This window comes from Cyprinus carpio, chromosome B8, assembly GCF_018340385.1.
Source record: "Cyprinus carpio isolate SPL01 chromosome B8, ASM1834038v1, whole genome shotgun sequence".
Classification (NCBI taxonomy): domain Eukaryota; kingdom Metazoa; phylum Chordata; class Actinopteri; order Cypriniformes; family Cyprinidae; genus Cyprinus; species Cyprinus carpio.
In genome coordinates this window covers 15,908,370-16,162,165 of record NC_056604.1, presented here as the reverse complement: position 1 = coordinate 16,162,165, position 253,796 = coordinate 15,908,370, and the positions used below count along the sequence as shown (strand labels likewise).

General features: G+C 36.3%; 7 protein-coding genes and 1 long non-coding RNA gene across 11 annotated transcripts in view; 3 read left to right on the top strand and 5 right to left on the bottom strand.

Annotated features, from left to right (window-relative positions):
- Positions 1-43,448: 43,448 nt before the first annotated feature.
- zbtb34 (zinc finger and BTB domain containing 34) lies at positions 43,449-53,731 on the top strand. Its single transcript, XM_042729970.1, has 2 exons — positions 43,449-43,655; positions 52,152-53,731. Exon 2 carries the CDS (start codon positions 52,186-52,188, stop codon positions 53,716-53,718), a length of 1,533 nt encoding a protein of 510 aa, XP_042585904.1. The 5' UTR covers positions 43,449-43,655; positions 52,152-52,185; the 3' UTR covers positions 53,719-53,731.
- An 11,727-nt stretch (positions 53,732-65,458) lies between these two features.
- si:dkey-191c17.2 (uncharacterized protein LOC100005628 homolog) lies at positions 65,459-70,802 on the bottom strand. Its single transcript, XM_042730422.1, is given in 3 exon segments — positions 65,459-65,471; positions 65,866-66,544; positions 70,760-70,802. Coding segments are annotated over 3 exon segments (735 nt in total).
- Positions 70,803-72,730: 1,928 nt separating this feature from the next.
- Positions 72,731-152,523, top strand: ralgps1 (Ral GEF with PH domain and SH3 binding motif 1). Its single transcript, XM_042729967.1, has 19 exons — positions 72,731-72,884; positions 74,243-74,347; positions 75,471-75,521; positions 80,565-80,648; positions 82,114-82,203; positions 84,007-84,099; positions 90,168-90,294; positions 136,618-136,755; positions 136,921-137,014; positions 140,028-140,095; positions 143,451-143,577; positions 145,486-145,640; positions 145,991-146,039; positions 146,333-146,413; positions 146,622-146,727; positions 149,360-149,452; positions 149,774-149,879; positions 150,715-150,806; positions 150,893-152,523. Exons 1-19 carry the CDS (start codon positions 72,828-72,830, stop codon positions 150,920-150,922), a joined length of 1,746 nt encoding a protein of 581 aa, XP_042585901.1. The 5' UTR covers positions 72,731-72,827; the 3' UTR covers positions 150,923-152,523.
- On the bottom strand, positions 94,037-110,772 carry LOC109080263 (angiopoietin-related protein 2-like). Of its 2 annotated transcripts, none has more exons than XM_042729969.1 (5): positions 110,137-110,772; positions 101,907-102,786; positions 96,199-96,392; positions 95,126-95,396; positions 94,037-95,033 (listed from the first exon to the last, which is right to left on the bottom strand). In XM_042729969.1, exons 2-5 carry the CDS (start codon positions 102,772-102,774, stop codon positions 94,834-94,836), a joined length of 1,533 nt encoding a protein of 510 aa, XP_042585903.1. In that variant the 5' UTR covers positions 102,775-102,786; positions 110,137-110,772; the 3' UTR covers positions 94,037-94,833. The 2 variants fall into 2 exon arrangements, with proteins under 2 accessions (XP_042585903.1, XP_042585902.1); XM_042729968.1 differs by having other exon boundaries at positions 110,148-110,772.
- Positions 152,524-156,401: 3,878 nt separating the features above from the next.
- On the bottom strand, positions 156,402-158,072 carry LOC122138252. The gene is made up of 2 exons (XR_006155450.1): positions 158,018-158,072; positions 156,402-156,756 (listed from the first exon to the last, which is right to left on the bottom strand). It is a non-coding gene; the product is annotated as an uncharacterized LOC122138252 (long non-coding RNA).
- A 1,800-nt stretch (positions 158,073-159,872) lies between these two features.
- zgc:194839 (glycosyltransferase family 92 protein) lies at positions 159,873-164,043 on the top strand. 2 transcript variants are annotated; one of them, XM_019108552.2, is made up of 2 exons: positions 159,873-160,413; positions 162,526-164,043. In XM_019108552.2, the coding sequence occupies exon 2, from the start codon at positions 162,540-162,542 to the stop codon at positions 163,857-163,859; it is 1,320 nt and encodes a 439-aa protein (XP_018964097.2). In that variant the 5' UTR covers positions 159,873-160,413; positions 162,526-162,539; the 3' UTR covers positions 163,860-164,043. The 2 variants fall into 2 exon arrangements, with proteins under 2 accessions (XP_018964097.2, XP_042585900.1); XM_042729966.1 differs by having other exon boundaries at positions 159,873-160,423.
- A 227-nt stretch (positions 164,044-164,270) lies between these two features.
- On the bottom strand, positions 164,271-248,436 carry hmcn2 (hemicentin 2). Its single transcript, XM_042730421.1, has 81 exons — positions 247,694-248,436; positions 244,192-244,262; positions 242,910-243,068; positions 242,226-242,348; positions 235,652-235,823; positions 235,421-235,527; positions 235,191-235,311; positions 234,627-234,890; positions 234,068-234,213; positions 232,993-233,113; positions 228,106-228,378; positions 226,958-227,099; positions 226,513-226,640; positions 225,495-225,608; positions 223,289-223,447; positions 222,198-222,392; positions 219,151-219,246; positions 218,938-219,065; positions 218,742-218,829; positions 217,489-217,601; positions 215,746-215,905; positions 215,514-215,673; positions 211,404-211,531; positions 210,552-210,797; positions 210,126-210,209; positions 204,594-204,791; positions 203,684-203,814; positions 203,217-203,364; positions 202,930-203,056; positions 202,692-202,849; positions 201,346-201,624; positions 201,122-201,264; positions 200,785-200,929; positions 200,439-200,649; positions 199,665-199,798; positions 199,364-199,551; positions 199,088-199,184; positions 198,068-198,238; positions 197,859-197,972; positions 197,567-197,763; positions 197,005-197,086; positions 196,774-196,905; positions 196,541-196,684; positions 196,284-196,443; positions 195,703-195,827; positions 195,437-195,620; positions 195,245-195,342; positions 194,844-195,122; positions 194,230-194,423; positions 194,040-194,121; positions 193,544-193,680; positions 193,312-193,453; positions 185,990-186,134; positions 185,755-185,882; positions 185,465-185,622; positions 185,125-185,245; positions 184,699-184,863; positions 184,480-184,587; positions 184,242-184,376; positions 183,918-184,052; positions 183,559-183,828; positions 181,312-181,502; positions 181,003-181,216; positions 180,792-180,926; positions 179,897-180,087; positions 179,643-179,724; positions 179,209-179,379; positions 175,949-176,101; positions 172,911-173,048; positions 172,644-172,765; positions 172,121-172,361; positions 171,920-171,979; positions 171,664-171,783; positions 171,270-171,404; positions 170,963-171,082; positions 170,293-170,418; positions 170,083-170,211; positions 169,608-169,919; positions 169,218-169,337; positions 168,872-168,998; positions 164,271-166,217 (listed from the first exon to the last, which is right to left on the bottom strand). The coding sequence occupies exons 1-81, from the start codon at positions 247,947-247,949 to the stop codon at positions 165,842-165,844; spliced, it is 12,582 nt and encodes a 4,193-aa protein (XP_042586355.1). The 5' UTR covers positions 247,950-248,436; the 3' UTR covers positions 164,271-165,841.
- Positions 248,437-252,147: 3,711 nt separating this feature from the next.
- The window catches only part of ncs1b (neuronal calcium sensor 1b), a 30,100-nt gene continuing 28,451 nt past the window's right edge, over positions 252,148-253,796 (bottom strand). Inside the window, exon 9 of one of the 2 annotated variants that reach the window (XM_042729965.1) lies at positions 252,148-253,392. The gene's annotated coding sequence lies outside the window, so the exon portion shown is untranslated. The remainder of the gene's footprint in view (positions 253,393-253,796) is intronic. The other variant, XM_042729964.1, reaches the window with a different exon arrangement.

Below are 253,796 nucleotides of genomic sequence, written 5' to 3'. Positions count from 1 at the left end.
CTAAGACTTTTTAAAAAACGATGTAGACATATTTAAACAAAACAAAAACTAATAGAAAACTACTAAAACTTTAAAAGCAAAATAAAACAGAAAATATAAAAATTAAATCTTATTCAAAATATTAACAAAAAACTATAATAACAATGATACTAAAATAACATTGGATGGAAGCACTGCCTTACTTGTAAACTGTATTTGAAATATTCAGATTTTTCAGAAATTGTATTTTTATTTATATGTTTAATATTTTTTAATTAAATGTTACATAGTAAGTAATACATTTCATGTACAACTTCATAAATTATAATGAATTAATATTAAATAATAAATAATTGTTTCATTATTGGAAACATATTGATGCATAAAGTAAGACTTGACTTAAAATATACCTTCAAATATAATAAGAAGAATCAATAACAATTAAAGAAAACAACATACAACTAAAATATTAATAGCATACTCAGACTAAACAAAAAGCATAATGGTGCACACATTTTAATGCATATTCCATCTGTCACACATGACTTATTATGAAGCCCTGAGTGGACCTTTTCTATGAAGTCAATATGTTTACCAGAGGATATAATTTGTCTTCTTACAACAATAGGTTTTGAGTTACTGGAGATGGGAACAAAGCTTTGCGAGCATGAGTCACACGTGTTCTCTAGTGTCACACGATCGTGCATCACATGCCACACACTGAGCTCATGCATGCGTGTTGGTACAGTGGGAGCTTTTGCTTTCCAAGTCGCGGAGGTCGTAAATTAATCCAGCACAGGTTTGGATTCCTCAGCAGGCAGAGGCCTGGAGGCCAGATCTAGCACCAGCACTGCAAGCCGGTCCTCTCTGATGATCAGGTGGTGGTGTATCTCTCCCGTGATCTCACTCTCATCTGCCATCACAGGTGTTAGTAGGTGTGGTTGTTCATTTCGTCTCTGTCAGAGCAGGTCTTATCAGCAGATCCACTGCAGGAACCCCGCCAAGCTTGGCTCTATAGTGACAACGCAGCTCCTCGCATGCAAAGAAGAGGGAAGCGGGTGGCACTCTGTTCGACCCACTGACCTCTGCGTGACTTCCTCTGGAAATGCATTTCTGTCATTCCTTTTGATACTGACCACCCACTTGTACTCACACTGTACCTTTGCATTTCAATGAGGAGTGGAATCAGTTATTTGAGAATTCAGCTGTGCTAGGACACAAATGTGACCCTGGACCACAAAACCTTAAGTAGCACAGGTATATTTGTAGCAATAGCCAACAATACATTGTATGGGTCAAAATAATCAATTTTTATTTTATGCCAAAAAAAAAAATAATGGGGTATTAAGTAAAGTTCATGTTCCATGAAGATATTTTGTAAATTTCCTACTGTAAATATATCAAAACTTAATTTTCTATTAGTAATATGCATGGCTGAGAACATCATTTGGACAATTTTAAAGGCAATTTTCTCAGTATTTTGATTTTTTTTGTACCCTCAGATTGTAGATTTTCAAATAGTTGGATCTCGGCCAAATATTCTCATACATTAATAGAAAGCTTATTTATTTAGCATTCAGATGATGTATAAATCTCACAAATTGTATCTCAGGTTACATCTGGATCAATTTGAAAACACATCTTTTCTCAAAGTTTTGGCCTTTTGTCCACACTTAGACAGTATTTTAGTCCACAGCTTTCTGAAGATGCTCTCCCAACTGGAGTAGTTGTAGTATTTACTGTGAAAACATTAAAACGGCATTCAAAAACAATGATGCATGTTTAGTCGTGTGACGCATATTGTACCCACATATACGGTTGTACCAGCATTGTATACTTTGTACAAACTTCACCTTCAGTATTCCTGGAAAGATGTCGCAATAGCTGTCCTGCAGCAAAAGATGATGATGAAAATGTTTTTCAATATTGCGTTTTAGTACAATTTCAAATGAATAAAATTTTACAACAATAGCATCATATTTACTATTTGTTAATAAACTGTAATATTCAGGCTGGTGTAGTTAATTTCACATGTGTATTCTATAGAGAAAACAAACACTATCAGAAAGACAACTGGCTTTTTCAATGTCACAATATAATAGAAGTGACAGATCTTTTCTTCTGAGTGAAACAGATTGGTTGTTGATTGAACAGAGGCAAATGTGAATGCAAACTTGTGATAAGTTATGGAGGGCTGTAGTTTAATCAGACTAAATGATTGGGGAAATCTTGCATACACAGAGAGAAGTCTGTCATTTCACCAGAAGATCGAGTTGAATTTAAAAAGAAATTAATAAATGAAACATAACGAATTGCATGAATGAAATCCATGTATGAATCATTATAATGATAGGACCAATAACATGCATTTAGAAAACTACGTTTCCATTTTCAATGTGACTTTAAGTGAAATGTGGGACAATCCCCTAGTAAAAAAGGAATATATATTTAAAATACAACTCGAGACTTATATAAAAAAATATAATTAAACTTCATTTGGAATACTACTTGTACCACGCAATGCACATGTCTTAATATTAAGCCTAAAGTGTGTTTTAATGTCACTATTGATGAGAATTGTATGATCTCTGAATAATATCGGTCTTTAAATGAAGTTCCTAAATGTAAGTTAGCGAGGAGCGAGCCCCTTTTATCTTTCAGTCTGCAGCTGCTTACCTCTCTCCAGTCTCAGCTGTTCCAGCATCCCTCCACCTCCCCAGTCTCCACATCCATCTTAGGTACCTTGCCCTTTATAATCTTCCTATATTAAGTCTCTGCGGGTCCTTATCAGTGGACAGCAAGCCAAATGAGTTTAAACATAATTTCCTAAAAACTATAAGTATAACAGTTTATTATACTAAGAGTACAATTGCAGGATATTTTTATTAAGTACATAAATATGTAAATGTACTTTAGTATACTTAGCATGAAATAATAAATTTAATATATTTATTTTTCGCTATAGGGTCATTCCTCTTATATTTCCATGCTTTCTCCCATTCATTTTACAAGAGTGATTCATCTCCTTCTATATAATGTTTCTGGTACATCAGTTCAACAGAACATTCAAAGCTAGTTTAGATTAATGATTCATTTGAGGTTCATTCCTCATCTATCAATAATTTAGTGGTTAAAAACAAATTTAGATAACATCCCCTCAAGCTTTTGAGTAAAGGTGTGCATCATTTGTGAGTGTTCTGAGCGAGTGACACACTTCAGGTGGGACTGTGTGTTTCTACTAAACCTAGAGGGGTCATTTATTAAGAATTTATCAAAAAAGGGCTGAACTGCATTATTAAAACAGAGCTCTTCAGTAAACTATGCGGAAGTCATGCTTTCAAAGCAATGTTCCACTTTCTCTTTCACTTTTTGCATGCATGCATGTTTTTTTTTTTTTTTTTTTTTGAAGATGTGTAGACTAAAAGGCTGAAGCTGTTGTTTATACTCACTGTTTATGTTCTCTATCTGGTAATTATCATGTGGTTTAAGGTTAACAGTTTCATCACAGTAGTTTCATTACAAGATTAAATCTTAATGGGTTTGAAACTGCATTTGAAGGGCTCTAGCAAAGATACAATGAGACACCTTCCAACACACATAAAAATTCCTGTAATTCTTATTTAATTGTTAGATTAGCTGCTAAAAAAAACCCTGGGAAACAAGTTTAACCTGACCTACTGTATTATATTATATACATATTATATACATATTCTAACATGGATGCTAGAATGCAAAGTGTGACAGATTTATCTGATCTCATATTTATATATCTTTGCATATCACCTCATGTTGTTTGAATCTAACATTTCCACACAAAGACCTGCATTGTCACAGGTAATGCTAGGGAGCATGGGCCACCCTTTAATCAGAAACACAAAACCTCTGTGCCATTCAGCTCATATGTCAGAAATTAGAGTGTAGCTAATTGTTTCCAAACAGAGGGTGAACTGAGGTGTATACATGACTGACCAGAGAACGATCCATACCCCTCCTTAGAAAACTTCAGATAGGACAAATGGGGTGGCCCAAGTAGACAAACATCTCCCCTGTAACATGAGCAAAGACACACACACTGACACAGACAGCAGTAGTTTAACCAGTCGACTTTTCACACATTCTCTCTTCAGCTGCCCTGGCTCCATGAAGGAAATTAGCCCTGCGACAATATTTTTGTTAGATTAACTCATTGCCTCATTTTCGACGTGTGAAACAGCCATGTGCCTGTATCACCTCTATATCACCTCCCATCCCCATATTTGTGCTGTTCTCCTCAAAATACTGACCATGAGAAAGCTGTCCCTCAGTTTGTTGATTCAGTTTATTAAATGAACGAGTGAATAAACTCTCTGCAGTAGCCTCTTAGGTGCACAGCTGGATAGCTGACATCTATGAATCAGTTCACTAGTGATTTGAGTCTAGCCTATATACCGAGAGGTAAACACTGTAAAATATGTTTTGACAGGTATGAAATGTGCTTAATGTGGTAACATAGAAATTAATTGTTTTTATTTAAATCAATAGGCCTATATGATTTAATATTACTGAATGAACCTGGATACAGTATGTTACAGACAGGTACAGGTTACAGCTCAGATTATATAGAAAATTGATTTAAGACTGCACTGCACATTTTCATTTTTACAGTAGGCTATATTTAAGTCATATGACAACCACATATGACAACCACTGACTCACCTGACAGTTCAGATCTGAAGAAAAGATTGGAAGATACTGTTGTAAATATTACAAATGAAAAATCTTACACATCTATATTTAGCCTACTTCAAAACTATGAACAATCATGCAGCATGAACACCTACTGTGTATACCATCAATTTCTTTGTTTGGAAGCCCGTTTTGTGAATCAGAAACTATTTTATGATGTCTTCAAAAAAAAAAAAAAAAAAAAAAAAAAACATGCAGGTAAGGTTTTCTGAGCTCGCGCTACACGCACGTGATTTTCTAGCAAAAATAAATAAATAAATAAAGATAAAATTGTCAAAATTTGGAGCCCCCGCCCCTCCCAGATAGAAATCTACGTGACAGTCACGTAACTATCTTGAATTAAAAGCTGCATCGAGTTTACAGCACTCTTGTACCGACATGGACAGCATGCGATTCATGAGGTAAACTAAAAATCCCTCAACACAACAGTTGTTTGCATCCATCTTCTTTTGTCATGTAGAAGTTTCATTTGTAAAGCTACTGTGATGCATTTAATTAGGCTACACTCTGTCAGCTCATCATTTCAGCATTGTCGGCCAATCCTTAAAACACATATTTTGTGTGTGTGTGTGTGTGTGTGTGTGTGTGTGTGTGTGTGTGTGTGTGTGTGTTTTGACAGGCGTGTTCTGTTGTCTGTAATTCATAGTTTGTAAGATCTAGCATCTAACACCTCTATGAGAGAGGCATTTTTGTCTTGTGGTGTGAGGGGTTAACCTTCGTTATACAGATTGGAGGCTGTGACCAGTGAAAGGTAGAGAGGTCATGTAAAGTTATCTAAACCTCTCTACGCATAATAGCTTTAGGGCTTGTTCTTATGTTGATCTTTTTCTTTTTTTACATTATGGTTTCTTTATGCATCTATTTAACCCTATAACGCCTGCTGTATTGTAATTGATGCAAGAATTATACACATTTATTTATGTATGTATGCATGTATTTATTTATTTATTTATTTGGACATTATTAGCTGTTTTTGGTACATGGTGGAAGAATCCAGGCGGCTGGTTTTGATGTGGGAAAAGGACTCTCTATAGGGCCAGAGGGTATTGAGAGAAGTGGCCATGACCTCAGTGGCTAACACTCGCTAACACCCTTAGCCCAACCTGAGATACCATCACTAATTCAAGAGCCCTGTTTTGATCTAATCAATGTTTCCCACAGAATTTAAGTGTTAGTTTAGATGCCTGTGATAAATCTGTGCTGTCTGCAAAGGGTTTATATCCAGAGTTGTGTCACTACCTGCATTAAAGATTTGTGTATGTTCTTTTGTACTCTTAAAAAATGGGTAGAAACAATTGCTAGTGAATTTCAACAAACAAAAAGAACCAGCAAGTAGTACATTGAATTAAACATGCCATATCTTAAGGAGAAAAACTGAAATAGTATTGTCTTGTAAAACATATATCAATAATCCTTTTTTTTTTTTAATAATTTGATATGATACCACAATGATAACATTTTGACTGAGATGGGAAATCAACACATCGTTACCTAAAATTATCTAGATGATTATTGCATATGAATCTAATGCAATAAACCTTTATTTGTCTGCTTGCATCATAATTATCCTTTTTTGATGACTTAATTTGATGCATGCAAAACAAAAGTGTACAAAATTAAACACTATTATAAATCATATTAAAATCAAGAGACATTTATCTCATTTAATCAAACTTAAACCTGTCATTAAAGCATCCTATCATCAAAACTAAGACCCTTGACAATTGCATTGTATTCATTGAAAACCATCACTATTGTTTCCCCTTGGTTTGGATTATTTAACATAGTATGAGTTGTAATTAAACTAGTCATGGACAGTCTTATTATGAAACTGAAGAATAAAGCTATCCCACCTGGACAAACACTCCAATGGAGAAAATTCAGCTGGTCACGTACAAGTTTAATTATGTGTTCTAGGAACAACATAAAAGTCATTATTTACATGTCACTTTAGTGAAGCAAAGATAATTAATGTCAGTGAACTGTAAAAATACAGTGTAATCTGATAGATGCCTGTCCATCTCTGCAGCACAACCTGCATGACATGAATTGTACAGTAAGTGAATTTATCAATGAGTCACTCTCACATATAACAGTGTATGACAATGACAGCGGTCTGTGGAAAGCTTGTGTAGAGTATCAGTTTACATGAGAGGTTCAAAAGTGCTTCCAATGTAGTTTTTTTCTCCCTTTACACTACCATTCAAAAGTTTGGGACAGGGTTTTTTTTTTTTTTTTTTTTTTTTTTTTTCAGCATGGATGCATTAAATAAATAAAAAAAAGTGACAGTAAAGACATTTATACAAATGGTTACTACATGTTACAAAAATGCTTATGTTAAAAAATATTTCTAAATGCTGATCTTTTGAACTTTCTATTCATCCAATAATCCTGAAAAAGTATCATGGTTCCCACAAAAATATACATTGAGCTGCACAACTGTTTTAGGCGTTTATGATAATAAGTTTTATAAATATCTCTAAATATTATAAATAAATATTTCTTGAGCAGCTAATCAGAATATTAGAATGATTTTTGAAGGAAATTCTTTGACAGTGAAGACTGGGGAAATGATGCTGAATTTTCAGCTTTGCATCACAGGAATATCTAATTTTATAATATATACATAAAAATAACTTAAAAATGAAAAGTGACTTTAAAATTTACACATTAATGTTGTTTTCTCAAAAGCACAAACATGTACAATTATGTAGCTTACATATTATTGTAGCCAAGTTTGTGCTAAATACAGTTCAGTCAGATTTAAGCCATTAATATGTTTTTAAGATAGTGAAAAAAGGACAGATGTCAGGACATGTCAAGACTTCTCCAGGGTCCCAAAACCCCCTCAGACCCCAGAGGGTTAAAAAAAACTCACAGACCCCCAACTTTTGAACAAAAGTGTGTATACTGTAAAGTATGACTGAATGTAACTTAATATATTTTATATACTGAATGGATTATATTATTATTTAATTTGTTAAACAATGATAAAATATAATAAATTATCAATATTATTATTTTATTCCATGATAAGTTTATGCTATTTAATACTACTTTTTTATATTATGAAATATTAAATGTCAGTGAAATTAAAAACATGACTGAAGCCTAAGAACATTGAATAAGACTGCTCAATGAGATTTTGAATGTTAGGTGGTCCACAAATGTAGTTTTACTCTTGAAGTGAAAGTTTGAGAACCACTGAGATACTGTACTTTTTCCCCTGCTGGATGGACAGCCTGCATTCGTGGTGCTCTTGTACAATCAAATTTACGTGAAATTCAATAGCAAAGTGCTTGTTCAGGTCTCTTTTACAGCTTAAGGTGAAGAAGAGAGAGATTTACTCTTGAGGGTGCAATACCTGATCCACTGCATTAAGCCAAAGCACTGCAGAGAATGGACAATCAGCACTAAAGTATTTTACTGCAGATACTCTACACAATAAACCACCGACGGCCTGTAAACCCAAGCAGACAAGTTAAAAAAACAGTCAATCCACAGTAAATATTCATGTCAACAGCCAATGAATGAGCTGGAGAGCTGGTAAGATTTCTGCCCTTGGCATAAACTCTGTCATGTTGCCTCTGTTTATTATGGAGTTCTAATACCACCAATAACAGCCCTATTTTGTGAACACTCTGAAAGCCATCGCTGTCTTGTAAGGCTTAAGTAGGCTTTCTCCAAATGTCGTACTGGTCGGAGCTTTTATTGATGATTCAAACCCAGTCAGGGTGAAAAATATGCTCTTAGTATTTAGTCTTGTTGTAATAATTGACAGACTATTTTGCTCTGCTATTTTGTTGTATATACAGTACTAGTTTTAGAGTGCTGTTTTTCTTGTTCGGAATTTATGTTCCAAAGTGAGGAATTTTATAGTTAAAGAATCCTGAATAACTATTGGATTACAGCTTTTATTGTACCCCTTTTAAATATAAACATCCCTAATGCTCCTAATGGATTTTTTCTGCCAAAAGAGATTGTGAGGTTGTGGACGGTACACCTGGAGTGAATACAGCCCCTTTTTTTGAAGGTTGGATTGAGTCTTCCACTTTCACCGCATCAATAGTCACGTGACCAAGCGCTGGGAGCCGTATTCCCAGCGAGAGGACCTCTGGGTAATGTTCAGACCAGACAGTGAACAGGATTAACTCCACACAATCAATGCAAAACAATGAATCTGCCAAAATCCAATCTGCTGACTTCTCAATTATTTAAGCAACCCTGCCTTCCCTATGGAGCTATGCTTAGCCTGCACCTCCTCGGTCAGGCTATTAAATGCTTCTTTAACTGAGCTAACTAAATGACAACCGGGCTGGCTTGGGGACTAGTGTGGCAGGCCAACCCAGGGTGATTGACCTGATAATAACTTGTTTTCACAGGGTGAAAAACAGAGGGCCCTAACATGTCACCGCTTGACCTGGGCTGACCTCCGGTGAGATATTATAGGGTCAGATTCTGTGTCAGGTTATCAGTACAATTATGTTGCTTTGATGTTGGTGTGACTGTGATACAAGGGAGTGAATATGCAAAGTAAAAGGACTATTTCATTTTAAGTGTCGTGAAGTATTTTGTCGTATGAAAATTTATGCTACTGTTCAAAAGCTTGGGGTCAGTAAGATTTTTGTTATTTTTTTTTGCTTTTTTTGCAGTAAAAGATTTACAGTAAAACCGTACATTATGAATTATTCATATATTTTAACTTAACGGTTTTCTATTTTGATATATTTTGTTTTCTGTAATTTATTCCTGGAATGACAAAGCTGAATTTTCAGCATCATTACAGTCTTCAGTGTCACATGATTCATCGTAAATCATTCTAATATGCTGATCTGCTGCTCAAGTATTGTTTTGTATTATTACCAATGTTGAAAACAGTTGTGCTGCATTATTATTTTTTTTTTGTGGAAACTGTGATACACTTTTTTGTGCAGTATACAGTAAATCTGTATTTTTATTTTTTTTTTGTGGAAATCTTTTTTGTGCAGTATACAGTAAATCTATATACTGTATATATAGTAAATATACTGTCGTTCTTGATTAATTTAATATCTTTGCAGATTTATACCAATAATTTTAACAAAGCTTTGTGATTATAGATTTCCAGTCTGGACTTTAAAATGCCACAGTTAATAATTAACCAGCAGGACATTTGTAAATGTGGACCTTTTATACAATGGCTCAGACTGGTAAGGTTAATTGTTGGATTTGCCAACAGCTGATTTTCCTTTCATCTGCAGTAATAAAGATGGATTTTAAAATGAACTGCTCTGAGCTAATAAAAGAGCTCTCATCCCCTTTCTGGCATATTGTCTGATCAAACAATTATTTTTAAAACTGAGTGGAACATTAAACATAATGCTTTCAGTTATGGATTTAAGCAAATTTACACATTTCAACGTATTCGACAATATGTCTGTGTGTGTATGTATATGTATATATGTATATGTGTGTGTGTGTGTGTGTGTATATATATATATGAAAATGTGCCATTAAACTAGTCTATAACAGCTTTAATTTCGGAATAATTTTTCAGTTATAATGTCAATTTTATTAAAAAAATCTCACTCTACTAATGTAAATTATACAGTGCAGTGTCTTAGACTGATTCAATTAGATAATGAATCTTTTTTAACTAATCATTGTAAGAGTCGTTTGTTCCTGAATCTGACTGATCAACACTGGTTGTGCTGTTTTTGATTCACTAAAAAGAACTGGCTTGTTTGTGAATCAGACTATAGTGGTTGCATTTGTTTGTCAATAGAAACATGTTTCTTCCGATTTTGGTGAGGAATCATTCTAATATACTGATTTGTTGCCCAAGAAACATTTCTTCTTATTATCAATATTTAAAATTGTGCTGCTTAATATTTTTGTGCAAACATAATTTTTTTCAAGATTTATAATTTAGATAATTTAGTTCAAAAGAGCAGCTTTTATTCGAAATAGAATTATTTTGCAACTGTGTAGAGTAGATGAATTTACTGTCAGTTTTGATTAAAGCATTCTTGCTGAATAAAAATATTTCTATAAAAATCACTTAAAGAAATTGCAAAAAAATGCATGTATTTTGTCAGGTAGTAGTCATGTTGCAGGATTGCTGTTTGTTTCAGATAGTGAAAAGCAAAGCGATAGATGCACGTATTACTGATTTTCTACAAAGAAAACAAAACAAAATTGCAATTGGATAATCTTTCGAAACCTATGATTTGACTGTGGTATATTGTGCCCCAGTCAGCAGAACAGTTGAGCAGGGTGGTGACCACCAGCAGCTTTCCTCCATTCATTCACACACACATCCCACCCCACCCATTCAAACTGTAACCACCCTGAGTGATCCGAACACAGAGGCTCAGTGTTGAGGAGAGCGTGGCTGCCATCACCCACGGCCAGGCTTTGCCCTCTACCCCTGGCCTTGTGTAAGCAAGTCAGCTGCCTCGCGTGTTGACATGATAAGCAGAGCCCTCATCCGGCCATGGCGCTAAGAGTGCGTGTCAGCCCATGTTTGCGTTGACGTACAAGTGTGTGTGTATGCGCCAACTTGTGTACGTGCACGTGTGCGGACGGTTTTTATTTCAAAGCTTCAGTGTGGCGCACAGGTCGTTGAAGTTGCCGGGTCGCAACGGACGTGCGTGGATTTCCCTTCCCTTTCCCTCCTCCTTCTCCTCATTTGTCATCAAAGTCAGTGTACCCTCCTCCCCCCGAATGCCACTGTGCACTTCCTCTGCTGAAAAGGGAGGTTTGACGTGCTTACGTTGAGAGCGCCAGCCACCCAGAGCTGTCATACATTAAGATGAATGGCACTTATGTTAAATCGCCCCTCGATACCTGTATTTTACATTTGGGTTAATGTTAGTTTGATGATTCAAGCTTCACTTAACTTTATTTTACGAATGTATGGGCTCTTTATGGATTTCTTGAGCTTCATGCATGGATATGTTAATGAGCAGAGGAGCCAGAAAATGCCTTATATTAAATTCATAGAAGTACAGAATGAAATCGACAGTCGCTTCCTTAGCCTGCTTTATAGTCATGACCTGCTCATTTTCACACAACTTAGATTTAGTGTAACATAAGCCCTCGTCTAAGTTGTAAATCAATCATGTGCGGAATGGCTTTTCCACAGCTTCCAACCATCAGCACAAACGGCAACTGAAACCGACACAAGAGAGCTGTGTGTTCAAAATCATTACAACACATTGTTATTGCCCTAAATCCAAATTCTGATCCACTTGGCAGCTGCTGTCAATCCTGAACAGAACTGATACGCCTGGATCGGCCCGATATGTTTCACATAGCAGAAAATAAAACTTTGACAAAGGCCTACAGGAGCAGGCTGAGGAAAGCGGGCGAAATCGGCAAGCCCTGACAGAGAGTTGAGTTGTGAACCATGCTGGAATAAGAACTTGCTCGCCTGGAGCCAAAGACAGCTGCCCACAAACTGCTTGCCCGGTGGCTGGGCGCTTGAAAAGGAACTGCAGGTCGGTTCTTGTCTTCTGATGCCTCTGGGAACACGGAGTTCTCTCTCGTGTCGTTTTCTAGAGCGTTTGGAGGACTTGTCTTTCTGGTAGGGCATGGCAGCAGATGTGATAGTATTGCAAAAACTGCCATTTTGTTGAAATTGGCAGAAAATTTGATGCTGATAAATGAATTCATAGTTGAAAGCGTGGCCTGTGGGCATTTATATTTTGTTTCTCACAAAGTTAATCAACACTAAAACAATATATAAAATGGCAAAAGTTTTGCAGGAAATGTAATTTGACCAGGGTTGCCAGATCTAAGTTACAAAACTAGCCCAATGACCATAGCCAAAGTCATTGTTATGCATTACACACAATTTTAACTTGAAACCATGGTATAGGCTAGTAGTAAAATTATCTGGTTTTTTTTTATGAAGGCGCTCACAATTCCTACCAGTGCTTCATCCTCACTTAGGCCCCAATCAGACAGAGCACCTTTTTTAAATTGTTTTCTATTGGCAGTGACCTTTTTTCGTGCTGTTTATGCCCCCCAGGCGCCTCGTGTTTTAGACATGTTTTAGCCTTGTGTTTTTGTAGGAGCACTCTGAGCATCTGAAGATGGTAAAAAATAAGCAAGGGAAAAAACAACCTGCGGCAGCAGTTTAAAAGTGGCCCAATTCTGCAGGAAAACTGCAGACTTGGCCACCCTAACTATAACCAAATAACCCTTGGTACTGAACATGGCATGATTGCAGGGCAACAGCAATTGGAACAGAGCTCTATTAATAGATCATTGCTCAACTTAATGCAATTAAGTGAAAAATTCAGAGACCTTTTCTACTTCTCTATGTCTCCAAACAGGTGACAGCCATCTTTAGTGGTTATGACACAGCTTGCCCCTCCAGATGATGTTATATGGTCCTAATTGAGTTAATGAGTGATGCCCAGAGAGTAAGTGTGTTTCAGCAGGAGCTTACATCAGTCTCAAGCTGTTAATGATCTCAACAGGGAATCACACTCTAAAACAATAAACTAATCAACTCAGAAAATGCGCTGGCCACTCACATTACGGAGCGCTGATGCCCAATGGGCTTCATGCGATGAGGGATTCCTTAGTAGAGATTGGTTGCAACACTTTTTTTGTGCTTTTGAGTGCTGATAGGTTGACATGAAATGGTTAACAGGGCACACACACAAAAAGTCCTTCCTACATGTAGCGATATTTTTGTCTTAAAAGCAAATTACGTTTATGCTGAGTGTCTGAAAATGCAGAGTGCTTGATTGTGAACCCAATACACAAAATTAGAGGGATCTGGCCAAAATATCATAATTTACTCACTGTCATGTTTTGTCCAACCTGTTTTCTGATGTGAAACAGGAAAGGTCACTCTGCGATATTACAATGGATAAGAACAGAAATGTTCTATCTACAATAAATAAATAAATACCAACATAAAACCACACTAAAAATTGGTGTGGGATTTGTGTAGGATTTATTTTAAAGTATTTTTTTAATCCGCAATTGCTAATTTCAGTCAAAAAAAAAAAAAACCAGCAAGTTAAAGTGTGTATTTTTAAACCTACTCCGATAATCTATAGTTACAACATATATATTATTATTATTTTTTATTTTTTTTTACAATTTCTGATAAAACAACAAAAAAATACAACTTACACTTTATATTCCAAGTCTTCTGAAGTCATATGATAGTCAAGTCAAGTCACCTTTATTTATATAGTGCTTTTAACAATACAGATTGCAAAATGACAAAATAGTAAACACTAATTTTTCAGTTAAAAGCAGTTCATCATTGAATTCAGCTCAGTTCAGTTTAAATAGTATCTGTGCAATCAAGGCAACGATATCACTGGAAATGAAGTGTCCCCACTAAGCAAGCCAGAGGCAACAGAACTCAAAACTCCACCGGTGACAGAATGGAGAAAAAACCTTGGGAGAAACCAGGCCCAGTCGGGGGCAGTTCTCCTCTGGCCAAACGAAACCTGCAGTTCAATTCCAGGCTGCAGCAAAGTCAAATTGTGCAGAGGACTCAACTGGTTCCTGTGGCCTTGTCCTGGTGGCCGTCTGAGACAAGGTCTTTACAGGGTATCTGGGACTCATCTAGTTGTCCTGGTCTCCGCTGACTTTCGGGGCATTAGAGGTCCTCTATAGGTGCTGATCCACCATCTGGGCTGGATACGTACTTGAGCCGGATAACTGCAGTGACCATCTGATCAGGATACAGACTGGATCTGGTGGCTACGGTGATCTCGGAATAAGAGAGAAACAGACTAATATTAGCATAGATCCCATTCTTCTAATGATGTAGCAAGAACATTGGGTGTTATGGGAAGTGTTCCCGGTTCCAGTTGACCTAATTAATGCAGCCTAAAAATCCTTTAAAGGATTTGAATATTAGAAATGTGTTAGTGTGTTATGTGTAAGCCAGGTTAAAGAGATGGGTCTTTAATCTAGATTTTAAACTAACAGAGTGTGTCTGCCTCCCAAACAATGTTAGGTAGATTATTCCAGAGTTTGGGTGCTAAATAGGAAAATGATCTGCCGCCCGCAGTTGATTTTTGATATTCTAGGTATTGTTGATTTGTAGGAGTTTTGTGTGCTGAGCGGAGTTGGTTTTTTATAATGTAACAAGAGCTTGTATGATAGCTTTGTGTGGTGAAGGACTGGATCAGTCTGATTCATAAATGAATCATTCAAAACAGTTCTGTAAACTGAATCAATTGATTCATTGAGAAGATCTGATTTACCAGTTTGTTCAGAAATGGGACATTGTTGCTTTAATGAATGTGCCATGGATGTTTTAATGAATAACAATAGTGAATAATATGCGCCAAGTTTTTATGGTGTACTTTTAGGGTTGACTGCTAGTCTCCATTCATATTCATTGTAATAAAAATAGTGTCAAGGATATTCTTCAGGATATTCTACCTTTTATGTTCCATAGAAGAAATAAAGTCATACAGGTTTAGAACAACATCAGATTTATGGCAGAATTGCCATTTTTGGTTAAGAGGTTTTCTCACTCTCAAAATGCCTACATCATTGAATTGCTTGCGTGCTTTGGTCAAAATTCTATAGCGCTAAATCAGTCCTTCTATTTGTATTAACCGTGGCTATATTTATGTCAGGAGAGCATTCCTCCCCCATGGTGTATATCCTGGCGCTTACCTTCAGCTTTGTTTCTTAGTTTGTTTTTTTGTCTTTAAACCACAAACCATTTATGCTAAGAGTGTGGTTAACCAGCACTCGGTGAAGACGCACAACATGAAATTCTCAAATGAAAAACTCAGTGTATTCATTGGCCATGCAGCCACTGGTATATCATGAATTCATTCATTCCATGACCAACGGTTATAATTATCAATTGTAGCATGCACAAAATATTCATTTGTTGATAAATGTACAGCAATTTTTAGTTATGGGGAATTAAAATACTTTGCTTTGTCAGCATGGTGTAAGTAAATATCTATAGAGATGAGATCGTCTTCATGGTTTAGCAGGCGAGACATATTCATGAGAAACAAGCAGAACTAATTTGCTGTGTATATTGTTCACAAAACTGTTGCATTCACTTCATTGAATTGTGCATGGATGCATGTGTGTGTTTGTCTGAAGCATGCATATGCACGTGTCACAGTGGATGGGTGACAGCTGGAGGACAGAAAGCACTCCATCATTAGTACAAAAAGCTGGGAGGAGAAAGGGAGGAACGGCTCAGTTAACAGAATTGCACGCTCCTCTTTCAGTCTGCTAGAAGAGGTGGCAGTGATCAAGGGCCTGCCGTCAGGGCCAAAGGGCTCACTAGCAGGTGTATGTCTGTGAAGGCATTGGTGTGTGGAAGTGTTTTAAATGACTTCATGTTGGATATTTCAGGAAAGACGTATTTTAAGTCTGCGATTTTGTTTGTGATTTTTAAATGGTTTCAGATGATGGAATGTTGTGATCCAGCGGGATCTGTGTGGTCAGGCTTTGTACTGTATTTTATTTATACACCTCAGCGCTACTTAATCCACATGATTAAGGTAACCAGTTTTTGTTTTGGAAAAATCGGATATCCTGTTCCCATCGAGCTGAACAGCTAAAGCCGAGATCATAGTTTGGATCCAGTTTTGCCGTAACTATGCTTTGAGCTAGATAATATTTTGAATCACGGCTTAAATTTAATAGGGTGAAATGACACTGCCGGTATTTCATATTACAAATGTCTAGACATCCACATCACTGCTACGACTTCTGTCGAATGAAACATTGAGCTTCCACATCTGTCTTTATTTTTATTTGGCTCTTTCACTGTCTATCAGGCTGTGGCTTTTCTAACTCACTGGGTGTTTCTGAAAATCCCCAACCAAGAGACCTATAATAAATGTATTAGCATATTTTCCCCATGTATATTTCCCATGTTCTTGTTTCAGTAGTCCTGGAGGGGGTGGGGGGTATGTATTTGTTTCTTAGACTACAGTCAATGCAGAAAACCATGAAATATAAGCAATTAAAAGCTTTGTTAAAACCTCATGTATTCTATGTGTTCTGAAGAAACAACCCATAAAACTGACCATGTATTCATAAACAGATAAAAATAAATAAATGACTTGTATTAATAAGAAGAAGAAGAAGAAGAAGAAGAAGAAGAAGAAGAAGAAGAAGAAGACTTTTAACCAGTTTTGACTATTACTTCTGCACAAATGTATCAGTTTATAAATATTTATGAATTTGTGGGCTTTTTGATGGTATAGCCCTATTACAAATTATAACTGAAGGTCAGGACTAAAAATAAAATGCATTTTCTCTATTTTCAACCACTCTTTTGTTGATTTACTTATATTTACTTTTATTTATTTATTTATTTATAAAATGTGTATTTGATACAGCATATGATATGTACAATGATATACTTTTTTGCAACAACAACAACATATTTTTTTTTATTTTTAATTTTAATACAATTTTATCCTATTTTACGTCATTATATTTTATTTTTTTATTTAAGACGTTTATTTCTGTATATGGATATATATATGAATTTGGAGAGATAACCTGTATATTTCTTCATTATTTCTCATACAAAAATAAACAAGTGATCCTACCTGCCCATAGACAGATACTTAAAAACAATTAAAGTAATAAAACAACAACACCTAAAATAATAATAATAATAATAATAATTGTATTTAATCAATTAATTGATTTCTTTTAAAGAAATATCTGTAAATGCATGCTCAGGTTGGATAACTTATTTTTAATTGGTTAATTCTCCAATATATATTATTTTTTAACATTATATTCATACCTCATAAAGGTTTCTGGATAGAAAAAAAAGTGGAATGAAATAGGGCAATATCTATCCAAAAAAACCTGAATAATTCAAATTCATGAATTCATTGTTTTCCATTAATTATTCTCACATTTTCTTGTCTTTCCACTAATTCCGTGAGAACGTCATGAGCCTGGCTGCAGGTTCGACTTGACTGTGTCTAATCACTTGGTCTTGCGTTTGAACTCTGAGGCTGAAGGAGAGAGAAAAGCTGCGGAGAAAGCAGGTCCCACAGTCTTGAATTAATTAACAGAGGGATACTCCCACTTTTAGGAGGCTGGCATGGCAGAGGCTGATGTTTTCCTAACAGTCTTTTCCACAGGGATAGGTTTGCACTCATCTTTGATAGTTAACCCAGGCTGACCTTTCCTTGACTCCCACACCAATCCTGACCTGCTTCCTATTAGTGGCTGTCCAGCCGGGCCGGTCTGTGGGCCGATTGTGCAGACATTGTGCACTCACTCATTCACTCACGCACACACGCTCAGGGTTTCTAAAGTGGGAAGCCTAACACATCATCAAAACATGCTCGGAATAAACAATGTGGGCTCATTTTTTCATTTTTGCGTCTGAATTATACAGTCTGGTATTTTACAAGGGAGAATTTTAAATGTAATATGCTGTGTGGTTACTACAGATGCACAAAAAGTCATCTCAAAAATATCACCTCAGAAACACGACTCAGCGGCGACTGCGAATGGACAGATTTAGTACGATTGTGTGTTGACTCCGAGCCGGAGGAATTTGTTTGTTTATCAGCATCTCCAACACACCATCACTTTTGTTTTGTTGTCCGTTGTAAGGCCAAATTTTTGAAATAATGATTGTGGCTACGTAATCGCCCTAATACCAGAGAAAGTGTCCTGATACAAAGCACTTCTGAACTTTTTCTTAGAAATATTTCTCAGAAAACTCAAAACTGCAGTCGAGTCTGTCTGTGTGGATTGCTGTGTTTGAGATCCTCACTTCTTTTTAAACTTATTGTCCTTTACAAATTGGCTCATATGGCAGGGGAGCTCTGAATCAGGGCATCCATCTTCAGCAGCGCTGGCTGTTACTGTGTGCTGTGCTCGGCATTTATCTTGCCGACTCGCAGAGGCACAATAAACAGGGTGAAGAGACTGGCCCGAGGCTCCGCCGAGGGGGCACACTTACTAAAGGACACCAGACAGCTACCACCTGCATCTGAGTCCCCATGGAGCTGTGTGTGTGTGTGTGTGTGTGTGTGTGTGTGTGTGTGTGTGTGTGTGGAGGGAGGGAGGGTTGTGAGCTGTATTTATGTGTGTATGTGTATGTGTGTGTGTGTGTGTGTGTGTGTGTGTGTGTGTGTGTGTGTGTAAGTGTACTTCTTGTTGTCTGTTACAGTTATGTAGTATGCTTTTTGCATGTGCATGTAACAATAAAGCAGCTGGGTTTTGCTCCTGAATTTACCCTCAGGGATCAATAAAGTATTTCTGTTTATCTACGGTATCTATGGGATATATTGTAGATATAGGAGGACTTCTTGCTCATGACGTTGTTGTACTGTAGCATTTGAGGATATTCACATAAAAAAAAAAAAAAAAAACCTTTAATTAAAATCATTTGGAAATTTAGAATGTTTATTAAAGGTCTTTGCTTAAATAAAATAAAACAAATCTCACCAGCAGGGCAACAATAAGCTAAATAAATAAAAACAACATTCTGTCATTTATTACAAAAATAAACAAGATAAATCAGTAAAGTAATCAATAAATAAATAAAAATAAATAAAGTATTAATATTGAGAAATAGCCTACTATTCTTCATAAGAACAGTCATTGTTTTTGTCCACAAATGGCATGATATGCTTTGATGTACTGATATACTGTCTATTTTTAAAATCTTTTTTTAGCATAATTAAATATTTTTAACGATAAAAAAAATACATATTGTTTGTTAAAGGTCTTGGGTAGAGACTTTTTAATAAAATAAGCAAAATAGGCCTAAATAAGCAGGAGGTAAATAACAGTAAAAAATTACTTAACTGGAAAAAAAAAAAATAATAAATTAATAAAAATAAGTAAGATATATTAATCAGAAGAATAACTGAACAGGTTAAAAAATACAAGTGTTTTTGTTTGTGTGTGTGTGTGTGTGTGTGTGTGTGTGTGTGTGTGTGTGTGTGTGTGTGTGTGTGTGTGTGTGTGTGTGTGTGTGTGTGTGTGTGTATGTGTTTGACAGAATAACAGAAAATATTTTTTCTGGATAAGTTTAATTGTAATTGTAAGTCACTTTGGATAAAAGCATCTGCTAAATTTATAATGTAAATGTTTAAAAGGTTATTGGAACAAAGAGACACTTGTCCACAGCTGGCACAAAATAATTGCTTTAAAATAGTGTTTTAGTTACTTTTTCCTTTTTAATTTGCGGCATAACCAAATATTTTTGCAGTTAACATATTCTTTAAAAATTCAGACACCATTAAGGGAGAACTTGAAGTCAACAAAAATAATGTTGCCTTACTATTTTATGATGCTAAATTAATGTAACAGTTTTCCTCTTATTAAAATACTGTATTGAATTACATGGTCAGACTTCTCTGAATGTTGTTAGCGGAAGTGGTGGGAGTTCAGACCGAGATCCCAGTCGGGACTTTACAGTAATTGGACCAGATATGATTAAAACATTCCCCAGTCAGAGCTAGTCAAGCTGAGTAACTTGGAGCGCGGTATGTGTCCCAAACTATCAACAAGCTGCCACATACTGGAGACTAATGTGGCATATATCAGCGGCTGAAAACACCTTCTGTTCCTGCTGTCTCTCCATCTACATCACCTTTTGTGATTGTCCAAGAGAGAGATTTTGGATCGTTTCTAACTACTGCACTACCCAAACACACAGATCTGATGGTAATATTACTGAATATTAAAGAAAAATTATAACTGCACACTCACTTAAGTATAGACTTTCTTCAATAAGAATAAGTCTATACTTAAGCGAGTGCGCAGTAATAATTTTTCTTTAAGTTTCTTGTCTTAACTGGCACCTCCAGAGGTGTGTGTTTGCTTCACCATTGTGAATATGACTAAATATAACACAGCTTCTCCAAAGCTCATTCAATGATGTTTATGAAAATGAGCGATTAGTAATTGTGAAGTGTTGCCAGTAATGAATTCCATGTTTGTGTTGACCTGCTGCGCAAGTACTAACATGTCTGGGTGGTTTAGATGACTAACAAATTAGAAGAAATAAACCAACACCATAATAAGCCGACAATGCATGTTCTAAAGTAAACTCTTTTCTGCTTAATTTTGCATTTAATGTAAGTCAGAGGTTTTCTTCTCATAACACTAATTCTTGGCATTATTAGCCTCTTAAAATAACACAGTCTGGTATATTTCAGTATGTGATTCAGAGCATATTCTCAATTCTCAACTGTGGTTTCTGCCTTAATAACAGACAGTGTTGTAGCACAAACTGTTCAGGCTCTGTAAATCCATGTTATGTCACTGGTGGTGTAGCTGCAGAGAGAAGAAACCAATCCACAGCAGTTCAGAGCTCAAAGTATGGAAGTAAAACCTCTCTTAGTTCAATACTGCCCCCTACATTTCAGCCTGTGCACTACAGTTAGCATGAGAGAACACTGATGTTTGACGTTGACTTATAGATGGTTTATTTTATTTTATTTTATTTTATTTTATTTTATTTTATTTTATTTTTATATACTTAAACATAAGTACAGTTAAGTTTATTATTTTGTTTGGAAATAAATATTATTTTGATTTCTTATTTTTATATAGATTGATAGTGATTTTGACACAGTATATTTTATTTATTTATTTATTTATTATTTTTATTTTTATTTATTTTTTGTTTTATTTACCTTTCTTACCAGACAAAATCCAACAACATTTACGTACAGTACACATAGTATCCTGTTTGGAAAAACAGTAAATATTATTTAGATTTTTATCTCTTCTGTTTATATAGATTGATAATGATTTTGACAAAGTATATTTTATTTTAATAAAGAAAATACAACAACATTTACATAAACAGTACACGTAAGTGTCTTATTTGGAAAAAGAGTAAAAAATATTATTTTGATTTTTATTTCTTCTCTCATATAGATCGATAATGATTTTGACAGAATATATTTGTTTTATTTTATTATTCACTCTTTTAATAGAGAATATCCAACAACATTTACATAAAGAGTACACATCTTCTTTAGAAAAAGATCAATAAATATTATTTTTATTTTCTCCCTCTATTTAAATGAATGATAATTGTGACAATATTTTATTTTAATTTCTTTTATTTTATTTTCTATTGTTTTTTTTTTTTATTTTTACTTTTGTAAGTGTAAAATCTTTTAAATTTTAAGTACAAAGTGTATATTGTTTATTATTTACATATTATTTATATTTATATATTTACAAAATATTATTTATATTTATTAACTGATATGAATCATAACGGCTTTGCTGACATTATTTAAAATGCATTGCCATATAATGAGGTTGCTGATATTATTTAGAGTGTATTGATGTCTAACGACTTTTCCAAACAACAAAATGAAGAAATGATAATTATGGCGAGAGTATTGATTGTGCTTTCAGTGATTTTCTTTTGCAGATGCACGCTATTGTATTCAGTGACTGATATGTTAATGATTCCAAATTTTCAAAGAGCTATTCGCACTGCTCAATTGCAAAAAGCAGTAATCTAATTTGTATTTGTAATTTTATTAGGTGTAATCATAAATGCTCGTCAATGTCCAACGGCAGCACAATAGGGAAGGATGAGTGTGCGTTAAAATTAATGCTATTAAGAGAAGCTTGCCTTCAATCAAAAGGCCATAAAACTCATCATTATCAGACATGACCCCTCTGGAGACTCATCCGCCCGCTCGCTAACCTGAGTTATGGCTCAAATCACTGCCTTCATATGCTACACGATATTACATGATTGTTCCTGAGAACGCTACTGAAATGTCTTATGGTTCTTCTCATCATCTTCACCTTCCAAAGCTAAATTCCACTAGTTCCTGGTCTAAACTACAATGTTCCAAATGAGGTGCTGTCGTAGAAGAACCATATGGTTCCCCAACAAACCTTTTAGTGAACATTCTAAAAAGAACCACTCTCAGATTTGAAATATCTAAAGAACCTTTTGTGCAATGGAAAAGTTCCATTAATGTTAAAGCCAAAATAGAACCTTTATTTTTAAGAGTGTACCATCCTGGAATTCCTAATATGCCCTACAGTACACTAACGATGCTTTAACCTCTGACCTCGGCCGAGAAAACCATGAGTTGGAGAATCATAAAGCTCTACGGGATCCCAGTCTGGACAATGAAGAAGGAACCGAGGGCATAAATCCCCCTCCCAGCTGCGGGCCTGGTCCGATCCCCATGTGAAATTCCTGAGAGGGTTCTGGAGGAGCCTTCAGGGCAGAGAGGGCTGGCAGGGTGCAGGGTTTGTGGGAGTCTGAGGAGCCTCAAGATTTAGGTGGGGACACGGGTACCGCAGGAGGCCTATTTGATGCACATTCTTGACCCCCTCGTGTCTCGTATGTGTCTCGTATGTGTAAGCGAGCAGGTTCAGCAAAAGTTGGATTGCACATCACCCCACACACACACACACCCCTCATTTTTAAGTCTCATCTAAGTCTCAGCTTGCCTCATGCCAGGTTTGATTCCCAGAGTTTCCATGGATGAGGCTCTGGGAGCGAGGGTAATAATGTGCGCCTTTGTGAGGAAGTTCAGACTGAGGAACGGTGCACGCAGAGTTCAGGACGAGGTCGCGGGCGCTACGCTAGGGCCAGACACACATCTCATATCGGCAGCTCGAGAGAGGAGAGGCACTGTCTGTGAGAGAAAAACAGCATGAATAACTACAGGGAGTGGGAATTGTGGCGAGTGCTGCAGTTTTTCTGGTAGGCCCTCGAAATGCTGGAGTTTTCAGTGAGGATTAGTTTACTGAGACGAAAGTATTCTTAGCGTCTGTTTGTTTAATAGTTATCAGAGCTCTCTTCGTACAATACTCTGGAACAGCACTGAGCATTTGAAGATGAGCAGGAACGGATGTGGCCTTTCTGGATGGAGAGAAGAAAAAAAGAGGTTTTATCATGTTATAACATAACATTATACTACTTCACTGTCACATTTGAACAATTTAATGAGTCCTTGCTGAATAAAAGTATTAATATCTTTAACAAAAAACACACACACTTACTGACCCCAAACTTTTCAATGATACCAAACATAATTCCCACAAATCCCTGCTCTAAACTGCCATCTTGGAAATTCTTTATAACAAGGCTTTAACCTCTGACGTAAAGAATTTACATAATTTCTGAATAAAAATATTAATATCTTTAAAAAATATTAATTTCTTTAAAGTTTAAAGTATTAATTAAACTCTCATACTCTACTACTCTGGAACTGAGAAGAAAAAAAAAAGTTTTACATTATAAATGGTTTTACTGTCACTGTCACTTTTGATGAATTTATTGCATGTTTGCTGAATAAAGTATTAATTTCTTTTAAAAATTATACAAATCTGACTGACACCAAACTTTTGAATGGTTGTGTAGATCAAATTGTTACATAAAAGCAATATCATGATTATAATTGTCCTGCTGATATTCAGTACAACAGCATATTTGCTCTTGAGATTTGGTTCATTCTCATGATTTTATTTATTATTAGATTTTGTCAATATATAAAATATTATCTGGAAAAATAATATTATAGTTTTTCTGTTCAGTAAACATAGAGAGAAACAATTTCAGTAAAATAATAATAATAATAATAATTGTGTAGGACTTTTCATATTAAATTTCTACCTAAACAGCTTTACAGAGAATTGAGAATTATGTGTGATAAAGGTGAGTGATTGTGGCAAGGAGAAGATTCATAGAAATATGTTATACAAACTTAATTAACTTAAATGTTCTTAAATGTGCATTAAAGTTGGAGTCAGTTTGGTGTTTAAATGTTTTTGAAATAAGTCTCTTAAATAAATGCAAGGCTGCATTCCTTGATAAATAAATAAATAAAAACTAATATTGTGAAATATCTTTACAGTTTTTAAAATGACTGTTTTTTATTTTACTATATGAAAAAAGCAAAAGCTTACTCAAACTTTCGTAATTCTCAGGCATTTGTAGCATATATACAATGTTTGCGTTTTCAGTGAGGATTTGTTTGCTGTGACAAAAGTGTTCTTAGCATCTGTTTGTTTTAATAGTTATCAGAGCTCTCATCGCACAATACTATCTAGCACTGAGAATTTAAAGAGGAACAGGAGCGGATGTGGCTTCTTTGGATGGAGAGAAGAAAAAAGAGGTTTTCTGGTTTGATGAAAACCAAATCCTGTACGCTGCTGCTTCAGCAGAATACCAAACGAGGAGAGAGGGGGACATATGAAATGTTTGCCGTGTAGTGTGCTGTTCTCCTCCCGCTTCTTGATGTACAGTGAATTTTAGCATAATGGCACAAGATATTTAGCAATCAGTTCATTCAATCAAACAGCAGATTCTAAAACAGTCGTTTGTTACACGTTATATGCAACAGCTAGTACTGTTCCTCAAATCTGATTGGCTGAGTCGCATTCCGAAAGTGCTGATATACAGTCCAACAGTTTCTGCTCTATTTATATCAGGGGTTTTCAAACTTTTGACCCCCAAATACGATGATCCACTTGTGAGGGATCCTTTCCCAAAACTATATATTTTCATGTATATCATATATTTCATATGGTTCTTTGATGGCATTTAATGGTCACATGCCATGCAGGATAATAAATAAAATATTTTATCTTTTTTTAGTACTTTCTAATAGTTTTTTTATTGTAAATCTATTTATTCACTTTAATGTTACAATTTAAACTTAATTTTAATATGTATTTTTCATTTTGGTTTAATTAATTAATTAAATCAGTTTATCAACAATTCACAAACCCCAGTTTGAGAAACCCTGGTATAAATATATTGTATAAAATAAAAAAAGACTATTTAAACTAGTTATTAAATTATCATCTGGAAAGCAGTTTATTTTTATTGATTGATTGATTGATTGTATAAGCTTACACACACACACACACACACACACACACACACACACACATATATATATATATATATACCTTTTCAATTCAGTTCAAATTAAATAGCATTCTGAAACCTTTGAAACTTTTATTATTATTATCAATTTTGAAAACTTGTAATATTTGTTTGGAATATATATATATATATTAAAGATTTTGATGAATGGACAGTTCAAAGGGCGGTATTTATTTGACATTATAAATGTCTTTACTGTCACTTTTGATCAGTTTAATGCATCCTGGCTAAATAAAAGTAGGTTTTTATTTGTTTAATGAATGATGGATATTTTTGTTTTGTTTTCTTTTTTTTTTATTAATTTAATTTTTGTTTTTATTTTTAATACAACAGCACATCTGCTTATGTGTTTTGTTTAATTCTCATGCATTTGTAGCACATTATACAAGAGATTCCAGCAGGTCTTTCAGTGAAAATGGTGCTCCTCATAAAACCCTTTGATTGTGAAGCCTTTCTGGATGACAAGGCCACAGTTCGATGACACAGGCTCATGAAGAGGAGGAATGTGCATCTCGGCCGCGCTAGCAGGCAAGCGATCCCACCTCAGCCCCACCGAGGGGGCGTCTCTGGTCACTGTCCATTAGCTCTGACTGGTACTGCCCGCACAATGGGCGCACTTTGTCCAGGCCTGTCAGAGATGCACTGCGGTAGGCATGAGGGGGTGGTTCGGGAACCTTTGATCCACGGCAGCTTACTCGCTGGGGTGTGCCGTGTTGGAAAACCGATCCTCTGATATTTCTGTCTCTGTGCATCACTGTGATCCAAACTATAGAGAGAAGGAGGGGGAGGTCGAGAGAGAGAAAAATGTAAAAAATCTGCAAATTATTAAAAGTTCTGCCTTGAACTGCTCTGTGTAGCTCAAGAGGGAAGAAAATTATTTTTTTCTACCTTCTTTTTGTGTTGTATGTCTTAATTAGATTTAAAAAAAAAATGAGGGGGAGTGAGATAAAAGAGATAAAAGACGCTTTGGTGAGCATGAGTATCTGTAATGTTTGTATAGATCTGACCCCGAGTCTGACTGTCTCAGGCAGGATTGTTGAAAAGCAATGGGTTATGGCCTCTACATGCTCTTATGTATCAGATGTACATGTTTGAACTCTCTCTCATGTGTGTGTGTGTGTGTGTGTGTGTGTGTGTGTGTGTGTGTGTGTGTGTGTGTGTGTGTGTGTGTGTGTGTGTGTGTGTGTTTGTGTGTGTGTGGCAAGGGTAACCACTTGAAAGTGTTCACTGAAGTATGATGACACAGAGACATGCTGATCAGTGCGTCCGTGAAACAGAGAATGGGAGTCGTCTGTGTGTGAGTTAAAAGGCATAGTTCAAGCAAAAATGAAAATTCGGTCATCATTTACTCACCCTCATGTTGTTTCAAACCTGTTTGACTTTCTTTGTTTTGGAAAAATGCAAATCCTTGCATACAGTGAAAATCAAAGGGGTCATGTTATTTTGGACCTCATTGACTTTCATTGAATGGGCCCAAAAAGTTGCAGCGTTTTTCTAAATATCTTCTTTTTCGTTCCACAGAAGAAAGTAAGTCATACAGGTTTGGATTGATATGAGGGTGAGTAAATAATTTTTCATATTTGGATGAATGAGCTTTTTGACCTTGAGAGAAAATCTATTCCAGTCTATTCCAGTTGCTCCTTTTGTTTGTCTTGAGAAACTCAAGCTGTATTTAATTCGGTTGCGTTTTCGTCCAGTATTGCTAACTGTTATCGTTCTCTTTTTCTTTCTTTCTCTCCATATCTTCCACCCTCGTCTGTCCTCTCCTCAGATAAGATGCTTTCTTCCGCTCATTTGTAGACGGTCTCTTTGAATTCCTCTCGATAACAATTGCTTCTCGGGTCAAATTATAACTCTTGGTTCGGCCCTTTAGACATCTATTACTTGCATTTAAATATTTAAGCAACAAAGTTTTACAAGCTCTCCCTTGGGTGCATTTAAGAGGGCCGATACTGCCTGCTCACTGTCCCATGATGAGATGAATGGCATGGTGGTAGAGACATCCCAGATCGGGTAACTGGCCAAATTATGGCAGACACTAAGAAGCGCTTCTCACAATGACCTACAGAAAACAGTAGACAAAAGACCCTATTCTAGAGCTGGACAATGAAGGAGGTCAGGGAAGACACCTGAGACAAGCGTCGGCCCATAGGACGGAGTACTCTTAAGACATTACAGTACACATGCGAACACATGATATGCACATACAAATATACAAACATTTATCCAGAGGATGCTGTACTGTCACTCATTAGATTCGATTTGTGGATTGACAAGATATTGACAAGATAATAACATATAATAAATTTTTTTCTGGTTCCTACCGTTCCTCCTGGTTTCAAGTTTTGAGACCGCCACTGTCAGTTTTCACTTGCTCACTAGAAGCTTTTAAATAAATAAATTCTATAAATCTGAAAAACTGAAAATGCTTTATAAGCTGCATAACAAACAGTATAAAAATGTAATAAAGCCACAAAACAGGCAGTGCAGTTTTTGCATGGTTGTCTTAATGAGGCACCTACCCTTGAGTCAGGCGTGTGTCCCCGTGAGAGGCCTCCTCAGCCCCGTGTCCATATCATCTGTCATCATCATACTCAAAATTCTTTCACCTGCACCCTAATCCCTTATTATTTACCTGAGAGCCAGGATGACAGCCATCTCTCTTTTCTCTCTATCTCTCTTTCTTTCACAATCGTATCATTTCACTGTTCCCTTTTACTTTTTTGCAATGATGATTAATTCGAAGGGCATAACACAAATTGGAGAGAAATTACACAGATGACAGACAGTAAGGGGTCCTCATCTGGGTGAGAGCCAAGTGGACTAATTTGTAAAGAAGTTTTAGTGAGCTTGTTATGGATGTCACATTGTTGTAGTTTCCTTGCAGACAGAAAATGACTTTGTTGCATTCTCCATCCACGTTTTTTGTGACCCTTTGACCTTTTGAGGTTGTAAATAAGGTTTAATAATTTCTATTTTATGTCTACTCATGGGACAAAGGATCATAAGTAAGCAAAGAGTCTATTAATAATGCACTATGGCATTTTGTCAGCTGCCAGTAAACCACAGATCAGGGGCAAAAATGTGAGGCCATGGAGAAGAATTCTTCACCATTGATTCACTGGCAATTTCCCAGCATTGATTTCCCTTTGTTACCACCTTCCTATCTGAGACATTCTGAATAATTGATAAGAAAACAATATTCTCCGCCTGGAGCTGAAGCCTGTTACACATGACAGCTTACTCCTGGTTGGTTTTCCTACAGTGCCTGTAGAGCTAACTCTAGACAGCTACAATTTTGGAGGCATAGTTTAGGTTTTAGGGACCATTATATAGTTTTTCTGTTTGCATTCTGTTCACAATTGCTTTCTGAGTTTATGATATTGTGAGCTTTTTGATTGTATGGTTAAAAATAGTAAGTTGATAGTGTAAAATTTTGAGTTTGTGGCTGAAAAATAAAACGTTTTTCACTTTTTTCTCCATATTGTTCTGAACATTGCTTTGTTGTATAAAATCTACTGACTGCATTTGTAGCATAATGTTGATTACCACAGAACCATTTCTCAGTTTTCTATTAAAAACAAAAATTCAGGTCACACTAAGGTCATATGTATGTATGTATGTATGTATATTATATATATATATATATATATATATATATATATATATTATATATATATATATATATATATATATATATAGATAGATAGATAGATAGATAGATAGATATATAAAGAAGTGATTTTTTAAAATTATATATATATATGAAAAACAGCCCCACAGCATGAGGCAGCAACCAGCACACTTTACTTTTGGGATGGTACTCTGCAGGTGATGAGCAGTGCCTGCTATATCCTGCTATATTCTCCCTTTATTATCTTTATTAAAGCTGCAAGTGGATGAGTCATAATTGTTTTCTGTGGTAATTTACATGCCACAAATGCTGTTGATAAAATTTTGCTTATTTTGAACATGATAAATTCTATTACTTTGTAATCAACATTTGTGAATTTATTTGACTTCAGCAATGAAATACATGATTGCCCTTTAGGGTGAATTCAGGTCAATTGTGACACTTTTGCCATTGTTTATCATTGGGACATTTTCAGTTATCTCAGTGGTTCAGTTGCATCAAATCCGGCATTGTAATATTTCTCAGTACTCTAAAGCAAAGTAAGACATTGAGAACATAACACCCTGACACAAACTCTCCATGGCTTGAGGTTTCAGGGGTGCATTGACTGTGAAGTTTATGAAAACAAACAGTAGACACTGGGCACTGAAGAGATCTGCTTACATATGGTTTGCGTTTCTTCAAATCTCTCAATGCTATCTTCCAGTCCTTCTCTCACAGAGTCATTCTCAGATGGTCGGAACGAAAGGCTCGGAAATCCACTCTTAGATGGACTGGGAGGACCAGGACACTGGACAATATGTGTCGAATCAAGCCATTCTCTTATTAAAATGCTAAGTGTATGTTGCTTTTGGAATTTTTCAAAGGCTACATTTAGGGGAAGTTGTTACGCTGGGAATTATAGGAGCAGTCGATGGAAGAGGACAGAACACCATCTGTGTAAACACACAAGAGCTTAGCATGGCTAGCTGCAGGCCATGCACTGAATGTCTACATTGTTAAAAATGAAGGTTAGCAGAGATGCTAAGTTAGCATTAGGATCCAGTGCAGTTCTCTACTATTTTAAAAATGTATTTTCTTACATCTCTGCTGTGTATGAAACACTGATAAATCTGAGGCCTGAGTGAACATAAAACTAACATCGAAAATCTGGCTGCTTTTCATAGGGATTCATTTCTTGCTGATGTCCAAAATCTTGTTTCTGTGGTTCATATATTGTTGTGTTGACTGTTCTCTGTCTTGAATGTTTTTTTTGTTTCTTTGACATTTTTATTGTGAATGTCAACTATATTGTTTTATTGTTACCATTTTTTGACAGGCCATCCTCCAGCCTAATCTGATGCAGATAGTGAGATTTCAATCTTACAATGCAATATCATTCAAGAATATAGTACAAACATATACAGTATTTCATGCACATCTGTCCTTGTGTAAGCTGCACTTGTCAGACAAGCCACCTTTTCAGCACCATGTCATCTTGTTTGATTTTTATTTATTAGCCTATATCTCGATTCCTTTCTGTCACTAGAGTAGCTTAACATCACACTGAGAGGAGGTCACAGTATGCATATCCTCAATGTGGACCTCCATGTGCACCGCCACAATAGTTGAAAACAGCAACTTTTCCAATTGCTACTGATTTATGCATGTCCTTTACAGAGCTGTCACGACATCTCACAGCATGCAATAAATTCTCATTCTTGTTCGACTTGTTTTTCCATATCAGCAGAGCACCTTCTCCTGCAGGGCCAAACAGCTGTGATTTCTGTCGTTTACAGCCCTATATCATCATCCGCAATGTTAAACCACAGCTGTGAAAACACACCTGAAATACATAAATGATTATATAATTATAATTGTTATAATTTACATTAGCTATTTAAATTAACTTAAATAGATATAGTAAATTACGTTGTGTAATACTACAGTACATAGTACACAATATTTATATAATGTAATATTTCATTTAATATTTATTAATTATACATTTTATTGTATTATTAGCATTCTCTCCATATATAATTTGAATATTTATAATATTCCCAATAATTTATAGCTACAAATATATATTATACATTTTACTATACTTAATATTAATATTACTGCAATTTTGTGTTTATTTCAAATAATGTCAAATAATGAAAATATTTGATATATAAAACTATAATAAATCATTATTATATTATATTATATTATATTATATTATATTATATTATATTATATTATATTATATTATATACATTTTATGGATTATTACATTATATAATTGTACAATAGTTATATCATTTAATATTTAATTTTATTATTCATAATATTCACAATAATTTACTTTATAGAACAAAAAATGTGAGCAATAATAGTTTACATTTTATTATATTCTTAATATAATTATTACTATAATTATTAATATTTAATTTTTAAAATATATGATATATAAAAACTATAACCAATATATAATATAATATAATATAATATAATATAATATAATATAATATAATATAATATAATATAATATAATATAATTAATATATACATTTTATAAGTATTTATATTATTATAATAGTGTTAGTTCAGAGTTCAGGTCTTAAGCATAATCAGTGATTATAATCAGTTTAATTTAAACATCCGCTGTATCCTTCCGCTGACAATCTGAACTTTGACCCAAAGTCCCTGACTAATTGAATTATGCTTTTAATCACACACACTGCTTGTAAATATTGTTTCGAACTTCTGCCCCTCTTGAATCATCATTAACTTTGCGGTGTATACATTAAATAAGTGGATTTTGCTTTGACCTTCCCTACAGAGTAAGATATGTCTGGTATATCTGTTTATCTTTTTGCCTTAACTTTGCCTCCTTGTGGTTCCATAGCAAACAGCAACCACACATTAATCCTTCCAGACGTTTTGAATGGAATAACAAAAATGCCAGGATCTCTGTTTTCCAGTCAAGCATGTGCATGTATTTCCACAGCACCATCACCCACCTGTTTGATCCATACCTGCAGTGTTTTTTCCCTTTGTGTTCTTTATAAGGGGCCCAAGAATGTATTTCTGGCTCAGCTGTGTCCACAGTGTCTGTTTTATTTAGGAAACCAGAGTTGAGATCCCACATCAGTGGGAGGGACTAAGGGACACAGACACACACGGTAAAGGCTATGACTCTTTAAGCCTTGGTCGGGGCCACGGTCATGTCACTTATTGCATTGCTCTGGAATGAAGTGTGAACAAAACGTCTGCCATCATTTCGCCTCCAGAAAAGCCCCATTTAAAAGCAGGAGACTGGCGTTCATCTCGGGTTTATGAGGAGCCTTTAACAACTCACACATCATATTGGAAGAAACAGTATTGGGAGAAATGGAAGATGGTTCTGGGTAATCCAAGTTAACGCACGACGCTTACCGCATCTGTACTGTTGCCATGATCATGTGTGGAAATTCTCCCCACGTCTTAAAGCCTTTCATTATCACATTTCTCGCCGTTCGTATGAACCTTTTGCCAAGTGGCTTTCGCAGTCTTTAGGTCCCTTCCACAGGGAGCCAATTAAATGGCAGTGCACTTTCTTTATTAAAGACCTAAAACATCATAGCCTATGGGAGACTGACAAGCCTAATGTGCAGGGAGCTATATAGTCGAAATAAAATTCATACATATTTACTGAGATATTCAAAGTGGCATAAAAATGATTTCATCCATTGGCATCGCGAAGAAACCGAGCAATTAAACAGAAGAGGAAATGTATTTGTATTCCACATACGGTTCCATGAACGATTCCACTCAAAAGCAAAAGAATCGGGAGATTTACGGTGGCCACTGACCCCGAGTGCTCATGGTAGAAAGCCTCAGGAGAACCCCACTCAGGCTTCATGCCAAACACTTTAAGATTTAAAGAGGTGATGAGGAAACTATCCAGATGAGAAAGGAGCACATTGGTAGGAGCACAATACCCTTTCTCTTCCCACCTAAACACACATACACGGCCGACCCGCTCTCTCCCGGCTGGCCCTGTAGGGCCCGTCCCACCGGGGTCAGGGTAGCTGTGGAGGTGAGGTGTTTCTCGCTGGCCACTTTGCCGGCGTTGAGGATTATGTTTATAGAGATTGGAAAATGAAACAAATGGGTAGGGAACATTAACCACCACAGGAAGAGCTTTTGCCAGAGCCACCATTTAGGAACGGAAATAGAGAATTTGTCAGTGTAATTGGAAGGTAATTAGGTGAAGCGGAGCAGCCGGACCCGAGGAGCGTAGGTTGCTCCCCTTTGCTCTATGAGGTGTCAATTGCTAGCTGTCTTAGCTTGGCAGAAGTCTTAACCCACAATGGCAGGGTTCGGGAATCTGTGGTGGACCTGCCGGCTCGCTGCGCTGCTGAAGAGCCCAACAACATGACATGATCACAAATAAACTGAAAATGTAGTTTTAACCCAGCTTATCCTCAGACAGGAAACAGGGTCCCGCTCAGAGTCGACGCATCATTTGTATTCTCAGCTGCTAATCGGCCAGCTGTTGAGTATGACATCATTAAGGATAATGGATATGGAGAATGCTGCGTTCCTTTCCTTTCCTTTCCTTTCCTTTCCTTTCCTTTCCTTTCCGAACCGAACCGAACCGATTCCAAAAGTCAGAGCTTATTTGTTTTTACTGTTGCTTGTTCTCGTTGATGTTCAACTTTTTTGTTGTCAGTCATGATGTGAATAATTTGAAATTTGATGTGACATGTGCCAAAAACCTTACTTTATTTATTTTATGAAATGTAATATTTTATTTTTGGGTTTGTTTTATGTTAATATAATATTATATATATATATAATAATATAAATTTCACATTTTGCGTTACTTCCTGTTTCTTTCTATTGTTTGTAATTTAATTTTAAATTTAAATTTAATTTATTTGTATTGCACTTTTCACAAAAGACATTATTTCAAAGCAGTTTTAAAGAAAAGTGTGAGATTAATGTTTATAATATCTTAATTTTACTATTGTTCTGTAAAATATAATAATAATAATAACAGGGCTGGGCAATGATTAATCACAATTAACTGCATGCAAAATAAAAGTATTTGTGTACATAATATACAGTGTGTGTGTGCTGTTTATATTTATTATGTATAAATAAATGCACTCATGCATGTATTTAAGAAAAATAAGCTATGTTTATATATTACATACATTTATATATATAATATAAATGATATGAATATACATATAAATACATGTAAATATTTTCAAAATATATACTGTATGTGTGTGTCTTTTTATATACATAATAAATATACACAGTGCACACACATATATTATATAAACAAAAATGTTTATTTTGGAAGCAATTAATCGTTGTCCAGCACTAAATAATAATAATAATAATAATAATAATAAAATACTTGATTTTTAATTTTACAGTATATATATATATATATATATATGCTAGCTCGTATAAAATAAAGGAACTTTTGACCTGTTGTCATTGATTTTAATGCATTAAAAAAATTAATAAATAAAAATAAATAAATCATTACTTTATTATGAAACTGATACTACAAAAAAGCCCACTCTCATTAAAATGCCATGAGAGCACCAAAGGTCAAAGGTTGATTTGGTCAGGTGCAAAGGTTAACTTGCATTACACAGTTGTGGGCATCCACCAGATGCTTCACCTGAATGAACTGTGAGTGAGTGCAGCTATAGATCATTCAGGCCTGGTTAAACCTGGTCTGGCTGGGTTATGAGAAGTACAGTCCAAAGAGGTTTGAATTCTCTGAGGCGAGCACCTGAGCTTAGTGTCTGCTCTTGAGCGCTGACCCTTCATGACTAAGATATTACTGCTCCGGGCTGCTGCTCTGTGCAAACCCCCCTCCCGCTCTTTCTTTATCTCCTTCTCTTTTTTGCTGTCGGCAGATTGAGCCTATAAATGAGGGGCTTTCAGGCTTTCATGCAAGATCACAGGTGCTTATTTAGAAAATGACAATTTTGCCTTTCCATAATTTCATGTTACAGCATTACCAGATCTTATCAAGAGCCGCCATCTTATTCCTGAGGTTGTGTAACTTAATGAAAGATATTTTGCCCTGCTTCTAATACAGCAGCATACACATAAACCCGCTTGGGGGAGAGGAACAGTTCTTCTGTAGGATCTTGATCTGTTTTTGCATAGTCTTGAACAATTTCTTCAGCAGTGTACTTGTTCTTGCAGATTATTTGGCTTGAGTCATAATATAATGCTTGGAATCTCATAATGCAAATGAGATCATAAAGAAAATATAAGAAATAAATGAAAAACAATGAGTTTTATTAGCAGCACTTCACAGTTTGAAAATACATCTTAAAACCAATCTCCATTACTTTTTCATTACATTTTCAATAAATAAATAAATAAGTACAAGCTTAACTAGAATATGGAAAAAAAAAAACTTACAGTACGTTCTGATCAAGATACAAAAACAACCTGATAAGAAGTTTTGTTTTCTGAGAAATATTTACAAATGAAGTGAATTTATGGTTTAAAAAAGGTCATTTTATTTTATTTTATTTTATTTTTGCAGTACAGGCAACATTTAATGCCATGACTTATACATTTCTATTCATTTTTTTTTTTCAACACTAAGACCAAGGCTTTCATTTGTGGAACGGCAAATTGAGATTTTGTATTTTGTATCTTTGCTGAATGGGGTAAAACGTTCAGGAGTAAACAACAAATCTGAGAAATTGGGATTTATAATCTAATTTAAACTTGGAAAATAAAGTTTTAGGACTTCGATGGTAAAAAGGGAAAAAAACTGGAAAAAAATATTCAAATACTCCACTATTTGGAAAAAAAATGACTGAAAGAATAATATGAAAGTATCAGAAGAATTGTATTCAATTAGAAAAATAACAGCATTTTCACTGATGGCCTTAGATATTTGAACCCTCTGTATCCTGCAAGCCTGATTTGTCAGATGTAACCAAGGCATCACATACCAGGCAGTTTATCATGAACAGCACACAAGCATGACATGACTAGTGGAAGTGATTTAAAGTGAGCGGTCAGCACCCTGAAGAGGTGTGTGTAAAGTCAAGACACTTCCTGCTGCGTCCTTTATAAACAGGAAGTTTAAATCCTGGGAGCAGACAGTGTCTGAGACACATACCAAGGTACTTGCATTTGGAGAAATATTTTTAGAGGATTAACCCAGGCCACGGCAAACTATTTTCGGTAAAGGGTTTTAGGGTCCACGAAAGTTGAAGAAAACATCTCGAAGGCTAGAGGTGAACTGCCATGTGTTAATGCTGCAAAAGTAGTCACCAATACTATGTTTTGTTGTGCATTTTCTCAGTTATATAATGATCCCTCAAGACAAATTTCTTCTTGTTCTTTCTTTTCTTTTTTTTTCTTTTTTTTAAGTCGAGGCTCCATAACTCAAATACCTCCAGCAAACCTTACATGTTTTTCGGGGATGTAATTTCAGCCACTTAAGGATCATTAAAAAGAGATCATATTAAATATCGGCGGTTAAGAGGCGTACCGAGGGAGGATAGAGACAGAAATAATGAGGAGATTTGTTTGTCAGTCAAATTCTGACGAGCTCAATCCCTCTAGCTGTCCGAGGGTGAGCGGAGGGTCTTTTTCTTGTGCAAATCCACCGATGAAATGTTGACTAAACAGACCATTTTGTGTAATTTTCTTGGTGGCACTCTTTCAGCGAGCCGGTCACTCAGAACCCCCTCATTTGGCGTAGCACCACGCTGTGACCTTTGACATGTATCTGGTCCCGGACTTCTTCTTCTTTTGCGATCCGGTGAAGGGACATAACAGTTGTGCCTTTCAGGTCAGGTGGACGCGGCCTTGGAGTTTAAGGCTGAAGGGCTATAAAGGATCTCTTTGTGTGTCTTTCCCCTGCGGAGCAGGAGCAGAGGGATAAGAAATGTGGTTAATGGCTCAGGAGTGGGCTAATCATCGGTTGCCATTACTGCTCCAATATCAGCAGGGGATGACAGACTTATCAATGACAAAGGGCCCAGGTGAAGACCCAGACCGGCCCCTTCAGTTTTGATCTCTGGTCCGCAAAGCAGGAGCTTTCATTCGAGCTAAGCACCAGTCAGTATACTTCTCTCGCTCTTACTCTTTCTGTCTCCTTCTTTCTCTCTTTTCTCTCCGCTTGTGCCAGGAATCACTCATCCGCTCTCCCCCGTTCAGGCCCCCACGTTGTGTTCTCTCAAGCCTCAGCCATTATATCCACAATTTGGCTTAATTTCTTAGGCAACTGCAATGTGATAATGCATCTCTGTGGAGAGGATATAAAATCTCATGATTGTTCTTTTCATTGAACCTTTTTTGTGCCTTGTACATTGTGTACAGCACAAAAAAAACAACAAAAAAAAAACAAGTGTTCTGGCTTTTACTTCATTTTAAATTATGTCAATGAAAAGATTGTACTTTTAAAAAATAATGATAGAGAAGAATAAGTTTTATTTGACCACTTGATGCCTTTAAGCAGTATATAGTGTTAAGAATACACAAAATAAAATATAAAATATAAATTTGTAAAATACAGATAAAGTTGTTATATATTGGGTAAAATATAAATGCTGTATTTTTTTTTATTTTTTTAACCATGTATTTTGGACAATAATATATTTAGACTGAAAATATTAACTGAAAATCTTAACTAAACAAAAGAACTAAAGCCATCTAAAATATATTTCTGTATATTTTTAAAAAAAATATATAAATGTTAGTGATTAGGTATTTTTTACATTTTCAAATGAATTTAACATAAATCTGAAAATGTATTTTATATATTTATATTGTCTATTTATTGTCTATCTACCTATCTATCAATAGTGCGCACACACACATACACACACTCTCTCTTTCACACACACACTTACACATACATATATACATATACACATGTATATATATACACACACACACAAAAAAACATCAAATGTATTTTATATGTATCTGAAAATGTATTTTTCACACACCACACACACACACATGTATATATATATATACACATAAACACATTATTGTAAGACTTAGAAAAAAAATATTGTATAAATATATATATATGTATTATATATATATATATATATATATCTCATTGTAAGATTTATAAAAATCTATCTATCTATCTATCTATCTATCTATCTATCTATCTATCTATCTATCTATCTATCTATCTATCTGTATAAAATTTCAAAATCTTGTATTAAGGTATTCAACAGGAAAAAGAATACTTTGTGAAGCTGACTGAATACAAACTGTGACAGTCTAATGGTTATGTTTATCTACCATCGTCGCCTCTTGCAAATTTTATTAAACGCAAAAGCCGAATAACTCTGATCACCCACTGGGTGCCAGATGAGAGTGCTTTATTTCTTAAATTCAATCACCACAGTGTTTCTGTGTGGGAAACCTCACATCAATATGCTTCAGGCATATATTGCATGATTATCATCTATCATTAGAGCTCGCTATATTTGGGTGCAGAAGTGGTGATTAGGTGTAAAATTATCAAGAGAAGATACAATGAACTACAGATGGGAGTTTGAGCAGGCCGATCATTACACACATATGTATAACTGCCTGAGAATATCACTTGCTTCTATGGACTAAGTGTGATATGAAATTAATGTTTCAGGATTACATCATACTTTTAGTGATGATTATGTCAGTTTTAAACTTTTAAGGCTTCTCACAGCCTTTATAACTCCAAATAATTCGACTTTTGCTCATATTAATAAAAGCCCCGTGGCTCGCAAGTGACTGAGGATGTTGGTTTGTGGGATTGTAGCAGCTTTATGAACACACTGAAATGTGTCCAGGGAGGAAGTTTGAAATGAAGAAAATTGAGTTTTCCAGCTAAATAAACATTGTTCTTTTTAGCACAAAAACACTGTGAGAAAATGATTTGAGAAACAGATATGTTTTGCTTTTTTAAATAACAAAAATGCATTCAGCAACCCTAGGCACAAGGGATGTGAAAACATTTTTAAAAGCAGTGGCTTTGTAAATGTGTGAATTACACTGACAAAACACGTGAGATATGAACATGCTCAACAATCTGGTTACCTTATAGTATGTTTCAATCCCCAACTTTGCCAAATAGTAACCTTAGAGGAATAAGTCCTGCACACACACACATGCACATGCACACCTGGACAACCCGAGCCTTTCACCGGCAGTCGTGGTGAGGAGCAGGTACTGACAGACTCAAACACCTGCTATTGGAAAGTATGTTCTCCCTCAGTGATCCTTGGTTTTACAGGACTGGGAGGCTATTGTTCTGTCCCGGTGCTGACAGCTAAGGTATTTCTGGACTCCCGGAGCACATACAAAAAAAACAAAAAAACAATGGCCAATTCATGTAAGTTAGTAGCCTATAGGAAAAATAGCTTTACTATTTCAACTCACTTTCCAGCTTTGAACATAGTGTGTTACTAAAATGTTGATAGTATAACACAAACCAGTGTCTTAATTTGTTTTAGAAAATGTCTGAATTCTTTTATAATATCTTTATCTGAGGGTCAAGCTTGGCTTTTGAAGAAATCTAAAGATCAGTTAACACCCTGCAGTGACATTCACCTGTGACACAGCGCTGGCTGGCCAAGAATGCAGTGCACCTGTAAACCTGAGGTACTCTGATCTCTGTCTGCAGCTATCAACGGCAGACCATCAATCATCACGGGACTTTTTGATCTATCACTGGCACGGTTATGTATAAAATCGTTTTTTGTGTGTTTTGAAGGAGCAAAGTATAGATTTTATTAGTAATGACCAACATCCATCTCTTGGTTGATTTATTAACTGATACAATCAATAGTTTCATCAGTGAATATAAATACAGTTGAAGTCTCTTATGTTCAGCAAGGCTGCTTTCATTTTATCAAAAGTACTGTAAAAAAAATCTGAAATATTATTTATATTTAAAATAATACTTTTCTGTTTTAATATATTTTAAAATGTAATTTATTCCTGTGGTCGCAACGCTGAATTTTCAGCATCATTACTCCAGTCTTCAGTGTAACATGATCCTTCAGAAATCATTCTAATATGCTGATTTGCTGCTCAAGAAATATTTCTTATTATTCACAAAGTTGAAAAAAGTTGCAATGAAAATGAAGAAATTTACCAGCAATTTTCACTTAGAAATTGCTAGTAAATTTCACAAACAGTTACAAAGAAATAACATGTAACACTGATTAAACAGGATTTTTGTTAAGAAAAAAAAAAAAATGAAATGTTTTTTTTTTCTTTTATTTTCAACTTCAAAAAAAAAATTGTGTGCTCCTTAATATATATTATAATATATATATATATATATATATATATATATATATATATATATATATATATATATATATATTCTATATATTTTTTTTTTTTTTTTTTTTTTTTTTTTTCCGTAAACTGTAATACATTTATAATAGATAGTCCAAAAGAACATTAGAAATGTCTTTACTGTCACTTTTGATTAATATAATATAATATCCTTACTGAATAATTATTACTTCATTCAGAGCCTCCAAACTTTCTAAACAGTAGTGTTTTTCGACTCAAATAACGTTGACTAGACTTTTTAATCACATACTTAATTTGCTGTTTTTGATCCCTGACATGCAGACTTGGGAAAGTCTAGAAAATGATCATCCAGCTAGGCCTGTCTTAAGCTGGAGGGGAATTTGCAAAGTCACCTGGACTACAAATCGCTGTAAGGCACCTCTGAGCTCCAGGGCCACCCCGATCGGGTCCCCAGCTCTGATCCCCAACGCCGACCCCGCTCAAAATCATCCCCATTAGCTTACTGCTGAGGAATTCTCGGTCAAGTGAATGGCGCAGTGGCTAACAAAGCCCTATTTCAAGGAAGATTACAACTTCAACAGGAAACCTTTTGATGAGCGAGACTGTTTGAAAATGTTATCAATATCACCATCACCCCTTGGGGTCAACCAAACCATTTCTAATCACCCCATACCTGTGGCTATGTATTTTTTGTGTTTGTGTGTATATGTGTATGTGAGTGTGTGTGCATGTGGTTCTTTAATAGGGGGAGAGAGAGAGGGTGAATTATCTTACTGTCAGAGAATAGAAGAGAGGCTTGTTTAACATGTGCGATGACAAAGCGATTCTGCTCCTTACACCGGTCACCCACCTGCACTCAGATTAGGTCAGATATTCATTTCTGAGGCCAAGCTGTCTCTCAAATAAGATGATGAAAAAAGCCCATTGTGGATAACATTCTTTCTCGGCTGAAGTGGAAAAAAGTGCAAAAAATAAAAACATAATACCGCATTATGCTGCAGTGGGAGGAACAATGGTGCTGTTTTAGAGACTTTAATTACTGAATCTGTTTAGTTACATTAACTAGGCCTATAGTATAGTTTTGTTAAAATTACCACCAGTAATTTTTAGACATCTGGGGGCCAAAAGGATTTATGTCGGCCTGTATATTTAGTGCAAAAACTACAATATTTTGAAGCAACAGAAAAGGCCAAGTAAAGCATGTGATTGGTTACAGTATGATCATGTGAGTGAAATGGCATATGTAAATATTTTAACAGGTAATAATGTTTGGATATGTGTAAAATGTCAAATATTTCAGGACAAACTGTAAATGACAGTAATTCAGTCCAATATTCAATCTGTAAACTTGATGTGGTTATAGAATGCACCGAATGTGCTCAAAGGCATCCTGTATTTGTAGTTTAAATATTTACTTCCAGCAAATAAACACATAAATGAACACATCGGTGGAATTTCAAACAGACCTCTTTGCATACATTGGTTCATTTCCAAATATATCCTTCTAAATGTAGCCCTTGAGACTATGTAAATGAATGATGTAAATTAATCAAAGATTTTGAAGCATGACATAACTATGAAATTATAAAGTTTAGCAAATGGATACAAATAAAAGTTGTTGTTGTTGTTTCCTATGGAATGGTCATATGTGATGTTATTGTTAATAATAAATTATTGTAAAAAAGGGTTGTACCAGATTAACTCTTAAAAATAAAGGTTCTTCAGCAGTCCTTTGGGTTCAGCAAAGAACCATTATGCTGTGCACACTGAAAAAAAAAAAGTTTTAGTTGAATTTACCTTTTTTTTTTTTTTAAGGTGAGTGGTTGCATCTATATATATTAAATGTAGCTTTTTTCAGTGCAGAGCTTTTGAGTTGGCTCCACACTCTGAATGAAAAAAGACAGCATCACATATTCTTCACAGGCTAATAAGGCTATCAATGTTTTGGTTTTCTGTCCTCAGTACAGAGAACTTGAGAATAAAAACTTGGTTGTAAAAACTTACCAAAGGTTCTTCTTTGCATCCAGCTGAAACAACGTCTTGACTCTTGTCGACTGACATAAATTTAGATAATACAGTGCTGCAGAACAGCTTATTGAAATATAGTGAATTCTGTGACCTATGTAATACGTTATTTTTGTCATTGTTCTACATTATATTATAGAGATGATTATATAACATAATGTATGCCTATATAGAGTAGCCTTTATCACAGTTGTTGTTTACTGAACAATGTGAACAGACGTCTTCTCTTTTAGACCAGGCTACTTGTTAATTTAGCCTATGGCTCCCTCTGCTGTTGGATCTAGTAAAACAGCTCGAAACTGGCCCCTAAAGGATGCACATGGGTTATTATGACCTCGTTCCGAGTTTGATGATAACACTTTATGTTTAAATACGAGTTAGTCTTCTTAAAATTCAAGAAGTAGATTAAGCAGGTTATTTTTTTACTATTTTTCTCCCAAAAACTTAGGGTTAGGAGTCAAACTCTCTAACCACTAGGCCACGACTTCCATATATTTAAAAAATAATAATAATAATAATTATTATTTTAATTATATATATATATTATATATATATATATATATATATATATATATATATATATTTATTTATATTTATATTTTATTTATTTTTTTATATATAATCAAATAATAATAACTATTATTTGTAATTATTTATTTTAATTTATTATTATTTTTTTTTTAGAAGAGTTTTGTATTAGTAAGTAGACTTTATGATCCTTTTTTACGATTTATAATTTATGATTAATAAACCGGCCTCAAAATCTTGTTTAGTAGGTAACGTTATTCACGGAAGTGAATTCTGGATACCCTTCACTGAAATTATTGCAACAAAGCTAACATCCTTAAACATACACAGTCTGACCCTTGTACTAAAAAGTCAAAGGGAAGGAGGCGAGCCATACCGCTGATCTCTATAGCATCTACAGAGCGATTTCCCTGACAGCGCGTCAAGAAACTCGATAGACAGCGCGCGTCCCCTGGAGACAGCACGCGTCCACTTCCGGTTGGGCAGAGAGCTGGAAAAATAGCAACGACTGAGGAGCACAGCTGGGGAAGGAGGAGGCTAGGCTGGAGCTAAAGCGAGTCGCTGTGCAGAGGAATGGGCGACGTTTGATCAGAGAAGGTGAGGCGGGATGTTTTTAACAGCGCTTTATGTTCGCGCAGACGTTATGGTTGTTGTATTTGACGCAGTTATACCGGACCCTTCTAAATACATGTCGCTAACCGGCTAACTTGTTAGCATTCCGTGACAGCTTTGGTGCGAGCTAGCTTGGCAGCAAATTTAATGAGGGGGAGTTCGCATGCAGCGCTGGGCAGATTAACGTTACCCCGAGCGAAACTGTCATGATCTGACCTTACCATTTCACACCGCTCTGTAGCTCTTCAACGTAGCTTAACAGTTAACGTTACGTGTTTATTTTCAACTCAGATGCAGTCAGTGTTAGCTGCCAACCTCCACATTCCACATTCCCCTCAATCACAAGCTAGTGGGCCACTTCCCACCCTCCTATTTGTGTTTAGACAAGTAAAACTTTTGATTACAACCGGGGACGTGACGCAAAAGTCCCTTACATTAACGTGTTACGTAAAGGTATTTAAAAATCGAAAGTGTAAGTCATTGGCTGTGTCATAAAACTAGTAAACCGCCAAAGTTACCCAGATAGCTTTTGTACATTATAAATTCCTTTGATGGTTCCAGTCATGTCTAAAAATGCTGTTTTTAAAGGGAACTCACTAGGTTTTTAAACAACCAGAGTTAATTGAGCGGTTACTGATTTATTTGACAAAGTGGTAATAATTTATTTAAAGTTAAAGTGAAACTAAATTTTATTAGCTTAGTAACTTGATCGTCAAAAGCCACAATTAATGTATTCAATTTATGAGACATGTTTAAGGGAATGAGTTTGTCTCAGGTGGACTAGTTTTAGTTCCTTGAAAATGAAAGGGTTAGAGTGCCTAACTTTCTGTCTTTCATTTTTGTGTGAATTGTCCCTTTGACTTCCACATATCATAATATGTGTGACTGTCCACAAACAGTGCTGTGTCTATAAGATAAAAACTTTTATTGGCATACAGGGAAAGTAAAGTGTGAATGTTGTGCAAGAATGAGAAAATCATTTTTTATAGTTTCACTTTCAAAAAGTTGTTCATGTGCCATAATGATTTCTTTGCCTTGAATATGTTTTTGTTTTATGAAATCTTTTTTAAAACTGAATTGTTTGACATTGTTTTGCCAGTTTGTATGATTATTGGCTATATTATAATACTTGAAATAAAGTCATACTTCACACAATAAAAATGTAACTGAGGGTTAAAGGCAGGACAGTTTCCTTATCTTTACCTTTCCACATATGTCTGCTCTAGTGTTTGTAAGTACTGGTTTAAGTGTGATAAATTGCTTGCGTTTTTCATAATTTGTTAGTCTTTTTGGATAAAAGTGGCTGCTAACTGTTATTGACGAATGCAGGTTAGTAGGCTAAATGTGTCACAGAGGTTCACAAGAATAAAAGAGTGCAACAATCAGGTTCTGAAAGTAAAAATCTCATTCATTCTTTTCATAGGGCAATTGATTTTGAACGATAACCCTTAAAGACAGACCTGCTTCGAGCTACAAGGTTGTTGCGAGGTTGTTGAAGCTATCAGCCCACATTATTTCAACTAGCTTAGTAAATCCTGCCCACACCCACTCCAACGGAGCACTGCATATGTAGTCAGTCTGCTTATGTTCTCAAATTACTAAAATATTTGTATTCGTAATATGTCATTTTTTGCAATAAAAGTAAAACATATGGTTTCTATATTATTAACATCTTTAACTCAATAGTTTTATACATCTCCATCAATTCAATTGTGCCATTCGCAATGCTTCATGGGATTGCAGTTCTTTCCGATAAATGCACACTCATGACCTTTGACTTTATGAGATACTTTTTTGCTTCAAATTAAAGTTTGTAATGTTGTGATTCACCTCGTAGCTAATTGGCTTGGTTCATGGCTTGCAAATTTTTAAATATCTATGGGAAAAATACTCCTTAAACCAGCAGCGTAGGAAAAAGTGGGTGGAAACAGTTGCGTTCTATAGGAAGGATATCAGAGTGAAACTTGAGTAAGAACATTCCGTTTTTTTCTATAAAAACTCTGGCATATGTTCAAGGTGATTATGTACCTGAAATATGTCTTCTTGAGCAATACCGTGAAATTGAAAGTAAAAATATTTGTATTTGCTCATCAGGAAATTCAAAGTGTTTTCACTGTGGATTTCCCCACTTTCTTGTCTTTTTAAAAGGCGCATTTTTCTAACTAATCCTATAGGTGCGTTAATGGCATCTCTGGAGGCATAAAGGTCCCTCCTAACCACTCGGAATGTTTCCCAACAGGCTTGTCTGAACAGACGGAGCCAAACCAATTAAGCCATGTGCATTATTGCTTTGCACTCGATAAACCTTTCATTTTTGTGGCTGTGGCTGCTTCTCCTCAGTATTAGCTGTTAAAGGGTTTTGGTTTGAAAGTCCTCCTGTTATGGCAGATTTATAACATGTCGGGGGGGGGCCTTATCTTACACAAGACATCACTTCCGCTGCTCCAGCTTTTGTTAGCTGCTTCTGAATCTAATGACTTCTGCTGTGAGAATAATACTTGAGTTTTTTGGGAATGTTGAAGAGCAGTTTGTCCCTGAAGCTTGCGGTTCAGTGGGCTTTGGCTGTGTGTTCCTTGTCTCTTAGCCAGCTTTAATGGGGATCGACTTGGGAAAGAAGAAAGGATGCCTTTGACCTGCACACCCGAAGCAAAACAGAATGACTTGGTGGTATTTTTATCCACTCTGATTATGCCTGTTAGATATGCAAAGCCTGGCTGATTTCCCTTGCCAGTTCCTTTATAGCAATTCTTAATTATCCTTTCGAATCTGTGCAGCAGTTTCCCTTTGATGTAGCTTTTCTTTTCTTACCATCAGAATGACTGGACTCGTAGATGGCGATGGGAGGAGACACAAAACAGGCCTGGACTATGTTCCTAATGCACATTGGCCTTTTTATGATCTTTCTCCTGTCATGATCGGGAGCAATATGTTAGTGTTTTAACTGAAGATTCCTTTGGTGTAGCCTCATGCCTGGGACCAAGAATGTTACCCAGAGCTTCTGACCCATTTTTCGGTATCCGTTCGAGCTAGCTGCTGCGGTGTTGTTGAGTTATAGGCTATTTTATCATGATAGATATGCTAGCGGTTATATAAACTTGTGATTAGAGATTGTTGTATTTACTACTGCTTGTTTGAATAAAAAATACTTCATTTTGTTCAGGACTCAACATTAAAAATTTAAATAAACGCGTCACCTGGTGGATTTTGCGAAAACTACAGATCATACTTTCACATTTTTGTATTTACGCTCTAGATAGTCAGATTGAGCCCAGTGCATTATGGGTGTTTTTCACCACAGGTCTTTTTCTCTGTTTTCTTTAGTCAAAAAAATAAAATAAAAATGCATTTACTGTATAAGACAGACAACTTTTATTAAGACCCCATCTTGCCAGTGATAAATTAATGCTTTAATTACACAGACAGCAGCAGTTTAGGCTGTTGTCATTTTAAGACCTCAAACCCTATTTTAACGATCTAAGCGCATGGTCAGCAAACCTGGCGCATGGTCTTAAAAGGTTGTCACTATTCTCTTAATTGGTAATGGGTGTGTTTTGGGCATAACATGCAATAAACCAATCAGAGTCTCATCTCTCATTCCCTTTAAGAGCCAGTTGTGCTTGTGCCATGGCGGATTCGTTATTTACACAGCAATCGCAAAAGAATGAACGCTTCTCAGTGAGGAAACGGAGCTGCTCGTGCGAAAGCAAACAGGTAGCCTAATCCTGATACATGCGATGACTATCCATTATAAAATGTAGGAATTTTTATATTTATGTAGCCTACTCAATAATAATCTTTTACATTGTAATCATTTCATTTGTAATATTTGGCATGTTTGTGCTGCTGTGCACCCCTGAGTGTGTAATAAGCAGAGTGTATGCGCGTTGTGGACCCGCTTATAGGCGCATATTACTAACGCACTCTTTAAATAACAAAAAATACTGCGCCATTGACTTTAGACCAGGTTTTAGTTAGTCAGTGGTGCAGTCTATTTCATTTGCCTCAAAATAACAATGCACCTGAACATGCCTCGTTTTCAGACCAGAACGCCCATGAGCACACAAATGGGTGCAAATGCATTTGCTATTTAAACAACATGGCGCAGGACGTGAAAATGATAACTGCGTCGGGCTGAAACTAGGAAAAAAACACTTACGTTGCACCTGGCACTGCATTTCGCCGGGGCGTATGATAGGGCCCCTCATGTATGTATATTAGAATATATGGACACAATGTTTTTCAGGATATTTTTCTTCTTCTTCTATCAAAGTGCTGCTGAGATAAACTACACTGCACAGCGTACTCTGTGTTCTCATGGTAGTTCTTGAAAACAGTTCCCCACAAAGTTTGCAAAGCACTCACTGCCACTTTTCCACTCTCTCACGGCCTTTTGGGTTCCTCTTGCCAGACTGTGCATGTTAAACATTTTTGGCAGTACTGGACTAAGTTTTATTTTGCAGAATGGGATAAAAGCAGCTTATCTTGAAGCAGGCCTTCTGCAGTGTTCGTTTGCCAATGCTGATATGGCGGTTTTTAAGTCTTAACGGCTTGCTCAGTGAACTGGTAAAAGAAGTTTTCCCGGTTAGCCTTGAGCTTTCATTTTTCTGTTGTCTAGGGATTCTGGGTAGTGTGTGTGTATGTGAAGTTTTTACTGTGCCTGTGGTTGACTGGATCTGATTGTTAATATTTGGGTACCAAAAGGGACTATAATACAAATTTTACCGTAATGAATTTAAAGATAGCTAATTTAGATTATCCTAAGAAAGATTAATTAGGCTGAGACAGTGTTTACCTAATTTCATCATCAGATTTGGTCTGGTATGTAATAGGAATGCGTGTAAAATTGCAGTTTTAGAAAAAACAAACATGCTGATCCACAAGTTAAGAGATACAATAAGTAACTTATGATTAGACATGAAGATGTGTCGTGCAGTGAACCAAGGGAACTCGATCACTTCAACTGGAACAGCTCTGTTGATGCCAAAAAAATTTGTCTTTGACATTGCACACTGACTGTTGCCAAATCTCTTATATCACTGTTGACGCTGCTGCATTATCTCATTGAGAAATTGCTAACCTTTAACAGACAGTCTTTTCACCAATCCACCGTATAAATATGCCCCTTGGTCTGTTACTCATGCAACCCGTAGTATGAGGAAGTAGCTTCATGATTTTATTATTTTTAATGATCGAGAGTTAAAATCCCCCTCAACTCTCCTCTCGGGATATGCCCGAGTGCAAAACATGTGATTGCATCTTGCTGGAGTGCTGCCAGGACACTTACCCCTTAGGTCCACAAGATCAACTGAGAATACATTCTCCTGCAAACTGTCAAACTTGAGTTTAGCTTGGTTCACGTAGTAGTGGTAGTTGTCAACGCCTTTCTGACAAGACTTCTGCATGTACATGTGAACATAAAGGACATAACAGGAATTACACGTTTAACACAAATTTATGTTTTTTTTTTTTCCACACCAATTAAGGACATAACAGGAATTACACGTTCCCGGCGCGTCAGGTCGCTTTAGTCTCAAACGGGAATACATAACAGGAATTACACGTTTAACACAAATTTATGTTTTTTTTTTTTCCACACCAATTTGGTTTTTCGATTTCATTCTAAATCTGTATCTGAATTCTTCATTTAACTGGTGTAATTCTACTGATTTCAGATTCACCTGACACTGATTGAAACTGTTTCTTATTCAAGACATGATATTGACAATGTTTTTAAGATCCCTGGATTAAATTGGGCTATTCAACTTGATAATAGGGGCGGAATGTATATCTTGGAAAACATGTAGGTACAATACCATTCAAAAGTTTTTAAAGAAATGAATATTTTATTCAGCAAGAATGCATTAAATTAATCAAAAGTGACCTTAAAGACATTTTGTGTTGTTAGTATAGACATTAAGATTCTGTTCAAGTAAACATGAAAAAAGTCACAGTTTCTGCAAAACAATATTATGTAGCACAGCAGGTTTCAACCTTGATAATAATAAGAAATGTTTCTTGAGCACCAAATCAGCATATTAGAATGATTTCTGAAACATCATGTGACACTGAAAGACTGGAGTAATGGCTCAACAATCTTAGCCATGGCAAAGAGACAACATATGGGTGGTGAGACAGGTGCCTCTGCAAGCCCTGCCAATTGGAGAAAGTGTTTACGCTCCAAAATTGCTGACTGAGACTTAATAGAGAATCACTAGAGAGTGAGAAGAGAAGGCTTTTTAGAGTAGGTGTAGGGGTGTGCGATATGACGATTTTTGATCGTGGATGAAAAAAATGTCTCCACGATCTGCTTTTGAAGAAATATCGTATTATCATGCTACAGCGCACATTCTATCAATTGCAGTTCTGGCACTTTTTGGCACAATTTTTTCAAAAAATTGTGATATGATATTTTTTCCATATCGCCCACCCCTAGGTGGAGGCATAAGAGGACCCAGAGAAAAGTTTGTAAAGAGAAAGATAAGATGAATTCTTGTGAATTTTGCTTTTTTCCATTTCTTTTCAAATGCAGCTTTTATAATGTGCGGTGCTGTTCACCATGTTACTTGCAAGTGAAGTGGCTGCAGTAGTATTTTTAATGATGGATCACCCTTTCTCCCACATCGTTTTTGGCCGTGCATCAACTTGATCTAATGTCTCTGAACAACACACCCATGAACATCTAAGATCATATTGGTTCTATGATGATTTGTCTGCTTTTTAGACTTTGTTCTTGATGACACTTTTGCTTGAGAGCACTATATGAACTAGGATTTTTAGGTGTGTTTAAAGACCAGTCATGGCTGTTTTTTTATTTTTTATTTAAAGGTGATGTCTATTGAGTTTTTAAAGTGCTTTAGCTTCATGTACACAGCACACAAAGGATTGGGTTAAAGTGTGCACTAGATGCTTCACAAAAACTTGCACTCTAGAGCCAAAATGAACTGGCCATATGTTCGCTTGCCTTTTTTCTGCTTTGTGAATCTCTGTGAAATTAGTCAGATGCAGTGTCTTATTACAGAATGTTCTGGTAATTCAAAACATCCCACTGAGATCCAAACAAACCCATGCCAACATATACATTACCATTCAATAGTTTGGGGTCAGTTATTACTGGCAGTAAAGATATGTAAAATGTAACACAAGATTCATATTAGATCAATAGATTATGTTGTTTTAAAATGTCAGTTTATCAAAGAATCCTGAAATATTTCCCTCGAAAATTTAAGCAGCACAATATTGATAATAAGAAATATTTTCTGAACACCAAAATGGCATATTAGAATAATTGAAGGGTCATATCACATTGCAAACTGGAGTAATGGCTGCTGAAAATTCAGCTTTGTCATCACAGAAAGAAATTACATTTTAAAACACATTCAAATAGAAAACAGTTTTATAAAAAATATTTGACGACAATACCTGATTTGACTTCTTTTTTTAAATGCAGTCTTTCTGAGCATAAGACTCTTCTTTCAAAAAAAAAAAAAAAAAAAAGGTAACAATTTAAGGTGTTACATGTACTTAATATTCTAATAATAAATTATGCATAATTCCTTGAAAGTAGCCCTAACCATATACTAAGTACATGTAGTTAATTAATATTACTCAGTACTTAAATGTAAAATTAGACTGTAACAAGGACACCTTAAAAATAAAGTGGAACCAAAAAAATAAAAAAAAATTTTTTTGAATGGATCATGTATGTAAATGCATGTGATATGCAAAATGAGTGTTCCTTGATTTGAAGAATAATGCACTAGTTGACAGATGCCTTCAGTAAGTAAATGGAACAGTTTTTTTTTTTTTTTCATGTGGATGTTACATTTGCATAGTACAGCAGCATGTTTACTCTCATGTGTAAAAAGACTGGGGAAGTGTGGTCAGACAGTAAGCAGGCTGACGCCAATGTACCAAAACATATTTTGTTTGTTAATAGGGATTAAGTGTAGATTCGTACTATACTGTGTTGAAATTGAAACCCCAATCAATACTTGAGTTTCATGCACCAGTTTTTTCCTCTCTAATACCGGGCTCGGGCTATAAGAATTTTAAAATCCTAACCGATTATGAAATATGTTTGCAGCACACACGTAAGGAAAATCTTTGTAAATTTTCTTCCCTCAAATCTTAAACATGCACACACTGCAAGATTTGAAAATCGTGGTGCATCACACAATTTAAGATATTATTAAGATCAGTTTAGTCACGCATTGACATTTCAGCAATTATTGTTAGCGGCTTCTCTTTGCTCTTGCGGTTGTGGTACATTTTCGACACATTATACAGAAAGCCGTGTTATTGCAAAACTTCCACAAGCAGTTTAAGAGTGTAGAACTCTGTAGATATCAATGAATATGGAACAACAACAAACAAAAAACACCAATTTCCATCTGTGCTTATATATACTCTACCTTTCATTTAGAGTACCTTTAATACCGATAAATGTGTTTCCTCACACTTTTTATTTTTTTATTTTCTCAGGTTCTCTACAAAACAGGAGTGACGTCAGTGAGTCATGGAGGACTGTGGTAGCCTCATAGAGTTCGATGTACCTGAGTTCAGCAATACTGTCCTGAACCAGCTCAATGAGCTCCGTCTCCAGGGCAAGCTGTGTGACATCATTGTGCACATTCAGGGCCAGCCATTCCGAGCCCACAAGGCCGTCTTGGCCGCCAGTTCACCGTACTTCCGTGATCATTCATCACTAGGCACGATGAGTGGCCTCTCCATCTCCGTAATCAAGAGCCCTGAGGTGTTTGAGCAGCTGCTCGCCTTCTGCTACACTGGCCGAATGTCATTGCGCCTACGTGATGTCATCAGCTTCCTCACGGCTGCCAGCTTCCTCCAAATGCAGGCTGTGATTGACAAATGCACACAGATTCTTGAGGGTATTCACTCTAAGATCAGCGTCCCTGTGCCTGCTGGGATCGATCCAGATAACAATTGCACCATCTCAAAGGCTGGCCGCAACGGTGTGAAAGACGGAGGCATCTTTGTAAACCCCACCCAGATTTCGCCGCCCTACTATTCTCGTCAGAATCATTGCGGGGAGGGGCGTAGCTCAGGTAAGGGAGTGGCAGAAGAGGGTCAGTCAGACCGAGGGAGTAGCGACGGCATATCCGAGCAGGAGGTGTCCATGGAGGTTGAGTCCGAACAAGTGGACCTCATCGGCAAGGATGGACAGGTAACCGATGTCCATATCAAGGTGGAGAAAATGGACCGGCCCAGCTACTCCGATAGCTCGTCGGCCGGTGATGACGGCTACCACACAGAGCTGGTGGATGGTGAACAGGTGTTGGCTGTCAGCGTGGGATCGTACGGGCCTGTGCTTTCCTCTGCCGGATACACCTACTCTGCACTACCTTCCTCCTGTTTCGTCAGCCTGAGTTCCTCTAGCCCATCTCGCTCCTTGCTCAGCAGCGTCCGGGGCGGTCGTGCAAGACCGAAACGTCCCGTGCCTCTTCCAGCCGATCTGCTAACTCAGCTCAAGTCTGGTGCCGCCGAAGGAGATCCACCTGCAGCGGCAACTACCTTCGAGAATGATGTAAGGGAGCGGAGTTTCCGCGGACAGTGGTACCCCTACAACGAGCGCCTCATCTGCATCTACTGTGGCAAGTCCTTCAACCAGAAGGGCAGCTTGGACCGTCACATGCGTCTGCACATGGGCATCACACCCTTTGTCTGCAAGTTCTGCGGCAAGAAGTACACCCGCAAAGACCAGCTGGAGTACCACATCCGCGGCCACACGGACAACAAACCCTTCCACTGCCAGATCTGTGGCAAATGCTTTCCCTTCCAAGGCACACTCAACCAGCATTTGCGCAAGAAGCACATGATCTCTGGCACAGAAGTTAACAATCACACTGACTTGCTGGGAGAGGCACCAGATGGCCAGAGAGGGGAGCAAGAGGATGCCTCCGAGGGCGAAGCAGCCTGCAGAGCAGCTTATCCCGATGATTTGTCAACGAAAACCCCCAGCGAAGAGAGTGGCAAGTGTAGTCCGGAAGAAACCCCTGCATCCAACCCCCTGCGTGGATACAGAGAATAAAGTTTTCCATTTATTTGGTAGTTTGTCCTCCTTATCTAATAAGGAAGCATTAAGGTTTACTCTTTTCATGATTAAGCCCAGCTGTTTTTAAAGAACGACAAGAAATAACCTGCCTTGAGCATTTTCTACTCGTCCATTTTTGTGGAAGTTCTACACAGGACAAAGATCGAGAGAAAGTTTTTAAGGAGTTTTTCAAAGGGAAAGGAGTCCTATAATCGGGAATTAAATAATCGGGGTGGAGGTCTCTGTAATCAAGGCCTCTTAAGAGTTTTATCACATTTTTCAACATATTTACAGAGTAATATAGGCATGTTGCAATAATGAATAATGTGAAAGCTCAGATGAGATGCTTGTCATATCACGCTTTTACCTGACCTGTTTTTGCACATGTGGCCTGTAATAGGTCACTCACTCACGAGGAATGGTTTATCTGCCAGTGCAAGGCTCTTTTTGTGACCCATCCATTCAATACCTCATTATACAACCTCAACATAAACTCATAATGGACAGTATTTGTAGCTTGTCGTCAACTCCAGCCAGGTTTTACCTCATAGCAAAGAACCTGAACGGAGGAGAAGAAGCTTCTCTCAGTAAAGTCCCACTTGTTTTGCTTTCATAGGGTTTGAATGAATACTGCGGTGAAACCCCTGAACAAAACATCTCCACTCTACCCAGGCTTGATACTTCAGTGAAATATTCCTTAGTGATTGTATGAATTCTGGATTAATCTTGTTCATTTTCCATGTTGTGTGCATCTATGAGAATATTATTAGTACAAGGTGTACCTGTGGTGTATTTTCAGGATCCAGGGTTTTTTTTTTTTTTATGCCATATTTTTCATAAAATCACAGTCTGTCACTCTGCACTCTTTCTGTAATATTATCCATTTGGTTTCAGGTATAATATCAACAGTATAACCACAGATTAGTGCTAGAGTAGCAGCACAGTCAACAATATTATTCAGTTAAGAAATTTTTAGCCAAATTTTTTACTTTTGCTTTCGTGCCAAGTTTCTTTCTTTCTTTCTGTTTTTTTTTTTTTTTTTTTTTTTTTTTTTTTTTTTTTTATGGTTTGAGTTTTTCCAAACACCAGTGGGGAGGGTGTGCCTTTAAAATGAAAGTTTAAATTATATATTAATATATTTGTAGATGCATTTCTAAAAAGGGTGCGGGAGTCATGCACGTTATGAAAATTGCCTTAGGGCCATACCGCCATGGGAAGAAGGGGGAAATAAACGTCTTGGTGAAATATTTATAGCATTGATGTACACGCTCGATCAGTGGTTAAAATTTCAAACAGCTCTTCTTGTGTTCAGCTGGCTCGAAAGAACTTTAGTTTTTCAAAAAACTTGTTGTGGAACAGACAGCTGTGAGAAGAAGATCTCTTTGGCTTCTCACACTTGTGCATCTGGCGATGTACAGACCAAAACGTATGGTGTTTCAGTGCAGAAATGTATAATTGAAGAAGATTCACTTACTGCCGGTATGCTTTGTTAACGTTAAATTGTATGGAGGTGTATTGTTTATGCTGGCGGTATAGTGTTGGGTTTCATACTACAATAGAGCAGTAATAAGATAAACCGGCAGTGTCAGTACCACTGTTGTGGGCACTTTTATACATTTAGTATTGTGAAGAGAGAGCCCTGGATGCCTATTATCTCTACAATATCTCTTCCCATCCATTTTCATTATGTAACTGGTGCAAAACGTCATACCTCACTTTTTTTTTGTCTTTTCTTGACCTGTGATTGAATACGGCTCTTTGTTGTCTCACATGCCAATTGTAGATACATTTTTTTATTTCTTATCACCACACTGTCTTATTTGAATCATTCTAAGAAGTAATATAAGCGGCTACATAAGATGCAAAACAAGTAAAATGGCGTATTGTCGACTCGTATTTTATAGTCGAGCATCTGCCTCCCTGACTGTCTGCAGTATATATGATTTATAGTTCTTGATGCTCAGACAGATTAAAACATGCCTCGCTTTTAAGTGCTTTCAAGTTTGCCTGACATACCATTTGGATATTTACTTTACCACACCCTCCATAAGTTAACTTTAACAACCATTAGCCAAGGATAGTTAGCATAAGCAGTGTTCCCGTTTGTTTAGAAACCCCGGTATTATCCTTTCAAGAAAATTCCTTAATTCTGTGAACCGCATCCAGTATCACGCCTTGGACAAAACTTGTCTCTGAAAGTACGATAATTTAAAATACAGAGTTGCATTATGGTGCTGTTCTGTTTTAATTTTCTGTTTGTGTTCTTTTCTTTTGTGGTGTTTACTCATTTAACATTTTTTTTATCTGCATTTATATCAGTCTCAGTTAAAGTATTTTGAGATTTCAAACTGAACTTCAGGACTTCTGCCCTTTCACTCTCTCTCTCTTTAAAATCAGTTTCACTCAAAGTGCAAATTTTAGAATGCTGAATTATATTTGTGCCATTAAATTCTCTTCATGTGCTTGTATAACTGGCAGATGAGTGAGAATGAACCCTATACTTTAATTTTTTTTTTTTTTTTTTTTTTTTTTTTTTTTTTTTTCGTGGCAGTTTTGAACAATGAGCCAATGTGATAACTTCCGTTATCAAGAGCCAAAACTCTGAATTCAGAACACCTTGTACTACTGACAGCATGTTTGGTGTCGTTCTGTGACATGAGATGCCATGTATGCCATTTGAAACATTGTAAGCCTGACTGCTTTGTTCCCTGAACATGTTTAGATTTGCTCTGTTCCTTTATCGTAATGTTCCCGTTCATCTTAGATAATGTGAACGTGACTTTGGCCACTAACCAAAGAGCAAACCAAAAATTGTAAGGGGTTTGTGTGGTATGTTGCACAGCGGATTAAAGAGAGACCAAAACCAAGCCCTGGAACAAATGAATCTGTTTTAGAGGTGTCAGTAGATCTTCTCCGTCTCATGCTGCCTCTAACACCTGTCGGGATTTTATAGCATTGGCTGTCATTTATTTCACACATTGGTGTTAGGTAGGTTTTGTTGAGATAATGTTTTACAATGAATGAAGCTGTAAGCTTTAGTAATTGATGAACAGATTTTGGATGTTGTTCTGTGGTCTTTAAAGAATGATGGTACAAACACATTTTTATTTTTTTTGGTTAAGGAAGTAGATTGAACCGGCGCCTTGATGTGAAACATAGGCTTCACTACTGTTTGAGGTCAGCAAGATTTTTGTTTTTTTTTTAAAGAAATTTATATTTTTATTCAGAGATCATCAGAGATCAAAGCATTACATTTATCAAAAGAGATACTAAAGACATTTATAATGTTATAAAATATTTGTATTTCAAATAAGTGTTGTTCTTTTAAACTGTCTATACATCAAAGAAAAATATGGTTTCCATAAAAATACTGAGCAGCAAAATATTAATGGTTTCAACATTAAGACGAAATGTTTCTTAAGCAGCAAATCAGCGTATTAGAATGATATCTGAATGGTACTGAAGGCACTGAAGACTGGAGTGAAGGCTGCTAAAAATTCAGCTTTGCCATCACAGAAATAAGACATTTTAAAATATAATTAAAAAAAAGAAAAGATTTATTTTAAATTATAACAATATTTCACAATATTACTGTTTTGCTGTGAGACTTTAAAAAACATTTAAAAATCTTACTGACCCCAAACCTTTGAATTGAAGTGTATGTGAATCACTTACACCACAGGTTTTTTGTTTTGTTTTGCCATGCAAGATTATGGGAATGAGATGAGGGTTTCCTTCAAAGAAGGCAGAAATGTTTGTTATTTTTGGATGTATCAGTGTATCAGCCTGGTCTTTTTTAAATATTCTGAACTAATGGTAATATGCAAAAGCAGTATGCCTGTTAGATCATAATTGAGACATGCAGTAAGGGTTCTGTCTGTGTAGTTCCATTTGTTTTATTCTGCATAATTTTTTTTGTTTGTTTCTATGGGGAAACATCCTATTTTTAGGGGATCGATATGCATTGAAGCAACAGAGATTTTCACGTCAGAATCATCATGCAGTTTCCACAGAAAGTGAATATGCTGAAATAATAAAATGGGACAATCAAACAGCTTCACGATATGGAAGCTTCCTCTTAAAAATAAGTAAAAAAAAAAAGTTAGTTGGTTTATGCTTGGCTATAATCTCATCAGAATGATGATGCTTTCAGGTTAGCAGATCGCTGTATTATGTATATTGTTTGGTCCGGGGGGAAATATGCATGTCGGCCCACTTATTGTTCAAGTAGAATTGCATGGTGCCCTCCGCGTTGTAATACGAAACTACAGATTACTTTTTGTTTTTGTCTTAAAACTTGAAAGTGATTTTCATTTATAGCTATATCTCTTATGTGATATTTCACCTGGCATGCACTTAATGATTTTCTTTTTTAATAATAAATAATGTATTCCATAAGGGGTTCATTGACCATGTAATGCTCCCAACTTATGGGACTCATAAGGCCTCAAATATTTTATCGCTTGGGATGTGTTTCCCCTTTAATGGTGCTTTACGACTGGTCAGGTTTCTTTTTGATTTTTATAATGTATAAGCAAAAAGATGTTAAATCGGTGATATGGGGTTAACCTACACTTGTAAATGATTTAATGAACTGTACTAATAGAATCATACTCCGCCATCTGACCCAGATACTCATGATCCATATTCACTCGCTTTGTTCACATAAAACCAGTTCAGTTTGTGCCATGCACAATAATCAAAAAAAGAAGTGTTTACAGGGAAGGCTGTTGGATTACTTTTTGATTGTGCAGCTCGTCCTTTTTAACTGTTGACTTACTTCAGGTAGTTTATGAACACTGAGCTAAACCTAGAGATACTGAAGAAAAGAAAATCTTGAAGTCTTCCATTGGTTCTCCACTTCCAACATGTCTCCACTGTGTAATATGCAGAAGCAATAACCTTTTTAAGAGCCTTTTTTTTTTTTTTTTTTTTTTTTTTTTTTTTTTTTTTTTTTTTTTACTTTGGAGTCTGTCTGCCTCTCAGATTGAAGGAGGATTGTGTCTCAAAATGAATGCATTCAGGATGTCAGGGAGCTGAGGTCATTTATGGCAAGGAGAGGATTTTTTTTCTCATGTTTTAAGATATACTTTTATGTGAAAGCTTGGACAGGTTGGGCAAATATGCTTCTACAGAGTGGCTTCTTGTTTTTGTGGTCACCACAGTCCACATTCTGTTTGTACTTCATCAACCTGTCACCTCAGTGCCACTGGTGAAAAGTTGCATATTTATTATTTTTTTTTTATCTGTGTCAAATAAGAAAGGGATCTTTGAGAGATGTAACCTGCCGCTATGGTGTACGCTAAAGATCTTCTTTCTTCATGCTTCAAGATTGCAGATATAACGGGCCAATCAGAATTCATAAAAGAATAGTTCACCCAAACAAGAAAATATGCTGAAAATGTACTAAGGCAATCCGAGATGTAACATATTTCAAGAAATTTAGCATTTTATCACTTGCTCAGCAATGAATGGAGTGAATGGGTGCCGTCAGAATAATAGTTCAAACAGCTGATAAAAACATCACAATCCACAAGTAATCCACACGACTCGCACTCCAATCAATTAACATCTTATGAAGTGAAAAGCTGTGTGTTTCTAAGAAACAAAGCCATGGTTAAGCCGTTTTAATTTTAAATTGTTGCGTCTAGTCAAAATACCAGTCCGTTATTCATTACAAGTCTTCCTCCAGTGAAAAAATCCATCATCTGTTGTCCTCTTACATCAAAATCAAGTGCATATTTCTCCCCTGATTCAGGCAAGGTGACTTTTTCACTGGAGAAAGCAATGCTATGGATAGAGGACTTCTATTTTAGTTGGAAGTTACAGTTTGAAGTTAAAAAAAATGCAGATTTTCACTTTAGAAGACATTAATTGATGGACTGGAGTCATGTTATTGTGTTTATTGTTTTTGTTTGGACTCTCATTCTGACGGCACCCATTCACCGCAGAGGATCCACTTGGTGAGCAAATGGGGTAATGCTACATTTCTATAAATGTGTTCTGATAAAGTTAACTCCTCTACCTCTCGGATGGCCTGAGGTTGAGTACATTTTCATCAAACTTTCATTTCTGGATGACTATTCTTTTTAATGCAAGCTCTGTCAGATTCTTGTTCTCTCATGTATTTGGGACATTGCAAAAAGTAAAAAGTAGAACTCAGGGTTTATTAGTATTCAGAAAATGCCATTTTGGATGCGCAATGATCTTTGTGCGTCCAAAACTAAGCTTGCACTTTTACTTCAGGTGGGGAAACAATTCCTCAGTCATTGGTTCCCAAAACAGTCTGCCTCATAGGTGTGGTAAGACGCACCTAAATGTTTCCGTTCTTGCTCTTCCCGAATGCATGCGAGTTTCACTGCTGAGGAAAGCAGATCTTTAGGTCTTATCGTATAAGTAGCACTCTGTCCAACCTTTTGCCATCCATATACTACAACCTCACAACCCAACTTTGAACCTCAGAAATCTACTGTTTTATACAACTATGAAGTACATGCAGCTAGCTGACGCTGATGCTGTAACAATTATCTCGCCATTTATGAATTTTATTTTATAGCATGAAATATAAAGTTATATTTATTCAAATTATATATTTTACTCATAATCATTCTGTGCTGCTTTTTATTTTCATTCTTAAAGCTTGTATATTGCTTTTTTATGATACAAAGAAATGTCAATAGATAAAAAATGCATTTGTTTGTACAATAAAGATGCTGATTTGGCAAAATGTCTGGATATCTTTGCCTTACTCATTCACGCATACAAAATATTGAAATATCTATTTGTTTGTACATTAATGCGGATGGCCACTAGATGGCGCACATGTACAGCAAATAAATTATACTGTCAATTAAAATAGCAGTGATATGTAGAGGTACTGCAACTACAGTTTACATTTTATAAGCCCTTAAGCAGGACCTATGCATATTAATTTTGAATAAACGTCTTTATTTGTATTTAAATGAATAATAATAATCACTACAGTATAAATGACCCATCTAAATATACGAGTCAAAAAATTATCGTGATGGAACTGAAATTGGATCTAGATTTGTCAGATGGACTACCAGCTGGTGTGGCCAACACCGACCTGGTGGACTTTGATCAAGCTGGTTAGAGCTGGCAAACCATTTTGGACCGGTAACAAACCTACAATACCATGTCCTATAAACTGCTTTGACGTGACTTTTCAAGCAGGGCCATAGACCTAAATCAAAGTCTGAATGTGTGTCACTTTTTTATATAGTAGATGAAAAATCCTCTATAATGTTTTGCTTTCCCTTAAAATAAATATACAGTTCAAGTGAAAACCACTGCCCTAACTGCATTAATTTTCACATACAAAAATTAAACAAAATGTCCATATATTTACATTTAGGAGGGTTGTAGCATCACAAAACAAAGGATCATTCTAGTGAAAGAAAACGATAACCATGAAATTGAAATTGGTTACATGTATACATAACTGGCTGAAATAAATTAGTATAAAAAACTAATAAAAATATAATAGTATCTGTGAACACTGAATTATAAGCTTTTATAAGAATTATAAGCTTTATTTGTGCTAATACATATACAAAATACATGCCACTCTGCTAAATTATTATAGGCCTAAAATCAGCAAACAAATTTTATAAATATACACAATAAATAATAATAGCAAAACGTCTTTCAACAAAATCATTTTTAAAATAATGAAAATACCTCAGTTTCTTCAAAAAGGAAAAATAAACACTAAATGTCTTCAAAAGGAATATCAAAATTAAACAAACCTGTTACCCTGCACCCCTTGCCACACACATCTCCAACGCTGCGTAGACTATACAAAACAGGGAGACATATGCGCGCGACAGTCTTGACCTAGTTAATGATTGGTCATTCAATTATGGGGGCGGAACCTGGCGTCCGCCCAGACGCCACGCGATTGGTCAAATCCTCTGTCCATCAAACGGTATGGGTACAACACTTCCTGATGTCGATGCCCAGCTGTTGGCAGATGACCCGCATCTCCAGCATCCCTTAACATCGTCTCTTCACACAGCACTGCCCTCACTGTTTCCCATCATACCTGCTCAAAACACGCCGCTAGCGAGGACGACGGCCATGTGCGGAACGGAATAACTCAAATAGGTTTAGATTGCCCAGTGGGTGAGAGTGAATCCTTTCAAATTGGAATTTTTTGTGTCCTTAAGGTCGTGCTGCAGTACAGCGACATAAGCTTCGCGTTGACCGGCGCGTGCATCTCAACAGCGGGGACGAGGGCAGTGGCGTGTTTTCACTGACATGTGAGTTGAACTGTATCTGTTTAGAGCATCAAGCGCAAATGAAAACAGCATCAGCAGGGATGGAGTTGCGTCGCGGGGGGTTGTCTGCCTCTACCCAGCTGGGTACCACACTGTCAATATGATGCGTTGCGCCATTACATCTGAAACAGCGTGCATATCCAGGATGCTCTTTGTCAGATGTTATGATACCATTTTGCTGTAAAGATACTGCTCTTTTTAATGCCTCATGCAAACTGGAGGATGGAATAATAGATTTTTATGTGTTGGCTTATCGGTATTCAGAAAAATGCTCTGATAGTTATACCTGCTGTGTCGTATTATTAAAACAAACATTACAAATATGAGAGAAGAGGTTACATCTTTTTCAAAAGAGTGAGAATCTCAGTAATACTATAACTGATAGACAGCTTAAAGCAATACTCCCTGATGCTGTTCTACATTGTGCTTCTGGATATATGTATATGCTTATTTGTAGTTTAGAGAGCTAATTTGTAGATAGAGTGGCTGATGTTATGGCCTGGAGGGACAACCTTGACTTTGGAAAGCACCTGTGTTTATGTGTTACAGTAGTTGCACCTTCACATTGGCATTTTGGAAAGTGCAGTCCATGTACATATTATACGTCTGGTTTATGTAAGTGTGTTACATGTAGGATTATGGGTAAATTGTGATGAGTGATTAGCATCAATATAGGCAATATTAAATTTACGTCCAATTAAAGTTACGTTTAAAACTGAAATTGATTTGCTAAGTGGTTATTTATTATTATCTGGCCATTTTTGATGGAAGCTGCAGTGAAGGGCAATTATATATATAATTTTTTATTTATTTTTTTCTGGGTTCTCAATGTCCCTGATGCATTACAGTAATATTAAGACTTTTACAATAATGGATGTTTCTGTTGGTTTACACACCTATAACAGTTTATAACATTTTTTAGATAATTCACTGATCCCAAAGCATAGTACAACATATGACTGTACCTTGTATATTTTTAAAACAGAGACAGAGGTCTTAAAGGTTAATAACAGATGTGTGATTACACATTCTACAGCAGCGGTTCTCAACATTGTTGACATGAGGGGGCCCCACTGTCCAACACAATATTCGAAGTTCACCTATATAAGATATTTCCTCTGATATTTCTGCTGTAATTATGACAGAGTTGCTCGTTTTCAACGTTCTTTTTAGATTTCTGAGAAAAGTTGTTGTTGTTTTTTAATTTATCTCTTATTTATTTATTGCAGTTTGTTCCCTCCCCTTTACATAAAAGTATTTTTACTTATTTAACAACATTGACAATGTTATCTTCTCATCATATAGTGGTGTGACTGTGTTGTGTAATTTACCAGTGAAGTCCTTTACTTTTAGTATATTTAACAAGGTAGATGTGTTCTTTGTTATCCTCCACATTATGTTTCTCAGTTGCTGTTTAATGCTGCTGTATTCAGAGTTTAATGTTGATGGCAAACTTTCAAGTGTGTGGTAGGGTGGAGAATCTGCTACATTATATTGTGTGTTTTTTTTTGTTGTTGTTGTTGTTGTGTGATACGCCTCTGTGAAATCTGCTGTCTGCTGCAAGTGCTGATGAGAAAATCTGTTATTGTTTCTGGAGTAGCCTGTGTTTTCTGTTAGTTTGAGACCTTAGAGTTCCTGGAGCTCGAATGGTGGAGTATTAGCAATGACAGTGTCATGGGTTCAGTTCCCAGGGAGCAACAGATAACCTGAATGCACTGTAATTCACTTTGTATAAAAGTATCTGTCAAATGAAATAAATGTTGTATTTTTAAAGAGAGAGATGCGGGTTCTCTGTAGTCAGGGACAAGAAACATTGCCAATGTTGAAGATGTCGGACATCCAATGTGGCAGATTGTTGCCTGCAGACTGCTCTGCCCTCGTGTGTATAATATAAAAAAATATGAACACATTACTGCTCTCAGTTGCCATAGTAACTATAGCTGTCTCAGCAGCAAGTTCTTCAGCTAAATCTGTATCTTAGATGAAATGGGGCAAAATCACACCTGTGAGTCTTTAGGGAACAAAATTGTTAGAAAGAACCATTTCAGATATTAAAACTGCAATTGTTATTTCAGCTGTTTTGGGTAGTAGTTTTAGTTTGGGGAAAAAAATATTTTTAGTAACCTAATACAGAATAATGTGGTTGATAATGTTGATAACACTTTACAGATATATCCTATGTTAACTTTAGCTACTGCAATAAAAATGAATACATCTGCACCATTTTTAATCTTGGTTAATATTAGTTTCTGCTTACTAATAAAGTTTTAACATTAAAAAGTTGCATAAATAATTTAACCATTAATAAAAGTGTATTTATAAACTAAAGTAACATATTATATTATATTGTGTAGTATTATTATGTTATATTATATTATATTATATTACCCTTTTCACATACTGTAAGTTTCCACATTTATTAATATTGTAAATTCAGCATTTTTTAAATAAAATTATTATTATTTTTATTATTTTAAATATGTTATATTTGTGTTATACTACCTTGACATTAAATTTCAGAAGACTAATCAGTGCTGCTGTCTGTGTGTTTCTAACAACGTCTGAGGGAGTGATGTCACATTTGACATCTTTTATTACCACTGTAATCAATCTCTCCATAGTTTTTCCTCCTTTGGAAAGTCATAGAAATGCTATCGTACATTTTTTTTTCTTTTGCTATTGGAGCAAATGGAAACACAAAAGTATTTTTGTGGTAGCATTTACCAGAAGTTTACCCAACTATGACAACTTCTGCTTCTGAGAACCCCACAGCTGGAAAAAGGTCCATTATATATTATGTTATATTATATTATATTATAATGTCAAAAGTAGATCATATCGTACTCAAAAATGTTTTGATACCGAATTATTGTAAAGGGTTACCATAAAGTTTGTAGATAAGTTTATGTCAGTTTAAGATATTATTTTTTAAAAGAGAGAGTTTTATTTTTGTCTCTTTTATTAATTGCAAAGTAAAAACAGGACGGGATTTATAAAGAGATGTCCACATGACCACTACAGATTGTTGTATCAAGAGAAGGTGCTAAATGCTAGGCTTCGACAATCATTTATAAGTGACCTATCGGTAAGCCCCTCCCCTCAAATGCAGATGAGCCAATGGCAGTCTAGTATCAGTTGCACGGGGAGTGGAACTCAGACATCTGTATGTTTCAGCGCCATAGAGAAACATCGGAAGATCTGAAGTTATAATTGTTTTGTTGTTGTTTTTGATCACATTTTTAGGTTTAAGAATATTAGTTTTGCATTGGTTTATTGTAACACTGATTCCAGCTATCTTGAGAGAATAGGCAATATAATTTATATTTTTATTTCCTAAACCCAAACAAAACATCCCTAAGCATTCCCTAAGCATTCAACCCCAATCCCAAGGAAGACAAAACGGTTCATTTTCTTGTTGTCATACTCTCATTAAGTTACAGTTTCCGTCTGCTCAAGCAGAACGTTAATATTAGTGAGTCCATGCTAAAGTACAAACATAAATAGCAGACTGTTCTCACATCATGTACAGTGTAAGTCAACGAAGGTCTATATTTCAGTGTCACTCCATATTAAACTGGTTAAATGTACTATAATTTAATCGTACCCTGCGATACATGAACAGTGTTGATCCTGTATATTTCTCCCGCTTACATTGTTACCTGTAAACCCTGGCTTCAAGTTACCCACCATATTTATTTTAAAATATTTTATTCATCCCTCCATGGCATATTTAATTCCCACTTGAATGGCCCTTCTGTGTCCAAAATTGTTCAGAAACATTGTGATCAGCTCCGTTTGTTTGTCCAAGGGAGCAACAGTAACTAAGGGGGGCGGGGCTTGCCGATAGGTCAATTGTTTATCTGAGCTTGCCTTTGGTTTTAGACCTAGTTCTTTACACAGCTGATCCATCTTTTCCAGCTCACTGCTTATGCTCAGCACATCAGCATTCATCATCAAAAATGCAGAAGCAGTTTCAGTGGGAATTCAGTAGTTCTCTCCGCCACCAGGCAGAGACAGCACTTCACTTTGCTGGTCCTGCATCCGGGCCAAGTTCAAGAAGTTCTTCATGGTCATACTTTTCATTTCAGTGTGGGTCAGAGGGAGCTTGAGACACTTTGAGAGATGCAGCATGATGGAGCATGGGTCACTCAGTTCTGTGTATGTCAGAGATGTATCTAAGACCTTCTCAGGACACTCATTGTTAGATGTTTCTCCAAAGGCAGCACCTGTTTCTGATTTTTCTTCATGTGATGAGTTGAGTATTTTGATTTTCTTTTCTTTAGAATGTCCAGCTTCCTACTTTTTGGTGTCGTATGACTGAGCATGATTAAGCTCCTGTTCTTCTTCCAGGATCAGTCCCCATTGGCCGTTATGCTGATTCAACAGGGTCTGTGTAGAAGCCAGTTGGAAGCTGTCAGTATCGTAGTAGTACTCTGCGTCTAAGGTTTCCCCCACACAGCGGGCGCCCATTTCCTTGAGGCGATGCTCTGTCTGCTCTCCCAGCTCATACTCCATCTTTACTGCGGTCTTCAAACACTATGCAGTGGTTCCCAACCTTTTTCAACTCGCGGCCCACACAACCAAACACATATGTTTGTGCGGCCCACTGCAAAAAAATTAACTGACCCCGCTATTGTTGGGTTAATAACTTAGTACTCAGAAGCTAGATTGTTAACTGTATTTACTGAATGAACTGGGGCTGTGCTATATATGGATAAAAAAAAAAAAACCTATCGCGATTTATTTGATCAATTTTGCGATTTCAATTTTAATCACAATTTTGACACATAGATATGCTTTACATGCTTTACTTTTTCATGAATGCATTCAGGATGAATTTGACACATATTTCCAAAAGAAAACCAATTAGAGCTTTATCAAAAAGTTGTAACGTCTCTAGAACAGACATAAGTCAAAATAATCACTATAGTAAAGGTGTAACAAAATTTCTAGACTTATGGCAAAAAAATATGAACAAATAAATCCTGTGTCCAGGGACTTTTTTTCTTTTTTGCCATACATTGTTCATAGAGCTCATTAATTGTAGCGGTGCCTCAGGTGTTGAAATAGATTTGTTATACATTATACAGGATCAGGCCTACTCCGTTTGCAGTGCGTATATAATATGTGTATGCGGTGCAGAAGCAGCAGCGAGAGCGCATTAATGTAACGCGGAAGCACATTAAAATAATACGCGACCGCGAACGTGTCTTCTCTCGCTCAAACTGCGTCCTGTGCACTCACAACTCTCTCTATGCTCATGTGCTAGATATTATTTTTTTTCGCAAGTTTTTATTTCTAGCCTTTTACCGCGTGCAGTGTGAACGCTCTGATCCGTAAACATGGGCTCGGAAAAAAGGCGCATCACATCTGTTCTCGCGCTAGGCGCGTTGCATTCTGATTAGATCGGATAGCATACTGCGGGAGGTCAGGGCCGCGGAAAATCGTGCTATAAAGCGATTTAGAAATCGCGCACGCTCAAATCGTGATTTTATGACAATTTCTACCGCGGCCCACAGGTTGAAAACCACTGCTATAGGGCTTTCATCCCCTCTCATTGTATTTAGAATCATCTGTTTGAATTTAGTTTTACATTTTCGCTAGTGCCATTTTTAATTGTATTTGTCAGACTGGCTTGCAGTATGATGGTGTATGTGAAAACATCAGTCAAATTCAGTTATCTAGAGGTATAATTACAGAGAAATAAATAGAGCACATGAATTACATTTCTTATCTAAACTAATTTAAAACAGTCTAGCATTTGACCAATAACTCAGAAAAAGAGACACCACCATTATTCTTTGCTCTAGTTATATTAGTCTTTTACTTATGTGACAATAGAGGGCTAAAAATGATATATTTGCACGTTGTCCATACTGGTAATGGGCTTTTTGGTAAGCAGAAGCTTAAAGCTAATCAAATATAATTGGAATAGAACAATTTTAACTCATGTTCAAGTAAGTTAATAATAATTATCATTTTCATTTATAAAATAATCCCCCTTCAGATTGATGTAATACTCCTCTGTACTTTATGTCAAGGTACAAATCTTCTTGTCAGGGTTTGTTTTATGAGAATGACTGGTTGATTTACATTATGCCTTACCTGAAGCAAAATTTAAGCACATGTTCAAAACAAATCTACTGTAGTGTTAAATGCAGTGTTTATTATATCAGGCAAGTTACCTTACCTGTAGGGCATTGTACCTCCAAACAACAATCCACAATGTTTTGTGGGTTATAGTTTGGCTGAAGTTTGCTTTTTTTTTAGTTACTGTATGTTGTAGTTCCAGTTTGTGTCTATGGTTACTATGGGACAATGCATTGGAACTTAAAACACTAACTTTTGAACTTTCTATTCTTCTAAGAATACTGAAAACATGTATCACTGATCACTGTTTCCAATAGATTTTAATACAGCACAATTGTTTTCAGCATTGATAAGAAATATTTCATGAGAACCAAATCTGAAAGATCATGTGATACTGAAGACTGGGGTAATGGCTGCTGAAAGGTCAGCTTTATTATCACAGGAATCAATTGCCTTTTAAAACATATTAATATAGAAAACAGTTTTGTCTATGCAATGGCATTAGGCATTCAAAAGCAAGCAGTATAGACAAATACAGCCAACTAAACAAATGCATGCGCAGGGCTCCAGACTAACATTTGTGAGCAGTGGCACCAGCACCAGTAGGTTCTACAGATGGTGGCGCAAGAAGCAGATTTGGTAGTGCTGGGGGGGTGATGTGGGGGGGTATTAAAAACACACATTCATAAAATTACTATTGTTTTGCATTAACAAGTGCATTTACTAAAAATATTACATGTTTATTTCTTGGTAATTTTTATTTGTGGTTGAAGCAATGGGATTTTGTTGGGAAGCGTACAAAATTTACTTTTATTCAAAACCAATTTTTATATAAAAAATGTATATATTCTACTCTCATTACCTGTATCATTATTCTTTTATAGTAGCCTATTATATTGAACTGACCAACAACTTCAGCAATTTTTAAAGGAAGTATAGTGATATAGATATAGAGTATAGTGATTTGAGTGATTCAGTTGCAAATTAAACAAAAGTTTGTTTTTCAAGGCACTTAGGGACTTTTCTTACTTCATACACGTGAAAAGTGCATAACTTTGACAAAATTAGATTTGATGATGATTTGATATTTTATAATAGTGATTTTATAATATCAAAATATGAAGCAAAAAAGTAGAAATGAATGACTAATAAGCCAATAAGTGCTCCTCTGCTGCCATCTACTGGTTGTAGTGGTAATTTGATGTCTTTCTTAAATGTTATTTTTAATAAGAAAATAAGTGATATTATTGTTGTGTGGTTTGTTTACCAAGACCTTTTTTTTTTTTTTTTTTTTTTTTGTACAAACCCGAAATGAATGATGTAACATCATTTGACTATTTCTGCCACAATGGCATGGTATAGTTATCATTACAGGTTCTGGTTTTCTGCATCAGCGCTGTTTGATCTGTTCCGAAAAGAATTCTGTGCAGAATTTGAACGCTTCTCGGTAGACCTTGCAACAACATTTATTAATTCTGCGGCGAGTTCAAACGCTTCACACTGGATCTCGCTGCGCTGTGCTGTAACAGTGTCGCGAAATCAATGTCGGTTCCTGAGCTCATACAAGTTTGTATGATAAACGGTCCGCGATGCGCAGCTCAAACGAGGGTCAGCGCTGATAAACAGTCCGCGATGCGCAGCTCAAACAAGTAGTGCTGTTTCGTTACGCTTTTTTCTTTTGTTTGATGTTTCTCATATGCAGCGTTTATGAGTTTGGCAACGCGGTGGTCGCGCCAGTGCGACCGCTGACAAAATTTAGTCTGGCCTCAGTCTGCGACTCTGGCCTTTTAGTCGCACCGGCAGAAAAAAAAAAAAGTTGGTCGCGGTCTGGAGCCCTGCCGTGGACGGCAAAAATGAGTGCTAACAGTATTGACTGAATTCTTCACACTCAATTACACTAGTTACATGCTGCTGCTCTCAGGTAAACATTGAGTTTATCCACGCCTCTGGCTGGAATATTTAACTTTGAAACAGTATAAAATAATATTTCATCCATGCTAACAATTGTGTAATAAATCATGAAGCATAAAAACCTCACAATTCTGTCTGTCTATACACTTTTCGTAATTCTCTCTCTCTCTCTCTCTCTCTCTCTCTCTCTCTCTCTCTCTCTATCTCTCTCTCTCTCTCTCTCTCTCTCTCTCTATATATATATATATATATATATATATATATATATATATATATATATATACCTTAATGATCTGCCGATTTTATGGTTTTGTGTATTGTTGATTTTGTTTTGTGCTTTTGATTGTTTTGTCATTTTTTTCATTGAGTTAATAGTTTTTTTAGTTTATTTTGATCATAATGTCTTTTCCCTGTTACTGTATGTATTTTTATATTTCAGTATTATTGGGATGGACTTCACCAACCCTAGCATGCAGATATTAGCCATGTGAAAGATCTGGAAAAACAAAATTGGTATGCACATCTATACATATTGTGTTAAAGTATTATTGTTACTAGTTAGTTGTGCAAATAAATGTTTGCTAATGGGGTAATATAATGAAATACCATTTTGAAATTTGATGTACCAAGTGAAGTTGATTTCAAAGTTTTGTTATTTGTTTTTAAGTCTTTGTGGAACCAGGCACCACAGTACCTATCTGAACTACTGCATCCGCCTTCTCAGTCTAGATTACTTTCATCTAGAGACTCTGAGTTACTATATGTTCCTAGAACCATGCTTAAAAACAGGGGTAATCGCGCATTTGCGCTCATCGGTCCTAAGTTATGGAATAGCCTTCCAGCCTACATCAGATCCGCCCAAACCTTGTCAACTTTTAAATCTGCCCTGAAAACATACTTTTTTCCCATGGCTTTCAGTATCCCTCGACTCATATTGACATTAATATCTTTGCAGAAACATTGACTAACATTATTAAAATTTTTAATTATCATTAAAATTAGACAAATGTATGATATGACCACTTAGAAGAAAATTAAATTAGATAATGTAATATTAAAGCTCATGTTTTTCCTCATGTTTGAGCTTCATTAGTGCTTAATGGAAACTGTTCTGCATAACACGGTCACTTTTTTCCATCTTGTCTGTCTCTCATACACCTTTTCTTGATATCTCATAGCTGAAACTGCTATTTCATAACTTGAGCTGAATATGCTGAGGTCATCTCTTCTAGTTCGTTGTTGCTTTACATAATTTTCTCTGAATGAGCACAAAGGGTGGCACAGTGTTATTTTATTATCATTGAGATTTTTTATTAATATTTTGAATTAGTTTTTATTTTTATATTTTTATTTTAAAGTTTTAGCAGTTTTGTGTGTTTTGTCATTTTATAATTTTTTTACAAAGGGTGATTTTAATTTTTTTTAATCTCTCTTATTTATTTTAGTACAGCAAGTGAAACATAAAATGCTGCTTTGACAAGTACCTGAAATGCAATAAGTTTCAATTTGGTTTTATTTCAGTTACCATTTATTTTATTTAAGCATGTTTTTTTACACCAATAATAACCCTGGGGTGATGAGTCATACTTAAAAATAAATAAATAAATAAATAACCCTACCAATAATAAGCTACATCTGCAAGTCTCCCATTGGTTTGAACAGGCTGTGTTGTTAGCTTCTCCAGTTCATTTCAGAATACTGCTGGCCCTGTGCTTTTTTGGTAATAGTAATACATTTGAGTGCTTTATTTTAAGGACATATTTATTTAACATTGTACAGTAAATGATGTTTGAAAATGTTGGATGGCCATTTACTATCAAACTGAAAATTTGGATCCTTAAGCTCCACTGTTTTTGAAGGTAATAATCTGCAGTTATTCCCTCTGTTACTCATGCACTTCAGTTCTGGACTGAATTAGGCCATACAGACTGAAATATTTATTTGAACAGTACCTAGTAGAGATGCTGTGCAGGATCATATCATGAAATTGCTATGATATGGATATGGCTCATTTCAACAAACAATGGCTTGCTGGCAGAATGTAGGACAAAAGCAGGAGTCATGTTGAGGGGAGAGATGCTGCAATTATAGTGAAGACCTCCCTCTGCTGGCAATATTATGCATTACTTCTCAGAATGAGTAGATCCCCAAAACAGCAGCACAGTGTGTTAAGCAATAATGATGATAATAAAAATACAATATTTTTATTTTAAGTCATAATTTCTATTTAATAGGCTCAATAAAACAAAAACAAAACAAAAAAATTCTAAGTTGCCAAATATACCAATTTGGGCATAAAATGAGAACCTGGACCACAAAATCAGTCATAAGTAGCAGCATGAGTATATTTGTAGCAATAGCCAAAAATACATTGTATGGGTCAAAATTATCGATTTTTCTTCTATGCCAAAAATCATTAGGATATTAAGTAAATATCATGTTCCATGAAGATATTTTGTAAACTTCCTACCGTAAATATATCAAAACTTAATTTTTGAATAGTTATATGCAATGCTAAGAACTTCATTTGAACAACTTTAAAAGTGATTTTCTCAATATTTCTATTTTTTTGCACCCTCAGATTCCAGATTTTCAAATAGTTGCATCTCGGCCAAATATTGTCTTATCCTAACAAACCATACATCAATGGAAAGTTTATTTATTCAGCTTTCAGATGATAGTTTTGTGGTCCAGAGTCACAAGTAAGGTGAAATGTGTGTTCCAGGGATGGCTGAGAGGTCGTGTGTGGCGGTGAGCAGCTGAGGTCGGCTGTGATCTGGGTCTTCTCTTCTGACTGAGAGCATGTACAGGAGGAATGGACTCCCTGCCAGCGTCAGCATCACCTCCCGCCACACACAGGTACTAAAACACATCCTATATGTTCACTATGATGGTTACACCTGGCGACCAATTTTATACATAGCTGTGCCATGGATTTATCTATTTCATTTCATTTTGTGTTATTGCCAGAATTGAGATTGGTGAATAAGGATAATCAGCTGAAGCATCAGCACTTAACATTAAACTGTGCATAATGGATTATAAATTAGAGATTCATGGCTGCTGATTATTATAGCCTCAGTAGTGTGTGTAATTGCTCAGAAACTGATTGGAGTCACTGTCGAGTCTGAATTGAATGTTGAACAGCATCCAAGTTAGATCACATGATATTGGCTTGCTGAGGGGAATCAGATCCATCATTGCTGATTAGTTCGATTACACACTGGCAGGATGCTGCTCCAGTGGCACAGTGTTATGTCATTGACATACCCTGTGAACTCAGTCACAGATAGTTCAGAGGCTGTGACGCATTGTGTTTTCCAGTTATAGGTTCAAAAAGTCTTATTACTACTGTGTTGCTAGGTTGTAATTATTTATGGAATGAGAATTTTTTTTTCAGCATTGATTCTTATTATATTTCTAAAGCAAACTGAGACAGTTTTGTAAGAGGGATTGGTCTGCATTGGGACAGAGGACATAGTAAAAGATTACATTACTGTTGTGAAACCTCAGTATTAAAACACATGGCATTTATTTGAAACAGAAATCTTTAGTAACATAATAAAATTCTTTACTGTTACTTTTGATTCATTTAATGCATCCTTGCTGAATTAAAGTATTCATTTCTTTAAAAAAAAAAGATAATAATCTTATCTTACTGACTTCAAACCTTTCATTGGTAGTGTACACATTGAATAGTAATATTCTGAAATGAGGGCATGAATGAATCTTCCAGCAATTAAAAGTGCACACAGAGCAGATAAGACATTGAGAAGATAAGACTGAGATTCTGCATCAGTACGGATATTACACTGGATGGACTGGGGGAGCTTCAAAGAGGATCTGTCAGGATAATTTGCTGAGAAGAAACCGTTCTTTTCATCATGGCTGTATCTTTCCTTCTCTGGCCTTTGTTATGTGGTCTATTTTTGTCTGGCTTTAATTACGTTATGTGCTGGATTGGCACATTGCCTGTTAATAAAATGATTTGGTTGCATTCTGATCCATTTTTACCATCTGTGCTGAATAATCAAATGGAATGATGTAATTCAAATGGACAATGGTAATTAAACTGATTAAATATCCACAGGAAGAGTGCAACTGGCCATGGCTCTCTGTCCATATGGATTTTATAGGTGTTTGAAATATCAACCCTGATTATATGTTGAGTTTTTCGATCTCTTTCCAGCCTAATTGTCTTTCTCCTGTGTCTGCAGGACAGCAGTAGTTCAGAGTCCCTAGATGGACGGAGTTTGGACTCTGCCAAGAGCTTTGACGCGGTGGTGTTTGACATGCTCAAAGTGACACCCGAGGAGTTTGCTGTAAGTTTATAAATGATCCAGAGCCAAAATGTGATGCTGCATTCATTTTTTTTTTTTAAATATGAATATGTTAATGCAAGTACAGATTGTTCAAGTTGTGTAAATGACATCTAGTTTTGATAAAAGCCCTCCACCTTTATACATCCAAAAATATGCAGAAATGCTGCAGTGGTGTGAACTCCATGAATCGGTGCTCTTTGAATGCTGAATTCTTTTATGTCATCAAAAACTCAACAATCCAAGGCAACTTTTAGTTCGATTGACACAAACAGCAAATATTAGAAGGGAAGTTTATCAGTTAATAGAAGCATAAACTTGAGTCTTTTTCTCACATAAAACTGAATTTTGAATTAAATATCTAATTTAAAATCCACATACGAGTGATGGTTTGAGGTTTGTAACATTAGTTAATTATAGGACATTAATATTTTAATTTATTAACGCCTCATCTGTATTGGAAAAAAATAAAACTAATTTTTAGTGCCACTCAGTGAGGGTTTGGCATGGAAACTGCAGTGATTTAAAACTAGGACAACATATTTCAGTTTTTTTCAAAGACATATGCATCACTTTTAAGAAAAATGTGCACAATGGCCTAGTTATGAAATTCCATCTTTCCATCTCGCAAATTTAATATGCCAGCTCAAGGGACGCATTTAATTACCTATTCATTAGATATGGCTCTTTTTATATTTATAGAAACCCACTATGCTGTATTAAAGATGCATTAAATAACTTTTTCCACTGTAAAAAAATAAAATAAAAAATATTCACCCCACAAGAAATCAATAGCACTTTTATAAAGTATATTTAAAACTCCCAGAAACAAAAAATTCCATGTAAACAAAAATTACTTACTGCGCCTTTAACATGCCCCATTTAAATGTTTAATGTATTAGTTCATCCCCCCCCCCCCCCCCCCCCGCCAAAAAAAATTCCCATACATTGAATTGAAAGCAAATGGTTACCACTGATGACAATGGTCCCCATCTGCTTTCATTATACAGAAAAGAGCAGCTTGAACATTCTGCTAAACATCTCCTTTTGTGTTCTATGCATGAAAGAACATCATACAGGTTTGGAATGACATGAGGTTATTAAATGATGAGCTTTTATTTTGCAGAGTCAGATCACTTTGATGGACGCTCCTGTATTCAAAGCGATACAGCCTGAGGTGAGACAGATATCCATGGCAACTAAATACACATCCTGTGTTTTTATCAAGCCACACAGAAACCCACAGCTGATCTCATGTGCTCTCTGGTGCTACAGATTAGTGTGACGTGGCACTATAGCAGTGCATTAACGACACACATACACACATCACAGTACCCACAGCATCTAGCTCCACATTCTTCCAGTACTTTAACCAGAGCCTCTCCTCTGCTCTGAGTTACAGAGCCCTCAGTACTTTCCTAATTAATGTTTTATGTGAAGACGACAATGGAAAGGCACTCATAATAGATATGATAGGTTTGGACAAGGATCAGTGATCAGAGGATTGCTGAGTTTTTCCACTGATAATGAAAACAGGTCTGCCAAGGCATTCTGCAGTTTATTGCAGGTTTTGTGTAGACCGTGATACATTTTCATTGACGTTAACATTTGGCCATGTTAGCTGTTATCCAGATCTTGCACCAGTGTTTAGTTTTGATGTTATCTTGCCATGATCAAAAGATGGTTGTCTGGCAGGTTCAGGATCCTATAAAGCAGTGGTTCCCAATTCTGGTCCTGGAACCCCCAACACTGCACATTTTAGATGTCTCCCTATTCAAACACACCTGATTCAACTCATCAGCTCACTAGTGAAGACTCCAAGAGCTCAAATGTGTGTGTCAGATAAGAGAGACACCAAAAACGTGCAGTGTTGGGGGTTCTCCAGGACCAGGATTGGAAACTACTGCTATAAAGCAAAGAGAGAGGCACTATCAATATGAATCATGAAGCAAATAATAAATATGTTTTTTTTTTTGTTGTTTTTTTTTAACCATCCAGTTGAACTGATTTCATCACATGGTCAAAGACACATTAATCAAATGAAAAGAATACATAATATGAAAAATGGGGAAAATATGACAGTTTCGTAAGAGTGGTGAGAAAACCATTTTGGTGTCCTCATTTTATCATGAAGAAATATTAGCCAGGCTTCTTCCAGGTCTCTCCAGACATTCTACCCAGTGATGGCGTAATGCTTGAGCAGAGAATTCTTTGGCAGTCTGTTTGGCAATTACTCCTAACCAAGCTACTTTTCTTAACGCTTCACGTCTGGAATCGTTTGATTCCATTCATGGTGACCTTGGTGTGAATCGCTGGCTTTTTTCAAAGAGATGAGCAAATCAGTCTTTACATTTAGTAAGAATCAGCATTGTTTGAACTTTATCCAGAATATATGTGAGCATAAGTGAAGTGAGTGCCATTATGATGATGTCCATTGACCTACATCTTTGCGGTCCTTCATTAACATGACATCACCGGCTCTGTGAGCTGTGTGCACTAATGAGTCAGTGTGGATTTGAGGTCACTTTCTGTTGGAATCATTTCTCACTGACAGCCACAGACATTCTAGATTGGATTTGTTTAAAAAGGCCATGGGATTATTGTTATTTATTGATTTTCCGCCTGGCAGCATTAATAGTTAGCATTATAAGAGTTTCAACCATTGCTGTATGATTGATTCTGGTGAACCTAGCCAATGGTTTGGTGTGTTAACAATTTGGATTTCCGAGTTTTAGCACTTTCCATGAATAAAGGCCTGAAAATTCATTGAAAGAAGGTGCTTAATCAAAATCAGATTCATTTTATATATTTAATTATACACTACCATTTAAAAGTTTACAGGCAGTAAGATTTATTTTTTATTTTTTCAGCAGGGATACATTAAATTTATTGAAAGGAACAATAAAGAAAATTTATTAATACATAAATGTTGTTCTTTTGAACTTTCTATCCATAATATAATTTGTATCACAGTTTCTACAAAAATATTAAGCAGGACAATTGTTTTCAACACCAAATCAGCATATTAGAATGATTTCTGACACTGAAGACTAAAGTAATAATTGCTGAAAATTCAGCTTTGCCGTCACAGGAATAAATTACAGTTTAAAGAAAAGAGTTGGTTTGAATTATAATAATATTGTTATAATAAAACTGTTTTTAAATGTTTTTTTTTTTTATAATATAAATGAAGCCTTGGATAGGAAAAGAGACTTCTTGCAATAACATTACAAACACATATAAATGAAGCCTTGGTTAGGAAAAAATAATATAAATACAAAAACAAACATGGTTGCAATTTAAATATAAAACAACAACAAAACAGTAAGTAACATGGTTGCATGTATACTAACATAGTTGTATATGTATCCCCAAAGTAATTAACAGTGTCAAAGTTAAGGAGTCGGTCAGAATACTCCATCTGCGATACTCCACCCCAAAATGAAAATGTTGTCATTAACACTGTGTGCTGGTTTGTAGATTTATATTTTGTCATTAAATGTGTGTGCTGGTTTGTATATATATATATATATATATGGATAGATATATATATAATTTTATAGTAATATATAGCTAATATATATACTTTTTTTTTTTTTTTTTTTTTTTTTTTCTGTTGTTTTTTTGTATGTGTATATATATATATATATATATATATATATATTATATATATATATATATATATATATATATATAAAATGTATTTAATACTGTTATTGCTCTTCTCCCAAAACATCTAAATAAAAGGATATGTAAAACTGCAAACTGCAAAAAAGCAATGCAGTTAAGCCCTTGTGTAGGTGTTTGACATTCTAAAACATTAATCAAGGTCTGGTTTGGGTGAAGGAAACAGCAGAGAAGTATTTTACCTCTTCCTCCCCTGGAGTCTCTTTAGTCACAGGTGAAAATTGGTTTTCTCTACAGCTGACAGTGCTGTCATGTTTATCTGCTTGTACTCAAGGTGCTGCCAATGGTTTTATTGCTAAAAATGTCAGTTTTTGACTCAGAGCAGTTTTAATTGGTGTTGAGGGAAATTCCCTGATTTGTGGAGCATGAACTTGTTTTATGTCAAGATAAATCTTCCATCTTTATTTCTTTAGACACGTTTGCATCTCAGCAGCTCTGCGCACATAAATTGTTCAGCTGATTGGTTTTATAAAAAGTAGCAAAACATCTACCATGGTATTCCTTCTCTGAAGAAGACTACAGTGTGAAACACGTTGAATTAATTTGCTTAAAGCAGAAGTTCCCACTGGAAAAGAGCTAATTTTAAAAATGCTGAGTTTGACCTCCTCAGCCACTAATTCAGGATTCGTTCATTACACTCAGTCTTTCCAACCCTGACATATTTGACAACGAAAGTGGGCTTGTTATTGTTGAGCCCTTTGCCTGTAAGTTTCACTGGCCTGTGGAAACACTAGTATAAGTACATTTTATGCGTTTGACCACATGCACATACATTCATTCATCAATATTTCAGCAGCATGCTTCAGGGATTATTGCGGATTCTAAAAGAAGATGTTCGTGAAGTTGACATGGGCGACTGGATTAATAGATTTCAGATGTACGTTGGTTCTATAACAACCACTAAATTGTTAGTGCTGTGTGAGTAATGTGAGCAGACAGTGTCTCTTTGCATAAAGTGGTGTGTTGTACAGTTGTTTTTGGTTACAGACCTTTTGTAGAAATTATTTCGTGGCAGAATGAAAGATAAAGTGTGAAAGTTTGTGTGCTTTGCTTTTGTCATGTAGAATCAAATTATATTTGATCTTTTGACATATAGACGACTATAAAACATATAATATAATATAAACTTTAATATTCTTGAAAGAAGTGTCTTATGCTCATCAAGGCTGCATTTAATTTAATACATTTAATACATCCTTGCTGAATAAAAGTATTATTTTCTTTTAAAAAATAAAACCTTGCTGACCCCAAATGTTTGAATGGTAGTGTATAACCAAACAAGTCCTCTTGCATTACAGCTATGCTGTGTCCCTGACGAAATTTGTGGCTTAAAGTGATGACTTAGCAAACAAACCTAACATATTTTGGTAAGGTAATGTACCCAGACTGAGCTGCTTATTCACATGGAAACTCCACTCCACTCGGTCCATGTGGAAACTGAAATGCCTTCAAATGTTTCCATCTGCTTTTAGTCTGCACGATACTATAAAAGTGTTAGTATTCATAGCTCTGTGAACCTGAGGAGGCTTAGAACCATATAAAGTCCCCATGCAAAGCTGTTCTGTCAATGCGATGAAAGCAACAGATGTGTTGTTTGTTCTGTGCATACTTTTCTCCCTTTATTTATTCCTACAGTTCATTTAGAAATGATTTCTAAATTAAGTCAATACAAGGATGGTGTATTTATACTACTGTAGGTCAAAAAAAAAATGCAGTATAGTCAAATATGTAGTAATTCTCAGTAAAAGCTAAAGCGGAAAATAGTGTGGTGCTTCAAGTGTTGTGGGTATTTTATTTTACTTTTTATGCTCATTTTTATGCTCAGTTTATTTGACTTCATGAATGAATGAATGGTGTAAGGCATGTGTAATAAAGAGCCGTTCAGTGTGATTTCATTAATATCAGAGTACACTACTATTCAAAAGTTCAAGAAATTAGTACTATTAGTTAGCAAATGCATTTGATTGATCAAAAGTGACTGTATATATAATTTTTTTTTTTTATTTTATATGCATTATATACAAAAATATTAAGCAGCACTACTGTTTTCAATGTTGATAATAATAAGACATGTTTCCCACACAGCAAATCAGCTTAGAATGATTTCTGAAGGATCATGTGACACTGAAGACTGGAGAAATGATGCTGAAAATTCACAGGAATAAATTACATTTTAAAATACAGTAGTCAACATTTGAAGTGGATCAAAGCTGTCCTAAAACCTAAAACCAAACTGCGTTCTTGTCTTAGGACAACTTTGATTAACTTTTTTTGATCCACTTCAAATGTTGACTGCAGTATATTCAAATATATTTGTCATTTTAAATAATACTACTACTTCACAATATTACTGTATTATGTTTTACTGTATTTTTGGTCAAATAAATGCAATCTTTGTGAAAACTTTTTTCAAAAACATAAAAAACCCCACCAAACTTTTAAATGGTAGTGTAGATAAAATGCAAGCATAAGACTTAAGTATTACACTTAAAAAACACTGTTGAAAAGTTGAATTGACTGTTTGGTTGTTTAGGAGCTGGCGAGCTGTGGATGGAACAAGAAGGAGAAGCATAGCCTGTCACCCAACGTTGTGGCCTTCACACGGAGATTTAACCAGGTAAGCAATATTGTGCTAGTCAGTGTAGCCAACAGGTACACTTTAAAATCATTTATTAAAAGCTTTATGCTGCAGTTCGAGACCTAGGTCCATTAGCACCACCAGAAATAACTCATATAATAGAGGTCACTGGATGTTATTATACTGAAAGAGGAACATTGGCACTGTGTTTTAGTCCCAAATGCACTGCTAATTTGACACATGGTCAGCTAGGAACCTTACTATATAGCTGATAAAGTATATTTTATGTAGACTATTTTAGAGCCTGCCATTTAGGCTCTGTGTTTAACGCATGAGTCTATTAGTGTGAAACAGAAGTCTGTTAGGTGTCCACTTACACAAGCTCAAATGGAGAATCCATGTTGCTTCAAATCACACAAAATTTGTCTTTTTTTACTGGATATTACAGTTTTTGTAGCACAGACAAACACCTCAGATAAAAGACATCCATCATGCTGGTCCATTTAGCTATTTTATCCAACAGCTGCATTAACTTTAGATAAATGAATACACTGCACTGGACACATCAGACAAATATGGGTTTTTCTCCCTATTTCCAGACTAATGCCAGCCACTCTTCTTTGTGTACTTCAGTTTTGCCACATTTTTATTGGTGGCATTAAAGGCATTTGAAAGGGTCAATGAAGTACATAATAAATGGTAATTACACACAGAACTGATGTTTTACAACAGTGGATTGTAAACTTTCAGACAAAGCATCACTTTTGACAAATGAAAACACCTAGTCAGAACAATGTTCCTTGAGTTCCTGCATCCACACACACATCCTTACACACATTATAATGACCTGACCAATCCACACAATTTTACTGTAAATGCACAATACTTTCTTTATCCCCATTTCTGAAAATACGCCTATAAATATCCGCTTACGAAGGTCAGTATGCAGTAGGAATGAATATGATTTTTATTTAAATGGCATTTCATTCTGGCAGAGCTTAAATGTCTTGGAATGTTGATGTAAGTGGTCAGTTGAGGTCTGCGATTACATTTGTCATTCCGGTCTTTTTAATGTCATCATCAACAACCAATTACTTCTATTTCCTGAGTGAATAATGGAAAGATTCAGTTGTGCTGCTTAGATTCATTTGACTGATGTTCTGGCACTTTTTTTAAGCCTGTATGTAAGAGAAAACAGTCTTTCTGAAAACTATTTTTCAAATACAGTTTTTCTCATAAATCGATGATTTACAGTATTTTGTTTATTCTGTTTATGTTCATTTTTAGAAGTGTATTAAAGTTTTATTTTGAGATCTAGTGTGTGCTGCACATTTTGACTCGTTGCTGAGAACAGTAGTTTTTTTGTTTTTGTTTTTTGTTTTTTTTTTTGCGTCCATGTAGTTTTAATTTTTTAAAAAAAATCTACACTCATATTCTGCAGAGATAACCATAACGGTGCATTGTGGGACTCAGTTAATTCACTTACTATATTTTCTTCTCTTAGGTCAGTTTCTGGGCAGTGAGGGAGATACTGACGGCTCAAACATTGAAAATCCGAGCAGAAATATTGGGCCACTTCATCAAAATTGCCAAGGTGAGAGATTCTTTGGTTTTCACTGTTCCTTCAGCCAGTGCAACTTGGTTCTTTTATTTACCGTTAGTTGTTTTTAATTTGTCTGTGTTGCCATGGCAGCAGAAAAATAACTGACCCTATAATTACAAGGTCAAGTTCAGTCATTTCTTATTATTTGTATTCACATCTGAATTGTGTTTGGTATCCTAGTAATTGTCCTTGGCACTTGCGTTATTATAACTGATGGTGTTTTATTAGAAATTCAAGCAAGACGGTTTTTCATGGGCACTTTCAAGAATTTTCCTTTAACAATGGGCAATTTAAATGACGTTATACAAGTCTTGATGGATTAAAGCCTTCTGTTTTACATCAGTGAGAATGGGTAGAGACATTGCACAGGAGTGGTGAGTATTTATGGCATAAAATGAGGATGAGAACATCATGCAAATGGCTTCATCTGACTGATCCATCTCAGGCCCCATTTACACTAGTGCGTTTTCATTTTAAAACGGTGTTTTAGAATGAAAACGGTCCTCGTCTACACTGGTGTTTTGGCTTCATCTGACTGTGATCCATCTCAGGCCCTGTTTTTTCCGCTGCGTAAAACGCATGTCACGTGACCATTTATGCAGGTACAACCATAGATATGAATAGGTAGATTCCCTATTATCTAGACCACGGACGCATCTACGTGCTTGGAGCGATCGAATGGAGAATCTACCTATACATCTATGGGAACAACAATACGCATGATGTTATTGTTTACACGGTTGTCAAGGATACACAGAGCGAATGTGGCCAGCCACACCATCGTTTTCAAAAGTCTTCGTTTTGGTCCGTTTCTCATTTTAACATAACTTTATTCTCTTGAATCATTTCATGCATTTTATTTGACTTTCCATCTGTCTTGTAATTGCTTTAAATATGTAATTTAGTACAGGTACGTTTTTTTGAGAGTAAATATTGTGAATCCACTTTAAAAATAAATTAAAACGATTTTAAAAATTGTGATTTAATATTTCCAGTCCACTTCAGTTGTTCAAAGGTAAATCACTAACTTCTAAATCTGTAAAGTGACCGTAACATGGAATTTATTGCTTTTGAGTTTTATGTTTTTATTTTTAAATCAAAATAACACCTGATATGTTCAAAATTAAGGTCTTGTTCGGAAACTAGTAGTCATCGTCGTAGAAATTAGTAGCAATTTTTAGCCTCTTCTTCTTCTGTATGACCTATTGCATGTGATTTTTTTTTTTTAATTCTATACATTTAAAAATAAATATTTCTTTTGAAATTATACTTCAAAAATTTCCAAAATAAGTTATTTAGATGCTTTTCTTGTCGTTCGTGCCAACGGTCTCACACACACAGAGCCACAGGCTGCTGTGAATTCATTCAGTCTACATGCTCTCCTGAAACTCAATGTACCATGACACAGCAAAACCCGCTGAACGAGTCCTTATGTTTCAACACTCACCCTGCACTACCTGCCAAACCTGAAAGAGCTGTGTACCCTGCTACCGGCAGACATGCCCCAGTAAGCCTGAGTGAGCTACGCTAACGGTTATGCTGATGGATAAAGCAGATAAGCCAATGACTAAAAAACCAAAGCAGCATTGCCTTTTCTCCTACTTTCCATAAAGGTGGCTGACACATAGTAGTTCACAGAGGTCAGCCTAGTGGAAAAGAAAAGAATGATAACTGCATGACATTACCAGACCAGAAAACACAGTGGAACTAACAAGTAAAGGCTTACATTGGTGTCTTACATAAGGCATGCAACTAATTTATGTTTATTAGATTGTGTGTTTTGTGTCTTTATAGAAACTCCTGGAGCTGAATAACCTGCACTCGCTGGTATCGGTGGTCTCTGCTCTTCAAAGCGCACCTATCTTCAGATTGAGCAAGACCTGGGCGGTAAGCAAAACTACAGATTAATTTTATTTTATTATTTTGTTCATGATCTGTTTATTACATTTTTATTTTTGACATTCTTTTTAGTCAACAGTTAGGACTGTTCACTTTTTGTTTAATATATTTGTCCATATGTATTCCAATTAAAATAACATAAGCCATATGTATATAAAATAATATCTATGTAATAAATAGCAATTTTTAAGAACATTATTGTAACAAATATGATTTGTATGGGTATTTACTGTTTAGTTATCACATCATCCCTAATTATGATCATAAATTCTGAATTATAATTTGGTATCAGAGCATCATAGCCTCTACAGCAGAAGAATTTTCCTTATCTTATTAAGGAAGACACAAGGAATAAAATTCTCATTTCATATTCTGTTCCCTTACAGGGGATTTATTGTGCATAACCACCAAATGCTAGCTGTTCTGCTGCTTTATAATTTAGCTGACAATGCAGTGCTTGTGTTTATTTCTCTAGAGATCCCCAGTGCTCTTGGATTTCCATTGATCTTATTTGCAGAGATGTACTGTAGATGAGAAGGCCGTCTGAATGCATGGGGACAGTGAAAGAATGAGCCCATTGGATCCCGTTCTGAACATTTAAGTGGCTTGGAAAATTTTGAAAGAGCTGTTTCTGAGACCTTGTTTAACGTTGCCAAAGCTTTAAATCTATTTATAAGTATTTGCATCACCCCAGTTTGAGGTCCAAAACCTCTTGGCCTCTTTTCTCGAGATAAAAAGTAGAAGGACTAAACTATATATGCTGTACAGACAACACTTTCAACCAGCCCTCAGTGAGCACAACTGAATAAGCTGGGTATGCCAGGATACTTGTAAAAAGCAATGTGCATCTTATCAACATTTACAGTATAAAGCATGTTTTATGATAATTAATTAATATCTCATCCTCTTTTTAAGTATTGTTCTGTGTAGTCAAAATGTTATGGCAGATATGCCATTTCTTTCATATTCTGCCTAAAATCATGTTCCATACTTAAAAGTGCTGATTTCCATACCATTTGCATGAATGTTACTTTGAGAAGCATGATATTAAAAATGGGTGTAAATGGATAAAGGTCCCAAAAAGCTGAATCCGAGAGTTTTTAACGTAGTAAATGACTCTTTAAAAACCAAATGAGACAGTTTTTGTATTCACAGTACTTATTTTGTTGAGAGATGTCGGTAGTAGTGAGTTTAGGCTCACTGGGGGCCTTAATGATTTGGGATGCAAGCGGCCTCCTGAGCTGACATTCCACATTGAGCCACAGCACTTCTGCAAATTGAGAAAAAATGGAAAAAGAGGGAGCATGTTGTTTATAAGTAATTGCGGCGGGACCGTTTGTCTGATACCACAAGCCCAGCTCTCTTGCCATACGTTTAGCTTTGCCACAAGGGAATTTTGACATTGACATTATTAAATAGAATATTATGTATCATATTAAATTATGTACTTAGTTAAATTTACATTTAACAACAAAGTTTATTCAATTTGTTAGTGTAATTCATTGATTATGTGTATATGACAACACACAATTTAGACCTAAAAAATAATATGCAAATATTTATGCATATATTTTAGAAGATCATTATTATTTTTTTGGTTTATGCTAGACACAGAAACTGACATACAGTTGAAAAACTGACAATGTGCCAGTTATCTTTAAAAAGCCACAGGTTTTAATCAGTGTTCTTTCCTTCAGGTCTAACTAGAAAGATTGAAATGTCACATGGCCAGACATCAGTTGCATGCATCAGTTACAGGGATAATTTCTGATTCAGTGTAGTACTGTTTTAAGAGGTTGCTTTTCCATACGTCCTAGAACCCTGAAGCTTGAATTGGAGAAAATGTGCACACTGAACTGTAGTCCGGTTTTAATTATAGATTGGACCGTTTCAGTTGTTGTGCTGTTCATAATGAAAAGGCACTTGCGTGTATTTGCTGACAATTTTGCCTGACTATAATGACTGTTTTCGGTCTTTCTGTGCAAATGGTTTCTGTTTCACTGCTCATGGCACAGACTGGATTGAGTAATTCTTTATTCCAGCCAATTTCTGAACTGCTTGACTTCGAGGCCTTGTTTCCACTTATTTGAAGATTAACGGCTGATTTCTCGGTGGGCATGCAATGAATTAGGAGGAATATGGTGCTCACTGGTATGTACAAGGATATAGATTTGATATGCCTTTATCATTATATTCAGCAATTTTAGGTTTATTGGTTTGTTCTGCTTTATACATGGATGCAGTGGGGTCTGTAAGTCTGGGATCACTTTAAAAAATGACTTTTTAAACCTACAATAACCAAATGATTAAATACTAATCATTAATAAATAAATAAAGGAAAGTTAAAGTTGTGACATTAAATGTAAAAAATAAAATACAATTCTGAAATTTGTTGTTCCCTTATCAAATAATTTAGTGTCATTGATATGATTCTGCAAAAGATGCACTTTGGATCATTTAAAATCATTCTGGAGAACATGATCATCAGGTTTGACACAAAATTATGGAGTTTGTGGAACATATAGGATATTTTTATACAACTTTTTACTCAAGTTTTTATTCTGATAATACTATGCATATTTTATTTTTATATCGTATTGTATATTAATTTTATTTTATACAATTTTATTAATGTTTCTAGTTAACAGTTTGGACTTTCCACATTTTAGAATACATTAGTAGTCAATAAAACAATTGTAATAACACAAGCACTGTATATACACAAACTCATAAGGTGTGTATATGTGTATATAACTGTGTATAACTCATAAGGTGTGTAAACATAAGGTGTATGTAAATTTATGCCAAAAGGTTCATGAGAAATATGGCTTTGCATATATTTTTATTATATATGATTATGATAATAAATTCTGAACATTTATTTATTTATTTTTTATTTATTTTGTTATTGTATCAGAGTATAGCCTTGACACCACAAATCATTTATTTTATTTTATTTTAATTTATTTTATTTTATTTTTATTTTATTTGTCATTTATTCACTTTATTTTGGTATTTCTGATTTCTAATTCATAAGTTATGCATGATAAAAACCATTGTGGAAGTGATGAAGTCAAAAAAGAGTAAAATGGAGAAAGGAAGTATTAAAAGAGCTAGAGGGCTTGTTCACAAAAAGAAATAAAGATGTAAAGCTTTTGGCGAAGAGATAGACTGGATTTGTTGACAGTCAGACAGATGGTCTCTTGATTCCAGTGTGTTTCTCAGCATTTCGCTGTGTCCCAAAATCAATACTTACCAACTGTCAAATGCAAGAAAAAAAATTGCTTTGGCAAATAAATAAAACCAGTTAGCCAGGCATATTATAAGGAATTGCAACAAAGTACATAGTGCTCCTTTTGTATTGCATGGTTCATTCTCCTACTTCCATTTACTATTAGCTGATCCACTATTCTGCCCTTGGTCCCGTCCTAAGTTACACACAAAGACAAATTACAAATCCAGCTCTTAACATTGCACCTTTGGCTAAGAAGCTCATCCCCATCAAATTCAGTCTAAGTGGAAAGTTGCTCAGTGGCGCTCCATCATCGCAGCTGCTGATGTATGGAGGCTTTCACTGCTATCTGGAACGGCTACAGAGCACAGGGCTGACCTCCATGAACTGTGCTGTAATCAAAGTCAGCCATGTGTTACTGAAAAATAAAATAAAGATGTTAGTGGTTAAAGGAATCCTCTCACTTTTATCGCTCTCAGAGGGATTGTTTAGCACTGTGTATGTGTCTATGAGAATGAATAATGCCACTGTGGCAGACGCTCAAGCCCTGCACTCAAGGAAGGAGGCCTGCTGCTGCTGTGGTCGTGGTGGTGGGTGATGGAGGCTTGATAAAGGAGATCAGAAAAGGCTTTTGTTTTGGCATTTGGTTGCTCTTAATCAGGCAGAAAATCACTAGTCTTGTTGCCGAGATGGTACACACACACACACACACACACATGGAAATCACATTCACTGAAACATGTCAGTGGAGTTACAATTTACCCTGTTCATCATTTGTAATTGCTTTGTAATTAGTTTTTCCTTAAAATATCATAAGCAGTCTCCCTTAGTACTACTTCAAATCTTTGTCATAATATTATCATTTCCACACCAGGCTCCCTGACTGATGGTGTCGCGATCTAACTTTTCTGCCATGGATTATCTCAGCACCGTTTAAAATCAACTGCAGTTCTTACCACTTCCTTTGTTCAATAAAAGGGGGGAAAATCACTTTTCTGTTCCTCTGTTGCAAGTCCAAAGGAGACAAATCCAAGTTGTGGTTCATTCAATTCTTCAAGTTCATTTTAGGCCAACATCTAAATGATGAATGAGAGTTAGCTTCCTGTCAAGTCAGCTTTCCACTCCCTAACTATTGTCTGAGTATAAATGTATCCAAAAATCAGGCTCATTGGAGTAACTTGGCTGGTAAATGACTAATATAATCGAATTATTACAGTCTTTCAGTTTCTTGCAGATGCATGACATTTGAATGTGGCATTCAGTTTCTTTCACTTCATTCAGTTTCCAAATACCAGCTCCCTTATATAGATATGATAGAAAAATATATATATTTTTTGTTTTTCTTATTTTGTTATTTAAAAGGAATAGATATATTACTGGTTTTGTTTTTACTTTTGAATGTACTACCTTTTTTGTTTATATCACTTTGAAAACCTCTGATTTAGATCCTAATTTACCCACTGTTATATATTTTATTTAGTTATTATTTGTTGTTTTGTTTTTAAAGGAAATATTTCGCTGTCATATGAAAGCTGTCATCATTACTTCACCCTATTTTTGTTTGTTTGTTTGTTTTGTTTTGCTTTGCTTTGTTGTTGTTGTTTTTTTTTTTTTTGTTTTTTTTTTTGTTGCTTTGCCTTGCTTTGTAAAGGAATAGTACACTCAAAAAAAAAAAAAAAACAGTTGATTTGAATTAAAACCTATGCATTTATAAGAGGGATTTTTATAGATATGAACATTAATAAGGGAAAAACAGTACTGTGTGATTACATCTCTGGAGACTGGTGGATAGTCATCTGCCAACAGTGTGGTTTCACGGACTGTTACTTGGATTGTAGGACAAAATCTCTCACCAAACCTACAAAAGAGTGAACTACAATATGTGTATCTGTCTAACACAAGAAGAGCATGTTGAAGTACTTTGTGGAAATTCAGTTCAGCATGTGATGTGATAAAGCCATGTGTGATGGAATTCTTCAGTTAATGAGCTTTTTCTTAATCCTATAATAGGGGTTTTGCACATGGTCATCCCCACAGATTCAATAGCACATGTGCTGTGAAGAAGCATTGGGTGAAATTATGCCACTCATAAAGGCATTCTAGACACTGAGCCTGTTTATTGTGGTCATGCGTTTTCTATAAATGAGAAATATACCCAGGGCCTGGAGTTTGGGTGCTGAGATCTGGGAAGTGATACCTTATTGCAATTTCATTAGTCTCCCAATGAGTTGTGTCTTGTTTTTTAATATTTAACATAATTGCAGACAGCTTTATTTAGATCAGAAGTCTTAGTGGGGCTCCCCTCTGACAAAATTTACAAAACGGTGCCTCCACAAGTCCTTCATTCTAAAGTTAGTAGCCAACTGGGAGTAACTCGGGCAGAGCTGAGATGAAAAAATATGTTTTATTATTATTCCATTATGAAAAGTTCACCAAGTTAAAACAAGAATATTATTATATAGAGTTTAAAAGTCATAACTAGACAAGTTTTCCTAATGTAATTATGTCTTTAATAACGGTTTTGTTTTCATCATATTTGAGTGAATTAACAGAGGTAACTGAGAATTTAAATATTTGGTGATGGTAATGATGATTTTTCAGTTATTTTAAAACAACAACAAAAAAATGTTTTTAATTAAATTTAAAATAGTAATTTTTTCTCCGTGTGTTTTTTTTTTACTTGTTCCTATTTTTTACTTGTTCTTAATTAAGCACTTTGAATACCTTTTGATTTAGATGTTTTAGATTTAGACATCCTTTAGCTGTTTCTAATTTTCTGAATAAATGAACTGTTCATTCCTTATGTGCTTTCTGTTCTGAACAGTTGATCAGTCGAAAGGACAAGGCAACCTTTGAGAAGCTCGACTTCCTGACGTCAAAAGAAGAGAATTACAACCGCATGAGAGAGTACATCAGGTCCCTCAAAATGGCCCCCTGCATCCCCTACCTAGGTAAGTGTTATTAAATGATCACATTTGTACTTAGGTTAATGGTATTTTGTAGACTCCATCCCCTCATATCATGACACCATCCAGCCAGAAATGTCTTGAGAGATTTACTGGCTTTATAAATTATTTTTTATTGCAGGGTTGTTATAAATAAGGATGTTAATAAAGCTGAAGATGCTTCATTTGAACAGAAGAATAATTTGGGTCAGGGAAAGGAATGGGTCATGGCCCACTGGGCTTAGCCAGGCTTGTGATATTGACTCATTCAATTACCTCAGTATAATGGCTTTTACTTTTTTATTTTTTGGTAAGGTTCATTTTAAGCTGGCTGTGAGCACCTCATTATATTTTTTTGGCCATGTCTCAATTGCACTTTCTATGGTGACCAGCAGAGTGTGTGTCAGTATACCGCTCTGGTTCAGTAATGATTGAGAAATGTGCCATATCCTGTTTTAGTTGTCAACACTGAAAAAAAATACTTTCATCAAATAATTTCAGGGGTTTTTAGGATTTCTGCTTAAACTCAAATATTCTGTCACCATGCAATGCATAAACCGAAAAGCTCTTTGACTTTCTCTCTAGCCACTTCAGTGGCTTTAAACTGAATGTAGAGATGGAAAATACAATGAAATCATATTGTAGCACTTATTTCCAAATTGGTAGCCCCTTTTTCTCTCTTATGAATAGATGTCTGTCAGAGACTCTCATTGGATGTTGCAGAAGGCCAGTAAGCGATTAGTTACACACACATCAGTCTCCTCTAAAGGCACTGACAGCACTTGAAATGAATGCCTCCCTCAGGATTGTCGTTCTCGTGGGAAACAGGATCCAGATCCTTCACTCAGTTACACTCTTCCATCTTAGTCATCTGAAGCAAGGTCCGTATTACTAATCCAGCTGTTAACCGAGAGCCAGACTTGATCAGAAAGGGATCTGGAGGCTTTACCTTTAGGAGGCTTTTTGGATGTTTGGCTGTCTTGTTTTTATTATTATTATTATTATTTTTTTTTATGAGATGCTCTTTTTAAGATGTGGAAGTTTAAACCGTGTACCAGACCATTCAGTATGTCATTGCCACATGTCCCAAGCTCATGGTCACAGAGTTTTCCAGGTGCTCTTGTGTCATTGTGGTATGTGAAGAACTAAAAGGCCAGTCAGGAATAACTTCAGACGGCTGTAACTCAAATTGTCTCTTGGTCTGTAACTTGTGGGGTGGTTCTTTTCTAGAGGTCTGAAATGCACAAACAGACAGTCACTGTCATTTCTAAGAAGGTAAACATGCGGATAGAGCGGACGCATGCTGTCTCGCTTCTCTCAGCCGCACACATCTTTCTCATTAACTGAATTTCCTTTACATAATCCACAGTGAGAGTCTGCTTCCACTTGGGCAGCATGTCAGAAAACTGCGTCCCACTCAACAGAAGGCTTTCTCAGACGTCACTCAGCAGAACCCGCTGTACCTTGTGCCGGTAGCTTGTGGTTTAGTTTCAGTGTAACATATTCCCATTTCTGAGCAGCAGGCAGTTGAAACCGCAGGGATGGAAAGACTGTCTGACGTGGCTGAGGTTGTGCAGGTTGTCACTTCAAATCTGTCAGTTTCCACTGTGCTTCTCCAGTGGCCCTTTCCATTTCCCACTGGGACAAAGGAAAAAGGAAATGAAATGGTTTGGGGGTTTGTCAAATGCTCTTTTAATTCTTTTTGATGTATTTAGTTGAACTTGCATTATTGATTTTACTAAAAAAAAAAAAAGGTTGAAACACAGGGTTGCCAATTTTTGAGTTCAGCTTGGAGTGAGATTTTTTTTTTGGTGTGGGGGGGGGTGGTGGTGATGACTTTTAGAACCATTCTAAACTTGCATTAAATTCAGTATTTGCTTGCATTCATTGTGTGTACTTAAACGAGTCTCATTAAAATAAAGGATGTAAGTTATTAACTTTTTTAATTACACATATAAAATCCAGTGTTTAATCATTTCTAAATATTTATTCAAATGAAAAACTTAAAAATAAGTAAGCAGGTATGACCTGCAATATTCTAGATTTAGTAAAGAGCCATACAGGTACAAATGAAAATGTTGTTTGTTTTTTTCTGACCACAAAATTACTCTGATTTGCTTCTTTGCATTGGAATTTAAAACCCTTTTCTCTATTTTAACCTTAAATAATACACTAATTGTAACATAAGTAATAGAATATAAATAAATAAATATTTTAAGTCATTAATGGACCATCATTATTGCACAAATAGTATTTAGTGCCAAAAGATTTCCTCCAAATATTAAATAAATATTATTGAACTAAAATATAGAACACCTATTTAACTGAAAAATAGTTAAGCTGTATGGTTAGGGTTAAGAAAATCAGATTAATGTTGCCTCTCCATCACTCTCCAGAATAAAATGATACTGTAAATGTCATCTACGTAATAATCAATGCATAATATGCTGTAATGTTTACCAAAAAATGCTGCAAATACCTGTTTATTGAAGCTGTCATCTATCCAACTTAAACCCATTCAAATGTATTGTCAACGCTGGTTTGTTTGGAGAGCTCCATGAACCACGTGACTGCGCGGCGACACCAGCGAGATCAAAGCTTGACACAATTCTGTTTTTCAGTGACTCTGGCTTTAACCGAAGAGCTACATTTTATGATTTGCACCAGATTAAGTGCGCCAAAACTCTATTTATTGTTTGAATATAGTATTAAAGCTTACAATATTTGAAAGCTGAGACTTTGTTTCATATTGCAAGCAGTGTTGCCATTTTGGTATGAGATTTACATGGGCAGAGTAAGAGCGTGAGACAGAGCCTAAAAGCTTGTGTCACAAGCTAATCACAACTTATTGTTTGAAAAATGTATCATGATACTGTTTCGAAAGTATTAAATCCGTAACTTACCAGCTTCACTAACAACAGAAATCAACACAAAAATCAGTCGACACGATTTTATTTCATTTCATCAAAAATATCTTAATTTTTGTTCCGAAGATGTATGAAGCTCTTACAGATTTGGAACGACACGAGGGTGAGTAATTAATGACAGACTTTTCATTTTTGGGTGAATTATCCCTTTAATGAAGTTTGACAACTACAGTACTTCAGGCAAACAAAAAAAAATAAAAAAATAAAAAAATAACCTGACTAAACCAATCTACTTTCCAAACATCTGTACAGCTTTTTTTAGTTTAAAGCTGTGGTCAAATTTACCATTTTTCCACAAACTACGAATTTTCTACAATTATTTGAAAATGACTGGTTTTAAAGTGACTTCTGTACAGCTGTACAGCTTCTAAACAGCTGACAACAGACAATGGACATTTTTGCCTGCAAATTTTTCTGAAATTTTTGCAAATTTGATCTTAGATCATTAAAATAAATGTAATCATGTCACACGGATCTAATGACCTGGAGATAAAATAACTAATAAAAGCAAAGTCATTTATTATTGTTTTTTATTAATTTCAATCAAAATGTTACATTTTTGATTCCTCTTGATTTCCAATCATAGATGGGACAAATTAAATTAGATTAAATTGTGGCAGCAAGCCACATATACAGGTACTCAGTGTAGCTTGTTATATTTATATTTGTATAACATTTACCTAGTCAAAGAGCAAATTTGTTTTATGTAGTATTTTTGAATGAATTGCTTGTGCTTTTCACATAAATGTGTCATGGCCATTATGCAGCAGAACAACTACAGCTGTAGTAGACCGATGTTCAATCCATTCACAGACAAACCCTGTAGCTGTACATCCTTTATTGCAACAGTATGACAGTGCTTGGGGAAATCAGTTACACTTACAGTATATTACAAATGACACATTATTTTCAACAATATTACGTTTGTATGTACATAAACATGTTGGATCTTCATTTGACACCAACAGCTAATTTACACAGTAAATACAGTTTAGATGGAGCAATTGATGACTGTTTTAAGATGTGTGTTTTATGTTCAATTGTGCATTAACTACAGCATTACATGAATTTTAAACATGATATTCCTGAAATAAATTATGAGTCATTCATCTCATCAGGAAATATATGTTCTCATAGCTTTGAGTAAACTAGAAAAGCATAAGCTATTTATCACTGGATTGGATGTCCTGTGTCTTAGTTATAACAATGAATGAGTATTGATCAGAGATATTTTTTAAAATATTTAACAAAATAATTCTAAACCACAGACGACAGATTCACAACTGCGCTGTATGTTTAAAGATGAACAGGTTTCACTTGATTTGATTAAACAAGAGTGAAAAAAGAACATCCTAGTGACAATTATTGTAAGGGAAACTGGCCAATTTATCACACTTCATTTTTTTGTGTTGTAAATAGCATTCTTTTGTAGTCCATAACAATTTTGGTGTTCCTTCTCAATTACATCAACCAAGACACTGTTGTCCTTTTGCCACATATCTTATTTAACTATGTTACATATGAAGCCAAACCACAATCTAAATGAATTGCACTTTATAGGGTGAACGGCGAGCATTGGGGAGCAGTTATCGGTTCATTCCCTGTGTTTATGTGCTGCTCAGTGGAAGGTATTGGGGTTGGGTCGTATCATCATCACAACCTTCTTAAGAGAGTAGGCACCTCCTCTAAATTCAGCCCAGTACACGCCGTCCTGATAGCGGCTGCGGTAGTGACCTCCTCTGTACCACACACCATTCAGATTTGAGTGGGCGCAGGCATTATACCACCAGCCTCCCTTTTGATAGTGGGCACAGTTGCCTGAGAAAAGAAATCATGTTTTTTTTTTTTTTTTTTGGTAAGATGGGTCAATAAATAAATTATAAAATCTAATAGCTAAATTTTACTGATACCTGTGTATACATCATGATCTCTGTCCAGAGTGGTGAACTGCTTCCCGTTGTGCCAAGTTAGGGAGTCACCGGCATTGCCATGGTAGCGGCCCACCCTGAGCCTATAGAAGTCACTTTCAGGTTCAAGGCGGAAACTTGCGTACTCTGCAAATGTCTTGCGTCCAGACCAGTCTTCTAAGTTGACCAGCAGCTTATAGTTCCCTTGGCTGGTTATCCAGTATATGTTCTCCAGACCCAGCCAATACTCTCCATCGATGTTTCCAAAGCCTTGCTGTAATAAAACAGAGGAGCGCCTGCCATTGAGTATTTGATGGACCAAGTAAAATATTTCTTTTAGTATACATTACTTAGTCTATGTTATTTTGTCATGTCCTTGAGGCTGAAAAATGACATTTGCTGTAGGGTTTGTTCTTCTCTCTCTCTTTCTCTCTTGTTTTACTAGTAAGCCTTTCATTAGCCAGCACATTCTTTGCATCGATCGGCATCTTTTTGAGTCAGTGAAGCACTTGTAATTCCGGCTTTCCTTGTGTTTAATACTGTATCTGCAGGGCTTTGAAGACATGTTTGTTTTGTACTTGGCAAGGGTTCAAATGAAGTTTTTTTCAAATTCCCTGAACTAACAGTGTTTCTGTTGTACACTTTGAATAAGAACTCCCAACACATTGTTGATATATCAGTATATTACATACTGTATATGTCATACATAAAGCATACATATTAATGTTCAGAGAATAATTGAGTACGTTTTTATTTGCATCAAGGCATTTCAGCACAGTGTGGTAGTTTCTGCTTGGCATATGCTTCTCATTAAACCTCTTTAAGTGCATGGCTCTGTATGTTCACTTCCATACGGTTTAGTTTATGTGTAGAGTTATAGGCGTAAAAGGTAAAACATAAGCAAGTTGTTACCACAGAAACATAAATTTACTTGTTTGTTGAATTTACCACCATTGGTAAAGGAAGGCATATATCACCTCTCTGTATGTTAAATTGTACTGCTCATTTACCCTATTTTTACATTTATCTACCAAAACGTCATGAACGTAGTAATTTATCATCCAGAATTGGCTCACCTTATATGTCTCCCAGTTTCTGAAGAAGTTGACGGAGCCATCCATTCTTCTCTGGATGACCGTCCAGCCGCCAGGATCCTGTCTTTGATCGCACCACACCTGCATCAGTTTGTTAGTATTCTCCGGCTTCACCAGGTGCATGCCACTGTTAGTGTGACCGTCCTCCAGAGCCTCCAGACAATCCTTCCAGGGACCTTGACAAAAAAATCATTGAGAATTTACCCCATTCGAGATGTATCTATCCCCTTATACTACATTCTCAGAGAAGCTGTATCTTTTTATATAGAAAGCCTCCTGCCTGTTGCTGGCAGATCTCATGGTAGGAATATGACACTGTGATGGACAGAAATACTCTTTGACTTGAAGGGAAATTCAGGTGCAAAGCTGAAACAATTGTATAATCAAAGGAAGTCATACTCAGGATCCCCTGTATGCCTTTCTCAGTTGCATCTACTCCCGCTAAGTCTCTTGTTCTTCCGTGGCACAGCTGGAAAACCTCTTAACGTAAGAAGAGGATTGACCTTGGCTGCCATTCTGGCCTGGGAAGTTGCCTCTGCTGTTCCAGCCAAACATAACGCTGGCACGGATGCCAAAGAAAGGCCCAGTTGATAAATAATGCAGTAGCAAGAAGATTAGCAAGCACTTCCAAAGTTCCCTGGGAATAGAGCAGTGTTTTTATAGGGACGTGTCAAAAATGGCTCCAATTTTCATAGTTTTCCAATGAGAACCAGAAGAACATCCATAATTTAGCTGTCTTCAAAATCATTCCCTGATCCAATTTTTTTTTTTTTTTTTTTTTGTCTGATCTTTTTTAAATAGTAAACACAGGTTGATACTCACCCTGGTGGGGAAAAAAAATCATCTTAAACCAGACTAAGCTGGTCGTCTCCTACCCTGGGCACTAAACCATCTTGGAGGAAGACCAGCAAAGGAGAAATTTTCATGCTAGTCTAGGCTGGTTTATGCTGGTTTGTCTACCAAATGGAGCAGCACAAATATGCTATTCACTAGTAAAACCTAACTGGTGAAGCTGATTATAAACATTAAATTGGATTTATATGATGATTTTTTTTTTCAGGTGGGAAAGCAGTCACACTTAAACAAAACCTTAGACTTAATCTCTTGGAGCAGATGATCTTGCATGTTCCATTATATTTTGTGTATTTTAACCGTGTTTTCCTTACTGTCAGATCTGGCAGACAGCCTTTTAGTTATCTGACATCTCCGCCCCAAAGCACTTTTGAGGCCTTGCGGTTTACTTACAGTAGTCTGGAATATTTTAGTGTTAACTCTCATCTTGTAGCTTGTAAAAAGTAGGCCTCATGCCCGACGGTTGGCCCTCACTCACAGTCACTCCAACCCCTTCATGACTCTGGATGGTACTTTTACAAATGAGCTGGCTGTGTCTTGTACCAAAACGCATGCAATACTTTTTTCCAGTCAGTTTCATTTATAACAGTACTTATAATTCACACTCTTAGAATTAAGATATTTTTGCCTGCATTATTGATAATAGACCCCAGACCTCTGGTTACATAGCCTCCAGTATACAGTCAACTGAGCCGGGTTGTGTCTGTGTTTCTGAAATCTCTCTGGCTGGCTGATTTTCACTGCGTGCCAGAATAGGAGCCATCACACTACCTGACAAATTTAAGATAACAACACAGACGGGGCTCATTAGCCTCTTACCGTGAATAAAACTGAAACCATTCCAACATTCCCAGTCCCAGGAGGAGCATATTAATCAGCTTTTTTATTGGGTCAGTAGATTTTTTTTTTTTTTTTTTTTTTTTTATCTCAAGGGACATATATCTAAATGTGTTTAATCTATGTGACGCTTGTTATTACAGTATATTTTAGCATATGTGTTTATTCAATTATTAGTAGTAGTAGTAGTAATCATATTATTAATAGCAATAAGTAAATAAAAATAATATTTCAAATGAGTGATGTGTAATATATAATAAATATTCAATAATGTTTTTTGTATAACATTAACATTATATAATATACAATTCAACTTTTTTTTTTTCGTTACATGCAGTACCAGTCAAAAGTTTTTGAACAGTAAGATTTTTTATGTTTTTTAATAATTAAAGAATTCTCTTCTGCTCACCCACTCTGCATTTTTTTAAATCCACAATACAGCAATAGCAGTGCTATTGTGGAATATTTTTACTGTTTAAAATAATTGCTTTCTATTTGAATATATTTTTAAAAATTTATTTATTCCTGTGATCAAATCGAGATTTTCAGCATCATAACTCCAGTCTTCAGTGTCACATAATCCTTCAGAAATCATTTTAATATGGTGATTTGCTATTCAAGAAACATTTTTATTATTGTTGTTGTTGTTATTATCAGTAGTTAAAATACTTGAGTACATTTTTTTTTCAGGATTCTTTGATGAATAGAAATAAATGATAGAATAGGATGAAATTATAGAAATTCATATTAATATTAATTAATATTGTTATTATTAATATTAATTAATATTAATATAATTTTATTTAGCAAGGATGCTTTAAATTGATCAAAAGTGATGATAAAGACATTTATAGTGTTATAAAAGATTTCTATTTCAGATAAATGCTGTTCATCAGAGAAACCTGAAAAAATTATACTCCACTGTTTTATTATTTAATAATAATAATAATAATATAATAATAATAATGTTTTTTAAGCAGCAAGAATCAGAATATTAGAATAATTTCTGAAGGATCATAACTGGAGTAAGAATGCTAAAAATTCAGCTTGGAAATCACTGGAATACAATACATTTTAAAATGTATTCATGTAGAAAACAGTTATTTTAAACTTTTACTGTTTTTACTGTACTTTGGATCAAATAAATGTAGGCTTGGTGAGCAGAAGAGACTTATTTAAAAAATCTTACTGTTCAAAAACCTGGTAGTGCATATAAAATATCTTAACATTTTGTATTTATTATTGATTTTTTTATTTTTATTTTTATTTTTTTTATAATTACCATTTCTATAAGACCTTTGAACCTCATTCTATTTCTGTTATGCAAATTTAGTTTTTATTCTGTATTAGAGGCTTTATCAGTGTTTTGTGCCAAATTCTGAGTACATTTTGATTCATGAAAAGCACCTCATTCCACATTCTTTGCCTCATTATCTTGGAGCCACCAATGTCTTGCTCTCCCTTGGAGAAGTCTGCTTGTCAGCAAATTAGAAACTCATTTTAAGCTCCCTTCTGTTTAATTGGTCGTAGAACATTTTACACCATGGAAACTTGCCACTTAATGCAAAATTAGTGCCAAAACAAGTATTTAAAAAAAGAAAGAAAGAAAGAAATTGAGACAGGAACAGAACAGAATAGCTGAAAGCAGGTTCAAAGGTACATTATTTGAATCATTTGTTTCTAATTAGAATAGTGATATTAATGAGTGTATGAGTCATTTTTAAATTCCTGTCACATTTGCTGTTTTACAGTGACAATATTTTGGTTTACTTGTTCAGGGGGCTTTATGGAGAGACGTTTCAATAAAGCCAGCTGTTATGTCTGCAGACAAATGGACAAAGTTTAGATTAGGCGTGTATGAGAGATGGAATGAGAGACATTCTGAACAAAAACAGTCTAATGGGCGACAGTGGAAAGAAAATCGGCTTCTCACTACAAAGATTGTAGCTAACATTCACAGAGATAAATGAGGTGTTGAACTGGAGATGATCACAAATCCATCAAGTGAAGTGAACTTTAGAGGAGATATGGTAGGAAGAAGGGAGTAAGAGGAAACCGAGAGGCCTTACAGATTTCCAGTGGTGTGGGTCATGTTAAAACAACTTGGCAAATCCATCAGCAGACCATTTCTCATGAAGCCACAGATCTGATAAAGCTCAGTGTTTGTGTGGGATGTCTGGGTCGCGCATGTCTGGTAACACTGGAATAAATGACTTCATTTCAACAGAGTCCTGCTTCCCTCCCTACCCTGCTCTTTCTCCAGTCATCTTATTTCCTTTTCATCACTGCAGCTTTACTATCACAACCAATGTTGTTTTTTGTCAGATCAAGCCTTGTATGTGTGCAAACACCAAAAAACACGCACAAAAGTTGGCTCTTTTAACATCCACTTAGGACCTCTTTCATATACATGTATGCTTCTAAAATCTTAAGGTGCATCTTAAATTTTGTGGTCAAAAGCAGTCCATTGCAGCAAGTTCGCATGACCAACTTAAACCTGTTCTTCCAACCTCACACAAAATGTTTGATCGCCTAGATTTTGCCCATGAAAATTTGCAGAACAATATATACTATATATGAATGATATTCTTATATATTAATATATATATATATATATTTATATTTTTTTTTATTTTTTTTATTTATGTTTTTTTATGTATTTTATGTAAATTGATGTTAATTGTTAATTAGGATTAACATTTATACACATTTACAGTTTAAATGCAGCCTGTGATGGCTCGTCCTTATGCCATTTCCAAACTCAGTCAATGTAGACTTTTTCTGACAGTCTTCTTTCCTTACTTTTTTTTGTCTTCTGTCCAGAATCTTTCTCAATTTCCTTCCAGAGCTCTTTTTCGTACTGTAGTCCTATTGTAAAAGCTTGACTCTTTTAATGAGGAGAGTTTGTGTAACCTTTCTCTATTAATGCAGGCAGAACTAGCCAGGAAATTGCTCATGTCAGATGGAGTGGAAATATAGCCACTGAAAGATTCATTTTTCATTTTCGCTGTCTTAGTTTAAATAATAAATAGACCAAATATATATGTTGGTTTTGGGGTGGATGATATAAGCAAAGCATTATGATATTCTTATAATATTGCAATGCATTATGATAAACACATTGAAGAAAAGTGATTAAAAACTGCTGAAAAAAAAAAAATTAAATTTCTTTTGGATTGAGATAAAGAACAGTCATGTTCATTAAAAACAAACCGTATTTTTTGGAAAATAAAGCTTTTCTGCATGATTTATCCCTAAAAATTAGGCTTTTGATTGACTTCATTTAGATCATTTAAATCATGTCAAATGAAATGTAACATTCAGTCTGAAATTGATGAATTTTATTAAATCGATCATAAGTTTTTGTTGTCCATGTTTAACAATGCCACCCATGGGCATGACTCAATACAAAATATTGTTTATGATATTCATCATCTGACCAGATTTACAAACTAGATGTTGGCATTTCAAAGCTGAGACAACAACAGATGCTTTATTGTCACGTCCCTGTGTGGGAGCCGCTATGCAGAGAGAATTCGAGATGAATGAACTTTGATAGGCAGTGCTTAATAATGATGGACTATAAGAGAAAATTGGCACTGAAAACCTCACAAGGATAAGAGTCATCAAATGGAAATATCACGTTTTGAATTATTTAATGTCAATAACTATTGATGTTGCTTCTGACATTTCTGTACAAATTTTTCTATTTTAAAAAGTTAAAAGTCTTGGAGATCTTTTTAGACCACATTATAAATGTCTGTCATTTTCGATAAATTTAATGTGTCTTTGCTGAATGAAAGTATTAATTCCTTTTACAGAAAATCTTACTGAGCTTAAACTTTTGAAGGGTACACTTGGTGCATGTTGGCTTTGTTTTCTGTAGGAAAGTTTTGTAAAGCCTATACCCCATTTCCTGAAAATGCTAGCATTTTATTCTAATTTCAGTTTTTCCCTTCAAATAGTACATGCAACACTGGAGAAATGAAGCTGAGACTCACCGGAGGGTTTGTTTGTGGTGGATGGGCTGTGAGTTCCTCCTGGCATGGTGGGAAGTGGAGCAGGAGGCACTTTGAGGTTCTGATCGCTCTGGATCTCGTTGGTGATCTGGCTGTTACGGCTAAAGGTTGTTGGCTGGTAGGGTTTATTGAGGGGTGGTGAGGGTCTGGGTTGCGGTTGCGGTTGAGGTTGTGGTTGGGGCTGTGGTTGGACCGGGACCCTGGGTACCACAACCGGCGGTCCCCTCTGACACTGCGTCTCAAGAAGGGCAATGAGCGCTGACTGGTTATTGGCCAGTGAGGCGAGGTGCTGATACTTATGCTCCAGATCTTTATAGCGGTTTGTAAGCTGCAGCATCTCAGAGGTCTGGTTGAGGATCTTGTTCTCCAGTTGAGAGAGCTCCAGCGCGTTGTCCCTCTTGCGGATGATCTCATGCAGCAGCTGCATGTATAACTGCGTCACTCGGGAATTCATATTACGGGACTCCTTGCGCAAAAGCTTCACCTCATTGACGATGCCGCCGTCGACTTCTACAAGCTGCTGCAGAGTCTCGATTTGTCTCTTCTGCTTGTGCAGCTCAGAATTGAGGAGTTCCAGCTCCTGCTTATTGACACGGTTCTCCAGCATGGCCTCAGGCTCCTTGGAGTTCACACAGATGGCTCCCGTAACCTTTTTTTGGGGTACAATGAAGGTGTAGGAGCACTTGTCCTGCGGTGGAGGCTCTGGGGCCCGTCGTGTGCGAGAGGTCGACAGGAATTCAACCTCTGGACCTTCATCACTGCTGTCAAACTGCTGAGTGCTGCCCTCTGTTTCAGGAAACCCTTCACTCGCCAAGAGCAACACAAGCCATACTAGCGCAGGAACATCCATGACCACACACACCTGTGAATTACATGAGCGGAGAAAAAATATGTTTTTATTTATTCAAAAATATATTTTTCAAAACCTTATTAAGTAGTTTGGCATAATCTTAAGACCAAGGTTAACTAAAATTGCTTCACTGCTGCTTAATATCTTCATATCAGATTATTTGACCTTCAATGTCAAGATTAGTTTAGGTTGTGAAATATCATGTGGAGTGACTCTAAAATTGCAGTATTTATGAATTTATTAACTCATTATATTTGTGTGGACAGCAAGAAATTTCCCAATGTATGAGTTTGCCACTTCAACCAACAGAAAGCTGCTTGGTTTTAAATTGACTTCTGTGTGAGTTGTGCTCCAAATATCACTATATTATTGACAACAGACAATGGATTTTTTATTTTTTTGCCAGAGAAACTAAAATTTGACTGTACCTTAAAAAGCATACCCATGTCTTTTAAACTACATTTAAAACGTTTTTTCATGTTTTATTGAACCTCAGGTCAAGCATATATCATTCACATCACAACAATCAAAGTTGCCTTTGTGCATACAATTCCCTAAATCATTTTGGAACAGTCAGAACTTTAATCCTCAAAATATTTACTTTGATACCACTCTAAGGGTTTAAGGAAATATTTTTCCATTGAGGCCTATAGGAGGCATGAAGCTAATATTCCCCTCTATCTGTCTGAACAGGCCTTGCTTAACCAAACTAACACAACCCCAACTGATCTAGACAGGAGATCTGGCACCTCACTCAACATCTGTCACGCCAGAGAACTCATTACAACATGAGTCAGTGAGCTGCCCCTGTTTCTAACCCAGCCATGGAAGCTCTTGATCTCTGGGGACAGATTAGGTTTCACTGGGAGTAATGGTCTGGTGTTCCTCCAGCACTGATGTAGAAGCAAACAGGAGTGTGGCTGACCCTCATAGCGGGGAAATTATGAGGCTCTGTAGCCCCATATTCTGAAAGTTCTTGGCTTCACTGGAGCTTCTAGACTTGAATCTCACTCAAAAACGTTCACAGCATCCTCTCCCTCGTATGTACTCTTGGCAAAATTGATTTATTCTAGTGATTCAGTTCATCATAAATGTTTCTCTCCCAGATGTTGCGTTAGATTGTCTGATTCATTGTTATAAATCAACTTATTCAGAAAGTTCATAAAGAACATATTCCAAAAATTCACTTTGCTGCTTTGTTAAACTTCATTGTGTGTGTGTGTGTGTGTGTGTGTGTGTGTGTGTGTGTGTGTGTGTGTTTGTGTGTGTTATATATATATAAATTTAAGATTGTTCATGTTTAGAAACTGAATATTAATATTTTAAAATAACTTTCATTTAATTTTTATTTGGTTTTATTAAAAAAAATTTTTAATTTTGTTGCACTTTTGTCGTTTTTATAATTTTGTATGAATTTTTAATTTATATTACCAAAAAATGTTTTGAAAAGTTTAAGTAAACAACACTGTTGCCATAATCAGGCCAGTTCTGACCACACACACCTCATACAAAAACCATATATCCCGTGGAACAATGGAGCTGCCCCAGTTGCAGGGTGACACAGAGTGTTTAATTCTGCTGAATGGATTGTTTGGTCATCACGGGTGTCCCGGCAGGACTCTGCTTTGGTAAGCTGCCAAATGAATGAGTTCTCAATGACGGCACTTGGTTATCTGAACCTTGCCACAGGCTTGAACATCACGGAGGGAGAATGGAAAATCTGATGTAGCTCTAGTTCATACAAGCACTGGGATTTCACTCTGATTATAAGCATGTATTACATAAAATACATTGTGCAAGGCATGCATAAACCACTCCCCAAAAAAACATTTTGATTGAATTAATTAATTACTCACTTATAATGAAAATTGTTTTTTTCTTGAATAAAATAGTATTTTTGAATGAATTAAGTGAATGATTCAGTGACACACTAATAAAGACTGTCATTTGTTTTGTTCATGAATGAATCAGAGGGTGTGAACAAATCATTTGAGTGAATGATTCAGTGAAACTGTGTTTCTGAATGAATCAATTGAGTGAATGATTCAGTAATTAACTCATTACTAAAAAGAGTCACTGCTAATGCACAAACTGACAATCTGTCTGTTGTATAATAGAGCAGTTTCATGAGCTCTAATTATTAATGACCCAGATCAGAAGAATGAATTTGCATCTTACATTTTATAGATCTCTTTTTCTCCAAAAACATGTCCACAATTTTGTTCTGTCAGCCTGTTATCATCATGGCACCGAAAAAATACAAAGCTGACAGCAGAGATTTTTTGGGAATTATCTGGTGAAAAGGGGATTGCAGTGCTCATTAGTTGAGTTTTATAACATATTCTTGGAGAACAGCCAGAGGGGAGTTGGTTCAGTGTTAACTTCAGGAAGATTTTCAAAATATTAGCACTAATGGAAGTATTTTTACTGGATGAAACATTTTGCGACTAGTATTAACATCTCTGCTTGTCCAGCTGTCTCTCATTTGATGCAAACAAAATACAGGTTGTTTATTATATTGTGGTTGTTTATGCACAGTAACCACAATAACAGACATTTGCCGATGAAGTCAGCAAATGCACAGGAAACCTGCAATCTGTTTGTCCACATCATGACTTCACCACTGGGTCAGCCTATATGTATTCATCTAATAGCCAGCTTGCATTGCAAGTCTTGTTGTCTCTTTCTATTCATCCCCTTCTTTCTTCTAGCTTTGACAGGACCCTTCATGTTCTTACTGTTTAAATACACAAGAGATGATCTAAGAGCTGTTTACACAGTATCTGTCTTATTTGTGCTGCCAAACTATTTTTGTATTTCCGGCCACTGAGAAAAACATGTGAGACATAAACCTCCTGCTGTTTTCTGTCCCATTGAAAACTTGTCATTCTCATGTCCCCATTCTACTATCTGGACATGTTTTATTAAGACTCTTCAGTTGTGTTCCACTCCTCACAAACTGCTTTTGTCTCTCTAATCTTACTGACAGTTTAAGTATCTATAAAAGTATCTATAGATGTCTATTGAAAAATCAATACACAATACACAATTCTGATTGGTCAGTTGCTGCATACAGTGTTAGATATTTCTTAATATGTTTCGCCTATCACAATATGGACTAGCTCTCTCTTGTTTGTTGCGATTGTAGCATGATGTTTGTTATCAATTGCAGTACTATTTGTTTTAAATTGTTAATTTTATTTTAAGGTCTAAATCTCACGATTAACAAACCATCAACTGACTTTTGCCTCAATAAACTCCTAATATGCTGCTTATAAATAGTTAGTAAGGTAGATATTAAGTTTAGGTATAGGGTCGGATTAGCAATGTAGAATATGGTCATGCAGAATATGTGCTTTATAAGTACTAATAAACAGCCAATCTGTTGATAATAGGCATGCTAAGTTAATAGTGAGAATTGCTGCCTGTACTAAAGTGTTACTGTAATAATATTTCTGTTTTCACTGTATTTTTGATCAGATAAATGCAGCCTTGGTGGGCATGTAAGATTTTTTTAATATTTTTTTTAAAATTTTTTACAGAGTTTTAAATTTTTAAATGTTTTGAATTGTTGTAGTGTGAAAAACATAGTTTTTCTGTCTTTTTCCTGAAAGGAAAAAAATATGGTTTCCACTAAAGAGTGTATTTCATGTGAGGCTGAGGAACCCCCTCGTGCTGCTGTAACAGACCAGTAATGATAGGTTGGAGTTGGACTTGCGACTTGTTGGATGTACTGACAGAGTGTCAGACGGCCGGGGCATTGCAGCAGGCAGCATCTCGTGTGAGCTAATGCTGCGGGCGGCATGTGGTTTCACCGTGGTGTGTGAGCATGTGCCTCTGTGTGTGTCTGCATTCATGTGTTTGTGTGTGTCTAGGAAGGGGAATATCTGTGGTTTCTCTGAGTGGAACATAAGATGTGTTTGAGAACATGTGATTCAATGGAGACCCTATGTCTAAGAGCTAGGACTCCCCAACCAGCATAAAGAGACAATGGAAATGTTTTCGTCTGTGGTGAAATGTCTGTGTGAGTAGTAGGACAAGAGAAAGCACATCTGCCTAATCCACAGAGCTGTCATTACCCCTTTGGTGGGAACAAAATCCTCCAGAGTCTGTCCTTCTGACACGCACCTCGAGAAGTGTCCCGACAGGCCAAAGTGAAGTTTACCTTGTCCAGTGTTCCATTACAGATGTGGCACGACTTACAAGCTACAGCATGACTGAACGGCTTTTGAACTATTCCACATATTCCTCATAAAAGATAAAGAAACACATTTTAAAAGGGAAAGAACAATAACAGATGGAAACAAGTTCTGCCTTGTTGTGCACCATTAACAATCTACCATGGAATGCCATTTAATTCCTGAATTTGAACTGAAAATGAGGTAGCAAACAGGATGGGACTGAACCAACTAATATTAATTTCCACTGACAAGTGGCAGGATTGCTTTCTAATTACTGATAGATTTCAGCTGGTGTCTTGGCTTTTCATGCCTTATTGCACCTCCTTTTCTTCATGTGTTCAATACTTTTTCATTCAGTCATTCTACTTTATTACACAGAACTTAATTTCTGATGTAATTCCATTCATTGTATTATGCAAACACTCTTTTTTTATGAAACAGGATTCTTGGATTCTTCAAAAGATTATTTCAAAAGAACAGCATTTTTTTCCATGAAAGAACAAAAAAAAGTTCATTTCAGTATTGAACTTATTTTAGATGAGCATGTATCATTAGTTAGGGATCAAATGTATTCGTCAAGAAATAAATAGGAATAAGTTTTAAATTATCTACTTGATTAAAATAATAATTTGTTGAATTATTAATAGATTGCTAGGTCATCATCTTACTAATTAACTACAGTTTCACTAAATTTCAAAGAATTTCACATCCGGTGATTTGCTTTTCCTGTCATTCAATTCAACATGTTGTGTGTTGTGGCAAATTAATTTCTAATTCCAACTCATGATATGAAAGAGAGCCCACTCTTAAATTCTGATCTAAACCCAAAGCATTAGTGCAGTGTGCAGTCATTTACATGAGCTGTCATTACTCCTATTAGGTCTTACTGTGGTACAATCACAGTGTTTGAGTCATTGATTAGGGGCTGATGGAACACAGCTGCTTGATGTCTTCTTTCAGTCTTTTCCTCTCGCTCCATCATTCCCTTGTTTTCTCGCCTGCCCTTCTCATTTCAACCTTAGCGTGGCATTCCTTGAATTCCACCCCTCCTCATTAGGGTGAGCCAAGCTGCCATACACACACACACACACACACACACACACACACAGAGGCTGGTGAAGGCTCACCTCACACTTGTGCCTGTGTGCCCCTACAAATTATCTCTGACTGCAGACTTATATGTAGATTATCGGAGCACACAGAGTAATGAGACTAAACACAGGTCTTTCAAATGTTTAACAATGGACCTGCTTGTGCATCATTAGTGTAATGATGTTCCACAGTGTCACATTCTGTTTTAAAGGAATAGTTCACCCAAAAATGATGCTATTGTGTACTTAACAGAATGTTTAAGTCGCCCTTTCCCATAAAAGTATTTAGTGACTTAAACTTTCAAGCTAGCATAAAATGCCCTAAAAGTTATCTGCCAAGTTTTGAGTTGTAATTTACCAGAACGTTATATTAACTTTTAGATATTTTATTTTTTAGGTCGTTTTTGTGATCTCATTAGAAAATGCAGAATATTTATTTATTTAATTTCAATTTGGTTTTTTTGTGTGTTTTTTTTAAGTGTCTTATGCTCACTGGGGCTGCATTTAGTTTATCAAAAACACAATAGAGCATAATAAATGTAGTTTATTTTTTTTATTTTTTTAAGTTTGAACAGTATACAGTATATTAATAATGTACTGGGAGCATCTAAAATAAGCATTTTATCTACAGAAAACTTTAGGCATTTGTAAATATTTGCGAATCCTTTCAGATTAATTGAATATTGAATTCCTGCAATTAATAAATTGATTTTATTGTATTTGTTACATGCAATTTAATAAAGAAATTAAGCGTAATAATACAAATAACAGAAATAAAAACATTTGAAACTTTCTAAAGTTGTGCATATGTTAATACTTCTACATTTTAGGTACCATAAATACACCCACATTGTACCATTCAGCATATCTAAATGTACTTAAATATATTTGCAAAGTTTATGTACAAATACCTGCAGATAGTAATGAGGTCAGACTGCTAGACAGACGCTGCACCCAGACGGACCCCCAGTATGAGAAAGATAGATTTATTTAGGTAAGACTCTATGATAGCTTTCATTAAAACGTTTTCATGAATATGTTATAATTAGAAAATATAAGTAGTTAATAATCAGAGAATACAAGCAAATTCTTCCTATGTTATCCTCTCTGCGAACCCCTGGAATACCTTCAAGGACCCCTAGTTGAAAACCCATTGTATAAGCAATCCTGAGGGCTTTGTATACAGTTGCAATTATGAGCTTTGTGTATTTTGTTGCCATGGCATGCCCGTCAATAAAGAGAGTACTAAAGATTAGTCAGACTTTGAAATCATATTCACCCATAAACTCGCTCTTGTTCAAACAGAACCGGGGCTGAACAAAGCCCGATTCAGAAGTCTGCCTCCGTTCCGATTACTACAGATGGGAAAAAAAGCTTCCTGGGGAATAAAACAAAGAGTCACATCAACAGTCAACTCTCTAGCATCCTGTCCCTGCAAATCATTTTGCTCTGGGATTGGGATGTGTAGCTTACTTTACCTCCCTCCATCCCTGTCTTGCATCCCTCTTCTTTTCCTTTCTCAAATCCTAAAAACCTAAAAAATTCAATCATAAAACTGAAAAAACTCTTTTAATGCTGTTTTAAACCACTTTTTAAATTCTTTGTCCATCATTCACACCTAAGCTTATTTGTAAACCTGTCTAGACTCTCTTAGAGCACACGGGGAACGACTCTTTTGGTCTGAATGCCTGCAGATGTCATTGTTCACGTGTCTGCTTTGTAGTCTCCAATTGTGTCTGGGACCCTCATTGATAACAATCATTGTGTGTTTATTACCAATTAACTGCCCATTGCTGCTAAAACACCCCGTCTCCAAATCTTTCACTTCCATTGTCCTCAACAAGCCCAGCAAAGATTATCTCTCAGAACGAAATGTCACCCGAGGCGACAGATGTTATCCATACAACCATGACAACAGCGGAGTGGGAGGTTGAAGCTTAAAAACAATTACCCAAGCATATAGAACATCCCGTGATCTCAGCACGTTACAAAGAGGCAAGATTAAAAAGATTCCAAGATTAGCACATGCATTGTGGTGAGCCGGATGCAATTACACATGTTTAGAGAGCAAGCAGAGCCTCAGGGCTCACCTTAGGCTTACCAGATGATTCCAGTCTATTGCACAGCACCCTCTTGAAAGCTGTCAATGTCCAGGAGAAACCGTATGAAGTGCCTCTGTGGAAATAGTCATCACAACTTGCAGAAATTGCTCTGTGGGGTTTCCCTCTCTCTCGGTCTGTCGTAATCCCCCACTGTCTCTCTTTTGTTAGTATGTCCTCGGTGTCAGTGGAAAGGTCTTCAGTCTTAAAGCCCTAAATTAAACACCTCTGTCTGTGTAGCGACGCAAAGCCTCTCTCAAGAACCACTTCAAGCGCTCTTCTCAGGGAGATAGGAGTGAAATGATAAATGCATATTAAGCTAAATGAAAAGTCCTTAAAATTCAATCAAAGTGACTTTCAAGATAGCAAGTCCTTGGGAGTCTTTTAAAATGTTCACGGTCAAGTATTTCAAGGAGATGTTAAAGAGGGCTTTGAAGACCTCAGAAGATCAGCAGATATGTATGTTAAGTGCTGTAGGTTCCTCTGGGTTTTGAAGGCAATGAAAGTCCACCAGCATGTTCTTCTCAGCCCTCTGAAGAGTTTGTGTGTTCCCTGTCACTCTTACTGGACTAAGTCCATCACCTCTGTTGCACTAACTCTTTCTGCTCCTCTCTCTCTCCCTCTCTTCTTTACAACAGGCAGTGGATTTGGGGTTGGTCCACCCCCTCTCCACTCTCTCCTCCCCTTGGCACAAAGGGATCTGAAAGCATGAGCTTCTAATCCCCCACCCATATTCACAACCCCTGCTATTCAGTTCTCTCTTTCTGTGTCTATTTCCGGCCGGTCGGCTACCAGCTGCAACTGTTTTCTGGAGTTCAGTGATGTCACAGCAATCAGGTCCTAATTGGGCATGGATATAGGGTTAGGAGCCTGGCTAGAATGAGGGGTAGAAAGATAAAAATGAGAGGAAAAGAGAGAGGGAAGCATGGTAATTCTGTCTTTTTTTGGCTTTTAATTGAGATAATGAACTTCTTTCTTGGTTTTACGTTGGAGTTGGTTTATAAAAAGTAATAATAACAGTGATTGACCTGTGCATCTCTGTTATTGCTGGAAATAAATCACAAGGCTACTTTTTATGTGCAGGAGTTTGGTGATGCAGTTATTTATACTGACAACAGCTTGTTTATTTCGCTGCACTACCACAGTTTCATAGTCGTTGTTGTTGTTGTTGTGGAGTAGGTCTGAATTTTTGTTTTATTGGTAACATCCTGTTTAATTTTCAGGGGCCAGTGGGTTGTGGTTTTGAATATGTGAACAGCACATGCACTGTGGTTTGACCTGGTGGACCTGTTACCTGAAATGTATTTTGAATATTTAATTTAAATTAATTAATTAATTAAATTAAGAAAATGATTTAAAAACTGTTAAAAATGTTCAAAAGAGTCAAACCATTCTACACCCAAGATTATTAATTTCACATTTCCCTGCATTTATAAGCATTTCTCTACAGTGGTCTATGGACTATAATGAAAGCTCTAGCATGCTGTGGTGGTTTTTTATTATCCCAAACAGGAAATCAGTTTGAGGGTATTTACAAGCTGTCTGATATGGGATGTTTCTCTATGGAACGTTCACTCTCAACGACTCACAAGGTGTTCTTAGAGCAGATGTTGAACAGAAACTGTGATTCTTATAAGGTCAAGCTCACCTGGTTTTAGGATCTCACCTGAGATCTTTGGGGAGTTGTAATCCACACTGACTGACTGAGTGTGTATCCCATTATCATCTGTCTCTGATCAATCAAGATCCATTAACTTTAGACTGTGAACAGACTTTTGTCCTCTTTTAAGCAGGGAAAGTGTAAAAAGGGTTAGCAATGAAACTTGAGAAAGATCTTGGAATTCTGAACCAAAAGACAAATGTTCTTGAACAATCCACCACTCTTTATTTCATTCATTTTTTAGAATAAAAAGCAGTTATGTAAATTATCCTACTGTAATGTCGATAACAGATATCTAGTATGTAGTGTAGCTAAGACATTAAATTTACATACATACATATATATATATATATATATATATATATATATATATATATATATATATGGGGGATAATGTATTTTCAGTGGCTTAACTGCATTTTAAACCTGTTAATACTTCATTTTGAGCACATGAAAAAGAAAGAAATTGGAAAATGCTGACAAAAGGGTAAAGTCATCTGTAAATTATTCCTTGGATTTTATCGGTACACTCTGAAGCGGTTTTGTTGGTGCTAGGTACAGAGTCTTGCTTTGCTTGGCAGAAACGTTCCTCTGGAACACAGCTCAGAGAATCAAACGTTATGCCTGATATCCCAAAAGTCTTGGAAATAAACTACTTTTTCCTGATGTGATTTGCCGTGAAGAAGCAGTAAAGTTTTGATTGAAAAGGGAGAATTGAAACATTCTGTCCATATTATATTGTATCTAAACATATTCTATCTATATATCTATCAATCTGTTGTTATATTGTTCTATCATTCTATCATTCACTCTATCTATTGTTCATCTGTTCATTTTATCTATCTGTCTGTCTCTGTCACTCGTTCGCTCGCTTGTATCATTTGTTCTGTCAATCGTTTGTTTGTTCATTCATTCATTCTGTCTCTCTGTCTGTCTATCTATCGTTCTATCATTCGTTCTTTCAGTTTATCTCTTAGTACACCAAACGTGATATCTGAGATAATGAATGTAACGAGCAGCTGCTAAATATTTTAGTTAGATGTTCAGAAATCCACAGTTACTATGGCAGCATTTATTTCTATCAGAGACACATGAAGTGGTGTTAGACCAAAAGACTTTATAAGGTAACCTCTTGAAAGTGATCTTTGATCAGAAGTGTTATTAGATGTGAACATCAGTTTTCCACATGCTAGTGGTGGGAAAAACTGTACCATGTGTTGGGGTTTTTTTGCATTTGTTTTGTCTTATTCACAATGCCAGTCAGCACTGTGGTTTGTATCGAGCTCTCTAATCTGTGTCATAGACTCAGTTAACTGTGTCAGATTCTAGGCTGAGGACTGTGTGCTTGGAATTCATCCAAAACCAGTGTGTAACTGTGAGTTGCTTCTCTTTTCATTGCTAATCCAAAACACATACAGCAATGAAAGGAAAATATTCTTTCTGTGTGACTAATCAATGCTTTTCAAAGGCAAAATTTGAGAGGAAAATCAAGTGAGAGATTCTCACTAGATTTCTGACTAAGAACACGTGCCTAGCAAAGATGCTAGATTGTTAGCGATTTTCCTTCAGGTGAGGAAAGGAAAAGACAAAGTGATCTCAAATGAATAGCTCCCAGACTGCATCTCACTTCAGAAAGAAAACTCAGACTAGCATCTGTTGCTGAACACAGTGGTTCCAATGGAGAAATAATGATGTGAAAGACAGGTGAAAGCAATATATGGGGTTGTAATCAGGCTCAAATTCATGTCCACCCGCTGCGAATCATCCCCTGATGTAAATGGCATCATTTCCCTTACAGGTGTGTTTAATTGATACATAGATGCAATATTTCCGAGCATTAGCTCATAGCCTTTCATGTTAACTAATTAGTTGTTTCTCAGAGGTTGCTTGCTCTTAGCTCAAGCTGCAAGTATGTTTCATTAGGTATATATTTTGTAATTCGATAAATAATTTTGTCAGATAATTTTGTCATAAATAAATTGCTAATAATTTTTTATTCGTTTTTAATGTCTATATAGTCTTAATTTTTATTTAAGTTTTAGAACTTTTAGTACATCAAGTTATATATATTTATATAACACTTCTGATCAAAGATCACTTTCAAGAGGTTACCTTACACACACACACACACACACACACACACACACACACACACACACACACACACACCCATATATGCATATACTTTATGGCTTTAGTTTTAGTTCACTTTAATATCGCTGCTACTGATTTAGAAGAGTCTTGTCTTAAGTTTTATTTCAGATAACTACCAAAGAAATATTGCTCATGCTACTGTAATTTAACTTGTACTAAAATAACTAAGACTTGAACTGTAATAAAAATATAATAAACTATATAGTAATAATAATAATAATAACTATTTAGTAATAATATTAAAACTATATAGACATATAAAAATACAAAAATTTCTAAAACTTTCACTAAAATTCAAATAAAAGCTAATGCAAAATAAAAATTTATTAAAAACTTGAATAAAACCTTTAATATTATTGTCACAAGTTCACCATCCCAGTCACATTACTTAATTAAGGACTCCATTTCCCAGCATCCCGCCTGCTTCACACCTGCCACCATTCACCTCATCACCTACTATATATAAGCAGTCACTTTTCACAACCACATTATCTGGTCTCATCAAGGTTTACCCATACCTGATTTCTTCCTACTCACCTACATTCTATAATACTAAATAATGTTTGTCCACAAATGGTTAATTTATCAAAACATTTGCACACTCACTTTAAATGATAAATGAAAAAAATAAAAATGAAAAGCTTTTTCTTTGGGGTTTTATTGTGTCTTTAATCATTTTGGCTCATCTAAATAGTTACATAAACATAAATTTCAAATGAAAAGAAAACCTCTTGCAAAATATTGTTTGTGAGACATAAAGCAGGATATAATTGGAATAAAAAACATGCTTGTTGCTTGTTAGAAAATAGTTTGGTAAATGTGCTTATTCCTTACAAACTCGTGATTAAAAAAGATAAATAATGCATAAAATGAAATGTTGATGAGGTGTATATTAAAATAGTTTGGGTTGCTAGATATGCTCAACACTTTTTACATAACTAAGTGGATGAGGTGCTCTAACTGCAAGTCAGACCAAAGCGAAAAAGCTCCAAAATAATTGATGAGAAAAGAGAGAGACTGACCAAAATATCTCAGTGCTGAAGTCATCGCTGTGGAGAGGACCATGATTGTCTCTATAAATCAAAAATGTTTGACATCAATGTGCAACATGAAAGTTCTTGCCCTGTTTGCAAGCATAAGCATCTCATAAATGCAAATAAACATGTTTCAAGCTGTCTGTCATTTGACATTGCTCAGTTCTTTGCATCCCCATCAAAACTACCACTTTCTTTCATTTCCCTTTCTTTTCATCCCTGTACTTTCCATCTGTCTTTTGTTTTTTCCACTTTTGTTCATTAATTTTTTTCTGTAACAAGGCACTGTTGTACACACCTGGGCTTTGAGCCACTTAATAGCAAAAAGAGAACAGTTGGGGATATCTGTCTTTTTCTGTTGTGACTGGGAGGCACAGAGAGTGTTAACTTCAGATAGTCAGCGGGTAGAAACGCAGTTCAAAGGAAGCATGAACGATAGTAGTTTATCTTGAGGATTTGTTGCTGATATGGCCTCTTGTTATACCTGATGCAGTGCACCTTGTTCAGCGGGCACAAACACAAGGAGTGTGATGTCACCTATCTGCTAATGCCAGGTTTTGTATTTCTTCAGAAGTCAAAAGCCTGTGTGTGATGATCCGTGTTATTCAGCATGATAGGAGTGTTCTAAAGAGCATCTTGTGTGCTTTAGTGGAAGTAAGGCAATCTGACCTTTTATCTAAAGAAGTTCACATGATCACTGATTTGCTAACAACTGATCAGTGACCTAACAAAGTGCTTTGAAAGGAATTTCTTTTTCATTTTATATTGGCATTTTTGGTAACACTTTAATATTTGCAACAATTCTCACTATTAACTAGTTGATTTTTAGCATGCCTAGTATTAACATACTGGCTGTTTATTAATGCATATAAAGCATGTATTCTGCATGACCATATTCTATATCCCTAATCTTACCCAATATCTAAACTTAAAGGGATAGTTCACCCAAAAATGAAAATTCTATCATCATTTACTCACTCTCATGTCATTCCAAACCTGTATGAGTTGCTTTCTTATGTTGAACATAAAAGAAGATATTTTGAAGATTACTGGGAATCAAACAGTTGGTGGTTAAAAATACTTCCATAGTATGTTTTTTTCCTACTATGGAAGTCAATGGCAACCATCAACTGTTTGACTAAAGATACAGAATGTTTCTTGAAAAGCAAATTAGCATATTAGAATGATTTTTGAAGGATCATGTGACACTGAAGGATGTAGTAATGTTGCTGAAAATTTAGCTTTGCCATCACATGAATCAATTACATTTCCAAATATATTAATATATATATAAAAAGTTATTTTAAATTGTAATATTATACAAGTTTTCAGTTTTTACTGTATTTCTAATCAAACAAATGCAGCATTGGTGAGCATAATAGATTTTTTTTTTTTTTTTCAAAAACATTAAAAAGTCTTAAACCGACCCCAAACTTTTAAACAGTATCATCTCAATATCTTCACACATATTCTGCAGAACATATTATCTAATTATTTTGACTGTTATAAGTTGTCAGTAAGAGTTCAAAAGTTCATGGAAAAACAAGTCAGATGTGAAATATACAACAACTTTTAAATCCTGAATAGACCTCAGATTAGAAAAGGATCTTTGATCTGCTGTGATCATGCATGAAGACCAATGTGCTCAAGTTTTCCAGACATGGAAAAAGTGAGCATCTGAGGTCACGGACAGTTCCTCAGAGCAACAGTTTGTTTTTGTCAAAAAGCTTTGTGTTTGTTTGGATGGTTGCAAATGATTGCAGGGCAGCAATAATTAATTCATTGTTTGACACGGATCTTGTCTTGGTTTGTGAAGATAAAAAGGGCTTGCAGGGTGAAAGTCTAATTATAGCGGAGGTGGACCAAACCAAGAAAATGATCTGTGACATCATCCCAGCTGCAAGGATCAAGAATCATGGGGGATGTGTATGTAGGAGTAACTTTCATGTATTTAGGCTGTAAAAAGTGCATTCATTCCATTGAAATCTTGTCAAGCGGAGGTTGACAGGAACTGTGCATTTGTTCAGGGTGAACTTTTTCCATAAAAGCATTGACTTTTCATTTGCGCCATTCTGCACACATTATACGAATGAAAGCGGTGAGGAACCACACAGATTCTGCTGGGTAAACATTAGTCAGAACAAGGCTGAAGTGTTCTCCTGTCTCCATTGATGATGGATGTGCTTGCATTGACCTCAGGTGACCCTTTCACCCCAAGGCCTCAGATTACTCATCCTTTCCACTCTGAAATAACTGACATCACCACCATGAAAAGGGTTGTTGTCAGCAACAGCAAGAAATTGACCATGAAACTTCCTTTTTGTGAAATTGTGAAAAAGATTATCATATTGACCCTTCTTGTTGATTAGCCTAAGACATTATATACTGTAATCGATAAAAAGTTTCCTTTTTTAATGAATGTTTATTGTTTTCTTAACAGTAAATAACATCCCAAATAACATATTGAATACAAAATAAAAATAAAAAATACATTTTAAATAAATAAATTCTATAATAATAATAAATCAATGAATAATTTCAATAATTCTTGAATTATTTAATTTTATAATATATGTGATGTTGGACTGTCAAAGTAAATGTATTTATTTTATTATTATTTAATAATTATTCAGTTAAATTTTAAATTGAATTAAATTATTTTCTTTCTGCTTTAATAGTTTTTTTAACACAAAAAAGGCAGGAATCTTGTTTTCTGCAAGTGAGACAAGCAAGCAGAGCTGTTGCAGAAATTTTTGTCAAAATGCTGAAGCTAATAATTACACAAGGCTCTATTATTATTTAGTTTTCTTTTCTTAAACAGGAATGCATTAATGGCATAAAACTGAGATTATGTACAGTTAAATATTGATAGATGCGATTGACAGCCCTAATTATAAGTGGAGGGAAATTGCACAAATTTGCATGCATACTTCATTCTCCCATCCACCGTAAGCTTCCAATTACATGTAATCGACCATGCAGTGAAAACTTGATTTTAGTAGTTTATTTTGGATCAGTTTTGACTGGTATTTCTGTACATGCAGCTAAATGTCTCCATGGCTGCTCTATTAGTCCTGGCTTCATTCTGAGCTGACTCAGAGCTGTCTGCCTCACCTGTGAGTAATATTTGAACATAGACCTTCCTTGACACTGACACGTTCGCGCATGTAACAGTAGCCCTACCCCAAGTCATTTTCCATAGTCTCATAGGGGGCCGGAGCACATGTGCTTTGCTTGAAAAATGAGATCAGGCTATTGATTCCACACCTGGCTGTCTGACATTGAGTGTATAGAAAAGCAGACTGGTTTATGTGCTTGCTAGTGTGCCATGATAATGGTGTGTGTTTGTGTATGGGACACAGCTGCAGTCATTGAGTGGCACATCCAATATTGGACCTTTTTTTTTTAGGTTATCTATAAAGGTAATAAATTAGTGTTGACTCTTTAATGGTAATTGGAGACAAATTGCTGATCTTAAATTCTTCTAAAATCTCTAAAAATGCATCTGAAGTGTTAAGCTTAAATGGTTTTGCGTTCCAGTTCCCCATACAAAGGCTCTCTTTCACCATCATTAATTTCCTTCCCAAAGTATGCTGGAGTTTTCCTTATTTCCTAAGTTTTATTTTCCTGCTGTGCCTAACATGTTTTTTTTCCTCGAGCCACATGTGGCTGGTGCGATTTACAGTTATTTTAGTGGGCTATCCCACAGACTCCACTCCACAAAAATTGCTCAGGCACTTCTAAAAAATAACATGAGTGATATGAATTTTAATCTATCTTGCATCCACTTTCCACAGTTTGATAGTCCTGTATGGCCATAAAATTGTCTACCTCATAATGTCTTTGTGATTGCCTCGGGGAGTCAGAAAGATGTCCAAGTGAACATTATTGTGAAATTGTCATCACATCTCAGGCTTCCTTAAGTCTCATAAATTTGCAGTTGAGAGGAATAGCAGACTCTCGATTTTATTCAGAAGTCAAAGAAGTCCCTGAAGATCAGAACTTTCCACATTTCGACATTTGACATCCATTTGAGGGCCCATTAGTTATATTTACGTTAGGGATCCTGTGCTGGAATGTGCATTAAATGCTGATTATCTCTATTTTACTTGCAGTTTTTCCACTTCCATGCCGGTTTTGTGGAGTATAGAGATGCATCTTCACTTCGCAGCTGTCAGTTTTATACTTAAAATGGCACGCTCTTGTCACATCAGCTTTAAAACTTTAATATTCATGGTCTTTTATGTGTACTTCATGTAAAAATCATGACTTACAGCTTCCATATGGATTTTTTTTTACAAGACAGTCCTCTATACATCACGAGGAAGGAATCTATGGAAGGAGAGTATAGTGAAGCTTTTAACAGATGCCTTGCATTAAAGTCCCCAGTGACACACGCTGAGCCCATTGAGCTCAAATATAAGAGGGCAAAACCACTCCTGAGATAATGCAGGATAAACAGAGAGGGATTCAAAGGCGAAGGCAGATGTTTCCAGTAATTATCCAACTAATGATATTTCCTCAGGCATTCTCTCAAAGACATCATTTTACAATGATCTAGCTGAACATATGGAAAAATTCCATCTGCTAGGAATTGTCACTCAGGGCTGTCGCTCAACATAACGTTGTGCTTGTGGTTAAAAATCATCTCGTTTCACTCTTGAGGAGGATCGAATATGCGAGATAAACCTCATTCATTTCAAGCCGTTGATACACTGCCAGAGCACTTTAGATAGTTTCCCTTTCCTGTAAAAAATAAATTTCAGCTGCCAGTAACAACCAGATCAGATTTATTTATAGGAGGAGTGGAAGCATCAGCTATGAAAGTATATCTGAAGATATTTTCCTTTTTGTGATTGAATAGTTTCCTTTTGACCTTTAATTTGGAAATTGAAACCATGCACTTTGAATGTGCTTGATCCATTAACAAAAATTTGCTGCAAACCTGACAGAACCAGAGAAGGTGAAATTGAGAACTATTTAAGTGGTTCTGGATTTTGCCTGCTTAAGAGCACATCTGATTTATGGTATTTTCTGAATATCAATTTTGATAGTGCATTAAAAGCCTGATTTAAAGTGTAGCAATCTTAAAGGAATAGTTCACCCAAAAATAAAGATTTGCTTAAAATGTTCATCAGAAAAGATTTAAAGTGTAGCATTACATCACTGTTTACCAATGGATCCTGTGCAGTGAATGGGTGCCGTCAGAGTGAGAATTCAAACAGCTGATAAAAGCATCACAACAATCCACTATTAATCCACACAACTCCGGTTTATCAATTACCATCTTGTGAAACAAAAAGCAGGGTGATTGTAAAAAAATTATCCATAATTAAGATGTATATAACTTCAAACCATTAACAAGTAATTACAGACCAAAACAGTTGAATAATTTGGTGGACTTTGATATGAGAGAACAATAAGGTTATTATGGATTATGGACTTTTAAAGGTAAAATGCCTTAATGATGGAATTGTTTACTACATGCACGCAACTTTTTACTTCACAAGACATTAATTGATGGACTGGATTTGTATGGATTTCTTATGAATTATTGTGATGTTTTTTTATCAGCTGTTTGACTCTCATTCTGACGACACCCATTCACTGCAGAGGATCCATTGGTGAGCAAGTGATTAAATGCTACATTTCTCCAAATCTGTTTTTCCAAATCAAAACAAATTCTTCTACATTTTGGATGGCCTTCTTCAAAAATGTACTCTCTCTCTCACACACACACACAGATTATATTTGTACAAATGTCTGCAAGTGTGGTTTTGGACCCCATTGCCTTTCATTCACATTGGAAGCAATCTTTTGTGATCCACAGAAAAAAAAGGAGCTCATACAGGTTTGGAAAATGAACATTTGTGCTACATGGTCCTTAAATTTGAAGTGTCTATAAAAGTTGTGAGTGACATGGCCAAATTAAATCATGACTTGCGTTGATGTCTAACTGCAGAAGCTTTTCTCCTTAAGTCACAGCTGAGAACAAGGTGTGCTCTGTTAATGCCCGCTTGGGTTCAGGTCTGCTAGTTTTAATGCTCACTGCTGCCGGGAACGGAGCAAGAGTGATGTGGCAGCACTGCAGGTGACGTTATGCTTAACGTTATGCTTAAGATATTGCCTTGTTTGCTTGTGTTAACTGAAGGGGGAGGTGATTTTTAGTCAGTGACCCTCTATAGGCTAGAGTGTGGACGTCAACTATCTGCACCTCTGGATATTTAAAGGAGTTTAGCAAAAAGTGCTGATTGTTTCAGACCTTGAATATTTGTCAGTCTTTGTTTCCTGTTGAAACGGCGGGAGGTTTAGTTGAGACATTTTGATTTCATGAGGTCTTTAAACATAATTTTTGTTCAGATTAGATCATCTTATGTTAAAAAAACCTCCATATTGCCTGTCGGGTCCGTCATCAGCGAATCACTTTTCTGTTAAACAGAGTTCTACTCTCATGCTTGCGCTCAGAACAGAAGATCCTGTGAAATATGAGCAACATGCGTGCAATGAGAACCAGCATGGTACCTGTCATTTTCCTGCTGAGTGGATGACTTATTTCTGTGAGTCTTTCTAGATATTTGTTTCTCTATTTGATGACAGCAAGTCAGTATCACAGTAAATGCAAGTGTCTTGTCCCAACACAGACGGACCACACATTTCACCACATTATGGGATCGCGTCAGTTATATAAAGATGATTTTTGTGGAATACATATTAATAAAAAAAAATAAAAAAAATTGCTGAAGTTTGGTGGCATATCTTTAGTTTAGTTTTAAGCATTAGATGTTTAGTTTTCAGTTGTTGTGAGTAAGCACGGTACAGTGCAACATGAGGTTTTTCAATTGTCCTCTGTTGTCCTTTTGTTCTCCAATGATGCAGCTTGAATATGTCAGCTTAAGCTTTGCCTGTTTTACTGATTTCCAGCCAAGCCAAAGATCAGTGTGAGATCATTTCCTGTCTGCAGGAGAAGTCTATGGGAAAGCGATACAGATTCACAAACCTCTGGAACAAACACAGAAATCCAAATCCAAGAACACATCCCATAAAAAAACACGAAAATCAGTAATTATAAATTGGCTTCCTCATACCTTCTGTTGGAGCTGTTATTTAAAGGGTAAGAAAACGATGAAAGAATTTTCATTTCTGAGTCAACTACACTACCGTTCAAAAGTTTGGGGTTGAATAAGTTTCTCTCTCTCTCTCTCTCTTTCTCTCTCTCTAAAAAAGAAATCTATGCTCACCAAGACTGTATTAAAAACTGTAGAAATTGTTAAATTGTGAAATATTGCAACAATTTAAAATAACTGTTTTCTATTTTAATATATTTTAAAATTTCATTTATTCCTGTGATGACAATGCTGAATTTTCAGCAGCCATTGCTCCAGTCTTCAGAGTCACATGATCCTTTAAAAACCATTCTCATATTGCTATTTGCTACTCAGAAAACATTTTCTATTATTATCAATGTTGAAAACAGTTTTACTTATTATCTGCTTCGTTTTGTGGAAATATAAAATTAAAAAAAAATAATAATCTTACTGACCTCAAACTTTGGTAGTGTATAGCTTATAAAGTGTAAACCTTATAATGTTAAACTGTAAAGTCCTATTACCTTTCTAAAGCCATAATTATGTTCCTTAATATATTACAATGTATTTATCATAAGATAGCACAGTACAATTCATTAACTGAAAAAAAAAAGGTTTATGTTTTGTAGAATGACCAAAGTTTACTCAACAAGAAGAAAGTAGTTTATGAACTCATCATCTTTATATCAAGGCCATTGAAGACCTCTACCTATAGGAGGCTTTGGGCCTCAACTTATTATTGAGCTACAGTATAGCCTGTGTTCAGATATGCACCATTAGCTCCTCTGTACTGATGTTTGGGTGACATTGCTCAAATCCTTTGTGCTGATGAGAGCAGTGTGAGGTGATAGGAGCGAGGTGCTCAGTATTCCAATACTGCACTTGAAAGAGAGCACTTGTTTGTTTTGGACTGGCGTAGCCTCACACACACAGAAAGGGACTGTTCTCTATCTTTAGGGGTCTTGGCTGAAGATTCAACCTTGGGGCAAAATACTCCATTCACCTTCTGTTCTCTCTCTCTCTTCTGTTTCTACGCCCCTTTTTAGATGATTCCCATCATTATACAGAGCGGGATAATTGGGGCATTAATAGATGGATGAGACCCTTTGTTGAGGGTACTTTATTTTCAAGAGCAACTACTTGAGTCTCCTGGAGCATAGGCTTTGTTTTCTTTGAATTAATTTGTTTTGGCTTTTTATTTTTGATCCAAATGAGCTTAGAGAAAATTAAACCCACTGATCTAGCATTATAGAGGCACGAATAGGCAAAACACAGTCGCTTTGTGTGTGTGAATGCAGGGTAATAATGTAAAAGTTCTAAAACATTTTGTGAATATTATTAAGACTTGTTATTTTTGTTATTAAGAGTTACTGTTTCAACTTATTTTAAAATCTCTTTCTGTAATTGTTTCAGTTGAAGCATATTAATCATTTTGATATCCATTGCAAAAACAGCACTTAAAATGACAAATGTGAAGGACTCCTGTTTTGAATGAGAAAACCAGAGAGGTGTTTTCAACCACAGAGGCGAATGGAAAAGGAAGCAATTCGTGACCCTGTGACCTCTAACTCTTAATTTTATTTCCATGTTGAACTTTTGGGGTTTTATGCCTTCGGGTGGCTTTCCAAAAGTTCCTTATTTTTCTGAAAGTGTGGTCTCTCTAGGTGTAAACTGCTCCCTTTGTCACCAGGCTTGTACGTTTTATGAGAGTTATGAATCAGTTCTTGTCATTAATTCTTCCATCGGGGGATAAAAATGTGGAATTCTTTCACAGAAGAGAGAAATCCAGAGGTATTTCCACTCACTGGCAGAGTATGAGCTGTGTGACATTGTCAGACTTTTAGATATTTAGTAATAAATTAGCAAACCAATCATGGTCTGTGCAATATCCATGTATTTGTTTGACAGAATAAAAATATAAAAGCTCATTAGCTCAGAGCTTTGTCAGATTTAACAGCTTTAAATGTTTTTTTTTTTTTTTTTTTTGGATTTTCAGATTTTTTTTTTTTTTTTTTGGATTTTCAGATTTTAGATTTTATGTATTTTTTATAAACTAATGTATGTTTTTTGTTTTTGCCTTTATGATTTTGATTTTTTTTGAATTTTTTTTTGGTTGTGTTATTTTTTTTATTTGTTGTAAATATTATATATTCTGAATAAACTAATGGACTCATGAGATACAGCACTAAGTATGTATCACAAGTTTGACTCTTTTAAGAAAAATTTTAGATTTACTGTATGTTTTCATGCTGTGGTTCTCTTTTAGTTTAATAATAAAAAATATATATTCTGAATAAACTAATGTATGTATTTTATTGTCATTCATGATGTTGAATGTTTTTGCCTGTATTTTAGATAATAATACGTTACAATCCCTCTTTCTCAGTCCAAAAATGTGTGCTTGACATATTCTAGCTGCCTATTTTCTTTTCCCTCTTTCTCAGTCCAAAAATGTTTTGAAAAGAGTTTCACTGTTCGGTAATGTATGGAAAAAAAACCTCATGCAAAAGATTGTGGATTTACATATACATTATTTCATCATAATATGGTTAACATGTTTTCAGCCTACATCGTTAAATTTCCACTGTAGCGTCATTAAACACCAAACATACATAATCAAACAGAGTACAGTGATTGTCAACCTTGGTTTTGAAGAAAATAGAACAACTCACATCTAGCAGGAAGTACACAAAATATTTATTGATTCAAGCATTTAACATTATGTAAATGTCAGTAATATGTATAGGTCCGCGTACAGTAAAGTATACCCCATCATTAATTTCAGGTCTATACTCAGTTTTGTAATTCTTAGAGAACATTAAGTTTCATGAAAACACTTCGTTATGTCGACGGATAACGAGAAAAATAAGTTTATGCCTTTATTCGAGATAACCATATTTCTTCGATCGTTATGTGACATTAATATGTAATATGTATATGCATAAGTATACTATTAATTTAATACTCATACATTTTCATGTCAGTTTATGCCTTTATTTATCCATATTTCTTCATCTGTTTTTAACATTATGCTTTTTATAAATGAAGTCCCCAGTTTTGTGGGGGTTTTTGGCTTGCTGATTTTGGAAGCAAGGTAACTTCCACGTCCCTTAAGACAACTCTCCGTTCTCTCTTTCCACTCCTTCCAATTATTGATACTAGATAAACAATAGCTTAGTATTACAACCCTGAGCCATACGGAAAAATCCAGGAGTTGGAAACCTCAGAGAGTCGTGGTGTGGTGAGGCGAGGTTCCAAGCAAAGCACATACGGTATCCCGTGTCTCAGTGTGAGGGTCTCACCATTTGTTATTATTTCCCATGTTCAGCAAATACGGTAATACCTTGCAGATTAAAAGAAGGGCCTCAATCAACCGCAGCTTGCTTCTGCTGCCAGTTTTGGGGGGTCACCAATTGATGGAGCTTCTATATTTTCCACTGAACATTACTTTTTTTTAATTACTTGACTTTAGTGCTTATTCAATCGCAATATGCTGTTGTCAAAATAAGCAAACATTGGGACAGTTCTGTGGGACATTTTCAAAAAATCTTAAAGGGATAGTTTACCTCAAAATGAAAATTCAGTCATCATTGACTCACCCTCATATCATTCCTAACCTGTATGACTGTCTTTTATGCTGCGGAGAAAACTGAAAAAAAAAAATATATATATATATATTTCAAGAATTTTTGGCCATGCAATGAAGTCAGTGGGGTCCAAAACAACAGTGTTGTTTCTTAAAATAGGCCTCAATTTCACTATAATATATGTATATACAGTAATATAAGTCACCAAATATTTAACTAAACAACCTTTTTTTGGCACTTTCTCCCTTCCAACACTATATATTTTATACTTAACTGCTGGGGAATAACCATATAGGCTTAAACATTTTTTACACTACATTTAGTTACGTAATTTCTTAATTGGATAATTACAGTTACATTCATCACAGAAGCTGTAATCTTATCAGGATATCTCACAGTTTTAAGTATCTCATTCATCTTGTCATATTTGATTATGTATCAGACAGACATGTTTTATCTGTTTTATTTAATACAAAAGGATGAAAGTTCACCTCAGGCTTATGATGCTGATGAGTAAAGCAAAAGCTCTTGACATTAATCAGAAGGGAGTTAGGAGGTTTTCTCTTCAGTGGCTTTGACACCCACCGCCGTGATACACACAAGGTCTGTAATGAGCCACCACAGAGACAAGGATCTGAGAGCGCTTGGAAGAGTGAAGGGATGGAAAATACACCCCAGCCCTCCACTGTGGTCCCTGCAGAAACTCATGAGATCATCATTTGGCTAGACATCTGCAACCTCTTTGAACAGTAGCCTGACCACATCCTCAGGGCTCCACCGTTCTTTCGCTCCCTGTAGATCCGTGTCGCTATCGCTTTACCTTACTTCTTATATTGAGGGAATTAACTAAGTATCACTGCCTTGACAGCAGCTGAGTAGTGATGCACAGCTATTGATGAGATTTTCTGATTGCTTACAAACAGGTTTCCTGGTGACTCCGCCCATCCTTGCTATTGGTCAGGCTTCCAGATGGCCAAACCCCCAAATGCAAACCATTGGTTGAGCCACTGTTGCTATGTCAGCATGGTTAGTATTCTTAAACAAACAAAGCAATGTTTGGATAGCACAACAGTGTTTACACTTTTGTGGGGAATCAAATGAATGGCTTTCTTAAAGTTGTCCCTGTATATTAAGCTGGGATACAACACAGTATTTTTGCAGTTTTATACCGGTATTTATATTATCGCATCATTATGGATCCTCTTTAGTAAGCTGCCATCTGCATTGGTTTTGGACAATATGGTGTTTTACATTCACTGTAGTTTTTTCTTTGTGCATTAGAGTTTTGTAAGACAAAAATGTGACATTTGCTGTTTCAAACAATGTCCTTATTGTTAAAGTTTGTGGAGATATTTTGTGTTTTTCCATTCAGGGGTTGCTTAGTAATTTAATTATGAACCCAGAGGAATTGTGCGACAACAGTCTCATGTCGCGAATGACAGTCTCCGCCACTTCAAAATACCGAACAGCGACAGTTGCGTAAGACTGTCACTTATAACTTCCATGAAGTGCTTTTCCCATCTGTGCGTGTGCAAGTTACGTGTACTATTTTGCTCAGCGCATATTTGTTCATACACTTAGTATTTTTCCACTCTCTCCGGCTGTTTCACCAAACAAAAGATTCTTTTATCTCATTATGCAATATATAAAGCTTCCAAGCCTGCATGGCAATTTCCATAAACTCTGTATTGAAATCTCCAGACATGCGAGCATAATGAGTTAGTTTGTTGGTAAGAGGCATTGTAAGCTATGTCGGCAATAGGTAGCAGTATTCTGCCTTGGAAAGATTGTGCTTCAGGTAGTAATAGACAGTATAATTGTCTGCGGTTGTCATCACTGTCTTTATACATTTTACACTTGGTTGAGCAGATTGTTAAGAAGATACTAGAGTATTTTCCTGGCTCTAAAATCGCCTGCAAGAGCCAAACCTATTATTTTTCCCTGCGCATTCACCTTGTGCAACAGTAATACGTGTTTATTTAAAATATGCTTTTGGCTGCTCCCAGTTTTACACTCTGTTCTGGATTGGTAATAGCACCATACTTGGCTGTGCAGCTCATGAAAAGTGTTTTGGGATTTATTGGCCGTGAATCCTGATGCGAACAAATCCAGATGCTCTAAATAAAACATAAAAGTTAACCGCACATCATCGAACACATTAATCAATCTTGTATTTCGTACAGGTCCCTCAGCAATCTGTCTAATGTTGTTGAGTTCCGGATGGCAGGTGTTAACACTTCCTTTCTCAGTCGTCCCAGTTGTTCCTGTTCTCTGGAAAGCCCCTGATGGGAAAACCATATCCCTTGAGAAAGCCGCCACATAGCACCCTACAGCCCCACTATCACATGTGAACTCACACCTCTGGAATGTTTCTCTGCCATTGGCCAGGCCACAGTCTCAACAGCCGTCAAGCTGTTTGCTTGAAGACACGCATGCTTTTTTTTTTTTCCATAGCCTGCTATGAATGCAGACAGCTATGTAATTAAAGGCCCTGAACCACTGTGGCAAAGTGTCACACAAAATACATTTTTCCACAATTGTGCACATTTTGATGTTCCTTCTATCACTGTGCAGACATGAGAATCTAGGAATAACATTGCTATGATTATCATTACAATTTTTCAGAAAGGTGCATTATTATTTTTGCCGCCTGATACAACAGAGATATTGGACTTTATACTGGCACCTACTGGTGTGGATGCAGCATCACGTTCAGGACCCTTTTTACAGTCTGTGATGATGCGTTAACATTGTAAATCTAGCAAAGTTTCTGTTGGTTATTATTAGTTATTATTGATTACATTTTACAGTAAGGTTCATTTTGTTAACATTAGTTCATATGTTTCATAATATAAAAACTATTTTTAATTTTAATGAGAAAAAAAAATACTGAGTGAATAGTTTTGCTCTAGTAAAGGTTTAATAGACCTTGTTACATAATGGAAATGCTGGTGACACCTTGTCAGCAAAGCTGTCGGTTTTAACTTGGCTGACTGTCATAAGCCACGAACATGATGCCTTAACACTGTCCCAGATTGTATCTGGCACCACTACTTTTGTTCACTTTATCTGAACATACTAAAACTGACTTCTGATCAAACTTTTTGTGCTTTCGCAAAAAATATAAAAAAATGTTCTCATATTGCGTCACTGAGTTAACACAAGTCAAGTCTGCTCATTGTCATGTTCTTTAAATTTTCCAAACAGTCTTGTTCTCCTCAGGGTTTTGCAATGGGGCTTGTTTACCTGGTGGATAATACTTGACCGTAAACGCAGCAAAGAAACAGCTGGCATTTGTGGTATTTTACCTGCCTTCTAGTGGCTTTTGGCCTCTAAAACTCCAATATTTTAGAGAAATATATTTTTTTAAAATATATTTCTTTTCCATCTAAGTTCTTGGAGTCTAATGGGTAATAACCAGACTTTTCACGGCACCAGGTTTAATCAGTGAATTGTGTTTTTTTTTTTTTTTTTGGCTTAAAAGTTTCTTTTTGACTAAGAAAAAAAGCTATTTTGATGGCACAAGAACATAAACCACATTTGTTAGCCCTATCCAACCAAACATTTTTGCAGTGTAACATTGGCAGTCACTACCAACAAATCAACCCTCAGCTGCTTTATAGGCACACAACTTTGTTTATTTGTGTATTTCAATTCCAGTCATTTTGCCAGTGTACGTTATGCACCAATTACTAGTGTGGTTATGAGCACATGAAACCAGTCTTGGTTAATCACATCCAGCTGCTCTGAAATGCAGTGACTGCCATATATTTAGAACATCGTATAATGCTCTTTGTTATGTAAAATTGCTTTTTGTACATGTCATTGCCATGTGTGATGTGGTTCAAAGCAATGTTATTTTAGTATTATTTGCATGCTATTATAGTGTTTATTAATATTTTGAATTATCTTGAATTAGATATTACATAGCCTTTTTAAATTGGTATATTTAAATTTTAGTTTGAGTTTGTCATAATGTTTGTGTGCTTTTCAAAGTGCTTATTAATTTTATCCACATTCCTTATGGCTCATGTTATATGTTACATTTCTATATAGATTATAAATAAATTTTTTTTTTTTATCATGGAATTATTTATTTGTGAATTCCCCTTTTAAAATATATAGTCAAAGTTCGTGACTGGGCATCCAGCCTGATCAGTGTCCTAAATGCTTTCGATATTTATAGACCAAAATATGTGACTGTCCCATTTGAGGATTCATTGTGGTTAACTTGCATGTGATCGTATTTACTTATTATTAGTAATACATCACAGGTGATGCATATCAATCATTGAGCATCTGAGAGATGTCAGCATTTATTTTAATCACCAAGATTTTTGCTGAGGTATATTCAGTGAAACATTTCCTCAGCCTTTGTGATTAGGCATGGGCCAATTACCGGTTTCAAGGTATACCACGAATTAAAAAATTTCACGGTTTCAAAACCACTAATATTTTCCATTATACCATTCCTGCGGTATGCGCTGTTTTCTTTGTCTCCTCAAAGACTGAAAGAGTAGGAATCCCTCAGGCTGAGTGAAGTGTAGAGATTAACACTGACCCCTCCTCCTCCTGTTGGTGCGAGCGAGCGGTGTTGGTCAGTCACGTGCGAACTTAAGGCCCGGGTACACTTCACATTCAGCATTCCTTTCCGCGCACGCGCACAGCTTTCAGAAGTATACTCAACCGCAGATGAGCACGGAGGGATGAGCTCAACACATGCGTAGTACCACGGGGTGCGCGGCTGTCCGCGAGCCCTCTTGATGACGAAAATAACGTAACGCAAACGGTGCGTGGATAGCCGAAATAAACTCTGGCCTTTATGCAATCGGCAACTCTCTGTTCTGGACTTGCACAAACTGCGTTGCAATGCAATCCTTTTCCAAAATGTAATTTATGTGAAAATATGAAGTCTGTTAACGCCTGTTAACAGGCCAGAGACGCTGAAGACGGACGCACAGAGAAAAAATACAGCAGGCAGATCACTCACTGTTCATGATGCCACGAACTATTGGAAGAAAATCCTCAATATTGATTTGGGGGTTTATATGAATGTGTTTCTGAGGGGAGCTAACTGTCTTCTGAAAAGTTTGCGTTTCACAATTTCACAAAGCTTGTCAACCAAATTTCACAAAGCTTGTCAACCAAATTGGGTTATTATTAAATCAAATTATGTGTATGATTATTATTATATAACTAAATGATATGAAATGATATACATGATATGTATATGAATTATATACTAACTAAAATTAAATAACTGTAATTACAGATTTAGGTTAAATAAAGTTGTCAGTCTTTTTTTTCTTTTTAGGAAACAAATCAAATAAAAAAATAAACTAATTCTACTGTTTCTAATATTCTGTATGTTGCTGAAAAACAAAATATATTGTGTCCAGCGGAAAAATATATTTTTATATTTTTTTTCCCAGTCATTTAAAAATAACACATTTCAGAGCTGTAACAACAATACCGCGAAACCTTGATATTCTTGCTTAAGGTTATCATACCGTCAAAATCTCATACCGGCCCATGCCTAATTGTGATTTACATCATCCTTCTCTGTGAAAGTCACACTATGTACTAAAATTGGCTTGAGAGACACATGTGAGTATTATATTTCAAGGAGCATAAACCCTGAAGTCTGTAAATGTCTTTGGCTGTAATGGTCCCTGGTTTTAGGAGCCTTAGCGCTGTGCCAGACGGGAAGAACACACTCCAGCCACACTCCCTGTTCTATTCATGGACATCAGTATCGGACGGCTGCTCCTGAATTCCACGGGTGTTCAATTAACACCTGCTCACTTTCAGGTCCTCCTGATAGGGATCGTTAGATAATGAAGAGACATGGGTAACTCTTGACAGATCACTTAGGCTTTCTTGTCTCTTTCAGGAATTGCAAAATACTCTTTCAAACTTATTTGAAAACCTGAGAGGTTGACAGCACTAACATTAGTGAATGACCGCAAAGAATAACCAGCAAACTATGTGCCTCTTTCCACACATATGTCAATGAGTGACAGATAACTAGCTGTCAAGACTATGGTTCCTTTAATGCAGCACATAGTGTATGCATTAATCGTTCTCTCTAAATTTGGTTGTGAGTCCTGAAAAGTTACTTCAGATATACAATTGTCAGAGATTGTCAGTCTCTTTTATTGCTGAACAGTGTATAAACAGAACATTTTTAGCACTCCATATTTAACTGATATCTGTAATCTATTGCCATATGAACATTTTTCTTAGACCTTTCTGTCTTTCTCTTTATGAATCTGGCAGCCACTAGAACTCTTATTTCCAGGAAATCTTACTCACTCTTATTCATTGTGTCCTGTAAAGTTGTAAAATAGGCTCAGAAGCCTAGAATAGACCTGGATGAAGACAAATATATAATTATTTGTAATTATATATATATTTCATGCCAAATAAAACCTTCTTGATTTTTTCCCCCTTGTTTTGTCAAGCCAACATTCTCTTTTTCCTCTTTTTAAGTCAATTCATTTTGCTAAATATAAAATCCTAATGACATTAAATGGCTTGTTAACTAGCCACTAAAAATAATAGAAAGAAATAGAATATTTTGTCCTTGTTGATTAAAAGAAATTGTTTTTAATTATAAAGTTTGTGAAAATTACTTATCGGTCAAAAATTTTGATCATTGTTTATAATATCTGCTTAATTTTGAGCACAATTTTTTAAGAAAAAGCTTTATTTAACATATTTCACATTTAATTGATTTCTTGGAGATAATCAGAGAATTCTTTCTCTACTTTCTTTGCATATGTAAAATCGTAATTGTAGTTGACCAATAGATGGCAGCTGAAGTAGCGGTCATGCACTTCATTACTAATTTGGTTTTGCTGTTGTAACTGAATCCAGTGAAAGCTCTCTAGAGGTCAATACAGGCAGTATGTCAGGGTCCATCTCAACTGTACAGCTGACCACACACACACACACATGCTAGACTATTTCTGTGACTTTAATGACAGTTTCAGTGTCTGGTATAACTCCAGATCCTATATTGGTGCAGCAGATTTTTTGTCAGGTCTTTTCATTTTATGGGGGCAGCTGCAACGTCACAAATAATTTTGGCTGAAGTACTACTGAGCTCATTGTTACATGTCAAATCAAATTATATTTTACAGCCCTGTTTGTAAAGATTAGTACAGAATTCCTTATACTACCTTTTATATGTTTGGGGCCTCTAATGCTCATCAAGACTGCGTTATTTGATCACAATAATATATATATATTTAAGAAGATTTTTTAAAATGTAATTTATTCCTGTGATGGCAAAGCTGAATTTTCAGCAGCCATTACTCCAGTCATCAAAGTCACATGATCCTTCAGAAATCATTCTAATATGCTGATTTACTGCTCAAGAAACATTCATAATTTTTTAATCAATGTTGGAAACTGTTGTGCTGCTTAATATATTTGTGTACAAACTGATACACTTTTTAAGGTTTTTTTTTTTTTTTTTTTATTTTTAAGGTTTTTTTTTTTTGGAAAAAGAAAAAAAAAGAATTCCAGTTTGCACCCAATATTTTTTTTTTTTTTGAATGGTAATGTCAATATTAAGATTTCACCAAATTTTTGGATGGTTTTCATTTAATTTTGTATTTTTTTTTTCAACTTAAATATAATTTTAATAGTGTTATTGTCATGCTAATGAAATATTTATAAGATTTTTATTTAACCCTGTATTTTTTTTTTCAACTTAAATAGAGTGCTAATCATGCTAATCTGAATAATAAGGGCTGTTAACCGCAGAGACAAGCTGTTTATTCCAGCACAGAACCAGGTGTCAAAACTATCTACTCCTGACCACTTGAGCGGAACATTGACCATGTTGTATAAGTGTATGATTGCAATGTGAACAAGTGTGTCATCTGGTTTAGCAATGGAGTGGCAGAGCAGTTATGTAGCTACTGAAGGTTTTTAGTTGCACAGATTCACTTTTCAGCCAGTCAGTTTACTGATGTAACATATTCTACTTGCTTCACCCACAGAGAGCATCCACCCTCACCTTCCTGTAATTGAGTACTCGTTAAGTCTTTAGGCTTGGCGTGAGAAAGCAGATACATCCCCTTGCCTGTGTAAATCACATCTTCACTCTTCATTGCTCTCATTAATAGACTCGTAACCTCTACCTGCTGATTAGCAAGCTGCTTTGTGAATCCTGTAAAGGAAACAGAACAATAACAAGCAAGCAAGCAAGAGCATTCAGGCAATGACTCCAGGCCACCGTTTTCAGGTCAGACACTGCATGCCATTTAGTTGTGTCCCTGTCATCCGGCAATTACCAATGTGCTTGAGTCTCTTGGAGAGAGTGCTTTCTGAACTATCTGTGTAAATGTGGTAAAAGTGATGTGAGGGGCCACTGAAGTGGAAAGTGCAAAGCCTTGAAGTTTGCAACACTGACAGAGTTCAGGGCCCAGATGTGTAATACAGTATGCCTCAAAGTACTGTAGAACGTCTGTTTGAAAGTGATAAATGAGTTTGTGGAAAACAGTATGTGGATTTTGTTATTTTTTCACTTTTGATGTTTTTTGTAAAGGCATTTTCAAGGGATAGTTTGCCTAAAAAAAAAAAAAAAAACATTTGATTTTTTTTTTAGAAATGTTGTTTCTTTTTTGAAAAGAATAGTGGTGTTTTTTAGAATAACTTATATGTGGTACGATTCAAAAGATTGAGGTTGGTAAATATGTTCATGTTTTTTTTCAAGAAGTTTCTTATGCACACCGAAGCTGCATTTATTTAATCAAAAACACAGTTAAACATGTTATTACGTTTTAAAATGACTGTAATAACGTAATGACAAAACTAAATTTTCATCAGTCATAACTCCAATCATCAGTCACATGATCCTACAGAAAACATTTCAATATGCTGATTTGGTGCTCAAGAAAGTAATTTTATTAGTAATGTTAAAAAAAAAGTGGGCTGCTATATATATACCGATCAGGCATAACATAATGACTACCTTCCTAATGTTGTGTTGGTCCCCCTTTTGCTGCCAAAACAGCCCTGACCCGTCGAGGCACGGACTCTACTTTCTGTGCGTTGATCGTGGTAATATCATTGCTGTCTATGGAGGGTCAGAGAGCTCTCATATTCCATCAAAAATATCTTAATTTGTGTTCTGATAATGAACAAAGGTCTCATGGGTTTGGAACGACATGAGGGTGAGTAATTAATGACAGATTTTTCATTTTTGGGTGAACTATCCCTTTAAGTCCTGTAAGTTGCAAGGTGGGGGCTCCATGGATCGGACTTGTTTGTTCAACACATCCCACAGATGCTTGATTGGATTAAGATCTGGGGGATTTGGAAGCCAAGTCAACACTTTAAACTTGTTGTGCTCTTCAAACCATTCCTGAACCATTTTTGGTTTGTGGCAGGGCACAATATCCAGCTGAAAGAGGCCACAGCCACCAAGGGTGTACATGGTCTGCAACAATGCTTAGGTAGGTGGTATGTGTCAAAGTAACATCCACATGGATGGCAGGACTCAAGGTTTCCCAGCAGAACATTGCCCAAAGCATCACACTGCCCCCGCCGGCTTGCCTTTCTGCCATAGTGCACCCTGTTGCCGTGTGTTTCCCAGGTTAGCGACGCACACTCACCCGGCCATCCACGTGATGTAAAATAAAATGTGATTCATCAGACCAGGCCACCTTCTTCCATTGCTCCATGGTTCAGTTACCCATTGTTGGTAAGTCGGCAGTGGAAAGGGGTCATCATGGGCACACTGACTGGTCTGCAGCTCTGCAGCCACATATGCAACAAACTGCTATGTACTGTGTATTGTCACCTTTCCATCAGAACCAGCATTAACTTCTTTAGCAATCTGAGCTACAGTAGCTCGTCTGTTGGATTGGCAACATGGGCCAGCCTTCACTCCCCACATGCTTCAATGAGCCTTGGCCGCCCATGACCCTGTGGCCGGTTCACCACTGTTCCTTTCTTGGACCACTTTTGATAGATACTGACCACTGCACACTGGGAACACCACACCAGAGCTGCAGTTTTGAAGATGACCCAATTCTTATGAATCACCATTTTACCTGCTTCTAACACATCAACTTTGAGGACAAAATGTTCACTTGCTGCCTAATATATCCCACCCACTAACAGGTGTCGTGATGAAGAGATAATCAGTGTTATTCACTTCACTGGTCAGTGGTCATAATTGTATGCCTGATCGGTGTATGTATATATTATCAAAAGAACAGCATTTATATAGAAAACAGAAATATTATAACAATATAAAAGTCTTTACTGTCTTTTTGGGAAGAAGAAAAAAAATCTTACCGACCTTAAACTTTTGAACATTAGCAAAAATGAAGACTGAAGCTGTCAAGCTTCAAACTAACGGTAACACTTTAAATTAGGAACACATTCACTATTATACACTAAGCATTTTCCCTCAATAATCTCATAAATTGCTTTTTATTGATAGTAAGTAAGGTAGTTGTTGTTGTAGTAGTTGTGTTTAGGATTAAGGGATCTAGATGGTCATGCAGAATAAGGCATTAATATGTGCTTTGTAAGTACTAATAAACAGCCATTATGCTAGTAATATGCACATTAATAAGCAACTAGTTAATAGTTAATAGTGTTCCCTAATCTAAATTGTCTTAAAACTGATTAAACAACACCATAAGTGTCATACAAGTCCATATGGCTCATGCAAAATGTTTATGAAAAATTATTTCAAAGTTTTCAAACACACTGAATAAACATACAGCTTGCTGGAGAGGAATAATGAATTTGGAATCTTGGAATGTTATGCACAAGCTTTTTTTTGTGCCCTTGCATAAATTTAAAGTTTAAAAGCAACCTGAAAAGTATTTAAAACTTCACCTTTTGTGTTGAAATTTTAAATATGAAATGATCTCTCTCTCTACCCGTTTCTATAAACACTTTTTCTTCTCTGTTTACATTAGGAATTTACCTGTTTGACATGACCTACATTGATTCCGCCTACCCTGCTTCTGACAGCATCATCGAGACTGAGCAAAGAACCAATCAGATGAACAATTTACTGCGCATCATCTCCGATCTACAGGTGTCCTGTAACTACGGTAAGTTGCTTTCAAAAACCATATTCATTTTCAGTTGATTATCTACATTTTCATATGAATGTTCAGATCTCATTAAAAGAAGAAAAGAAATCTAAATGATAAACTTGCACACAGTATACTGATGTGAGAATTAAAATTTCATTTTCACATTTCTTCGCCCCACAGATCATTTAGTCATGTTACCACATGTGCAGAAGTATTTGATGTCAGTGCGCTACATCGAGGAGCTCCAAAAGTTTGTGGAGGATGACAATTACACGTAAGTTACCCAAACACATTGCAATGCTCAGTAGCCTTTATTTAGCTGAACTGATTGTTTTGGGTGATTTTAGCTTTGTGTTCTGCCCTGCAATTTATTGCACTTCATAAACGTCTATGCCAGCTTTCACTTTAAACTACTCACATCTGTAAGACCCCCGTAAATCGAGAACCTCCCTGGTTTTAACACTTCATTTTGCACAGCTGCCTATACTATTTATTAAAACATGTGCTGTCTGTGGACTTTATGTCTTCTTGGTTTGGCTGCATAGCCCACAGGCCAACCAAACACCTAATTTACCGGAGACAGCTGCACCAGCTCGGCATGACTTTATGACTTTATGCTACAATATAATCCCTATTTCCTTTACCTCAGGCTTCATAAACATGTGAAGCCCATAATGTATTTTCCTAGTACAGTCTTATATAATATGGTTTTCTAAAAATTGTGCTATGTGGTGAGGTATGACAAATGAATGTTATGAATGAGATTTCAAAAACAGTATTATTTTTTAAAATGTTACATGCTGCACATGTTATGTATTATGCATACATGTGGCTTTCTGCCTCTACAAAGACAAGCATAGCATTGATGTTTTCATCATTATTAAATGAGTTTTCCCCATTTCCTCCGGAGCTTTCTTCACTTCTACTGTGTGGTCCTGTCTGTCTGTCTCACAGAAAGGGCAGGTGGTTTCATTGTGGTCCAATTTCTTGCCGTCTAGACACTTATAAACGCAACATCAGGAATTGCAAAACCCTGGATCCCCATATTTCCACTGTTTCCATGTGGAAATGTCAAAGATAATTTTCAGTTAGGTGGCTCTTTCAAGTGCTGTGTTGAAGTGTTATTGAAAACATAAGATATTTTATATATTTTTTTTTTTTTTATAATTGTTTAATAACTATAATTTTATAAAAATGAATAAAAAAATAATTTAACCTACAGTAAATTAAACTGCTGTTTTGGCACCAAGTGTTGGTTTGTAATTACTGACAAATTAATGTTTTCCCTAAATTAGGTTTATATATGCATATTGTACAATAACTTGTAGAATATACTTATCGAATGGCTAAGCTTCCCATGTGTCACAAGCTTTTATGCTTTTATATCAAATTATTATATTACCAAAGTATTATTTTAATAGTTGGATACGTTCAAGAAGGTCATGACCTCTGAAATGTAACAAGCCAAAATCACCATTTTAAGGGGGAATGCAGACATCTTATTTTTTCAATGTCACTTTAAAGAAAAAAATTTACCACTTTTGTGACAAGTGTGATGTTTTTATTCTAATCTGATTTATGCAGAAAGATAAAAGACTGGAACTCAATAGAGACTGTGATATATATCAAGATCTTGAGTCGTTTCATGTTAGAAAAGCTGGATTATTTTGCCTTGGTGTAATTTTCCTCACTGAATCATTTCTGTAGCTCCATTCTGCCTAGCGACAGTAATGTGTTAAAGCTGTTGCTCTGGTAAAGCTTTCAAACACGTCTCCATATGAGAAAATAAAGAAAGGCACCTTTTTGGCAAAGTGACATAATTCAAACATCTTTTCCATGCTTCGTTAAAAAATTACTCGCCTGGTTCACTTCAGTATCAGGTGAAACTTCTCAAGTGAAACTAGGCCATGCAGAGATAAACGTTTACATAGAGTCTGCACCATAATGAAAAACATGTCATATCAAGGGGAAGGTATTTGATCATGGTGTAAATAAAGTCTTCAACTTCAGTTGTTTTATAGTAACATAGTGTGTCTATGTAAAAGATCACTAAAATAAAGTATTGTACAAAAGACAACTCAACAACCCAACAAAGTTACTATTTATAAAAGTGTATTTATTGTACCATATTATTAAGTTCTCATATTTAGACATTCAGACAGTGACTGAGCTCCATGTGAAATTGTCTCAGGCACTTTCTGACAACACCAAAGGATACATGGCCGCCAGAGGAGGATGGGTTTGGTGGAATGGATGGGACTGCAGTATAATGGTTGTGTTTGGGGGAATGACATCATTGTCTGGCAGTCTGTGAGGTTGGAAAACCTCAGCGATCCAGGGTCACAGTCTTAAAATCCTTAACCCATGCTTGCAGCATGTCCTGCCATCTGGGACCGCTGTTAAAGAGAGCTCTGTGGAGCTGGGCTTGAATAGAGAGGTCGTTTTCTGAAAACATTGCCAGTTGTGCCTAAGATTTTATTGCTAAAACCAAAAATTTAGGGCTGTCAGTTTAACGCATTAATTTAATTAATTAGTTATGAAAAATAACATATTTTAATGCAGTTAATGCACTGACCCCACCCACAGACCTGTACGTCATCTTACATTTCATACAGATGACTGTTGATAAATATGATGCAGGGCAAAATCTCCATAAATGCAGTTATGGCCTAAAATTCAAGATATTGTGGCAAAAAATGCCCATGAGTTTATGTCTCATATTTATATCATATTAGCAATATCACATGAGCAGTGAGAGCAGTATCACAAAAGTGGAAATGTGATTTTATACATTTAAAGTAATGTTAATATTAGCCAGTTGGTGAACTCAATCTCTAAAATAACTTGGGTATGCAGAGCATTCACAGCTATATGGACTACGCACCCTAATATTTGTGCACACACACACACACACATTACCCATTTTTTAAATATTTTGGGAATGTTATGGGGTGAAGCTCAGTGCAAAATAGAAAATCACAGCCTAACTAGCAAGTGCTAACCTTAACTAACTTAGCCAATTTTCACAACCCTACGTCATGTTACGGTAATTGTTGTTTCTCTTTGTTCCAAAAACTATACTCTTTCTTTTAAAAAAAAATCAGTATTATCTTTTCCCATAAAAATGTGTCCTTTTCAAACACAGTTATTCAACTCTATGTACTGTATAAGCATAATGAAATACAGATGAATACTGTGACTGTGAGAGAAACCTACTAAGTTTAAACCATGTTGTCAAAAATGTGATGTTTTATTGACTATAACCCTGTCACAACTCTTTTGTACAGACTGTCATTGAAGATTGAGCCTGGGAACAGCTCACCTCGTCTGGTATCCTCCAAAGAAGACCTTGGAGGTAAAGTCTTTATCCCTTCATCCTTTCAGTTTACTTTTCTCAAAAACTCCTCCTGGAAGTGGTTAACTCTGAGTTTTGATTACCAGTGGAAAAATGGAGGATCATCAGTAATTCAGCTAAAGTACCTGACTGGGGAGGTGCTGCATGGACTGCATTATGTCTGGAAGTGGTTGATAGTTAGAGAGATTCTGCAGATGTGAATGTTGGAGGGGCAATGAAAGAGTGAGACCCATGTAACCTAGCATTTTCAGGGTGATGTAGATCAGCCCCTCAGACGCTTGTTTAAACAGAGTGACTTTTCTTCAAGTATTCCATGAGCTTATTCTTCTCAGTCTGGCAGATCCAAACCATCTGCTGTCAGTAGAGTGGCTCTGGTGGAGACGTCTTTCCGGATCATTGTGGTCTTTGGTAACTTTCAGATAGACCTTTGAAGGTTAAAGTTAACTGTTGACTTAAAATGCATAAGCTTAAGTCTTTTTCTCAGAAACAGTGAAGTTTGTGGCCGTGGTTCTTTTAAAGTATACATAAACATCCAAAATATAAAAACACAAATTGTGTGTAAAAATGCATTGTGGATTGAGAAAAATATATCTGTGCCTGGAAAATACACTACCTTTTTACTATTTTAAAAAACAAGTTATTATTATATTACTGTAACTTGGTTAATTTGTGCAATAAATTTAAAATAAATAATAAATGTCTTAGCTAACATTTACAGGAATGGCACATTTTAACATCCATTGTGCGAGAGTAGTTTTCAGTTTTATGCACTAATGTCAGAAATCTGGCTTATGGATGAACGCCAGAGCAGTATAGAGCAGAAATGGGTTTTAAAAGTGTGTTTGGTACTTGTACCTCAAGACAAGCATAATTGACAAGGTTAATTGAGAGTTTGAATGAGATCATGGTGTATGTCAGTTCTTCTCATAAGAGGCAGAGCAATTAGGATGTTTCCTATTTCTGACTATCAGATGGTGGAGTGGGAAATTGAACTGCACTGAGCATTTTATGGTTGTAACAGCTGTGGCAGAACTGGACAAACACATGGAGTCATCTAGGTGGAAATTGGTTATGGAAAGAATCTTTTTTGTTGTTTTTGTTTTTTTGGTACTACTGCAGTTTTTATGTTTAAGTTATAAGATGACATCAATGGTCTTTCTCAGATACTCAGAAAGCATTGTAAAAATGAATGTATATTAATATTATTATTATTATTATTATTATTATTAGTAGTAGTAGTAGTAGTAGTAGTAACACTAGTATAGGGACCAATTCTCACTATTAATTAGTTGCTTATTAGCATGCCTCTTATTAACATATTGCCTCTTTATTAGTACTTATAAAGCATTATTAATCCTACCCAATACCTAAACCTAACAACTACCTTACTAACTATTAATAAGAAGCAAATTATAAGCAAGTTAATTGTGTAAGGGGAATATACAGTTAAAACCCAAGGACCAGATATGATGAATGAAGACCAAGAGTCAGAGATGCGATCAATTAATAATACATTTACTGAAGAAAATAGTTTGCAGTTTCATCAGCAGAAGTCAGCTGTAACACTCTTGATGGAGTTTGTAGGCTGCTCTGCGTACAATTCAAAATCAACAGCAATTATACTCTGACAGAGGATGCTAATTGCGTCAATGCATAAGTCACCAAAATTCTGATTGGTTCCAAAACCTAGATAAACTTTTTTAAAGTTTCCACATACAGTATGGATGTAAACGCTTCAAATATATCTTCTGACAACTATTTTGGTGACAAGTGATCAGAGTTCAGATGCAATACCTTTCTCCAAAGATGTATATCTGATACACTGGACATTGGCAGTTGAACGTTTGTCCTGGGACTGTCTGAGCTTCTCCCTGTACAGACAGATACTAACACACATACACAGAACTTACCAGAACTTTAAGGCCGCCTAGCCCTAGCTAGAATTTTATCAGTATGGTTCATCACACACACACACACACACACACACACACTCATTCGCATAGTATTTATAGTAGAAAGGCAGACTAAAGCCATATTCAACTTATTCTCTAACATGCATAAATGTAACTTTGATGAATAATTTATTCAGGAAACATAATTAAATTATGAAGGCCATTGTAGATCTGTGATCCACTCCTTAAATTGAGGCAAAAGTCATAATTAATGATTTGTTAATAGTGAGAATTGAATCTTTAAATAAAGTGTGACAAATAAAAAAATAAAAAAAGAAACTGTATATTTTACAGTATATTATGTGACAGTGTCTAAAACTAAGCATGTAATTTAAGATACTCTTTGGGAGACATTTCAAGATTGCATTTTTATTTTAATATTGACAATATTATATTTTACTTTATTTTACTATTTGTGACCCTGGGCAACAAAACCATTCATAAGGGACAATTTTTTTTTAATTGAGATTTATACATCATCTGAAAACTGAAATAAGCTTTCCATTGATGTATGGTTTGTTAGGATAGGACAAAATTTGGCCGATATACAACTATTTGAAAATCTGCAATCTGAGGGTGAAAAAAAATCTCAATATTGAGAAAATCCTCTTTTAAGTTGTCCAAATGTGTTCCTTAGCAATGCATATTACTAATCAAATATTAAGTTTTGATATATTTACGGTAGAAAAATTACAAAATATCTTGACACTAATATTGACACTCTTGTAAAGTCTCTGTTGGGAACTAAGCTAGATGTTTTCTTGGCCCAGATATGTTTTAAAGGCCTCTAATGTAGAGCTAGTCACTTCCGATTGTTAGTTGGGAACAAAGTCTGTTTTCATTTAGGTAAGGGCTGCTCTTACCCATTATGAGACTTATTAACCTACTATAAAAGACAGTGGGGAATGTCGTAATTAACATACTCCTAATAATAATCCAAAGCCATTTCCAGCATTGCCACACATCCCCGTCTGGTGTGATTTTACATTGGAAAAGGCCTATAAACATGACTGCAGGGAACATTTTCACTGGCTGTCCACTTATTTTTTGCTACTTTGGAGTGGTATTCTTGTTTACCAGGCCGGTAATACTGTGGCTGGGTTGAGAAACTGAGCCATCTTCTTTGACACAATGCCTAACTTTCTGCTGTGGAACCATGGGAGTGTTTTCGAATCTTAGCCTTTTGAGAGCCATAATTATCCACATGCAGCTTTAATAGGTGCTAGCAAGCATTTTATGGTTGTTAGTTTTGAATAGCACAGGAATGGGCTTTATGAATGCAGCTTCGGTCTACGTATAACTTTTTCAATAAGCAAGTACATCTATTACTATACTAATGTATGCGAGTTTGTGTACCATATTTACTTGGAGGTGTAAGTATAAATGTGTGTGTGTGTTTACAGGACCCTCAGATGAGTATGTTTTGTTTCGGTGTGATATAAGAGAAGACTGTCCTGATACATCAGTGGTTGCCCACCTTCCAACACCCCCTCCTGCCCGACACAGGAAGAGCCACAGTCTGGGGAACAAGTAGGTATCACACTACATTATGAGAAAAGTTCACCCCTCACAACACATATGACAAGTGTGAAAAAGTACAGTTTAGCATACGTTTAAAAAGAGTGCTTATTTCAAAAATAGTATACATGTAATATACATAAGTGTGAACTGAACAGACACTGAATTGTATTTTAATAGCAATGAAGTGAAAATGTATGTATTATAGTTTAAATTTATGTTAAATGCAATTAGCTGAACTGTAGTGTGCTTTATTGACCCACTTAAGTAGCCCCCATTGACCTCTATAGTATTTTTGTTCATACATGGAAGTCAGTGGGGACCAGCAACTGTTTGGAGACCAACATTCTTCAAAATATCTTTTTTATGATCTACAGAAGAAAGATATTCATACAGGTTTGAAACAACTTGAGGGTGAATAAATGATTTATAATCCATTTTAAATATATTTGTAATTACACAGTTGTAATAATGAAGTTGCAAAATGTTTTCTATGGGTGAAAGATCTGGACTGCAGGCTGGCCATTTCAGTACCCGGATCCTTCTTGTACGCAGCCATGATGTTGTAATTGATGCAGTATGTGGTCTGGCATTGTCATGTTGGAAAATGCAAGGTCTTCCCTGAAAGAGACGATGTCTGGATGGGAGCATATGTTGTTCTAGAACTTGGATATACCTTTCAGCATTGATGGTGCCTTTCCAGATGTGTAAGCTGCCGATGCCACACGCACTCATGCAACCCCATACCATCAGAGATGCAGGCTTCTGAACTGAGCGCTGATAACAACTTGGGTTGTCCCTGTCCTCTTTATTCCGGATGACATGGCGTTCCAGTTTTCCAAAAAGAACTTCAAATTTTGATTCGTCTGACCACAGAACAGTTTTCCACTTTGCCACAGTCCATTTTAAATGAGCCTTGGCCCAGAGAGAAAACGCCTGCGCTTCTGGATCATGTTTTTAGATATGGCTTCTTTTTTTGACCTATAGAGTTTTTAGCCGGCAACGGTGGGTCACGGTGGATTGTGTTCAATGTTTTCTGGAAGTATTCCTGAGCCCATGTTGTGATTTCCATTACAGTATCATTCCTGTATGTGATGCAGTGCCGTCTAAGGGCCCGGAGATTATAGGCATCCAGTATTGTTTTCCGGCCTTGACCCTTACGCACAGAGATTGTTCCAGATCCTCTGATCTTTGGATGATATTATGCACTGTAGATGATGATAACTTCAAATTCTTTGCAAATTTTTCTTGACTCTGAGTTTCTGATATTGCTCCACTATTTTTCGCCGCAGCATTGGGGGAATTGGTGATCCTCTGCCCATCTTGAATTCTGAGAGATGCTGCCACTCTGAGAGACTCTTTTTATACCCAATCATGTTGCCAATTGACCTAATAAGTTGCAAATTGGTCCTCCAGCTGTTCCTTATATGTACAGTTAACTTTTCCTGCTTCTTATTGCTACCTGTCCCAACTTTTTTGGAATTTGTAGCTCTCATGAAATCCAAAATGAGCCAATATTTGGCATGACATTTCAAAATATCTCACTTTCAACATTTGTCACTATATTCTATTGTGAATAAAATATAAGTTTATGAGATTTGTAAATTATTCCATTCCTTTTTTACTCACAATTTGTACAGTGTCCCAACTTTTTTGGAATCGGGTTTGTAAATCTTTTAATTTTGTATTATTAAAAAGTACACTTTGTGTGAAGTGAAAGAGTTCTCTCTTTAGGTACTCTTAAGAGGCCTTTTATTTCATTAATATTATATTATCTGCAAGTAGAAATATACTTTCAACATCTGAAGTACACTACAAGTACATATTCAATACAACTAAGTGCACTTCTTTTTCTCAAGGGAATACCATGCCTAATCTGACTCACTGTCTTTGTGTTTCAATTCTGTCATCTCTTCTCAGTATGATGTGCCAGTATGGTGTGGTGGAGAGTAAAAGTGCAACATTTCCTGCAAAAGAAAAGGCTCGACACCTACTGGACGACAGTTTCTTAGAGTCTCACAGTCCTGTCAGAAACCACACACACGATTCAGTATTTACCAACGGCATCTCACTTGGTACTGCAGTTTATTCTTCTTGTACACACCCTTGTATCTCAGTCTTTGTCCCACTAGCACAAGATTAATGTGTTAGGATATCTACGTCCTAATTTAAAGGTGTTTTCTTTTACCACCATAAAATATGACTGCTGTGTTGAAACTGTGTGTGCATTTATGATTCTTCTCCACTAGATGGCAGTAATGTTCAAGCTTTTGTTATTACAGTGGGTTATTGTCTTTCGCAAACACCACGTTGATTTATTTCTAAATAGACGTGACGTTTTCACCACCTTTCATTCGTTTATTTTAAGAGAAAAAAAATGATTTTGTTTTGTCCTGAAAATGACTTTGTTTCGGTCTGTCTGCAGGCAGTAGAGAGAGCTCTTTTAGTGATGAATTATCAAGTACAGTTGAGAGGTAAGGCAAATTATACATCATGATTATTAATTAGAATAGAAAATTAATTGCATTTATTATATTTCTGTTTCGTCTTTCTGAATTTAGGTCTATATATATATATATAAATATCATACACACACACACACACACACACACACACACACACATTCTTAAATCACAACACATTAACAACATTTGCACTTCTTGCTCTGTTCAGAATCTCAGTTGTTAACATGTTTCTTATTTATTTGTGACACTTTCGTTTTCTTAATACAAATGAAAAACACATTCCTCTTCCTGACTACTTTCAGAGGACGTATGTACGCCACACTTGGTCCAAACTGGCGAGTCCCAATCTGTACCTCTCCCAGAAGTAGAAGTTATATTTATAGGTAGGAATATAGCTGTTACCTGTGTCCCTAAAAACTGAAGTTAATGCTGTTGTCTTTCTTAAACAATTGTTTTAATCTTCTTATCTTTGTTTCCTTCTTGATTTACTGTACATATCCTCTTCATATACTTGAGTTGTTCTGCTGGAGGACATATTGATCTCAATGTTTTATATGACCTGAGGAAAAAATGATTTTCTTGCTTCCCCAGCACCCCAGGAGCAGTTTCCAGCTATGAATGCAGTTCTCTGAGCAGTATAACCATTGAAGGGCCCCTGCGAAGAAAGACACTGGTGAAGGAGGGTAAAAAACCCACTGTAAGTGTGCAGTTAAATTTACCTGTAAAATTTTAAATGTTAAACATAACCCAGTAATTTTACCCTGTAGCCCACTTATGATCAATGCAGTAGGTTAACTTGGATGAATTTATTAGATTAGATATGGCTTTGATGTGTTCGTACATAAAGTTAAGTTTAATGTCAGTATAAACATGAAATGTGTTTTTTGGCTTTTACCTACTACTCATTGATCTTATCAGACATTTGACATGCAGGTCCGATAAGTAACATTTTTTAAGTAAAAAAAAGGGTGTGTTTTATGATAACAAGTTAAGGCATGAGTACATGAGTAAGGCAAAGTACACAGCTTAATACTTTGATTCAGCAAGGTTACAATAAATTGATCAAAAGTGACACTTCACAGTTTTCTGTTGTAAGAAAAGATTTATATTTCAAATAAATGCAGTTGTTTTGAAAGTTCTTTTTATACAAAAATATTACTGGGTGAACTGGGTCACAGAACACATGAGGAATGAAAACACAAAAGTTTGACATGAAAGGGGACCTATTATGCCTCTTTTTTACAAGATGTAAAATAAGTCTCTGATGTCCCCAGTGTGTACGTGAGTTTTAGCTCAAAATACCCCACAGATCATTTTTATAGCTTGTTTAAGTAGCCACTTTTAGGGTATGAGCCAAAACGCACTGTTTTTGTCTTTGCCCCTTTAAATGCAAATGAGCTGGTGCTCCCAGCCCCCTTTTCAGAAGAGGCGGAGCTTTAAAAGCTAATGCTCCCGCCAGCACACCGGCAAACTGAAACTGTCAGAAACTCTCAAGTGATCGACTCACACTGCTTTTATATGCATTTTTTTACTACCACATTCCTATTTACGATCATTCTGGTAGCACGTGAAGGCAGCATCAATGAAAACAGGCAGAGACGATGGTAGCTTTAGCAACCATTAGCCTTACAGAGTGTCAAGAAGCTCTTTCAGAAAGGCAATTTGACGTTTGCGCACGAAGCATTGGTTTTGATCCCACTTTCAGAATTAGACTTTGCGAAAATCCAGCATTTGAGAAGCAGTCTGGTATAAAATGATTGGCATGACTTTATCGGGATTTTTTTTGGTATATTTCCTTTGAAAATGAAACTTAACCACAGTGTTCTTAGCGGCTTAGATGGGAGGAGTCTGTGGAGACTCCTATGTTCATTGGTGCATCGCAAAAACACAACACTTAATGCCTTTTTGGCGCTGACATTGTATATCTCCAGTAATGGCAGACTGCTGCTTCTCACTCAGGACTGTGTCTATGCTAATAGGTCAGAGAGCATCACAAATGGGTGGGACTTTTTCCCAGTGGTGACGTGTACCCAAGCGGCAACCTCCCGCTCTCTCTCGTGAAGCCAACAAGGAAGTTACTTAAACTGTAATTTGACAATTGGCCGCTAGAGGATGGCTGCAAAAGGGACTCAATCCCATAGACTCCCCATGTTAAAATGCCCAACTTTACAGCAGAGAAAAAAAAAAAAAAACGTTTACAGCCTGGTTCAAAAAATGATTTTGGTCTATACATCTAATTTTGCCCTTCATGACAACTGTGAGGCGGGTGAATTTTTTTATAACTCATCCGTTTAAATTCTATTAAGCCTTAAAGTGCTGCATAATTAAGGGTGTGGTCACTTGAGTGACAGGTAGATTGCTGCTGCTGAAACTGCTGTCGCGCTAGGTGGGCGTGGCTTCAGCAACCAGCTCCCGCCTTTTTGCCCATTTTCAATTATCTGGGAGCGACACGCGGTGACGCGCTGCCAAGATGGTGACGGCCCACTCCGTCCACTTTGAGCTTCAAAAAAGCTCTACAGGAATCTACGGGTGACGTCACGGAAACTACATCCATGTTTTTATACAGGCTATGCATGTACCTAGGGAGAAATCTGGAATGGCTTGTCCTGAGAGACTGTTTATGATTTATTGGGATTATAAAAAAATGAGTGGGTGGATTTTTACCATTACAGGCCCTGTTGTTTTCACACACTGCAGCCACAAAACTGTGTTCAAACGCTTTATAAAAGTGACATTTGCTGGTGGGTCCCCTTTAACATTGATAATGAATCTTAAATCTTAAGCAGCAAATCATCATATTAGAATGATTTCTGAAGGATAATGAGGCACTAAAGCCTGGAGTAATTATTCACAAGAATAATTACATTTGAAAATATATTCAAAAACAATTGTAACTGTTATATAAATATTACAAATGACTTTTAAGTACAATATAATCTTACAAACTTTTGCCCTAGGTACAATGTAAAAATAACTAATTTTTATGGTAATGCATATCAGTGCATCAGTTGTATGGCTTACACACTGTTAAATTCATTATAATTTGCAGAATCCATGTCTTTAATGTGTAAATGTTTAAACCAATATGTAATCAATCATGAAATATTTTATTTTGCACGTCCAAAACCATTTGTAGTGCTGCCAGTCTTGACCAGGTCTTCATTGCTGAGGGTCTAAATTTCAATGTGACTGCCCCAGTTGATAGTAAATAATAAAAAAATAAAGATGGAAATACAGTCCATGAAATAGTCATGCCTGTTTGAGTTTTTAGAGAAGAGCACTTAGTCTGTCTCTTAAGCTAATTTGCATTTATATTTTCTTCATGTCAGCTCTCATCCTGGAAGCGCTACTGGATTGTCCTGTCTGGCTCCATTCTCATCTATTTTGGTTCTAAAGCTCTAAGAGCAAATGAGCGAAGACATGTAAGTGATTCATTATTCTCTCAATTCAATGTGAAAACACTTTTTTTTTACTTATGAAGTGCCATCTAAGCTATTATTCAGACTTTAACCGGTCAAATAATAATAATAAAAAGTGTTGCATATTATTATAAATATAAACGCTCTACAGGAATCTACGGGTTATTATGCTAATTAAAATTATTTAATTATTTCAACCAAATTAATTAATTTCAGCTATAAGAACTTGTCTTTTACATCATTTATGCTGTTAAGGGAAATTCCAGTACTCTTTTGAATTCAAGCTTCTTGGCTTAACCTCTTTGTAACTGTGCTTTTGTCTTGTATAAATCCAGGCCATGTAAGAAGATCACGCTCACAGGTTGGATAGTGGTTCTGCCAGAAAACCCTGAACATCCAAACATTTTCCAGCTTACTGATCCTGAAAGAGGTACTGTTTTTCATCTGTCTACAACTAATGCATGAACATATAATGTATGTGACTTAAAATTTAATTCTTCATAAACATAAACTGTTTCACGCTGTGATAGAATAGCTACAAAACAATGTTTATGGCTATTTTTCATTCATTTGCTGCATACGACATACACGTTTGACACAAAAATGCTTTTGTGCTTTCTACTTTTTTATAAAGTTCCATTAATATTTCGATTCAAAACAAACATTTGTTTCACAATCAGAAATGCTTGCACTAATTGTTTGGCATTTTAAAACTCTCATCAACTGTCACTGAAATGTCATGCCACTTCCCAGATTGAAGGTGTGAATCAGAAACTTTTGAAGTACTTTCGCTTAGTATGGCATTGTAAGCGGCAGGCAGGTGACAGATAAATTATTCAATTTGATGGTTTTAGAAATGGAAGAAAACTGGAACATTGTGAAAGATCATCTAAAAGTGATCATTATTTTCTCATGTTTTTGTTCTGTCAGCTGTGTGTTTTCTGTTTTGTCACTGAACGTATTTGCCATTTAAATGAAGAGAAAAAAGTTATCTAATATCCTGATGAAGTTCCAGGAAATAGTTTGAATCAAACAGCATTTTCTTGATGTGCAAGCACTGGTGAATTTAAAGGAATTTTCTTGATGTGCAAGCACTGGCTTCATGTAGACCTTAATATGTATCACAACATTTAAAAAAATGAGTTATTGCTACATAGATTTGATTCAGCAAATTACTTTTTGGCTTTATAAGTGGCAGATTTGCAATGTCACAACTTTATTTGAATAAACTCCTACAAGTTCAATTGTTTTAATCTGTGGTTCAGGTAATGTTTACAAGTTCCAGACTGGATCACGTTTCTCTGCCATTATCTGGCACAGACATTTAGCAGAGGCTTGCAGGAGTACAAGACCACAGGTAAGTCTATCGTGACACAAAAATTCTCATGTAAAATAAATGTGTAATTATAAAAATATGCAGGAATGTCACATTGTTTTCCACAGATACCAGCAAACCTCATGTCCTTTGAATAGCTGCTTTTTGGGAAGTGGAATACTGATGAAGGGAATAAACCTAATGGAGAAAGACATTGCAGAAGAGTTTATGTGAGGGGGCAGCATGTTGGACCTAACATAGTTGGAAATGTGGCAGCTGTATCTGTTGAAAAGGTCCAAAATTCTTGCAGACATTGTAGACACAGCTGTACTGAGAGAGGATGGTCTTGTGTCTTCAGTTTAGTGATAACACTTTACAATAAGGTTCAATTTGTTAACATGAGAAAAAGGAATAGTTCACTCAAAAATGAAAATATACCTACCCTCAGGCCATCCAAGATGTACTGTAGATGAGTTTGTTTCTTCATCAGAACAGATTTGGAAAAATTAGCATCACATCAGTTGCTCAGCAATGCATCCTCTATAATGAATGGGTGCCGCTTCTGGCCAAAATGCCAGTTCATAATCCATAATAACACTTCCTTCAGTGAAAAAGTCCTTCCCATGTGTAGAACTGTAAACAGAGCTTGACCTTAGCGTAGTTCTCTTCTGATTCAGAATTTTTCACTGAAAAAAAGCAATATCATGGATAGAGGACTCAATATTTTAGCTGGAAGCTATATTTTGAAGTTGGTTGGAATATAATGATAATAAATTCATTAATGCATTGCAGCCATTTTATAGCATTTATGTTCGTTTATACAATCATATATAACTGATGTTAACAAATTGAAACCTTATTGTTAGTTTTACCTGACAAACATAAAGGTACATATGACATATGTTGTAAATGACATGTATAAAATAACATTGTCCAATAGATGTCTTCATGTGATTAAGTGCCAAAATTACAACCGTTGTATTATTAAACCTCCTAGAATTATGTTCAATTCATGTTAGATGGTAGAGAAAAAAAGTGAAAGCATTACGTCCCTGGACAATGAGCATGTATACAACATTTATGAAAGTAACTTCATAAGAGGAGCCAAAAAAGTGCACTGTATAAAGGGAAATTTGTTACATGAAGGGAATTGCACATTGACACAATAATGGCATTTAAGTGGCAAATGTGGATTATTAAACATGTAATGTCACATGGGTATCAGGAAATAAGTGCCAATGTTAATGTGGTGTAGTTCAACTCAAAGTTCTGTAGTGTATTTACTTCTGAACAAAATATGAGTGATGTCTGATTGTATGTCTTGACATCATAAAGTGGGCAGGACCCAAAAGGTATATAGTTCTGGATGCTGATCAGGTTTTTTAGAGATACTGTTTTAAAATGTACATGTAAATGAAGTTCCGGAAGAATGTGAAGAGAAGCAACTGTCTTTTGGTCAGAGCCGTGTAGCATGTATTCATTGGAGAAACAACAGTTTTAGTAGATGTTCAGTACTCTCATCTTATACTTCAGTGTAGTATTATTTTTATTATTACTTTATTTATTTAAATGGAATATATCAAAAGGTCTGTACAAATTGTAAAGTACATAGTAAAGTCTAGTATTTTGCACAGTCACAAATTTTTAAACGATGTAGGAATGAGACTTATTCTTCCTCAAAGGTGATATTAAAGGGATACTCCACCCCAAAATGAAAATTTTGTCATTAATCATTTACCCCCATGTTTTTCCTAACCCATAAAGGCTTCGTTCATCTTTGGAACACAATTTAAGATATTTTGGATGAAAACCGGGAGGCCTGTGACTGTCCCATAGACTGTCAAGTAAATAACAGTGTCAAGGAAAAGTATGAAAAGCATCGTCAGAATAGGTCATCTGCCATCAGTGGTTCAACCGTAACATTATGAAGCGATGAGGATAATTTTTGTAAGCGAAGAAATAAAAAAATAATGACTTTATTCAACAATTCCTTTGAAAACAGCTCAACCTTGTGGCGTGGATGATACAGAAAAGCTTATGCAGCATATGGTGATATGGAGAGACACAGAGGAGACTGCTGACAAAGGAATTGTTGAATAAAGTCGTTATTTTTGTTTTCTTCGCTTACAAAAAGTATCCTCGTCGCTTCATAACATTACGGTTGAACCACTGATGGCAGATGGAGTATTCTGACGATGTCTTTCATACTTTTCTGGACCTTGATACTGTTATTTACTTGACAGTCTATGGGACAGTCACAGACCTCTCGGTTTTCATCCAAAATATCTTAAATTGAGTTCTGAAGATGAAGTAAGCTTTTACGGGTTTGGAAAGCCATGGGGGTAAGTGATTAATGACAAAATTTTCATTTTGGGGTGGAGTATCCCTTTAAGGCACTAAATGTGAAGTGTAGAATGCTTTGTATATTGCAGATTGCAAATGGAGATTATGCTTTGTTTGGTTTTCTGTAAATTCTCCGGAACATGCATGGATCATTTGAACTAACAGGTTTTTTGTGTCACTTCAGTATCAGTATACATGCGTACATACTATGTATGGGCATGTATGGGAACTACTCCAGGAAATGCTGTGAATCTGTTAGCATTAAAAAATTTGATCAGGCTTTGAATCTTTAAACAGTAAAATTGGCTAGCCAGAAGAACCACTCACAACAATACTACAACATGTTAAAGATGACAGATGGAATGCTGCTCTCACAGATTTTGTTCGATTTTGCGTCACGAACAGTAAACAACCATTTCAGCTGTGGATAGATAGCACATCTGCACTGATGTTATCAGCAAGTACAGTATTACTTAATGATAGCTACCTCTTTATTCTTTCTTTTTTGGGGGGGTTATGGTTACCATTCCATCTGAAAGTTCACATATTTCTGTATATTTCTGTCTTCTGCAAATGACTGAGTTTTAGATGTTCTATTCAGTTCTCACAATGTGATGTCATTGAATCTTTATATGGTCTATAATGAGCCTAGACCTTTTACCAGCTCAATACTTTTGTGTTTTGTCTTTATGGAAATATATGCCTAATCAGAAGAAATGAGTTTTATGGTTTGTTTTTTCTATTTTACACTTGATATGTGATATTTTTTCTCTTGTGTATTTTTTTTTTTTTTTTTGTTTTTAGTGTATTTTCTTGTCAGGGTAGTTTGGTTGTTTTGTTTTTTGAGATATGAATCATATTACATTCAAATACATTCTCATCTCATCAGAACACATTTTACTCTTGTACTTAATTTAATCCATTCTAAAAAATAAAAAATACATTTCGCTTAAGAACTCAGTAAATGTAGTTTTGAAACAAGAAAAAATATATGCACACTTCCCTACTGCATACTAGGCAACAGTATGTTAAATGAACTGTATATGTCTGAATTCACAGTATTCTCAGACAAAAGTGCCCAGATGAACTACTGCTACCGGCAAGATCCTCAAGTCTAATTCCACAGGACTCTTTTACTATCCCATGATGCCACAGGAGAGGAGTTGACAAAGATATACAACTGACACCGTAGTAACTTGATAATGGCAACATGGTAAATGTAGTACTGTATGTCTGCATCACATTCAGCACATATTCAAAACAAGTCCCTATTTGGGGAGTACACACTTTTGGATGCAGCCTTTATCTAACCAAGTGAATGTATTTTGTTTGTTTTAAGTTTAAGATCATCTTTCATTGATGTTTCCATTCCGCAGCATTCCAGAAGATGAGTTTGGGTGTATGCTCTACAAAGGGTTTTTCAAACCGGTTATTCAAGGTTTTGTGCCCTTTTCTGTAAGGATCCTCTTTGGCATGATGAAGCTGATTGAGTTTCACTGTGATCCATGGTTTATCATTATTGAATGATCAAAATGTCCAAAACTAAAACATCTCAGAGTGTCTTCTGCCATAAATTGGCACCAACCAAGAAAATTCCCCTGAGTGACAGACCCCCAGTGATCAGACCCAGAGATCAGAGAGTCAACACGTGTATGATGTTACAGTATCTGTGAGCTCATGCAGATCGTTGGCTGCAGCTTCAAAAACACTCCAATTTGTTATATTTTTTTTAAACTGGGATAGGAGAAAGTGTTTTACCATTACAGACTTTACCATTAACATTGTATGCTATTTATTTTTATTTTTTATTGATTTTGTTTTTATTTTTTTCACTTGTCTTCTGAAAATAATTGTAATAATATTAATGTACAAGTCCTTTTTTAATATATATATTTTAAATATTACCATTCAAAATGTAGTTAAAATGTATATTTCAAGGGAAAGATAATTTTTTTTAAATAAAACTTCTCTATGACAATTTTATTGAAAAACATTCAAATATTTTGAGAAACAAACTAAAAGATTTGTTACTTAATATGCTAATGGTTAGAACCAATTTAAATGCAGTTCTTAATTATTCATAATTAAAACACGGTTCATGTATTGATGGAGTCAAGTCATGGTAGTCAAGATGGAGGTCAAATGACAAAGAAATATCAGTTAAAATGATAGTTAAGTAAATTAAGTGTGATTATTATTATAAATTATTTTTTCTTATTTTAAGGGTTTGTTTTCTCAGTTTTAAGGGATGGTTTATGTAATTAATTACTCATCCTCATGTCGTTCCATACCTGTAAGACATTTGTTCATCTTCAGAACACAAATGTAGATATTTTTGATGAAATCTGAAAGCTCTCTGACCCTCCATAGACAGCAATTTTTATTTTTGGTGAACTGTTCCTTTAATAACTGCTCAAATATGACTACACTAAAAAAAGTAGCGTGTATCAACCAGATATGATAGAAGAATACTTTTTATGACGGGGAGGAAGATCATGAGGTCTTTATATACTGTAAATCTTTGTGTTTAAATCTTTTTCCTGTTTGGTGGAAATGTTCAAAAGCATTTGATGACAAACTTGTTTGTCAAGTAACCTACAAATTTTCTATTGATCAGAAAAACAGATTATCACAGCGCTGGTTGGTTTTTCTTGTTGGGTTGCTTCAAGTTAACAGGGCTACAGACATCATTTACAGTGAACTACAGAGCTTAGGAATGCTTTACATAGTTTTATTATTATTATTATTATTATTATTATTATTATTATTATTATTATTAACAGTAACTGTTTAGAGCTCTCTGTATTTTATTTCACTTGCAAACATTTAACAATGCTTTACTTGTTTTTGCTCTATTGTCACAGAAAAAGTTCCTTGGTTGTTCTTAGTTTTGTTTTATATTGTTATTGTTAGTTTTGTTGTTTTGGTTTGATAACAAAAAAAAAAGGCAAAAATTCAAGTAAAATCAGAAAGCCCGATCCAGATTTCATTCAACAACTTAATATCTTAACTTTTACATTGAAAATAATAGTTCTGACTTTCCTTACTTTTTACCGGAATTAAAAAAGCATACATTGTGTTCATGGCACTGTAAGTATTACTGAAAGTATGTACTGTATACATTGAGAACCAAGTTGCTACCAGTGTCTGCCAAATAAATAAATGTGATGTAAATTAATATAAAAGTTGATATTAAAATGTATTTTGAGAAATATCATCTCAGCTAAAATAGAAGCTTGAATTTTAAACAGATATGGTTTAGATCAAGTTAAGAGAGTCAAGTGAGTCAGAACATTTTTGCAAAATAAAACATGTATTTTATCTCTGTTATTTGTTTGCAAATTGATGAGTAGTTTTACGATTATGTGGAAAACAGTGTCTTTACAGATTTTGATTAAAGCCAGATGTCTTAAACAGCTGTAACCTGCTGTGAACAAACACAAGTGAAATACTGGAGCAAAACCAACACGTCATGTTGTGCTATTTTGGAAGGAAAAAAAAAACCTGGGTCTTAAAATACTAACATGTCTTGTATTTACTGTCTTGATAACTAAATCAGCATTGTGATTTAAGTAACACTAGCAGGATTGCAAGTCAGTCTGCCCAAATCTCCATTACCAGCCATCTCAATAATCTCCAGTGCCTCTTCCTGTAAAAAAAAAAATAAACAAGCTCTGTCATATTGTAACGTGCTCTGTTCTGTGTTGCTATGTTTTTGGTTTGACCTAGTTTTCCCCAGTCTTTTTGATTATGTCATTCTGTTCACCTGTGTCTTGTTGATTATCTCATTAGTTTCCCTTTGTTTGGTTCCTGCTTATAAACCCTCTGTTCGACTTCAGTTTTGTATGTTCTCGTCTAAGTTGGTTTCCATGTCTTGTCTCATTGATTTTATTTAGTGGTGGGAAATCGAGGCCATTTGAACCGTTTGACTTGAGGCTTTCATGAAATTGTGCCCAAAAACGGTTTATTACTCTAAGCTTTTAACACAGTGCGCACTAGTGACATCTGGTGGTCAGACTTAGATTCTCCACCAAAGTCATAAGTGATATCTTGAAGTAGGATGATGGTTTGGAAAGAGTTTTGTTTGGAAAAGTCTATAGAACATGATACTTGCAGTGGCGGCTTGTGGGTTTTAAAATAGAGGAGGCACACTAATTGTATTGGTCTGGGGATCCCTGCCGATTATTATTATTATTATTTGCTTAATCACTTTAAAATGGCTTTTTAGTTGCTTTTAGTCAGAAAATGACAGACATACAGCAAGATAATATCATTTCACTTACCTGGCCTATCACTTGAAGCAAACATCCATCCCTTAAGAGTCTGTGTTAAAAGAGAGCTGACTGTTGTGCCATTTAATTAAGCCGTGACTGCTGTAGCCTATATTCAGCTTAGGCATGTCCTCCCTTTATTTTTAATTTTTATATATACTGTTTGAATGACAGCTTGGTAAATCTGTTGGCGATCAAATATTCAATATCGCTACTTATCATAAGTACTTGGATTATTATCAGTGCAGCGCAAGATGTTCAAACTAATAGCACATAATTTATGTCTCTATGATGATTGGTTGATACCAGAAGGGAGGCTAGCCTCCTCTACGAGGTTTCTTTTCTCAACACTCCTCAGCACTGAAAGTGAACACTCGATGCCGATTGGTTAATTTTTTTTTACCAACTAAGGCACGAGAGCTCAACTCTCCCCCGGCTTCCCCATAGACAGTAAAAGAAATGGACACAACGACCCCGTTGGATTCAACGGAGACAAGTGAAGTCAATTAGAAGCACGCACTTCCTGGGGGTTGAGCGTACTGCGCATGACAGCTTGATGACGTAAATGTCACGTGAGCAACCTGTCTGACAATTGTAAGTCTTCTAATAGCTGTGCCAAGAGAAATCTGAATCACCCACCGAATCTTGCAGACGTTGTTGAATTATTTTGTCCCGTTGCTTTTATGGATTCTCTATGGGCTTCTCCCTTGACTTCATGCCTCCACGTCCCCCCGATAGCCTCATAGACAGTAAAAAGATTGCCTGCGAGCTTCTCCTCCTGAAACATTACGGTAATTTCTCTACTGTGCGACAGAGAGTCGCAGGTTATTACGCAATCGTTAGCCTATTTTTACAAAAACTGCTCCTACGGGGCCATAACGTAAGATACAAGGTAATGGGGCCTTTTATACATTTTTGTGTTTCTTTAGAAATAATGAATGGACGAATGGAGTCTTTAAACGCCTCAGATGTAAAGTTATTCGCTGTCAAAGTGACGCCAAAATGAATGGGAGTCAATATAATATAATAGAATGCTAACAGCAGGTGGGGGTCCGCCAGCCAATGGCGGCGCCCAGGGATGCTTCAATAAAATATGAAACCCTGCCCCCCTATTTATTTACAAAAATAAACTGCAGTATTAACATTATTGTGATGGTCACTGATACTATTAGTAATTTATAGGAAAAAAAGAATAAATAAAATATGAAACCCTCATTTATTGTCAGTGATATTTGCAGCTTACTTGATACACTTGTTTTTTTGTTTGTTTTTTTACCTCAGACAATTGCAAACACCAATGACGGGGTATAACAAATTAAAAATATTTACACCAGAGCTGTCTATGTTATAGAACATTAAATAAATAAATAAATAATAACATCCTGGCATCGTGAAACATTGAGATGATGTTAATGAAACTTCATAATGTTTCACCTGATTATACATTTAAGTCAGGAATAATAGTCTGGAAAAAGTCTAACTAGTAAAATGTGTACAGGTTATATGTAAACTAATACAAATAGATTAATAATAAAAGAGACTTACTCATGTTTATCTCTGCTGGGTCAAGCCACTTCGTTCCTCTTTCTGAGGTAATCCAAATCTTATTCCTCTCAGCGGTCTTATTGAGGTGAATTATGTCTTATTCCTCTCAGCGCAAAGCGAACTGTAACATTTAAAAAACGTGAAGTACAGTGTCGCTGCTTTGTTTGCTCTGATGAGGGCGGTTACCCGCGCGAGCTTCAAGTGGTCGCTTATAATAAAAATAGCGCGCTCGGCGCGTGGGCGTGGTCGCATTAGATATAATGAAGGGAGACGTGAAAGACGGACATCGCGTTGTTTTCATGTGAATTACTTTATCACAGAATATTTGTTTTTGGTAGCACTTGCTTAGTTTAAAAGTAGACATGTCAAGCGTTCTATAGATAGCCTATATCTGTCATGTCTCTTTGTTGAGTATTCACTGAGTTACAGTTCATTTTAATGGCGCGTTTCTAAATAAAGATCACCGCAGACCAAGGCTGCAGACAGCGCACTCTGTTTGTTTTCTTTATTTTATAAATGCACAAAGTTTTGTTGTTATCATGTGTGTATACAAATAAAAGTAGACCCTTTACAGATTCGTTTGAAGTATTGCTTTTATCGGTACGATCAAAACTGAAAGTGTAGTTCTTTTCGGTCTTATCAGGAGAATTTGCCTCAAAACGCGTATCCGCGTTAATCGACTTCAGAGGGTTTTAATTACAGATATCTCCCAAGGCTAACATGTAAAGCAGTGGTCTCAAACTCATTTCCTGGACGGCCACAGCTCTTCACAGTTTAGCTTCAACCAGCTCCAAATCACACCTGCTTGGAAGATTCTATTTGTACTTTTTGAGTTGTCCTTGATTAGTTGGTTAAATTGTATTTGGTTTGTTTTATTAGGTTTGGTGTGAAGATCGTTGGGAGTCCTGTGGCATTTTTTGTCTTTTTCTGTCTCCCTCATCTAGATTCAACTCATCAGCTCATTAGTAGAAATCGCAAGACCTGAAATGGGTGTGTCGGATACAGGGAGACATACAAAATGTGAGGTGCTAGGAGTGATTGCAGTACCGGTTTGAGAACCACTGCTAAAGTACAGCATATTACAAAAAGCCACAGTATCCGTCATAAGAGAGCATAGTGTCTAAAGGGAACAAACCCGAGAACGAAGTCTTTAGCCTATCTGTCCATTTCGAATCAAACCGCATTACATCGTACTTTAAAATACCCTAAACGATTACATAAGTCATATAAGTTATTAGTCGTCCAAACGGTGCATTTACGGAGAGACCAATCACTTTCTCAAAAACCCAACGTCCTCTAAATTAAATATATGAGAAGACAAAGAACGTTGGAAGTGTTCGCACCTGGCACAGACTTGCACATCTCATTCCGTTCTCTCAGACCGAGGCTGTTGCTCAGCGCTGCTCAGTCGCGTACGTCTCACTGACACAGAACGGTTTTGTTTTTCCATCTTGTTCTATACGGATTCATACGACAAAGTTCTTTATATTGTGAGTAAAGGTACTGTTACTATTTTATCTATTTTGTATTTTCATTTGGGAGTAGGCAACAGGGATGATTCAGGAAGTATTATGTTGACTTCGGTCAGTCAAGTCAAGCAAAAAATATATTAAATATGAAGTAGACTAATATTTACAGTGTAATGAAATGTTGAACGCGATTTTTAAAAAGCTGAACATAAATATGTTTTTATTAATGACAAATTGGGCTGAGGTCTTTTAAAATTGAAATATTTAAATATTTAAAATCTAGCTACTTTAAAATGTAAAGTAACAGCTATTTCTATTCATTTTGGTTCCATGCATTTAAAAGAAAAAAGAAAAAGAATAGGCCAAATATATATAAAAATTAATGACTCTAAAATGTGACGTACCTTAACCATCAACTTAAAAAGTAGCCTATTTAAATACACAGGCAAATGAGAATAAACATTAATTATTTACAAATATTTATATATTATAGATTATTAAGATTGCATTAAAGCTCTTCTATCTGACCTGAACAAACCTGCCATATTCATCCAAAATAGCCAAATTGCTTCCTGGTTACAACTCGACCATTTTTTTTCTCCAGATATTGTTTTAAACGTAATTGCTTTACTGTTGTTTGTTTGTTTTGTAACAAATAATACCTGTAAATATTTTTTGTCTTCTTGAGACTGTTCACAATGGGACATTTACTCTTGAAATGATCAAAAATTCTTAAATAAGTCATTGTAAAAATGACTGTAAAGTATTTTTTTTTTGAAATTATTGTTGATGATGGAATGGTTTTTTGTGTTATTTGGTGGTGAATGTAGTTAGTAAAATTGTTTTATTATAAAGAGAGAACACAATGTTTTTAGGAAACAAGCCAGAAAGAGAAGACTTTCTTGTTTATAATCAGCCCTCATCAGTGATTGCGTCAAACTTCTGTTCTTGTCGTATTTGTTTGTTGTTGAAAGTACAATGCAAGACCAGGGGTTTATTCCAGAAAGCAGGGTTAACTTACCGTGAACTAAACCCTGAACTCTTGGTTGATTAACCCCAAACCTTGCTTACTCGAGGTATGGTTTTCAAAAACGCGCCCGGGAGTAAGTTCATTCAACTCAGAGTATGTTCCTGATTAAGACTCAAGACATTCTCAACAGAGCGACGAATCGACGAGTCACTATAGAAACGGACGCTAAGAAAAAGCATGCCAAGCTGTTTCTTTCTTCTTCTTTTGTTTATTAGTTGTGTACATGCTTAGTGCATATCGCCACCTAATTGGTGGCTGTGCAAACATTTTTATTTTTTTCCATTTAATCTTTAATTCTTGAGAATGTGAATTTATATTGTTTGTTTTATGCTAATTATATATTAAGTCATATCAGATATGTATTTTGATTTAGAATTTAGACATTATAGAAAATGCCGATCCATGTGTGAGATAATATAATATTTTATTAATAATATATATATATATATATATATATATATATATATATATATATATATATATATATAATTATATGGTTAAACATTACCTTGTCATAGTGTTTTATAATTTTTACTGATAACTCTATATACCAATATATACCAATAAAAGAAATAATCATAATAAGAATTACCTTATTTACCTTTATTAGCGCTTTATTACTTATATTAGCGCTTCCTCATTATATATATATATATATATATATATATATATATAATATATATCATATCAAATATATATATATATAATAGGCTATATTACATATTGTAATATTATATAATGTTGTGCGCTATCTGTCACGCTCCCACTTAAGGCTCGCTGAAGTGAACTAACCCTGGAACATAACCTGCTCCGGAGAAGGTTAAGTTCAGAGAGTGAGTTGCTATGACTACTAACATACCCTGAAAGTTACCTCCGTTTTTGGAACCGAAAGTTGAGGTTATCCGCTTACTTACTCTTAAACATACCCGGGTATGTCACATTACCTGCTTTTTGGAATACCCCCCAGACTATACTTTTTGTTTTTTTAGTGTTTGTTTTTTTTTTTAAGTTCTGTTTTAGACCAATCTTTTGAATATATAATAAGTTTGTATATTTTTTTTTTTGTTTGGATTGTTTTGACATTTCTTTGCTTTACTCCTCAGCAACTAAAGGACAGATGGAAAAAGGCAAAGTGCTTCTTTCACTATTAATTGTCAATATTATTGGCATACTAGTTTTAGTGCACATGAACAGTCATACATATTACATACAAGCTCCTGAAACAATAAAAGCTCTTCCATCAAATAATAAATTCAAAATCCCGGAGGCTTCATTTTTAATAACACCCATCAAAGACTCAAAGCATTTCATGGTGTCTGCGTTTATCGACCACAGACTGGATGGGGTCATTCGAGTCATCAGCATAATCAACAGAAACAGTCTTCAGCCGCTTTACTGTGTTTACTGCAGCGCTGAACGAGTCTGCAGAACTGTTCACACTGAGGTCCAGATACACAGAGACCATTTTAGCTTCCCGTATGGTGCCTCAGATGTGATTTGTAAAGGTAAACACAAACAAAATGCAACTCATGTCATCATAACAACTGACAAGAAAGATTCAGCTGACCTCAAAATGGAATATCTGCCAATAAAAAATAAGGCTGTACAAGAGACTTTCAAGTTTAACTTCACCGTTTGCATCTCTAACCTTTTTGGCGACTACAACAATGTACTGCAGTTTGCTCAAACGATGGAAATGTACAAGCTTCTGGGAGTACAGCATGTGGTCATCTATAAAACTGGTTGTGGACCAGACTTGGAAAAGCTCTTAAAACATTATGAAACAGAGGGGATACTGGAGATCGTCCCATGGCCTATCGACCAGTTTCTGAACCCTGCATCAGGCTGGAACATCAAGCACCACAAGGGCGACATTCAGTATTATGGTCAGTTAGTAACACTCAACGAGTGCATTTACAGGCACATGTACCAGTCCAAGTACGTCCTCCTGAATGACATTGATGAAATCATCATGCCTTACAAACACACCAGTTTACCATCTCTAATGGAGGACCTCCAGTCTACTCATCCCAGTATAGGGGTGTTCCTCATAGAGAACCACATTTTCCCTAAAACACAGTTTGAGGAGAGTGGCAAGTTCAAACGAGGAGAATGGAATAATATTCCTGGTGTTAACATCATGGAGCACATTTACAGAGAACCAAGTCGAAAAAACATTTACAATCCCACCAAGATGATTGTCAACCCAAGGAAGGTAGAACAAACTTCGGTACACTCCTCTTTGAAAAACTTTGGAGGCAGTTTCCATGTACCATTTAATGTTTGTAGGATTGTACATGTGAGAGTCCCACTGCAGGGGCATCTTACCAAAGAGCAACTGTTTGTAGACAAAAGAGTCTGGGACTTTGAGCAAGAACTGATACAGAACGTTGACCAGACTTTGAAACTTTCTGGCTTCCCGAAGGCTTCTATTTGACATGTTTGTATAGGATTAATGTAAATATGCAAATATAGCCAAAACTGTATTTTCAAAATGTTATTGATTTTCTTTTTCTTTTTTACTTAAGAAACACAGTCATTAAAATAATAATGCATTTGAGTTGTTGTCACTGGCCCAATGGTTCAACTGTCAAATAAAATGCTTTAAAAAAAAAAAAAAACAAATCAAATAAAATGCTTTAATCTAACAACTGTGATATGAAAGCATTGGTATTTGTCAAATAACGTCAAGCCAATATTTCATGCATAAATCAGAGTATTTTATAAATGTAATGCAAAAATATGCCTTGGGATACTGTATGGATCTGATAAAAAAAAAATGTTGATACTCTCAATATACAAATCAAATGAAATCATTTTGTCAATGCCAGAATGTTTATTTTTTTTAAATTGGTTTAAGACCTTCTGAGTATGTTCATAAAGATTTCATGTTCATTATGCAAGATAACCTTTTCTCTTCGTTGAAATGCCCTACAGTTCAGGGTCAAACAAAAAAGGGGAAAAGAAACTACCTATTGATAGCCTGTATTTGTTTATGCAAACTGCATATGACATTCAAAATATGATCAAATGCAAATTTATTGCAACCGCAGAAGTGCAGTTAATATGGCACTCAGAAGACCTTAGGGTTAGCTCATTTATGCACACCTGCTCATTGTGGACTGTAATGTGCATATGTAAACTTTCATTTAGTGTTGATTAAATTGTAATGCATTTTATTGTAATAATTATTTAAAATAAAATGTGTTAGAACATCAATTTAACATTCATAAATGAGGAGAGTAACTGAGAGTTTGCCTTTACTTGAGATGAAACCTGTAATATTTGTTTTAATTACTATACACTCAAAACAGGCATTTTTATTGATACATATTATTTAATGTTCATCAGTTTAGCTCAACCAGACACAGTGAAGATACCGTATTAGGACAGTGATTCATATTCGTACACACCTGCAAAGGTGTTAAAGAGGTACTTGACCTACCTTAACCTATTATGTTTAGGGACTAGGTTTATTGGAACTCAAACCTGGGGGATGATTATCTATATTGTCTTTAGATGTTTAGCTTAGAGTGGTCAATTCTGAGGCTGTGTAAGGTAACACCTTTAAGGACTGTCCAGTGCCACTGAACGCCTGAAATACAATGTATGCCTGCCTTAGACTTTTGATGACTGCAGAGCCACACTGCATGTTCTCAATAAATAAGCCTGCTGACGATACCCAAAAGTTTCCTGGTCTTTAGCATTTTAAAATTCTAAAGCAATTGATTCTTATGCATATCCTATTTCTTGTGAGGATTAAAAGGGAATGGTGTTCAGTGTCAAAAAGATGGGTCTGTTTGACCAAAATAATATATTTTAAAGAATTTTTATAATCTACTTTTTAGTTTCAAGGAGTGATGAGGAAAGAAAGCAATACCATATCAATATTCACAAACATTGCAAACACGCTCGCAATAATTCAGACACGCACACACTCATTCTCATACGAAAGTACACTCAATAATGTACAAGAATATAGCAATACAATATATGATAAGTAAATATATCTAAACATACCAGTAATCAGTTTTAATGTAGGAAATTAGTTGGTGATCATATAAGGCTGAAACTGAAGCCTGGTCAAAATGTCAGTGGGAAATGTCTTCTGCTATTATTTTTGTTGTTTTAATACCAGATGTATCCCGATTCATTACCACAAAAATGGAGAAAAAACAAAACAAAAAAAACAGCACATCAGTGAAAACAAAAGAACAGGTAAGATTTCAAAGCTACTACATTATTTTCAAATAATAGTAATTATAAAAGGTGCAATGTATTTATTATCCTGATGATAATTCATTAATCCAACATTCCGCTCCACAAGAGGGCACATAAATAGGTGGGAATCAAGTTCATTTACTAATGCTTCTCCCATGTCCCATTAAGCAACAGTACATCCTGTGCAGTCTTGCACACTCAGTAGGGGTATTTGGATATGGAGATGTAGATAATAAAGATACTCTGGTAGGTTATGCGCCCCTGGTCTGACAGCGTAGTGGCTTGTACCCGAAGTCGCACCAGGCCGGGCCAGTCTAAAGCCTTTACTGTGAATATGATGCCTCTTCCTGCTTCGTCCTTGATGCCAAATGGCCTCTCTCCATTTTCCCCTCCTTGTTCCAGGATAGTGAAGGATGTGTGGTCTTGGAGAACACCTGATTCAGAGAAAGCTGACAAACGGGCCAAGTTGTGGTGTGCTGGTATGCCCAGAGGAAGAGTGAGGAGCTTGTACTGGAGCGGAGGAAAGCCTGTGGAGCCACAATCTAGTCTGGAAGTGCAAGGTCTGTAGCAGGTGCTGGGATCAATACAATAGAGCAAATTTATATGGGTCAATAAGAGTGTCCATGTTAAAGAAATGAAAAAAAAAAGAAAGGAAAAAAAAAAACAGTAAAAAAGTTGGTAAGTATTCATGGAATGTTTTAATGTGGTTTTGAAAACCTTTTATAGCATTTTCAAAAAAATGTAATGATTCTAAGAAGTGTGTACACATAAAAAGTGCACACATCTTAACATCCTTTTCAAGGTTACGTTTCCAAGTAATCTTTTACATCACGAATTATTAATTCATAAATAATAATAAAATTAAATAAAAATATAGCTGCAAGCAGCAATTATTGGGGTTTAAGGCATTTAAGCACATAAGGAAAAAGACATTACATATTATTTAGCAAGCCTGTAACCCAGTGGTTCTCAAACTTTTTTGGTCACGCCTCCCTTTAAACCTATAAAAAAATCTGGTTTTCCTTAAGGCTTTAAAGGATTTTGGGTAAAGTTGGACAGGCCCCTCTTCTAAACGACCCCGTTATTGCTTCCCAAGGGGTACATTTCAACATTTATTGTTTTATAATTATTGCCCTAAAGAGTAGGGCAGATTTGATTGACAGCTATGGTTCTAGAGGCAAAGTTGTCAGGAATGAGGATTTGTATTGTATGGTATGAATATCGTGGGCATATGCGAAAAACCACCCAACATACAATTGTTTACGCTATTGTTTCCTAACCCTTTTTTTAGTCGCGGCACCCTTAGGAAATTTTAATAAATTTGTGGCACCGTACAAAATTAATTTTGTCACAATACTTGAATTTCTAACTTCGATATGATACCTTGAAAAGTACAGATATTCGGTACAACAGGGAAGAACTGCAGAATATACTGTTATACAGATATTTTTAATATTATTAAATTTTTCTTGTCCATCAATGGTGGCAATCAGTAGGCTAATTTCTAATTAAGAGACCAATTTATATGACAGATTGTAGGCTTTTATTTATATGTACACGTTGTTTAATTACCATTATAACTAGCTATCTCAAAAAATTTTGCTCACCCAGTGTATTTTTGATTTTACAGTGGGGTAATTTTGTTGCAGTAGCACAAGACAGCTTGATTTCAAACTTTGAATTGAATAAAAATGACAAATGACAAGTAAGCAGTCAGTAATACAATAAGAACAAATAAACAAATGACTAATGATAGCACAAAAAATAAAAATAATACAAATGAAATAAATTGCTTTTTAGTTTTTCAGGTAGGTAGGTCTAACAAGAGAATGATTCTTTTTTTCTTTTTTTTTTTTACCAATTATATCCAAATAATGTTTAGTCCTAGAAAGCTATTATTATCAGAACATGTGAGCATAACATAGCAGTTAGCAGATCAATGAATGAGAGGGCAGTGTTACCAGAGTTGCCCATATACCACAACATGTTACAGCACAGTAGGGCTATTGCATTGTGAAGCAGTAATGTTATTGTTAGTTATTTGATGTTTGCTGTTGTTTTTGTTTTTGATTTGACTTTTCTTTTGGGTTTGGAATGTATGTTATTTGATTGGAGCCAAGGAGTGCTCACACTGAGTGGAGCGCACACGCATAGAGCGGGATAATATGCAGAGCTTCACACCATATGAAAGTGAAAAAATAAATCGTGAAGTTTTTTTAACGGCACCCCTGCTTTCGACAGATGGCACCCCGGTTGGGAAACACTGGTTTACGCCCTTGAAAAATGTGATATCGCCCCCCCAGTGACCGATTTCTTTCTAATTTCCCTCAGTGAGTCGAACAGGCCCTCTGAGGTTCTTTCTGATTGGCCTTCGTTAACCTTGTCTAACAGGTGCTCAAATTTCATGTTTTCATGAGATACCCAAATGTCCTTGTAGGCACTTGTGGCACTTTGGACCAAGACAGTGTACACCGATTTTCATGTTGATAGGACAAATGGTTGCACAGTTATAGGCATTTTTATACCCCCCCCCCTTATAGTGCCACCAAGTGACCAAATTCCACGATTGTTTTCCTGTGACCTCAGATTGAGCTCATATATAAATGTTCTATGTTTGGCGAAGATATCTTATTCCATTCAGGAGTTGTAGGCATTTTACTAAAAGTGGCCCTGCCCCTTTTGAATGTTTTTTCTCCCCTTCGCAATGGTGAGTCAAAAGTTCAACTTTTTTTGATAATTATTGATATTAATTCTACACTGGTTTGGTTCCAATCAGGAAAAAACCTAGGAGTAGTTCGCAAAAGTAGGTTTTGCAAAAATGCTAAAAAATTTGCCAAATCTGATGCGTTTTGTCCGGCGTGAGCCAAGGATTCCAACGACATGAGACACTTGAGCCTGCGACTGATGGTTTAAGAGTTATGAGTGATTTCGTACTTTTGATCGCTGTTGCGCCCCCGTCAGGCCGATTGGGATGAGCCTTGGTCACACTGTAGGCGATGTGAATACTACCATCCCTCCAAGTTTCAAGTCTCTATGACTCACGGTTTGGTCCGCGCAATCAATTTTATGTGGAGATCGCTGGTCCATGACCATTCTAACAGTTACAATAGTGTTTCAGTGCTACACGCTTGAAACCCTAAATAATAAAAAAAGCTACTAAATAAGATTTTCTGTTCATTCATTTCTTTTGCTGAGGCTTTCATTTATTATATTACAAGCAAATCTTACCCTGGATTGCGTCCTCTTTGGTAGCTGGTGGGACAGGGTGTGTCAAGACACTGGTAGCCCCCTCGTGTGTTAAAGCACATTTGGTTTGGGCCACACTGAACACCTTGAACAGTGCACTCATCAATATCTATAAGAAAAGTTGATTATCAAACTTTTTTCCACATGAAAAAAAATGCTTTATATACAGAAATATATATACATATCTGAGCTAATGAAAGACCTTTTTAAAAAAAAAAAAAAAATTAATAAATATAATAAATAACATACATATATATATATATATATATATATATATATATATATATATATAATATATATATATATATAAAAAGTGCAAAAGGCTCACCTTTGCATGTTCGGCCATTGGATAATAGTTGGTATCCTGGTGGGCAAGTGCACCGGTAGCTTCCGACTGTGTTTCTGCACTCATGTTGGCAAGGCTTTTTAAATGCACATTCATCGATATCTTTGTGAAAGAGGAAAGATTGTTCTGGTAAATTATAGTCTTGAATATATAAATTGAAAACAAAGTAAAATACAGTCCAGGGTTGATGGTATTTAAGTCAAGTGATGGTTTAAATAAAAAATAAATAAAATAAAATTTAACCCTTTGATGCAAATTCTACCATTTTGACTGGTCATCCATACAGCATGTTGCCCTGCTATTGATGGGATAGACTCCAGTCTCAGTTTGGATAAGATAAAATATGATACAATAAAGTGTAATGTTACACACCTATGCAAGTACCATCCTTGCTGGTGTATCCAACTGGGCATTCATGCCTGGGACGACGTGAAGATCCAAGGTGCTCTGGTAGGACTGAGAGGCGAGTGAGGTAAGGTCGCTCTAAAGTAGATACCAGCTGGGGCCGCAGCCTGGCTTGTACCCGGGTACTGTTGGTAAAGATATGCCCTCTCTCAAGCCCAGCACATGAGCGACCATCACCCAGAAGGACCGTCCCTGGTGGACAAAGGCAGCGGAAGCTGCCCGGAACATTCCGGCATTGAAAAGCACAAGGGCTGGGCACCTGGGCGCATTCGTCAATATCTGCAATGTCAAAAAAAATTACATGCATCTGTTTTAAATAGTTTATAAATGTGAGTGATTTCAGACAGTTTTTTTTTTTTTTTTTTCAGAATTAGACTTTAGCCTGGATTTCACAAAAAGGCTCAGATATTTGAAATTGCTTGGCTGTGTTTATGATCCTTACCTATACAAGGTCGACCTACACCTTGAGAGCGGTAGCCTCGAGGACAAACACATCCATACCCACCAATCGTGTTCTGGCAGATTTGACTGTAGCGGCACATATGACTGCCATCCTGGCATTCATCTATGTCTTTGAGGAACAGAGGGCACGTCTCATTTAAAATAAGCTGATTTGTTGAAGTAACAGGATTTTAATTGTGTGACTCCTTACCCACACACACTCCATTTTCCGCTGTGGTCATGCCAGATGGGCAGCTGTCAAAACACTCATATCCTCCATCTGTGTTTCGGCACTGCTGGTGTGCTGGACACACATTCCTCAAACACTCATTTATATCTGATTATAAACAAGCATACATGATGTTAAGTAAAATGCAAGCTTACTAAGCTACAGTTTTGATTCTGTTAATATCTTCTGAGCACAGTACAGTATTGAGTCATTCAAAAACTTCTATGCATCTTCAACCCTTGGTGTGTTTGTTTAAATTTCCTCATAACTGCACACTGAACGAATATTAAGGAAATGAAAAATATATATTTAAAGGTATAGTCTGAATTTTTTTTAATTCTGTCATTATTTATATCGTTCCAAACCTGTATTACTTTCTTTCTTTTGCTGAACACAATAGATATTTGAATGTCTCAATGGAAGTCAATGGGCTTCAATGTTGTTTGGCTCCCACTGTTCTAAATAACTTCTTTCATGTTCCAGTTTCAGTTTTGGGATGACAAGAAGGTAAATAAATGATGACAATTTCATTTCCCAGAGTGTAAAACAAAAGTAAAAAAGCATTCCTATGCATTCCCAACTGGTCCCATGGAAGTCTTAGAGTCTGAAAAGTGTAAATCCTGTGAGACATGCTATGCAAAATGACACTGACCCAGGCAGCGATGTCCCACTAGCTGGTATCCTGGATGGCAGGTGCAACGGTAGGAGCCTAGAGTATTGAAACACTGCTGCTGGCACGGAGAGACTGCTGATTCTTGACACTCATCCACATCTGAAGGAAAAGATTGGTCATTTTACTCCTCTTCATTCTGGATTGTTCTTGTATCTAGAATAATTCAGTCTAAAGAGTTTCATTGTGGAAATCTCAATGACTTTTCTAATTGTTGTTGACTTGAGAATTGAATAAAGCTAATAAATTCTCCATCCATTATCCATTGACCACCATATTTTAAACTAACCTTCACAGCTGGTGCCAACTAAACTGGGTTTGAAGCCCAGGCCACACTTGGCTTGACAGCGATACGTCCCAACAGTGTTCACACACTGCTGGTTGGGGTGACACAAGTGGGACCCTTGGGTGCACTCATCAATATCTGAATCACAACATAAATCACAGTAAGCAACTGTTCTTTTTCCAAGAAAACAGAGATTAACTTTTCAGTGCCTTCCAGACGAATGTGCTAATATCATCTAGGAACATTTGAACTTTATTATGGATAGTGCCATCAAAATATCTTGAATTTTTGGGTTTAAAAGTGAATATGTATTAAACCAAAACATTTCTTAATATAGATCATTTTAAATACATTTTTTTACTTTGATTGCAGAAATTATGATTAATATAGATCTGACCTCGGCAGGTGTTGGACTCGGTAGAGATGGTGAATCCAGAAGGACAGGCGCAGGAGAAACCACCCATGATATTATTACATGAGTGTGAGCAGGGAGAGTCTACAGCACATTCGTCCTCATCTAAAAGACAAAACAACAACAAAATATTCCAATCACATTCTACAATAAATTTTGTTTTAATATTGGTAAAAGAATGTGGGCTTTCATAGCTAATATGCAGTTGCATATACATTTTAAAACAGTTTAAAGTACATACCAGCACAGTAAGATGCTGTGTCCAATACAAAACCTTTTGGACATGTCTCTCCATCACCCTCTGCACATAAACAAATCATTGATTATGTATTTTTTTAATTGAAATATGATTTATAAAAAAAAAAAATTTCTTGTGTATATTCTGAAAATGCATCATTTTACACATTGTCAATTAACTGAAAAAAACGTCCCATGGACTGACCTGGTATGAGTAAGCTGGCAGTCATCTTGAACTCCAGGCTGAGAGTGAAAAAGCTGTAGGTGCTACTTATTCCTGTCAGTCTGAGGAGCTGCAGCAGGGGCCCCTGACGGTTTTCCGGCCCTTCAAAAACCACAGAATGATTGCATCTTAGGGTCAGAGGAGCCCCGTCCCACATGTGATTCTGTGAGGACCAGGAATAGAGCTGCCCGGAGCCTGTCTGCACATATGACTCGTCAAACTCCTAATGAACAGATAGAAAGAAAAATCAAATACTTTTCAAGAATTCCTTTTTGTATGATCTATCACTTTAAGATTATTTCTAACTATACCCATGTATTTGGTCCATTTTTATTAACTACTTTTCTATTTATACATTTGTACATACACTACTGCTTAAAGTTTTTTTAAGAAATGAATGCTTTTATACAGCAAGAATGCATTAAATGTATCAATTGTGGCAGTAAAGTGTTACAAAAGATTTTTTAGTCAGAGAAACTTATGTCCATGAGTTTGAAAGACCAACCTGCAGATTAAGATTAGAAGTCAACAGCATAGGAGGAACAAAGCCGTTGATCACAATGTCCACTAGCAGAGCCCCTTCTGCATCCAGACCTCTGGCCACATGAGTCATCTTTAAGACCTCTCCTGTCATTCCAAGGCAGAAGACACATTCAATTGATAGAATCCAAAATAAAGTCCTTTTAGCAACAGAAAATGTGTTTTTGTCCCATTTACAGCAACGGATATGTTAATTAGGCTCTTCAAAGGGGCATGTATGGAAAGCTGTAACCTGTGTCAAACTCCAGCTGAGATTCCTGTCTGAACTGCCCTTGAGTGAGAGAGAAGCCATTTTGGGTTTCCGGTGATTGATGTACAGTTGTCCAGTAAACTGGGGCAAATACTGACACAAGAACTCGCAACAAAGGACCTGTAATGCAGGAAGGTTTCAAATAATAGATTCAAAATAAAACAGCAGGGTATTATTGTAAGAGAAAGAACATCGGCAGTCTAAATGGGTTGTCTGGTACTTCTTGATGTCTGTTGGAAAGCACACTTATCAAATGACAAGTACAATAGAAAGGATTTTTTTTCATGTTATCAAGGACCAGTTTCTCCTGTTCTTGTAAGCTTTAAGTCAACATAGCTTTTAATCATGACTGATTGCTTATGTACAACCCCAATTCCAGAAAAGTTGGGACGTTTTGTGAAATGCAATAAAAATCAAGAATATGTTATCTGTTCATTCTCTTTAAATTTTGTTTAGTTGACTAAAGTACAAAGAAAAGATTTCCAATGTTTTAATTGACCAACTTCATTTTATTTTGTAAATATAGACAAATTTTGTGATTTTGATGGCTGCAACACACTCCAAAAAAGTTTGGACAAAGGCACATTTAAGAGACTTCAGATGGTCAGCCGTCTGATTGTCTGATTCTCCTTTTCATGACAGGTCATATATTTTCAATTGGAGACAGATCTGGACTACAGGTAGGCCAGTCTAGCACATTTACTCTGAATCGAAGAAACCACGCTGTTGTAGCATATGCAGAATGAGTCTTGACCTAATAACCATGGACTTCCCATAAAAGACATCATCTTGATGGAAGTATATTTTTCTGTACAATCACAGTGTATGCCTCCATGTCAATGGTACTTTTGCACATATGGCAGTCACCCATGCCGTTTGCTCTGGTGCACCCCAGGGCTCCAGACTCATTCTTCCCACTGGTCTTTCATTTGCAACTATCTTTCTCAGTTGGTTGCACAAGCACATTATTTGGTTGTAATTTTTTTTATTTTTTTTTTGCTACAACATGTTATTAATCAATGCATGCTGATGAATTTATCATAGTTTATAGGTATATGGAAACAAAAGTGCTTAACATTCAGCCTGTTTTTTTTTTTTTCAGTATTTGTGATTTGAATTGTTATAAGTCAGTCTTCGGATGCTTTCACTTCCAAATTTGCGATCTTGTCACATTTTACAAGAAAAGATATTTGTCTGATTTGCTAACATACATCTATACATATTTCACTTTTAAAAGATTAAAACAAAAGATGGATTCTTTGTTATTCTTAATTAAAAAGCACAACAACAATAAAACGGTTTACATATAACGTTTATTAACCAAAACGAATAAGCCGAGGCATGGTATACACCATATGCTGTATAATTTATACAGACTAATAAATTACAGAATGTTTAGCAAACACTGAGGAATCAATTAAAAAAATGAATAAAAGAGAGCTTTAATAGCATAACGTGAGGTAAACAGCAAAGATAACAAGCTTTTCAAAATAAAAACAAAAAGAAAAGTAAAACTAAACTTGCTGTGAGTGACAGCGCTTGCATGTTTCCTCAATATTTGCTGTCAATTTTGCTTCGCACTCCTGCTGACGCGCCGAGTATATACCATGCCAGTAGCCCCTCACTGCAGAACACAAGATCCAGGGGGCATGGTTGGATCCACATCTAGGGGTGGAGATTGTTAGGTTTAGGGGTTGAGATTGGTGGATTTAGGGGTTGAGTTGGGCAGGTTTAGGGGTGGAGATGGGTAGGTTTAGGGTTGGTGATGGGTGGGTTTAGGGATCAGGGGGTGGAGACAGGTAGGTTTAGGTATATGCAAGGTGGGAGGAGTTGGATCTGGATCCAACCACCCCCCCTGGATCTTGTGTTCTGCAGTGAGGACCATCTCAACCATGCTCTACTCTCTAAGTACTGTGCAGCTCAAACGAGTGGCGCGGTTTCGTTATGCTTTCAGTTTCGTTTGCCGTTTGATGTTTTTCATATGCAACAGATATGGCAGAACAGATAAAGCACTGAGTTGAACAACGCGGTGGTCACACCAGTGCAACCACACAAAATTTAGTCGCACAGGCAGAAAAAATGTTTGCAAAATGCGACCATTTGGTCGCAGTCTGGAGCACTGCACCCCCATACCATGACAGACATTTGCTTCTGTTGCTAATGAAAATCTGGATGGTCCCTTTGGTCTTTGCGACTGGGAACTCAACATAATTTTTCTCCGAAACACATTGAAATGTGGACCCATCTTACCACAGCACACATTTCCATTGTCTTTTTGACTATCCGTGATAAGCTCTAGCCCAGAGAACCCGGCAGCATCACTGCACAGAACAGAGATTCAAGTTGCATTTCTTGATGCAGCGGCATACTGTGTTAATTGACGGCAGTTTTTTTTTAAAGTAGCCTACTCCTTTATTTAACACCGCTGCATGATGGTTTCTTATGCAATGTCATCTTAGGGCTCAAACGTCATGCACATTCAACTGAGGTTTCCTGCTTTGCCCTTAATGTACTGTGATTTCTCTGGATTCCCTTAATCTTTTCACATTATTATATATGGTAGTTGGTGAAAGACCTAAATTCTTTTCGATTTTGCATTGCAAAATGTGATTTTTGATGTGTTTGACACTTCTCTCATGAAATTTGGCACAAAGTGATTAGCCATGATCCAGCTTTGCTGGCAAAGACTGAGATGCTCCTTTTATACCCAAACATGATACCTTGACCCATTACCTTTTATTTTGCATCTGTCCCAAATTTTTTGGAGTGTTTTGCAGCCATACAATTCCAAATTTGTTCATATTAACAAAATACATTTATGTTGGTCAGTGAAAACTTTGGAAATCTTTTCTTTGTACTTTTGTCAATTAAATAAAAGTTAAAGAGAATGAACAAATCACAGATTCTTGATTTTATTGCATTTCACAAAATGTCCCAACTTCTCTGGAACTGGGGTTACAGTATATACTCTGGCACATGGCTAAACCACACTGTTCATACACTCATGTAAATACACTCACCGACACTTGGAGGAATGTTTTCTACATGGGCTTCCAGCGTGCTGGTGCCATCCGCTTCATTCTCTGTGATATTGGCTTCCAGATGGGCCACTCCAAACTCCTTCTCATTAATCATGCCTATCAGACTGCCCCGTGCACGCCGTGGAGACTCGCCTACACAACAGAGAAGAAAGACAGTGTGTAAAGGCCTGTTCACACCGGGACGAATTTCGCGCGCGATATTCGCCGACGTTTAACGCCTCGTGACTAAACAAAGGGCGCCAATGTGCTGTGGTGCACACCGACGCGAAAAACGGCACGCGTAAAAGCGTCATTTTTTAAAAAACGCCTCGGGTTCGTTTTTTTGGTTTGACGACGCACCGCGTCAAAACTATACGACCATGAGAATGGCGCTTTTGCACCACGTGCTTCTGAAGTTACAGTAAAACACAACTTGGGGGCGCTCAAACACAAAACTGTCTTGCTGAGCACACATACGTAACGGTGAAGAAGATATACGCCAAGTAGCGTCTACACTGCCGGGAAGAAATAAGACGAAGAAGATGCAAGGCAAGATGAATGTAGAGGTGCTGGTCTCGTTGGTGTCGGAACACAAAGAACTATATGACAAAAAGCGACAGCGATTACAAAAATCTGGATAAAAGAGAACTAGTATTTCTAGTATTTCTGTTTTTACAATTAAGCGCCATCTAAGTCAGGGAATGAAGTCTCATCGTCAGCGAAAATCGCTTGGGTGTGAACACAAAAAACGCGTTGAAAAACGCTGGCGAATAACGCGCACCGATATTCGTCCCGGTGTGTACGGCCCTTAAGGGTTCTTGTAGTCTGTAACATCACAGTCTGAGGTGCATTTTACACTAAAATGGCGAGTTTCTTGGTCTGCTAAAATTACGAGGAGTAATGGCCCATGCTACAATGAGTGCTTTTGAATATTGTTTGATTCTGGCAACAATGGTATCATAAACCACATTAATATCTTTTCACGAGCTAGGACCACACCACAAACAAGCTATGGAATAGTTAATTGAAAAGGATGTTGGGGAAGAGTAGAAAGAAGATGTTGGGGAAGAATAGAAAGAGGATGAAGGGGTAGATGGAATGGGATGATGGTCATGTTGATCGGGGCATCTAGAAATGATGGCCCAGAGAGACTCAGAGTGGGGGTATCATCTCGATTGTATATTTAGGCCAGATGATTAGGACCCCCTGATACAACCTGAAAGAAAGAGAAATATGGGAAAGGATGGCTAAATGGATGAGAAAGGGAGCGAAAGGGTGGGTTCGAGAGAAGGAGACAAACAGTATGGTATGAGGTGGCCCGATAAATGAAGGTTTGGGAAAGTCAGGTGATTGTTTGGGGCGTGGCCCCGCTCCCGAACCTCAGTTAACAAGTCAATGCCTTTTCACAAGCTAAAACCACACCACAAACAAGCTATGTAATAGTTAATTGAACAGAATGTTGGGTAGGAGTAGAAAGAGGATTAAGGGGTAGATGGAATGGGATGATAGTCAGGTTGATCAGGGCATCTAGAAGTGATGGCCCAGAGAGACTCAGGGTGGGGTTATCATCTCAATTGTATATTTAGGACAGACAATTAGGACCCCCTAAGTTTGGAACAGCTGAGTTAAGCACAAGATTGACAGAGGTCTTTCCAGATTGTTTGAAGACATAGGTGGGGTATGGTTGTGATGATCAGTGGTCGAGAATTTCTGATAGTTTCATTTAAGATTCCACATCTGGCTGCTGATGTTGCTGCCCCGATGCAAAGGAATAAATGGAATGATGTTCATGACATATGCCAGAGACATGGTGGATTTGATAGAAGTGCTTGCTAAACCGGGTTCTTGTGGCCAGATCTCTGTTTTTGTAAGGAAGAGCTGATCATTGCAGGGCAATTGTAGCTGGTGGTTTGTTTATAGAAAAAGTTGATCCCTGATAAGTAGTTTGTGATTGTTGGTAAGAATTAAGCGTAGCTTCGGAAAGAGAGTCAAAATTCCTAGGGCTGCTTCTGCAATGGGATGATTGAAATTGTTGCACGCCATCCTGCCTCACTGATGCAGGATTGGTTGGTGTCTTTGTCAATGCTTTTAGGCATGGGAATGTTTACTGAGGGGCATTTATATCGGCTTAGGAATGACAGAGCTGCAGCGGATAGTTGTAGTTTGCATAAGAGAAGGGTTGAAATTGAGGGGGGGCGGCTGTAATTGTGCATGCTGAAGCTGGATGTGAGGGGGCTCCACAAGTTCACATGAAGGGATGTTTGAGCTGCGTATATCCGGCGATAGAGTTCAGTGTGGAGAGTGCCCTGTATGTCCCTTGTTTGGATATTGAATTGAATATTTTGTGAGCGCAGAGCTACTGAGACAGGATAAGGGGCCGTTCACATATGCGTTGTGATTTTCAAGAAGAGGAGATAAACAGTACGCTATGAGGCAGCCCGATATATGAAGGTTTTAGGAAGTCTGGGGATAGTTTTGGGGCGTGGCCCCGCTCCCGAACCTCAGATAACAAGTCAACTCCCTATAACACAAGTGATGACTGGAGACGCATTTGTTATTAACAGTTGGAAATTGTAATGCATCTTGGCTAACCACTTGTAAACCTTAAAAAAAAAAAAAACTTAATACCAGGTGGAAAGGGGATCTAGAAATATAAATTTTCTTTGATAGATTGCTGTAAACATTTTCGTTACGCTGGTTTCCTCAACAAAAACCCAAAAGCATATTGCAGAAAATAAGGTCTTTGACCAACAAAAGTTCATGTTTCTCAGACTTTTTTTGTCATGATAATCTTCACAAATGAACACAACATATGAACTTTGACTCTAAATACAATCGGCAGAAGTAAAAACTAAACATAGGAGCACGAATATAAAACAACAAGGCTGTGAAAATGGACTAGTAAGTGGATGAGTTTTCCTGTTATGGCATCCTGTGAGGACATTTAATGTCCTGACAACCTCTGACCCATTTATCTGCCTTATAAGTAAAAGCCTTAATAAAATCACAAAGGAGTATAACTGATATATGTCATAAGATAAAACTTAAAAATATCTTGATTTTGTGTTAAACGCATATGTTATTTCAAGCTTTTAACCAAAAGTCCATTCAAATACTCCATTAACACTGGAACAATGGAGATGGAGATGCTAAAAGGCTAACTTGTTTTCTGGGTTTTGACCTACAAAAATACATCATCCCTACAGTTCTCTAATTAGGATTCAAAACTAAATGGTTTCTTTCAATAAACACAGATGCACCTGGACACAAAGAGGCCTGACATTTCCTGGAATCCACATTTGGACCCTCGCACGATGGGCCACCATTGGCTGGAGATGGGTTGTTACAGAATCTGATTCGCTCCTGGATGCCTTGCCCACAGGTGGTACTGCACGGGCCCCACTCCTCCCAGTTTGAGTAGCCCCCTGGAACTGTAATAACAGTACAGAATGTGAAATTACTTTAAATGCGAATCTAAAATATACAGATGAACATGGCTCTAATAAAAAAATGTACCTTGTACTTTCAGTGATATTGTTCTTTCCACAACGCCCGCCTCACTTTCCTGGAACTATGATGTTCCCGGTCTTAATTCTCATTATTTTTGTTTTGCTTTCTCTTTTCATATTTTATTATTAGTCATCCTATATAAATAAACTTGACTTGACTTGACTTGACTAATAAAATAATGTACCTTGTACTTTCAGTGATATTGTTCTTTCCACAACGCCCGCCTCACTTTCAGCAACACATCTGTACTCTCCTGAATCTCCGATCTGGAAAACACACACATTTATCTCTCACGCATTTCTTTCAGTAGAATGTGCGGTGGTAAGCTAGTCAAATAGCCTTTGACACCTTGAAAAGCCTTTACAATCTTGCTCAATCATTTTAAAGTTGCACCAAAATACTAAATAATGTAGTCGTTGTTCACACAAATAAGGTTACCGTGGCACTATACAGAGCCAGAGAGCCATTGCGGAGGGGATGAAAGCGCAGAGATCCAAGTATCGGCTGGCCATCTTTGTACCACCGCAAGGAAGGTACAGGATCCCCACTGACAGCGCAGTCCAGCATGGCAGCTTTACCCTGAACTACAGTCTGAGTGGTGTGGGCTTCCCCTCTCAGCATGGGAGGTTCTGTAAAGACAGAGCGAATACTTAACAGTAGCTAGCTCTTTAAATTAGAAAAAGTTCATTTTTGATCACAAGGCATCATCTAGAACAGTGTTTTTTTCAGCCTTTTTGACTTTAAAGAACCCAATATGTAAGCCAATAGGTTTTCGATGATTTCGATGGTATCTTGTTTTTTTTTTTTTTTACTTACATAAACTAGGGCTGTCTGTGGATTAAAATAAACAACTAAAAGTAATTATAAATAAAATAAAAAGTTTAGATATAAATTTTAACAGCTAAATATTCTTTAGGGTTTACATAGCTTTTCCAGTTTGCAGAACAGGGATTTCTACCCAGTACAATGTTTTAAAACTTGGCATAACTACAAAATGTTGTTGGTGTTTTAAGGTTTTATTCATTTAATGACTATTTTAGATCTAAATTTAGGCTACCTCATATATCCAAGTTGTCCAACACTGTGAGAACCCTGGTTCTTCATTTAAATAAAAATGTTTTGGGAGTGAATTAAAACAAAACATATCTTAATGTTTAGTTTTGTCTTCTTTTAAATAATTTTTAGACTTTTGTGCCCCAATTTGGAAGACTGCTGAGGCCCTTTGTGGTTGAGAAACACTGATCTAGAAGCATTCAAACACTACTGCTTATAACTGAATACAACTGTTGAATACAATTTTTTTTTAATTGTAATGAAATGAATAAATGCATACCTCTGACACGCACAAACGAAAGAGCCCTTATGGATCCTACAGTGTTCTCTGCAATGCAGACGTAGGTGCCACCATCACTTACAGTGACATTGTCAATAATCACTGAACTTCTGCCAGATCCATCAACACTTGCACCTGTGGGCAAAAACGAGATAATTCTTGTTATGCTGGAAAAAAGGTATAGAAGAAAAGACATAAACTCCTCTCATACCTATATAGGGCCTGTTGTTGGCAGTCCAGGTTATGGTGGGGGGTGGAGTACCCTGAGCATGGCAGGATAAGGTGAGACTTTGACCTTTATTCAATGTCACATCACCAGGTAACTCTTTAAAAGCAGGTCTCATGTTGACAGACAGGCGAATGTCCCGTCGAGCAGTGCCAGCAGTGTTGGTGGCTACACATGTGAACAGACCTGCATCACCAGGCTGCAAATACATAAAGTAGCATCATGTCTTCATATGAAGGGTATTTTAAATGGCCATTCTCATCATTTATATCCAGTGAAATGCGTATTACTTACCTCAGCCCTTTCGATAATCAGTTCTCCTGACCTCAGCAGAGTGAATTTGCCTGGGAGGGTTGGCACAGGGACTCCCTGTTTCTCCCAGCTCACCCTGGGCTCTGGAAGACCCTGTGCTGTACATGGCAGAAGTGCTTGAAATCCCTGGATGACGGACACCTCTGACTGACCAACAGAAATCTGTGGTGGGGCTAAGAAGAGAGGCATATAAAGATATTTATAAATAAATTCAGTGCACACAGACTGAAGTAGTTTAAGTCTTTGGTTCTTTTAATTGTAATGATTTTGGCTCACATTTAACTAAAACCCACCAATTCACTATCTCAACAAATTAGAATATGGTGACATGCCAATCAACTAATCAACTCAAAACACCTGCAAAGGTTTCCTGAGCCTTCAAAATGTTCTCTCAGTTTGGTTCCCTATGCTATGCATATGGTTAAATGGTTGGAGTTCTGTTATTACTAGAATATCACATTTCTGGAAAAGGCTCTAAGCCAATCATGTTTGAGAACCAGAATGTTAATCTATTTATTACACTGTAAAAAAACAAAAACAAATTTATCAGTTACTTTATCATATTGTCAGTAAAAGATATTGAAACATTTAAAACAAGACACATATATCCGTTTAAAGACTTATTTATTTTAAAATGATATAGAATATAAATTTAATAATAATTCATTTTGAGACTTATTATATATTTTATTATAATAGAATAAATTTTAATGTTGTATAATAATAATAATTTTAAGACTGTTGCTTTCACCACCCTGAATTCTATTTAAGCATAAACATCAATATATTTTCTAACATTTATGCAAAATTAAAATTTTTCAATATGGGGGTTTAGGATAGGATGTTTAGATATTTTAATGGAAAATAAGACAAAAATACAGAAAAAAAAAAAAATTGATTGTAGCATGGGGCTTTTCATAATACTTAATGTTTCAAAGCAGTTAAGATTTATTATTTATTACATTTTATGTATTAATAAATATTTATTATTAATAATACATGTTCTAGTAAGTAAGGCTTGTTATATATTTTATTTCAATAGCATAGACTTGAATGTTGTGAAAGTGAAAAAAGTGAAAGAAGTGAAAGAAGTGAAAGTGACGTGACATACAGCCAAGTATGGTGACCCATACTCAGAATTCGTGCTCTTTATTTAACCCATCCAAAGTGCACACACACAGCAGTGAACACACACACACCATGAACACACACCCGGAGCAGTGGGCAACCATTTATGCTGCGGCGCCCGGGGAAAAATACTTCTTGCTTTCACCACATTAATAAAATGTCTATTTTTCTTGTTTTAAGTGTATATCATTGTTAAAGTTAATTATTAAAAAATAATAATTTGACAGAGTGGGGAGGGGGACCTTATAACTTAAAGGGGTCATCGGCTGCAAAAATCACTTTTACATGTTGTTTGAACTGAAATGTATCTTGGCAGTGTGTGTACACAACCACCCTAAAATAATAAAAATCCACCCAGTGTATTTTTAAAATCTCTATAAATTCAAACCCCTTTCTCAAATCAGGCCGTTCACAGATTCCTGCCAGGACAAGGCCCCTCCCACGAGAGTTGACTGACACTGGCGTTTTACCTTAGACTCACCCTGAGTGGGCTGTCAACAGTCTGCCATTGTTTCAACACGCCAGCAGGACTAGTAGACAACAATGGCTCCTAAGCGAGGTGTTTTGTTGTTGGATGTAATAATGAACATAGCAGTTGTCATTTACTCCCAACATCTGAGCCGCTGAAGATGCAGTGGATAATTTTGTTTTTGAAGGAAATGCGTACGATCTACCTAAATGTATCTATGTTCACGCAAATCATTTGTGATCCAGCTTCACCTCCAGAAGAAGTGAGTATACGTTTTTTAATGAATTTTGCAAATCGTCTTTCCTAATAATGTGCTAGTTAGTAAGTTTAACGATGAATGCGGCTAAAGTTTACAGTCTCTCAGAGAACTGCGGGTCACCCCACAGAAGAGAGGGGCGGGGTGAGCAGAACTCATTAGCATTTAAAGGGAAATGTACCAAAACGGCTTGCTGTAAACAAAGCCATTTTCGACAGGTGAAAAAGGTGTTGTTTTACATTACCATTGAAACATTTTAGCCAAAGTATGTTATAGACTTTTCATTAAGACCCTAAAGAATCATATTAACTTGTGGAAAATGGGCATCTGATGACCCCTTTAAACAATAATTATCTTGGTATTATCTGGAACTCACTTTGCAGAATTACTCTGATATCATGGCTGGCTCTACCAGCGTTGTTTCGGGCAGAGCAGGTGTAGATTCCTGCATCGCTGCGCTGAGTGGCAGTGATGTGCAGCGTGCCATTAGAGAACAGTCTCAGGTGTGTGCCCTCCACCACAGGCCTACGCTCTCTGTGCCACGTCACTTCTGGCTTTGGCTGACCGTCCGCACTACACTCCAGACTGACTGGCTGGCCAAGAACAGCTGTGTACTCCAGACGAGGCACAGACAACACCGGAGGAACTGTCAACGAAACAGTGAGATGAATATGCAACTGAACCTTTAGTTTGAGATACTGTATAGGCAGACTTCCTCATATAAACATGCCGTACCTTGTAAAATGAGGTTGGTTCTTCCCATAGCTGTTCCTGCATCATTCTGTGCTAAACACTGGTATGTTCCGGCATCTCCAAGAGTGACCCGTGAAAACTTCAAAGCTCCATTGGGGTGCACTGTCAGTCTATGACCTAAAAATATTCACAGCCATAGTATATACTGTATGCTAGATCTTTTATCAGAAAGTCTTCTAATATAAGCACTTGTGTCACACATTATCTCTGAATCCGAGTTAATATTATTAATATTTCCTGTTTTATCATTTACACTGGTAACTAATCCAATTTTAATAACTACAGCTAGGCTGCAACCAAACCAACCTGTCGCCACAGGAACACCTTCTCGCTGCCATGTAATGGTGGGTCTTGGGAATCCTTGTACTTCACAGGGTAGAACCACTGAGTGATGTAACACCACCTGGACTTCTTCTGCCATGGGTCTGATCTCTGGGGGCTCTAAGAACCCAAACCAAACCATGTATTTTATTTACTGAATATATTAAATGTGCTTATTCATAAGATGATTTCAAACAACATAATATGTAAGTCTGTATCTTACCCTGTACAGTAAGAGTAACGTGTTTATAAGCCACACCAACAGAATTGCGGGCAGAGCAGGTATATTTGCCAGCATGACTAGGTGTTGCAGCCAAGATCTCTAGTGCACCTATAATGCAATGAAACAACTACAGTTAAATCATCTACTACAGCACAGGTTTAGGAATATCAGTAATAGCTGAAGTGTGTAGCTTATGGTAGAAGTTTGTCTCAGATTCACCTGTGGGCAGCACACGGTAACTGCCCCCTCGAGCACCCAGCTGCATCCAATTCTTGTTCCAGCTGATGACAGGGTCTGGACGGCCCGTGGCATGACATGGCAACACGACAGGGGACATTTTAACAGCTGTAACACTGCTGACATCATCTTTAATTACAGGAGGAACTGAAAAAAAATAACAATATGAAAATAATTTATGAATATGCACAGACAGTATGAATTCACAATTTGCTACAGTTTGCTCCCCTAAAACATTTGGACACTTTACCTTTCATTAGAATAAATGACACTTTTTTGATATTCTATTATATAAACGAAAAGACATTTGTAAATGTGGCAGAAGTCTCCAAACTGTTTTTGGGCTAGTATATGAGTGTGAATAAGTATTTTATATTTCTTATTATACACAAATCTGTTACACAGTACCTTGCAGAATGACCTCTATGACTCTTCGCTCTTCTCCAACCTCATTGGTCACTGTGCACTCAAAGTAGCCCTCATCCTCAACAGATGGTGAGGTAATGATCAGAGAGCCAGAAGACATTAATTCAAAATAAAAACATTTAGTTAAAATACTAATCTTAAAAATTCTAAAAAATTACAACAGTATATATTATATATTACATTAATATAAATAAATTGTCATTAACTAAATTAAATCTGTATTAGTCAGCAAATAAATTAAATATGAAATAAAAATAATATTATACATTAAAACAATAAATATATATAAATAATTTTTTATCATTTCAAATATTGCTTCAAACCTGTAAGCGCCAGACTGAAGATCCACATTAAGGGGTGAGCCATTCCTTTTCCAGCTCACCTGAGGAGCAGGTATGCCAGTGCTCTCACAACTCAACACTGCTCTCTGACCTGTGACCACCGTCACATTAAAGGGGCCAGGGCTGATCGAGGGCCCAACTGAAAGGATAAATGAGGATAGGAAAGAAAGAATTAGCCTGGCAACCAGTCTGAACTCTTTTAAGAGGTTGGTGAAAAAGTCTTTATGCCTCTTTAGTGCAACCTAAAGGAAGTGCAAGTGTTCTGCAGTACCGTAGACTTTAAGGTCCATGGCGCGATGATCTGATCCTGCCTGATTTGATACACTGCAGTAGTAACGCCCGGTGTCAGATAGCTGCACTGACGCAATGCGCAAAGAGCCTTCTGATAGCAAGGTGAATCTTTGAGCAAGCAGAGATTGAATTTAGTTGGTGGCACTTTGATATCCAATTAATTCAGTACAGGATTAAAGCAGCTGTTTACTTGATTGCTTGAGGTTCAAACTTACCTGCCATGGTGAAGTGGGACTGGACCGCCATCTTTCCTCCACAAGACAGATGAGGAAGGCCCTCCCTCCACCTCACATGGCAACACTGCATCCTGATTTACATGTGCTACGATCAGTGAGCTGCCCTCTCTGATGACCGGCGGCACTAAGTGAACATAATCAGTAAGCTGTTTATTTCCTTCAAACCAAAGACTGAGAATAAACAACATCATGTTTAGCATTACATGACCAGTTCACCCAAAAATGAAACTTGTCGGACTGACTTTCTTTTGTGGAACATAAAAAAAAGAGGTGTTTGGCCTGCAGGACTCTTTTCCATATAGTGAAAGCATAAGCATTTGAAATAGAATCTGTCATTATCATAATCATGTCATAAAAGTTCAAACATTTGGGGGTCAATATGAATTTTTATACTTTTTTTGGTTACACTTTATTTTAAGGTTGTTACAGTGTAGTATTAATTTACTACTTACTATATGGTTAGGATTAGGGTTTGGCTTAGGGTAACTTATATGTAGCTATGCATAATTAATTGTTATTATAACAGTAAGTACATGTAATGTGTAAAAAGTACACCTTAAAATAAAGTTACCTTTTTTTCTATTAAATCTTTTTTCTATTTTCTCACTAGTAAATTGATCAAAAGTGACAGCAAAAGATTTCTGTTTTATATAAATTTCCTATTCATCAAAGAATCCTGTAATGATTTCACAGTTTCTATAAAAAATATTAAGCAGCAAAATGTTTTCAGCATTGATAATAATTAGAAATGTTTCTTAAGCATCAAATCATCAAATAAGAATAATTTCCTATTGATTATGTGACTGAAGACTGGAAGTAATGACAATTCTGATTTTCCATCACAAAAATATATTACATTTTAAAATATATTCAAATGGAAAACTGCTATTTTAAATGGTAATAATATTTCACAATATTTCATATTTTGCTGAATTTTTAATCAGATAAATGCAGTCTTGGTGAACATAAGAGGCTTCTTTCAAAGACATAAAAACTAACCAACCCCAAACTTTTGAACAGCAATGTTTCTCTTTCAGTGGGTCACTCTATACGTCACGTCGGTGACCGTCGAATTGGGATATTGCTTCGATAGACCAATCTACTTAGAGTGTAAACTAAACGAGCCAATGCACATTGGCATGCAATTACTGCATCCAGCTGCAGCTGTTCACAGCGTGAGTATAAAGCAGCAGCAGGTGCAATGCATACCAGCTTTTCGCTTCGGAGCCAAGCGACAACATTGTTCTGCTCCATCCAGTGTCTTCAAGTGAGCTACGAGTTCAACGTGCTCTTGGAAGCTTCTGGTGTTGGTGGTATGGCACTTCAGCGGTGGTAGTTCTGTGTAGAGCGGGTTGCACACTTCAGGCTGCACTACGCCCTGTTGTGCTGCAAGCTGCCAATTCCCCTGTGCGCCTCAGCAATAAAAGAGCATTTCCCTAAAAAGAGCCACTTTCTCTAAAAGAGCTTCACGGGTGCGTCTTTATAAAGATGACGGATCGTCCTTATAAGGATGCCATTTCATTTTGCGTTTCTGGATGCGGTCATTACCTGGCACCGGGTGATGGTCACGATCGCTGCCTGACATGTCTGGCCATTAAACATGCTGAGGTGGCTTTCGTGGATGACTCATTTTCCCACTGCGGGAAGATGACCATCTCGGAGCTACAGACCAGGCTTCGCTACCTCCAGGGAGCAGAGTCCCGTTGCCTCTGCCGCGATCAATGGCTCGTCCTGGTGGCTGCCAGTCAAGAACTACTTCTGGCAGTAGCATGGGCGGTCTGAGGGTCACAGTGGTGGCAAACCCCTCAGGGAACCAACCCTCGGGGGCCCATCACTCCTCCAGCACTTCTGATCAAGTTGGGCAGTCCATGGAACGCGCTGGGCCCTTTTCAAAGAGCTTACCAGCGGTATCCAGTGGGGCCCCTCACGATGACCGGATGTTGATCACTGCATCGGAGGGAGAGCTCTCTGACTCGGCTACACTGCTGCCCTCTGGGACAGTGGCAATGCTGGAATCGGATCCAGAGATGACAGCTATGCTTTCCCGGATGTCCACGCTCATGGTCCAGGAACGCCATCTCTGGCTGTGTCTGGCTGACATGAGGGACACCGACAAGGTACGGTTCCTCAATGCCCCTTGTCCCAGACCAGCCTCTTCGGCAACGACCTCGCCGTCGGCCTCACGGTCAACGGTACCCAAATTCTTGACAAAAGAGCAGTTTTCACTTTCTCTGGGTCCCAGGAGGGCACGGAGAGTTGCGGATGGCCCAACACCGGACATCACTCATCCTCCTACTTCGTCAGCCGGCAGCAGCAGGCGTTTCGAGAGCATCAACAAAGGCCCTAATCACGCACCCTCTGCCAACCTGTGGAACCAGGTAAGCATTGCACCGCACACTCAGACCCCTCTCCGTTCCGCTCACAAGCTGCCCGAGTTGGGTCCCTGCGTTCACCTCGCTGCCCCACTGCGGGTACGGCAGTGGTTCCGCTGGTCCCACTTGCACAGTATCTGGGTGCCCATCTTGCTGACTTCTGCGGACCATCAGCATCGGCTATGCGATTCAGTTCACCCAGCGTCCCCCCAAGTTCAGCAGTGTCCGCTTCACAACAGTGAAGGAGGCCGATGCTCCTGTCTTGCGGGCGGAGATCGCAGTCCTACTGGCGAAGGACGTGATAGAGCCGGTCCCTCCAGCTGATATGAGGACGGGGTTTTACAGCCCTTACTTCACTGTACCCAAGAAAGGCAGTGGTTTACAGCCAATCTTGGACCGGTGAGTTTTGAACCGGGCCCTTCATCGGTTACTGTTCAAGATGTTGACGCAAAAATGCATCTTCGGGTTCTTTTGATGTTGAGGTTGTTGAGCAGCGATCGACCTGAAGGATGCGTACTTTCATGTGTCAATCCTTCCATGCCACAGACCATTTCTGCAGTTTGGATTCAAAGGATGGGCATATCAGTAAAGGGTCCTGCCCTTCGGGCTGTCCCTGTCTCCCTGTGTCTTCACGAAAGTCACGGAGGCGGCTCTTGTTCCCCTCAGAGAGCAGGGTGTTTGCATTCCTCAACTATCAAGACAATTGGCTTTTACTAGCACAGTCTCAGGATCAGTTGTGCGAGCACAGGGACATGGTGCTCCAGAACCTCAGCCTGTTGGGTCTTTGGGTCAACTGGGAAAAGAGCAAACTCTCCCCAATGCAGAGGATCTCTTTTCTCGGTATGGAGTTAGATTCGGTCGAACAGACAGCATGTCTCACAGAGGAATGTGCGCGGTCGGTGTTGACCTGCTTGAATTCGTTCAAGGGCAGGATGGCGGTCCCACTGAAACTATTTCGGAGGCTCCTGGGGCATATGGCATTTGTTGGAACAGACAGCATGCTAGGGCTATTGCATATGAGACCGCTTCAGCACTGACTTCTTGGCAGAGTCCCAAGGTGGGTGTGGAAGCACGGCACTCACCGAGTCCAATTTATAACAGTCTGTCGCCAAACCTTCACCCCGTGGTCAGATCTCACATTCCTCCAGGCAGGAGTGCCCCTGGAACAGGTCTCCAGGCATGCTGTGGTTTACACGGGTGCCTCCATCACCGGCTGGGGGCCACGTACAATGGGCACGCATTGTATGGACGGGTATGGACGGGTATAGACGGGCCCCCAACTGCACTATGGCACCTGCATTCAGACCTCTGGAAACTTCATGTCTGGTCCCTGGACGGGACGCGGAGGTTCTAGGTGACCTACCCCAAGAGGTAGCAGACAGCATCACTTCGCCAAGAGCAATGTGTACGAGACACGCTTACGCCTTGAAGTGGAACCTGTTCGTCGAGTGGTACTGTTCTCGTAGAGAAGACCCCCGGAGATGCCCGATCAGGGTCGTGCTTTCCTTTTTGCAGCAAGGGCTGGAGCGAAGGCTGTCTCCCTCCATACTCAAAGTCCAGGTTGCTGCGATCGCTGCATACCATGACCCCATAGAAGGGAAGTCGGTGGGAAAGCATGATCTGGTCATCAGGTTCCTTAGAGGGGCCAGGAGTTTGAATCCTTCCCATTCCCCCTCCATACCCTCTTGGGACCTGTCTCTAGTGCTTAAATCACTACAGCAGGGCCCATTTGAGCCTTTGCACTCAGTCAAGCTAAAGTTTTTCTTTAATTGAAAACTCTGCTCCTGCTTGCACTGGCCTCCATCAAGAGGGTAGGGGACCTGCACACATTTCGGTCGAAGATTCGTGCCTAGAGTTTGGGACGGTTGACTCCCTGGTAATCCTGAGGCCCCGGCCCGGCTATGTGCCCAAGGTTCCCATGACTCCCTTTAGGGATCAGGTGGGGAACCTGCAAGTGCTGCCCCCGGAGGAGGCAGACCCAGCCCTAGCTTTGCTCTGTCCCATCCAAGCCCTCAGATGCAACGTAGACCGGACACAAAGCTTTAGGACCTCGGACCAGCTCTTTATCTGTTATGGAGGCCGGCAGAAGGGAAATGCCATCTCTAAGCAGAGGATGGCCCACTGGATAGTGGATGTCATCACCCTGGCTTATCGTGCAAAAGGGTGTGCCCTACCCATTCAGGTTGCGAGCTCACTCAACTAGAAGTGTTGCATCCTCCTGGGTGCTGGCTCATGGCGCCTCGCTGATAGATATTTGTAGAGCTGCGGGCTTGGCTACCCCCAACACGTTCGCTAGATTCTATAGCCTTCGTATGGAGCAGGTATCCTCCTGTGTTCTCACCTCAAACAGGTAGTGGCACTGAGAGGACCCGGTTAGTGTCGACTTGCTAAAACCTCTCCAGAGATCCATATGGTAGACCCTGTCGAGCTCCTCCATCCCCTCGACAGCCAGACGTGGCGGAGCGTCCGGCGCCAGGCCTTCACTTGCTGAATCCTTGAGAAACAGTAGAAGGCTGTATGTTCCATATGTGAGACCTAAGTGGACCCTATATGTGTAAAGTCCACGGTATAGCCTCAGAGCCTGTGTTTCCCCGGCAACTAAAATGGAACTATTTATGGGCGGTTCTACAGCATCTGGGTCTAGGATCGAGATAAACATGATAAAAGTTCTGTATGTCAATCCAGCAACCTCTGTTCTCACAGGTTCTGTTTGCTCTAAACCATTCTTTATACATCGAGGTACTCGTCAGGGTTGCCCGCTTTCTCCTCTGTTATTTGCTCTATCCTTGGAACCCTTAGCTCAAGCGGTCCGACGATCTGAAACTATTTCTCCCATAATTATAAGGAATACTCATCATCATACTTCTTTATTTGCTGATGATATCTTATTGTTTTTGGAGAAGCCGTCACATTCTATTCCTCATGTATTGAATTTATTTGACCATTTTGGATCTCTCTCTGGGTTTAAAGTTAATTGGAGTAAGTCATGTCTACTTCCCCTCAATTTTAAATTTGATCCCATTTCCCTTTGGGTATCTATTCCATTGGTTCAAAACTTTAAGTACTTGGGGATAGATGTTTTTCCTTCCCTGCAAGAAATTCTTTCAAAAAACTATCATAGTATTCTAGCCAAAATATCCTCAGATTTGAAAAATTGGTTGCATCTTCCTACTTCTATTCAGGCACGTATATCGGTGATTAAAATTAATGTTCTCCCACGTATTCATTTCTTTTCTTCCATTATTCCTCTCGCTCCACCAGTTGGCTACTGGAACAAACTTGATGCATGTGTTTCAATATATTGGATGGGAAACGTCCTCGTATTAAACTGACTACCTTACAATGAAGTAGATTACATGGAGGTCTTTCTTTCCCTAATTTTAGACTGTATGCTCAAGCCTTTTCCCTTCGCCCTTTATCAGTTTGGTTTGACCCTGATGCTTCTGTATCTTGGAGAGCAATTGAGGAATCTATTGTTTATCCATATAAATTGAAGCATCTTGTTTTTTCTGGGATTCCACTAAGGCAGTGTAAATCTAGGTTTGGTCCCATTGTAACCCATCTCCTATCCACATGGAGGGATGTTGAAAGACGTTTACAGCTAGTTACAATATGGCATAAGCATTCGCCAATTTTCCACAACAATAATCTTTTGTCAGGCAATACTCCATTACATTGTCCACAAAGGACTCATCATAAAGTAAACACTCTGGGAGATATCTATGATGATAGTGGTTTACAATCCTTCCAGAATCTTAAAACTCAATATAATCTACCAGGCACTTCCTTTTTTATGTATTTGTGCATTATATCGGCCCTACGGGCATATGGGGTGCCCTGGAACTCTCAACTGCCTATTCACCCTTTGCGCAAACTAATCCTTTCCTCTGAGGAATTTCCCTCTTCTGCTTCAGTCATCTATCTTTTTCTTCTTGAGCATTCATACAAACCTTTATCTATTACAACTGTTTGGGCTAAGGATCTTAATGAGGATGTGCATGTTTTATTTTCGAATCAGATATGGGGAATGTTTAAACTGTCTTCTAAAAACCCTAACCACCAAATTATTCATTGGAAATTGCTACATAGGGTTTACTTGACTCCAATGAAACGTTTTTCATATGACTCTGTCTTCTTCTCCTAAGTGCAATCTCTGTTCACAAGGATCTTTAGGCACATTTTTGCATTTTTTTTGGGAGTGCCCCTCTCTCTCTCCTTTTTGGACTCAGCTCTCACAGGACCTTTCTTATTTGTTGGGTACTGAGATTTATTTGACTCCACGCCATTTTTTCATGAATGAATTTGGGACCTCGCCTTGTCCATCCAACAAAGATGTTTACTGTTAGCTGCTCTCACTGCAGCAAAAAAGTTGCTAGTCAACCGTTGGAATCTTCCTCACACAATGGACAGACGAACCTAGGCGGTATATTTGTTGGACATTGTCTCGATAGAATTCTCAACTTCTCATATACATAGGTCTAATGTGAAAACTGTTAATTTATGGCATTCATCTTTTAATGTTGTGTCATCTTTTCTAAAATCTTTGTAAATATTATTTTATTGTATTTTATCTATTAATATTCCTTAATTTATTTTTATTATTATTTATTTTACTTTATGTATTTATTTATTATTTTTCTTCTCTACCCTTAAGTCTACCAGGGGGTGGGATGGGTTGGGAAGGGTTCTAAATTTGCACAGTTGCTTTTTGCTTGATACTACTGTTCACAGAAGAAAATTCAATAAACAGTTGTTAACAAAGAAGTAGATTGGTCTATCGAAGCGATATCCCAATTCGTCGGTCACCGACGTGACATCTCCATTCCCTACTTCAGGGAACGAGGGTTACCATACGTAACCGAGACGATATATTGAGTTCCACGCAAGAAAGTCACACAAACAACATGAGAGTGAGTGACACAAACTTACAGAGAATCTCTACAGTGAAGAACAGACTGGTACTGCCAGCAATGTTGGTGACCACACAGCTGTACTGTCCACTATCTTGGGTCCGCACATCTTGAATTTCCAAATACTGTCCACCAGCAATGGACTGAATTCGACCTCCCAACTGAGAGAGACAGAAAAGGCAGAATAATGTGATTGTGATATTTGAATGTAAAGTTACAAATACATCCAGAAAGTACACTGAGCAACTCACCTGTAGTTTGACATCATCCCTGTACCACTCAATCTCTGGTGGAGGGTCACTGTCAGTTTGACATTCCAGTGTCAAGTGACCTTTAGCTGGAACTGATACAGTTCTGACGTCATTAGAGCCGAGAAGAGTGGGTGGAACTGAAAGTGATCGGACAAATTATTCACCTGTTATGAGAGAAGAGTGGGTGGAACTGAAAGTGATTATATATTTTAAAATGTAATTTATTCCTGTGATGGCAAAGCTGAATTTTCAGCATCAATACTCTAGTCTTCAGTCTCACATGATCTTTCAGAAATTTGTCAATTTGGTGCTCAAGAAATATTTCTTATAATTATCAATGTTGAAAACAGCTGTGCTGCTTGATATTTTTGTGGAAACTGAGATATATATTTTTCAGGATTCTTTGATGAATAGAAAGTTCAAAAGAACAGCATTTATTTGTAATAGAAATCTTCTGTAACATTATAAAAGTCTTTACTGTCACACATATACTTACGCTGTATGCGCACCCAGTGGTTTCTTCCATCCTCTCCTGCTGGGCTACTAGCAATACAGGTATACAGACCTGCATCCTCCACCTGTTTCAAAACATACTGGTATAACAACAAAGCCACAAACAAATGCAAACCTATCTATTACAAACAAGCTAAACACTTTCATTTGAATAAGCACCAAATTCAAAGCACCTGAACTTTGTTGATTCTGAGCAGCTGCCCATCTCTCTCTATTACTGCCATGCTGTCTTGTAGTGGACGCCCATCTTTCAGCCAGCTAAGGGTTGGAGGGGGAAGACCAGCCGCAATACACTCCAGCTCCAGCACACTGTCCACTGCAACCAGCTGCTCGTCAGGGGATGAAGGGCCAGAGATCTTGGGGGGCTCTAATATGGAAAAATACATCCTCAGATTTAATACTATATATCAGATACTATGCACTAATACATCAATAAGAGGAATAAGAGGCAGACGCTTTTATCCAAAGCGACTTACAGTGAATTCAGGCTATACATTGTACAATATGAAATGGTGAAGTACAATATGAAATGTTGAAGTATAGCATTTCCCAAGAAACTTTACATACTCTGGCGACTCAGTGTTCTCTCGCAAACATTTGCATTTTCATGGAAAAGCATTGTGTCCCCCCAACAAACTTTACATTTTTCATAAAAGCCCTGATTTCCATTACAAAATGTTTGCGAGCCAATGCAAATATTTCACAGCAAAAAAGCTGCTCAGAAACTCAAAAAACCTTCTCTAATTTCTCTAGTTCTCATGTTTACATTGCTTTCAACTGCAAATACCTAGCACGGTCAGGTTGAAAGTCTTGGTACTGCTTCCTGCCTGGTTGCTCGCCACACAGCTGTAGAGGCCTCCATCACTGGGACCCACATCAGAGAGCAGGAAGCGGGTTTCCTGTCCATCCAGCAGAAGATTACGGTGCAGTGAAAGTGGTTGGCCATCTTTCAGCCACGATAGAGTTGGAGGAGGCACACCGCGGGCTTCACAAGTCAATGTTACTGAAGAGCCCTGGACCACGGCAACCTGCTCAGTCGGCTCTGTGCGTTCAACGGCAGGGGGAGCTGATGAGTGGGACAAAAAGCAATGGTTTAAAACCTGCAGGTTTGTTGTTTCTATTTCCATATATTATTTGTTAACTGATTCCTGTTTACATAAATTAATCAATTAAAAATCTCTGCTGTACCTTGCACATGGAGGTCAAAGTTGAGTTCAGCTGAACCAGCTCTGCTACGAGCCACACAAGTGTAGATGCCAGAATCAGACAGCTGTACCGGTGCAATCCTGTTCAGACACAGGATACAGGACACCATCAATCTAATGTTACAGTATATCTATAATATCAGAAATTGTAATCTGTTGTGCATGCAACACTGACCTAAGAATAGTATCTGCAGAAAGCAGATGGACACGGGGTGACAGGAGTAAAGGATGACCGTCCCTCAGCCAGCTGATTTGGGGTTGAGGAATCCCAGTGGCTTTGCACTCCAGTGTGACCACACTGTGCTGAGTGGTGTGCACCTCACGGGGGACGCTGGTCTCCCCACTCATGGAGGGAGGAACTGTAGTGCAAAAAACATCGAAATTATTTAACAGATTTGTATTGTGTTTGCTAAAACACTATAGAAAGAAAGTTGCTCTCACCCAGTACAAACAAGGTATAGATTTTGCTCTCTTGGCCAGCAGAGCTGACAGCCAAGCAGGTGTATGTTCCTGAGTCTTCTGGCCTTATATTCAGAAGTGTTAGAGTGCTCCCATCAGGAGATATACTGTAACACACCAGTATATATGTTAACATGCAACTATGTACTCTAAACAAGCTTTTCTTTGCCAAGCACAAAGTTAGAATATTAAAATAAAAATAAAAATAAAATATACTTTGTATATATATATATACACACTGTATTTATTATACAGTGTGGTCAAAAAGTCCCACTAGTGATTTTTAATACAATTTAATACCTTTTAATATAATGAATTACAAATAATATTATAAGCAAAACAAATGGACTGAAAGGTGTAGGAATTTAATTAGTTTTCATGAACATTCTCTCTTCTGATTTTTAAAAAAATAATACATTTTTTAATGTGTTCTAAAATAAACAAGTGCTATTATATGAATTATATTGTATTACATTACATTACATTACTATATTAAACATTTAGCAGAAGTAGTAATAGTAGTAGTAAAAAAAAAAATTAATGAATCAGTGTTTGAGTCTTACTCTATATGCTCTGTGTTTCCATTCTCAAGAGTCTTTCCGTTCTTCAGCCAGCTCACTTTGGGAGTGGGTGTACCCATCACCCGACATTCAAGAGTCAGTTCCTCGCCAACAGGTGCACTGACCTCTGATGGGTGGCCAGAATCTATAATTGTGGGTGACGCTGATGGAGCCAAATACATTTGGTTATTAATTCCACACAGTGTGAATCAAGAAACAAGACTGAGATTACTTGAGATTAGAGCTAAGTGCAGTTTTACCGTATATAGTAAGTGAGTAGTCCTTCTGTGCCTGTCCTTCGCTGTTTTTAGCAATGCAAGTGTAAATGCCCTCATGAGAGACCTGCAGAGGGCCTAACTCCAGTCTGTTTCCTCTCGCTGACCAGTTCCACTGCAAACTGCTTTCTACACAAAAGAATAAACAACAAAATGCAAAAACATGAGTATAAAACACATTCACACTAAAATCTAAAGGTGTGCAGCATTTAACTGACCGATAGGAGAGCCATCTTTCAGCCAGGCAATGTTGGGTACAGGTACGCCAGAGGCCTCACAGATGAGGGTGATGTGTGAGCCCATGTTCTGAGTGAGGGTCTCATGAAGAGGGCCCTCCATCACAGGAGGCACTAAAAGTGAAAGCTAGCGAAATGTCTGAAATTGCTTACTGCACCTGTAACTGTTATAATGCATAAATGTTGTGGTTATGCTGTGTTTTTAGGACTCACCATGGACTGTTACTCTAAAGGTGCGATCTACTTGACCTGCAATGTTGGACACCTTACAGGTGTACACCCCACCATCAGCCACCTAGGGAAAGTCAGAAATCATGTCAACAAAGGAATAACTACAAATACACTGCTTATTTATACATTTTTGGTTACTTTCCAGATATTTTAGGTTGTTTTTTTTTTTTTTTTTTTTTTTTTTTATACTCGCCCAGGCGGCATTTATTTAATAAAAAATATTGTACAAATATTATTACAAAATAAAAACATTTTCACATTTTAAGATATTTTAAAAAATTAACTTATTCCTGTGAAGCAATGCTGAATTTTCACATGATCCTTCAGAAATCATTTTAATATGCTGATTTGGTGGTCATTACAGTCGCTTTTGATCAATTTAATGCTTCCTTGCTAATTACTAGTTTCTTAAAAAAATAATGATCACAAAACTGAACAGTGGTGTATACACTAGATAACTTCATATGCATTTGAAGTTATCTACATTTGGGAGCATTTGCAAATCTCCTATAAATCATCTCAAGTTTTTTCTGTGCTTTCCTACCTGCACCCCAACTATCTCAAGCTGCTGGTGCTCTATCCTCAAACCATTGCCAGCAGTCAGCTGAAGTCCATTACGATACCATGTGACCTCTGGTTCAGGGGTGCCGTTGGCTTCACAACGCAGAATAATTGATGACCCGACCTGAGGGGTCATAACCTCTGACTCTGATTCAAGACGTGGCACCAGTGTAGGCAGGGCTAGAAATCAGGGCAAAAAAAAAAATATTTATTTAAATATGCTATATTAATCAAATGAAGCAATTAATTAACAAAAATACCCATAGACTTCTAACCGTAGACGGTAAGGAGAATGCTCTTTTGGTCTTGTCCGGCTGAGTTTGTGGCTGTACAGACATACTGGCCGGCATCTTGCTGTCCAGCCCTGGGAAGTTGCAGCATCTGACCACCTTTGAACAAGATGATGGCACATTACATACATGCATACATGCTTCACAAAACATTGCTGATACACACAGAGAGTTACATTTAGACGGCAATTCACCTGGCAGTATGTGGATGCCAGTGCTAAACTCCAGCACCTGCCCATCTTTGGTCCAGATGATGTCACCAGGGTCAGCAGGTGGGTACGCCTGCATATCACACAGCAGAGAGATCATGTGACCCTCCACCACACTCATATCCTCCTCTCGTTGACCCACAATCCTTGGTGGAACTAAGAAAAATACATGCTGTATTAACAGTGTTTTAGACAAATAGCTAATTTGTTATGCTCCTATGCTCATTTATCTGACAAGTATAAAACGATAATATAATATAAAAATATTATAATTTAAAATAACTTTTTTATAGTGTAATACATATTAAAAAGTAATTTATTCCTGTGATGGCAAAAGCAAATATGGTGATTTGCTGCTCAAAAAACACTTCCGCTGCTTCATATATTTATGGAAACTATTTTACTTTTTTTCGGGATTCTTTGCTGAATAGAAGATTTAAAAGAACAGCATTTATTTGAAATATAAATATTTTGTATTATTATACATTTTTGTTTTAGTCACTTCTAATATGTTCTTTCTGAATTTTTGTATTAATTTCTTCCTAATAAAATCTCTATAGACTCCAAACATTTGAATTGTAGTGTACACAATAAATAGACTTTACAAGTTACAAATCTTTAGAAATATTTCCAGTCTCTCTGGATAAGGATCTTAATAATATTCCAATCCCAAGTGATTCGCAAATGAATCTTTCAGATTGATCTGTGAAATGTTTGACAATTCATTGTAAATAAGAACGGACTCAAAAATTATTTGACATTACACACTACTATTGCTTGAATTTTCAGTTTGCACCCATTTTTGACAATTTTTAGCCTTTCATTATATTTGAGAATTTAGCCTATGAAATATTTTAGAGCAGAACATAACTATTCATCATTAATGAAATTTCCATTTATATTTTGCAAGACTTTTTGCAGGAGTTTTTAATCATTTTGAAAAACACAATTCCCTGATGTCTCCTGGTTTTCCATGATTGTTGGAACCCTGTCAATTGCTCCTACCTTGAACAGACAAGCTGTAGAGTCTCTCGACAGCTCCAGCCTTATTCTCCGCCACACACTGATAACTGGCCACATCTGACACTTGCACATTCAGTATCTACAGAGACACACAGGGGAGTTATACAAAGTGTGGCACTTCATTTTTTCTCTCAAATTAGCAAAATCTTTGTATCATCCTAGTAATATAAATCAATGATAACTTATAAATCAAAGATAGTATGTTTAATTAGGAGAGAGATGGGTTAAAACTTATGTTTCTGGGCTTATGACCATCACCTCCAGCAGTTTCCCATCCTCTAGTATCTGATGGTGAGGGCTGCTGTAGAGGGCCAGACCATCCTTCAGCCAAGACACAGATGGAGTGGGGTTTCCTGTGACATCACAGCGCAGTGATATAGTCGAGTTGACCACAGCATCCACATCCTGCATGAACTCATCAGTCTGGCCATCAAGCAAAGGAGGAACTGCATAAAATGTAAAATTAGCCATGTTTATGCAGATTATTCTAGCTCATTATTCATGAGGCTGACAAATAAAGTAGGCCATAGACATCTGCCTGTTGGATTTACTTCCTTACCCAACACCTCCAGGTCATAGTGCATTTTGTCCTCTCCAGCTTCATTCACAGCCTGGCAGGTGTATTTCCCAGCATCCTCAAGCTGAACCCGTGGGATCTGCAGGACGTTCCCTCCTGAAGAGAAACACACAAAAAACAAAAATGTATTGTATATATACTGTATATGCCAGTGTTTTATCTTTAAGTTCAAAATTGATGCCATTGTTTGTTTTTAACTACAATTATTAAAGAGGACCTTGGTGTTCACATGCTAATAAAAAAGTTGTCCTTTTGTTTTTAACTACAATAATGAAAGAGGACCATGGTGTTCACATGCTAACAAAAAAGTTGTCCTGGACAATGAATATTCATCAAAGAAAACTGAAAAACCATCACATATATATATATATATATATATATATATATATATAAATATATATATATATATTATATATATATATATATATATATATATATATCATAAATATATATATATATATATATATATATATATATTAAGCAGCACAGCTGTTTTTAACATTTCAAAATAATAGTAAAAAATGTTTCTTGAGCAACAATTCAGCATTTCAAAATGATTTCTGAGGGATTATGTGAGACTGGAGAAATGCTGAAAATTAGCTTTGCCATCACAGGAAAATTACATTCTAAAAACCCATCACGCTGAAAATTCAGCTTTGCCATTACAGGAATAAATTACATTCTAAGATATATATAAAATATATATGTTCAATTGTGAAGATTTTTATATATTTTTATGTTTAATAAAGATTTTTTTCTGAGCTGGTAAGTTGCCTGCCTTGTCTGTACCAGCTGAGCCGAGGAGGAGGAATAGCATTGCTCTCACAGGACAGACTGATGGAGTGTCCAAGTACCACCTCTCGTCTTTCAACCATCCCTTCAGTGCCGTCAGGACTCTCTTCATCTTCTCTCTCCCCCAGTGAGAAACCAGCAGCACCATTTATTACCCGGTGAAAGATTGGAGGAACTGTGGAGGTAGTTCAAAAACAGTCATTAATATCTACACATATCAACTGAAGTTAAAGTGTTTTTTATTTTGTATGATTTTGTATGATCATGTGTAGTTATGTGTTGTTCTCTCTTGTAGTATTGGTCAATCCACATGTGTACTGGCCCTCATGAGACAACATGGCATTCTCGATGAGGAGCAGGTGACTGTTCACTCTCAGTCCGGTGTGTGTGTTTGTATTTAATTTTTGTGGATGAGTGTTAGATTTAATTGAGGTTTTTTTTTTCCCATTTAATAGCTGTGGAACATAAATAGAGATTGTTTCAATATAACTATTTATTTAATGTGTTTAAAATGTAGGTGACTCAATATTATCTTCTTGCTCATTCATTAACTATTGCATAAAAAGCAATGTGACACTCACAATCATGCAATGTGGTCCAGACATTACTATGGAACAACCTGAGAGACATAAAACATATATACGGACCTGTCCATCTTTAAACCATTGTGTGACAGGCTCTGGAAAGCCTTTAGCCAGGCATGACAAAGTCAATGTCCCATTAATTCTCACTTTCTCTTCTCTTTTGCCAAAGTTGAGAGTCGTAGAATCCCCCTCAATCTGTGGAGGCACTGAGGAAATGGCACAGTATTAATCTTTGTCAAAAACAAACAACCTTTAGCTATGTAAATCTCTTTATCTTGCATACCTACCCATAATTCTTAGTGTGTGGTGTCTGTGTGCTGTTCCAGCGGGGTTGGTTGCTCGGCATGTGTAGGTGCCTGCATCCTCACCACGGGCCGCAGCCACACGCAAAGACTGTCCACCCTGTGTGTAGGTGAGCTGAGGGCTGGACACAATGGGCTGGTTTTTCTTTAGCCAGGTGATAGTGGGAAGTGGGATCCCCTCTACTTCGCAGTGAAGAACAGCAGGGAAGCCCAGAACGACAGTCACCTCTGAATTCTCACCGGCATCACGAATCATGGGAGCAGCTGTGAAAAGACAGTGAATAAAGACTGGATAAGAACTGGATGAAAGTAAAGATGAAGAAAATGTGGGTGTTGGGAATTGAAAAATTTCCATGAAAAAAAAATTTAAAATTGAAAAAAAATTTTTTATATATATATATATATATATATATATATATATATATATATATATATATATAAGAAAATTCTTATATATATATAAGAAAATTCAAATGTCACTTTTAAATAAATCAAATACATACAGAACCAATGTAGTCGGTTTCTTGAACAAATAACTCTTATGAGTCGGCTCTTTTTAGTGTATCAAAAACATACAGTAACTAGTAGAGTTTGATTCCCAAATGTGACTCTGGACCACAAAACCAGTAATAAGGGTCAGTTTTTTGAAATTGAGATTTATACATCATATGAAAGCTGAATAAATAAGCTTTTCGTTGTCGTATGGTTAGGATAGGACAATATTTGACCAAGATATAACTACTTGAAAATCTGGAATCTGAGGTAAATTTAAATAATGAGAAAATCTTTAAAGCCTGCCTTTAAAGTTGTCCAAATTAAGTCCTTAGCATTGCATATTACTTATAAAAAAAAAAGTTTTTATATATTTATGGTAGAAAGTTAACAATATATCTTCATGGAACATGATCTTTACTTAATATCCTAATGATTTTTGGCATAAAAGAAAAATGGATAATTTTGACCCACACGGTGTATTACTATAATAATTTTGTTCATTTAGTGAATCAAAATCATAGAGCACAACCAGTGTAGTTTGATTCTTGAACTAATGATTCTTTTGATTCAGTTCTTTTATTTTAGTATATCAAAACTATAAAATGAAACCAGTATAATCAAGTTCTTGAATGATGATTCTTATGATTCTGTTGTTATTAGTGAAACAAAATAATACAGCACAAACAGTGTAGTCTGATTCCCAAATGAATGACTCTTATAATTTGTTTATTTTTAAGGAGTCAAACACATATGGCTTAGAATTAATTACATAATCAAGGAAACAGCAATAGGAACTGGAATAAGAATTGTTTAATTCCTTATGATTTCCACCGTACCTTGTACATTCAGCCTGAACTGCCGTGTCTGAGTCCCAGCGTTGTTACTGGCCTTACAATGATATAGGCCACGATCCCTCGGCTTGACAGACTTGACTCTCAAAACCTGCCCCTTCTCCAGAAACTCCACATGAGGGTCTCCATTAGGGGATAAAATTCTGAGAAAGGTTGTGAAGAGCTCACATGAGCACAAAAGCTGGAAGACAGCAGTATGTGATTGTGTGTGTCTTTGACTCACTCTCCATCATGACTCCATTCCACTGTAGGCAGTGGGTGGCCACTAACTCTGCACTGCATGTCCACTTCCTGCCCAGCAATGACGGTTAGTTCCTGCACTCCTGAGGTGCCTGAAATTACTGGAGGAGCTAAACGAATACACCAGCACATATAAAAATAAATGAGAAACTAAATGGATTTGTATCAAATGTTACAGGCTAAATACAAAAGCCAAGCCTAATATTTAGCCTTTGTTCCATACACCTCAAGGTTATTTTAAATTACACAGCTTGTGTGTCTATATTTCACCTTGTACTTCAATAATATACTCCCTCCTGGCTTCCCCAGCAGAGTTCTGGGCAGTGCATGAAAAGTGGCCAGCGTGATCATGCTGAACACGGTAAATCTTTAAAAGTCTTTTTCCATTCTGCAGATACACCCCTGGAGTCTCCAATACCTAGAAGCACAGAGCGGGTAATTGATTTCCATGAGTAGCAGCCAAGATTTGTGATGAATTTCATGGCCACTAGGTGGCACTATGTTACCATTACACTGGAGGAGAATCAAACAGGTAAATAAAATAAAATAAAATAAAATAAAATAATAGCTATTTTGCAAGCAGCTGTGTAATAATCTGGATAATAAATCAATTTTATGATGGGGTCCTGATAACCTTGTTCGGTTTTATTTTTTGATAAGGACAGGGTGACTACACATTATTTGTCATATAACAATCTTTGTGAAAAATCACCATGCATAAGGAAACCTTAACCTACAGGTCTGTTGTCTTTAGTCCAGGTAATGGTTGGGGTTGGGATACCGAAAGCATCACATCCCAGTGTGAGGGGCTGCTTCAGTGTGACCGTCAGATTCGAAGGTTGCCCATCATCTTGGATCTCTGGTGGAACTAGATTTGTGAGACAAATTCAGCATGATTCAATCCATCACTTAACCCTGACAGTAATTTGCTTGTATTTAATTAGTCATGTAATCAAGCAATGAAAAGTCTTCAAATAAAATCTACTCTAAGTGCCTACTCTAAAGCAACACAAACCAGAAATTTGTTCCTATTAACTTCTGTGAACACTATACAGGGTATTTAAAAGGGATACTCCACCCCAAAATGAAAATGTTGTCATTAATCAATATCCCCATGTCGTTCCAAACCCGTAAAAGCTCAGTTCATCTTCGGAACACAATTTAAGATATTTTGGATGAAAACCGGGAGGCCTGTGACTGTCCCATAGACTGCCCGTCTAAAATGTGTTCCCATCGCTTCATATAACCCAGATTGCAGTCTGATGGCAGATGGAGTATTCTGACGACGACTTTCATACCTTTTATGGACTTTGACCCTGTTATTTACTTTTCAGTCTATGGGACAGACACAGGTAACCCAGTTTTCATATCTTAAATTGTGTTCCGAAGACAAACAGAGCTTTTACAGGTTTGGAACGACATGGGGGTAAGTGATTAATGACAAAATTTTCATTTTGGGGTGGAGTATCCCTTTAATTGTGTTAGGTAGAAATTTGTAGATTTTGCAGGTTTTAAACACATTATTGTTTCGTAATTAGTAATCCAAAATTCAGTGATTATAACATTTTATATATAAGACTAAATAGACATTAATTCGAAATGTATCGTAAAGCTATTAGCCATGTGGAAATGCTGCAAAAGTCTCACCATTGACCTTTAGCCTGGTCTTCCTTTCCACTGATCCTGCTTCATTACTGGCCACACACTTAAAATCTCCACTGTGACTGGCCGAAGCTGAGCCAATCACCAGCGAGCCATTCTCAGCCAAAGACACACCATGCTCCGATCGCTCCATATGGACCTCCAGGCCATTTTTGAACCATCGCACCCAAGGAGCAGGAGACCCTAGCCAGGGGATGACAACAGCAAAAGAACAAATGAGATGCAGTATGTGTAAAAGAAGACATCGATCAGAAAAGACAGAATCACAATTCCCTGTGCACAATGAACACATGGCTCGCCAGAGCTTAGAAACAAGACCAGATATCCATCTATCTGACAGCGAGGCAACAAAGAGCAGAAACAAAGAGGATGCCAGTAAATTTCTTTCCTCTGAAGTGGATCAGCCGATGTCCTGTCAAACAGTGCTTCAAGGTGAAACACACCGAGTGAAGATGCCAGACACAGTATATCAGAAGAGAACTGATCAAGCGTAAGAACACCAGATTTATAGCTCAAAGACAAAAGTCAAGAGACTTCAGGACAGCAGTAAGGGGAGTAGTTCAAACACACCAATGAGGTCCTATATCAGCCTCCAAGACCTCTTTAACATATGTGTGATGAACTTTGCTAGGTTAGCTTTAAGTGACGGGGCAGGGGGTAACCTTGTACTTGTTTTACAGTCACCTCTTAAACCTCCTCAAAGGCCATCTGGGCAGGAATGACAGATACTGAGAAGTGTTTATTTGTGTTTGGTTTCACCCAGAGCACTTTAGATGAAACTCTCCCATGTGACATGCAGAGTCTGTATAGTGGTGGAAGGAATATACTGTAATAAGGATTTTAAAAATACACGAAAAGAGGCCCAAGAGAAGTATTTAGACACATTTGGACATTAAGAACTATTAAGAAAAGCTTATCTAAAAAAGAAAATCTGTTGTCATGTTCTCACTTTTCAAACTTTGGTTAATCTTCAAAACATAGAAGACATAAGACATTTTTAATGAAATCTCAGAGGTTTCTGAGGTTTTCCTTCATTGAATTCCAAGTAACTAAAACATGGAAGATCTAAAAAGGTCATAAAGGCATCATAAAAATAATCCAAGTTTAATCCAAGTCTTGTGAATAGAAACAATCACTTTTATATGATCAGATTTATAAAACAGATGACTCCCCCTTGTGTGGTTTCAAAACTGTGTGACTTTTTTTCTTCTGTGAAACATAAAAGACATTTTGAAGAATTTCTCAGTGGTTTTCTATTCATACAATGAAAGTGCCCACTGTTGTTTTGAACCCCATTTCAACCCCGGCCCACTGGAAAGCATGCTGAAAAGAGTGCTAAAAGAGTGTTCAGATTCAATTGATACAGATGAATGTGAATCTAGAAACATTCTATTGTTTGTTGTACATACTGCGGCAGTTTGGAAATGAAACATCCAGTCAGTAGCACTAAAATATCACTGCGATATCATGTTTGATACTGCACCACCTACACTACACCACACCCTACACTAAACCTAATGAAAGATATAACCAAACCAATTGTGGGATAAAAACCCATTGGCTGCAGCAACCATGGTGTTTTAGCTTACCGCTACAAGTTTTTTAAATCTTTTATCATGACTTGTGTTTCACGAGACTTGTACCTTCACATCAGGTACAACCATACCAGGTGAGCTGCCAAGCAAGTTTACTACATCAGAAAAGTTGTTTACTGCCACTAATGTTCATTTTAGCTGGAAACTGCAGTAAATTTTATGTACAAGTATGTTTTTGGATCTTTGCAAAAATGTTTGTAAATGCACCTTTTTTTTTGGTTCTGTATTTATATAAATGTATTTGTACATTCATCTTTTTATCTTCTTTTATGTTCCACAGAAATAAAAAAGCCATGCAGGTCTAAAATGACATTATGGTGTGACAGAACATATCAAATTCACATAGGAGTCTTATTAGAGTAACCACAGGTGTAGTTTGTCACATTAACTATCCACTAATGTTTTAACTACAAAGTATATAAATGCTGTTTGTCGTCACTTTCTTACAAGCTTTTTAGTGAAGTATTTTATTTAAAAAGTGTGTTTGTGCTAGCTTTAAAATAAATGTCACTTGGTGTAATAATTTATTACGTAATTCAAAGATATTCATACATTTTTAAGTGCATATTAAGTGTCCAAATACTTTTAGGGGCCGCTGTATACAATAAGTCAGCCACTTTTTTTAACAAGCCAATCAGAATTGGAGGGAAAAGAACTCCCAGAGCAGATGTCTACAGTCATAATGTTTGGACTGATTGTTTTTGTGACTTAAAGAATGGTGTGCAGCTGGTCCCGTTTACATTAGGAGCAGTTTATTTGTCAAAAATCCCTTGAACAATACTTCAGATGATGCATGTTATAAAATGAGTCTTGTGTGTGTTCCTTGGGTGGGGTCATGTCTTTCAGTGCAAGCCAGATTTAATGGATCGATCTGAAATGGACAGATTTCCTCACTCCTACTCCTTTTGGCACATGTCTCACACTGGTAGGATAGAGGAATTCTGTTATAAGAAAAACAGTGTGTGCTCTATATAGATGTTAACATTTTTAAATGTATGTGGCACTAAAACATCACAATTATGATCGTTCGCAAGCAAACTGAAATTATGCAGTTGTTCTCAGCCAGGGGCTCAGGTCCCACTAAGTCCTAAAATTATTTGAGTTTGGTTATATTAACAAAATCTTAATTAAAATGCAAAAAATATAAAAAATAAATAAAAAAAATAAAAATAAAAAAATAAAGATTTGTTTTTGTTTTTAATCAACATTTTGCATTTGTTCAGCAAGGACGTATTACATTGATCAAAAGTGACAATAAAGCATTCATGTTTTTATATGTCTATTTTTAATAAATGCTATTTTTAACTTTTTATTCATAATAGAATTCTGAGGGGAAAAAATATAATAAAAATAATAAAAAATGCTTCTCGAGCTGCAAATCAACAATATATATTAAAACTGAAAAAAATATTTTACAATATCGCTGTATTTTTTTACAGCCTTAGTGAACAGAAGAGACTTGCCGACCCCAAAATTTTAGTGTAGAGTGAAATCATAACACAGCACCTATAAATCAACTGTAAAGGTTGTGTTTGAGTTAGCTCGTTTCCTATGAAGTGTGATTATTAGGCATGTCAGGCAAATTATCAGGCAAAGAACTTTTGCTGGAGCCTAATGATTACCGTCATCCGCCACCAAACATGCATGACAGCACAGCCTTTTGCACCTATGTACTGTCATATCTGTATTAAGTACCTCTCATTAAGTGCTACACAGATGTCTGAATTCTCAGTCGCCATAACAACATTAGAGATACAACACAAACACAAGAAAACGAACAGCAATTCAGCACAATTTCCACTTAATAGTAAGGATGACTTGACTATCTTTGCTCTGATTCAAGACAGACTGATAACCGCCTGTAAAAACGACCTATCAAACCCTTTCCTTCCCTGTACTCTCACTCTCCGCCTCTCCGCCTGCAACAGTCCCTAATTAGGATTCCTCTCCCAGTGGGCCATCGCATGCAGGAAAGCAGATGTGGCCCTCAGAGACAGCTAGGAGAAGAGTAGTGTTCCAGCTGCTGCGCACACACACATACACACACACACATCATGTCATATCCGCGACACGCAGGGTTGCCATGGCAGGTTTCCATCAAAACAACACCTATTAGCTTACAGTGTGCACGGGAAGTGCTGGGTATGCATCACTGTAGTGCGTTTCATAAACAGACACTGATTCACACTAAACACCTCTCACTTCTAGCAAGTGAAGGCATATGACTTCCTTTCCAGGTCTGTTTATGTGAAACAAGCTGTTAAACCTGCACAAAGTGTTCCCGAATGAAGATGTTGCCAGCAGCCAAAATGAGGCGGCGGTGAGAAAAGAGACCATATGGTGAGAGACAGTGGGAAAAAAACAAAACTCCCAAAGACAGCTTTCAGTACAGCTTTTTTCACATCGCTCTCTCACACATATGCTTGTTTACATATATTATGTAAATGTATACATCTTCATTTTTACTATTATCTCTTTATTAATTGCTAAAATTATTTATAAACACTACCTTTCAAAAGATTGGGGTCAATGAGTTTTAAAGGAGACCTATTATGACCCATTTTACATTATGTAATATAAGTCTCAGGCGTCCCCAGAATGTGTCTGTGAAGTTTCAGCTGAAAATACCCCACAGTTCATGTATTATATAATTTTGAAAATGCCTATTTTGAGTGGAAGCAGAAACACGCTGTTTTCGTGCAATTCTCTTTAAATGCAAATAAGCTGCTGCTCCCTGCCCCCTTTTCCAGAATAGGGCTGTGACTTTACAGCCCATATCTCATGCTTCGTTCACGCCATGTCATAAATACCATAATTCCGAGATGGCAACACATGACATTTTACTCATTGCTCTCCATGTCTTCGCACTCGTGCCTAAATGAATCTGGCCACAGTCAGGTGGTACAGCTGTACTGGTCTAAGTCGTAGCTCTCAGAACATTCCGAGTTTACAAGTTGTAATTACGAGTTCTGGAGCATGTGAGGACTTTGGAGTTGATAGTGTTGCCATAGAAACACATAATTCAGCTCAGAGTAGAAAGTCACATGTTGTCATCTTGGTATTACTTTGATATTTTTTGTATGGTGTTTAAGATGCTTTGGTTAATATGATTATGTTTGGTTTTTTTGGTTTTGATGATCACAACTATCGCGTTAAAATCATGCATTTAAAACCAAATTAGTTTTAACTTCTGATATAGGGTTTTGGTACATGCACTGGGGTTTTAAGCACCGATTATAGCACCTAAACAAGGAAAAAGTCAGATTTCCATGATATTTCACCTTTAAAATACTTATAATCAGCAGGGATGCATTTATTTGAATTTCTATTTCCAATAAATGTTAAATCCATCCATACAGAAAATAAGAGAGAGGGAAAGAGGGAGAGAGAGAGCCTACAAATAGCTTGTTATCAATAAACTCACCTAAATTTCAGATATATTTTACATCTGTTATGTGATGCATCCTACAGCTCAGCCAAAAATAACAAAAACAAAATCTGACTTTACATAAATATATGTTGAATAAAGCTGGAAACGCAGAGAAAATTAAATAACTTGTTTAAAATGTAATTTTGCTAAAAAAGATAAATTTAGATACCAATATAGATTTCCCTGCTGGTTTGGGGCCGGTTTACGCTGGTTTTGTGCTGAATGGGCACAGTCACATTGTTTAATAGCAAAACTTTTTTTTTTTTTAAAAGCTAGTAAAGTTGTTTAACAAAAGATGTTTTGGTTCTTAAACAAGTTTAAACCACCAACACACTAACACCTCATGTTTAAATTACATTTAGTCTTTCAAAACATTTGTTTGACTTACACATGGGATTAAACCAAGCATTAATTAACCCATGGAAGTAGAGAAGAAAATACACCACAAATACAGTAATAGTGACAAGTGACAAGCTAAGCTAGTTTACCTACCTCTTGCAGGGCAAGGGATGAGCACTCTGCTGTTAGCCACAGTCTCAATGATGGTCTCTCCATTTGTCTTAAAATAGGGGCCCTCTGTAACCACATAAAGTAATTATACTAGAGTCAAGCCATTTGAAGAAGTAGGTACATGACACAGTACTAACATCAATTACAAGGTTAACATAAAAAGCCCAAACCCAAAGCTCAACTCAAGGGTGAGAGTGGAGAGCACAGGAACACAGGGATAAGTGATTTGTGACCATATCCACTGGTTTACACACTCATATAAGTCATGTTTAGTCCTGATTTAGATTGGCTAGGGATAATGATATATTACCTCACTTAAATGTTTTGGTTTCCAAAGAGTTCTTTGTGCGATGACAAATGTTTACAGTTGAACAATGTAATTCTTGCAGTTTTGCTCAACAGACATACCTAAAATGTTCAGAACAATCTCGATGGTATCTTCTCCAGCACTATTCTTGGCTACACAACTATACGTGCCGCTGTCCGAGTGCTGGACCGCCTGGATCTTCAGCATCCTATCACTGCTCACAAGAAGTCCGTTATGAAGCCAGCTGATCTGAGGGCTTGGCTCTCCTTGGACCACACATGGCAACACCACCGTCTGGCCAATCAGAGCCTTAAGAGACGGAGGTGCTGGCTGAATCCTTGGTTTAGCTGTTAGGATAAATCCGTACAAAAAAGTCTGGTTTCTATGTTGTTTGGTAGTTCATTTGTTACATGAAACTGAATTATAGAATTTTAAGAATGTAAATGACTACAAAGACCACACTATCCTCTTTATGCACTACCATCCAAAAGTTTGAGTTCAGCAAGATTTTTTAATGCTTTTGAAAGATCTAATATTCACCAAGGCTGCATTTACTTGATACAATACAGCAAAACAGTGAAATATTAACTGTTTACTATTTTAAAATATTTTAAAATGTAATTTATTCTTTGATGGCTAAGCAGAATTTTCGTCAGTGTGTCACATGATCCTTAAGAAATCATTCTAATATGCTGATTTGCTGCTCAAAAAACATTTCTTATCATACTCGATGTAAAACAATGATAGGAATACTATCTGATATTTTCACTATATCTAGTTCTACCACAGCATTTTTTTGTTACAAGATCAAATTTCATTGTCAAACCTCAAAAGAGATGATGTCATTGAGAGCATGAATAATTGTATGAACTATGAACCCTCCCAAAATCTGCATTCTATTTCATGTTTTAACAGTTTTTCCACAGATAAATCCTGAAATTATTGGATTGTACCTTGTACTTGCAAATTGTAGGTGAGTGAGACGTTGCCAGCTGGGTTAGCAGCAGAACAGGTGTAGAATTTACTATCTATCAGCCTGACATCACTAATCTTCAGAGAACCAGACGGCAGAATGGTGAACCTGCGTAAGAAGAGGTCAAAGGTCAGGTGTTGAGGTCAAAAGAAGCATGTTTTAGAATAAATGTGTCTGTTAAAGAATACGTGTGGTGTATACAGTATGAATGTGTGGTCTTGTGTATATGCATAAAAGCTGGTTTCTAACTTGCGCAATTGAAACCAATTGAGAAAATCAGCTTGGTTTCATTTGGATCGTAATCTTTTGAACATTTGCTTAGCAACTTTATTATGGCAACCTAAATACAAATACAACTAATAAATCTGAAAGGAAGCTACAAGCTACTATATTCAACAAATCCCTTTGGGACAAAGTACTCCACCTCCCACTTTTTTCTCACAAGTCTTGCACATGTGGACTAATGCTGAGATCACTAAATAGTGGGTCGTGGCCAAGATTCATACCCAACATTGACTTCACACTGATTACACGCAATTTCTAATGAATTAACAGAATTCTAAGCATCAGTTTTGGACTGACTGTTTCTTTCATTCCTTGTGTGTGTGTGTTTTCGCTAACTTGAAAATTTACAATGAATATTTCTGAAATAACATCAGTTTGGAGTCACTGTTTCTTTTGTCCTTTTTTACAAAGCATTATTGTTCCCAACTTGAACATTTACAATGATTTTCTCTGAAATAACATCAGTGTTGGAGTGACCGTTTCTTTCATTCTTTTTATTTTTACAAAGCATTAAGGCTGACGACTTGAAAATTAACAGTAACATTCATGAAATGCACAATGCTTTTTGCATTTCTCTGCCAAACAACATACTGGCACCTAAAACATGTATGCAAATTTAGATATTGGATCTGTAGAATACCTGTGATTTGATATTGATTAATTGTACATTTTTAGGTATAGGTTCAAAATCAACAAACAAATTCCAACAAACAACAAATTCTAGTTGGATCAGTGTGTTAATCCTGTTGTGGCAGTTTGAACCAGCCTGAACCAAACATGTGCATGCTGGCAAAATTGGACTGTGGGTTATAAAGGTAATCAAGAGTGCTGGAATGGGCCAGAAAGAGAAAGAGAAAGAGAATGAAACTAAAAAAAAAATTAAAAAGCAGTTCACAGTCAGATCCCTGTCAGACTCCCAAAGGTTAAAGCAAGCACTGATGCCCCTAACATCCCTACAGCCACCTGATTCTAGATTAAACACACTTTCCACACACAATCTTCTTTCCTGTGTGTCAGATGTCTCTGGAGTGGCGTGTTATTCGCGTCAGGCAGACTGAGATGTCGACATGCTGTTTTATGAGACAGGAAGCTCCTGGAGACTCAAACATTATGCAGGCTACACTTCTTCCGTTGTGACTATCACTTAAAACACACACACACACACAATTATGAAGGATTATGTTGTTTACTTTTGTTTATTTGTGAATACACACACACATAGTTGTTTTTGTGAAAAGTGGGGACATCCAGTAGGCGTTATGGTTTTTGTATTTTATATAGTGTTTATTCTATTGTACTACTAACAATTCTACATTACAGGAAATTTTGTGCATTTTAACTTTCTCAAAAAAACTTATTCTGTATGGTTTATAAGTGTTTTGAAAAATGGGGTCATGGGTTATGTCCTCATAAGTCACCCTCTCCTTGTAATACCTGTGTCATACCCATGTCATTATACAAAGTTGTGTCCTGATATGTCACAAAAACACGCACACACACACACTAACACACACATGCTCACAGGTCTCATTCCTTGCTTTACCAGGAATACAGTGTCTCAACATTCCAGTAATTCCCTGCTTTCACAGACAGACCACATTACCTAATCCTAAAGCTGTCATCCATAAATCCTTGCAATATTTCTATCTGCTGCATCCCTCTGACTTATGCCATCTACATGCTCAAGCACCCACTAAAAAAATCCCAGCATGCTTCTCTTTCTGATCCCTACACCTCCAGCCCCACTGCCATCATCAGTTTACTGCACAAATACATCAACCTCAATGTAATGAACTTCACATCTGTTTTCCATTGAACCTCATGTGATTTTACACCTTGCATTTCTGTATGCAAGTCCACAGGTCACTTACCACTTTGAATTGAAAAAAACCTTTTCTGCAACACATGCTTTTACAGGTTTATGGTCTTATCTTAATTTGATAAAGCCAAAATCATTAAAACATTTGCGGCATAATGTTGATTACCACCTAAAATTATTTCAAATTGTCTTTCGCTTTCTTTTAAAAAAGACTCCAAAATGGGGCTCACAATGAAGTGAATGGGGCCGACTTCGGAGGATTTAAAAGCATTAATGTGAAACTTATAATTTTATAAAAGCACCTATTAAAACTTGTGTATTATTTGAGCTGTTAATCTGTTTAAATCATTTTTACAGTCATTTTAGGGCTTACATTATGTTGTCAGGGTAACAAAGTTGTAAAATTGGATATAGCTTCACATAGAAAAGCTTAATAGTCTTATGTTTTTTTCCTCACTAAAATCATGTTAACATGAATATTGTTTATGTCTTGTGGCTGTGCTATTGAAGCACTAAGTATTGTATTGAGTAATGTTTACAGACTGGCGTCATTCACTTCCATTGCAAGTGACTCATGTAACCCAGATTTTTGTAACCCAAATGATATTGATTGAGCTAAACAGATATTAAACCTGGAATATTTATTTAAAAGAAGGCAAAAATGTCAACTTTAGCCAGTATAAGAGAGTCTTATCTCCAGTTACTTTTACTATGTGACATCATTGTACTCCTGGGTAGTTTACGATCTGGCCTATGATAGATCACTACAATTAAAAACACAGCTATATCCAACACTCTCAAAACATAAAAATTAGTGAGAAAAAAAGAAGCCTGCAGATGATGCTTTTACTTAAGCCAATAAATGCAAAGCATCAGTCCATCAGGATGAAATCTAATGTGTCTCCTTCATAACAGAGCACCGGTGGCTCTTGCTGAAACCAAGCTGGCTCTAGTTCTTGTCCAGGGGAATTAGAATGAGGTAAGAGAAGTCAGCTGGAGTGAATTTTGACACAGCTGAAGCCTTTAAAAGATGGCTACATCACCTCACCAGGGCCCATTCCTTCACAGCAAGAAAACTTCATCACTCATCAGGAGATATTTTTGCCATTTTTCATGTACTATAACAACACTGTTCTATAAGCAAAAAACTTAAATACCACATCATTTTCAGCTTCAAGAACCAGGTTTTTGTGACACTGTCATGAGTATCTTAAGGAACGCAATTAATGAGCACATTTAGTCCTTGACCTTAGGCTGTTTGGGAAGTTATGTTGAAAAATAAAAAAAAATAAACAGAAAACTGGGCACATTTTACCAAAAGTGTGCCAGAATTGTTTAACGTCCTTTCACACAAATTGTGTACTTCAAGATTTTTTTCTGTCATTATACACTTTGGGACCAAGACAATTTCTGTCAAATTCTGTCATATGCACCCATATGTACATGTCCTTCCAAACCGGTATAATTTTTTTTATTTATTTTTTTTTTTATTAATGGAACATTTATTACAGTCCTTAATATGGGTCAAATTTGACAGGTGGGCTTAGTTTCTTAGGACAATAGTTGGGTTAAATAAGAAAATGTGGACAAATGGAAAAATACACCAGTTTAAAAATCAGTAAGATTTTTTTTTTTTTTATGTGTTAGAAAGAAGTTTCATGTTCATTCAAGGCATTTCATCAAAATATTGTAAAAAATAAAAATAAAAAAATTAAAAGGAAAGAAAGAAAAAAAAACAGTAATATTGTGAAACATTACTACAAATTAAAATAACCATTTTCTATGTAAATGTAGTGTATTCCTGTGATGCAAAAGCTGAATTTTAAGAAGCCATTACTCCAGTCTTCAGTGTCACATGATCCTTCAGAAATCATTGAGACAAGAAACGTAGTTATATTAGTGTATGAACGATAGTGTATGTTAGGTGTCTTATTGAATTTATATGGTGTATGACAGGTACAACAGGACTGATTATTATTTTCCTACCAGGCTGTGACAGGAGGTATCGGTTGCCCATTTCTGCTCCAAGTCACCAGAGGTGTAGGACTTCCATGAACTTCACATGGTAGGATGACCTCTGATCCAACCTCAGCTGCCATTTTAACCATTGCTTGTGACCCGTCAGCACCAGCAATTCTTGGTTTGCCTATTGAAATGAGAGACTCAGAAAATAGTTCTACACTAAATTGTTTTAGTAAATCATCTATATCTTCCTCACTGTTAACACTCAGATGCATCTCTCTGCTGGTGTAGCCCACAGCACTGGTGGCGGTGCACACATAAACCCCTGCATCCTCCGCTGTGGGACTGGGGATGTACAGACTTCCACCAGCTGCCTCAAGAGGTGCATACACAGGCCTGTTTGAGGGATCTCGACCCTGGGGAGAGAAGAAGTGCCTTTGTGCTTTTATAAGTTCGGTTTGAATTGGGTTGGAGTAGGATTTTTGTATATGTTTTATAAGGTTTTTCACTCTACATCTACAAAATGATGAATAAAAAATGGGTATTTGGTGTTTTTTCGATTTTTATGATTTTATTCATTTTATGAAGGTGCTGGTAATGTAATCATTACATCCATCTTATTTTGCATCACAGAAGTAAGCAGCTTTTTTTGAATGTGCGAAACTTCAGATTCATTAGCCGCTATAGGTAAATAACTAGAAGAATAACAAAGTGTAATAAACGGTAAAAAAATTGGCCCATAAACACACTTGTTTTTATTTTTGCAAAAAAATTTTATATCGTGTTTTTGTAAGTTTTTGCAATATAAAACAGCATAATAGACTTTTTGTTTTTGTACATCAGCTAAAATAACTGGAAGATTTGGAAGCAAATTTCTACTACAAAATAAAAAAGGTAATTCAAATTGTATGTCTTTTAAGTCTAAACTTTCTTTCTTTCTTTCTACTTCTGTGGCAGAAACAAGCTTCCATAGATTTTAGCATGGAATAAAAAAATAATTGCAGCTTTTTAGCTCACAATTTAGACTTTTTTTCTTGCAATTGCAAATTTACTATTCTTACTATTCTGGCTTTCTTATCAGAATTACCAGTTATAACCTAATTATAAGGTAATTGTGAGGTAACATCTTGCAATCTGGACTTTTTTTCTCTCTCAAAATTGTGAGAAAAAATTCAGAAATGTAAGATAAAAGTCGCAATTACACTTTTTTTATTTAAAAGCTTCCATATGAAGTGAATGAAACTGCTAGCTTTGCCCATTAAAGTTACAAATGGCTGCACCTGCTCTTAAACAAATAAGGTGGATATTCTACAGTAATTGTACAATACTTAAGTACACAACTCTATTTTACTGTAAATAAAACAAATAAATATATATTTTCATGAATTTACTATTAAAACAGATGATGCACCTATTGGGTTTGACATGTTTTCATGTTTTCTCAGGGCTAAAAGAAAATCCAGAGTTTCCCAATCGCAATTAGGGTTTTGTGGCAATGTTCATGTGCATTCAACTTGTAAATACAATCTTTCCGACATGACTTGAATGCACCATTGGAATGCACATCCTGTCCGAAACCTCTTAAGCGGCTTCTCAGGTTACCAGGAATCAGGCATTCCTCCTGCATATCCCCCAGCCCCTTTTTGCTCTGAAACAAGATGACTTTAGCAGACCTTCTTTCATGTGACCAGAATAGCAATTTACATGCCTCGAGTGGATACTGCGGACAATACACCCCCAATCTATCGTTTTGTGAAACAGCGGTGGAAAACTTAACCTCCCATGACAGGGGCAGGCGGACGTGAGCATACATTCATTTGAAATGCGATTGGGAAAGCAATGCATCAAAGATGAATAGGCTGCATCAGCACTTCTACTGCCTCCATTATGCTAAATTATTCCAGCTAACTGTATAGCAAGGTGCCATCTGTCATTGCTGGGATGGTGACACAGCCAGAAGAACCATTACCGAAAAAAGACCACAGTAAGAGTGATGTACCTTGGACCAGACGATGGTGGGTTTGGGGAAACCACTTGCTTCACAGGACAGGGAGATGGGTGTGCCCTCGTTGGCTGTGTAGTGCAGAGGACCAGCCTTGATATCAGGAGGGGCTGCAAAAGTAGGTCAGAATAGCAGCTGTTCACGAGGCCTTAACAACCAGCGGTTCACAATTAGAACTTCACGCCAAAGATACTTCACAAGGAATCCAGCTTATCGCTTCTAAAAATGAAACTCTAATATTAGCATCTATTTTAGCTTCATTAAGGACCAGATGGATTACTGTAATGCTGGATGTACTGCAAATTGATTCTTTATAAATATTTTTGTTTTGTTTCCACTAATAATAAAAACAATCTTAAGATGAGATACGGGTTACTTGAGAAGTGAAAAATCATTTAATTAATCAGTATTTTGGATTTTTTTTTTTTTTAGATATAACAAATCATACGTTTTCAGAGAATACAGAAAATACATTTTAAACATGAACTTTAATAATGTCCCTTTTCATTTTATTTATATAAATACATTTTTCTCTGAAAAAAAACCCTCTGAAAACAAGTAAACATTTTTATTTTTCAAGTAAATTTATCATGATATGCTAATTAAAAAAAAAACACCAAAATGCTAATAAAACTTGATTTTACTGATAAGTTGGATAAGCCATCATTTGTATTTTTTTTATTAATTTATAGATTTTTATTTTCTTTTTTTCTTTATTTCTTTTAATTTTATATCAATGTCTGTCTGATTAACATCTTTATTATTATTTTAATAGTATTAATTATTAACTATATTTTAATTATGCATGCATGCATGTACGACTTCTGTAGCTTCAATGTTCTTAAAGATTGCTTGCATGTACGAGATTCTTTTCTTTAAAGTTTTTAGATGTTGATTTTTTTCTGGTTGATGTTATAGGTTACCTTTTTTGAAATTTGAAATTAAGGGTTTAATTTTTTGTATTATTCATTTAAGTTTGTAACTGTTATGTAGTTAAACCATAAATTACGAGGGATTGTTTGAAACCAGTGTACTTTTTCTATTAATTTGTGTGTCTAAAAAACTTTCTTCCATCTTTCTTCTTCCATTATCTCCTCATTACACTCTTGCTATCATCACGCTGATAAATCTAGACGGTGAAAAAAATGTAAAACAGTTATTATAATTGATGATAGGAGGCTGTGTATTATAAATGTGATTTTACTGTGTGACTTTTATTTTGTGTTATTGTTATATTTTTGTGGGTGTGCACATATGTGTCAGAGTATCACCTGCTCCAGCTCTATCTACATGAAGACTGCCGTCACTCCTTAGAAAGACTCTTCCACCAACACGCACCTAGACACAGAGTGATCATACACAATAAAAGAATAAGGGTTAACAAAACATGTCCATTATCCCTGAATTTCGATTTCACACCTAGTAAGCGTCTCTCTTGTCACTCACTTGTTTTCCATTGTGCGTCCAGACCCTGTCAGGAAGAGGAATGCCATCTAATAACATACAGGGAAGGTTCAAAGGCTGACCGATCATCACTGTGACAGCTGGTGCACCTTGAACTAATAATGGGGCTTCTGCAAACAGGACAGATAATTACTATGACAGTTCATGGTGATAATATTTGTCAAATTTGTTAAGGAGAACAATATATTTTCATACCTAAGCCAGTAACAGTGACTCTGGCAAGAGCCTTGATGGATCCAAACTGGTTTTTGGCCTCACAAACATAAACACCTTCATCATCAACCCAAATACCTGGAGGGAACAGAAGAACACTGATTAGAACATAAAGGACTCTTTGTAATTTTTTTTTCTTATAAACACGTCATTTCATACTTTAGTCGTTAACAAATCATTAAGCTTAACTATAGTTTGCTGTTAATAATGTGAAATGGATATGTGGTTGCTAATTAGCTCACATATGGATGTGTTTGTGAGGTTTTTGTTTTTGGTAACGGCTTTACTTCATTAATAAAGTGTCATCTTGACCTTTGAATCAAAGTCAGGATAAAAACAACATACAGAACATTCAATCAGGAATGTGACTAGTTAATACACACAAATAATTTCTAATGTCTGTTATTTTAAAGTCATATAGTAGTATAGATAAAATAGCTAATTAATAGCTGTGATGCACAATATATATATGTACTATATCAGTTATAATCAGATATTAGAGATACTGGACATATCAATGAATATGCGGCAGCCAGTATTGGATAATTTAATTATGGATGCTCATTTCCAAATAAATGCTGTACTAACATTTATGTTCATTAATGTTACTAACAATTATAAATGAATTAATAATAAATAATAAATTCAATCATTAATTGTAAGAATTTGTATTATTTATAATATTACTTAATATTATATTCTATATTAATCTATATTAATAGATTATATATTTAATATTACAATTTCTGAAAATGTTTTTTACATTTAGATTACCTTTGTCATCATCTAACACTCACATAAATGTAAATAACCAATTCACATTACTAACAATAAACAATAAAACATATTATATACATTTTATTTTATTAAAAATAAAAAGCTAAGATGAAACTGAGACTTTCTGAAGATTACATGTAACTGTTTTATTAAATTATTATTACATTTAACAGCTCAATATCACTAACACTTAACTGTAATCTTTAGCATATGAAATAACCTGGAAATAATTCTGACCTTATTGTTTGGACATTGTTTTTAATATCAGTGAATTCCCAATTTATGAACCTGTTTCTCAACGGTTTTCTACCTCATGCTTTGATTAAAAAAAAAAAAAAAGATGCTACAGATGATCTTTTGGAACTAAAGCCATCTTTTATGATTAATGCTTTTTAATGACACACATCTGCACATTTGTTACAGATCTAATTAATCAACCATTAAAATTTTACATTTGTTAAAAACGCATTCGGTACTTGGCGCTGTTGGCGCTTTTGGAAGAGAAAGACAATTTATAACAATGCTGATTTTATTGTATTTACAGCCCAGCTATTAATTCCATTGTGATGACAGTTCTGACTTCATTAGTGGCTATTCATTCTTGTTTGAGAGCATTACACACTCACTACTTTATATGCAACTGTTCATCTGATTTAAAACAATGAAGCTGTTATGAATGTTGTGCAACAGTCTGCATGTGTGAAATTCATACAATAGTCATTTGCAATCACATTAGTAGCTGTTGAAATAGATTTAAATAGTATAAATCAGTGTCACATGTGCGCAATACAATACAATATATGGAGTGTTATATGTATGTGCAGTGCTATGTGAGTAGGAATGATCTCAAATTTTTACACATACACTGCCGGCCCCAAGTCTGGGACTTTTTGCTGTTTTTGAAATTCTCTTATGCTCACCAAGGCTGCATTTATTTGATCTACTGATGGACTGAAGTCCCCAAGTATGGGACTTTTTGCTTTTTTTTTGTTTTATATTTTTTATATATTTTTTTTTTTTTTTTATTTTTTTTTTGAATGTGATTTATTTCTGTGATGACAAAGCTGAATTTTCAGCATCATTACTCCAGTCTTAATTGTTCTGATATGATGATTTGCTGCTCAAGAAACTTCTTATTATCAATGTTGAAAGCAATTGTGCTGCATAATATTTATGGAAAACTGTGATACACTACCATTCAAAAGTATGGGGTCAGTATGATTTTTTTATTTTTTTTATTTTATTTTTTTTATTTATGAATGTTATTATCCAGCAAGGATGCATTTAAATTGTTAAAAGTTGAAAGTAAAGACATATTTTATATTATTAAAAAAAAAATAATTATTATATTATAATAAAATAATATAATATTTTTAATATATGTTATTTTTCAAAGAATCCTGAAAAATCAACCACTGTTTTTGCTATTGTTAAGCAGCAAAAGCAACATTGATAATAATAATAATAATTGTTATTAAAAACTGAGCACTAATAATAATTCAGCAGCAAATCACATATTAAAAGAATGCTTTCTTAAGGATCATGTGACACTAAAGACTGCTGATTAAAGGTTGTTGAAAATTCAGCTTGGAATTACTGAAAAAAAAAAAAAAAAATTCAATAGAAAACCGTTATTTTAAATTGTAATAATATTCCACATTATTACTGACTTCTTTCAAAAACATTAAAAAATAAATCATAATTATTCCAAACTTTTAGCAGTGTAGCCCTATACAAACACACTCACACACACCCTTCTCAAAGGGAAGGTACGAACAGACCCATTTGCTCAGAATGCTTTTAGTAACCAGGTTATCCAACACCAGATGAGCTGTTCAATGTTAATACTATAGAGGCTATCCAATAAAAACATCATAGCCTATGAACATTTAGAGCTCTACTTTGTCCATATTTAGCTCCCTGTCCTGCCAGAAGCTCCGGTGTTGGCTCTAGAGGCCTGCCCTGCGGTTTGACTTTTACCCCACCCAACCCCTGAGAGGGCCTGGGGTGAGTAGACCTCTTCTCAGCCCACTCTCTGAGAGAGGAAGCTCTCAGCTGTACTGCTTCTATTTCCTCTATCGCAGCAGTTGGTTTCAGACCCTCCCCAGCATGTCAACACCTAAAATAACATCTTCACTATCCTCTTGTGGTTGAACCATGTTAGATCCTTGCGTTAAGTAGTTGACTAGGAGGGATTGTGCTAGCAGACGACCTCCCTAAACATCTATTCAAAGATAGATATACAAACTCACTCTGGATCTGAAGGGCACCGGAAGACAGTTGAGAGGTGCCGACGTGGCCAGATGACTTTCCAAAAATGGGACGTCCATCCTGGCGTCTCCATGTCAGAGAAGGTGTGGGGAAACCACGGGCGATGCATGGTAGAGTAATGTTATCACCCACACCGGCTGCTATGTCCACGGGAGACTCGGAGAACGTAGGAGCAGCTGCAAAAAACAAAACAAAAACAACAACAACAAAAAATACATCTGAGAACAAAGTAGAAAATATATAGATGGAAAAAAAAATCAGCTTTACAACCAATATTAAACTGAATAAATTTATTTCCAACATATTTTTCCTTTTCCCCTCACAGATTATATGTAGGATAATAATTATGATGAAAAGTTTGTCATTTTTTACAATGTAAAAATATTTTCTGCCATCCCAGTTTAATATGCAGAAAAAACTAACTAAACAAAGACATCTGTAAGTTTAGTCACAATGCTCAGTTTATTTGCATATTATCAACCAGTGGTGTAAGTTTGGATGCAAAAACACCGGTTTGATTGACCAATGGCAGAAAGAGGAAGCATTCTGGGAACTAGAACATTAATTAGTCGTAATATATAACAATCATTATTTCTGTTAATTACACTTAGTGATGCTAGTGGCACATATCACTTTTAATGCAAGTTCTATATAATGTTATGATCCAGTTCTGAATCATTCAAGCATGCTCGTAAACTGGCCATGAGCTACTGGGAGTCTGAGAATCCTGTCAGGAGCTGTTAAAAGACCCGTTAAAGACACATTCCCCAAAAAATTAATTTTGCTCTCTGAATTTCACACTCTGCAACAAAGCGGGAAGAACATTTCCATTTGCGGTTTGGAAGCTCATGGGCTTATGGGTGTGTTCTGCTTAAAATCAGATAGTTCTGTCCAGGGTTTTTGATTAATGCTATGAACTACATATGCTTCAAAGTTTTGGAAAAGCAATAGAAATACTGCGACAGTGAGCTCAATAAATAAAAGCCCAAATAAAATGAAACTGTTCCGTATAAAATGCACAGTAATATTTATATTGTGTCAGCTTGTGGTGCAGCTGAGGTTTTGTTCTCACCTCCCACCTGTAGTATGACCACAGCAGAGGCAGACCCTGCAACATTTGAGGCCACACAGGTATAGTCTCCAGAATCCAGTTCCTGAACCCCACGGATCCGCAGGGATCCACGATGGACATTCTGCTCCGCAAATGGAACTGTTCCCAGATCCAGATCCCCTGAAGATGGATGGTGCAAGAATCAAAGAAAACATACACCACTGCTGAAACAAAAGCACTACAAGTAATACAATACCCTAAACAGTTTCTAAAACCCAGAAAATTAATAACAGTCTCAAAAGCATGAAGAAATATCTTTATGTGTGACCCTGGACCACAAAAAAAAAAAAAGATTTATACATCATCTGAAAGCTGAATATAAGCTTTCCATTGATGTATGGTTTGTTAGGATGTGACAATATTTGGCCGAGATACAACTATTTGAAAATCTGGAATCTGAGGGTGCAAAAAATCTAAATAGAGTTAAAAGCCTTTAAAGTTGTCCAAATGAAGTTCTTAGCAATGTATATTACTAATCAAAAATGAATATATTTACAGTGGGAAATGTACAAAATATCTTCATGGAACATGATCTTTACTTAATATTCTAATGATCTTCGGCATAAAAGAAAAATCAATAATTTTGACCCATACAATGTATTTTTGGCTATTGCTACAAATATATCCCAGCAACTTCAGACTGGTTTTGTGCTCCAGGGTCACAAATGTTGTATGTTGATACATTTTTTATACACTTGATTTGGTTAAAGTTTGGTCTGTTTGACACATTTTTTTTCATTTTGCACATTGTTATTTTTGTTTACTAAAATTATACAGTGTGTTCAGAAAGTATTTAGACCCACTTTACTTTTTTCAATTTTGTTTTGTCGAAACCTGATACTACGATTGTTTAAAATAATTTCTCATTTATATACACTCCGTACCTCATAATGAAAAAGTGAACACAGAATTTTAGAAGTGTCTGTAAATTTATTTAAAAAAGAAAAAAACTGAAATATCACATTGACATAAATATTCAGACCCTTTGCTCAATACTTAGTTGGAGCTCCTTTGGCAGCAATTACAGCCTTGAGCATTTTTGTGTATGAAGCAACAAGCTTTGCACACCTGAATTGGGGGATTTTCTGCGATTCTTCTTTGCAAATCCCATCAAACTCGGTCTGATTGGATGGGGACCGTCGGTGGACAGCCATTTTCAGGTCTCTTCAGAGATGTTCGATAGGGTTCAAGTCAGGGCTCTGGCTGGGCCACTCTAGGAAATTCACAAAGTTGTCCCTAAGCCACTCCTGTGTTGCCTTGGCTGTGTGCTTAGGGTCATTGGATGTTGGAAGGTGAACCTTTTGCCCAGTCTGTGGTCCTAAGCTCTGTGGAACAGGTTTTCATTTCTCTGTACTTTGCTCCATTCAGCTTTCCTCATAATCATGGAGCTCAACTGGAGCTCAACTAGAGTGACCATCAGGTTCTTGGTCACCAGTCTAGACAAGGCCCTTCTCCATCAATTGCTCAATTTGGCAGGGTGACCAGCTCTTGGAAGAGTCCTGGTTGTGGCAAACTTCTTCCATTTGAGATCTATGGAAGCCACTGTGCTCTCGGGAACCTTCAGTGCAGCTAAATTTTTTTTGTAGCTTTGCCCAGACCTGTGCCTCGATACAATCCTGTCTCTGAGCTCTGCAGGCAGTTCCTTTGACCTCATGGCTTGGTTTTTGCTCTGATATGCATTGTCAGCTGTGAGGCCTTTTATAGAGACGTGTGTGCCTTTCCAAATCATGTCCAATCAATTTAATTTAGCACAGGTGGACTCCAGAAACATCTCAGAAATATCAAGAGAAATGGGAGGCACCTGAGCTAAATTTCAAGTGTTGTTGCAAAGGGTCTGAATACTTATGTTCATGTAAATTATATATTTTAGTTTTTTATTTTTAATACATTTACAGACATTTCTAAAATTCTGTTTTCACTTTGTCATTATGAGGTACGGAGTGTAGATTAATGAGGGGAAAAAATTAATTTAAACAATTGTAGTATCAGCCCGCAACATAACAAAATTGAAAAAAGTGAAGGGGGTCTGAATACTTTCACTGTATGTCAGTTTTTTCAGAGAATAATTAGAGCAAATAAATATGACCAGTATAAGACATTTTAATCAAAAAACAAATAAAAACCGTAAAAAGAGGTGAGGTGTCTTGTGCTTAGGGACAGTATTTACCTTTTTGCCATTTTACTAATGGAGGAGGAGTGCCAGAAGCCTGACATTCAAGACTGGCATCTTCACCAGCAATGACCATCACCACCTGCTGTGCAACAGAGATACTCGGAGGTTCTGAGAAAACAACAAGTGAGAAAGGAATTAAAACTAGCATTGTTTAAATATCATGTTCAGAATTAAATATTAGCTTACTACTTACTGAAAGTGCACAGTATGCACTGTATACTGCTAACTACTTCTTAAAAATAGTAAGTGTAACATTATGCATTTTTCTATGATACATATTTTAGTATCTTATACTTTGTTTTCACAAGACCTCATTGCATTGTAAATTTTAAGTGATATCCAATCATTTCATATTTTTCATCTCATTTTGTTAAAAATTGTCTAAAACTTGAATAATAAAGGGAGTTAATATATATATATATATATATATATATATGTGTGTGTATATATATATATATATACATATATGTGTATATATATATATATATATATCAAAACTGATATTACCCCTGGTTCATCCTTTAAACTTTTCTTTTAAAATAAATTCATATTTTTATTCAATTAGGATGCATTCATTTTAAAAAGTGTCATAAAAGTGTTATATTTTAAAATTAAATTTTGCCATCACAGGAATATATTTAATCACTATGTTTTTACTGTATTTTTAAACAAACAAATACAGTCTTGGTGACTTATTTCAAAAACATTTAATAAATGTTTAAGTTTAGTATGCCAACTGAATTAAGTATAAAATTCCAAGGCTTGGCAACTCAACAGAAATATTCAAGTGCCAAACAGTTTAACAGAAGCAGCTATATAACATTTTGTTATTTTGAATTTGATACAGTAGGTCTGCCAGCAGCTGGAATCGCATTTAATTTTTATGCATGCTGTCATGTCACTATAAAAGTTATTGTCAGCTATATATTTAATCTATAACTCAAAATGACAGAAGACTGGTTTACTATGCACAAGCATTTCCATCAACAGAGCCACTGACTCCAGCGCCCACCTGCATAACTGACACTAACAGACTGAGAGGCAGTGCCAGCCTCGTTGGTGGCCAGGCACGTATAGTTCCCAGCATCCTCAGGGACAGCTCCTTGGACCGTCAGTGTGCCAGACTCAGAGATGCTCATTCTGAAAGCACAGCCAGGGTTATATTGTCCTAAGACTGTTGAGGTAATGATTATATTACAGAGACAGTTGTGTTGAGCGCTTTTCAAACTGAACAGTGTTTTCTTTCCATCAAACTGACTTCTAAATGATCACAGCATCGATGTCAGATTTATTCTGATGTCTTGACCAAATCTCAGACTATTAATGGTTTGCGGACAGTTTATTCAAACAGAAATAAACTATAAATGATCCATTTTAGGAAAGTAGATCAAAATAACCATCTCAAATTATGTGTGTAGATGTATAGTGAGAGAAGGGAGGGGGAGCTGGTCGACTACCGATGGTGGTTGGACAGAAAGATGTTGCCATGGCTCCAGAAAACCTTTGGAGGAGGGGAACCAGATGCCGAACAGGAGATGTGGAATTCTGCACCCAGAGAAAAGCTTTGTGTCTGAGGGGAGACAACCACAGATGGGGCCTCTGTAAAGGAAACAGAAATAAACTGTGAATCATCCTATACTTACAGGGACAGTTTATTCAAAAATTAACAGTCTGTCTTTAGTTACCCACTCTCATGTCCTTCCAAACCCATATGCTTATGTTTTTTTTCATGGAACATAACAGAAGAATGTTAAAGAATCTAAACATATATATTTTTACACTGCAACATTTTATAGTAGGATTATATTTTACACTGCAACATTTCATAGTAGGATTGTTTACCATTCAAAATTTAATGGAAATCCCTTAAAAATTCTAATTTAATTCCTTTATTTGACAGAATGAAAAACATTCAGAATGCACAAAATGCATTCTGTTTGCAATTATGTGTTCAGTCAAATTCAGGATTTGAACTGGAATTGAATTGCATTCTGGATGGACAGAGAGAGAGCACGATAGAAAGACAGACAGACAGACAGATAGACAGATAAATGATAGATAGATAGATAGATAGATAGATAGATAGATAGATAGATAGATAGATAGATAGATAGATAGATAGATAGATAGATAGATAGATAGATAGATAGATAGATAGATAGATAGATTGTTGCACATGCACTTACTATTTTTGTTCAACAAAAAAATAACAACACACATATTTGGAATGACATGAGGGTGAGTAATTTAAGTGAACTATTCCTACACATTACTTGGCACAAAACCTTTGAGTCTGCAGGCATGGCAAAATGGATAATGAAAACTCCACACACTATAATAGTATAATAATGGTGGAAGTCTAACTGCACATGTTGAAAGTTGCTCACAGTGAGACACACTTTATCGATTTATTTGGCTATTTGTCTCCAAAAGGACCTGCCAATCTAAGATCACATTAATCTTCCTTATTCGAAACATGCAGGGCTCAATCTTGCTGGCTGTGTAGAAGTTGTGCTGTGGTTTGGAGGGTTTTAATGGAAAACACATGACGGTAGGACTCGAGAGGCCGCAGGAGCTGAGTGTTTGACCAGGTGCTGCAGAATACCTAGGACCACCAGCCATACGACAGCCTGGCTCTCTCCGTGGGTATTTGTGGCTCTGCACTGGTAGGGTCCAGCGTCCTGGCTGCGAACCCAACTGATCTCCAAAGAGGAATTGGCCAGTACTTTCACCCTTCCTGAGCGGGATGATAAAGCAGTGCCGGTCCGATACCAGGTCAGGTTGTGCCGCACAGAGCCTTGAACTTGACAGGACAGCACTGCCACTGTCCCGGGGAATGACGTCACATTCACAGGAGGATGCAGAACAGGAGGGGGCTCTGCATTAAGAAAAATTATGATAACATGCTTATAAAAAGACTACAGTACGTGAGGCAGCAAATCTCTCAGTTCAATGTTGTCATAGCAGTCAAATACAAGAAATTTTGCTGTGACTTACAATTCCATTGCAAAAAGCTTTTCTTATTTAGAGTTTCCTTTAATTCTGGAGATTACACCCTCTTTAGCAAGCTGAAGCCTTGTTTATATTTTCACATGACCCTCTGCACATTGTGTGCGCAGTTCACGACACTCAAGAGGCATTTCTACTTGATATGTTCCACGCTGAACTATTCTCCGCAACAACAGAAGGCAGCATGCAGAAAATATTAGCTGAACCAGCAAGTAGTATTTTTACATTAACTGAATTTCACATTAACCTAGCCAGGGAAAAAAACTTACATGGCTTCAGTGAACATTATGTTTTAATTTTTTTTTTCCTGGCTAGGTCAAGATAAATTGCTTTTCTTGATCATATACAAAAAGTGCACAAAACAACAAATGCACTAGTATATACATACATTTTCAAATATTTCATAATTAAATATTTAATATTTATTAAAAATATATATATATTTAGCATATATTTAATATTTTATAATCTTAATTTTATATTTGTTATTCAATTTTTATATTTTTTTTATTATTTGTTTTATAATAATAACTTCATATTTCATATTTATTTAATGTATTTAACATTTAACATATTTATTTCATATATTTTAGAATAATAATTCTATATTTATTTAATTTTTGCATGTATTTATTTATTTATTTGTTTGCTTGTTTGTTTTATATTAATAACTTCAATAATATTTCATATTTATGTAATATATTTAACATTCAACATATTTAATTTAGAATAATTCTCTATTTAAGTTATATAATTTTTTACATTAATTAATTATATTTATTTAACATTTAGTAGTTACCATATATGTAATATATTTTAGAATAATAATTTTATATTTAATTATTTATTTAACATATTTAATATTTTAAATATATGAATTTATTTATTTGTTTATTTTATATTAAATGTTAAATAGAAATTTTAACACATTTTATTTATTTATTCAAATTACATTTCCTTTCTTAAATTACTACACTTAAATCAAATTACATATAAAACAACTGTATTTTGCTTTATATATATATATATATATATATATATATATATATATATATATATATATATATTAGGGCTGGGGGCAAGTTAACGCATATATATATATATATATATATATATATATATATATATATATATATATATATATTAGGGCTGGGCAAGTTATTATCGAGTTAAGCATTAATTAATTAATGTCAACAATTATTTTATCGTGCAGTAACACAGTTTTTTATCATTAATAGTAGTAGTATTATTATTTTGAAAGTCTGTTGCTCACATCCATGGGTCAAAGGAGAGGTGGGATGTCATCACGCGTCTCAACCAATGAGAGCATTTGGGGTGGGCCTAAGACTGTAACAGCAATTACAAGAACGCTCCTGATAAAATTATTTAGGCTAAGCATCAACATTCACAAACCACTGTTCCTGTTATTTTTAACAGAAAGAATGCAACGTGCTTGTAATCACGACTTCATAAGTGGGAAACAGGAAATTTCAGATGGCACGTGAAGACAGTAGAGAAGCGCTCTCGCTCAGCACAGTGGAGTGCATCGTTTTGTTAACTTTGTGGTTTATTTTTTTGAGTCGTTTGGGATGCGGTAACACACGGCCCTCTCACAATATATATGCAATCATGCTGCATGTATCAAACGTATCAAAAATCATGCTACACGTACCAACTGAACTGCGCTCTTGCCCACCTCTTCCACCTGAGCCAGGGACGGCTAAAAGAACCGGGCCCTAGCATGGCATGGAGCGATCATACTAGTCAAACGAACCAGGCTATGGGGGTCAACGCACTTAGGCACAGTTAAGATTGCCTAGTGAAAGTATATTCTTCTTCCGCATCCCGCCCACAAGAGTCTCTACCCGCCCACACCTGCACTGGCCCAACAAGTGTTGTCCTGCACCGCACTCTGCTCCGTTGGGTACACTAATCTACACAGTACACAGGTCTCTACTCTGAAGTTGCCTGTTATAATGTTATGATCGAGGCTCTGGCATAACTTGTTTTTCTATAACAAACTATAAAATATTTTCTATGAAAATGTTAATGCCCTGGCAGTGGCAAATAGCTTTGGTTTTATATTTAATTTGATTACATTAATGTTATAAGTTGAGATCTACAAGAAATATTTTAACTGCTACTACGTAAAAGAACTACTACTGTAAAAAGCACCTTATTTGTTTAGTGTGCTTGCAAACCAAATGTTATTGCACTTTTGTTCATCTATCAGTACTTTTAACCCTCTGGAGTCGATTAACGCGTATACGCGTTTTGGGGTATTTTCTCCTGATAACCCCGAAAAGAACTTAAATTACACTTTCAGTTTTGATCGTACAGATAAGAGCAATACATCAATAGAATCTGTAAAGGGTCTACTTTTTTTTGTATACAGACATAATAACAACAAAACTTTGTGCACTTATAAAATAAAGATAACAAACCAGGAGTGCTGTCTGCAGCCTTTGTCTGCGCTGATCTTCAGTTACAAACGCGTCATTACAATGAACTGTAACTCAGTGAATACTCAACACACAGACATGAGAGAGATATCTATAGAAAGCCTGACATGTCTACTTTTAAACTAAACAATTGCTGCCGAAAACAAATATTCTGTGATAAAGTAATCCATATGAAAACAACGCGATGTCCGTTTTTCACGTCTCCCTTCATTATCTTCTAATGCGACCACGCCCTCGCGCTGAACGCGCCTTTCAGATTCAAATGTTTCACTGAAGCGCGCGGCTTTTGAATACGCCCACACAACAGAAGACAGCGCAGCGAGATTGTTCTTCAAGTTTTTTTTTATTTTACTGTTTGCTTCGCGATGAGAGGAATAAGACATAATTCACCCCAAAAAGATGTGATGTGGTTGAGGATTAGAGATTTGGATTTCCTCAGAAAAAAAAGAATGAAGCACTTTATTCAGCAGAGATCATAAACATGAGTAAGTTTCTTTTTATTTATTTATATACTTGTACTATTTTTCACATAAGGTGTAAACATTTCTACTAGTTAGACTTTTTCCAAAGACTTTTTCCAAACTATAATTCCTGACTAAATGTACAATCAAGTGAAATATCATGAAGTTTCAATAACAATATACACTACTATACCATTCAAAAGCTTGATGTAAATAATATAAATGTACCAATAAAATGTAACTGTAACAAATGTATCAAACAATGCTATTTGTTTCAATTTATCCCCCCTAAAAAACCTGAAAAAAAATATTCTCAGCTCTTTTCAACATTAATAATAATAATAATAATAATAATGATAATAATAACAATAAATGTTTTTTTTTTTTTGTAGAAAATAAGATTGTTAAAAGGGATTTCTGAAGGATTGTGTGACTGGAGTAATGATGCAAAAAATTCAGTTTGAAAGTCAGCTTTGATTGTTCCTAATAAACTGTTTAACTGCACTCACAAGTGAATATTAAATTATGTTGTTGGATAATTAGATATATTCTAAATAAACTACAAACATAAAATTATATACATTTATTTTGTCCTCACATTCTTTTTTTGTAACTCATCCCTCTCAGTGACACAGCTGACTGAATGGTTCATTATGCAGCTCATTATGCAGGTCTTTGTCTTCTCAGGTGTGAATTCATGATAGTTGACGCCTACTCGCATATGACTTTTACCAACAAAAAGTGTCTTAGGAAAATTTAAATCAATATATTGTTTTCTGTAAGTGAGTAAAAAAGATGATTTTTCACATCATTTAGAAAAAAAAAAATTCTAGGCTACAAGCTCCAGTTCTCAAAAGTCCCGGGAGCCAATTTTCTATTTGTGTTTTATTGCCTTATTCAAGTGATTTAACATTTTTAGTTTTTCACTAACCACACATAACATTTTTTTTCTCAAAAACACAATCATGTACATACATGCTGCTCACATATTATTATAGCCTAGTTTGTGCTGATTACAGTGAGATTAGACTTTAGCCATTTAGATATTTATAAGAAACTGAAAAAAGCACAAATGTCAGGGCATGACAAAACTTCTCCAGGCCCCAAAAATACCCTTAGACTCCAGAGGGTTTTAAATGAAAAAAGTGCACAATACACCACTTTTCAAATTCATTCTTGAATTTTGTGCATAACAATGAAAAAATCATGCGATTAATCACGATTTAAAAAAATATTAATTATTGAATTTTGTGCATAACAATGAAAAAATCATGCGATTAATCACGATTTAAAAAAATGATATATATATATAAACAAAAAGTTTTATTATCTTATAAATGTTCTGAAATGTATGTTTCTTGTTTTAAGTACATTTAGATATTTTTACTGGAATTTACAGGATTTTTTACAGCGTGGCGACTGTGCTACAAAGACACTGTGCTCGTAAAGTTACATAAATCTAGAGATGCACAATGGTCCAAAACTGAAAATGTGTGTGTGAATGCAAGACTGTATTGAGTATGGAAAAAAGTCTGTAAAATGTGTGTATCCATGCAGTACCTCTGATAGTGAGTTGCGTGAGAGCTCGTCCCATGCCTGCAGTGCTCTGGGCCACACATTCATACACTCCTTCATCACTGCCTGAGGCATGGGGAATTTCCCATGATGCTTTAACTGAAGATTCAATTACAAAAAATTAGCAGGTTTAAGTGATGTCTTTGATCACAAACATGCATTTAACCAGCACAGAAATTCACTTGCGTACAAGAATGGGGTCAAGAATGGAATGAATTAGACTGAAAATATAGCGTCACAGATTACAAATGATACAAACTTATTCAAGCACACAGAGATGGCAGCAGGTGAAAGGAAAAAGACAGTCTGATGTCAATAACAACTAGCCTGCACAGAATACCTTTCAGTATAAGTCAACATTATTTCATGTTCAAAAAGTAATTCAAAACAGAGTGCCTTTTATAAAAATAAAAAACCCTTTTCTTAAATTTTTCATGAAGGCTTTCTTTTGTTCATTGCACACAATCCCGGCTGTTCATATTCATTCCAAGATTGATATGTCAGTGAAAGCTAACAAATCCTTCTTGGGTTAGGTTTGAATTTCGACTGTAAACGAATGCCCCGTGTCAGCAAGCGGTATCAGACGGAGCAAGAAATTGTCCAGCCAATGTTCACTTTAACATCTGCTCCATTATGTTTACTTAGGGCCATATCACCGGAGAGAATGGCTGCAAAAGTGTTTGTACAAGTTTGGGTTTAGAGAGATATAAAGAAGAAGAAGGATAAATGCGAGAAAGACAAAGGGGAGAGAGGAAGAAATATATAGAACGGAAGGTGGAAGAAAAAAATCCACTTTCAACAATATGGTACAACAATGGATCTGAAGGCTTTTTTCTCATAAAACAAAAAATCTGAAAATAGGGGTATAGGCAGCTACTTTTCATTTTGATTATCAAGAATATCTAATAGTACTCAAAATATAAAAACATGCATTAAAAAAAAACTAATAACAAATCAAACTGCATTGAATTTGTGTGACGTGTGAGAAACAAAAGAAACAGAAACAGACAGAGAAGAGAACGAGGACCATAAAAAAAGGTAGGATCTGAGGAGAGTCTCACTCATAGGTTCTTTCCTCTCCTATTGTGCTTCCGCCTTTGGTGAGTCTCAGCCTATAGGGCAGGTCACTTTCCACAGAGCAGTCAATCGTAACAGGCTGCATGTAGAAGCCTCTTACCACAGTGGGCATGTTCACTTGAGGGGGCTCTGCAGGGTGAGAGGAGGCCAAAATGTTAAACTGGTTCATCACAGCTGGGTTACCCAACACAATATAAACAATGTCAACTTGTGTCTCAACACATCTAAGAGCATCAAGCCCATTCAAATTGAAAACAAAACAAAAAATACAAATTATTTATACAGTGTTCAAACAGTTCAAAGTTTAAATAAAACAAAACAAACAAACAAAACAAAATGAAACAGAAATTAAAAACAAAACAAAAAAGTATTTATACAGGGTTCAACAAAAAAACAAAACAAAATGAAACAGAAATTAAAAACAAAACAAAAACTATTTATACAGTGTTCAAACAGTTGAAAGGCTAAGCTGAGTTAGATGGATTTTGAATGCAACTAAACAAAAAACAAAAAGTATTCATACAGTGTTGAAAGACGCTTACCTGGGATAATGTTGGTATATGACACACTAGAGAGTCTCTGAAAGTTATAGCCATCTCCATCATTCCCAGACACTTTGAGGAAGAAGCTCTGAGAGGGTGTTCGAAACTCTGGGATCCTCCAAATACCTCCTGAACCTCCATCATCAGGCAAAGGCACAGGAATAGTACGCAACGAGCGCCCCCCTAAAGATACTAGCTCCATATTGGTAACCAGACCAGGAGGCTTCAGACCTGAACACTTCAGCATCACGTGGGCTGGTACGCCTGGAGGAAAACTGCATATGTTAGATCTATAATTCTTAATACAGTTAAGTCATCTGCAAACATGAGCACAATCTGGTATTAATTTCTGGTACTAACTGAATAAAAGCCCTCTTCCAGCAAAATGTGGCTGGAGCAATTATTAAATTAAATATGAACTGTTTTAAATCATTTAACATTGTAGCATTAATTTTATTATTTTAATTATTTAAATAATACATATTTTTTAAATATTTTTAGGCTATCGCTGGAGCAATAATCAAAGAAAAAGGGTTATGTAGCCACATGATGATGTGGTAATACCTTTAATAGGTCTCTCTCTGGTCCTGCTGAACTCTGTGACAGGTACACTAGAAAAACCCGCCCTGAAATCCAGGTTGCTCACACCTGTTACTCTAAGTGTGTGTCTCCCACCACAGCCCACCTAGACGAGAGAAAAAGCCTGGTTCAATCACTGACATTTTTCAGAAGTATCTGTAGTTAACAGTTAATAACTAGGATCATAGATGCTTTTCAAAGCTGCTAGGGGGCACCTTTAATGTCCATGGTCCTGGTCGAGGGTTCTTCAGGTTGACCACCCGTGCTGAGTTTGGGATGTTCAGCAGTTCTGTCAGACCCTGTCTCTCTCCAACTACACGACCTATAATTATTTAGATATTGATTTTAAAAAGGTTTATTAATTGCGGTACACTGAAGAAAGGGCATCTAAATTTCAAAGTGCAGTAATTCCTGAACAACCGTTTAATATAAAAGCATATGCCTACCAAGAGGGTCTCTGAGCTCAATTTGTGGTGCTGGACCACTCAATGACACGGTGACTTCTTTTAAACTGGGGTCAAAGGACACCTCCCACTGAGTCTCCTGGGCAGTTTCATGATCGGACGAGAGAAGGTGGACCTTCATAGCCTGGACAGTTTCCTCAACCCATTTAAGAACCTAAACAAACATATGAACGATCAAACTCTTCTCCAAGAAGTATTATGAGGTTTCATAGTGCAAACAGGAAAATAATGAACAGTATTTGTGAAAGGACACTGTAAGGAAAGACCAGCTTATACATTCTGCTAAATATCTCATTTTGTGTTCTACAGAAGAAAGAAAGGCTTACAGTTTCAGAATGACATGGGGAGTGTAAATGATGATCTTCATTTCTAGTAAACTATCCCTTTATGTTTTACCGCATGACACAGTCTATGAACAAAAGACTCAGGAGAATATGCCTGGTGAAGCTCAGATCAACATGAATCCATTCAAAGACAAGAACTGCAGACTAGGTAGGATCCCAGTTACATCATCTGTTCATGTAGACTGTTCACTGTCTCATAGAGGTATGTCACAAGCGGATCCTTATTAAACAGTGAGGAAATGAGATCAGATCGTCTGTCAGAGAGAGAATGCAAACTATTCCTGGACCGACAGGCTATTAATTTCTCAAAGAGCAGCACAAACAGTAAAGGACTGCTGTTCATCCTGGACGATCACAGAGAAGATCACAGCAGATATAAATCATCATGACAAAAAGTACAGGTAATGCATTAGTCATTTTGAAACCATTCCAAATTAGACAAGCTGCTTCAAATATAGACATGAACAGCTTAAAGGGATAGTTCACCCAAAAATGAATGTTCTGCCATAATTTCCTCACCCTCATGGCATTTCAAACCTGCTTGACTTACTTTCATGAATCACAAAATGAACAAAAAAGCAACATAATGGTCCATATACATCTGAAGTCATTTGATGTGAGGAACCTTTTCAAATTAAGTCATTATTCACTAATAATCTTCTCATTCAGCTGTGACCAGGTAATTTAATGGACCACATTTTTTATCATTTTATTCTGCTTTTGCATCTTTCACTTTTGTGCTCCAAAAATCATACAGGTTTGGAATGACATGAGGTGAGTAAATGATGACAGAATGTTCATTTCTGAGTGAACTATCGGTTTAACTTCATTTATTTTGAATACTGCAAGGTGTGTGTGTTCAAGATAGCAAATGTGCACCAGAAGTCGTTAATGTGAAATTAGGTTCATTATCTAACTCACCAACTGTCCAAATGCACTACAATGAACTGAAAGAACATAAATACATTTTAAATCAACTTTACATCCCATAGTGGATAATTGGGTATGGGGTTTCACTAGGTACACATCAATTAAAGATCATTATTGTGGACAATTTGATAAATCACAAAGGAAATGTGTTTTCACAGCAGCTTATTAGCACAAGGAGAGTGTAAGACCAACAACTAAAGAAAACTGTTTCCTCAGAGTTAGTATTTTTAGATTTCAGTCATTAACTCCTTTAGAGGCAGCTGTGTGTATTTGTTCTGACCTTTTTTATATTGAGCACAGACATAATGGCTGCTCTGTGTCCATAACACTGAACGAAAACACCGCTTCAGTAAGCTCTCGAGAATGACGCTTATTTAACACATCTTTATACATTTACGAATGAGAGAGAAAATTGGAGCAAGCGTAGCCTTTGATAATTTCATTACTCAGATTCTCCACTATTTCTTTCACTCTTTCGCTCTCTTATTCTCTCTGGCTGCAGACGGCAGCTGGTTCCTTTCGGAGTTTACAACTGGAAACAGCTGTAATGAGTGCCACATGTGCAACTATCCCCCACAGAGAAGCAAAAAAGCTCACCAATGACCTACATCTGCTCAAACCAGTGTCTGTTTCAATGGACATCTCATGGGAGCCGGGAAGATTAGCCTTGTGATAGAAAATCGACAAAAAGACCACAGCGGAGGGAAATATTGTCAACTACAGCCTGTGTGCGTCTAGGAAAGGTTTGAAAAGTGCCCCCCAAAAGACATCATCAAAGCCAAAGGGATCCTGAAACCACATCCAGCGTGACAAACCCTAATGGGAGGCAACAGACTGGCTTCCTCTGGAAGTTAAACTGTCATGTTTCAAAGATTAGTTGTGGAGGAGTGTTGGTCGGGAAGCAGAGATGTGGAAAGGATGTGGAGGTCAGCTGAGGATGAGTCGAATTCCAGCTTAGCACCCACACTGTTTGGATAACTTATGGTTTAAAGGGTCGGTTCATTTAAAAGTAAATAATAAATGACCCGAAAGTCTTCAATTACTCACCCTCACATCACTCCAAACCTGAATGCCTTGTTCTTCCATGGAACACAAGAGGAAAAATGAAAGAAACAGCTCTTACCTATATAATGAAAGTGAATCGGGACTTGAGCTTTCAAGCACAAAAAAGCACCAAATTGCATCATAAAAGTAGTCCATGTCACCCAATGTACTTTATAAGTCATATAAAAACAGATCTGAAATTTAAGTTATTTTTTATTATTTTGGGGGTTTGAAAGTCCCCCCACTCATTTTCATTATATGAATAAGAGCAGCCAGGACATTCTTCAACTTTCTGCTTTTGTGCTCTACAGAAGTCTTACAGGTTCAAAATGACATGAAAGTGAATAAATGTTCAGTTAATCTAAAAGTAATTAATAGGTGACCCAAAGTCCTCAATCACTCACCCTCACGTCATTCCAAACCTGAATACCTTGTCCTTTAGTTTTTGGGTCAACTGCCCCTTGAATGCTCTATTGGAAAGGCACTGTATTATGGGGACCCAGGAATCACACACAAAGGCTTGGACACACTGTAACTCACTTTAGATAAAAGCATCTGCCAAATGTGTTCATGTAGGCACCAAGAGAATAAAGTCTCTAACCAAGTTAATTTCATCTATTCAGTGGAGAATGTTTAACACCTGCTTGTTTTTTTTTTTTCTTGTTTTTTTTTTTTTTTTCTGTGACACTGAAGCAAAAGGTTAATACATTTGTCTTCCTCTTTCAAAGGTAACCTCTAAATCTTCTCCATATTACAGACAAGACTTTGGTCACCTATGACAAAAACAGAGCAGGAGATCCAGACTAAACTGGATCTAGTTACACTCGGTCAGACACTCTTGCTATTAGGTCTTTTTGATGGAAAACACCTGTGGGCTAATGTCCATGTGCTGGGTTAAGTGATGTTGAAACACTTTGGCTGTGAAAGTGTTACACTGGATGGATTTTTTAAATAAAAAAACTGTTATAAAGGTAGGAATATTAAGAAATAGCCTATCCCTCCACCCTCTTTATTTATTCACATGACATTTTCCTTTGATCAAGTAATGTGCATTTCTGTGTATGCATCTAATTTCTGAACCATTTCTGCAAGTAAAAGAGATTTTCCTTAGAAAGCCTTTGAGCAAAGCATGATTATATTAAAATCAGTTGATATATAACTAAATTTTGTCACTACTTTTATCACTGTTAAGGGGTTCTCAAACAGGCCTGTGACCCCAAGGGGTCTGTAGCAGTAGTTCAGTTAACAAATATATAATATTGAATTAACATAATTTCAATCTAAAATTAACAAAGCTAATGTTTAACAAAATTGACCCTCTGAAGTACAAAGGTATGAAGTAAAAAATAAAATGTAATGTACAAGTATGTGACACCATTCATCATTTTTAATGTCTTTGCAATGTGAGCATCTTTACAAAAATATGTAAACAAAATAAATATACTGTACAGATCTAAATAAAGGCCAGACTTCAAATGCAACACTCAGTTCCAGCATCTCGCTACATCCACCAAATGAAAAAAGTTGAAGATTTCTGGTTTAGGTGCGCGATAAAAAGCAAGATCTTCCATCACTACTAAAGTCTCCTGCCCAGCACTACTGAAATCTCCAACCTTCACTTTGAGCTCTGCCGGCCTGAGGTTTCAGCCAAACCATTAGACCCTTTAAAGCACCGATATGCTTTCATAAAGCTTTATCTGCAAATCACTCGTGATTAAGCTGAGCCCCGTCCTTTGTTTAAGTAGTGCCTCCTCCATCAGCTCCACAAAGAGTTGTCTGTTGGAGACGTCCAACCTGGACCCTGGACAGGCAGCTGTGCTGGATAGAGCAGGCATGATAGATCATATCCGGGATTACTAAGTAAAATAAGCCCTGCTTTCTCTCTTTGCCCCCTTCCCCTCCCAAAAAAATGACAAAGCGCTGTGTGTATTTCATTTGGCTCTCACTTGTTTAACTCCTATTAGATGGCCGTTATGGTTAGATGTGGAGAACAATTATGAGATTTCTGCGGATTTACAGATTTGCCTATATTCATTTTTCAAAATCCCACCCATAGACTAATCAAAAGCAAAAAATACACCTGACATGGGAGTGTGTTTTCATACTTGATCTAAAATATTAGGGTAATTAGGTACTTGGGATGATGAACACTGGTGTATTGGGTATTTGGTTTCATGTACTAACAATGAACAATATTTTTAAAGTATTTATTGATCTAGATAATGTTATTTCCTACACGTATTAATACACCGGGGGGGGGGAAATCTGTAGAAAAATGAAAAAGGTACAGGCAATTTTTATGGATATTTCCTTCAACCCTAAAAAACAAAACAATGTCATTCAAAATACAGGTAAAACACTTGTGAAAAACCAATAGGAATAATTCCTTTATATTAACAGTACAATGGGCCCTATTTTTACAGACTGTACACTACCATGTAAAAGTTTGAGGTCAGTAAATTTTTTTTTATGCTTTTGAAATGCTCACCAAGGCTGCATTTTTTTTTTACCAATAAATAAATAAATAAATAAATAATGGGGAGACGATCATACAGGAAAAATGCAGTAACACACTAATACTGTGAAATAATAAAATAACTTAGTAACATATATTTAATATAATATATATAATTTATTCATGTGAGCTGAATTTTCAGCAGTCATTACTCTAGTCTTAAGTGTCTGTGATTTTGTAAACTGTGTGTGATTTTTTTTCTGGCATTTATTAAAAACAGAAAATTTCTGTAAAATTATAAATGACTTTACTGTGACTTTGCATGAATTTAATGCATCGTTGCTCAATAAAAGTATTAATCTCTTTAAAAAAATATTTTACTGACCCCAAACTTTTGAATGGTAATGAAGATATGTTCTGTTAATATATTTATATAACTGTATAAATTAACATTAGATAATGTATTATAAACATTATTTATTCATTCAATCACTGCTGAAAAAAATTGTTAAATATTTATATTGCTTATCACACATTTGCTTTACAGTCAAATGTTTACTAAATGATTCTAAATTTAAAGCTCCATTGTTAACCCTATCCCTTTCAAGATTTTCACTTTCTAAATGATTGAAATCTGGAAACGTAATATAATGTAATATTTCAGCAGAGCACAGAAAATGCTTACTACAGAGAAGGCTATCTAAAAAAAAGAGAAACTAAACTGCCCCAAAACCTTCAATTTCTCACAGGCTGTATGAGAAAGAATTGGTGGGGGGTGGTGGTGGGGGCAACTGTGTGACCCTGACCTTGAGACAATTCTCACAGAGCAGCAGGGGAGTTGGAGAGTGTAAACAGCTTGAGGTTGACCAGTCATCCTCAGTGCAGACTCTCAGCAACAGGTACAGGTGGTAAAGCTCTCAAACACAACTACCATCAGCCACCCACCCCCACAGGACCATAAGTCAACAACACACATATCCGATTACAAATACACACTCACAAACGTGCTTTTCTTTACTTTTCAAGCTGTTTTGCCTTGTTGTCTTATGGATTACTGTTTCCAAAGTTGTTGCTGGAAGACTGCGGCTCTGCCATGTCCTGTGTTGACATGCATGATACCACCGTCTCACAAAGAGGAAGGTCTGCTTTCTTTCATGTCTGACTATGACTGAACATGCCTCGTTTTAGTCTCCATACTATGAAACACAGACTTAAACACATGCCCCTTCAGATTATTCAGCCAAGTGGAGTTTACAATTCAAAATACAGCTGTAAAATTAATGTCACATGTCAAAACTTGGTCAATCGAGTAACAGATCAAACCCAGTGACATTACACAATAAATGAACACTGTACTACTAGAGTCTAGACTATGGAATTATTTCTGTGTCTTTATTGTGTGTTCAAAAACATTTGGACATTTTCTTTCATCTTTTGCAAGCATGTCAAAACTCAAATGCATTTCGCATGTATGTATTTATAATTAAATCAAGAAGGTTAACAAAGTTTAAGGGAATAGTTGCTGATGAATGTAAAACACATTTATTTTGGTCTGTTCCATCATGAATGACAACATTCCAAAAAAAGAAAAATATATTAAATTAAATTATATATATATATATACACACACACACACACACACACACACACACACACACACTGTTGTTGAAATGTTTTTCAGTCTTATTTTTTCCCAAATTACTTCTAACTGTATCCATGTTCATTTTTGAGTGTGTCTGCAATTTACATACATATGAAAGTCATATGAGTTCATGCATCTCACCTCATTGACTTGCTGTTTGTCCAGGTGAAAAATTTGACCAGAGCTGGTGGCAGCAATCTCCTCATAAGCTCTGTATCCCGGCTGGGACCGATCCCCACAGTCCCCCGTCAACACAAACACAACCTGGATTCAAACGGGACGTTTATGAATGTGAGTGTTTGGTTAGGGGGTTGGGTGTTGGGGTTAAATGTCAACACTGGGGTATATTCCATGAAGAGCAGATGGATTTTTTTTTTTAATGGGTTGTGATATATTTAGATTTCTGGCTTACAACTTCACAACCATATTGTATATAGTAATACAGAAAGAAACAGTTCACCAAAGTCCATAATCCATTATAACATTTCCTCCATTTAAAAAATCCATCCCCCTGTTGTCCACCAACATATTTGTTTAAAACGGTTTTGGATTTTCTTGGTTTTTGCTTGTAAACAGTGTTTGATCTTTCTCTCCTGATTAGATGAGAATATTAAATAATATTATGGATAACATTTTTTTTAGCTGGAATCAACAGTTAAAGGGGTCCTTTTATGCTCTTTTACAAGGTCTTGATTTTGTTTTGTGGGTGTACTAGAACAGACTGCATTTCCAGCAAATTTTCATTACTGGGTGACAAAGCGTGATTTCTGCATCACCAGCAGCACTGAACAGAATTGCAAAAAGACTTCAAAGATCTGTCATTACCTGAGACTGCCGGAGCTGTACAAGCTGAAGAACATCTCTTTTCAAGCGATAATCTTTGGCTCGGGCATCTGTGAAAACATAGATGAAGGATCCAGGTAGAGAGACCTCCAGAGCCTTCTTGATTGCCCCAATGCTCATCTCTGGACAATCCCCTCCACCCTGTGAGAGAACAACAAGGCCTTCATCATTGACATGGACATTTATGCACTAACCAGAGCACAAGAAAGCACATATTGTATTGGCTCGAGGTACAAGTTCCAGTACTTACTCTAGAGCCCAAAGGTACAATAAGAACAGAGTGCTAATAAAACTGTAGCACTGAAGACAGATCAAGTGCTGAAATGAGCCAAGATACTCAGCAGAAGCCACAGAGAGCAAATAGGAACACAAAGTACAGAATATGATTCGATGACGATTTTTGAAGAAAGAGGCCAATGACTGCTGTGCGCTAAAGAATACAAGTATAGACACCTGAGCAAAGCTACCAAGAGAGGTGTGGAGGTTAAATATGTGTGGAAGTGACAGAGGTGCTGGTGCAGGCAGAACAATAAGTTGTAAAGTAATCTAGTGTGGCATAATAAAGCAAGGACATAATTTTAACCACTCAATGCCGTTTTAGCGATTAAGAAATTATGCTTGGAGCAACGATTAGTTGTTGATGATTTGAATTGTATAAATCTATCATCTCTTACAGAATTTTAAGTGAGCGTTACATGGCGTGAATTTAATATTGTATTTAATTTTATGTATATTTAATATAAAATTCCACATTTCCACATCCCACGTTTATTATAATTCTGTGATGTCTAATTATACTTAAAAATTATTTTTTTAAGTGACTAAAATAATATTTCCATTAAAATAAATATTGTTTTAATATTGGTGAATCCGTATAAAATAGTGTGATTATTGAAAAGATCAGTGATCAAATAAAAAGGATAAATCTCTCTCAAATGAAGTACCTGTTACACTTTGTATAAATACTTATATTAATGATATTTTATAAACATTCTATGGTTAAAAAAAGCACAGTCAGCATGGTCAGGCTGGTCTGTTCTGCTGGTTCCAATGGGATTTGAGGCATTTAAAAAAGTTAAACCATCCGTAAATCAGCTTGGAAGAATAGCTAGACCAGTTTAAAACAGCTAACATTAATGAACCCCTGTCAAATAACTTGTTTTTTCAGATGATTACTGGATCCCTATCAAAAAAAAAAAAAAGAATAATCCTTACAATATAGGTTTTTTTTTTTTTTTTTTATTTTTTCTCGACTGGTGCCCACCTGAACAAACAGCTCTTGGAGATCCTTCTGGAACTTCTTGGGATCAGTAGTGATGGAAACAGGACCAATGTCTGAAGAGGAAAAACAAGGAATCAAGACACATCTACATTACATATTAATTGTGTACAAAAGCTTTAAAAAGGCTTTACGTGACCATAGTTTTGGAAAGTCTATCACAACACTTCAATAAGCATATCCCTGGGGAGCAGGGGTTTTTAAAAGATTAACTTTCTTCACCCTCATTAAAGAGTTTTAAACAGTGTGGATTAAGTACAAGCAAAGCTTCTTCCACAGATAGGACCCCACTAATGACTGTCTCTAGATCAGACTAATAAACTAGCTACAGACCCAGCCAACTCTTAATCACAAAACACATTTGTCCTGGATTCTACCTCATCAACATCTGCGGACACAAATGAGTGTCTTGAAACTTTTGACAGCTGAGACACTAAATTAAAGACCATGCAAAATTCCAGCAGTCCTCAAGCAATACCAGACTGGGTGCATAACCTCATTGCATCATTGTTTAAGATTGTCATCATCCACCTAGATAATCTCTGACCTCTTCCCATTTCACTACTATATCTCTTGTGTCTATCTCTCCCATTCTTTCGTCTCGGGATGAATTGTGTCCTCCCTGAATTTGGCACTTATTTGGACTCACTCAGAAGCTGATTGATTAGAGAGCTGAAAATACGGCACATGGATGAAAAAGCATAAAGAAGATGCATTGTTTATGATCTGAGTATGGGTCAGATATCCCACATGGTTTATTACTCTGCCCCAAAAGAAAAAAAAAATACATATATAATTTTAAAAGTTATTAAAAAAAAATAGAAGACAAAGAGGCGGATTACAATTTGACAGTGCTTTGGGAAAATGGACAAAAGGGAAAAATTTGGAATATGTCTGAGGAGAAGTATATCTTCTTCTGAGAGCGAATAGGACAGATCAATACACCATTATTTATTAAAAAAAAAAAAAAAAATTAAGTTACGATCAATGAATGCCAACAAACTTTATATTAAATCCAAATGTACTTTGTTATATTACATTACAAATAATAATAATACATTATAAATATTTACATTAATGATTTTGACAATATTAATATTAATAATACAAAATCAGGCTATGCTGAAAAAAAAAAGCATAGAATGATTTTTTTGGTTTAAAACCAGTGCACTTAAAATCAGTGCAACCCATCTCTAAATCAGCTTGAACCAGCTTAAACCAGTTAAGAACAGCAAACCAACTAAGGCTGATTTAGTGTTTGTTTCAGTCTGTATATTATATTATATTATTATATTATATTATATTATATTATATTATATTATATTATATTATATTATATTATATTATAAAAAAAAAACTTTTGAGAATATGTTATCAAAAATAATATTATTTTATATTATTATTTTATAAACATTCTCTGCTTAAAACTAGCATAGCATGGTCAAGCTGGTCTGTTTTGCTAGTTAAGAGGGGTCTGGATAAGCTGTAAACATAAAACTAGTTAAACCATCTGTAAACCGGCTTGGAGGCACAGCTAAACCAGCTTAAACCAGCTAAGACCAGCAAACCAACTAAGACTAGTTTAGGTTTTTTTGAAGTTGTAGTATTATAGTATATTATATTATAAATATTAAGGTCATTTAATCAACATTAATATCAATATTAATATAACATTCTCGTCTGTAACAATTATATATGTTTAGTTTATTTTTTTAACATTAATATCAATATTAATATAACATTCTCGTCTGTTATCTGATTTACTATTTGTCAATCAGCTTGAGAGAGCAGCTAGACCAGCTTAAACCAGCTAAGACCAGCACACCAACTGAAGCTGGTTTAGTTTCTTCCAGCAGGATTCGGAAATATTAATATAACATTCTCGTCTGTAACACAAGACACAAACACAAATACTCATGAACTCAAGCAGGAATGCAACCAGTTCTAACATTCATTTTCATTTTCTGCACTTTCTTCATCCCTCTCTCGGCTGTGAGGGGCCATTACTTTGTGTTTCTGTAACGCCTTTCTGTCTGTCACTGGCTGTCTTTGTGATCTCAGCGGTTTACAAGGTCCCCAAGGGAAGGCCACATTAAAAGGTGAGGGAAGGACTGGCACCATCCCCCTACCAGTCTAGGACTGACGTCTCTCCTCTGACTGGGGGGCTGGGTTGAATCTTCCGGAGAATTGGATGGAAGACTGGGGGTGATTGTGTTAATTACACACTACCAGACAACATGTGCTTCTCATCAGCTCCTTGGGTACCCTGCCCCCCCAAGGCTAACAGATAGCTGGTTTGAACTAGGCTACATTGTGTAAGCGTACCTGAGAACACAGTATTCTCTCTGCAGTCGGTGACCAGATGTGGAATTTAAACTGATTTCATGAGCAGGACAAACATTCAGTAATAGTCAGAAAAATTATGATGTGATTTGCAGATTAACTTGCTCAAAATTCACTAAACAAAATGTAAATGGCAAAAATAAAATACAATCCTGCTGCTTAAAGGTGCACTCAGTGAGTTTTGTTAATATGTAGCTTATGGATTTTAGTCAGGGTAGCACTATATTTAAATTTGACAGAAACGGCGATGGAAGTACAGTGTGTATAATGCATTATACTGTTGTTTGACAGCACACCAACTGTGCAGCTGACGAAATGTCTTAATGGGGAAAAAAATTCAAAATAAAACAGTTTTGGTGGGAAAAATGTGAAACAGGAACTTTATACAATGCATGTTACTGTTAAGACTGTAAGTCTTTCCGTGGCAGCCTTGATTGTCGTCAACATTTAAATTCAATATGACGTCGATAACCTGACTATAGCCAGTTGGCCTGACACCCATTGGCCAGGATGCATTTTCTAACTACTGTCATTTCACAAAAAAAAAACTGTTTATCTATTGTTTCATTCATTTTCGTCTGTTTTTTCTTGATTTCTTAGCATGTAAATGGACATTATTGGATTAAATGTCAACATTAATGGTGATTTGTGCTGTTACATGGGTTATTTTTTTTTCCTGTTCCTTTCATACTTATTCTGTTTGTAAAAATATAAAGTAAACATGATAATTATTTTTGTCATAGTAGTAGAAGTAACTTGGTCATAACTAGTTGATGTTAACATGGTGGCTCCCATGAGAGGGCAACCTGCTACATGTAGAATAAAACATACTTAACATACAAAAACTGACAGTGCACCTTTAAACATCACTCAATGATGCCATGGATCTCTACCTATCAGCGGTCCCTGGTGGTGAAGATGTTCCTAGCAGCCCGAACACCTTTATTCATATTAGTTCCCAGACATTCTTTAACGCTTGGCCTCACAAACTTCATCAAGTGTTACTACTTGGTATTTCAGACATTTATATTCAGTTAGAAGTTATTTATTCTACGGAATCACTTTTATGGTGGTAAAGTAACTGACATGGATAATTTATAATTGACTTTAATAATAAAGCTGAAATATATGATTGGGCAACTACCTGGATCATGGAAAGGAACCAGCACGAAGTTCTTGATTGGTCTTGTTCTGCGGCTCAGGGTTCTCTCCAAGATCCGAGAAGCACCATCTATCACCTGTTTGAGATCGTCGTACATAGAGCCGGTAACATCGAAGACAAAGGCCAGTGTTGAGGCGCTGTCATCCGCGCCAGAGTGTCTCTTCACCGGCGAAACGGATGAGGAGAGCGCGCTGGTGGTCAGCGCCAAAATTAGGAAACTAACGATAAACTTATTCATTCTTGCTTGAAATTCATTAGACCTCTATTTAAAATAGTCATATGAAGAAATAACCGTAAAAAACGAATTATTACAAAAATAAAAAAATGTAAACCAATTGTTTGTGGGAGAAAAAAAGATAAGTTAATTTGCAAAAAAAAAAAAAAAGTTTTAAATTGTCCCTAACCAGTTCAACCAAGTGCCTTGAGTTCCTAGAAAAAAGTTCGGATGTAAATAATCCTACTCGCGCTGGACGAACGCTACATGGAGTAAATTCCCTGCGTCTTGTCCCATCCTTGGCTGAGTTTCGGAGAAAACTTGTAAGAAGCGCGTGGACCCTCTGGAGCTGAACACTGCAGTGTTGGGGAGGGGTGTGAGGAGTCCTTACAACCTGATTTTTTTGTGTGTAACTTGACCCAACTGTGACTCCCAACCCCATCCCACATGGCCTGCTCCAGTTTAACAGGGAGCTTCTCGAGAAACCCGTGCCAACTGCCATGAGAGAGATGGGACTACTGAATAACACTGTATATTGTTGTGCCCATCTTCTACATTACAATAACAAAGTCTGACAGACAGCTCTACTACAAAACATGTTTATCAGCATTAGTGTTGCTCAGCACTTATGCAATTACTTTCTAACACTACTTTGTTGACACTGTAATGTAAAGTGTGACTGGAGGAACTGATGACACTGTGGGGCAAGTTGTCTTTGTTTACTCTAGTAAATATCTCTGAGGTTTAATTTTGAACGTCTCTGAGTAGACACATACCTTAAAGTCTTGGCTAAAAGAAAGAGGTTCCCCTGTTATTTCACTTGGGGAAAAAAAGATACAGTTTGTTCAACAGACATCGAAAAAAAAACAGTGGGGCATGTTGTCACAAATTAACCTATACTATTAAACACCTTATTATAGGCTTGTAAACTACATTTAAACAGTAAAACAAATATGTAATTAATGAAATAACGTAATAACATCTCATTTTAAATAGTATTAAAATTAATTAGTTGATCACATTATAATTAAAAATGTGTGACATTTATGAAAAATATTCTTGTCCTAAAAACACATTTCAAACTTTCAGTTAAAATAATGGACTTGTGTCAGAATGTATGCCAGTGTGGTTTTATTGAGTTCACAATAAAACCACGTTCCATTCCATTGTGGAGTTTTGAGGACAGAATGCATGAAAGTTATTCTAATTTACAAGCATTTTGAAACCAACATACAAAACCGATAATAGAGAAAACATGCACTTGTATTACTAAACCCAAACATAACAGATATTAAAACATAGCTTTTGTGACGACTAGCCCCAACCTTTCTCACATTCTTCTTGGGAGGAATATTTAGTGCATGGATAGGGTTGAAATAATTTTAGGTTTATTAATAGAGTGAGTTTATACTCAGCTGCCACACAGCTAATAATATACATGCTATTCTCTGTACTCAGTTTAACGTGTGGCATGAAAGACAAGGCTCCAGTAGAGGCATCCCAGATGCTTTCTGAAAGGAAAGACTCCTGATACGCCTCGACCCTTTTGTATATCCGGATAAATTATGCTTCTATCAGTACTTCTCAGATACATCAGTCAATCCTCACGTAGCTTATGGTCATAATGTTATTTATTGTTGCTTTAACTTGATAGCGAGGCAGCAAATGCTGTCAAGTTGATAACAGAACATTACAGAAAAGGAAGGAAAGGAGGTCTTTGAGGATGTCAATGACCCAATAACCACCAGAAAACCGCAGTCAGTACTATTTACATGGTAGCCTTTAGATTTTTCTGGAACGACACCAAAAATAAATAGCATAGGCTTTATGACAGTATACAGATGTTGTTTCTGCGATAATTTGATCTAAAACCAACAAGAAATGCTCTCAGGTCAGCACATGGTTGGTCAACTGATCAAGACGCACCCAAATAGCCTTGCCAAATAACACAATGCCATTCAAAGACATTGAACTTAGGAAATGATTTCATCTTCAGCATGGGCATATAGTTATGTTTGGTCATTGCAGAAGCCTTTACTAGCACTGTTAAAAAATAAAGGTTCTAAACATTTTTTTTCCTTTTCTTTTGCAGTATGGTCATAGAAGAACCCTTTTGGATTCCCCAAAGAATCTGTCAGTGAACAGTTTTTAACAGAACCATTTTTTTTTCTCTTTGTGAAGGACATTTTAACTATAAGGCACTTTTGTGCAATGGAAAAGATATGTAGATGTTAAAGGTTCTTCAAGGAACCATAGATGCCAATAAAGAACCTTTATTTTTAAAGGGATAGTTCACCCAAAAATGGAAATTCGGTCATTCATTTGCCCTCAAGTTGTTCCAAACCTGTATGAGTTTCTTTTGTTGAACACAAACTGAAAAATGTTAGTAACAAACAGTTACTGGTAGCCACTGATTTCCATAGTATTTCTGTCATTATTTACTCACCCTCATGTCGTTCCATTACTTCTGCAAAAAGAAGATATTTTGAGAATATCTATGTATACATTTTTTTTTAAGTCTGTACAGTCAACAGGATCCAGTGTAGTTTTGTTGTTTCAGAGTTCCATTATACTGTACTGAAAAAGTTTCAACATTCTTCAAAATATCTTCTTTTGTGTTCCACCGAAGAAAGAAAGTCAGGTTTGGAATGATATGACAGTGAGCAAATGCTGAATTCTGGGTGAACTATCCCTTAACTTAACAGTCACGGAAACATTTTAAACCGAAAGCAAAATGTTAATGAAAAGATAAATAAAAAGTTTATCATATTTCTATATCAGTTTACCATTAGAAAAACAGTGCATCTGTTAAAATGAAATACTCTAACATGCTGTTTGCCTGCATCCTTCCAAGTCTTCTCATTTTTCCAAACAGCCGGTTCATCACCCGCTCCACTTAACAATGTGGGATAAATAATCCAGATCTCACTGCAAAAATCATGTTTATGACCCTTCATGTAACAATTCGTGCCTGTGTGAAACATACATTCCTCTCTCCCTCTATTCACTGTTATTCTCTAGCTGTCCCATGTGATTAGGGTGTGAAGTCTGTTTTGTTTTAGTGCTGAATCGGGAAACTAAGCCTGCGAGCTGAGAGTGGGGTCTGTCTTACTTTAGTCAGCGAGAATCCTTTTAGTTATTGCTGATTCAGAAGCCCCAGATGTCGTGTTGACTGGGCCACCGGCCTTGAGTACCGCATAATGAAACGAAAGACGTGCCATAGACGCACAATGAGAGCTCCATTACTGCAGGGCTAGGCATGAAGTTTCAAGAGGCAGCAACAAGCCATCACAAGACTTGACTGATACCTAAAACCCTTGTGTGCCTTCATGAACTGTTGCAAGGTTACAGTGCCATGCATCGCCAAAAAACAAAACAAAAAAAAACCTTCAGTCATATTTGAAATGATACAGTATTTTGAGTTTTTTTTTTGTTAACTTTTTCACAATTTTTTTCTAAAAAAGGCTGCTGTGTTTTTATATGTTAGCTCAATTTATACTGTGTGAGAGATGACTGATTATATTTGTTTGACATAAATATGCAATTTTATTTTTCTCTATTTTTTCTTTCATTATTTCTTAAAAGCAACAATAATCAGTAATAATATTACATCTTAATAGATTATTTTTAACAATAATGCTTTACATTTTATATATTAATATATATACATACATTTGAATAGATTTTTTAAATAAATACACAGATTAAATACATTTTAAATACATTATATGTACATAATACAGATATTTGTTGCTCATCAATGCGGCTTTTATTTGATGAAAAATACAATAAACAAAAAAGTCAAATATTATTACAATTTAAAATAACTGTCCATTTGATTGTATTTTAAATTGTAATTTATTCTTGGGATGGCAAAGCTGGATTTTCATTGTCACATGATCCTGCAGAAATCATTCTGATTTGGTGTGCAGAAAACATTTCTTATTATGGATGTTGAAGAAGACAGTTGTGCTGCTTAATATTTTTGTGGAAACTGATACATTTTCGTTCAGAATTCTTTTATGAATATAGAGTGTATTATATAGCAGAATTTAATTGAAAAATAAAACTTTTGAAACTTTATAAATGTCATTACTTGCACTTATCAGTTTAATGCATTCTTGCTGAATAAAAATATTTGTAAAAAATCTTAATGCTCTTGTGGTTCTCTGAAAATGGCACACATGGAGAGTGAGACGTCTATTTTATATGTTTTTTTTTAATGGTGAATTTGATTTATGTTCCTTTAGGGTGACAAAATTGATTACTTCAGGGATTCGTTGACCACAGTGAATTGTTTTGAAAGCGTGCCAGCGAATCCATTGTGCTGATGAAATACAAGGTCTGTGCTCCTATGGAACACTGTCCTGCTATGAGCACAGCAATTCTACACATACCACACAGTGATGAAAATGGAAGCAGCCATTGTTGAAATATCAAGAGGGGACACATCAGATATTAAAACCTCCATCTTACTTACCGACGGCAAATAACATTAGAGGCAATTATGCAGTGACTCAAATTTAATAATCAGCCAGAGAGCGACTGATAAAGCATGAGACCCACTCAAACCCACCCGGCACATACCCAATTACTTGCTTTGAGAGGAGAGTGTCATAGTTCAAGTCTATGACTTTTGTTTGACAGGAAAATGACACAGGAAAAGACAAAGGCAGAGGTGTAGTTGAAGTTAGCAGATGGTGGACTGATAGTTTCTTCATTACAGAGGTACTTACATCAGTTTTGAGGTGCAACTGTTCAGGAATAACATTGTAGCATGTTGCTTGGTTACAGTGTCTTGTTTAGGAAGTATAGCTTGAGGACTCTGCAGTGACTTTTGCCAGCAGTGAATGGGCAGCGCACTCTTCACAATGGGAGCTGTGTATCGCAAATATAATAAATTAATCTCCTTTCACATTCAAAGTTCCAAAGTAAAAGCAAAACAGGATTACAGTCTTTCATTCCAAGAGGCTTTTAGAAGCATTGAGGCTTGTAACAGCTGCGATCCATACACTTTAAGGTAAACAATAAATAGATAAAATATCAACAGTCTCTTGAATTATATATGAAGTGCACATCCACAATATCCCAGCAAAGTATGATTAAAAAATATGAAATGTTTACACATATTTACAATTCTAATTTAGGTTTTTCAGCATGCTTTTCTTTAACAATCAGTGCCATCCATATAGTCTCCAGCACGTTTGTTCGGGAGAAAACAAGCACTGGTGTAATTCCAGTGGGATCCTGCAGTTTAGCATTCACACACACACGTGCACGCACACACAATCACACACACACAAGTTTCAGGATGACGGCTTCTTCTTTTCTGTCATTGTTGGATGAAACGTGATTTGCTTGTGGTGAGACTTCTCAGTTTTAAGAGGTCAAACGACGAAGACACATCTCCTTGAATGGCACTGTGGGATGGCACCACACTGGATCCTTTGCCGTACCTGTACAATGACCGTTAGAAAATGCTCACAGTGAGGGATGGGTAATTTTATTTAAAGGGATAGTTCACTAAAAAATGAGAATTCTAGTTTTTAATTAATCACCCTCATGTTGTTCCAAACCACTAAGACATTTCGTTCATCTTTGGAATACAAATTAAGATATTTTGATGAATTCTGAGAGATTTCTGACCCTGCACAGACAGTGAGAGACCTACCACATTCAAGACCCAGAAAGGTAGTAAGAACATTGTTAAAATAGTCCATGTGACATCAGTGGTTCAACCTTAATTTTATGAAGCTATGATAAAAGTGTGCAAAGAAAACAAAGACTTCATTCAACAATGAATGGGTCTTGAATGTGGTAGTTGTGTTGCTGTCTATGGAGGTTCAGAAAGCTCTCGTATTTCATAAAAAA

What these genes read in the sequence shown, in the direction of transcription:
- LOC109080263 (XM_042729969.1), bottom strand. Translation starts at nt 102,774, where the DNA reads ATGGATGTTCCTGCGCTAGTATGGCTTGTGTTGCTCTTGGCGAGTGAA. An exon ending in CACCACAAACAAACCCTCCG is followed by an intron (nt 96,393 to 101,906) that starts GTGAGTCTCAGC and finishes TTTTTTGTCAAG; the next exon opens with GTCCCTGGAAGGATTGTCTG. An exon ending in GAAACTGGGAGACATATAAG is followed by an intron (nt 95,397 to 96,198) that starts GTGAGCCAATTC and finishes GTTTTATTACAG; the next exon opens with CAAGGCTTTGGAAACATCGA.
- zgc:194839 (XM_019108552.2), top strand. Translation starts at nt 162,540, where the DNA reads ATGGAAAAAGGCAAAGTGCTTCTTTCACTATTAATTGTCAATATTATT.
- hmcn2 (XM_042730421.1), bottom strand. Translation starts at nt 247,949, where the DNA reads ATGAATAAGTTTATCGTTAGTTTCCTAATTTTGGCGCTGACCACCAGC. An exon ending in CCACACACTAAGAATTATGG is followed by an intron (nt 201,265 to 201,345) that starts GTAGGTATGCAA and finishes CCATTTCCTCAG; the next exon opens with TGCCTCCACAGATTGAGGGG. An exon ending in TCTGCAGATACTATTCTTAG is followed by an intron (nt 195,343 to 195,436) that starts GTCAGTGTTGCA and finishes GTGTCTGAACAG; the next exon opens with GATTGCACCGGTACAGCTGT.
- ralgps1 (XM_042729967.1), top strand. Translation starts at nt 72,828, where the DNA reads ATGTACAGGAGGAATGGACTCCCTGCCAGCGTCAGCATCACCTCCCGC. An exon ending in GTGGAGGATGACAATTACAC is followed by an intron (nt 137,015 to 140,027) that starts GTAAGTTACCCA and finishes TCTTTTGTACAG; the next exon opens with ACTGTCATTGAAGATTGAGC. An exon ending in GAGCAAATGAGCGAAGACAT is followed by an intron (nt 149,453 to 149,773) that starts GTAAGTGATTCA and finishes GCTTTTGTCTTG; the next exon opens with TATAAATCCAGGCCATGTAA.
- zbtb34 (XM_042729970.1), top strand. Translation starts at nt 52,186, where the DNA reads ATGGAGGACTGTGGTAGCCTCATAGAGTTCGATGTACCTGAGTTCAGC.